The sequence below is a fragment of the Anoplopoma fimbria genome, chromosome 20 (assembly GCF_027596085.1).
Source record: "Anoplopoma fimbria isolate UVic2021 breed Golden Eagle Sablefish chromosome 20, Afim_UVic_2022, whole genome shotgun sequence".
Taxonomy (NCBI): domain Eukaryota; kingdom Metazoa; phylum Chordata; class Actinopteri; order Perciformes; family Anoplopomatidae; genus Anoplopoma; species Anoplopoma fimbria.
Window position 1 is genome coordinate 1,848,389 of NC_072468.1, and position 276,403 is coordinate 2,124,791.

Genomic DNA, 276,403 nt, shown 5'->3' on the forward strand with positions numbered 1-276,403 from the left:
GTTATTCCTTTAATGGTAAAACAAACTATTTATTACACAAATGTTCAGGGGCCTTTAATAAGGTTATTGTAAACTGCATGTGCATTGTTATATTGGAAAGATAACAGAATCCAATAAGGTTAGCTAACGTTCAACTAGCGCTCATTCATTCTATTATTTACACCCAGTCTCTGCTGACTTTGGAGTTTTGGGGTTTGCAATCTACCAGAGGCATTAACTGGTGTGCCTCCCTGATTCAGTGTCATGCATGGTTCGAAGCCAGTGCCCCATTCAATCAGTGTAGGCTGTTTTGGCTTGGCACATAAAGCCCAAATGTAAAAAGATGGGATGGAGATGACCGTTGGTGATCTGTCAGTTAAATTGCATCTGCATTCTGAAATTGAAGTACACATTGTTTGCCAGAAGATGTCACTATATATTTAAAACCCCACACTTGAAACAGTATTCCACTCTGTCAAGGAAGAGCTCTCACGATCATTGCTTAAGGAGGTGACCACAACCTTGAACAGCAGATGTTGCGGCATGTAAAAATGTCTGTGAAAATGGATGTAAAAAAAGACGGTCACTGTGAACACCTAAGATATAATACAATCAGCTGCAAAGCTCAGTTAAGTTTAGTTCCTTTTCTACACCCAAAGTTGCTGAATCTAAGAGGTTGGGATGGTCTCTATACAACCATGTCTCCCAGAAATAACATCTATGATCTATTTGCAAGAGAACAGAAATGTAGAGCCGCCCACAGTGGGGGGTTTTTTGCAATATAATGAGGAAACATTTTTAAATGAATGTGGCCTATATACCAAGTTTATATTGTTGATACTGAAGATATCTGCAAAACATTAACTGAAAACGTGTTTTGTTTGATTCCACTACAGTTTCCTCTCTTACACCACCAGACAGCAATTAGGATTATGTTTCCTTTCAAAACCTGATTGGCAAAACATTTCCTCTTTGACACTGTCTTTGCCACAGCCTTTAAAACATTGGGATTTTAACTTTTTACGTGATTATTGCATCGCATTGTTAAAGCTCTTTGTTATTCTGGTGTGCAGAGCACTACAACATTGGACAAAACAGGACAAAACAGAAACACATTATTTCAAGTGAAACAACCGCATAAATGAAAAGCATTTTAAAAACACACACACACACACACACACACACACACACACACACACACACACACACACACACACACACACACACACACACACACACACACGCACATAATTTTGAGAAAATTACAGTTCAGCGCTGCAGTTCTACAGGGGTAAGGCTGCCGCACACATTTCAGATGTTTGTCTGGGAAAACTTATAAAGCCTTAGAATTAGGCATGACGCCAAAGGCAAACGTACGTGCAGTGTAGAAATGACTAGTAATCCGTTATGTGCAGACGGACGTGAATCACATTTAGCTGTTTTGAAACCACTGGATTTGCCAACTTTCTGGAACAGATCACTACGTTCCTTCTGACAAAGATTTTGAAAGAAGATTCAGATTTCTAGAGAACAAAGTCATGTGGTCACAATTATTCACCTGTTCTGACTCAAGACCGAGAGCCACGGCAGTGAATGTAATGCAACAATGTGTTCTTGATGGGCCTACTTTTAGTTAGTCCTTGGTTAATACTTTTTCCATCTTGTCGTAGTTGTACAATGCAGACTGTAGTTTCTTTAGCTAGGCAATATTTTTTTATTAGTTTATTATGTGTCGCTTAGTTGTGTTGGTCTTTGCGGTAAGAACCATTACATCTCCAGCGGTCCAAGGAAAATAGTGAAACTACACACCTGTGTCTATTTATTATGTGATTGTGAGGCGTGATCCATCTCTAACGTGTTATTTACTGCCCCCTTGTGTGCATGGCATACTAATGCCCTCAAAATATGAATCACCATCAAACACTTCTCTTCTCTCAGACATGAGCAGCTGGAATTGACATTGAGGGCTTGATTTTTACCATTTGAACCATATGAAAAAAAAATTCAAACAACATGAAATTGGCATGCTGTATTTGACTGACTATGTATTGGGACATACTAAGTCTTTATAGTACGGTAATGGGTATGGAACGCACAGATTAGGCTCAAGAGCCAGGTCTGTGGAGGATCAATTATCAATCGCTGCACAGTTTTAAGGTTACCTCAGACACTAGATTTGTGTCTGATTTGATCCCAACTTGCTCTGACATCATGCACACAAGGGCAACGATTACCACATAAGATCACATCAGCTGCAGTTTTAAGAGCCAGGTACTGCAGTTGCTCTCCAACAACTGCAAGCATTGGCTTTACTTTTCAGAGCCGGAGGTTGATGACCGGTGCAAGACCCAGGGCATGATGGGAAACACCTGGCTGTCGCCTGATCAATGAAACGATTGGCTCTTAGTTTTTGACAACAACTACCATGTTTTGTAGAAAGTCAAAATGTATGTATAATTGTAATATTCAACACTAGAATAGTTAATAATTAGTCTCATGTAGTGAAATGAAGGTTTAATCAAAAAACATTGTGTGGTTGATATCAATAAAGGTTATTTATTTAAAACGTATTAAAACAAGCAGCAAAATATTTTATGATGGCAGACATAAAAAGACCAAAGGATAGCAAACAAATATAAAAAAATCCAATCATGGTCTGCAAATTAAAAGTAGTCCACAGATCAGATATAACAGGATGTAACCATTTTTGTGACTTCCTGAATGTTAAAGGCTGCCTGAAACTGTCCAACTTGACTCCAGCTTTTGTGATATTGCACTCTGCTGCTGCCACCTGCTATGGTCCGTTTTCCAGGCGAGGCCAGTTCATCTTGAACAAACCTAATGTCTCTAGGTCGTTTTCGAGTAAATTCCAGCTGTGTCTATATTACCTTCTGGTGGCTGAATTGTTGTACTTTATTCATAATAAAGGCTTTGGCCTTCAATACAGTGACGAGGTGTCCACATAGACCAATGTGCTATGGTTTTCTTTGAAATGGAAAATATATAGAGTTCTGATTTAGTTATGTTTTTAAATCAAAGCCAAAACAGTTTAAGGGGAATTAACACCTAGAGGGTCATGTAAATTAAATTCAATGAGTTTTACAGTTTCCATGCTTCTACTAAAATCTCTCTAACTTTGTTAAATACACTATTCATTTTAAGCATGTCCGTTTTGATCAGGGGCCAGAGCCAGAGACGTAGGGTTTAAGTTTTGTATTTTTGAGAAAATTGTCTCAGCAATGGACAAAAACTATAAATGCTGCGTTTCCTGAAACCTCATTTTTTAAATGCTGTGTATTATGAAGCAGTGTGATGTTTTCTGCTTTGTGAAATTAACTGTTTGGCATTTTGGGAACTAGATTTATACTAACCACTCCCACATCTGTATGGTAAAAGATGGTCAGCTTTGTTTAGCAAAACCCAATTAGGGGAAACAGCTAGCTTGGCTCTATCAAAGTGTAAAGAAATCATGCCAGTCCATTTCTTTACAACGAGCAGTCACCACTAGGCATCACAGCTGGCTGCCTGCGCTGCTACCAGTCAAGAGATATTCTCACAGAACCATCTCTTCAACAGTAAATCACACTCTTGGTTTATGTACAGAATGAACAAACAGCATATATAAAGGGATGGGGATGGGGCATTGTATCCCATGCTGTGCTTATTATAACAGCTACTGTGAGTGTTTTTTTACTTGTTTATCTCTCAGGCTACTTATAGGCTGCCCTACCTTATTTGTGAAGGTTATCAGGGCTGTATGCAGCCTGAAATGAATACTTGCAGATGCTGAGATAATTATCGCCAGCAAAACAAATTGGGGTAAAGCAACAAAATTTTCTATTTACAGTTGATTTTCTCCTTAAAATATGTCAGTACAATCTTTTCATTTCACTCTCGGCAAGTAAGTGATATACATATATCCCAAAATGTCAAACAATTCCTTTTTTTAACATGTTTTGTCCAATATTATTGTGCTTTGCTCCTCAGGCTCACACTAATACATGGACTTTCCAGAACAGCCTCTGACAAAACAGGATGAAGGATTTCCTGTCAAGTGAGTGAGAGACATTTAATATCCTGTTTTCTGCCTTCAGCCTTGTCTCAATGATCATGGTCACTCTAACGAATATAGCAATCTCCCAAGGAATACACAGTTGACTGTACTGAGAGAAAAAAGTTATGGATAAATGTATCTCCAAATGTTTATGTAAATAGGCGGTAATTGCGTAGTACAATTGACAAATGATTGGATGTAAACCACTGTCCTCATGCTTTTTCTGTTTGAAAACCCCAGCCAAAACAGTGAGGGTGACTTGGAATTCTTCCTTGTGGTGCTAAAATAAAATGAAAATATGCTTCTTCAGCAGACCTTGAGGTGAACAGTTCTCCTTTGATTAAACCACATAAGAAAAATCCCAATGACAATGGATTAAGTGTCATTTTTCAATGCTGTGAGCATTGCCATACAAATACGTACTGGAGCAGAAGCATAAATTTAGGTCTATTAAAACAAATTGTGTGTTGCAATATACCACTGAGCTTAGTAAGAAAATATTTTAGGTAACCCTTGATACTGTATATCTGCTTCACGTATGTAATGTCTGCTTCTTTGTCTCTCTTTGACTACTACTATTATTGATTACTCACTTGTGGCCTCAATGATTTCCTCCAAGATATCCATTATCTCAAACGTTTGTCATCGAAGCTGCTGCTGGCCCAGTTTCCAGAGTGGACTATTATAGTCAATATAGTCCACCAGGAAGAGTCGAACCGACCGAGTTTCATAATTAAGGTCAATCTCCGTCTGCTCAAGTGGCAAGAACTCACCGTCAGCTGTTTGGCGGGACTTGATCAACTTTGCAGGGACTGTTGCATATACCATGTGGCTACCAGACGCAACTTCAAACACAACTGGTTATCACGGTTGACAATAACAGTCACCTCGGAAGGAAGCATTGAAGAAGTAGAGCCCAGCAAACATGAACCAGATGGTGATGTAGCACAACATGAATACAACAAGAAACCAGCGGTTACTGGAGTTCCACAAAAGAGATCCAGATGTCAGACAGCTCTCTGGGGTTGGTTACACTCACTTTTCAGAAGTTTACTCTGGGCTTTAGCCAGGCTCTGCACCTCTCTAGTGCTGGATATGTTTTTGTGTACAGGTGAGATCGGAGTGCTGTGGAGGGGACTGTCAATGACACTAAGGGGGTTGGTGCTTACCATGTTAGACAGACTGAAGACATGGCGAGGGTAGCGTGAGCACAGTGTTGTTCTCTCTCAGTGAGCAGATACTCAGTGTCAGTGAGACCGCATGTGGCTAGCTCTGGAAAAGTCCCTGGCATGTTGTTGTTGTTAAAAGGAAGAGGCGAGTCTGTGTCTCTCTGGAAATAGGAAAGGAGTAATGCATTTCACTTTCTCCTCCCTCACACAGTTTTGAACTTGAGTGCATTCAAGTTCAGTATCACCAGATTTATTTTCCTTAGTTGTTTTCATTTTCTTCAATTTCAATGGCATATTCTTGACTTTAAAAAAAAATGGTTGTGAGATTGTTTTATCCAGCATATGTTTTCAAGGTCAAGAATGAACTTTCAATCTCAAATTTCAAAGCCGACAAGAAGTATTTAATGTGTTTAGAAAAATGAAAATTTGAACATCTACAATTCCATCACATGTTGCCTCAGTTGCTCTGCAGGCTGCACAGACATTCTTTGTAGGGACCTACAAAAAAAAAAATCTGGCTTACATTTTTTACTCAGCTATCACACTAAATTTCCTCTCCTGAAGCTGTTGAATGGACAACCATGATAGATTTTGGTTGGGAGAGTATGGACGTTTGCCATCCCATTGTCCTATCCTAGGTGATCACCCCATTGCTCTTATGCCCCTTGTGAATCAAGGAGACTCTCTGGTCTCACAGTCATAGTCTATTTTTCACAGCAGGATACATTCAAAGACTAAAAAAAACTTGCAGCTGGGCATTCTGGATCATCTGAATGTCTGTGCATTGATTTATGATCTGAGGACATAAAGGAAGACTGTCACAGACGATGTATAACACATGCCAGAAAGACTCTGCTCTGAATCCCTTATATGCACCTTTAAACAAACATTCAGACAAACTAAAAAGGAATGTTTGGAGATACTCCACTTAAAGCTTGAGTTCCACCAAATAAATGAGCAGACTACTGATGTGTCTGCTAATGAGTAAACTGACATTTAAAGGTCAGCCTGCAAAAACAGTTTTGCATTGAGCCAAACACGGACGTCAGCATTCAACCTGCTCACAATGACAATGCTAACATGCCGATGTTAAGCAGGTATGATGTTAATGCCATGTTTGCCGTCTTAGTTTAGCATGCGAACATTTGCTAGATAGCAATAAACACAAATTAGAGAGGAGGGTGACAAATTTGACCTGATGAGGGCGCTAAAGGAAAAGTAATTGGATCACCAAGGATATTAAATATTTTAGTTTGGACTAAAGATTTGATAATTGCTGGAATGTGGAACGTGACACCTGGTATAAAGACAAACTGGCAGAAGGGAACACAAATACACCTGAAAGGGAAGAATAATGAGCAACAGGTGGAACACAACAGCAGGAAGTGAAGTTTTCTGAAACTATAGAAGGGTACATCTAAATAAAACAGGAAACATGAATTAATGGCAATTAAAAACTTAAACTAAGGAGTGGAGCGGGACACCGTAATCTCAGGCTCAGATTTTGAACACTTGTTTTGTTTTGTTTTTTTAATTCTAGCCCTTGTGAGTACCCCCACATTATGGACGTGCAATACTAAATAACTGGAGTTACCCTTTAAATGCATGTGCAAAATATTTCCATGTACCTCAGTCAGTAGGGACTCCTCCCTTAAGATTGAAGCAGGTTAAGCTACAAATTAAAATAATTTTGATTAGTTAATTATGATTGATTTTACAATTACTGATGGCTGAAAATATTTTTCAAAATATATTCATATATTTCAATGGAGCCAGTTTTATTCCATTTTAGGAAAAAAAATTACTTTGTTGAGCATACTGTGACAGCATAATAGATGTTATTTACTGAAAACTAATAAGTCAGCACAGTAATTAACCATAGTCACTGTCTTGTGGTCATTGCGACATGAATTCAGCGGTCCACTGTTTCACAACTTCATGCTATCAGAATTCATACTCATCCAGAAATTGCACTTCTGAATTATCTCACAACCCTATAATCCTCATCAGTGTTTGCTTCAGACCATGATTTTTAACGTCTCTGTGATCCAAATGTGAAATATCAAAAATAAGTTTGCTCTGTAAATACCTGACACACAAATGTTATCCTTGTGTCTTCATGATTCATAGTGTTTGTGAAAACAGTATCAACATGATGGCAAACAGGAAACCACAACCTGCTCTTACCTGCCACCTAGATAATGTGAATTTAAAGAACAACACATGCATACCTCAGATCTCAACTCACCCTATAAAAAATAGAAAATAACGATTTGGAACTGTTGGACATCATACAGTAAATTAAATATGGTCCCTAGTCTTCAAAGATCTAAAGCAGGCATTTAAGGATTAAATAACAGATATAAAACAGCATGGATTGGCCACACACAAAAAACACCATACAAAACCAAGACTTAAGCTTATTCAAATTACTATTTACTTATGGACAGTGGAATTTAGGAAGCCTACGCATTCCTTCTGATGACAAGAGTTTATATTCTTAAAGTACATGTTTAACCACTTAAATAATAAATAAATAAATTCCAACTCCCCAAACATCTCCTTTAAATGTTGGAGGCCAAGACCACTGATTTCCTCTGCTCCTCTCACCAAATTCAGAATATTGGATTTTAATTTCACCATTAGGTTGCCAAAACAGACCCTGATACCGTTACAGAGACAATGCAAGCGATGGTCTGCAGATATGAATATGTTGATATAGAATAGGACTGGAATTGCATTGCTAGGAAAAACTTGTAGACATTACTTCATTTATTTCCAGTTCACTTTCGTAAGACATTATGGTTGGTCATGTTTGTTGATGTCATCTGTATGTCGAAAACTCGAAAAATTTTAACCATATTTACTTACTCTGGATGCTGACAGGGTGAGTTGACTCAACAGGAGATGGACCAATGAGTATTTTATTGGGCAAAGCACTTTTATTTCCCCTTTCAGTAGATGCATGCTATTACGCCTTCATCAGATGGATCAGTTTGACTATGAACGGTAAACCAAATTACTGACATTGTAAATCTTATAATACAGAATAATACTTAGAATATCCACAACCAACAACATCTCAATTTTAAACCAAGCAATCGGCCTCATGTCCAGCATTCTTTTTAACATGTCATAGCAGGGGAAATACAGGGGTAATGGATTAAATGAATAATGGTCCCATTCTATTTAGTGTGTCACAGCCAGTGGACCAGCCTGCATAATACCTGGAACAGGGTCATAATTAATGTTATGAACTACACATACCCTATCATGTCAAAAAGGCTGTTGAAGTACAGAGAAGCTCACTGGGTGAGACCAGACAGTATTACTTACGTCATGGCTTTGAAGGTCCCATGTCTAAGCGGAGATGATATAATCAGGGGTTTTCCTCAGACTTGAGAAAAACCTCCCAAGAAATGACAGGCTACAGCTGTTTATGCAGGCAGAGAAGTAGCCTTCTCATCACAATGAATACATTACATTACATTACATTACATTACATTACAGTCATTTAGCAGACGCTTTTATCCAAAGCGACTTACAGGAAGTGTATTCAACATAGGTATTCATGAGAACTACTAGTCACTAGAGGTCATAAGTGCATCTCCTTTCTTAAACAAGCATCTTAAAGCATAAACCAGAGCAAAAGTATAGTGCAGAGGCAAATTACTACGAAAACAATAATTGCAACAGACTAATACGAATATAATAAGTGCTACAAACTACTACGAATAGGATAAGTGCAGTAAACAAATACGAATACAATAAGTGCAACAAACTAATATGAATACAATAAGTGCTAAGTGGAAGGCTCAGGGTAGTACTTCATGAAGAGGAGAGTTTTCAGCCTGCAGCGATGTGCAGCATCAGAAGCTGTGACCAGGTCGATCGGCCGCAGCGTTGGGCGGGGGTGTAGGCCTGGAGATAGGAAGGAGCTGTTTCTTGTTGCACCAGAGTCTTAAACTGGATGCGAGCTCTTACAATGAGCCAGTGTAGAGAACAGAATAAACTGAACTTCATGTGTAAAACAGGTGAAGTAAAAAGAAAAGGAAGCCAAGATAAGAAGTGTGGTGTTAAACCCATACAGAGATGACATTTTAGAGTCATGCCCTTCAGCCCTATAGAGCCCTAATTAGCTGCTGTGAGCTGTTTGTGTAGGAGTAGATGTGGGAGGGGCCGTCGTGCCTTTTAGTTGTAGGTTCTGAAGTGTTTTACTCGCAGTTCAGCAACAATGGGACACTCTGAAAAATGCCCAGATCTGACAACCTTCTGGAATAATAAAACTTCAACATGTATGCCTTGTACCGAAAAGAAAGTTGTCATAAAGCCAGGTCAGTGATCCAGATTATTTTTCTCTTCCATCCTTTATTGTATTGTATTGTATTATATTATATTGTTGCTGTTAGGATATGGATTCAGTCCTAACTGTGGCTATGCGGATGATGGAGGGAGACATGAGCCCACAACCATCAGGTGCAAAGCCAACTCCACCTTTAATGATGGCAGCAGAGGGTTCTGTCAGCCTTGTGCCGCATGTCCGTCCGGGTTCACCGTCTCCAGCCCGTGTAGCACGACTTCTAACACCCAGTGCCAGGATGCAGGGTGAGAAAGCATGCTCATTTATCCTGGATGGAAATGCAAAAAAGGTCAAACAAAGTAAATGTGTAGTTTGCACTTCATAGTGTAGTCTGTGGTGAAGTTATGTTAGAAATAGCACACTGACCTAAACAAGTAAAGACTTTTTATGCAAAGTGTGTTCAGTCGCAATGTTTTCTGAGTTTCTGCAGACGTGGGACGACCGGAGATCCTGTCACAGTGAGTGGGTTGTGAGCATTTTTATTTTATTTTTTACTGTTGTTTTTAACTGGTGTACATGAGCCCAGTTCATCTCTCTTCCGCAGGAACCAACAACGTGGCAGCAGGATCCAGGTTCCTTCGGGGAGGCAACACAGGTAATCCACATCCCCATCACTGGTTATCTTTAACTGCAGACGAAATACAGACGAACTGCTGGTGCACCGATGATGCTGATTGGCTTAGTAGGAAATTAACCCACGTTTAAACTTCCCGTGACGTCATGGTATGAAGTAAAAAAAAAAAAAAAAATTCTAAGCACAATTTTAAAATATTCATTAACCTATCATCTTTTCATTTGCTCACAGTTGTTCCGAAAAAAAACCCATACATTAGCTTGCATTTCATTTTCTTTTTTACATTAATGTCTGCTTGATATGACAGCAACAACATTGCCCATACTGGAGGTTGTATGGGCTCAAAGCATAAAGTTGAACTGAAACAGGAACATGGTTTTGGTTCAACATGACAGATGCTTTTGGTGTTTGATCGGTCATAGATTACTTTTCATCCGACCTTCAAAGCATTTCATTTCATATTCAGACAAACCAAGGATCCAGCTTCAAACCAAATGCAGCAACTATACTAACCCCCCCCTACCCAGATCAGGCTGGTCATGATGTAGCCGTACTATGTGAGTAAAATAACTCTAGATTATGGAGCAAGAACTCATTTCTTGCATATTATTATTATAATTTTACCAGAACTTTTTTTTCTCTCGTCTATCTTTGCAGGGGCAGTTCCACTTGTCATCATAATTTCCATCGTGCTTGTTGGGGTGTGTGCTTTTCTAATCTGCATGAAGCGGAAAAGAGGTTTGCATATTTAAAGCTACGCTTTTACACACAGAAAAATGAGCAAAAAAGGAAAAAAGGCCCTCTGTGGACATGACTCAGACTGGGAAACCTCACAAAAGCTGTCCACTGTATTTATTCATGGAGTAAATGTATTATTATTCTCCTGGACTGTAATTATACTGGGCTGGTTCTGGCATTGATTATATTTGTCTCTCATGCTTCGGTTCAACACAGGTCAGCATCCAGTTTTGAGTTTCCGCAGAAGTTCATCATACATCACTGCAGGGTTCTCTCCCCTGCCTGCTTCATCTGGTAACAATGATCTGGAGCACATTCTGAGTGAGTGAAACTATACTGTAATTGCTAAATGTTCTGCGTAAACCGTAGGTGATCTTGATCTGCTGGAACAGCCTTAACAATGAGATTAAGCCCAGACTGAACAGCAGCCAGTCTACGTTATTATTGGACCATGCATAACACAAATTTAACTGAACTAGTGCAATGCATTGGGTAAAAAGATGCATTTGACACCCTAGAACTTTCCTCTGTAGGTCCCAGCATCCTGTCAGCGCCTTTACAGACAATGCTGGACAACCTGGACGTTTTGGAAGAGCTGGTGATTTTGTTGGATCCAGAAAGCCAAGGAGTAAAGAACACCAAACATCTGGCGTCTCATTGCTCCTTCCCGGCCACCTGGATTACTTACACCTACTCAATGAAGGACAGTAAGAGCCCTCTGAAGGCAGTGTTGGAGGGGGTCACCAGCAGGTACCCCGACTGGACAGTAGGGCACCTGGCTAAGATTCTGAAAAGTATGGAGCGCAACGATGCCATCGCTGTTCTCGCCAAACTTGGACTGAATGTGATGCAAGTGTAACATTTTGACTGCAAAAGCCTTTAACATCAGGTTTAGGACTGCAGATGTTTGCCTTTTTTTGATCTTTTTTTTTTTTTTTTACAAGATTCACACTCTATTGGCTATTTAACCAATACCAGCAATGGACAAAGAAATTACGAAAAAGAAGGCTTCCAGAGCAGATCAGTAGTAACACAAAGGAGATATATAGGGAGAGTGGTTCAATGCAGAGGAGACATGTTTTTTTAAAGGGGTAAATAAAGTGAACCATAGAGTAAACAGGTAGTGATTTCAGACACAGCCATGGACATGTATCAGATAGAACGATCTAATGGAAGATATTATCAAGCTGCATTATGAGACGTGTGGGATCCAATGTTTTTGGGGCTTGACAGTTAATAGAGACTAAAAGTCAGAATATGTCATTCTTTGCTGTTTCAAGTACCTTCATTTGTCTACATATTGAGCTGATGAAATGTCATATGTCTGCATTTAACCACTCGTTTTCTTTCCTTTTTTAACAATATTTTTTACATAAATCTTATTACATTTAAGCACATAATGAAATACAAATATTAGCGTAATGAAGAGTTATTCAACAGTTATTTTTTTTTTGTAAAGCCTTTTGTAATATTCACAGGACATACAAAAAAAAAGGACCACTTTATAAGAGAAGGTGAAACCAGTCATGTAAAGCAGGAGTCTATAACCACATTAGCCTTGAACCAGCAGCTGGAGTTTCTTACATTTGATTGTGATTAAACTTGGCCTTTTAAAAACGACGTGTGAGGCAGCCAGTATGTATCCGTCCTGGTCTGCTGTGAGCTACATTATTGTTCTGTGCTATATCTGTACTGCTTTTCAGCAGAAGTTGAAAACTAAAAAAAGGTTTGAAACCACACTTGGTAAGGCTTAAACCTCACTGAGTGAGGAGGAAGCAGGGGAGATGTCATGCTGCACTCCCAAGTGTTAAAAAATGCTAAAATATGTGCATGTAATCCAATCAATTTAGAAGCATAACATATAACTCAGAGCAACATAATGTATTTGGACTTTATTCTTGCATTATCACAACTGCCTCTTGAATATTATGACTTTTGCTTTTTTTTTTTCTAACAGTGTCCCTAAAACTCTGTTCTACAAAAGCTTTGCCTCATTTGATTAGTTTTTTTACTTTTACCTTTCATAATAAAAAATGGAATTTGTTCAAACATCTTAACATCTTTATTAAGCAAATAACATTATAAATAAAAAAAAGTGCATAGAAAAATTAAACAGGTTTAGAAATATGTATACAAATATTTACAAACCCAGGGTTTATTTGTACATGGTAACAAAGACGTAAATTTAAAGATCACATATTTTCTCATTTGTATGTCTTTTACACTTACTTTAAAATAACCCTACTATATATTTATATATATATATATATAGATTTATATATATATATGTGTGTATATATAACATACAGCTTTCTTAACAGATTCTGGGAGAGATGGTCATGATAACTTCAGGTTTTGACTAGTGCTTTCATCCTTCATTACAAACACACCCACGCACAAAAAAATGACAAAAACAGATGCACTCACACACACACACACACACACACACACACACACACACACACACACACACACACACACACACACACACACACACACACACACACACACACACACACACACACACACACACACACACACACACACACACACACACACACACACACACACCAGCTCTGCAGGACTTTAAAACCAAGCTACTCTTAAATTATCATCCTCTCTTTTTGCATCAGTATTCCCAAACATCTGTGTGAACAGCTGAGGTAGAATCCTTGCAATGGGTTGGGAGTGACTCTGCTCTTGTTGTCAGCTAGATGAGTGACACAAGTTAATCTGGGCTCCATCCCAGTGATTGGACATGCAAGAAAGAAAGGTGATTAAGATCAAGACAAAAACATGATGGAACATTTGCCCCATGAAGGGTGAGGAAGAAAAAGAGAAAAGGGGTGTGGAAAAAAAGATGATCATGGGCTTGGGGGAGGCAAACAGTGCTCACTTTACTCCTGTGGCTGATTCTAAGATCGTCAGTAATCTACTGGAACAAAAAATAAAATGAAAATGATTCTTTAAAAATACCTGCTTTAGACCAATTTCTGTCATAAAGGCTTACATGCATGACACAACTGCCCCAAAAGAAAATTCAAGTAAATTAGTGAAACAAAAGGACATCAGCTGAAAACAGTACAAAAGATACAAACGGGGGAGATCTCCTTATAAACTAGACAGTCACCGTTTATACAAAGCACATCCTTTTTACCATTAAAAATATAAATCGAAAACATGAATAAATAGAACTACCAATTTGAACAGTGTGTGAATTAGAATAGTCTCATCAATGACGGCACTGAACATCGACTAAGAACAACAATTAAACATTATTTCAAAAAGGTGCTGAGTGCATTCTCTCAGTTCCTTTTCAGACTGCATGTTTTCTGCAACGTCTAGGAAGTCTGTGCACCGAGCGCTCAACAAGCTCGGTGCAGGAGGTGAATACACACACACACACTCAGTGGCGATGCTTTATGCCAGTGCTCTCCCTGATTAAGAGATAAACTGTAGCAGGTTTCACAAAGATGAAGATCATTTTTTTTTTTTGATGGTTGTTTATGTGCAACTGTAGGGCAGCAACATCTTATTGCAATAGGTGATGAGCATCTGGCATGACAGTAATAAAATATATACTTAAAAAACTGATATTCACCACAACTCTTCAATTTTGGCTTGGGTAGTGTTTGCTACATACACTGTACATTAAAGAGAAAAACACGCCTTAAAGACAAGTTCCTGTCTTTATAAATATGACACTATGTTGCCTACTGAAACTGTTACATTGTTATCAATTCTGAAATCAATTCTGAAATCAACTGGATGAGAGCAGGTGACAAATAACACACCACAATTAGCAGACACTTTACATTCCAATGACGATAAGTGTACTGCAGAGTGCATAAATTTAAGATGAATGGTCTCAGCAGGGTGAATAAACAGCTAAACGATTCCTGATTTGCGGGACATTTTTGTCCAACTGATGAACTTAAAGACCTTTCAAAGCTTAGCACCATGGTTGTTTTGTTATAACCGAGAAAGAAAACACAAGTCTAAAAGAAAAAGTATTAACAACGCGAGAGGTTAAATGTGAGATAAAACACACAATTTAAGGTTTGGAGTAAATGTATGGCTCAAGAACTGACTTCACCACTGCATGGATGGGGCTATAATGTTCCCATCACTTGAGGATGGAGCAAACATAATTACAAGTGTAATAGAGACAGGCATACCCCCCCCAATAAATGAATAAAACATATAGGGAATCTCAATGATTCAAACAGATAAGGCTTGACGTGTGTATTAAAGAAATTCTATTGGTGTCATCCATACTGATCCAGGAACCCCATACACGTTTAACATCTGGTTTACATGTTCTGTTGTCATGAACACTAAAACCATTTTTTACTTCTGCTGCCATGCTGCTGTGTCAGCTGTACATCTGAACTCTTTCACAGATGAAGGAGAAACTTGCCTGACATGAACTTTCTGTGCAGGTTCTCCTAATTTTCTTCTTTTAATATCCATAAAAATGTCCAAGTATCACTTCTGACCGGCCCAATATTTTCGACTGGTCTCATAGTGGCTAATTCCCCTTCTGTGCAGAATGCCTGCTGCCTGCTGCCAGCCCCCCCCCCCCCTCCCCCAAGCCCAATCCACCTTAATTGAGGGCTTACTAGTACACAGGATCCTCCCATTTTCATAAGAGGGATGTCTCAGTTGAGGAAACGCCGACATCGCCTGGCCCCACAGTTACAGTTGAGTTTGCTGCTGGCGTCTTCAATGGGGAACTTGTAGTCATAGGTGAGCTCCTCCCCCCTGTAGATCTTCCGAAGAGCAAAGATGACGATATGCTTCCGGCCTTCCACGTTGATCACTCGAGAGTAACAGTTAGGTTCACAGGAGTGGTTGATGAATCTTGCCGCGTTGCCATGCATGGTTGCATCCACCACATCAAAGTCGTCAATGCGGAACATATAACAGCCGATACCCTGCCAAAGCAAACATGAAAATCCTATTAAAGCATCCTCTAACCTGTCTCAACTTTAACCCACACTTGTTGTAGACTACATTTGAATGAAACTGATCAAAGAAAGAGAAACCGGACCAACCTTGCCATCGTAGTACTTCTCCCTTTTGTCAGTGAGCACTGAGCGAATGACGATGCCTGCATATTCAATAACCATCTCCCCTGCTTCAATGTTCCTCTTGCAGAAAAGACCACGCCCATGGATAGCAGACCTGCAACAGACACACAGATGTCATAACCGGTTGGGTCGGACAAGTTCATTTGCTGGTACGCCAACAGTGATGATTTGTCAACTGAGTGGTCGAGGTGGAGACTCAAGCCAATTCCTCACAATTATTTGACATTTAATGTATGAAATGGGCTCAAATGGGATATATTGAGTATTAAGTTGAGAGATTTGAGCAAAGGAGGGCTCATTATATAAATACATATAATTCAGTCTATCAATTGTGACAGCACGATAGCCCCAACAATGGATAACAGATAGATACAGTAAAAAGTAGTTTAATTTTAATTGAATTTGCCCGATGGTTTATGACAGAACAGATACATTCCCATCAGTCTGAGCTGGAATTTGTGTTGTGTGCCCATTAGCTAATGTAAATAAACTATGATGACAATTATAACAAATATTGTCTGCTGAACATCAACATTTTTTGATTTGCAACGGGATTATGTTAGCGTCATGACTTTAGCATTTTGGTTTAAGGAACACTGGATCTAAGTAAAGCCAAACACATGGCTGTGTCTTAACTTTTAACAAGTTTTGTTTAAGTATGTTGTTTGATCTCACTTTGTGTCTGTGTCTCACGCACCCTCCCATAAAACTGCAACAGATTGCACATCTAGGCAACAGCTGTTGTACATGCCAGCCATGCTATTTTGCAGTTACTTCAGAGATGCCGGAGGCTTTTTACAGATACAGATATAGCACTTCCCCTATAGATGGCGCCAACGCTCCATAACATCTTGAAATGGACTTAACTCATTGGGCATCAGTTAGTAATCTTCTCACTTGAATTCTTACTTGTACAAATCCTTAATATTCCCAGAAATGAAAATAATGGTCCTTATCAGCATGATTATTGTCATGTGTTATTTGATGCTGATCCAGATTCTGATTAAAATGAAATAACATGTTTATATATGTAGGTTCAGAAACAATTGATGGCTTGTCCGGTTATGGTTTTCAGTGTGTTTTCTTCTATACTCTTGATCCTTGGTTCTAAAAATGTGAAATTCATGTATAATACATGTATGCTGACAGGGGTGCATATTGTATGTTTTACTGAAGTGTTTGTACCAAATGTTTTAGTCATTTGTAACATGTTGACTTCAGTCTGATGCGAAACATTGTAAATGATGATGATTGCAACTTCTTTTTTGAGTGTTCGTTTTAAAAAATCCAAAAGTACTTTACAATTTTATTGTTCCTATCCAAAATGTTAAATAAAAGCATTGCATTAGATTATTTTTCAAATGTAGTTCTGTGCTGACCTGTACACGCCTACAGCCTCCTTGGATGTCCTTTCCAGATGTCTGAAGCGCATGGCCATGGGCAACTCCAAACTGGTAGCCCGTCTGAGGAAGAGCAGACAATCATTTATTATTATAATAATACATTTTTGAATGTCCTTAACATTTAGGAAACATGGGACCGCACTTAAAAGGCTTCCATTTGAGTTTGAACTGTAAATTGCAGAAATTAAGGCAAAAGTAAAATATAAACTGAGCAAAAATTTTTTTTTCCTTTTCTTATGAATCAGCAAGGTTGCTACTACATTTTAAGCAAGGATAAATGAACAAACTAAATGAATGAAGCCTGACCTTGTGGATTTCAAAAGAACTTCATCTTCCTCATCATCATAAGACCCAATGTCAGGAAGCTGTCTATGCTGAGAAGCCAGGAAGTTAAACATGTCAAATGTGGACTTCCTGTTGAGAGATAAGAGAAAACAATAACAGGTTGAGATGAGTATGTCCTGATTCAAAAGTCAAACACAAAAAGTCAAATACTTTAAGACATCACACTTTTTTTTTTTAATCCTTTGTTATGCTATACCACTTAGAGAAATGGGCAAGACAACAAGCTCTAATAAATACACAACAGCAGAATTGATCCGTTACTGATGTAAACTGTGATTGGTATACAAACCTAAGATACAGCTCAGAGCGGGCACAGCCAGTGGGATTGACAGGGAGGTCGTCCTCCTGCGTGAACTGTTTGAAGAAACGGAAGGCGTGGCGTTGACAGCGGTGGGCTCCTTGCAGTTGCTCCAGCAAGAACACCACTGCATCATGGACCAGACCCAGCATATGGGCGCCGGTGATCCTCTGAAAGGTCAGAGGTCTCAACCTTGCAATAGCTCGTGCCTCCTGCACCCCGTCTATCACTGCTTTCCACGCCACTGCAAAGAGAATTTTCTATTAGGTGTCATAAAGTAAATACAATTCACAGAAATTGCTGCAGAATTATCACATCAAGAAATTTGTTTTATTATTTTGAGAACATGCTTGATAATTGAAATGCCCTTACCCTCAATACTGTCTGCTTCTGCACTGAAACCATCATCGCTTGCTATCTCAAATCTTAAGTGTGGCTGGTCTCTGCTCGTTGAAAATTCCTCATCCTCGTCAGACAGTGGTGGCTCATCATCTGAGGTACAAGCAGCGCCTAAAAAAATGACAATTTATACAGTCAGTCTTTCACATTATTCTTAAATGCTGTGGACACAATTTTAAGCAAGTTCCCATTCATTAGTTAGTGTCATACCATAAGTGGCAGACATTGTTTAATGTTTAATACTAAGAAATCATTAAATCATAGTTAAAATGCATGAGTACCGGAGTATTTCCTCCAGTCTGTCAGGGTGCTGTGTCCCACTGGTTCCCATGCATGCTGTTTGCCTTGTTCGCCCTGAGACATTAAATTCCAAGGCTCTGATCTGAAAAGAATACAGTACAAATGTTTACACACTAAACAGTAACCAAATGCATTCAATGGAACAGTCTTCTTGTGTAATTTACTAACGGGAACACGGACACTGTAATGTTTTAGCAAATACAGACATATGCCGTTAATTAAGCAAACGAAAGGAAGTTAGCGTTTGAACCATGGTAATCAACACATGTACATCAGCAACAAGTCCGAAGTGTGTATATCAAGTCCAGCATTCTTTCTCCATTTCTTGTGTTAGCTCCAAACAAGAAGGACTGATTAATATATTAGCTCATCCAAAGTTTTCATGTGCGAAAAAGCCAAACATTTGCTGGTTAGTTGCAGCCCCTTATAAGGCTAGTAAAATCTTACCCTAAGCTGTCAGAATCACTTATATGCTCCTCCTTTAACTGGTCCAGGTTCAGTACTCCTTTCACTGTTGGGGTCTTGATGCGGACTCCCGAGGCTCTGCTGGAGATGTTTGGAAAGGTTGGTCTGCGTTGCTCCTCATCCTCAGTGGGGGGCTCCGGTTTTAGGAAGTCAACTTTTGACTTCTTTGTGACAATACGGTCTGAAAGCGAAGACACTCGCTTCATGCGGACATGGGTGCGAGGTCTGGGTGCAGGAGCTGCTGTTGGTGTTACTGATGGAGAGCGAGGCAACACTGGAGGCTCCGGTTCAACTAGTAGGTCAGGTGGTAAAACCAGTGAGGAAGGGCTTAGTGTTCCAAGCCCACTCCACTTGGGGGTGTAGTTACTCGCCATTGCTTGATTGATAATTGCTTGGGCACTTTCAGCAGGACTCAGGGGAGGATTCTCAGTTGGCGTAGCAGGCTGAAGCCCTGACACCGTGGGTGACTTTGATTTCCTGGATGCACTAGAATCCTTCTTCTTCTTTGCTTTTTTCAACTCTAGACCGGTTTCATCTTTTGGTGTTTTTGCACTCTTTTTTGCCTTCTTAACATTAACTGCTGTCACTGTACCGTTGCTATTGTGAGTTAGCAGCTGTGTGATCGTAGTTGGATTCTGAACTGTGGGCGCAGGAACTGCTGCTGCAACGCTGGTCCCGGGGGATGGAGCAGTCATATTACCAGCTGCTGCTAGTGTGGCTGACAGTGCATTGCTTTGCAAAAGGCTGGCGATCTGAGTGACACAGTTGTAGGAGGAGGAGCTGGGAGTGGGGAGCTGGAAAGTGTTGCTTTCAGGGTTCTTCACGAAGATCTGCCCGAGGCGGTTCACCAGCAGGACATGTGGTGTAGGATCTACATTGGGACCTCCCACCTCCTTCACAGTAAGAATAGCATGACCAGGTAAAGTCTGGGGAACCACTGGCTGCTGAGGTTCTAAAGCTGGCCTGGATGTAGAAAAGTTGATGGAGATTGTGTGACCCAATGTAGCTTCCTTCTGCACAGATGAAGAGCTGTAACCATTTAAGATGACAGGGGTTGAGGTGGTTTGGACCGACGTTGGCGCTGTTGAACATTGCGTTGAAAGTACAGAAAGAGACGGCATTGACGCAGAAGAAGAAACAATGGTGACAGCTGTGGAGCACAATGGCTTTGATTGTGTGGAGTAGATGGGTAGGGAGACAGTTCCACGTGTTCCTGATGGGGGACAGGGGCCTGACATAGCTGATAGCACTGGATCGTTATGAGGGGTAACGTTTAGCAGGGTTTGTGTCACGTCTACAACAGGACTGAGGGTGGTTAGTTTAGCAGACAAGGGGCCCGTGGAAGGGAAGGTTAACTCTTGTGAGGATGTTACTGGCTGAAGTGTGATACTTGTTAGAGGAGGTTGACTGAAACCTGGTAGAGAGGAATACATCTGCAGAGAGTCTACGAGGCCTTGAGAGGGGTTCTGTACAGCTGTAGAAACGACAGGGGAGGGCTGAAGAAGGTCCAGCTTGGTGCCCTGACTGTTATCAGCAGAATCTGGTAATGAAGGTTCCACTGTTTTAGCTGTTATGTTGCTAATCAACACAGTAGAGTGGCTGCTGTCAGGTTCTGAGCTCAGGGGTTTACGAGCTTCAGATTTTTGGGTCTTAAGCGGTGTGCCTTCTAGCAAAGGAACCATCTCAGTTAGATGGGGACTAGCGGCACATCTCTCAAAAACAACAGGTGTTCCAGAGGCCAAGCCTAAACTGGAACCCTGGAATAAATCCTCTGAAGAGGAAGTCTCAGGCACCTTTGTGAGTAAGTTAGGCAGAGCATCGCGGACTGGAGTAGGAAGCACGGTCTCCTGATGCATAAACGGAGTGTCAGAGCTTTGCTCTTTGAGTGGAGAGTTTTTGGAAATTTGTGGAGAAACAAATCCCATGTTGTTCTCATTTGAATGACTGGCAACATGGGATTTAGGTGGATCTTGATGCGGACTATCTGTAGGACATTTGCTGGCAACTGAGACGGTAACTGAAGAAGAATCTGTGTGCTTATCATTGGATGATGCTTTGGGGAACAGACTCTGAACACCCTGTGTGCTGTTTGTAGTGTTCGATTCAGGGGCATTTTTACTATTTAGGGTTTTGGCTTGTATCTGAGCTCGACTACAACCCTCAACTTTCTGAGCGTCATCGTTGGCCGCTATGGTTGCATCACTCTCCGTACCGTCATCTACACCATCTAGCTGAGCCATTGGACGGGAGGAAGGGGAGGAGGGAGACTTGGAATGATCTTTTGACCCGGGACAGCTGACTATTGTCCTTGAAAAGTCAAAATAGTGCTCCATATCATCATCAGAAGAGGTGTTGCTTAAGTCATCCCTGGCTGACGCTCCAGACCGTGGCAGGTTGGCAACGAGAGTCTTCCTTTTGTGTACCTCTTGGGATTTTCCCCAAAATTCCTCCTGATCGTCACCTTCCACCACTATTTGTCCCCCACAGTTCATTGCCACACCTTCATTCAGGAGTGTCTCTTCAATCTCCAGCTCTGTCCTCATCTCTTGGGCCAGACTCATATTGGGATCCTTGTGGAATGAACTGTAGGGAAATTCTCCTTCATCCTTCTGTTGGTCTAAATCCCCCTGTGGTGATGTACCGTTTGCTGGAGAGACATCTTCAGGTTCTGGTGAAGCTAAGAAGTTGTGTGGCACCTCGACTGAGTCTGACTGGTTCAGATCAAACGTCAATCGATTTCTGGGTAGTTGTATGGTCGGAGAGAAAGACAGACTTGGTGATGGAAAGCTTGCTGCACCTTCCTGCCAGGATGACTGAGGAAACAAAGATGAGGAACAATGGGTCATTGTACTCCCAGGGCATCGGACTGAGGACGCACTTCTAACTCCAACTGAGCGGGATGATGGACAATTTATCAGGTTGTCTGGAGCACCAAGTGGGAGCAGCGGGGAAGTGGGAAGGGAAGTCTTTCCAGCACGGAGAGTTATCGGCCCAGTTAGAGGACCCAGAGGAGGGGGGGGTATGTGACTGTGGAGGCCTGCTGGTTGAGAGTTGCTTTGGCGAAGGACCCTTCGCGTTTCATCCAGATCACTTATGGTTAATATGTGGTGGGGTTTCAACTGGATTACTCCTGAGAAAAAAATCAGAATTGAGACGGGTGTTTTTGATTGGATCAGAATATTTGTTGTTAGCGTTTTTTAATGAATTTACACTTTACCTGGGGATGGCAGGGGTCGGGACATTCCTCCAGCTGGTCTCCTGGGATTCTTTGGCCTTGCACCGTGATCGTACTTAAGGGTAGGTCCTGGGATAAAGGTATCCTCAGTTGGGGGTTGGGATTCCATTATATCATTCTCTTGGGCTTCAGAGTCTGAAGAAAAAATGGTTTATGAAACAATAATATCTAATACTATCTTTCTTAAGAACTGCAGTTTTTAAGTTGTAAAATACGCACCAGATAGTGGACAGGGACTGTGAGCAATTGTGTTATTGTCTCCTTGGTTAGGCATCTCCTCAACAGGCTTCTCAGGGACAACTGGCCGAACCTCCCGCACTGTACATGTATATTTGCACCGGCGCAATGGATTAACTGTACTCCAGTACCAACGAGTACACCTTAAGAAGGAGAAATAACATTTTACAAGTGATTTTTATTCTATGTTACATACGATTTCTTTATAGTAAAATTGAAAAAGAATAAAATGCAACTTACTGAAAACCCACAGGAAACAGCTTTCCGTTGCTAGCCGAAAGTTCTGTGAGCACACCCAGTTGTTCAATCTGTAAGGAACCTGAATAGTGACAGTGTGAATACCAAATAGTTAAAGATAATCTCATATAAGCAAATGTCAAGAAGTGAATAGGAAACCAGCTAAAAGATAGGTGCTTACCAATCATCACGTTGATTAATTCTGGTTCCAGTCCAGTCAAGAATTTTCTGCGGAAGCTAATCCCCTCAAAATCCACATACACCCTGCGGTTAACTTCAAATTCCTGACCCGTTACCATCTGCACAACAAAGGAAAACAAGTGATGAGGCAAACCAGAATCAAATCCATAACCTTAAACTGATACAGTCAAAGACCATTGCTTGAAGAACTGGAAGAGCAGAATTTACCTTGCCACTGATGAGATGTCGGTGTTTGTAGCAATAGACCTTCTTATCCTCCTGGAACACACAGTGCCGGGAGCGGGCACACATGAAGTGATAGTTGCTTTGACAAGATGTCAGACAACAGCCCACTGTGGCACCCGTCTGGTTGCAGCGCTCACAACGCTAAGAGGGGGTTGAGATTGATGGAATAAAGGAACAGCAATCAATTACAGGAATGCATATTTGCTTACAATTATACCTATCAGATTTTTTTAATTCTTGAATATCAATATCTCTTTACGAGTTTACAAGTCACCAAACTTAGATTCCCAGTAATATTGTATAGGAATGCACATTATTAAAAATGTAAATTCATTTATGAGGTAAATCAACAACCAACCATCAATCGGCCCCTTGTGACGGCACTGTGTACATGTAGTAGAGCGCCATTATCCTCTTCAAACACCTCAGCTGACCACAGAGAGCAGTTGACATGTGCCCACTCATTCTGGCCCAAGTACAGCAACCGGCCTGCGTCCTGAGGAACAAAAAAATAAAAACCTTGAGTTAGCAAAAAATGCTGCATGTACAGTATTTACAAGTAGCTTACATGTCAAGTTGGTAATTAACAATGCACAATGTACTTTTCATTTTTCAATGTTTAATGCATTACTTACATTAGGTTTGAGGTCTCCATATTTTTGGCACAAAGAGCACTGTCTCTCATCATCTTTAGACCATCCAGTGTCTAAATCGGCTTTTGAAAGGCGGCCTCTTTTCCCTAGATAAATGGACAAAAGTTAAGACATAGGAGGCCAAACACCGCACAAAATTTGAAAAAACGAGTAGCCAATTCTATTTCCAGGCCCCCAAAATTGACAGCATTACCTTTGAATTTGAACCTGACAGCCCTGCTGGTTTTGAAGAAGTTCTGGCTTATTGGCTCCCCAGGCAATGGAGAAACTGCTTCTTCCTCCTTTACAATTAAGCTTTGTCCGTTGTCGTCCTGCAGGAGCCCCAGGGGAGCCCTAGATGAGAGCTCCTCTCTCTCCTGCCACTGGGCGTAAACATGCTCAGTTGTTGGAGGATGAACAGCTTGGGACAGCATACCCCTATTTAAGAAGGAATTCAACAGTTCAACAGCTAATACAATTTTCTTTTCATGCCATAAAAAAAAAAAAAAAAACAGAGCAGTGCTTGTAACTTTTATATATGTGTAGAAGAACATCATATACATAATCATGACGCAGAAATATATCCAAAAGGTACTCTTTTAAAACATCTTAAAATCTATTATTATTATTATTATTATTATTATTATTATTAACATTTTCAAAGTAAAGGAAAACCATTACTTACATGGGTAAGTCTTTGGTACATGAGTTCCACACCTTTGGGTCTTGGCTGTTGAACCAATTAAATACTTCCTCGAGGAGCTAAAGACAAAAAACAACAACAGTTATTCAGTCATTCAGAAATGCTAACGTACCTGCATTTTAAGAGCTATCACATAGCTTCCTTTGCAGTTTCTCGCAATCATATCCCAAAATAACCAATATGTTGAAAAACAATTATCCGTAATCTCTGCACAATTTTTTGGGTCAAACGGCACCTTTAAGTAGTAAGAGCGGGCCAGGGCAGTAGGCCTCTGCTCTTCTGGAAGATTCTCCTCTTGCTCAAGCCTCTTTCGCACAACCTGAACCACATCTTCATGGAACATTTTCTATAAAAAAACAAAAACAAACACAACATATTTTAGTATCCACTTAGCTGCACTGTGAAAAATGTATTTGCAGAGGCACAATTGCTGTGTTTTCCAAGCATATTGACTTTTTTTTTTCTCTTGCTTTAAAAGGATCTCTCAATTCTTACTGACATTTAGAAATTAATATCCATGAAGCCCAATACAATTTAGTCCATTTTTTCCACTTCATTAAGGTGCTCCAGTGTTTAGATAGGGAATAAGAGGTTGTGTACTCACCAACGTAGTATAAAGGCCTTTGTCAAACTTCTTGCCAACAGCTCGGAGGTCACAGGCTGGCTGTCCTTCTATTCCACTGTCAGGATCAACCAACTTCTCACACTGCAGGAGAAACCAAAAGCATGTTTTGACACATTACATTTCACAGGTTTCAGTACTGCATCAGCACCATTACAAAACATGCATAAACACATCATGTGACTGTCTTACTGTCATGTTATGTTTGATTCATAAAAAAAAAAAGACAGCCTAGCATCCTACCTGTGAGCAGGCAACAAGGTGCTGGGTAAGGGTGGAGGAGAGTAAGCAAGCCAGCACCTTTTCCACCCCAGACCTGAGCTCAATATAGAGCAGCTCTCTCCAAGCACTGGGCTGGGTCACGCTGCATGGCCGGCATGAATACACGACACTCTCTGGCAAGCTGGACAGGATCTCATACAGCTCATCTAAATATGATTTTACAGGAAGACAGGAGACAGGAATGTAGGAGTGGAGGTTTAGTGAACTGCATATCCAACCAAAATCTGTTCACATACCTAGAGCATTTGACTAGATCATGTTTATCTACTTCATGAGTGAGAAAGCAGGGCATTGTATGAACGCTCAGCAAACAATAAGTAATGAATACAAGTATTACAATTGTATTATTGATTCCAACTCTTAGGGTTCTTTCATCCCCAAAAAGATAAAAGAATAAAAGTCACCTGTTAGATCCTCACACTTGGCATGTACCCAGTGGTTACAGGTGCCACACTGCATCATCTGACTGTCGTAGTCATTGTCCTCATAGCACTTGAAGCAGATTGGACAGTAGTTACCTAATAAGACAAATAGACATTCAGAAGAGATTAGCCTCAACATAGATCAGTAATGTTGGAAGATGATAAAGGAGGTGACAGATCATTCTTCATCTCTCTCCTCACCCAGTTCATTGAGTTTTGAACAGTCTGGACAGAGTCCTTTGTCGTGGTTCCAGTCAGTGTCCCAACTCTTCCCGGGTGTGACACCACAACTTTTACACCTGATGCATGTCATACACACCTGTAGAGACATCAGCATATCAGGACCAGCAGTGGATTAATTCAAACGTTAGCATTGTCGGATTAAAACATTCATGACTTTGTGTTTACTGAGAAATATGAAACCTACCCAAGCTTTCCTCTTCTTGTTTTGTTTTGGATAGTTGGGTCCCAAACAGGAAGTATGATAGCAGTTCTGGCATCGTTCACACTCCAACAACGGCTGAGGGGGACAGGAAAATGTAATGCTTACTGACTGAACTACATTAATACTGAGAAGTAAAATGAAGCAAAGCCCGTCAAAATAGCAGACAGTACCTTTGAGTGCTTGTTTTTCCTGCCGCACACGTGACAAAACTTGCAGCGACGACAGCACCAGTTTTCCTTGTTCTCTTCAGAGGGGCGGTCCGCTGGATCAAGGCAAAACTGGTGGAAGGGCTCACAGCATACTTGGCAATGCAGCATCTGCAATAAGAAATTCACAAAAACATTTCTGAATTTCAAAATTGCTCAAATTTAAAAAACATTCCTGCAATGATGAGATTGATGTTTTTTGGATCCCCATCATTTGGTGTAATGTTTTACTTCAGCACAACTGTAAGAACCTTGTCAGTCATTATCTTAACACAAATTAAAGAAGGGCAAATAAACATAAACGTAAATAAAAATACAGCAAATGTATTAGGCAGTTACCTCATGTTGCCCTTTACTGGCACAAAGGAAGCAGACATATGGTGGCATGGGCGGCGCAGAGGTCAATATACTTAAACCTCCCATATTCCAGACGTTGTCCAAAGCACAGTCCTCCTGAAAACAAAGACACCGTTTACACCCAATACAATCAACAGCTGGGAAAAGACTGCTCACAGTGGTTACCGGCAGACTTGAATCAAAACTCCTTGAGATGTAAACACTTTCTTTGGAGTCAAAAATTGTTACAAGAAAACAAATATGTTATCATGTTTAACCCCAGCCATCATACATCACATGTTAAAGGTGACCTACCTTGAAGTCAACCCTGATTTTATGAGTAGGTTTAGAAGACTCGGTGTCTCTCTGCTCAAAACCATGGGCAAGTGCGGCCAAGACACTGGGGGGAGTCTGCTCCAAAGCACCCTGGGATGAGAGAGAGTGGGAGAAAACCATAAAATGATTGTGGGCAGTAATGGATCCACTTAAAGCTAAACATATTTTATTAATTATATTCCTTTATTGATCCCCATGGGGGAAATTCCAGTGTTGCAGATACTTGCTTTTAACTAAGCATTCTACTTAGCAGCATGCATACCATGTATAAATGAGTGGGCAGTATTGCTATAATTATATTCCTCACAGTCACTGCTTTTTCCTTCCTTCATTCACTTTGTGATATAGAGCTACAGAGGACTGTGATGTACTTATAGAACAGGATTTACCTCCAGGTAACATCCTCATTGGTTTGTCTCAGTGTAAAGGTGATTACTGCAGTTTATGTTCATTCATAATATGTTTTTATCACAGTGTTTGCAGTGGAGACAGCTTTGCTAGATTAGTGTTACTTAAAGATACTATGGGTAACTTATAACTGGTGATGAAATGCTTTAAAATATTGTCCTATAATTATTAACAATAACTTTAGGTGCGCAATAGCACAGTGTGTTTGTGTTTCTTTATAGAGCCAGTGAGTCAGTTACAGAACAGAGCCAGGATGTGGAAAATGATTTTGATGGTGCATTTTGTGGTCAACGATTAAGCGTTCACACGTTTTTTCATTAGGGATAAAGTTATGATTGGGACACACACCTTGATCTGCAAGGAGGGATGATGTTTTTCGAGTTCTCGAGGACAACCCCCCGGTCAATATTGGAAAATCTAAAGTAATTTCAGGCTGCTGATTTGAATGTCTTTAGGCTTTGCTTCCTTTTGACATTTTCTCAACTGCCTGTGTGTGTGTGTGTGTGTGTGTGTGTGTGTGTGTGTGTGTGTGTGTGTGTGTGTGTGTGTGTGTGTGTGTGTGTGTGTGTGTGTGTGTGTGTGTGTGTGTCGCAACGACAAGCAGTCGGAGGAGGAAAGGAGATGTGTATGCACAGGTGAGATAGTTCGTCATGTTTTTTTCAATATCGTGGGTAAGAAAATGTACATTGTATGATAACCACCGACTTTCCTACCATTGTTTACTGTGAACCGGTACACGGCTGCAACCGGAGAGCATATCAAACACAAAAATGCCACAAACGCAAATAGTGTAGTCCAACCAGGGCATTAGCACTAGTCAACACAGTATTACCCACCTTCTCAGGTTTACGTCGAGCAGGTGGTACACGGTGTGAACTGGACTTTCGCTGACGGACTTCTTCATCTGAAATGTCTCCAAGGAATCCGTCCAGTGACACAAAGTCTTTAGAAGGCAGGATAAATAAAATCTGTTATTAAGGAGGCACACCAGAAGGCTTGATACTCTAAATAGTGAAACAATATTTGAGTTTACCAATTCGTTTAAGAAATGCTTTACACGCATTATATGTAAGAAGATATTTACAACAGTGGTTTTAAGAATAAATATAATCATCTAGATCATGAATGAAGCATCCATGTCGTCTAGTTTCTGAATGTTGATTTACCTTGACTGAAACGGGATCCAGCGCCCCGTCTCCTGGCTGGTGAGGCAGAGCTTGAGATAGCTTTGTCATCTAGATCGGATTCGTAGTCCACCAGGTCAAAGTAGACGCGGGGTTTCACAACACGCTTTGGCTGCTTCCTTACAGATGGACTGTGGCCGTCACCCGGGAGACCAGATGGTGAATCGGCACCACCCTCGTTCCCTTCATCATTACTCGAATGACCCACACTGAGAGAGGATCGCCGTCGCTTAGAGGCACCTTAAAGAAAAATATGAGGCGGCATGAAGCTGACACGCTGAATGCTATGGAAGCAAAACAGCAACATGAAGCTTGCACGCTCCAGTGAAAAATTACCTTTCGGTGCTGTTCTTCCACTTAGTCTGCGTGCTTTTCTCTCTTCAATTTGATCACATCTCTTATACCTTGTGATAAGAAAGAAAGATTTCAATTATTATTAAAACACTTTGATGGGAGTACAACTAAGAATTAAATAAAAGGTCAACTTACACACAACACTGTCGTTTGGTATTGGGGCCACCGAACTTGGGTTTGTCAAGGCAGTTCATGCACTTGCCACAGTCGTCCTCGTGGTTGCAGCCTTTGCAGACGCCACACCTCCGAGAGCGATACCCAAATGGCCCGAGTCCTTTCCGTTTCGCAAAGTTTGACGGCTTCTTGGCCTTGATGAACTTTGGATCTGACAACCCCGGACTGTCTGATTCCGAGTGAGAACCAATATCTGCAACAACAATAGACATATTTATTACATTACATTACATTACAGTCATTTAGCAGACGCTTTTATCCAAAGCGACTTACAGGAAGTGTATTCAACATAGGTATTCAAGAGAACTACTAGTCACCAGAAGTCATAAGTGCATCTCCTTTCTTAAACAAGCATCTTAAAGCATAAACCAGAGCAAAAGTATAGTGCAGAGGCAGATTACTACGAGAACAATAATTGCAACAGACTAATACGAATATAATAAGTGCTACAAACTACTACGAGTAGGATAAGTGCAGTAAACAAATACGAATTCAATAAGTGCAGCGAACTGATACGAATACAGTAAGTGCAGCAACTAATACGAATGCAATAAATGCTACGAGGAAGACTCAGGGTAATTTATCCATTAGTCAGTTAAGTACTTCACCTTCCAGGATGGGGTTGCAGATAATTTGGTGGCACCCATTTTTGGTTTTGACTCACACTCAGTAACTGATATTTTGTCTTTTAAAGACGTTCTTAAATGATTATACACAATCAAGCATAATCACAATAGCCGAAGAGGCATCAAATCCACAGAATTGTAGGATTTATAGGAAGAAGGTCAAAGCAATAAGCCAACTGTAAATAAAACTTTATAAATAATTAATCTGTTAAATACGGCTAAATTTATTGTGTGGTTCCTCTGTTTGTATTCTACAGATATACGGATCAACTTGCACATTCAGAAACATCAAAAAGATGGGCTGTTGGACATAGGTACCTAAAGAGATGCATTGAACATAAAATTTCAATTTTATTGCGTTTGTCTGCTTAAAAAATGTCTTCAAATATTTTTTCTACTATTCCACCCTTTGGAGTAGTAAAAAATATGGAACTAGTACTATCACCGTGTCTACCACTACTGCATCTACTGCTGCCGCCATCAAGTCATCACATTCAAGTCATGAGAAGTGTTACGAGCATGCAAAGTCTGCCAATGAGTTTACACCCACCTTTAGGGATGGCTGAAGGGGAAATGCCAGTTCTTTCATGCAGAGGCAAGGCGCTAAGTCTGGGAATGTCATCTGGTACCAAGGCTCGAGGCTGCCCAAGCACCACGGATGCAGCACGACACACGTGCTTGATACGTGGACCTCCTGCTCTACGGAACTCCTGGCACAGCGGGGAGATGAGCTGCTGCTGGAAAAAAATCAAATGAAAGAATTAGCTAGAGATAGTGGCTCTGATTTTTAAAAGGCTGGAATCGACATCAATTGCTTGTTGATGTGAATAATTAGTCCAAGATTTCAGTAAAGTGTACTGAACAGAGCATGTTTTCTTCTGCAGAGGTTCACAACTATAGTGAAAGGTTAATTAACAACAATAAAACTGTAAAACCAGAGACAGAAACTAGATTTGTAGTTGGATCGATTTCTGTCTCGGTGCTATTGATTTTTACACTTACTTGTCCTTGAGGTGGCTCTGTCTTCACTGGAACATCAGCATCAAGCTGAACCCTCTGCTTCCTCCTTTGTCTCTTTGAGGTGACATCTCGAGATCTGGCACCAGTCGGGCCCGATAACAGCTACAGGGTTAACAGGAAAAAAACAAGGCATCAATACATGCTTCAAAAAACTTAAAAAAAACAGGTGCTATTACAGAGACTTTATGTTATAATGAACAATTTAAGTCTACAATGACATAGATCATGTGCTGAGCGGTGAGGATGACTGTACCCCGGACGACTTTAGCTGTTTCTGCTGGTCAATCTTCATGAGCTGGACCTTGGCTTTCCTGAGGAGATTGAACATCCTTTTATTTGCACCAGTGAGTCGCGCCCTCTGTGATGCTCCCTTCTCCACCGATCCAAGATAATCGCCTTCACCTGCGCCTGAGTTCTGTTTTGATTGCAGCTCTCCTGTAGAAATAAGGTATTAAATGGCAATGTCTGGTCCATTATATGTAATAAAGCACATGTTACATTATAAAATCTGATGTTTTTAAATGACCTTGCTTACCTGAGTGAAGCTTGGCAGTGTCTTTCCCCGCTAAACCCTCTTTTCCACCGTGCAGAAATAAAAGGGACTTGGAGTTCATAGTCCTAACGCACACAGAGACTTTTCTGACCACTCCAGGAGAGTCAAGGTCTTCTATCTTGAGCTTGGATTTGTCCTTTTCTGTGTTTGTATTCCGTTGCCTAAGGCTGATGCTCATGGCCTCATCGTCGAGTCCCTCTGCTAAATCAACCGGAGGCTGCGGATGTTTACTCACAAACTCCGTCTCGGTTGTGTATCTGCTTTTGGGAAGTCCTCTGTGTGCCTTCTTGAGCCTTTGAAAAATCTTGAGCTGAGCCGCTTGTTTGTTAAACTTCAGGGAACTTTTCTTTTTCGGGGCCTCCAGCAGTTCAGTAGATACTTCTGTGCGCTTTTCAAGTGGTGTAGATAAATACAGATCCTCACATTTGTCCTCTGAAGTTTTGTCCAGTGTGTACACTTCATCGCTTGACTCTTCTGGCACATGCCACTTGAAATTAGAGTTCTTTAGAAGAGATTTCTTCCTCTCAATTTTGCCACTTATCCTGTCAGAAAATAGGCTGTCAGCTATATCAATGTCGTCATCCAGTTCCTGAGATGAAAACAGATCCACATCCAACTGAGCTTCACTCAATATGTCCTCTTCGTCAATCGGCAGGATGGGGGATATTGCTCTGCCCATCCCATCATCTCGCCTCTTTCCTGGGCGCATTTGCAGGCCCAGTTGGAAACCTTTCTTTGGTGAGTTTCTTCGAGGCAATATTGACATTCCAGCATCATCCATAAACCTTTGCGGGGTCTTGATCACCCGTGAGGATCTGGCACTTACAACAGGCATAATGAAGTGCTTGATGTTTTTCACAAACTTTGATTTACCAGGTTGGGCATCGACATCTGCTTGTCTCCCATCGACTAACGTGTCTGTTTCTTCCTGCTTCAAACTATCATTGAGCCCCATTTCCATCAGCTGAGAAATTATTTTAGATGTTGGTTTTGGCCTTTTGGACCCCATAAAATGAAGGCCTGATGGTCTTTTTCTGTGTTTTTTGTGTACTCCAACAAGCATGGCGCTTGGGGTTGGTGATGCAGCTTCCACAGGGTGAGAAATGTCACCATCCCCCTCAACCATATCCTGACTGTATTTAAGAGGAGCAAACTTCCCATCTCTGCTCCTGTGCCTGTGTTTCTGACGCTGCCCAATCATATTTTTACGCTTCTTTTTTCCTTTTCTGAGAGATTTCTTTCTGGGGCACCGCCTTTTTGGATCACTTGCTTGACTTTCTGGCGCCAAAGAATGATGACTATCTATTAGCTGAATGTCGGTTTCCTCTTTTACCTGTGGTAATATCTGCTCTTCTTCCACTGACACGGTGTCCTGTTTCGCCTCAGGCTGGGTACAATCTTTTGTTTCTGACTGACTTACTTCGGTTACTACAACAGACTCTGTGATAGTAGCTTCAACAGTAGCCAACTCTGTGCTGACAGCAGTTTCAGGTGTGACAACAGGCGTCTTGCTTAGAACAGACCTCTTTTTTCCTAGTTTATTATTTCTACATTTTCTAGGTTTGGAAGGCACAGGCAATGGTTTGGCCTCTCTGATCTGTGGCTCTACCACATTCTCCACCTTCTCCACCTTCTGTGGGGAAACTTCAACTGGCACCTGTGAGGGATCGTCAGCTGTTTTTGAGGAATCCTCATCAGGAACTTCAGTGGAGTTTACATTGGTCACCTGTGAGGGGTCTGAGGGGTCCTCAGCCAAATCCTGCAAGGGATTTTTAGGAAGATCATGTGAGCTGGACTCTTCAATTGATGCCTGGACAGCATCTTCAACTTGCTCCTGCGGTGGATCTGTATTCTGTGGACTTGGTCTCAGCCTCCGTTTCTGTGTGGTCACTGGTTTATGACTGACAGACTTTGTTTGAGATGAATCAAAGCTTGGTGTCCTCCGCCTTAGTCTCGTAGTTGGTGTGCCTACAGTATCCAGACTTGATGATTCGTCCTCATTAACGTCATTCAGATCTTTCAGAACATCCTCTTTATTTTCAGACACAGGGCTAACTTGCTGAATCAAAAAGGAGGGCTTTGAGCTTTTACGTTTTTTACCAGGAGAGGAGACCTTTTTGATCTGAAGAGGTGGAACTTTCCCGCAATCCGTTTTAGGCATTGCCTGTGGAGGCGTTTCATTTACGTGTTCCACTTCAACTTCCACCTGTAAAGTTGACTTTTCCTCAAATGAAACATCGGCCCTGTTTTGGGGATCCTTCTCATTATTGTCCAAGATTTGACTCTCTTGTGGGGCTGAGTTATCTTGTTTAGATGTTTTATCCACTGCCTTCAAACTCTTGTTGACACTGGTGTCACAAGGTGTGGCCTGATCCACTTCACTCAAAGTCTTCTCTGTTACTTTGACAGTGTTTTCAGCACCCTTTATATGACTTTCGCTCTTTACTAATGTTAAAGTCCAGACAAATTTTTTTCTATGCCTTTTCTTTCGAGTTGAGGTCTTCTCACTGGCCTGTGCATCAAATTTCGGGTTTCTGATCTTCATCAGCTTTAAACTTGGGACCCGCATTTCCTCATTTTTCAAAGGCAAACTGTCACTTTTTTCAGATAAATGATCAGCCTCTGTGGATGATGAACCACGGTTTTCTGGTCCTGTAGCACCCTTATTCAGCCTCTTGCTTTGCCTTCGTCCGTCACTTCTCGCTGATGGTTTTGTCTCCATTGTTTGAGAAACTTCTGGCTTTGACTCCACCGGAATGGCATCCCTGTTACTTAGACTTTCTGGTTCAGCAGCACTGTCTGCGATTTTTTTAGGGAGTGGGTTAGTGACTCTATTGCTCCTACGAATTACTTGTCGATTACCCTCAGAACTTTGTTCGGTCACAATTTCCTTCTGCTTTAATTTCTTTGCATTCGTTTTTGGCTGCACAGTGCCGCTCTCCTTTACAGTGTTGAATTGATCGGGTGATTTTCTTTCTTTTGATTTTTGGTCATCAACCACCACTTTGGCGCTAGTCTGGCAGACAGGCTCTGCTGTCTTTGAAGCAGATCTCCCACGCCTTCTTGCAGGTACAGTCCCCCCTCCCTTATCTTCAGTGTCATGGTTATCCTCTTGTGGTTCAGTTTTTAATTTGACGTGAGCACTTGAAATCTGGTCGCCCTGAATGTCTTCGGTTTTAGGCTGATCCTGGATCCCCTTAAACTTCAACTTCTTCGCAGATTTTTTATGAGGCTCCTTTGCCGTTTTAATTTTCTTTTTGGCCACCAACTTTATAGTAATCCTTGGTGCTGCTGCTGTGGCTCCGCTTTTAGTGGACTGTCGATCCATAGTGTTTTTTCCTTTCGAACCTTTTCGGCAGTCCTTTGCAGGCTCTGCTTCAGGAGATAAGCAGTGTGTTTTCTCCAAAGAATTTACATCCTTCACGGGATCAGGTGGGGTAATATCTGCCTCCACTGCTGGCGTTTTAAGCTGTAGCTTCTCACTTTGACGTTTAGATTTTGTGTTGACAGCATCACCTACACAACGAAAAAAGGTTTGAAATATTACAAAATCCATGGCTTCTCCAGGGAATGCTAAAGGAAGGAACCTTCTTTAGATATTGTGTTGCATACTTAATCTAAACGCGTGTGTTGTTTATAAATTTCAACAAATATCATGTAATGATATCATTTGTTGTCATTTGGTGCAGTATCGTCTTCATATTTGTACCTTTAGAAGGGTTTTGTCGCGACCAAACAGGTCCTTTGGAGCCTTTTCTCTCAGCTTCAAACCCTCTGAAGTCGTCTCCCTTGAAAAGTAAAAAAAGATCATTAACACTTGAAGAAAAGTTACACCACTCTGCTGGAGGCTTCCAAACCATTGGCAAAAGCAATAACTAAAATATTTTAGACAACAGCTTTAATTTAGAAATCTAGAGCATGGCATTACATTATGAAGAATGGATTAATGTACAACTCAATAACTATCGTATAAATACACCAAACATAAAAACGTATGTTTATCTTAGCATATTGGACCAAAGGCTATGTCAAACATTTAAAATATATATATTGTTTGGTTTAAACTTCATAGCAATAATATCAATGACTGTTTTCATTTTTCCACATTCAAATCAAATATTCATTCATCTCATCCCAAATGTAATACATTAAACATAAATATGGCCTGCATTGGTAACAAACCAATAATGTGTTTGATTGTTTGGGGAGTCTCATCCCAAATGTCTCTTGATGCAGTTACATGTAATCTAGATTATGTCTAGAAACATGCAAAAATCAGACCTCTAAACACTGACCCACGCTTTGGCAGTGAGCAGAACACCTACACTACCCAGCAAAAAGCTGCAGGGAAAGGTAGATCTATAATTACGATTCCCTCCAAGTACTGTGACGTTACATCTTCCTCCATGGTTGCAGCTGTGACCTAAAAGCCTACAAACAGCTCCACTCTTACAGCTCCAGATTATCCATTTACAATCAGAAGATACATGTTTAACAATGGGGCGCTGTTAGTTCAAACAATGGGACACTAATGCACCACCATTTAAACCTGTCGTGATTGGTAACATTAGCTGGCATTAGTTAGCCACAGTGAGCATTTAAACTCACTCCTGTATGCAGTAAGCTAGCCACCATTAAGTTATGATTGTTTACATCACATTTAACTTAGCGATTAAAGCAGTGTGTCCCCGAGTTACTGTGTGTCTGCTTATGTAATCTTAGCAAAGCAGACAACTCTGCTTTGAAAACAGAGCAGTTAGCATTAGCCGCTAGCCGCTGTGCAGTATGCAGAGCGTTCTTTGTGTCCGCTACATTAGCTTAATGCTAACGCTGTGGCCCGGGGACGAGCGGGCCACAACAACTGCGATTCCTGTTTACAACCTGGCATGCTCCCCCACTAGCTTTAAATATAAACATATATATATTCTCTCTAGTATAGTGCAATAAAGGAAACAGTGCTGCTTTATCTGGAGTGGCTGCTTTATTTGGGCTGTCCGTTAGATGTCACGGAAAGCTGCACTGTGCTAGCATCGGTTAGCATGTAGCGTTAGCATGTAGCGTTAGCATACCTAGCGAAGGGATGTTGACATTTCTCCACGGTGTGTTGCTAACCAGCCACATTTATAGCAATCACACACAATATGAAAAGATGAATAATAAAGATATACTAACTCCTGGTTCGGTTTGGGACCTCACCTCTTCGCTCCCACTGGAGCTGTATCCAGCCTGGTCGAGGGTCTGGTGGCTCGCTTCTATCCCGAGTAAGCGCAAGTGAGGCTGGTCTTCGTTTAACGACAGCACCAGGTTCGCGGGCCTTGGCCCTCCGTTAGTCACATCATCGGGCTCGGAACCGGACCGTCCGAGCTGCCATCGTTTCTCTGATCGCAAACGACTGCGTGACGACCAAGGCCGACCGGGGAAACGACCTCTGGCCGTAGCGGTTCCACCTTGGCCTCCTACGGCAGCCGCGGTTGCTGATCCGCATCCCGCCGCCGCCATCATTGCTTCAACAACAACACACACACACACACACACACACACACACACACACACACACACACACACACACACACACACACACACACGATAGACGAGAGGAGAGACGAGAGGGAAGGCGCGATGTGGGAGGGGGAGCCGCAAAGCTGCAAGGGAAAGTGAGTTTAGGGTTAGGGTTAGGGTAGACCCTCTGGTGGTGGTGGTACGGGGAATATACATTACATTACATTACATTACATTACAGTCATGTAGCAGACGCTTTTATCCACTTACAATAAGTGTATTCAACATAGGTATTCAAGAGAACTACTAGTCACCAGAAGTCATAAGTGCATCTCCTTTCTTAAACAAGCATCTAAAAGCATAAACTAGAGCAAAAGTATAATGTTGAAGACATCCAAACTATGAAGGAACACATGTGGAATTATGTGGTCAACAAACCAGAATATGTTTTATATTTTACATTCTTCAAAGTAGTTGAATGAGAAGGTGTGTCCAAACTTTTGACTGGTACTGTATGAAAAAAATGTACATTCTAAAAGTAGCCTTCTCATCACAATGAATACATTACATTACATTACATTACATTACAGTCATTCAGCAGACAATAAGTACAATTTTATCCACTTACAATAGGATAAGTGTAAACTTCAAATACATAGGTATTCAAGAGAAACTACTAGTCCCCAGAAGTCATAAGTGCATCTCCTTTCTTAAACAAGCATCTAAAAGCATAAACCAGAGCAAAAGTACAGTTAGTTAAAATGTTAAAATGTTAAGTACAATCATTTACTCCATATAAAAAGTAAAAACTAAGTTGAAATATATTTCAAAAGAAATGCATTAACCTTTAATGGAGTAAGTCAATAGTTGTATTCAAAGGTTTTATTCAAGTAAAAAGGTTTACATTACATTACATTACATTACAGTCATTTAGCAGACGCTTTTATCCACTTACAATAAGTGTATTCAACATAGGTATTCAAGAGAACTACTAGTCACCAGAAGTCATAAGTGCATCTCCTTTCTTAAACAAGCATCTAAAAGCATAAACCAGAGCAAAAGTATAGTGCAGAAACAAACTTATAGGAATACAATAAGTGCAAAGACTAGGCTCAATAAGTGCTACATACTAATACAATAAGTGTAAACATATAATTAACAATAAGTTAATACATTCTATTCAAACAAGCATATTTAAGAGAAACTCTCTCAAGACATGAGTTTTCTCCTTTCTTAAACAAGCAAATAAATAAATATTATAAAATAAGTAATCATTCTAAAAGTCTCAATAATTACAAGGATAATACAACTACAGTCATTAAGAATGCTATATCCAAAGCGACTTACAATAAGTGTATTCAACATAGGTATTCAAGAGAACTACTAGTCACCAGAAGTCATAAGTGCATCTCCTTTCTTAAACAAGCATCTAAAAGCATAAACCAGAGCAAAAGTACAGTTAGTTAAAATGTTAAAATGTTAAGTACAATCATTTACTCCATATAAAAAGTAAAAGAAATGCATTAACCTTTAATGGAGTAAGTCAATAGTTGTATTCAAAGGTTTTATTCAATAAAAAATTGTTTACATTACATTACATTACATTACAGTCATTTAGCAGACGCTTTTATCCACTTACAATAAGTGTATTCAACATAGGTATTCAAGAGAACTACTAGTCACCAGAAGTCATAAGTGCATCTCCTTTCTTAAACAAGCATCTAAAAGCATAAACCAGAGCAAAAGTACAGAAACAAACTAATACGAATACAATAAGTACAATAAACTAATACGAATACAATAAGTACAACAAACTAATACGAATACAATAAGTGTATTCAACATAGGTATTCAAGAGAACTACTAGTCACCAGAAGTCATAAGTGCATCTCCTTTCTTAAACAAGCATCTAAAAGCATAAACCAGAGCAAAAGTTTAGTTAAAATGTTAAATTACTAAGTACAATATTTGCAACAGACTAAAAAGTAAATAATAAGTTGACATAAACTATTTCAAAATAAGCGCATTAAACTTTAATACGAATAAGTCAATAAGTTGTTTCAAACTATATCAATAAAAAGGATATATTACAAACTTACATTACATTACAGTAAGTAAACTTTACAAATACAATAAGTGTATTCAACATAGGTATTCAAGAGAACTACTAGTCACCAGAAGTCATAAGTGCATCTCCTTTCTTAAACAAGCATCTAAAAGCATAAACCAGAGCAAAAGTACAGTTAGTTAAAATGTTAAAATGTTAAGTACAATCATTTACTCCATATAAAAAGTAAAAACTAAGTTGAAATATATTTCAAAAGAAATGCATTAAACAAGCATCTAAAAGCATAAACCAGAGCATTCAAAGTATAGTGCAGAAGCAAATTACTTACTATAGGATAAGTGCAATAAACTAATACAAATACAATAAGTGTATTCAACATAGGTATTCAAGAGAACTACTAGTCACCAGAAGTCATAAGTGCATCTCCTTTCTTAAACAAGCATCTTAAAGCATAAACCCTCTTGAAGAGGTGAGTTTTCAGCCTAGGGTAGCGACTACATAAATACATACAGTACCAGTCAAAAGTTTGGACACGCCTTCTCATTCAATGGTTTTTCTTTATTTGTATTTGTTTCTACATTGTAGAATAATGTTGAAGACATCCAAACTATGAAGGAACACATGTGGAATTATGTGGTAAACAAACAAATGCTCAACAAACCAGAATATGTTTTATATTTTAGATTCTTCAACGTAGTTGAATGAGAAGGTGTGTCCAAACTTTTGACTGGTACTGTATGTACATATTCATTTCAAACTGTGACACTTCAATTAATCCTTAAGTCCTGTCTCTGCCCATTATAATAGCCCGGTGCAGTAGATGGCATTATTCATCTATATTGCTGATCACGGGGGAAAAAAGAGAAAGAATTAGAAATCACCATCGATTCAATATAATTTACTTTTAGAATGTACATTTTTTTCATACAGTACCAGTCAAAAAGTTTGGACACACCTTATCATTCAACTACTTTGAAGAATCTCAAATATAAAACATATTCTGGTTTGTTGAGCATTTGTTTGTTTACCACATAATTCCACATGTGTTCCTTCATAGTTTGGATGTCTTCAATATTAATCTACAATGTAGAAAAAAATAAAAATAAAAATAAAGAAAAACCATTGAATGAGAAAGTGTGTCCAAACTTTTGACTGGTACTGTACATTTTGAATTTATTCCGGTTTATGTAAAATGAAGGTGACTAGACCACTAGAAATCAAGTAAACTATCTTCTTCACTTGATGTTGGCAGGACATGCAATACTGTTAAAGTAAGACATTTGTATAATATTGTTGTACTGGACTTGGTTTAGACCTCTTATTAGCCACCCATATTTCATGTTTGAGGAGAGTTTTGTGTAGACATAGGCTATAAAAACGTACCAGTGTACTGTAAAAAACAACAACTGTGGGGACAGCATGTGTGACAAAATAATCCAATCTCAAAACGTTTTGGGAGCTTTCAACTTAACAAAACAATTTAGAAAAAATATATATTGTAAGTAACTCGTTTTAAGTGAGATTGTTTTGTTGGATTGGAAGTTGATGGGGAGGCTGTGGCGTAGTGGTCGGTGGTTCGATACCCAGCTTTGGCAGTCGATGTGTCTTTGGGCAAGACACTTAACCCCAAGTTGCTCCTGAAGGCTTGCCATCGGTGTGGACTGGATGATGAATGTTAGTTAGAGTCTGATGGTGGCACCTTGCATGGTAGCCTGTCATCAGTGTGTGAATGGGTGAATGATATGTAATATACTACTGACTGTAAAGTCGCTTTGGATAAAAGCGTCTGCTAAATGACTGTAATGTAATGTAATGTAATGTAATGTAATGTGTGAAAAGAGACAGGCCCCGTACTGTCCACTACGGGACAGCAGGGGGCGCTGTGCAGGGAATGTTACCGGATGCGTGCCTGTAAAAAAAATAACAAACAAAGAAGAAAGCCGAAGAAGAAGAAGAAGTATGCGATTGAGACGAAGAAGAGTGAGGAAGTGTGTTTGATTGTTTCTATTTAGTTAATTTGCGACGACTCTCCATATAAAAGGTAGGTTAACTGACTACATACATGTACATATTGTAAAAGTGTGACTTCGCCCATAATCTGAAGGACGGAGGGAGTTACTGCTACAAACACTATCAAACCTAATGCTACATTGCTAAGCTAATTAAATGCTAACGTTAGCCTGAGGTCAATTTCGAGTCACCTGACAAGGCAAACTAGGGCTGCTTGACGTGTATGCAGGTGTCTTTAGATGACTTTGTTTTAGTCATGCTCATCCTACTAGTATGTGTATTTATTGTCTGTGTAGTTGTATAGTATGTGTATTTATTGTCTGTGTAGTTGTATAGTATGTGTATTTATTGTCTGTGTCTGTAGTTGTATAGTATGTGTATTTATTGTCTGTGTAGTTGTATAGTATGTGTATTTATTGTCTGTGTAGTTGTATAGTATGTGTATTTATTGTCTGTGTAGTTGTATAGTATGTGTATTTATTGTCTGTGTAGTTGTATAGTATGTGTATTTATTGTCTGTGTAGTTGTATAGTATGTGTATTTATTGTCTGTGTCTTGTGTATGTTGAGCTGCTGAACATTGTCTGTGTAGTTGAATTTCCCCCATGGGGATCAATAAAGGAATATAATAACTCTAACTTGATTTTGCTTTTTGATACAGGTTCCAGCCAAAAAACAACAACAACAACACCACAATGAACCTGGAACGACTGCCCAATGAGGAGAAACTAAGCCTATGCCGAAAATATTATTTAGGTGAGAGTAACCCTAACCCTTAAAATTCATCCTGAATCAAATTCGGATACAAACAGCTACATTGTATCTCCTCCCCTTTGGTTTCTAAATGTTGGGTAAATTCAATAAGTGTTAACACGTGCCTCCGTAAGTTATATCCAAGTATTTTCATGTAGACTCAATTAGGTAAGAGGGACGATATTCAGTGACAGGGAATCTTTTGTAAAGTAAAGCATGAGCAATCTTGAATAGAGTTGCCCTAATATTATCTCAGTAGTATTGTTATTGATGATGTTTTCCCATCGTTTTTTTTTCTCAGGTGGATTTGCATTTCTGCCATTCCTGTGGCTGGTCAATGTAGTTTGGTTTTTTAAGGAAGCCTTTGTGAAGCCAGATTACACTGAACAAATGCAGATCAAAACATGTAAGTTTCATAACTGCTACTTTAATACCAATAATACCATTTTTGTTATGTCATGATCAAACTACTGTGTTAAGGTTGGTTATTTTTTCAGTTCTCTTAAATTTTGGTATCGATGGAATTACCTTTCTAGGTGAAGAGAGATTCTTAAGCAGCGTTTGACATGATTATATTTAAGCGTTTTATATAAAACTTTTATTAATATAATTATTGTGTCCCCAAACATTAGACCTAAGAACATAGTTTTAGGTTTTAAACTGTAGGATTTATTTTTAGGAAACACCAAAAATCATTTGACTAGGTATGTCATTTTGAGAATTATCACAAAATAATTTGATTTTAATCTCACGCCTAAACCTATAAATTAAGACAAAATATGCATGACATTTTAGGCTAGAATACATTTACATACATTTAAACTTTTTTCAAACAAACAATTAAGACAGTGTATGTCTCTGTGATTAGTATTTACTGTTTGAAGAACAAAATTTCCCCTATATAAATGTGAGCCACCATTGCCACTTTAATTATACAAAATTATCAAACACTATATTTGCAATATTCTCAGCTTTTATTTTTTTAAAGAAAGCTTCAGGCAAAGATAGGGCATCATATGATGTACCAATGTGTTCATTGTTTGAATGCCAAGTAATTGTCTCTTGTGTGTTTTTCATCTAGATGTGAAGCGGTCAGCACTGGGTTTGTTGTTATGGGTAACAGTACTGACCACATGGATCACCATTTTCCAGCGCTTCAGAGCAGAGTGGGGAGAGGTGGGAGATTACCTCTCCTTCACAATCCCACTAGGAATTCCGTAAAACATTTTTTCTGTCCGGTCTTTTTAAAATAACTAATGATCCACTATAAAAGGACCAAAGAGTTTTTGTTCTTTAACTACAGTGAAAGATTCTAGTGAATTGTCTAGTCTCTGGAGATAAATTGAATGACTGATTCACATTAACAGAGTAATTCCCTATGTCTTCAAATTATAAATGCTCTAGGATTGAAAAATCCTGTTTCTTTTTTTTGTGCTTGCCAAGGCATTTCAGAAAGTTATTTTGAGTTATTTTTTTTAGAATAGGCTAATTAATCTTGTTTAGTAGACAATGTTTACAGTCATGACATTATCTTGAGCTGGATGTGCATTCCGGTTTGTTCAGGACATTGAACATTAGATCCAACAACTTTTTTTCTTGACTTTTTGTGGAGATTTTTGGTTTAATTGTGCACCCCAAACTATTTGTACTTGTGAATGAATGATGAATAAAACATCCATAATGCCTCCCAAGTTGCTATGTTTTCATGTATTGCATTTCCCAAGATAAGTTCATACTCATGTTGGAATATCATTGCCCCTCTAGGATCTATGAATCTGTATGGACTTTTGGTTTGGTGACTCCCTGGTGAGCTATTTTCTCCCTATATACCCCTCACGTATTGCATTGTTAAAGAGGCTCCTAAAGTCTGGACAATCCATGGCGCCTGTTGTGAAACCCAATAACTTAATCCCTCCAAATGTTGCCCCTTTCCTATCATCCTATATGAGTCATAACATAATCAGTGCCATTTTTAGTCACTCCAGTCCAGTCAAAGCTTTGGTGACAGGTTCCAAATTACTAACAGGGAGAACTTGAGTGTGCCAATAACAAGTCAGAAGTATCTGCACGTACGGTTCTTTTATGATGCAGGGAGTCCCTTAATAAAACTGATTTACAGGGAGTAAACTAGAAATCCTTTTATGGACTTTGGTTTCAATGTGTTTTTTTTATGTGTGGGTGTACTGAGTGAAGTGATGGGAAGTAACTTTTATTACTTATTTATTACACTTTTTAGGCACATTCATTGCTTCAATTTAACTAAAATCCCAGAGGTAAACACAATAGTAGAGTAATACCTTAAAAACAATGTACAATAATACAACACCCACGGGTCCAAATTTTCTGCATTATGAGAACTTTTGCTTTTGATTAAACATACATTTAGCTGATGAAGCTTCTTAATTATTGAATGCACGACTTTTACTGGGAAATAGAGTATTTTCATCCTGAGGCATTGCTACTCAGTATGAGTATCACATGATGTGAATAGTTGTCCCATCACTCTGGCATGTGTTAGGGACGTCGCTGCTGTCACTGTTCGTCTGACATCAGCTCACAAGGGTCACAACATCTCTTTTGAACTTATTTTTGGACAGACCTTCCATGACAACCGACCTTAAGTATATATATATATATATATTATTTCGCAACAGGTCTTATAAGAAGTCTGTTTGTATCGGTGTGCCATCAACCCGAGGAATAAGCTGCGGGCCACAACATCGGCAATCGCTAATAAACAATTAGTTAAGTTAATTGCCATTGAGCTCGCAACAGCTGTGTCACTCCCAAAACAATACACTCTTTTCCCATAAGGCCCTGCCTGAACACCCAAGGGTACGCATTCAGAACATAACAGGGGCAAGGTGCCCCGCTATGAATTCCTAGCTAATTATGCAACTCCAGTATAAAAACACACCGTGACAGTCAGTCACGTCATGACCCCGGACAGCGAGGAGTCAGAGAGACGGGAGAACCATCCGTACTCACTTGTCAACAGCAGAGAACACGCAGTTAAACAGGGGCAGTCCTTTTGCGCACTTATTTGGTCAGGGAATCTAGGAGAGGCAAGTCGTGGCCAGTGTTGTTTGCCTCGTAGTCTTGCAAGTTGTAGCCTCAACTGCTGTCAAGTCAACTCTCCTTTTTTTAATATCTTTTTTTTTTCTCCCTCTGCTCATTAGAAATGGACTTCTTCCTGCCACCCAGTCTTCCAGCTGAGGGTATTCCATGGCAGAGGGTTTTACCCCCTCTTATTCCTCGGCTGAGTGGGATTTACGGACAATATAACTGGTCCTCCAAATTACTGATTCCAGAGACTGATAATACCAGCACCGCAGAGGTAGGTCATTTAAAGTTTGCATACAATAGCTAGGTATGTTAAAAAAAAAAAAAGATGATTGCATTTATTTTGGCTCAATAGAACTGCATGAAAACACAAAATGTTCAGGGGTACCAAATTACCTTTTACCAGGGTAACTTTAATAGGGAATTTCCCTTATTTTTTAATTTGGGAAAAAAAAGTGATTAAATAATAATAATAATAAAGTGTGTGTGTGTATATAAATATATATATATATACATATATATATACACTGAGAGAGAGACAAAGACTTTCCAGAGCGTTTAAGTTCATCTTACAGTCATCGTCATCAGATGAAAACTGAGATGCATTTGTCAAACCACTGTTTCCAAAGTCAATGATGAACTTTCACAGACATCTATAAAGAGTATGGTGGCAAATAGGAATTGGTTGGCTATTTGCTGTGCTTCAAGGTATTTTGTTTCTATATAATATGCAGTATTTCCTTTTGTGTTGGTAGGTGAACTGTGATGAAAGTGGTTTTACAGTTCAAGTTGATGTAAAGCACTTCAATCCACAAGACCTAATGGTCAAAGTCATAGGAGACTTTGTGGAAGTGCAAGGAAAGCATGAAGAAAAAAAGGTTTGTATTCTGGGAGGAACATTACTGTATTTTTTGGGTTTCAATTACAATAGTTATGATTTGTCTTATCCTCTACATTTGTATTCATTTTTTTGTCGGAAGGATGGTCAAGGGGTCACAACACGGCAGTTTAATCGCCGCTACCGAATCCCAAAGGGAGTGGATACCATGGCTTTGGAATCCGCAGTCTCTCCAGATGGCATCCTAATCATATCTGCACCGATGCTGCAAACAGAGGACTCCAGAATCCAGACCTAATCCAATTAAAACCAACCACTCAAATCTTTGCTGTCTTCACCACATATAAAAACAAGTGCAACAGAAGCCTTTAAGAACACACAGGCACATACAGAAATAACTTCAGGCTCCTTCAGTCACAGCAACACTCAGCATGTGCCAAAACACTCATTTGGTCTGTTCCTGGCACTGTTTTTATTATTCACTGCTCTCTGAGGTTTGTATATACTGCTCTTATATTACTCATCAATCTTACACGGTGTTTCAAGGAACTAGTCTTTGTAAATATTCTGCATTCGAATGTTGAAACTGCTGTTTTGTGTGTGCAACTTTTGTAAAATGCACTGTATTGTAATTAATGATGCACCAAAACATATCTCGAGACTCTTTAATGTGGAAATACTTCTTCAAAATGAAAAAAATACATTTATTTCTTTATAAAATAAAAAAAGTGAATACATCAAGTGCCTCTTGTCAATGGTCAAGTAACTTGTTGCTCGTCCAGGAATTCAGTCAACATTGAGTCCACTTCACTAAAGAAAAACATTTAATTCATAGGATTTTAAGATTAATAGGAAAATCATTTACATAGATAATGAGGAAAAAATTTGAGCTTGATGAACAATTTCATTTCTAGGTTATTATTTTACCTGATCTGCTCCTTAACCCTTTTCCTCTGCTTGCGAAGGACTTGTAATAAAGGGTCATCTTCAAACTCTTTTTCATCTGAATCTGTAAAAGAAAAAACAGTACTGTAAGAAAGTTGATAATGGAATATGATCAGCATGTACACATAGAAGACAATACTATAAATCATTGTCTTTTTATTTAAACTCTTGAAAGGCAGTATGACGAGTGAAATTCCACATGGATCACAAATGTGACAGCATTCAGAAGAAAGAGATACAACCTTAAGGGTGGTGGCATTTTGGGTATGGAAACTATTCATGAGTCATAAATAATCTCCACAATTAACTACAGGTTAAAGGTTTCTTTGCTCACCTTCAGCTTCTTGCAGCAGCTGTGAAATGACCTCCATAGAGTTCTGTGCATTGTATTGAGAAACTGAGGATTGAGGAGGTGCAGAGGCGGTGCAAGGAGGAGAAACCGATGAGACAGGGGACCTTCGTACAGGAGATGGATCCACCGGGGGAAACAATACCTCTGAAACTACCTGTCAGGGCACAAGTGAGAGCAACCTACAGATTAATGCTGCTTTTAATAAACATAATAACATTCACATCACCAAATGATGATGTACGACATCTAAACAACACAACGTGGGCAGAGTGATGACCTTACAATTCAAGATTTGCGGTAAATAAAGTCGTTCTGACATTGTTGGACAAAAAACCTGTGTATCTTAAACTATTTTATATGACAATGACATACATACAGTCTATCTCTTGAAGACAACTACTCAGATATGGGTGTTATGAATCCTCACAAACTACTGTATTTTGAGCAGCAACGCACAAATCTTTCAGTTCATCCCTTATACTGCTGGCAAGTTACCAAGTTATTCTGACAGTAGGAAAAGACATTAAGAAAAAATGCAGACAGCTTACATAAGGCGCTTGTATTAATCCCACTGCTTAGAGGGCATTAAAGAAAATAACTTGAGAACCTGTCCTAAGGCACTGTGGATTGGAGACGGGGGTGGCGCATGATCGACAGTAGAGCTCTCACTGGAAAACCCCTGGCTGCCTTCCTGTTGCTGCTGCTGCTGCTGCTCTGCCCACGCCATGATTTTTTTGGGAACTTTTTGATGTGAAACACTCCTGTTTGTAGGTCCAGGGCCATCAACATGTTCCTTATCCACAGTATATCTGCAAAAATACATATATTAAGCATTCAGATGTGATTTTTTTTTTTTTACCCTGTGTGTATGTTTCAAGACTACCTTGTGGATTTCTTCGGCTTTCTGAAGGACGGTGCTGTCGTCTTCTTATTATTCTCCTCTGACTCTCTTGTCTGGGATTTCTCTTTCTTGTTCTTCTCAGACCTTTTGTGGTAAATAGGCTCTGCTCTGTCTATAGCTCCAGATGAGGCAGGTGGTTGAGATGGCATATTCTCAAGACTACGTTCATCAGTGAAAGGACTTATTGAGTTTGCAGGCACTTGGATCTTTTTACAGACAACTTTGGTGTGAGACTCATCTCTACTTTCTGAAAAGTGTTGATGCATGCTAGCGCGAGATGAATGGATGGGACACGGCAAGACATCACAGAGTAAGTGCATGTGGGCAGGCACATGGGCGATAGCCTGAGGTTGAGAGACTGAAGAGCCAGAGACAACAACGGCAGGGAAGGGAGTTGGATCTGAACCTTGGGGAACTGATCTGTGGGCTTCTTTGGTTTGGGTCCGGGGAGCAGTGATGTGCTGATGTGTAGCTTTTTGTGAGAATTCAGGAGGCCGAGTACTCTGGTGTTGCTAGAGATAATGCAAGAAGGAGGAATATTTAATCATTCTGTAAATCTGGAATAAATATTAAACAAAAACATATGGAGTATATATTAGACATTTTGACTCAAACCTTGTAAGCCTGTCCACTGGCTGAGGGATGGCTTAAACTGGGGGCCTGCAAGTTAAATGCGGGACCATAAAGACTGGAGTGTTGCAGGGACTGCGACCCCTCCCTGGCCTGCTCAATCTTTCTCCTTAAACGCCACTGGAACAAGATGTCCTCTTCCCGGCGTGTGGGGGGCCCCAGAGAAGGAATGACAGAGGATTTTTGGGAGAACAGGGTCTGAACGGAGTCTGAGCTGGCCTTCGCTGTAAATGTTGATAAAACACATTGCAAAATAAAACACAGACACAGCAGTACAGCTTAAAATATCCAGCATGAAAAAATGAAGAATGACATCTGCTATAGGTTGCACGAGTTTAAATCGAAGAAAAGTGTCATCTCAAAAATGTATATTACTTGACACTCTTGTCTTACTGGGAATCAAAGATCTTCGCACTGGCTCATCTACAGTGAATGGAGAAGAGAGATCTGAGCATTCCAGGCCCTCTGAGCTGACGGGGATAGATCCATCACTCAGAGTACATTCACTGTTGGAAAGAAAAAAAGTTACTTACAATTGAAGGAATACATTCATTGGTCATTAATGTTACTCGCTGGTCTTCATACCCTCTCAGCAGAAGTCTGCTAGCCTTTTCTTGAAGGTGTTGTATCTCTGTGTCATTAAATTCACCCTGAGAGGTGTCTGACAACATCTAAGAAACAAAACGAACAGACAGAACACTGAACAAGCCAATATTTTGCTCTTGATATTTCGATATTAAGAACACTCAATACGGTGTAAATGAATAAATCTAGAAAATTACATTTGTGGCATTTGAGTAAAAAACTATCTGATTAGTCACATTGTCTGACTACAAACTGCTCACAAATACTGTATACTGAGGTCCTTTTATACTTTTGTGAGGGTGATACATTTGACACAAGCAAGCACTAAATGTTAAAACACAGTTGCATAAACAATGGCTTCTCAGGCATTTAGTAAACATAGAGATTTCCAAATGAACATGTGGTGTGGTATTAAAACGCAAATATTTATATGCACACTTAGTCGGTATTACGTGTCTCCCCTGCAGACACTCTGCTTCCAAGGCATTCAGACTAACCTGGCATAAACCAGGGCAGGATGCGGACCCAATAATCTGTTATAAAGCATACTCAACGAATAAGAAAAAAGATGAAACAGTATCTGTGTATTGTTTTACTTTTTAAAGAAAAAGTTGTTTCCTACAAACAATGCACAAATGAGTTATATTTAGTAGAGAAAGAATTTAACAGGCTACATTGTGGCTCAACCCCAGTAAACTTCCAAATGCACTCACACTAAGGGATCCTCTGCATGGGGAAAGGGATCTGTCATGTTGATGTTGCCCAGCTGGACTATAAATGGCAAGTCCATGGTCATGTTTCAGAGGATGGATACCATCTGTGCAGAGGAAGAGATTCAACCGAAAGATTTTTACAAGCAAGGTTGCTTTACACATTGAAATGAAGGTGCTGGTGTTGACAGTTAATAACAGCTACACTAAAAAACAGTAAATGAGAATTCACCTTTGTCTGTTGTTTTAGTGGGTGTTGAACTGCAGGGTAAAGATGAGGGTGACATCCACCAAAAAGGCAGCTGATTCTCTCCTTTGGCAGGAGGGCTCTGCTGGCGCTCTTCACGACTCTGCGGTCGACCATGGCGGAAGCGATCTATGTACCTGGGAGAGCAAAGTGATTCAAATAGTAAAGAACCACTGACCAGTTCCTATATCCTCCAGTCTTCACATCACAGTTACCATGCCATTGCCATATCTTTTCAGTGCGATAAAGGGGTGACTTGGTCACTTAGGACATAGGTACGGCTACATTTCAGGGTATGGTCTTGACTCTATGAAACTAAAACATACTTTGCCAGCACTGAATCTTGATGAACTCCCAGCTCTGAGGAATCTGTGGATTTTCCTGGTCTCGCAGACTGGGGTTTGAGTGTCTCCATGTCAGATGAGGTTGTAGTGCTGGAGGGAGAAGATCCACACTCGGTGGAGGGCCAGGACTCTGCAAAAACTGGTTGTCCATCAGTGGCAGTAATACATGGTCCTCGTTGCTCAAACAGCCGTTGGGTCACTGGGCACAGAGTCTGTAATTGTGAACTGGATCGCGGGTTTGAACGTACAGGACTTAAAGTCTGTAAAAGAACAACAGAGTGATATACATGTTTGCATCAACTGGATTGAAAGCAACTTAAGAATTAAACATTTACTTGAAAACATACCGTTTTTCTCTTTTTCTTTGACAGGGGCTGGTTACAGGATGGGTGGTAGTGTCCCTTGCCCCCTCTGGATGCTGGTTGAAAGGGATTCTGCCTTGTGAACACAGGACTACTGTAAAAAAAACACTTATGACCAACTGTAACTATTGTTTAGGGTGCTATAAAATGCAATCTTAATATCTTACCTGGATTTCATTACAGCTTTTGAGCATCACAGGTTATTCCTGAAGTCACTGTGGGTCTGATTTATGCCTGAAAGCAACTCAAGTCTTTTGTTACTCAAGTCATACCATAATATAACTAACAGTTCATTTAGAAAGAGGAGGACCACATCACACACTGGTCTTTATAGTTGACTTGGCATGTCCACAAAAGAAAGTTGCCATGGAGTCAAACGCCAGAAAAGACACAAATTGTCCATAAAATAGGAAATTAAGATGCATCAAAGGGGCACTGAGAAAATCTATTAACCCAACGAGTCAAACGCTGTCACTGAAAACATAATTACCAATGCTCTTTTTGACAAACATCACATTATCGATGAAACCAGAAGACAAAGTCTCTGCGTATGCCGATCGTTATTCACTACAAGACTTGTAGCCAATTGGAAGCGAGTTGAATGTGATGGACGTTAAAGTCAGCCAATCACGAAGAACGTCTCCGCAGCAAACGAGCCAATCAGAAGACGAGAAACCGACAGAGCGCGGAAGAGGAAAGTCTGCAAAGGCTATACGTTAAACAAAAACAAGCTAAGCTAGCAACGGTGATTTAAGATACTAACCCTAACCCTGCGGTCCGATATCAAATAAAACGTTCAGATTGCAGCTTATTTTCATGTATTGTTTTTGTAAAGGGGTTACTTTTAGACAGATAATCGCTATACTAGGTACAAAGGTTGGAATCTAAGTGCTAACGCAGCTAGCCAAGTTAGCTAACGTTAGCAGGTAGCTACGTTAGCGTCGTATAGTAGCATCGGTTACAAGTTGCTATCAACCCAACAACACTGCATGTCGGTCTCCTAAAGTGAACTTGTAGTTATAAAAGGTGTTATAGAAAGGTGGAGGTAATGCACCACGTCAAGATCAAGACTGAAAGGCCAGGTGAGTAGCTATAACGTGACTACACCTTCATCCCAAGTTATTTAGATTTCCTCAGCTCATATTGTATGTGGTTAGCAACTACTGAGATTTAGTAATAACCTATTAAATCAAGAATAATTCCTGTTTCTCATCACTCAGATGTGGAGGGGGCTGGTGCCCGCAGCAGGCTGGATGCTGTGTTAAAGGGACTGGTAGAGAGGAGTGAGAATGAAAGGTCAGTAAAACCTGTTTAGTTTGAAACTCATTACATTACATTACATTACATTACAGTCATTTAGCAGACGCTTTTATCCAAAGCGACTTACAGTCAGTAGTATATTACATATCATTCACCCATTCACACACTGATGACAGGCTACCATCAAGGTGCCACCATCAGACTCTAACTAACATTCATCATCCAGTCCACACCGATGGCAAGCCTTCAGGAGCAACTTGGGGTTAAGTGTCTTGCCCAAGGACACATCGACTGCCGAATCGAACCACCGACCCTCTGATTGGAGAACTACCTTGCTCTCCACTACGCCACAGCCGCCCCATCTAATCTAAACTCAGACTAATGTCTCTTTATCTTTTGAACAGGGAGCAAAATGAGGGTGATACTGGGAAAATATCAGTCGACTCCTTAAACAAGTATGGATCAACGATTTGGATTTCAAATGTATTTGTCAAATGTTGTAGAATGTATGATATACTGTAGCTGGTGCTGCAAAATTAAGGATCTGTTATATTACCTCATCGTTAAATGTTAAGTGTCCAAGCTTGTTTTTAGAATTCATGTTTCATTTGCTTTCTCTAGGGATTTGTCACCATCATCTGCTGGAAAAAGGCAAGGGTTTATTATTTCATCTGAGCTGTGTATGTCTGCACACCATAATAGATTTAAAAAGCTATTATTGTGATTTCTTAAATTTCCATCCTTGTTTTGATGATTTCAGGCCGTCAGCTCGATTTCCACAGCACCGAAGGAAGAAACGTAAAGAGATGGATGAGGGCATACCAGAGAGCAATCAACACAAACAGAGTAAACTGAATGCACATTTTGAAAACAATTCAGGAAGCCATTACATGGCAGTAAATGTCCTTTTTGACCCAGAGTGTGGTCACTTTGCCTTTCACTTTATTGTGCAGTTTCTTACCTTTTCTTTTTCTTTCCATTTTCTGTCTTTCTCCACTCGTTAGATGCTTACATTATTAAGTTGTTTGATCGCAGTGTGGATCTGGCTCAGTTCAACACCAGCACCCCACTGTATCCTATTTGCCGTGCCTGGATGAGGAACAATCCTTCTGTTCGAGTGCCACCTTCTTCCCCAAGCCCCCCACACGTTATGGTGGAGGAAGAGGTGAGGCCATACAGTTATGTCAGATACCTTTTCTATGCAAACATCCCCACAAAGTAAAATATGTTTAATTTATATTTTTTATATAGTTTCTTTTCTTTCTTTCTTTCTTTTTTTTTTTTAGAATGGTGGGTTTTTTAAGCTTCTAGCTTTACAAAGTAGAGAAGTTATTATTGTGGTCAAACGTATTATTATAAACAGTATAATCATGATATTGCATCAAATCAGGAATACTACTTAAATGGGGGAATTATTCAAAATGGAACACATTGTCTCTTTTACACATTTGTATATGCTTTCATACATTGTCTGCTTTCTTGATTAGAAGCTGTATCTATAAAAGGCAAAATGTTTGTATGAAAAAAGCCTAGTATTGATGGTCTGTGTTAGCAGTTTGGGCTCTTACAGCCACTAGTGCTTCTCTGCCTCTTGACTCACCAGCATAAGGGCGCTCTCTTGTGGCTAAGCAATATAAAAAGTATAATGTCTTTGGAATTGTGGAACTTAATATGAGAGAAACTGTTTGCCAGAGTACTTAAAGCACATAAAGTATTAGGAATTTCCTAGCCCTACAGAAGCCGCTATGCTATGGTCTTTGGGCATGGTAAGGCCAGAAATAATTTGGAGTAGGTGGCTGTTCAACTGTATTACTTACTCTACTTTTCTTTCTCTTGCCAGCTTACAGACATGATCAATGGTAAAGGTCAGAATGTGTACAGACTCCCTCCTCCAACGTCCTGTCCAATCAGCACCTCTGGTGAACCCATCAATCTCAGGATCCCACAGACTGAAAAACCCACTATCAACAAGGTTCTGTATATTATATGCATGAGAATTATTGGTGTTTTACTTAAGGATATTAAATGACACATTCAAATCAAATTAGTTAAAAATGTAACTAATGAATTATAATTAACTAAATCTGAATTGTTTCTCGTCCACAGTCGACAGATTCACTTCCTGTATCAGGTTCTCTCATATGTGACCACATGGAACGTTGGAAAAAGATAAGGCAAAAGTATGTTCTTTTATTGCAAAGAATTACTCACATTTTTATGGTCTTTTTTTACTTTAGAAAACCCACCTTGAGGTCAGGGTTTTATCCATTTGTGTTCTTGTGTCACTTGTAACATCCTTAAATTGTTGCCGTTATTAAGTCCGGTCCTGATGGACAATTTATGTGAACATGCTGCAAGTTAGATTTTTGAAAGAATACTGAAACATCCAAAAGTTTTGAATGAGTTTAGCTGACGCATATTGGTCTTTTTTTTTTTTCTAGGTGGAAGGAGTGCTCTAACAAGAACCAGTTAAGATACAGCGAGAGTATCAGGGTTCTTAAGGAGATGAAGGAGCTCTATGATCGCTAACTGGCTTGTCCTGCAGCTCCTGACCACAGAATGGACTCCACGCAGTTGTAAAGGAGCCATGGTTTATAGCAGTCAATGTTTAAACACACCTGCCATGTATGTAATCAGACTCATAGGAAAGCATGAACAGAACCGTGAGCCTTAAATAAACCATATGTCCTATGCATTGCAGAAGAAATATTCTAAAGGAAGTTTTTAGCAATTTCTTATGCAAGAATTTGTTCCAGTGTGATGTCAAGACTGTTTTTATTCCTTAAAATTATTTGTAGATGTCTTAATAAACTAATCAGTTTTCCAGACACACTGCGACTCCCTTCTTCCAATAACCAGACTAATTAAAGTCCATAGTGGTCTTAACTTTCAGATTTGCTCTTTTGGTCTTTGGTTCTTTATCAACTAGACGAAGCCCCGATAATGCCAATTCTAACAGATTATATGTCATGCTCTTAAGTGAAGTGTCAGCCAATTCTAAAAACGTGTTGCAATATTTCTGACTTTATGAGAGTTACAGGAAGTTAAGTATTGAAGCAATGTTCAAAAGTGCTGACAGTTTGATCAAGATGACAAATAATAATAAAGAATAAAGACATTACATATTCCATTCAAGCAAGGAGAGTTCCAACAAAAGGCCTTAATGCAGGCCAGGAGGGATTGAGCAATATTTTTAGTTTATATGTAAACCAAACTAATAAATGAAAAGGCAAGGGAAATAAACAATGTGGGGCTTGATTGCACATAAGGGAGTTTATTGTAGATATGAGTAAAATATATTAGATTGTCCCAAAAGAAGTAAAAAAAAAAAAAAAAAAGAAATTGGCCCCTTAAGTTGATTGGTTAAAAGGCACACTTACATAGAACAAGTCTGGGTAAAACAGTGGTTGGCTCCTCTAGTAGTGTCGTTGATTCAAACTTAAGACACATGAGTTCATTATTATAATAAAGGAATGAAGATATTTTTTATAAATCCTATGTAATGTAAAATAATATACCTTGCCAAACTCAAACAATCCCCTTCCCCAGTCAGACACATGTAGGTGATGTTAATATTGTATTGTATTCCAAGTTTTAGTCTCTCATCAAACATGAAGGATCTAATAAATTACACATTTTTATGTAACAATTATTTAACAAATTATTTATTTAGTACTATGAGCTAAAATAAAAATCGTATGGTTCCACAATTTAAAAATCATGCTTTTAAAGATCCTCAGGTGTGTCTCATTGCAGTTAAAAAGAAACATGTGAGCTTCCCTCCACTTTTTATAGACTCTATCCTTCTGGGTCCTAGTGCTGGATCACCATCAGCTCCACAATTACTTTTCAAAATGAATTGTCAAGACTGCATAATCGAGGAGTCGGCGCTGTTGTTTATGTGAGATAGGGAACTAAAATACGATGAGTCGGTACATCTAACCATCATGGTTTCCCATAGTGGAATTTTATTTTTTCATTTCCTTATTTTGTACTGATGTTTTTGATTTGCGGTGTGCTTTCAAGTAATGGAGTGGTCTGATTTACAGAGTACAATCCATTTTGCAAATGCAAGAAGTCAAGCACCTACCATTGAGGTATCCTGTAAGATAAACACTGTCTGGTGTGTGGGGTGCATCAGTGTCATGCAGTAGAAAGAAAACATCTAATCAAAATGAAGTTTTTATTCACTTTATTGAAATGCATACAGCTCAATCATTAAAGCTCAGTCTTGTGTGACAGTCCCATGAATGCTGCTATGGACCATAAGCCTGTCAATAACTATGGGTTAATAAGCTGGAGCATCAAAAGCATACAAAGATAAAGATACAACTGGTCCCTTTATCATTGGAATTATAGGCATTTCCATATCTGATTTACTGAAGGTTACAACTTCTTGGTACAAAATAATTCATTGTTACACAAAAATCTTGATATTTACATCTCAAAGCCACACCACACCCACACAGGTGTTTCCAACTATTCTGGCTGATTAGACCTGGAAGATATTGGGAGCTGTGTGATGTCATCAAACGGCATGTACTAGTAATACAAACGTGAAAGTTGTAGCAGGTGCAACATAAGTAACAAGGGAGTCAATGGGGATGTCTTATCAACCATAATTGAAAACACCTGACCGCGAGTCGTCGCTTTAGTCTTTAAAACATTTTAAAATCACACATTGCAAAAAATAAATTCTGTGCACAAATGTACTGACCCAATAAATTCAACATGTTGTTTGTTTGATGTGGACACATTAGATTAACATCTCCTGTGATGGCAGTCATTATCAGTGCTCTCCGTCTCTCTCCTCGGTGATTTCTGTTGATAGAAGTGGCTGTGGAGACATTATTCAGTGCTCCCCGTGTCTCTCTCTCTGTCCACAGGAATGTCCACTTTGCTTTTTTCTAAGTTCAGTGAAGTGGTTGTACCCCTTCTCTCTTCGGGTGCAATAGAGTCAGACTTCCTGGTCAACCGAGAAAGGTGTGACGACAAGGAGCGAGAAGACATGAATGAGATGTGGTCTTCTGCCAGGGCGCTCTCTAGGACGAAGCACAAGGACCGCTTGAGCTTCTTCTGGAATTCATCACACATGAATACATAGAGGATGGGATTCAGGCAGCTGTTCATATAAGCCAGGCTCAAAACCAGAGGGCCCGCAATTCTAGCAACATTCTGGAGATCTGTGGTATTCTGCATCTTTAATTCTATTAAACACAAAATGTGGAAGGGCAACCAGCAGATCAAGAACGCAAGAACGACAGAGAGAATGATTCGGCGAGATCTCTGTTTCCTGGTCCTCTGCAATCGCCCTGCACGAACGCCTATGGCCACATAAGAGACCAATATTATCAGGAACGGGATGAAGAAGCCCATGACTAAGCGAAAAATATTGAGAGACCATTTTTGTCCAGGTGTTACTGATGCAGGATAAACACAGTACGTCTTCTCCTGTACGACCACAATATCCCTAAAGGTGGCGTAAGGGGCGCTGCACACAGCAGCTGTCAACCAGATGACAACACATATGAACTGGGCTTTGAAAACGGTGCGCTTGTTTTGTGCCCACACCACAACCCAGATCGACAGGCAACGGTCCAGACTTATGGCTGCCAGAAGAAAGATACTTGCAAACATGTTGATTATATTCACAAAGCTGTTGAGCTTGCAAAGGAATTGTCCAAATTGCCATTGTTGCTCCTGAGAGACAGAAATGATCGTGAAAACCAGGAAGGCTGTAAAGAGGAAGTCAGCCAGAGCTAAGTTGAGAAACCAAACTGAGTTGACTGATCTCTTCATCCTGCAGCCTGTCACATAGATGACCAAGCCGTTGCCTAGAGTACCAAAGATAAGTGTCACGCAGTAGATGACCAGGGAGACCGTACGCACATTTCTGAAAACCCCTTCCCCCACAGCTGGTTGAGGTGCAGTGGAAGTGATGTTATCTATTGAACAAAAAAAACAAATGTGTAACTGCAGACATTAGAATCTTTAACATATTCTGCAATATGCATTGAGGAAACATATCATTGCATTACTTTTATAAACAGAAAGTGCAAATGATCTGTCTTTATTAACTGCTAATTGGTAGTATTTATTATTATTTTTATTTTTATTGTGATTTAGAAGCACTTATTTGCTGTTGTGATCCGAAAATATGAACTATTAACTAAAAATTATGGTTTATGCATCCTTAATTTAGATCAGTTTGGTATGAAATTATCTAAAAACAATGCAATTATATATAAAGAGTCTTACCAGTCCCCATTTTCTTGTTCAGCGAGAGTCTGTCTTTATTCTAAGTTGATTCCACAGACTCTGTCTGATTCTGCCTTCACTCAGTCTGTCTTTGATTACTCCTCCTTCTCAGTTCAGGCAACTGCCAATGAAACAGTACCTCTGCTGTTGACATGGCTTTGCATAAAGGCATTAATTCAACGACAGGGAGTGGACAAAATAACAAGAACACCTTAGAATGTAATGCAATCCAATAGGACTGTATGATCTGAAAATTACTTGAGCTGAATAAGCATCAGTCTTAGTTGCTTCACAAGTGTAGTATTTATTGCAGGACTCTGATGTTTAGAGTCCTGCAATGTGGCCCCGGTGGCTATCGAACTCAGAACTTCTTAAACTGCTTTTCATTTGTTTTCTTATATTTATCTTAAAATGCTTCTTTGTTGTATGCTGCAGAGTCCTGCCTTCCACATTTCCCACCCAATCACACAGACCTAGCACACACACACACACACACACACACACACACACACACACACACACACACACACACACACACACACACACACACACAAACACACAGACTACACACAACACGCCATCCTATCAGGCTGACATGAATGTAAAACATGAAAAACCAAAACTGGTGCTCTTAAAAGTTATATTTTATTTTATGTATCATTTCTCACACATGCACCAATGAAAGCAGTACAGCAAATGGTTGCTGTCATTCAAAGCCAATATAAATAGTAGCATCCTTGTGACAGCTTATATTGATGCTGCGTAGAATAACTCATTGATCACATTGATAGCAGGATGATGCACATCTGTATCGCCGATTTGCTTTGTTTTCATGTTAGTTGTAAGCAACAATCTGGTCGATCCAGCTTCGTAGGTAGGACACACGGGCATAAACTGCAGGAGTTTGCACGTTGCAGTTCGAGGTACCCCATGACACGATACCCACAAGGGACCACACTCCACTGTTCTTACAGACCAGAGGGCCACCAGAGTCACCCTGAAATGAGACAAATGGGTATCCAAATTACTTTTGAGAGCATGCATGGGGCCATTTAATAGAAAAGAATAGAATAGAATTGGGTAATAACGCAAGAGGAGGTTCTGTACAGCTTTATACAGGGTGTGAGATGACCTGCCATTACCCTAAAATCAATTAAGAAACAGGACTTATGCAACAAGAGCATCATAGTTGAGTGACAAGAAAGAACCCTTTTTAGTAACACTTTCATAATCAAGTTCTTTAAATTTAAATTAAATGTTCAGATTTACAAGTAGATACATGAAATTTGACCTCTGCAATCAACTTATGCTAAGCATTGGGATCAGTACAGCAGGGGGCTGTAAAGCGCCTAGGGAGCAACTTTGGGTTCAATATCTAGCTTAAGGACACTTGAGACATGCAGACAGGATTAGCCTGAGATCCAACCAACAACCTTGTGGTTAAAGGACGATCCGCTTTATCCACTGAATCATATCTGTTATCATTTGTTTGTTTGGCAATATATTTATACCAATATCAACTTGGATATTATGTGTATAACATGTTATCAAAAGCCATTATTCATTTACACATTATCAAATTTTTCCATTTTCAGTTGTTATGAACAAATTGTAATTTACAATTATCCGTAAATCATTTGTTAATCCATAACACTTAAGAATTACTTACTTTTGTGGTATATCAGAAAATAATTTGTCATTTGCAATTGTGTAAATGTCATCATTACTTCATAAAAAACAAATGGTTCATAACCGACGTGAAGCTTATTGTTGTTTTAAAGAATAAAAAAAAAGAACTGCATTTCAGGCATTGAAACGGTTGTTACCTGACAGGAGGACACTCCAGAAGCACCAGCACAGATCATGGCATCAGTGATTCTGTTATAACCCCAGTACTGCTTGCACTGAGCAGGGCTGAGCAGAGGCAGGCTAGTCTGCTGGAGGTAGCGGGGGCTCGCTGAAAACGGAGAAGAAATTAAGATTAGGGTAAAGCTGCATGAATAAATATTTTAAATCGTTGTTACGTGAAGTAAGGATCGATATTCAACAGTGCCTTTATAGTTTTCTTTGTGGAAATGGAACATCTGTTTTTGCATTTACCCTGTGTGTAAGACTTAGAGTAGAGAAGTAGTCGCTCACTCACAGGTATAGCCGGTCTTGCCCCACCCAGTGGTGACACATTTAGATCCAGAGGGGATGCTGGTGCTGGAGGAGGCCAAGCACACAGGAGACACACGGGACGTCATCTGCACTGGGGAGGACAGCTTCAGGAGGGTGATGTCATTGTTGAAGTTCTGGCTGTTGTAATAGGGGTGTGTGATGGCCTGGATGGAGATGTGAGCATATATAATGACATTTTGTAATGACACATGTCTATTCAAGTAAAATTTCAAATTTTTTGAAATAAAACAAAGCTTGTTTGTGTTATACTGTAGCTTACTCTGGCTATTGACTTGACTTGAATTTGCTCACTGTTGCTTTGACGATCATATTCTCCTAGGATAACACGGTGGTTTCTAGAACTGGTGGGATCAAAAACAGACAGAGGAGAGATCACAGAGATGGCAATGTTGGGCTTTGGCTCATGTGGGACACCTCAGCATTACTTACGACACACGGCAGTGAGCGGCAGTGACAACCCAGTACTGGTTGATCAGGGATCCTCCACAGAAGTGGAATCCAGTCCCATCCTAGAGGTGAGAACATGCATATTCTTAATGACATTTTCTGAATTACACAAGGGGGTTGAGAATGAAGCCAATGGAAGTTGCATAACGTAGGTGCATAACCTGAAGAGAAACCTGCCAAGGCCAGGACCCAGACACAGCATTCTCCCCATTTACAATCTTGTTGTATCCGCTCACTTGGGGCATAATAGTCGGTACTCCACACCCTGAGGCCAAATCACACAATTCAAAATGTATCTTCTTGTCCCACAACAGGGCTTATATACCAGGAGTACTGTGTATTGTTTTGTTACAACCTAATTGATTTTTCAAGAAAAATGTTCGACAGATAATGCATCCGTTGGTAAACGGCCAGTCACTCACCCAGTGCAGAGACCACAAGAGCAAAACAACTGACAAGCAAGAACATGGCGACGTCTCGATCGGATTCACTCCCCCAATTGTCACTTGTCTGGTACACTGGCTTTTATATGTGTATACCACACACCTGACCCTGAGTTCCATGTGTAGCGCTCGATGCTGCAGGTACCCACCCACCACACACACACACACACACACACACACACACCAATGGCTGTGATAGGTTTGGGAAGAGAACATCTGGTGATAAGCACATAAGATGACTTGTTCATGAAACATTCATCCATTTAGTCTTATGCTTGTGTTTGTCCTGTTGGCTTTTAGCAAACAATTAGTTGCGCAATGACTTCATTGGTAAGAAGCAACAAAACTGCCCCTCGTTATAACTCTGAAAAAGACATTTTAAATGTGAAAACTTTATACAATCCATGTGTTCTTGAATTAATGTTAAGTAATAGCTGTATAAGCCCTTGCTTACATCCATGCTTCACACCTCACACATCAGCATATGTACCTTCCTGTGTGCAAGCTATGATAACAGGAACAAAGATAATGATCAAAACCATTGTGGTCTGTTCACAGGTTCTGCATCAGCCAAATTCAACAGCTTCAAGTTGAGAGTCTCAGTGCAAACCTATTTTATGCACTAATGAATATATTATATATGAGTTATTCAGAAATCTAATAGTATTAAAAGACATAAATTCCCAAGAAACACACAGTGCATTATGCCAACTAGCATCCCATTGGTGCTCTTTATTGATCTAATGTTTAAATACTTCATGCAAATCACCATTGGTGACAGAAACATTGAAGACAACAAACAGACTGTGAATATGTCTTATGTGACTGAGTATTCTAAATGCCTGTCAAATTTAGTTGCTTAGATTTATTAAGTTTATGAACATACATGATAGTGAGAATGTAAATCAAAATAAGCCTGTAATACATTTTTTATTGGATGTGTATTTTGGCAAAGTAAATAGCTTTAAGGCAGTAAGTGAATGTTGAGATCTGAGATAAAGACACGGTCAGCATAGTCTTCAGTCAACTTCTTCGATAGTTGGGCCAGAGGAGGCACCGCCTCCAGCTCCACCAGGGAAACCACCGGGCATCCCTCCTGGCATCCCTCCTGGCATCCCTCCCTGGTATAGCTTGGAGATGATGGGGTTGCACACCTTCTCAAGTTCCTTCTGCTGGTGATCGTACTCATCCTTCTCTGCCGTCTGGGAAACAAAAGGCACAAATAATTCATTGTCACAGAAAGATGGGCAGGTTGTCTATTCAATGAAAATGATGTGAAAGGGAAGTGGTGGATTTGCTTCACACTGTTTACATGATTGCGGACACCTCTCTGCTTTCACAATGTGAGCAAAAGAGGAACGTTGTCTCTCAGCAACACTCATAGTTCAGTCAACAGTGTTTTTACCTGGTTCTTGTCCAGCCAGGAAATGATTTCGTTGCACTTGTCTACGATGGACTTTTTGTCCTCAGGGCTGATCTTGTCTTGGAGCTTCTCGTCCTCCACAGTGCTCTTCATGTTGAAGGCCAGAGACTCGAGGGAGTTCTTGGCTGTGACCTTCTCTCTCTGGACCTCATCCTCAGCCTTGAACTGCTCCGCCTCCTGCACCATCTGCTCAATGTCTTCCTTGCTCAACCGCCCTATGAAAAAAATTAAACACGAAGCTGTGTACCTTCTGTGCAATATTTATTTATTCTCTTTGTTCATGTGTAGCAATCCTCCTGCTGTGGTACATCAGCTTCTGATTTATTACGTACTCAATATGGTTCCCTACCTTTATCATTTGTGATGGTGATCTTGTTCTCCTTTCCAGTGCTTTTGTCCACTGCAGACACATTGAGAATGCCATTGGCATCAATGTCAAAGGTCACTTCAATCTGAGGGACACCTCTGGGAGCAGGGGGAATACCGGTCAGCTCAAACTTGCCCAGGATGTTATTGTCCTTGGTCATGGCTCTCTCCCCTTCATAAACCTGAAAACAGTTACTCAACTCAGATTCTTTTGCATAAAACATACACTTTCAGGAGTAATTGTAATACACTGGGAAAGCAATAGAGAGCAAACTGTTATTTGTCTTGGACTACCTGAATAAGCACACCAGGTTGGTTGTCTGAATATGTGGTAAAGGTCTGGGTCTGCTTGGTGGGAATGGTGGTGTTCCTTTTGATAAGAACAGTCATTACTCCTCCAGCGGTCTCAATTCCCAGGGATAGAGGCGTGACATCCAGCAGGAGTAGGTCCTGTACATTCTCAGACTTATCACCAGCCAAGATGGCTGCCTGCACAGCTGTGAAGAGTTTCAAAATGATGAAACTAATGCCCTGACAACAAGAACGCTTTAATACAAACCACTTAATAATTTTTGAACAACAACTTTTATACTCATATAGTAATATTACCAGAAAGCAAATATAAAGCTAAATGCTGTAGAGAGACACACCTGCACCATAAGCCACCGCCTCATCAGGGTTGATGCTCTTATTGAGGTCACGGCCATTGAATAGGTCCTGCAGCAACTTTTGAATCTTGGGGATACGTGTGGAGCCACCCACCAGCACAATGTCATGGATCTGGGCCTTGTCCATCTTGGCATCCCTCAGGGCTTTCTCCACAGGCTCAAGGGTCCCACGGAACAGGTCTGCATTGAGCTCTTCAAAACGGGCTCTTGTGATGGAAGTGTAGAAATCAACTCCTTCGTAGAGAGAATCGATCTCAATGCTGGCCTGGGTGCTGCTGGAGAGGGTGCGCTTGGCACGCTCGCAGGCTGTGCGTAGACGACGCACAGCTCGCTTGTTGCTGTTGATTTCCTTTTTGAACTTGCGCTTGAACTCAGCTATGAAGTGGTTAACCATGCGGTTGTCAAAGTCCTCACCCCCCAAGTGAGTGTCACCGGCGGTGGCCTTGACCTCAAAGATGCCATCCTCAATAGTCAGGATTGACACATCAAAAGTGCCACCTCCAAGGTCAAAGATGAGGACATTACGTTCACCGCCAACCTAAAGTAAATGGTAAGAATTACTCATAGGAACTTAGAAGAGGTTAAGGTTTGCATTCTGTTAGTAAGTTACCTTTTTGTCCAGGCCATAAGCAATTGCTGCTGCAGTGGGCTCATTGATGATGCGCAACACATTGAGCCCGGCGATGGTTCCAGCATCTTTGGTGGCTTGGCGCTGGGAGTCGTTGAAGTAAGCAGGAACTGTGACAACTGCATTGCTGACAGGCTGGTAAGACAGTAAGACCTTGAGTCAATAAATATAATTTGTGTGTTCAAACTATTCTACTTTTTAAAGTCCGTCACCACATTGCAAACATGAACCAGTACATTTTATCCCACAATGTGTTTTTAGACTGAGGAAAGTGCATGCAATGATTCTGAGGTATTGCATTTGAGATTCTGTTAAGTGTAACAGGTATAAATACTATGTACTTTTTCTTGACAGTTGCAGCTTGTCAATGCCACCCTTTTGAAACCGAACTACCCTTTGTCATTTTGAGTATAGGATTGTACTTATTATCATATACCTTGCCGAGATAAGCCTCAGAGATCTCCTTCATCTTGGTGAGGACCATGGAGGACACCTCCTCGGGGTAGAAGGTCTTTAGCTCACCCTTGTATTCAACCTCCACCTTGGGTTTAGATGAGTCATTCACAACCTTGAAGGGCCAGTACTTCATGTCTGACTGCACCACGGGATCGTCAAACTTACGACCAATCAGACGCTTAGCATCTGATGTAGATTTAAGAGAAAAACGAGACACTGTAAGTCACATGTTATTTGGGATCACTATAGCCTCTGAGCCTGTGGCCTTTTGGGTGTTGCAGTCCTCACCAAATACAGTGTTGGTTGGGTTCATGGCCACCTGGTTCTTGGCAGCATCTCCAATCAGTCTCTCAGTGTCTGTGAAGGCCACATAGCTGGGCGTCGTCCTGTTTCCTTGGTCATTGGCAATGATTTCCACTTTGCCATGCTGGAAGATGCCCACACAGGAATATGTGGTTCCCAGATCAATGCCTACTGCTGGTCCTTTAGACATCTTATATAAAAGAAGCAAGATGAAATACATTTGTTAGTAATCAAGCCCTTTTTGTTATGGACAGTAATCCCAAATTAGTATATGTATTCATCATAACTGAATAAAGTTTATGATATTAATTGTTTTTTACTTGTTTCCTTGCAGTACTATTCAAGCAATGTGTACGCACCTGTGTACTATGTACACCCATGTAAACCCACTGTGGGTTTATCTAAAAAAGATATGCCTGTCCCTGTTACATAAACCTGCAAGGTGCAAGGCCACATGATGCTCAGTTGGTGGAGTGGTGGAGGAGCATCCATGGCGTAGTTGCCAAACCACCTCCTGACACTCGAGACCAAACGTTTGGTTGATGTCACACTGCCATTTAATTCCCTCTCCATGCTCTCTCTCTGCTCCTCTCTCAGCAAAAGTCAGGCTGGTGAAATGTGATGTACTGATCCTGGAATAGTGATCAGTGTGTCTATGTTCCGACAGCTGGCTCCAAATAGCTTACAGTTACTATAATAAGCATCAGTGTATTGCAATGAATGGAAGGGGGCTAAAAATGAACAGATCATTTATCAGTCTAGCGGGCAAGATTGGTTCCTATTAAAACAGATAGAACCATAGCTTAGAGGTGCATTAACTCGTGTTTGATTAGTGAAGAACTCAACAAAAGCTTCCTGTTGAGAAAACCACAAACACCTACTTCACATTAGACCAAATTGCAAGCACAAAACTGCCTTATTTAAGTTTAAAGATCTTTAGATTAACTTTCTTTCCTCTGCATTCTTAACGGTTGACGTTGAACCCTGCTCCCTATAATGCCCCAGAACGGCTTCAACTATTTCAGACTATTGAATTAGCACTTGTTATCCAGTTGTGTAACATAGAGAGGGAAAATGCTGACATGCTAAAAGCTATCAGCGTTGCTTCACTGCCTGTACTGCACCTAATTCAGGAAATGTGTCATGTGCAGTACAAAAACATTTTTTGGAACATGAATATTACAGCTCTGCAAACATGTAGGCAGTTTATATTAGATTCTGTCTTAGCCATTAATATAGTTAATGCTTGTCAGCTTCCTTTGGTTGAGGCAATCCTTAAAATCCAACTGACACCGTTAGAAAATGGAAACAAATAATCAAAAAATCCAATTTCAATCCAAAGTTTCACTTAACTGTGTGGTTCTTCATAGAGATTCTGCTTCAGGTTGTCATACTACTTTTTGACGTAAACCATGCAAGCCTCACTTTCGAATATCTCTCACATTGTCACATTAGGCTTTCAAAGCAGCAAGCAAGACAGACTATGAAGCCAGGCTGAGTGCAATGCTACTTAAGGGGTTACCTTGTGCTGTCAGATGTTCAAGACTTGATAGTTTACTGAGTTTTCCCCTGGCACAAAACTCTCCTGAGTTTAAAGATTCTCCTGAATCTCTGGCACAAGAATTTCCTTCAGATTAATGAGTTCTATCGTATTTGATCTCATCCTTTCCTCTCCAGCACTCCTTACCCTCTTCTGGCAGGTGGACTAAGAGGACGAGTATATCTGCTCCCAAGTGTATATAGAGCACTGTGCGTGCAGGGAGAGCCCTTCAGGGTGTCAGGTGACTCCACCAAGGAAAGTTCTAGGCCCATGTGTCAGCTCATTGACTGGATTTCCTAGAAAGAAAGCTTGCCCTCTGCCAGTTGGGCAAAACAAAATAACAAAAGGTTAAATAAAAAATGTTTGGCCTTTGATTTGATTCAAACATATTCATTATTTTGTATGCATTGCTCTGTTATGAAAAAGAAGGTCCTGAACATGAATATGAACATGAATGTTGTCCACATGCTCAGTTGCCCATACTGCTTGGGCATTGAACAGTACATAGTGTTACCATTTTCAAAATACTTTTTAACCATTATGAAAATCTCTGGATAGCCTTAAACTTCAGGAGTCATGTAGACAATCAAAGTGCCCATTGTCTAAAGCAGATGTTTGATTATGAAGGGCCTCAAAATTCAGCCAATTTTTAAAAGTATTTGCATTTTAGAACCTAAAAAATATCAATCTCAGTATTTGTGAAGTGCCTGTGGCTTAGGAGGTAGAGCTGGTAGTTCATTAACCGCAGGGTTAGAGGTTTGATACCCAGCTCCTCCGGTCCGGTTGCTGTGTGTGAACGGGTGAATGAGAGGCAAAAATTCCAAAACACTTTGTATGATAATGCATGTATTATAATAAATGTAGTCCACTGATATGGACTAAACTACAAAATATACACAGTTATAGATGAATATCTACATATCTCTAAGAAGAACAACACATACAGAACAACACATAAAGATTTCTATATTTTTTATTTAGTAATATATTTTACAATCTTCAGCAGTTTTATTGAGGTATCATTTTTTTGTTATTTATATAGTGTTTATGTTACATTCTCAGTTTAAAAGACAGTAGTGCAGTAATTTTCCTTCCACTTACTACATGGTCCCTCAGCCAGACCTCAAAAACTGGATGTCTATTTTTGTAACATAGGCCCCTCTCTGCACAGAGACAATCTGGCATTAAATATAACTGCAGTTGTTTTCTTCTTGCAGTTGAATATTGCATAACCCAGAAAAACAAGTCCTCTAAAACATGATTCTTATCTCCTACAAAGATATTGAGCTTATGCTTTTTATATTCATGGCAGTTAAAGAGAGCCATCTAAATAACTCACAGTTGGTGTGGGTCAACTGTTATACGATACATACTGTACATCTATAATAAACAGCAGTAACAGATCCAACTTAAGGTAAGCAGTCATCAGTGTGTTTCCCTCAGAAATAAAAACAAATAATGTGCCATCAAAACTCTTAATAGGGATTATATGTCCCTTGTTACAAATTACAGTTCCATAAAAGACTTTGACATCAGGTTTTTAAATAGTACCTTTCACTTTAAAACAAGTAAACTACGGAGTTGATAAAGAAAGTCCTCTCCTTTGCTCTTGTCCACTCTACAGCACCCATTCATATAGTCCCAAGCACAGCGCTTGCAGTAGTTGTACAAATGGTGCTCTGCTTTCTTTAGTGTGCTGTTCAGTTCCAGTGTTCCCTGAAGGCTGCACAAAAAGGCAAAGGTTTAAACAACACATTCCTTAACAAAAACACAATTAGTTTTTTTGTGATGCAGACAAAAGAGACAAACCTGCTAGTAAACTGGATTAGTTGTACTTCATTTTGGCAACGCAGCAGAGACTCTCTGTTCTCTAACAGGATAGCTGCACAGATGAAGAGCTCAAAGGTGAAGTCAGTGTTGATGGCCTGCAGCTCTGACTCTGAATTGTCCTCTGCAGAGACACATCGCTGCATTAAAGTCAGTAATTTAATAGAGGCAAATATCCCTCCATATTAAGCCTTGTTTATTCTACCAACTTCAGTTCTTGGTTTCACCTGTGCTGCATTTTCGTGCAAGTCTTTCCTGATAGCGAGCTCGGTCTACTTGCTGGGAGATAAGCTCCAGGTGGTCACAACTCAGGATCTCGAACAAACGTAATGCGTCACTGTGTTCAAACTCCCTCTGGAAACCCAGCAGCAGCCACCTTAAAGACAAACAACACATGCACACACACACAAAAGAAATGTGCATGTGGAATAATAACACATATAAACCCATAGTCAAACACAGATAATAAAAATAGAGAATGGTAGCAAAGAGCTGTGTAGACATACCTGTGGCAGAAGGTGAAACTCTCCATGCTGTCTGTCACCAAATGCGCATAAAGCTGAGGGTCCAGTTCCTTCAACAGGGCTGCCTCCAACTCTAAAAGAGATAAAAACAAAACTCTTTCATATGCTTCAACTGCAAAATATAAACTCATAGACTTTCTTGCAGTGGAGTCTGTATTAGAACAGTAACATCTGTTCATAACAAAAGCTTTTGTTATGAACGGATGTTATGTTATTTCTAATGCCTTTTTGTCTGATTTTGGCCCATTTCTTTCGGATTTTGTTCATATTTTATATTTATTTTTTGTCTGAATGCTTGATTTAACATCAAACTTCTACGGTTTGGAAAAATATATATTTTTAGAAATGTGTACATTATGTATCAGCCTTATACACCTTACACTTAAATATATATTGTAACAGATGATTGCATGTACTGGAATTATTGTTTTCAATATCCGTGTTTTACCACTAGAGGTCCTAAATCTTTTTAGCAATTACATTTAGGGTGAAATCTCATTTCACAACATACATATCTTGGAAACATAGCATTTATTATTAAGTTGCATTTCTTGTTGGTTATCCGACCTATTTTCCTGTGCAGACCATCAGCCCTGAAGTCCTTGTAGAACCTTTCCATGTAGCAGGAGAAACTCCAATATGTGTCAACCTCAGAGTCTAGAACCTCCAGGAACCGGCTGCACAGGTCATTCATTCCTTGGGCATAACTGACCTCTGGATCAACAATCGAGAGAAGTGATACACAAACAACCAACAGTTAGTGTTTAATGGGACAACACACAACTTCTAATGCTGCCTGATCGTGTCAGCGTTAATAAACCTGAGGTGGTCTCATTCTTGCTGATTACCTGGATGAAATGCAGCATAAGTTATGAGGATGTCTCTCAAAACCAACAGGTTGCCTGAACCTTCACCCCTGCAGAAACAGAAGTGAGCAGAAGAAACTTTGATGTGCACTACAATCTCTACGGAAATAATCCACAGAAACATAGGATATGATGACAGTTGCTCCCTCACATTTATAAGACAAATAAAAATAAACTGAGGAATCCTTTTCCATAAATAAAATACAAGTAATACTAATACTATAAGTGATGCACATTTTCAAGCTTATAAACCACAATTTAAAATGAAGCTCTCCAATATTATTTTTGACTTTATATCTATTATTTCAGCATTGTACCAGAATACTTGTATTTTAGAGCAGTCACGGTGGTTCTGGAGCCCTCAGGGGCAGGACACAAAATATATTGGTAGCTACCAAATTAAATTTGAATATTTGTCTAAATTCAGAAACAACTCACAGCTCACTAGGCTTAATAATCTTTGAATTAGAGACTCAAAGTATTTCTTTTAACAGGTAGAAAATGCTGATAGCCTTAAATGCTATTTGTGCATTTTAAGATTCATAATTTACAGAGTAACCCAGGAGAAAATAAAGCTTGTACATCCTGTGTAACTGGTTAATAACCTGTTTGTTATTGCTGTGCAATACGATACCAGGATTCCTTGTTTTTTTAACATTATTAATAAGTGATGTGGCCTTAAAAGTTAATTGTGTTGGCATTACAGTCTTACAACAATACATACAATCTGACTTCCCACAGTCTATTGCTTTTTGTTTCCTTTACGGGTCATCTGAGGTGAGCAGAAAGTGTTCAATCATTTGTAGCTACTTAAAACTAAATGTCTGGAAGTTTACCACCGCAAACTTCATGTCAAGGGTCAGCAATCACTTCCAACACACTATCTGTTGACATATACTTTAAAAACACAACAATGGCTGACAATCACTCACTGATAATAGCTCAGGTCTCTGTTAGTTCTTGGCACATCCTTGTCGATGATCCTTGTGGCTTCCCGCAGCTCCTCTTGGTCAAACGTGACTCGCTCAAACAATATCTGGTCAGAGGAAGGAAACGTAGAGATAAATATGTTTTTGTTAACTCTACTTGAACTGCTTTAGTGGAGTCCATGCAATTTAACACATTTGGTCTTGTTCTTGCACTAGACATGGGAATAGTACTGTAAACTTGTGTCAGTTCATTCTTTTGCAGTCGCTTGGGAAGTATCACCATCTAAATGCGCAAATGTATCAGATGTTCCTAGGTGCACATACTCCCTAGAAAGAAGTGCCTTATACTTGAGGGAGTACATTATATCCTGTGGTTTAATTTCCCTAAATATACTTCACTCACACATGTAATCTATTCTATCAAACATAGACAAGGAAAACATATTCAATGGAACTGCAGATATCTAAACAACAGAGCCAATGCAGACGTGTGTTGAATAGCAAAAATAAAGTACATATAAAATAAAAAAACATAACATTGACATGTAAAGATTACAGTTATACTGCCACATATTCAACTCATCTAACCTGTGCCTGAAGCTGCAAGAAAGCCAGACGGTCCCTGACCTCCTCAGACTGGTCCTGGGTCTGTTGCTGGGCCACTGCCTGCCTCTGGTCAAAGTACCTGACTGCTGCCACCAATTCAGCTGTAATGAAGACAGGATCATGTGGTCATAGATGTTTTAAGAATATGAAAAGTAGTGCACAAAAAGAGGAAAAACAAGAATGAAAGGTTGACACAGATCAGAGCCGTATGAGTCTTTGTTGAGATGCATGTTTGGGCTTTTACCGTCGGTGCCGTTGAGGTGCATCCGCATGGCCGAAGGAAGGAACTGCTTCCACTTTCTCTTCATGACCTGGTAACGTACCACCATCTGCTCCTGCAGCAGAGAGCGCTCTAAAGCTGTTGAGCTGCACGGGTACATCCCAAACAAGAAGCGCCACACCAGGCCACGCTCAGAGGGACAAACGCCACCTGGACAGGGATTGAAAACCTTTTGATCATTTACAGTGGTCGATATAACTGACTCCCCAGTGTTTTCAAGTCAAAATGTAATGTAAGCGTCAGTCAAACCAATCTCCACCAGACCAAAACAAACCCTGAGTGAATCACATGCGACATTTAGAGCGTTGCATCTGTGAAAAGGTGGAGTCCTTAGAAAACAATCGCTGGACCAAATTTTTATGAACTTTACCCTGCTTTCATCTGGATTTCAGAGAAGGATTTTAGATGTCTTATGTAATGTTTCACTCAGCAGGTTCTTTAATCTTTTGTTTCCCTGTTGTAGGGACGGAATGTGCATAAAGGTCAAAAACGCCACTGAAAAGGGGGGGTAGTTTCCACATTCCTGCTCATAGATAATAGATTCAAAGTGATGTTTTACACTGGCGAGAGCTCTTATGTGTAGCTGTTTATCGTCCTGTGCCTGGTACAAATCAACATGGCAAGATAGTGCCAGGACCAGTTGAGTGGCAATCTAAGGCCTGTGTTTAGGGGCTAGTTTAATATATTTTATGCGCCGGATCCACAAATCCAGATCCTCATTTCTTAGCTTCACACACTTCAATGTCTTTTCTAGTCTGGCTGGTGAATGTCATGTGCTTTTATTCTGCTAATCATACCAACTGTCTAAATGGTATCTGTGGCTTTATCACAGAAGTCACGCTGGAGTTCCTTGCTGGAGGGGGTCAGATGTACAATGCAATGTTAGATTGTAGAGAATGCTTTGACTGTGGCTCAGCTAATGTCTTGAGGCAAAGCATCATTTGACTTCCTCTCCTCTTTGTCTGCAGGAACGGTCACTGACGCATCGACTTTTGTTGATGCCTCTGGACACATCTGATAATAACAATCTCTGTTTAACCATTTATTGCAGCATCAAATGACATGCCTGTGAAGACACTAAAGCTACATGTTGATTATATATATACACATATGCATACATATACACATACATATATTATATATATATATATATATATATATATATATATATACTTTAAGTTCAGAAAGATATTGGGCCATTAGGACAGTTATAATAAAATAATATATTATAAAATTATACAAGAGCATGCCATGCACTTCCAAGTTATACCATAGTATATTAATACAGATATGTGCAAATAAGCTTTCAAACATGAATTTCACTGGATTAGCAAAGATTTTATGGGATTTTTTAAGAATCCTGCTTCAGCTTATGTCATTAGCTTCTCCTGCATAAAGTTCAAACTGAGCCATTGACTAGTTGTGTGCAAACAGTTATTGCATTAAGTTTGTCATAATGATATTATGTAAAGTCAAGCTATATAAATACTACTGCATTTAGGAAAGTCCCTTGAACTCTTTTTGTGATTTGTAATATCTGCATCTGTTCATAGATAGATAGATAGATAGATAGATAGATAGATAGATAGATAGATAGATATACCGTTTTTGAAAATATGCATCCTCAGCCTTGACTCATCCACCCTCCCCTCGGCGTCCATGACCCCAGGAAAGGTGAGCCGTGAGGCGGACAGAGCAGGAGAGCTGACCGGTGCTACTCTGCTCTGGAAGCGGACACCTGGTTTGTGACTGTCCGGTGAGCTCGCCTCCTCTCCGGCCGTGGATCTACCGTGATCCGGGTCTTCCATCTGAGCTTGCAGGAGTCGCGACCACACCACGAACAGGTGGACAACAAACTGTCATCCTCCTGCATAGCTTTTCAGCAGACCATTTCCAGCCCCGTTGGGTCTCACTCGGCCATCTGGGAGTCATATGACTGACTGCTCCTTGAGATCCGAGTTTGGCCCACATTCCTTCTGAACTCCAGTGCCAAAGTTCACTTTAGATTTGCGAGCATGTCTCACTCCACCTAGTGGTTTCATTTAAGTTGTTACCCCATCAGTAGCTCAAACAGAACCATCTTTTCTTTTTTCTTTTTTTTATTATTCTTTAATCGAGCTTGATTCGAGTAATATGTTAATATTAGACCTACTTGCTAATAAAGTTTGTTGGCCTGCTTTTGCTAATGAAACAAAACAATAAACCCAGGACTAGTTGGTTAACAAGTTGTTAAATGGATCTCCTAAATCAACTCTGGGGTACAATATCATAGGCCTATATGGGAAATAAGCAAGAGAAAAGGTAAAATAAATAATTTAGTTGCCAAGCAGGTCATGGCCTTTTTTTCCAAATTGAAGGTCTAATGATATAATAGACTGCCATATGTTGTACAGAGAACAAAAACACCTTTGATCAAAGTCTGAGCTAAAATTGACGTGACTGTGTTCTTGATGTATGACATATGCTGATGCAACTATCAAAATATATTCCTTAATCCATAATCCTCACGGGTATGAGAGCAGTATTATTCTCAGCTGCAAGAAACACATTACAAACACTGTGTGAAGAGCTTTAAAAGATATAGGCTAGCATTTATTCATGTCTATCTTTTAATATTAATGGCATTGTGTACATTGAAAGGGTTATTGATCTCTGTAGTCCTCCTGTCCATACTGGCTGCGGTCCCTTCCTACACTGATCTAATGGAAGTGAAGGGGACAAACTCAGAATACACCGTCAGTGCGTTCTAAAGTTTATATGAGGCTTTCGACAAATCAGTTTGGTATCTCTCTTTTTAGAATGAAACTCCTCCTTTGTGCTTTCATGGCCTTTGTTTCACCAGCAGGGGGTTAGAAACACAAAGAGGGAATTTGGTGCTAAAAGACTGTAACTTTGAAAGATAAATTGATTTCTCTCACTAAGAGACGCATCAGACAGTTTGAGCCTGCTGACTGCTTAGCAACCTTTATGGCCAGCATAAGGAACAATTACAGCAAACAATAACACTATCGGACATGTCATGGTTAGATTACCCTTGAAAAAATGTAAACCTATCCTTTAATTTTGTTACAAACATGATTTTTTTTTCAATTTCAACGCTCATACCTGACATTATTGAAACTAGTCAGTGGAGCAGAGAGGACACTTTACTATTTGTAGGAAAGCATATGGACGACGCCTCTATTTTGTGAAATCTTGCACTTGTTAGCCTATGCTGTTGTAACACTGATGTGGTAACATACAAACAGTTTTCACACCTCTGAGCGATGTTATCAGGGTAAAAATAGAGACGTTTTTTTGTAATTTGATGTTTAGTGGTTCTGTGTACTTGTTTTCCCTGAAACTAGTAGAGCAAGTCTCAACACTTTTCAATGTTGTATCCGCTGCATTAGTGATGTTGAACTTAACCCCTTACACCTTTTTTGTTTTATGACTGTACACGTTATGGTTTATTCTAAAACTCAATAGAGATAAAACAGAAAAACAGAATTGTTGGTCACTCAGAGAAGTGTAAATAGACACTTAAACGTTCAATTCAATTCAATTCAGTTTATTTTGTATAGCCCAGAATCACAAATTACAAATTTGCCTCAGAGGGCTTTACAATCTGTACACATGAGACATCCTCTGTCCTTCCCTCACATTCACAGGAAAAACTCCCCTAAAAAACCCCTTTAACAGGGAGAAAAAAGGAAGAAACCTCTGGGAGAACGACAGAGGAGGGATCCTTCTCCCAGGATGGACAGAATGCAATAGATGTCATGTGTACAGAATGAGCAGCATAACAGAGATACAACACATTCAATGTATATGACATAAATGATTCATATAATAAGACTACTTATAATAACAGCAGCAATTATTACAGTAGAATTATAGCCATGAAAATAGTGATAGTAATGTGACTAATAATAATAATGGAAGTAGCAGTGGGTGTCAGTCGGCTCACAGCAGGAGGCACGACTACGGTCCAGGTACCACAACGATTCATGGAAACCTGCAGAACGAGAAAGCAAAAAGGGCTTCAGGGTGGAAGTAAAGCTAAAAATGCTTAATGGTACAGGTAATAGTAATAGTAATGTGACTAGTAATAATAATGGTGGTAGCAGTCGGTGTCAGCAGGGCCGTAGCAGGATGCACATCCACGGTCCAGGTACAGCCACGATTTATAGAAGCCTGCGAAGCGAGAAAGCACAAAGACTCCAGGGTAGAAGCAAGTCAATAAGCGTAATAGTAGAGGCAATAATAATAGTAATGTGACTAATAATGATAGTGGTAGTAGTAGTGGGTGTCAGCAGGGCCTCAGCAGGTGGCACGATGACAGTCCAAATATAACCCCGATTCCTGGGAACCTGCGAGGCGAGAAAGCACAAGAACTCCGGGGAAGAAGCAAAATCAGTAATGTGCATAAATAGGAGATTAATACATAAAGAGGGAGTGAGGGAAGAGGAGAGAGGAGCTCAGCGTATCCTAGGTAGTCCCCCGGCTGTCTAGGCATATAGCAGCATATCTAGGGGCTGGACCAAGGCGAACCTGAACCAGCCCTAACTATAAGCGCTATCAAAAAGGAAGGTCTTAAGCCTGCTCTTGAAAGTGGTGAGTGTGTCTGCCCCCCGGACTGAAACTGGAACCTGGTTCCACAGAAGAGGAGCCTGATAACTGAAGGCTCTGGCTCCCATCCTACTTTTATATACTCTAGGAACCACAAGTAACCCTGCATTGATTGAGCGCAGCTCAACGTCAAGTGAATATCATAATTTATGTCCCCTCAATGAGAAAGTCATACCAGGGTCACTGTTATTTTTTCTGACCCAACTTCTTCTTTTTCAAGTCATGCTGAACAGGAAACACGCCCAACCATTTCACATCAATGTTTAGATGTAATACACATCGGCAGAGCACAACAGAGCCTTGCAACCTCTTCTGGGCGGTTTAACTCCAGAACTTTGTACTATGTAAGCTACCAGATGTGATAGACACAGCTGAAACAAGATGTTGGTTGACCTCAGAATGTATTCCTTTGATCAGATGAAGCTGATGGACCTGATTGATCTTACTCTCCTATTGATCCTGGCGTCTAATGCAAAAGGTGGGTGACATATTAAGTCTGTGTTGTTTAACATTTTTTCTCATCAAGTATGCACTTTAATAAATATAAATTCTGGTTTGGTTTTGAACCTAGGTGAAAGCTGGAATATTAGTGTTGAAAGACAGATCACTCTGACCTTGGGTTCAAACGTTTCCATACAATGTATGTTTACCGTTCCGGATGAACGCCGCACTAAAAGTGTTGAAGTTTACTGGAAAAAGAATGAGAGAAGCAACTTTAATACCTTTGACAACGACCACAATGCATTTGTATTTCACCCGAATAACACGTATGTGTTGGAGAAGTACAGAGGAAAGACCGAGCTCATTGGAAATAAAAGCGAAGGAAACTGCTCCCTCAAGATCTTTAACGTCATGGATAATGTTCAAAACATCTATGTGAGAGTTATCGCAAAGGGGGACAACTACAGTTTTAAGGCGCATTCTGTCTCCATTGATGTGCTTGGTAAGACTTTCAGTAAAACATTTTTTTATTTGAATTGTTTATATGTCATGAATCCATTTGAATAAAGTAAAATTAAATGTTTCTCCCACAGGTCCTGGTGTTTCACCAGGCACTCGTCAACCAGGTATAACTCGTTGTTTTTTATTCTCTCATTCACATATACTTTGTTTCTGTGCTCCTCAATTTGCTAATAGGCTGTTTAATATTTCTATTTCTATGTCAGAAAAAGTAGGTTAATGATGACAAAGAAAACTGATTTATTTTTTTAGATATCATAACTATAAGGCCCACCTTTAAAACAACAACAAGTAAGTTTTCACAGTTTGATATTTAATATGTCTAAATATGTAATTCAGTTTCGTTTATTAATGAGATTACTGTCTCAACAGTGGATCCAACAATGAATACGACCCAGGGGGCTACACCACTAAGGCAAATGGCCATTGCTGGACCGGTTGTTGCAATTCTGATCATCATTTTTGTTATTGGAATAGTCTTTGCCATCAAACACAAAAGGTAACTTATTTTTAAGTAATTTGTAGTTTTTGTTTCATGACTGATCGTTGTGCTTTACTTACGTAAATCATAAACTCACCTTTCACTCAAAAATGTGTTTTCCTTTTTTTCTGCTTACTTCACTCCGATGTTCGACCCTCACTGTGCAAACAGATGCATGTGCAGAATTTGTCATTAGAAGGCTACTTTCTCACTCAAATGCTGAAGGGAAAAGTTTGTCTACCCATCTTCAATCTGAGTTTAAAGCGAGCACAAATGATCCAAAGCAGAGTATTGTCATGTCCTAAAACATGTCTGGAGGGGGGCTTTTTAATGTGTTGTAAGAATATCCTTATACAAACAGATGAAAGGCTAATATCTTTTTGAATATTTTCACAGGTCAGAATCTTTTACCAGGGAAGGTTCTGGATATTATGCAAATTTTAGCAGAGCTAACAAATTGAAAAGGTTTGTTTCTTGATACATTTGTGAAATCAAAATAGAATGTAGACTCTTTTTTTGTTACTGTGCATGAGCAATACAAGAAGGAAAGTTTAATACTTTTCTCATGACGACTTTTGACTGTGAAAACGGTTGTTCTACCAGATATGTTAATTGCTGACATAATGACACATTTCTGATCACCTGTCACTCAAGTTGGAAACCAACCTGGTCTCTTTTGTCTTTTCAGAGAAGCACCTTGCAAAGAGCCAGAGAACAATAAACTTTCTGAATTGAAGGCCATTGATGAACCTGTCTACATCAACATTGAGGTACAATACCCCCACTCAGTTGGGTTTTAATATACTAAGAAGATGTTAACCAAGACAAAATCCACAGCCCAATATGTAACCCAACCTCTGTCTTTGCAGGCCTCTCCAGGTCAGATGGATCAAAGTACGGATCACACAGACAGTATATATGCAAATGTGGATTATTCAAAATTGTAGAAAAGCTGCTACTCACAAATCCATTTGGAACTTCCCTTTAAACGTTATTTCCGTATCCTGCATACGTGAACATGGTTTTGCTATCACGAGTAGGAAAGGACTCACAGCCTCCTCCAAAGGATTTGATGAGATAAAGACTGCATGTCATTAATACAAACAAAAAAAGCAGAGTTACAGTTGGTCTTCTGTTTTTCCTGGCTCATGGTTGCAGAAAATGAGGCGCAAAACTACAAAGGCAATGCAGCTGTGTCATATGCAGTTGTTTGGTGTCTCTTTCAGTCTGGGTTTACTATATGAAGGAGAGATGGGAGACTTTTCTGTTTCCAGGGGCCAATTGGCCAGTTACAAAAAGCCGCTATTTATTTATATAATTTCATATTGCAAAATTAAATTAGTTTATTTAGCCTTTGTTTATTGCAGTGAATATGTACCCATTGCTAATGAACAGCTTATTATTGCTCAGAACCAGCGCTTCAAATGTGGTTCAACACATTATAACTCATTTTACATATGTGTCCCCCTTGCCCAGTGTGATCTGCAGTTGATGCTCATCTGTTAATGCTGTGTTTCCCTAACCATAACCAAGCGTGACACAGGAGAAAAGGTGACCTTGAGTGCCATGAAAGGCGCCACCAAATGTATTACTATTATTATTAATATTATTATATTAGGAATTTATTTTGCAACAACTTATGACTGGAGTTCTCTTTTCTTTGGAATCTATTCATGTAATCTTCCATGTGCAACCTCACTCATTTGGGGTTAAGTGACATGATTACGGTTTTTTGTCTTTCTCAATATGTTTGCCAATTCACTTCCTGTGTCATCTGGGCAGTAGCTGAAACTTCTGCATTTTTCTTTTCTGATTCAGTCTACCATTTAGAGATTAGTTTATTCCTTGTAATAGCATTTAATTTATAACTATATATATATATATGTATAATAAGAACTGTACCAAACAATAAAAGGTTAAAAGTGGATGTCATTGCTTTTCCACAGTGTTATACATTTATTGAGCAAAAGTTACATTTTAATTAGATTTTTCTGAGTCTTTCTCGACCTTGGTTGTATCGGTGTGCATTCTGGAGCTGGCTTATCATCATATCTGAGAGTATCTTGTCCTCCCTGGGTTTGTCCAAGAAATTGGTCTTTCATTTAATTTATTCTGCATTTTTTCCCTGTGTGAACCACACCACTAAACAAATTTTAAACAATGTATTTTACTACGTTCAGCTGCCACTACAATCCCTTTACAATCTCTGCATCCCTGAATGTTAACTTATGTATGTTTATTCATAGATGTAAATATCTGTATTTTTTTCAGTTTACAAACTTATTAGAGATGTTATTAAACTACCAGTTACATATTCTGAAGGTATTAAAAACACAGAATATTCCATTTCTTCTTTTTGAGGTTTGACCTCATTTGACTCCTCAAAGCAAAGCTGTGAGATTTCCTCAAAAAGAAATGTAGTTATAGTTCACTGGGGGGAAAAAAAGAAAACACTGACTGATAAAGGGCTAGAGTTAAATGTGATAAAGAAAGAACTATATATTTTAACTCATCTAAGATCTACCCACAGGTTTTCCCCATGGCACACATGGTTAGCTGTCAGTTTGGAGGTTTCCATGAATCATTGTGGTACCTCCTGCTGTGACCCGGCTGACACCCACTGCTACTTCAATTATTATTATTAGTCACATTACTATTACATTACATTACAGTCATTTAGCAGAGGCTTTTATCCAAAGCGACTTACAATCAGTAGTATATTACATATCATTCACCCATTCACACACTGATGACAGGCTACCATCAAGGTGCCACCATCAGACTCTAACTAACATTCATGCAACATCCAGTCCACACCGATGGCAAGCCTTCGGGAACCATCATTTTTTCCTTCGTTACTCTGCTTACTACTGTTATTATATGAATAATTTATGTCATATACATTGGATGTGTTGTATCTCTGTTATGCTGTTTATTCTGTATACATGAAATCTATTGCATTCTGTCCATCCTGGGAAAAGGATCCCTCCTCTGTCGCTCTCCCAGAGGTTTCTTCCTTTTTTTAGGGGAGTTTTTCCTGTGCCGATGTGAGGGTGTAAGGACAGAGGATGTCTCATGTGTACAGATTGTAAAGCCCTCTGAGGCAAATTTGTAATTTGTGATTCTGGGCTATACAAAATAAACTGAATTGAATTGAATTGAATCGACTCAAGGGCCATTACTTTGTCATTTTTGATTAAATGCTTGTTAGTCATTATCTATACCACCTCAGTTCCTTTGCTCTCAGCTGGTTTATTCCTCTCTCCTCTTCCCTCACTCCTTCTTTATGTATTAATCTCCTATTTATGCACATTACTGATTTTGCTTCTTCCCCGGAGTTCTTGTGACTTTCTCGCCTCGCAGGTTCCCAGGAATCGGGGTTATATTTGGACTGTCATCGTGCCACCTGCTGAGGCCCTGCTGACACCCACTACTACTACCACTATCATTATTAGTCACATTACTATTATTATTGCCTGTACTATTACGCTTATTGACTTGCTTCTACCCTGGAGTCTTTGTGCTTTCTCGCTTCGCAGGCTTCTATAAATCGTGGCTGTACCTGGACCGTGGATGTGCATCCTGCTACGGCCCTGCTGACACCGACTGCTACCACCATTATTATTATTACTAGTCACATTACTATTACTATTACCTGTACCATTAAGCATTTTAGCTTTACTTCCACCCTGAAGCCCTTTTGCTTTCTCGCTCTGCAGGTTTCCATGAATCGTTGTGGTACCTGGACCGTAGTCGTGCCTCCTGCTGTGAGCCGACTGACACCCACTGCTACTTCGATTATTATTATTATTAATCACATTACTATCACTATTTTCATAATTATAATTCTACTGTAATAATTGCTGCTGTTATTATAAGTAGTCTTATTATATGAATCATTTATGTCATATACATTGAATGTGTTGTATCTAAGAACTGTTATGCTGCTCATTCTGTACACATGACATCTATTGCATTCTGTCCATCCTGGAGAAGGATCCCTCCTCTGTCGTTCTCCCAGAGGTTTCTTCCTGTTTTCTCCCTGTTAAAGGTTTTTTTTTAGGGGAGTTTTTCCTGTGCCGATGTGAGGGTGTAAGGACAGAGGATGTCGCATGTGTACAGATTGTAAAGCCCTCTGAGGCAAATTTGTAATTTGTGATTCTGGGCCATACAAAATAAACTGAATTGAATTGAATTGAATTTGTGTTGTCAGATGGAGTCATTTTTTTCCTTCCTGCCTCTACTGTTGACTGAAAATGGCAGTGATAGTCTTCAAAATTCAACAGTCCTTTTGGTGATTCATTTATTTTTATTTTCATTGTGTTTTTGCCATTGGTAGTGAGACAAAATGTAGCGTCTGTGCATTACTGGAACTGTGTGTTCTGTGGAATTTCTTTTCTGTATTCATATTCAAAAGTAGAAACAGAAGTAACATCTTAAACAGAGGACAAGTAAAAAGTAATCACATAATGCAACATCATCCGTCTCCTGGGCTTCTGCTGTATCTGTTTAAACACCAACTCACATTATGAGCTCAACACTTTGATAAACATTTGGTAACACTTTCAATTTTAAAGGTTGAAGCTGGCCTATAAATATCACATCCAAACGACACTGCACACATCTTCACTGAGAAAAGGTGCATTCAAACAGCCATTAAAAGAATTCAGAGGTAAGGGAATTTTTGGTGCAAAAGAACAATCAGTTTGACGTGTCTTTCATTGCCTTTATGCCTTTTTTTACACTTTAGGTTTCTCTTCCTCATCAGTGATGGAGCTGAAGTTGTGGTTTTCCTTTCTGTTGTTACATGGTGAGTCTTACATTAAAATGATTTTGCTTGAAATACTTTATCTTCATAAGATAAAAAGATGATCAATGTTCTCTCTTTTCAGTGATCCATGCCCAGTCCTCTAAAGGCCAATGGTCAGCAAACGTACCGACAAAGATTCCTGTCCTGCAGGGCTCCTGTGTGGTTATTCCCTGCATTTACAATTACCCCAAGCCCACCTCAAAGCGGCCCCTGTCCAGGTGGAGAGGATTCTGGATGAATAATAAGAAAAAGGTGGTCTCAACCAATCTCCCCAAATGGAAACTGTCTGAGGAATACAAAAAACGCACCCAGTTTTTGGGAGATCTTAAAGCACGCAACTGCACCATGCTGCTGGATGGTGTCAGGAATAGTGATGTTGGCCCTTTCTACTTCAGGATTGAAATGCCGCAATACAGAAGCTTCTCCTACAAAAAATATCCAGTAACCATTGATGTTAAACGTGAGTATTATAGGTAATCTGAATCATGTTTATGGCAACAAAAACATTTTTTGTAAATATTTGGATCACTGTGTTATATCATGTTGCTATTCTATTTAAACTCTGCAGGCGAACCAGAGCCTCCATCTCTGTCTGTGGAGGTGAATGATAAAGTAACCGCCTCCTGCTCTGTGTCTCACTCCTGCCCAACGATTCCCCCCCAAATCTCCTGGAGCCAATCTGGATTCATCACCCGGCGATCAAAGAGGCTGAATTCGTGGAAGTGGGAGACGGTGTCAACCCTGATCTTTCTCCCTCGACCCAGGGACTTTAATAGGCCTTTGAACTGCACAGTGCGGTACAGAGGAGGGAAGCTGGTGACAAGCTCCACGATTCTCAGAGTATGACGTAAGCTCAGTGCATGGCCTAAATATCACCCTTTAATTCTGCATGGTAAATTAATTCATGTGTCAATAAGTTTCACATCTATAGTTTAATGTCTCTCAGCTACTAGATTTGTACAAGTTTACTCTCCATACAGACGTTGAGCTGAACAGAAATACTACCCTGAAGTAGTATGAAGACAGAGAGATACTGTTTCACCAAAAGTGAACTATAAGTCTTCGCTCTGAATTAAGAAACACAATCAGTCAGTTAACACTTCACTGCACACTGTAATGTAATTTGAAAGACCTCTTTAATCAGTGTCCCTTTCATGATCAGTTAATTACCACCTCATATCTGGTGTGTTTACTTCAGTAATGCTTCACTGTTTAAGGCTTCTATTAGTATGATTTATGGTGTCTTATTAAAATCAATTACCATCAAATGATTAAATTGATTGTGTAAAATCAGGAGGTCATGATGGATAAATATGTGTCCTTGAATTTCAGTATGAATATGTATAAACCAACACAGTTTTGTGAAAATGTGTAATAAATGTAGTGATAAAAAAACAAACACCAGATTGTATGATTTGTTGATTCCTTTTTTTTTTATTATTTTAGATTATAAAATATTTCAGGGCACCTACAAGGTTGAACTTTCAAAGGGTTAAAGAAAACAAATCAACAGGCAATATTCAAATTCCTTCACCATTTCTTAATTCTAAAGATAAAATATGAACAGTTTATGATCGTTTGAGGCAAGGCTTGTGCTGAGTATTAGAGCGATGTTTGGTGTTACTGTGTCTGAAATGTGTGATCACTTCAGTACTCGGATCTAGCAGCTGAGATGGGGACCAGCTTCCCTTTTGCCTTCCTGTCAATTTAACATTAACACACTTGCAAGGGCCCCAAGGGGTTTTCCGCATTGACCTCAGCGCATTATACCTCCACTTTGTAACTTGTTTTATTTGATTAATGAGTGAATACAATCTGTGAGGCTGCATGTACTCATACATTTACAGCAAAGGTAGTCAGACACTTAGTATGGCATTGAAATTAATCTTCTTTGAGTGTTTTGACATAATGATACAACTGTTTTTATACACATATGATAAGCGCATCTGTGTTGTGCTTTGATTAGCACAGTGACTATGTACAAAATGTATGTACAAAACTATGCACAAAAAAAGCCAACATGTAATGTTCCCTACAGTGTTATTCAGCAGGAAGCCAGCATTTTGTAACTTCAATAGCTATGTTCTTATCTGTCACTCTGATAAAGAAACCACTCCTGCAAAAGAGGAAATACAAATTGAGTAACTTGTGCAACACGTGTTGTTATTGGCTGTGTAGAAAATAGTTATCAAACATATTAGCAGTTAAAGTTAACAACTTGAAAAATATATATATTTGTTAATTACAGGAGACAGAAAAGCAACACTTGTCATTACAGAAGACAGAATATATATTTTTACAGCTTTTTTGACTCACATCAGTTAGGCAACAGAGGGATTGCAGCTTTCCCTCCTATGAATTCAACAAAGTTACATATTGGCGTAGATTGCTTCATCCCAGTCAGTCTGAAGGAAACAAAATAAACTCACTCCCTTCCCTCATGCATGGAAAATAATGAATGAATGAAAGAAGAAAACTTAACATACCCCTATGTTGCCATATTCAGTATCGTTGGCATAAATGCCGGAGCAAGGTACATCATCATCGCTAATCTGTTTTCTGAGGACAGAATACAGAAAACAAACATGTTTGTAACAAATTTACCAATTAAACAAACAGGATTATTAAAGGTAATTTTACATCATGAAGATGGTTTTATTCAAACTGAGGTGAATGACTGAAAACCTTTTAGTTGCAGCCAACTGAGGGAGTGCCACATCTTTGTCTGCCTTCTCGGTGCTCATGTGAGGTGTTGGTGCATTCTCAGATCTCCCCCTGCTGTGAGAATAATGGTTTTTAATTTAGGAACAGCTATTGACACTTTTTGCAACAACTGAAACCCAACGATGCAAACTGCAAGATTCAACACATCTGTAACAACTTTTTTCTCCCAGGTGTCAAAAAGATGTTATTTGACAGTTATAAGACACATTTCTACCCTTCACTAACCAATACCACTACATGCATGACTTAAATGTGTATAACTCTTTCTGGTGCCTGTTTACAAAAAAATGTACACAATATTTTTGAACTGTCTTACTATTTCATATTTGAATGCTTTAGTTTAAAAACATACTATCAAGAGAAACAAAATATTTGTTGTACATTTTTTAATAGTAACTTACCATTTTTTAAAAACTCTCACTGTTATTAAAATTATCACCAAAATCCCGCCTGTTCCTGAAGCAATGCCAATACAAAGATTCTGCATATTCCCTGTCCAAACAGAAACCATGTGGTGTCATTTTTCTCTTTATCAAAATAAAATGTGTGCCTCTTGTCTCGAGGTGTATGTCATGCACTTCTGGAAATAAAAATAAAAAACGTCCTTACTGTTAACAGGTAAAGAGAGTGTTAGGTTGGCCTTGCCAAGCGTGTTGTTTGCCAGACAGTAGACAACCCGAGAAGATCCAAACTCTGCCTGCAGAGTCCCGATGGTAATGGAGCCATGTTTCTCTACCTTGAAATTTGGCAGGACTCCATCAGAAAGCACAAATTGGACCATACTGGCAGGCTGGGACTCCACAATGCACACACACTTCACCATATGCGCCTCTGAGGAGCAGGAAGAGACCGTCTTAATCTCAGGCACATCTGTAAGCACAAGAATATCATTTTATGAGATATGATTAAAATAAATCTCTCTCCTTTATCATTACATTTCTTTGATTGCTTACTTACATAACACATTGAGCAGCACAGGGTTTGATTTGCCTTGTCCCACTGCGTTGGTGGCAGTACAGAACAGGGCCGCTGTGTGTCTGGAGACATTTAGCAGCTTGTAGACATTTCCTTGATGCAGCTGAGCACCAGTTTCATCTTGCCACTGATAGCTGCTGGCAGGAGGTTGAGCATCACTGAAGCATTTTAGCAGCACATCTTCTCCCTCCTTTACATCTGACTTGTGCTTAACATTCACATTCTCTGGGGCATCTGCATTAAAACATACAATTAACTGTTCATGATACCATGGTGTACTACATTTGGCAGTTGTTTACAAAATAATATCAATGCTGAGCTGATGTCAATGCACATAAACAAACAAGATAATACGAGTCTACAGCCATGCTAGCAGCTCTACGAGGCTGTACATACAGGGACAGCAGTGATGATTAGCACTAAACACAAAGAACATCCAAGGCTGCTCGGAAAGTCATTAGTTTTGCAATTGTTTGGTCATAAACCAAAGTATTGTAAAAATTTCGACCAAATGGTTGCAGTAAACAAAAAGTCACCAAAGTTATAACAGTTGGAGCACATACTGTAAATGCCTGCAATTAATTTAGTTGTCCAAACATTTGACTCAAAACATAAATTGTCAACCTGAATGCACAAAATGTCATGGCAATCAATAGATAATGAGATGTTTCAGTCTTAGACCATAGTGGTGGATAAAATAGGGCCCCTTTCACAGCAGCCATTTGACACGATATAGCCGTGTAACACCTGTGTTCACCCTGCTATGACATATCAAAAGGTCTGTCATAAAAAGGGCCTTTACCTTTTAAAGATGTTAGGTAGGACTCATTTGTGCATAGAAGATACACAGAAGGAGACATTATTTGCTGTCCTTCAGTAAGGGAAAGCGTAATGAATCATTTTTATAGCAGCAGTTTTTATATGGCTTATGGCCACTACCATGAACACTTACATTTTACTCTAAGGACCCTGTTTGCTTTGTATTGCTGCCCTCCCTTGTATGTTGTGTTGCATTGCAAAAGCTTGTTGTGATCAGCACTGGTAGGGTGAAAGTTCAGAGTAGATGTCTCTCTCCATTGGCCATTGTCCAGCTGCTGTGTTTGTAAATGTTGTTCTCCAGGGAGACTCCAGCTGAAGACAGGTGGTGAAGTGATGCAGAAGAAAGACACAGAGCAGGACGCAGACACAGTTTGACCCTCTATCATCTCCTCCTTCACTGAGAAACGGATGGGATTTGGTTCACCTGTAACAACAAGAAAGGTCATGATAGGCAGGCAGTGAAGGGCACTTAATCTACTGCGCTGTTAAAAGCAATTTTATATCTTTTCAAACTTTGTATTCTGGCATCACATGATTTTGGTACTTCCATGAATTTTGGAAGCACTTTTGTTGACAAAGATAAAAAACTTTAAAATCCCAAATCATGTGAAATGACAAAAGGTTACCAAATCACATGAAATAACTACTAAAACATTGGGCTGTATGGTATAGGTATAGCATAAAAAGTAAGACATTTCTTGTTTTATTCACTTGGCATTGATGCCATATGCTCTTGGAATGTTGAAGATTTAGAGAACTAGAAATGTTGACTAAACCATGTGGGCAAAGGATTTAACACATATTGTCATAAATGGGTGTCATTCAATGTGCCATACAGCTGTCTAGAGAAATGAAACCGTATCAACTGGGTTTTGATCAAAGTTATTTAAAGCGAGAGGAGACCAACCAGTTACAATCTCACAAATAAGGAAGTGGGAATCTGATTTGTTAAAAATTGAAACCTAAATGACCACGTTAACCTACACAGATGTATTGTCAGAGGACATTGTTTGAGCTTTAAGTTACAAATTCAATTTAGAACACAACTGACATAAACCTTCAAGGCTAAAAATAGAAATGTGTTGTAATAATTTCTTTGGAGACCTAGATGTTCGCACAAACATCTGAAGTAACTCAATAACACCAGGAATGTCACAAAATGAGTGATTGTCCTGATTCACTGATTGCAACACCTTACTTAAAAAGAGACTTCTGTAAATATGCAGGAATTAACTGTACTGTTACAGAAGTCTGGTGAGAGTTGTTAATATTACTTACTAATCATTGTAATGGTGACTGTGTTCTCTTTGTAGGAAAATTTGTCATAGCCTGCCATTTCAATCCTGAAATGAAAAGGCCCTTGGTCACTTTGTTGAAGGGGATCAATCTTCAGTGAACAGTTCTTCTGTCTGATGTCTCCCAGCAGCTCTGTCCGATTCCGATACTGCTGCATCATTTTCGACTTGTCTGGGTGATAGATGAGCTGATTTGTCGCCTTGGCCCACATCCCAGTGAACTCAGTGATCTTATTGGCATGATCCGGGTAGTTAAACGAGCAGGGGATCACCACACAGGATCCAGGGAGACCTTTAACTGAGGACGGCATCTTAATTGTCCAAGATGAGGCTTCAGTTTGAGGAACTGTTGCAGAGGAAAACGGGATGAAATGAAACAAGAGCAGCAAAGAGAAGGACTTGCATGAAACATACAAATTCATCTGAAAATCTAATTCTTGGCCTGAACAACAACAATATTAAAACATAAAAAAGACAAAAAGCTGACTGTTTAACTGCACTTATTGTGAGCATAAGAATATGATAGCTGGCAGTGAAGATAAGGTGTCATACCTTCAAAGCAAAGGCACACAAAAAACATGGGCCATTTGACAGAATCCATCTCACCGTCTCAGGGTCAGACCTGTGAACAAAGTGACAAATAATTCCAATCTTGTGAGGTTCGACGGTCATTTCCCTCTGGCGATGACTTGTCCAGTTTCCATTCCACTTTTTATACAGCAGACACACACACTGCTCTACACACAAGTGTAGTTATTTGTCTCTACGGACGTATATTGGGGAAGTATTTTGTATTAATCATCATTATTATTATTTTTAAACCATGTCTTGTGCCATAAACTATTCCTACCCAAGCTGTATATTTTTCAGGTTTTACTGTCATAAAACAAAAATAAAAATAAGTTTCTCATTAACTTTTAACATGTTTTTAAATTAAATTTCTGTTCTGCATTTGATATCACAACCCTTGGCTTTATGACAAGGTGTTCAATCCCCCCTTTTCTCACTACCTTTTTTGGATATTTGATTTATTTTAGTATTCATTACTTCTCCAATTTTATATCTGTCAGGCATGTTCCCCACTTTATGAAGCCCAGACGCCTTTGAAATAATCGCTAACAACCCTCGTAACATATTATTTGATACGGAAACTAAAAACCTCACTCGTTCCTTTAATTATTCATTTGATATTGATATAAAGTCGTATAGCCCCATTGACGGGTCGTTTGTTTGTGCGAGCCCACTCTTAATTCAATGAGATAAGTTACCTTTACTAAGGATGCTCTGATTATTAAAACAGTGAGGTTGTAAAATGACTAAATTATGCAAAACACAGTAATTTGCCTAACAGAGGAGGTTTCACTTTTTAAATTACTTACTAACGACAGCATATGTAGGAGTCATTTTCTAATATATTGTAGTTTATTATTTGACAACAATAAAAAGCACAGGTTAAACCTCAGAGAAGACCATGTGGTACAATGGCCCATTTTTGCACAAAAAATAAATCAAGAAGATAAAACAGAATTTGCAGGAAGGTTAAAGGTATTTGTCAAACAAGCTTTCTTACAAGTGAGTTACAAATTGTATTTGCTTCGGAGAAATGTCCCTAAAATACTTTGAGATCCATGTGGTTAAATAAAATACAATGATTTAAAAACCATGTGGTACAATGATGAAACAATAGCGCGGATTGAAAACAATGACATGTTAATTCCTTGGAAAGTCCACAGACGTTGCAAATTATATCACTTTCTTTTAAGATATGAAGCTCATTTCCTCACGGAAATTACATCACTCTACCTTACACCTTTGTTTGTTTCACAGATGCAGAGATATTGAGACAGGTTTCCTTTGCTCAGTTCAGCCTTGCTCAGTCTGATATTTGTTCAAATTGCAATTATCTAAAACTCTAAAAGTTGTTTTTTTTCACATCCAATCGATCTGATAAGTTCTCCCCCCTGCAAATAAATATATATGTTCCCCTTTGCTTCCATTCCACACAAATAAAAGGGGACTTATCTCTTTTTAAATTTGCACTGATGCCTCCCTTCCTGTTCATAGGTTAACGCCCACTGCCTTGTGGTGAAACTTCTCTGTGACACCTCTCATGTTGCAGGAGCCTTACAGTGGCTGTTGGCAGTTACCCCTTCAAATATCCCAACTGACATTAGTGAATTCAGTCATTCATGAGGCTTGATCTCCAACAAAAGCAGGGTTCAGCATTTCTCCCATGTTTGGATAAAAGCTGTCGCTCTCTTGGAGAGCTAGGTCCACGTAACGGATGCTGCGAGCCAGGTGAACCTTTTTCACAGATAAACTCTGCTTTGCTTTCACTCTCCGAAGAGCCTCCTCTCCTTGTGTCAAGACGTCCTCCAGCTTGACCTTGTCCTCTTTCTGGCGCCCCCAGGACAGTTTCTTGGGAGAAGGAGTGATGAAGCCAGTGGACACTGAGTTACCCATGACAGGAAATGTGCTTGAATTGGAAATTCTTTGAATTAAAAAGCAGAAAATGTACCAAATGAAAATGAAATCATTACATGAAATATATAATGCTAAACTCTAGAATCCACAAATAGATTTTTACCTGGTAACTAAAACAGTTCACATCGATGTCCTTCCTTTTCTCTAGATTGTCTGCTGTCCCAACGTTGAATGAGAGGTGGTATGGCTCTTCCATTTTAAAGACAGTCCTGCGGGGCAGTGTGAAGGCCTGATCTCGTCTGTCATCAAAGGAACCATTAACTGTATCTCTCTGGATGAGATTAAACACGGCAGTGACAGTACAAGTTAATCACTGCTGATGAATGGTTCCTGCAATCAGTTTGTATTAATCAGTCGATCAATCAATCGCTGGGAAGAAATTCCTTCAATCACAAACACACAGTCAAAGTATGTATACATTTCATCAAGTTGTATGTATTTATTGTAAGCTTAGGCCTTTATCATCAGTGTTTCAGTTTGATTTAATTTGTTTCATTTAGCATCTTTATACTAATGATGTACTATGTATAATATAAAGTATGCTGTTAATATGAAGTGTTTTGTAATAAGGGACTGTGTGGAAATTCTTGACTTCAGAATTTGAGATGGCGTACTAAAATTCAAACCTTAATGGCATTATCATTTTCTCATAACATCTACATTGAAAAACAGAAGTGAAATTAGCAATCTCCAAATTTATGACAAACGTAACAAGAAGATGCATTGGTTAACTAAATATTTCAATTTTTGAACCATGAGCTGTCATTGTCTCTTTATATGACACATTCAAAACATTTTGGACATATTTAACTATATTACTGTAGTTCTGCTTTTAGTTGAGATGAAGAACAAACTGAAGGTGGGATATGCTCGCTGGAGATATAACATTCAACCACCAATAGACAGAAATATTGATTCTATTAGTTGATTTTGATGAGAAGAATATGTTCCCCATAATTTTGTTCCTTTAATGTGTTTGAATCTGATCAGATCTGTTCTGATGCCTGCTGCTAAGAAAGTATGAATTCAGGCATCATCTCTTGAAAGTCCCAATTTAAAACCCATTTGTTACTTAGAAGTCCTTAAATTCAGCATGTCATTGCTGTATGACAGACAAATTCCTCTGCAGTGTACTTGGCTGTAACAGATTATACCAATAAGTGTTAAGGAAATGTATATTTTAACATTTAAAGACTTACAAACTATGGATTTTTTTTCTTCTACTGCATTATTCAGCGTTAGGTTTGCTGTTGTTGAGGAGAACCACAGACATTCTTTAACTTTCCATCACACTTCTTATCTATTTCCGTATGTTTCCTCTTGTGATTTCACCCCCACCTTATGACTTCAGCTTCTCTTAAACGATCCTAAAGCACCACCATCTGGCCGACACAACTGAATGAGTACTAGAGTGTTTAGTTTGCAAAAATCATCCATCGAAGTTTGTAACAACCTATTGTCCAAAAAAGTTTCTCTGACAAGAAGAAAGGGTAGTTGAATAAAAAAGTACTGTTGAATATTTATTAGACTAAAGTATGACTGAAAAAGGTTAACATACCTTCCTGTGGAGGACAAAGGCATGCCAATCAAACAATGATGAAACAGACTGAGTAAGAATCTAAATGTAATGTACAAAGAAAAATATTTACATTACTGAAAAATCTATACAGAAAACAGCAGGTCATGGGTGATGGTGGATTTAAATTAGATGTGGGGTTTTTTGTATGGAGATGGAAAATTATTTTAACATTTTTCTCTAAAATTAAGATCAAACACAATGTTGCAAAAGTATTAGCAAAAGTCACACATTCACACAAGACAGAAAACTGTGTCATCACTGGCCATAATTATCAACTGAGAAACCCAAACACAGTGCCTCTATTATCACAAACAAGTGAACAGTGAATACAGTTTTCCAGGTAGAATGTGAGTTTAACAACTACAACAACAGTGTACTTCCCCTTAAAAGTAAAACAGTTTAAAGTACAAAATGCTGATTGTTGACTCTTTAAGTTGCATTAATCAATAATATATGAACTTAAAGTCAAAAGATGACATGTGATGTGAACGGGGTCAATTGTAGCAACAAACACAGATTTTACCAATAACTTTGTAGCTACCTTTAGACTAAGGCATTCAAGCATGTAACAGCTAAACAGATGTAAGAGAATACATTTACCCTTGGTGGTTTATACATTAACATGTGATCTACATCTGGATATCTTTTCCCTGGAGGAGGACAGGATGCTGGCAATGCAAGGGTGTAAATGCACTCAGGAAGCATTACAATCAGAAGGCGATTGTGATCAGATCTCAGCTAGGAATTAATTAAATCTTTACAGTGTAAACACATTCTTAAGAAAAAATGTTTACTCAACAAGTTGAAAAGGATATCTACTTCCACCTCTTAGTGCTCAAGTAAACCAGGCAAAAAGCTACAGATAAGCCCTCCCTTTCTAACAGAAAAACATAGAGCTCATTGTGTCCTTTGACCTGTTTGTTGACAAGCTGTTACAGATCCAGTGCGGGTGGAATAGATAGATAGATAATAAGTTAACCATATTAATACCTGATACAGAATACATGTTAATAGCAGGTGTGAATCCAGTCCGCAAGATATGGAACAATAATGTTGCTCTATGTCTGCTGCAACTGTGTGTGAAGAGGTTTGTTTTCAGATGTATTCTGGCCCATTGTGGCCAAAAAAATATATTACTGTAGCTTTAACATATAAGAAAATGTATCTTTGACTTTGTTTTTGTTAAACTGTGAGGAACTTCTCAATTCATGAAGCCAACTCAACTTTCAGTTCCCACCTTCAGATTCTGCTCTTGATAAGACCGTAGGAAAAGAAGAACAGAAAATAAGAAACGTCAATCTACACTATAATAACATGCACTGTGAAACATGTATTTTTATTATTAGTGTATACTGGCCAAAAGCTAACTGTAAAACCTATTTACAGCATGTTGCTGTAGATCCACAAAGCATCATGGTCAAATTTAATACCCGGGTTAATCCTACAGTAAATTCATCCTACTGTGTATCGTTTTACAGTAATTTGAGCAGGAATCTTTTCGCAGCAGTTTAAACAACAAACAAAAATGATATTTTTTTGTTCAGGCAGACAGAAGAAGACACGCCATCTTTAACGCGATTCCCTCCATTTTGTTACACAAATGATGACAGTAGATCATAAATGAATATGCCGATGGACACTCTCAACACAATTTTGTTGCAAATTTGTGATCGGATTCCACACGTCGACTTCAGCAACAGCAAGCTAACAAAACTCATAATTGTTCCTTTGTATTTCCTTGTTGCCAGACATTTTGCACCTTTAGGTTAACTAACCACAGTCTTCTCATGTAAAGTCATTGTTAACGTCACCTGTGCACGTGACTTTAAGAGTGCACGTGAGAGAGAAGTAGGGAGACACCTTCCTGCACTAGTAAGCTCACATTAGTGTTACTAATATTGTCAAAATAGACTGTTTGCACTTAAAATATAAATCATGTGGCGTCATTCAGCGTTAGTTGATAAAACATTTTGTTGTACAGTATTGTACAATTTCAGTTTTTCTCTTTAATTGCTTTTCCTATGAATATAGTACTTTTGCAAATTTCCCCGCTGCGGGACTAATAAAGGATTATCTTATCTTATCTTACTTGGGATTTCTAATAGTGTTGTCTGTTTATTTTGTGTTGCAGGAAACTTCCACCCAGACAGACATTGAGGCCCAGGTTTCCTGGCCTAGCACTCCAAGGCTCATCCTGCGTGGTAAGATCCCAGTACTACACAAGACTCAACATAGACTGATGTTAAGGGTTACTTCACCAAAACCGCCTATTTGGATCAAGTAGTCACTGTGTGTGCTTTGAAACTCTGACAAAGAAACTAACAAGCTTCACGCCGAACTTAGATTCCAGTACTCGTTATGTAACCACTTACTCGACTGGTAAAATACTACTCAAAATTAGCATACTGATTGTGCTTATCTGAGATGGAGCAGCAAAACTATTTAAGTCCATCACTTGAGTCTGGCAGTTCCTCCAGTGGTCCTAAAACCACATCCTCTGTAGCCTTCTTGTCCTCGTTGGTGGGATGCTTTTTACTTTTTTATATTTGGGCTGTTGTTTAATTGTTAAACAGCAAACTTTAGTCTTCCTCTCCATAAAAAAAATATAGAAAAGCAAGCATGGCTTTTAGTAGTACTATGAGTAGAAGTAATTCAAAATTGTCTGCACATATCAGTTATGTATAATGGAATACTCGTCTTTTATCTTAAAGAGTACTCAACAACTAAATTATTTGAAATTCCCATCCCTGTTCTTAACGATAAATGTGTTCACTGAAATCTTTTTGGTCTCAAGATATTCTCTACTATGTTACCAAAATATGTTGCAGAGTAGACACACCATAATAACAGCTGTGGATGTAAACTTAAAGTGATATTTCAGATTGGTACCAATATAGTGATATTTACTGGTCCATGTCAGTGCATTACATCTACAAAGTTGGGCCCGTTTGCCCCCTTTTATGTAGTGTTGTTGGTAGTAAACAAACATATTGTTTTATTTCTAATACGAATCAGTAACAAGTTCCTCTTTACCCTTCCACTGGAGGGGCAATGACACCAGCCCAGGAAGAAGACTCCAGTACAGAGAGTAACTTCATTTCAGCATTTTATTGTGCAGTTTTTGCGGTTCATATTTAATTTCTGTGTTTTTATACTTATCGTCTTATACCAGCATTCATTTTGTTGCTTCCAGTGCTTGAATTTTACTGATATCTGTCAAATTACTTGAAAACATGTTAACATTGTCACCGTAACTTGAAGAAAGAGGAGAAATGTGTATGTTCAGGAATGTCATGGTAGCAGTGTTATTGTTTACAAAACAAAAAATGTTTACAAAATGAAAAATATAAAAGTCAAATTGGTATTTACTATGTAAAATGTTGAAAGTGAAAAAAAAAATTACTATTGGTGAGAAACACTGTGTCTTCATTTTACAGTATGTAATTATTTTACTGTTATTAATTTACAGCATTAAAATGAATGCAGTGATGCATGTCAGTGTTCTAAGATTTGCTGTTTAAAAAAATACAGTACATATATATATATAGATTTAACCAAATATCTAACAAAAAGCAACAACAAAAATAAACATTGTGCTTCTGCAGAGATAACTCAGATGACTGTGAGATCAGTGATGCATTAGTCTCTGAAAGTTCACGACTGTAACAGTACAGGTCATCAAATGATAAAGATAAAATCCTTAAAAAGGCCTCTCGCCTTCGTTCAGAATTTTCAGCTGTTTATTGCTCCATGAAAATGCAATCCATGATAACCCGTACCCCTCTGCTCTCACAGATTGCAGACAATTTAGGGAAAAATTTATATTTGTTTATTATCATGCTCCAACTTAAAAAAAAAAATCTGTTTCTCTTGGCTGTGAGACAGTCTGGAAATACCGTTCCACACACTTAATAAACAAAGCAATAAATGCATGAATCAAATTCTCAAGAGAGTTGAAGAAGGGATGTGATCTAAAATATTTTTCGTCTTACCTACATTTTGGATTTTGGAGTTCTGTGATGCGTTTTCTTAAGCAGACAGAAAAAAGTGATGTTATGAGGAGCACAAAACTTTTAAAATAAGACAGGGGTGAAATGAAAAAACGTTTCCACTTTGATAACGTTAATAACCGATCATTTTGTTCTCTTTAATGTAAGTGTGTAATGAACTCACTTGTATTTATTCTTCATATATAATGCAGATGACTGCAAAGATCACGGCTGTACCCATCGCCTCCACTGTAGGAATGAGGATGTGGTTATAGTTTTCTGTAACTGCAAATAGACAGAGCCATATATAAGGGCCAATTTTCCTTTACGTCACACAAATAAGATCCAGTATCTAAACTTCAAAGAAAGAACATCCTTAAAATTCAACAATAGTTACAGTCTCTTACGTTTTACATAGAGAATCAACATAGTAAAGATAATTTCTAAGGTGCAGCTGACCTGATCCAGGTGTCCCAATAACCGTGTTCGGCCCATGAAGTTTTCCAAGACCAGCTTGCTATCATCATGATAGATTGATTGATCTCGATCAGTTGAATGATGCCAGATCCCTCTGAGTCTGGAGGTGGGCAGGTTTTCTTTATGATGTAAACCAGGGAAAAAGCTACAGATAAGCCCTCCCTTTCTAACAGAAAAACATAGAGCTCATTGTGTCCTTTGACCTGTTTGTTGACAAGCTGTTACAGATCCAGTGTGGGTGGAATAGATTGATAGATAATAAGTTAACCATATTAATACCTGATGCATATCACATGTTAATACTGTCAAGGAATTTTCCTTATTGTATGTTAAACTTCCCTCTTGTAGGTTAAAGGTAACTGTCTGTAGGTCAGGTCAACTGTCTGTCTCTCTTAGCCAGTCTCACTCTATGTGCCTGATGCATTTGTGTGATTAGTCCAGTCCAGTCTCAGGTAATTTGATTTTGTAACAGTTCATTTTTAATTATTCTTTTCATTTAACAACACAGTGTTTTACGACAACAGAAGACAGAAGTATGGTGTTACGCCCACTGACTCATCTCTGGCCTCTTTTTGGAGGTGAGCTGTCTGTCTGTGTTTCAGGTCTGCCACGCCCCCCTTTCAGTGCCTGAAGCACCCACACCTGTCCCCCTCTTTCGCTCTTTGCCTGTGAGCTGGTTGTTTGTTACTGTCATGAGCATTGATACTGTGTAAACCAGTGTTTATGTCATTACCCTCTGTTTTGGGCTGGTTAGATGGTGGGGAGGTTTATTAGTAACCAGTCTGGGTGATTTGGGGAAGCTGTGTAGGGGTTCTCTTCCATTTAAGTTGTTGATTCTGTTTTCTCCTGTTTTCTTATCAGTATTGTAGTATTGTGTTTTGTTTGTTTCTGTAGGAAAGTTGAGTTTCATATTTTCTAGATAGTGTGGGGGTTTTGTTTATTATTTTGGCCTTAGAGACCCTGACGTCAATGCTTCCATTTTAGTTTATATCTGTTAATCAATTTGTTATTAATAAATGTTACTTATTGTGCTTGAGTGTTTAATTTAGTGTCAACTTTTATTGAGGGTTTGTCTGAAATAGTTGTGTTACTGCCTATGTACCCCTAGACCATTAAGTAGGCCGTAACATATGGACAAAGAGAGAAGGATGATAATATTCTGTACGCCTTTGGCAGGTAATATATTTAAGTATATTTACATAGACCCCATTTAAACAAAAATCATTTGTCAAAGAGGAGTATTTTCTTTCTTTATCACATGCATATTTCTCTTACAGCTATTAGCAGCCCAGTGTTTACTGGAGAGTGGAAGGCCAATGTGGTAAAAGAACTTGACGTCCTGGTCACATCCTGTGTTGTGGTACCCTGTTCATTCACCCATCCTAAAGAAAACCCACCCCCAGACTCAGAGGGATCTGGCATCGTTGAACTGATCGAGATCAATGCATCTATCATGATGATAGCAAGCGGGTCTTGGAAAACTTTAGGGTCCGAACACGGTTATTGGGGCACCTGGGTCAGGACAGCTGCACCTTAGAAATGACCTTTACTATGTTGATTCTCTATGTAAAACGTAAGAGACTGTAACTATTGTTGAATTTGAATAATGTTCTCAAATTACTGTAAAACAATACACAGTAGGATGAATTTACTGTAGGATTAACCCGGGAATTAAATTTGACCATGATGCTTTGCGGATCTACAGCAACATGCTGTAAATAGGTTTTACAGTTAGCTTTTGGCCAGTATACAGTAATAATAAAAATACATGTTTCACAGTGCATGTTATTATAGCGTACATTGACGTTTCTTATTTTCTGTTCTTCTTTTCCTACGGTCTTATCAAGAACAGAATCTGAAGGTGGGAACTGAAAGTTGAGTGGGCTTCATGAATTGAGAAGTTCCTCATGTTAGGCTAAGATACTGTGTGAGTTGAAAGGGACATGGGCATGTCGGTGATCTGAAAACAGATAGGAGTTGTAGTTTGGCTGGGGGGGGTTATTGGCAGATATTGAATATGATATTCAGTGTATAATCACCCGAAACTAAGATTAGTTATGTTTTCCTTAGCTTAGAAAAATGAATTTATATCTACTAAGGGAGGGGTCATCTTCCACATAATCCGCCATCTTGCACCGGCATGTTTCTACGGCAAGAGCGGACACTAGCGAGAGCCTTTCGTGTTTTACATTATCTCAAGGAAGGGATGCGTTCTGAAACCCGGTATTAAACGAGCCCCGGTGTTAAATAATTAAAGATTGTAGGATTAATAAGCCTCGACAAAACTGTTTTTAAAATTTGTACTTTTTAATGTTTTGAAGTACTTAAAACGCTGCAGCTTGCATTTGCTCTGCACTCTGTTGGGCTGAGCTCCTCCAACTACACAAACGTGCACGCAACGAAGCGCGAACAGATAAGTCGCTGTGGTGAAGTGTAGTAAACTCAAGTTGATGACAACTACGCTTGTTACTGTTCGGCAATAAAATATAAAAAGCCAATACATCTGTGAACATGTAAAAACAAACTGAAACCTAATTTAGTCGACCACATCTGCTATGTTTACACTAGCACAGCACGCACGTTCGGCTTTTTTTAATAAACTGCTTTGCTGGCTGAGATAAGCAGTCTGGTAAACAGAAGATAGTAGTTAATTAATTAATTAATGATACTGATGGATGTCTCGGTTCCTCATTCTTCATACATGTGACTCAGAAGTGTAATTTATTTTATTAACATTTTACATTTGTTTCCATTGTGATATTAATGACTTTAAATAGTGACTTTGCTGTTGTTTGCTGCTGTTCTAGGAGCAATATTTAGCTATATCCAAATTCCAAGTTACTTCTAATTCTGTTCTAAATGATTTTGTTTTTAAATATATATATTTATATATTTTTACTGCTGCTCTCTAAGAGACCACTCCCTGCTTTCTACATCATTAAATCCACTCCTACGGCCTCTGCTATATCTGCATTCACCTTCCCCAGTGGCCTGCATTTTTTTCAGTTCCTTTTAGAGTCCATATTTTTGTCAACTTAACTGAAGAATAGCACACCGCATGTCATCATTCTCTAGAATCTGACAGCTTGAATCAGCCAGAAAGCCGCTTTATCAGGTAAGAACATTATATTTCACTTTACTATGGTAAAATGAACGCATCTTATGATTTATTTTCCCTACATTTGTTTGGAAAATGTATTTTTCAAAGTTTCTAATACACTACCGGGCTTAACGATAAAGCAGCTTTATCAGGTAAGAACATTATATTTCACTTTACTATGGTAAAATAATGCATGCAATGAATGTTTGTTCACTACATTTGTTTGGAAAATGTAATTTTTACTTTTAATACACTGCCGGACTTAACGATAATGCAGCTGAGCAATTCGGGGTGTTTTGGTTTGATATTGAGTCACACTGGATTGTTTTCGCTGTTATTTATCATCATTGTTAGTTTGTGTACAACTTTATGAGGATGAATTAAAAAAAAAAAAGTGCAGGCAACTCATATAGGCTTTGAAAGGAACCATTAAAATAAAAATGAGGTGAATGTATTCTGTGTTGTTTCAGAAGTGATTCTGTATGGGGACATAAACTATACCAGTATTTCCTGTATAAATAAATGGCTCTTGCATGTGAAGATTTATGCCGTTTGAAGAAGTTCCACACAACTGTGTTGTAATTTGCATATGGCAGTAGTAGATAAACCTTATGTTTCTTTTCATTTTAACATCCATTTTATTACACAGCCAAAACCTCAGAAGTATGGACAAAGAGACAAGGATGATGATATTCTGTCTGCTTTTGGCAGGTAATATATGGAAGTCACTTCTGTGTTTCCAACTTCATGTCTACATACACCCCATTAAATAAAAAAAAAAAGAGTATGACCAAAAGGAGTCCCTTCCTTATCACATGCATATTTCTCTTACAGCTATTAGCAGCCCAGTGTCTACTGGAGAGTGGAAGGCCAATGTGGTAAAAGAACTTGACGTCCTGGTCACATCCTGTGTTGTGGTACCCTGTTCATTCACCCATCCTAAAGAAAACCTGCCCACCTCCAGACTCAGAGGGATGTGGCATCGTTCAACTCATCGAGATCAATTCATCTATCATGATGATAACACGCGGATCTCGGAAAACTTTAGGGGCAGAACACGGTTATTGGGACACCTGGGTCAGGACAACTGCACCTTAGAAATTACTGACATGAAAAATCATGACAACGGCCCTTTCTGTTTCCGGATTGAACTAGCACGAACAGCGACCGATTTGTCCACCGTTGACAAGTTCTCCTTTGTGGAGGACTGTGTCACGTTCAACATGCTCCGTATGTCACCAACTTTCCCAAAGATATGCTTTAAAAATGTTATGATTCTAAAACAGTTTTCTATGTAACAAAATGGTTTTCCTCTTTTTCATTTATAGCTGATCCTCCAAAACCTGAACTGACTCACGCACAGACAGCCATTCAAGGACGTCCCTTCACTGTCACCTGCTCCGTCATCCATACCTGCCCCTCCCATGTGCCTAAACTCACATGGAGTATGGTCACTACAGATGTTGTGGTCACTGAAGTCCACAAAAAAAATCTTTTTGGCTACTGGGAGGCCCAGTCCATCCTGACGATCACTCCTGAGGAGAAGAACGACCACACCGAGGTCACCTGCACAGCAAAATATAATGGAGGGAGCATGTCCTCTACAAAGTTTACTCTCTATGTAAAACGTGAGAGCTTTTCACACTGTTGTTGAATTCTTCATTGGAGGTTTATGAACTGGATCCTCTAATATGTGAAATATAAAGGAAGAATGGCCCTGATATATGGCTCTGTCTATTTGCAGGTACAGAAAACTATAACCATATCATCATTCCAACAGTGGTGGCGATTGGTACAGCTGTGATCTTTGCAGTCTTCTGCATTCTAATGGTGAAGAAATATAAGTGAGTAATGCAGTACACAGGCATCAACCGATCCTTGGAGAACATCAGATAAATAACATTTTTGAGCAAGAAATATTTTTCTTGCACATGTTCCTGTTTAACACATTTGTGTGCAGTATGTGCTTTTCTATTATTTTGTTCTCTGTCTACTCAAGGAGACGCATTGCAGAGCTCCAAAGAGGGGATGGCAGGTAAAAATGTTATTCGAGCTAAACACTATTCAGTAAATGTAAAAATGTTCCTTTATCATCCTAATGTTATTTTCTGTATCATATTTAGCATGTGGAACCGGCTGTCCAGGATGTCTCGCAGGTGAGAAACAAGTGGTTTGTGATTTTTTTTTTTTTCATGAAGTACTGTTATCATAGGAACTTGTAATTGTTGGACGCTTTTTTGGGGGATTCTTGGTAAGATTTATTATATATATCATATATCATAGGAACTTGTAATTGTACTGATGTTAAATTAAATCTGTGAAACTTTCAGGATCCGTTCTGATGTCTCAGGACCATCTCGTTCTGATCAAAGGTCTTCATCTTTCTAAATAATCAACGTTATTTTAGTCACTAGTTCTGTACTCAACTTTGTGTAGACCGCTGCATGGTTGGATTTTTACTGTAATATGCATGTCTGTGCACGGGTTTGGTGCTTTTTGGGGGGATTCTTGGTAAGATATATTAAATGCTGCACAACATTTGAATATTTTCAGTTCTTCTTTTTTTGTGCTGAATGTCTATTTCGTAGTATTGAAGTCACACATTAGTGTTTTAAATGTAAAAAACTTAAGCTAATTGTTGGTTGTTGAACTGTAGTGACGTGAATTTTATTCCACAGGACCAAAGATGTGAATTAAAAATCCAAGAGTCCCCAAGGCTCGTTTCCCGTCCCCCAAAAGGTACTTGGTCCACTTTTCTTAAACCCGAGCAATTGATAAAATAAAGATATCATATGTTGTAATACAGCAATGTCATTCTTTTTCTCTCTCTTCTTGTTAATGCTGTTGTTAATGGGCCTCAGCCAGCCAAAATCCTGCAATTACAGAGAGGTACTATTGGATTGCATTGATTTATTCCCAATAATTGCATACAAACCGTGGACTATCAACATCTGTGACAATAATGACCTTCATCTTTCACAGGACCTTGATGACGGGGACGATTACATTAACACTGAGGACCTCAACATCTATGGAAACATGTGACAAAAAACACACAAAAAATCTAATCATGCTCATAATGTTCATTTGTATCAAGCGCATCTGATGACTGCAGTTGTTATAAACGACTTCTGTGTTATTCTCTGTTATCAAGCAAACTATATTTGATTCTTTGATAATTTGATCAATTATTTTGAGAAATTAACAGCTTTTGCATATTGTTAAAATATCTGTCTCCATTTTACAATTTATTGTCTCCATTACACTCAAAATCATTCTTTAAGCTGAGATCATCATTTTTTTCATGAATGTGGAATGTTTTTCTTGACGACAAAGTGTACCTTCTTCTGATTTTTTAAACCATATTTCCACAAATTAACATTGACTGACCTAACTTTAGAACATTTAAACTGTTTAACTGCTTTAGAAACAAGAAATTATCTCAGCATGTTGAAAAATGCTTTCTGGGTCTAGAAATGTGTCTTCATTTAAAATAGTTTTCAGGTTTTGTTTTCATTTCTTTCTATGGTAAACCATGTATCTGATTTGGTAATCTGTATGTATTTTTTGCAACCTTTTTGTTATTGCTACCTATTTGCCTGTTGTGTTTTTATAAAAAAAGATTTCCCTGCTGTATTTGAAAATAAATACGCCAAAGATTGAATATGCCTTTTTTTTTCTAGTTCATGCACATGTCGTAGCAGAAACACACTTTTATTGAGTTAGTATATACATAGATATTGATGGGTATGTATAAAATCACATGATATTTTGGGCTATTTATATAAAGAATGTCAAATGCATGTGTGCTCTCTCTTTTTTTCACATTGTTTTGCTGGGTTTGGTTTTCTTTTTTCTGTTCTGGTTCAATAGTCTAGGCCTTTAAAGTGATACTCCACCCAGATACATCCACAAACATTCACCCTCTCTCGACTTGAAAGCTGGCTTTCTTCAACTTGATACAAGACAGGAAACATTGGTTCTGCTGCATCAATTCCAACTAATCTTTTCAGAGTTTGTGAATGTCCTCAGTCCCACAACTTTATGAAAATTCAATACCAAATTGCTTGAGTACCCCTTTAACATTTAGGCTGTAGGACAAGTATGATTTGTTTTATTGTAAAGCAGCTAAGTAATATGAAAAACGAATCATAGACTGATTCTATCTTGTATCAAGCCTTATACTAAGATTTTCATTTCATATATTTTAGGTGTGAGGTACCATTTACAAGATGCCTGGGTTAAGAAATATTCTCCTGACGTTCTGTATTTTAGGTAATGCAATTTTGTTTTATTCAGTTTGTGTTAAATATATTAACATTGACCTAATCTTTACATTCTTTTATTTTATTTTTGCATATTGGTGCTGTTGCAGGATACATTTTCTGCAGTTCGATGGCCTGGCTTGTAAAGCTGCCAAGCAATATGAAAGGATTGGTGGGTTCCTGCCTTGCACTTTTGACTATTATCGAGATCCACCTCTCAGACCAGATCGTGTGGTTTGGAACCAGTATGACTGTTGTGGCAATTTATCAGTATGTTCTTTTTTAGAAGTAACTTGTATCGCTTAACTCTGAACATTTTGTGCATGCAGACGTTGCAAAAGTTGAACTTGCCACCAAACAAATGTGTCCTATGTCTGACTTGCTGTAATATCAACCTGTTTTTTGTGAGAGCTTCTAACCCACACCCTTCTCACAAAAGTAAAGACAGTAAAGACAGATGTCAAGGCCTGGGCCCCGGCCTTGACATCTAAGCTCCATCCAAAAAGGGACTACGTTTGCGAGGGCGTGACGACGACAAGATAATGTGCACCTGGAACAAGCAGTTCAGTTTGTTAAAGGCATATATACTCTGCTAAAATCTTGAACCATTGTTAGACCTCCGGACCATCTGTGGGGAAAGAGCTCTGACCACTCAGCGGATTATTCTAAGTGTCTGTTCAATAAAATACTTAAAGACATTAGAGAGTTTCTCATCACATTTATTTCTCACGGGGAAATTAATATGTTTAATTTCCACCAAAATAACAACCATAGATATTCTATTGTTTGTGACAATTGGCAAACAAATTATGTAATTGGTATATTTTATAGAAAACACACGGGTATTCACTTCTTCATCTTCATACCAGAAGAAATGCAGTCTTGAAATCAACCCAGTGACATGGCATAGACAGAGGCTTTACCCTTGGGTAGATCCAGAAAATATTGGGAAAAAACACCTACCGATTCTTTGACACAACTGTAACAATTGAAGTAGTGAGTAAGTAATCATGGTGAGGTTAGAAAAAAATGCGCTTTAGATGGATTTATATTCATTTTCATCAATAATTCTTCACATTTTCTTTGTAAAGACAGGGCAGAGCCACCAAACATTATGATCTCTGGAAGTATGAAGGTTGGACAGGCCGTGACAGTGCAAGGCACGGTTTACCACACCTGTTCCACTTATCCACCAAGTCTCAACATCCCACCCGACAGTTTGGTGGTCTCTCTCTATGTTCAATGTGGCTGTCAAGGTAGTTTGGATGTGTCATCAGGCCTGGAGCTATGAGTTAGGCTGTTGCTTTGCAGTGCGATGGTGAGACTCAGTCCGTGTATAATAGGAACAAGTGCGGTAAACAGTGAGTCACGGGCTGTCCAACCTTCATGCAAATGTAGTAGTAGTATTTTGTTGTTGCGCTATATGTATTGAATAACAGTAAATTCCCGCAGCTACTAAAGTAGACACTGTTATTTTGAAGGGTGGAAGTGGAGTGGGAGTTTTATTTTGACTTCCATGGGTGGGCTTCTTCTTGGGAAGGTACGCACTTTTATCGCTCTTCTGACTTTTATTAGTTTTAAGTTGTAAATAACATCAGAAGTTAGTGTACATGTTATATAATGTTGTTTTATCCAGACATTGTTTTGTTTCCACAATTGCAGGTATGTGAGTTTATGTATGTCTTGTTGTATTATTTTCTTAATGTCCAACACGTACGTTAGATTGTTTAATCTATGTAAAGTGTATTGTATTTACTTTATTTAATCTTATTTATGTTAATTACTTTATTTAGTTTTAGTGATAATTAATGTATATATGTTCATTGAGGGAAGGCGATGAGCAAGCAGCCACTTCATCCAGACATTGTGTTGTTTCCACAGTAGCAGGTATCATATATATGCTGGAGGTCAGTGTGGAGGACAAACTCTGAAAAGCCTGTTATCGGTTTAGCTGTTGCTGGACAGACAATAAAAACAATTGTAAAGATGTATTCGAAGTGTGTCTTGAAAATACATTCACAACGCAGAAGTAAAGACACTACACAAATACAGGATGAGAATGGGGTTCAAAAGACAGTTTGTGTACAAGCTTGTTTTGGGATTTCTTCTGCCCACTTGTGGTCATAAATGTGTAAATACAGATTTAAATGTTAATTTAGAAAAAAATGCCACAACATAATGTGCAGTTTCACATATTTCAGTTGCAGATCCTTGCTGGTTTAAGAGAACTGCCGCCCTTTAAGAGACCACTCCCTGCTTTCTACACCATTAACTCCACTCCTACTGCCTTTACTATATCTGCATTCAACTTCCCCACGAACAGAATCAAACATCTATTGTTTTCTAAAGTGGCCTGCATTTCTTTTCTGTTCCTTTAAGAATCCATATTTTTGTCAACTTAACTGCAGAATATCATCATTCTCTAGAATCTGACGGTTTCAATCAGTCAGAAAGCAGCTTTATCAGGTAAGAACATTATATTTCACTTTACTATGGTAAAATAATGCATGCAATGAATGTTTGTTCACTACATTTGTTTGGAAAATGTAATTTTTACTTTTAATACACTGCCGGACTTAACGATAATGCAGCTGAGCAATTCGGGGTGTTTTGGTTTGATATTGAGTCACACTGGATTTCTTTTCGCTGTTATTTATCATCATTGTTAGTTTGTGTACAACTTTATGAGGATGAATTTAAAAAAAAAAAGAGTGCAGGCAACTCATATAGGCTTTGAAAAGAACCATTAAAATAAAAAAGAGGTGAATGTATTCTGTGTTGTTTCAGAAGTGATTCTGTATGGGGACATAAACTATACCAGTATTTCCTGTATAAATAAATGGCTCTTGCATTTGAAGATTTGTGCCGTTTGAAGAAGTTCCACACAACTGTGTTATAATTTGCATATGGCAGTAGTAGATAAACCTTATGCTTTTCATTTTTGTGTTTCTTTTCATTTTAACATCCATTTTATTACACAGCCAAAACCTCAGAAGTATGGACAAAGAGACAAGGATGATGATATTCTGTCTGCTTTTGGCAGGTAATATATGGAAGTCACTTCTGTGTTTCCAACTTCATGTCTACATACACCCCATTAAATAAAAAAAAAAAGAGTATGACCAAAAGGAGTCCCTTCCTTATCACATGCATATTTCTCTTACAGCTATTAGCAGCCCAGTGTTTACTGGAGAGTGGAAGGCCAATGTGGTAAAAGAACTTGACGTCCTGGTCACATCCTGTGTTGTGGTACCCTGTTCATTCACCCATCCTAAAGAAAACCTGCCCACCTCCAGACTCAGAGGGATGTGGCATCGTTCAACTCATCGAGATCAATTCATCTATCATGAGGATAACACGCGGATCTCGGAAAACTTTAGGGGCAGAACACAGTTATTGGGACACCTGGGTCAGGACAACTGCACCTTAGAAATTACTGACATGAAAGATCATGACAACGGCCCTTTCTGTTTCCGGATTGAACTAGCACGAACAGAGACCGATTTGTCCACCGTTGACAAGTTCTCCTTTGTGGAGGACTGTGTCACGTTCAACATGCTCCGTATGTCACCAACTTTCCCAAAGATATGCTTTAAAAATGTTATGATTCTAAAACAGTTTTCTATGTAACAAAATGGTTTTCCTCTTTTTCATTTATAGCTGATCCTCCAAAACCTGAACTGACTCACGCACAGACAGCCATTCAAGGACGTCCCTTCACTGTCACCTGCTCCGTCATCCATACCTGCCCCTCCCATGTGCCTAAACTCACATGGAGTATGGTCACTACAGATGTTGTGGTCACTGAAGTCCACAAAAAAAATCTTTTTGGCTACTGGGAGGCCCAGTCCATCCTGACGATCACTCCTGAGGAGAAGAACGACCACACCGAGGTCACCTGCACAGCAAAATATAATGGAGGGAGCATGTCCTCTACAAAGTTTACTCTCTATGTAAAACGTGAGAGCTTTTCACACTGTTGTTGAATTCTTCATTGGAGGTTTATGAACTGATCCTCTAATATGTGAAATATAAAGGAAGAATGGCCCTGATATATGGCTCTGTCTATTTGCAGGTACAGAAAACTATAACCATATCATCATTCCAACAGTGGTGGCGATTGGTACAGCTGTGATCTTTGCAGTCTTCTGCATTCTAATGGTGAAGAAATATAAGTGAGTAATGCAGTACACAGGCATCAACCGATCCTTGGAGAACATCAGATAAATAACATTTTTGAGCAAGAAATATTTTTCTTGCACATGTTCCTGTTTAACACATTTGTGTGCAGTATGTGCTTTTCTATTATTTTGTTCTCTGTCTACTCAAGGAGACGCATTGCAGAGCTCCAAAGAGGGGATGGCAGGTAAAAATGTTATTCGAGCTAAACACTATTCAGTAAATTTAATTATTTTCCTTTATCATCATCATCATGTTATTTTCTGTATCATATTTAGCATTTGGAACCGGATGTCCAGGCTGTCTCGCAGGTGAGAAACAAGTGGTTTGTGATTATTTTATTTTTTTCATGAAATACTGTTATCATAGGAACTTAATTGTACTGATGTTAAATTAAATCTGTGAAACTTTCAGGATCCGTTCTGATGTCTCAGGACCATCTCGTTCTGATCAAAGGTCTTTATCTTTCTAAATAATCAACGTTATTTTAGTCACTAGTTCTGTACTCAACTTTGTGTAGACCGCTGCATGGTTGGATTTGTACTGTAGTTTGCATGTCTGTGCACGGTTTGATTTATTTATATGCCTCACAACATTTGCATATTTTCTGTTCTTCTTTTTCCTGTGCAGAACATCTAGTTGATGATAGACTGATTTAATAAGTTCATTTCATCAATTGATTTTTTTAGAGTTCAAACACACTTTGGTATTCACACTTAAATCAAACTTAACTTTTGATCATGTATTTTTAATCTAATGAAATTAGTGAATTTGTTTTATTTTCAGAATTTAAATGTTTTTAAGACATACAAATATAAAATAAGAACTAAAGAGGACACAGTGGATTCAAGTCACACATAAGTGTGTTTAAAGTAAGAAAATTAAGCTAATGGTTGCTGAACTGCAGTGACGTGAATTTTAATCCACAGGACCAAAAATGTGAATTCAAAATCCTGTGCCGACCAGAAAGCTTTCAAGGCTCGTTTCCCGTCCCCTAAAAGGTACTTGTTCCACTTTTCTTAAACCCGAGCAATTGATCAAATAAAGATATCATATGTTGTAATACAGCAATGTCATTCTTTTTCTCTCTCTTCTTGTTAATGCTGTTGTTAATGGGCCTCAGCCAGCCAAAATCCTGCAATTACAGAGAGGTACTATTGGATTGCATTGATTTATTCCCAATAATTACATACAAACCGTGGACTATCAACATCTGTGACAATAATGACCTTCATCTTTCACAGGACCTTGATGACGGGGACGATTACATTAACACTGAGGACCTCAACATCTATGGAAACATGTGACAAAAAACACACAAAAAATCTAATCATGCTCATAATGTTTATTTGTATCAAGCGCATCTGATGACTGCAGTTGTTATAAACGACTTCTGTGTTATTCTCTGTTATCAAGCAAACTATATTTGATTCTGTCTTTGATAATTTGATCAATTATTTTGAGAAATTACAATTCATTAGTTAGTGAAACTTTGTTAAGCCGGAGTACTTGCTTGTCTGTCACCATTGTTGGGCCTACAGCATAACCAAAATGGCATAATGTGGTTGAATAAATAAATACCAAAGGCAATACATTTGTGAAAAACGCATATTTACTTTCTTGCTGAGAGTTAGATGAGAAGATTGATACAACACATATATGTCCGATTGTATATGAAGCTGCAGCTTAGCTTAGCTAAGCTTATAGACTGGAAACAGTTGTATTGGCTTCGTCCAAATGAGACAAAAACCTCCAACCAGCAGCCCATTAAACAACAACATTAAATAATTGTCAATTTGCAAGCTTAAGGAGGGCAGATTTTTTTCAATGATGTTTCCAGTCTTTAAGCTTAGCAAACCATTAGGTCTCTGGTTCCATATTGTTCTTGGCAAAAAGATTAATTGTATTATTATTGCAAGTGTTTTTCCCCAAATGTCCAACATTCATTTAAATAATTTAAATAGCCTACATATGCACATACTGCCATAGAGGGCTGGTGTATTGCTTATCTCAGTTAATACCAAAAAGAATTACATTACATTACAGTCATTTAGCAGACGCTTTTATCCAAAGCGACTTACAGTCAGTAGTACATTACATATCATTCACCCATTACACACTGATGACAGGCTACCATGCAAGGTGCCACCATCAGACTCTACCTAACATTCATGCAACATCCAGTCCACACCGATGGCAAGCCTTCAGGAGCAACTTGGGGTTAAGTGTCTTGCCCAAGGACACATCGACTGCCGAAGCCGGGTATCGAACCACCGACCCTCTGATTGGAGAACTACCTTGCTCTCCACTACGCCACAGCCGCCAGAATAAGAGAGAAAATATAACTTTATAATGGGAAAAGCCCCCAAAATGTAAATAAGACCTATATACCATGGAAAATAAATGTTCCATGGGCTATTCATTTTAATGTATATTTTAAGTGTTTTTAGAATAATTTGGTTATTCTAAAAACACAAGGTTTTGGTTTTCACACAAGAGTCGGTCAATATCTTTCACAGCAGGCAGCGTCTTTGCCCTCCTTGTGGTTGGCAAATTTTACCTTCCACCCACATTTTAGAGGGAGGTTTCTTAAAATGACGAGTGGTTAGGGACTTTTTAAAAGGTGTTGAAATGCTTCATAAACCTTCTACTCTTGATGTAAGTAATTCTGACCTCTTGGTAAGAGCAAATGAAATAAGCTTTTCTTAACCTAAATTTATCCCTGAATTTTTTAGGATTTCCCAGAACCATCTCATTCTGATCAAAGGTCTTCATCTTTCTAAATACTCAATGTGTTAAGTGACTCTTCTGTACTCTCCCTGCAGCTTTGTGTAGAGGGCGGAATAGGTTGACTTCTATGTAAATTGCATGTCTGTGCATGAGTTTGGAACTTTCTTGGTATTCTTGATAAGATTTATTTATATGCCTAGCAACATTTGCATATTTTCTGTTCTTCTTTTTTTGCAGAAGGTCTATTTCGATGATCAACTGATTTAATCGCAGCAGGCAGCATCTTTGCCCTCCTTGTGGTAGGCAAAGGTTACTTAAGATGATGAGTGGTAAGGGACTATAAGAGGTGGTGAAACGCTTCATAAACATTCAACTCTTAAGGTAAGTCATTCTAATCTTTAGGAAATAGTAAAAAAACTGCTTCAGAAACAAGGAATTATCTCAGCATGTTGAAAAATGCTTTCTGGGCCTAGAAACATGTCTTCATTAAGAATAGTTTTCAGGTTTTGTTTTTCTTTCTTTCTATGGTAAACCATGTATCTGATTTAGTAATCTGTATGTATTATTTGCAGCCCTTTTTTGTTATTCTTACCTATTTGCCTGTATTGTTATTATAAAAAAGGTTTCCCTGCTTTATTGGAAAATAAATACGTCAAAGATTGAATATGCATTTTTTTCTAGTTCATGCACTTGACGTAGCAGAGACACACTCTTATTGAATTAGTATATATACATATAAATGTATGGATATATATAAAATCATGAATTTTGGGCTATTTATTTACAGGATATAAAATGCATGTGTGCTCTCTCTTTTTCGCATGGTTTGGTTTGGGTTGTTTTTATCTTTTCTGTTCTGGTTCAATAGTCTAGGCCTTTAAAGTGATACTCCACCCATACACCTGCAGACTTGAGATTGCCACAGACAGGAAGTCTTGGTTCTGCTTCTTCAATTCCAACTTTTCTTTGAGAGGTGGTGAATGTCCTCAGTCCCCCAACTTTATGGAAATTCAATAATATATAGCTACCCATTTAACATTTAGGCCATAGGACAAGTATGATTTGTTTTATGGTAAAGCAGCTAAGTAATATGAAAAACGAATCATAGACTGATTCTGTCTTGTGTCAATGCCGTATACTAAGATGTTCATTTCATATATTTTAGGTGTGAGGTACCATTTACAAGATGCCTGGGTTAAGCCAAATTCTCCTGAGCTTCTGTATTTTAGGTAATGCAATTTAGTTTTTTTCAGTTTGCGAGTAAATATATTTACATTGACCTAATCTTAAAAACAAATTATTTTCTTTTTGCATATTGATTCTCTTGCAGGAAACATTGTCTGCGGTTCCAGGGCCTGGCTTGTAAAGATGCCAAGCAATATCAAAGGATTGCTGGGTTCCTGCCTTGTCATCCCTTGCACTTTTGACTATTATCAGAATCCACCTCTCAGACCAGATCGGGTGGTTTGGTACCAGTATCACAACCATAGATATCCTGTAGTTTATGACAAGTGGAACCCAAATCATGTCATTGACATGTTTCGTAGTAAAACACGGGTATTGAAGGAATGCAGTCTTGAAATCAACCCAGTGACACGGCAGCACCACAGACAGAGGCTTTACCCTTGGGTAGATCCAGAAAATATTGGGAAATACACCTACCGATTCTTTGACACAACCGTAACAATTGAAGTAGTGAGTAAGTAATCACGGTGAGCTGAGAAAAAGATACATTTTTAGATGGATTTTCATGGATATTTTCATCAATAATTCTTCACATTTCCTTTGTAAAGACAGGGCAGAGCCACCAAACATTATGATCTATGGAAGCATGAAGGTTGGACAGGCCGTGACAGTGCAATGCACGGTTTACCACACCTGTTCCACTTATCCACCGACTCTGAGTCTCAACATCCCACTGCAAAGCCACAACCTAATTCATAGCTCCATGGCCGATGGCACATCCAAAACCACTTTGATGACCACATTGAACATAGAGAGAGACCAGCAAACTGTGGAGTGCTCTGTCCGACACACTGGCGGTCTCACTGCAAAAGCCTCCAACACCCTAAATGCAGCATGTATGTGATGGTTATGCAAGAATAACACCAACAACAATTTTATTTTATGCAGACCTAAAAATAATAACATTGACCATTTTTATCTCAGGCTCTTTTTCACCCTTGACCATCAGCCACACATCAGATGAATTTCTTGAGGGACAGGCAAGCAAAGTAACCTGCACTGTCTCATATACATGCCCAAAACCTATTCCAACTCTCACATGGAACTATGGTAGCATGCCGGCCTCCACTGCGACCATAAAGACTAAAAATACTGAGTGGAGGACTGTCTCCACACTGACATTTACAGCATCAGCTAAAGACCATGGACAATCTCTGACATGCATTGCACGATTCATTGGGGGACAAAAGCAGGAAAAGAGCATCACCCTACGGGTAAAGAGTGAGTATATATATTAATAATAATAATAATAATAATAATAATAATAATAATAATAATAATAATAATTATAATTAAACAAGTCCATAGCCTTTAAAGCAGTCATATTTCATAACTGCCCTGCATCACCACAATGCCTGTAATATAACTAAAATGTATTTGATAAAAATTGATTCGTCTCATTTTGCCAGCTCTCTCTTAATGCTGCAGTGTATATTTTTGTCTCTCTTTCTCAAAAAAATTAAAACTTACAAAATCAAATGTCAAATTAATCATACAACCATACAATGATTTCCCAGTTCAAGCTTGTTTAGAAATATAGTTCAGAATGGGATGTCAAAAAATGGTTGAAGGTAAGAAATGACAGTTTGGTTCCACTTAATTTGTTTATTATTTTTCTCAATTCTTTATCTTCTTCCTGCCTCCAAAAATCATTGAGGCTTATAAAAACCTTTAAATGCTTCCTCTTTCTGCAGGAAACATGCTCTCTCGAGGCTGGTCCTTCACCACCCCCGGCAGCATCACTGGCATGAGAGGCTCATGTATCATCATTCCTTGCACATTCTCCTACAGTATCTCCCAACCTACTGACCTACGAGTTATATGGTACTTGTTCCAGAGCAATAGGTACCCAGCTGTATTTGACGAAAAACAAAGCATTATTAGTAAGTTTAACGGGATAACTAGCTTGATTGGATCTGTTGGGGAGAGGAATTGTAGTCTTAAGATTGAGAGGCTGGAGATGTTGCACAACCAGGACCGACTTTACCCATGGGTAGACAAGAACCCTATCACCTCCTACCACAGCCTGGGTCATACATTTTATGAAAAAACCACTCAACTTATTGTATCAGGCAAGTATCTGGGGGCATTCATTCCCCTTTTTAGTCATTTCAATCCAAATTCCGTTATCTAAATGACTATTGTGACTTTGATTTTATAGACCATGCACAGCAACCGCAGCTGAGCATCATTGGTATCCCCAGGGTGGAAGAGGAGAGCACAGTGTCCTGCAATGTGCGCCATTCATGTGGCTCTGCTCCCCCCACCCTGACCCTGAATGGTATACTTGGAAAAGAAGTGATTACTGACACTCTGGTATCTGATGGGATTTGGGAAAGTACAGTAGAGCGAACTTGGCTGGTACAAGAGGAGGATCAGAGTGTGAAGTGTACTGTTAGTTACCGTGGTGGTCAGAAAGCCACTAGTGAGCTCAAGCTGAATGTTGAATGTAAGTACAGTGTAAGACAATATTGATTTAATTAAAATGAAAATGCTAAGATTCAAACTTCACTATCACATTTCTGCTCAGGCCCATATGATGAAATCAAAATGACTGAGCGGCCAGGTGTGTTAACGGAAGGTGTGGCAAAGTGGGTCATTTGTTCTGTTTCCTACAAGTGTAAGAAAAATAAACCAACCATCGTGTGGAACTACGAAGACATCAAGAGTTCGTTAAAAACCAAAGAGATCTCCGGCAATACCTATAACTCCGTGTCAAATCTAACTTTTATTGGCTCTCTTGGGGATGACGGTAAACCCTTGACCTGCACTGCTCAGTTTGCTACTGGGAAGACTTCAGACTCTGAAATACTTCACATAAAAAGTGAGTTCACATCAGACACAAGGGTCACTTATATGAATTGTTTGAGATGTTGGGAGCTTTTGTTATTGGCTTTCTGGCAAAGAGTTAGATGAGAAGATTAATACCGCTCATACATGCGTCTGTTATGCCTAGTTTATTTTATCTGTAAAAAAAAAATTGAAAAGCAACAGTGACTTAGTATTTTAAAGGGGGTAATGTGCCTAACCACTTATTGTCCGCAGTCTCCACGGGTTGTGTTATGGTATTATGGGGAATTGGTATTTTTGCCCTTTTGGTTTTGAATGGATCCAACTTACAAAACATAATGTGTTATCTAGTGAGCTCTTTCCCTGTTTCCAGTCTTAATGCTAAAATAATCTAAGCTGCAGACTCTAGGCTAACATTTAACGGACAGCTGTGGGAGTATTATCAATCTTCTTTTACAACGCTCTGCCAGAAAAGCAAATGTAAAAAGTCCTAAAATGTTGATAATATTGATAATTGCTTGCTGTCCTTTTTTTGTTCCAGAATATGACAGACCAGTTGATCCATATGAAAATGACAGTGGGTGTACTTCTCCCTTCTCTCAAAACTCAGCCTGCAGCCATGTTATGTCACAAGTGGACTGATTTCTACAGGCATCCCATCATGGCTGGTTTCTCTCTCCCTCTACAGCGCTCCACGTTCTGGCTGCTGACGTCCCTTTCAGATTCAGCGCCCTGACCCGCTCCTGTGTGGTGATTCCCTGCAGCTTCCCGTACCAGGAGGATGAACCTGTCACGCGTGGCATCTGGTCCAAAAAAACTGGGAGTGTCATATACCATAATGCCCAGAGCTATGTGGTTGACCATTTCAAGGGCCGCACCAGAATATTAGGAGATTTGAATGAGGGAAACTGCTCATTAGAGATTAATGACATCAAGCCCTTTGACAACGGGCCCTTCTGTTTCCATGCAGAGAAAGGAAATAATGAAAGACTAAGATTCAACAATAGCTGCGTATTTATTGTTATGAAAGGTCTGAAATTAATTCTAAGCCTTAATCTTCTTCAAATATGCCAAGCTATTTATTTGTTTATCTGCTTATTAATCGACATAAGTATTCTGCTTTGTATTTCCCATGCTCAGCATCCCCAGGAAAACCAGTGATGACCTCAGTTCCAGCAGAAATCGACGCCGGTTCAACGATTACTGTCTCGTGTTCTGTGACGCACACATGTCCATCACATCCTCCAGTGTTCTCATGGAGTGTCCCTAACCTCACCAACGAGGTCACACACACCTCGATGCCGCAGGGCATATGGCAGACGACCTCCACGATCACTTTTGTGGCTGCTGGAGGGGACGGGGCCAAAAGCCTAACCTGTACTGCCCTCTGGTGGGGCGACAAGCAGCAAGCCCACACAGTCCAGCTGACTGTCAAGGGTGAGTCCCACAAAATACATCTGTAAGTGCAATTCTTTCATGTATTGAGTTGTGTATTATTCTTTCTCAAATGTTCCAACATCACCAGGATTAAGCTCTTGGCCAGTAGCCATTGCAGTGTCAGCTCTAGTGCTGATTGTAATCATCCTAGCTGCAGTGTTTGGAGTGGTCTTCTGTAGGAGAAGGTAAATACATATACATTCAAAAGGTGCCAATACTGTAGATGGGTAATATCTGTGCTACATTGACACTGTTAGTTGTTTATTGTAGAATGTCAAAGTCAACATTTATTAGAGAAATGTTTTAAACCAACAGGAAGTGCTCTGATGACTCACTGAGACCACCACCTCGACCAGAGAAAAGGTATGTAGGTAAACCTTGATGAGTAATGAGGACATCATTGATGTCTAGATTTCAGTCGGGAACACTCACTAGGATAATAGTAAGAAAAGTTAGATTATCAGTGTGTTCCAGTACCCAAACTACCACACTATTTAGCACATCAGAAAAAAAATAGTTTGTCCCTAAACATAGTCTTTTAAATGAAGTTTGCCAAAAATAACAGGAATTCCTCTGCATCTGGCAGCCTTTTGCAGCATGCAAGCCAGCACAGATACATCACATTCACTGAGAGGCCGAGAAAGCAAAGCCTGATGACAGCTAATTGAGAGAAGCCACCAGATATATGAGAAAGAGGGTCAAAGTTAAAGGCTCAATAGGCCCGATGTATTTTTTGTATCAAAGCCATTTCAGTGAGCCAACATGCACAATACCAGGGCCCTGGCCCACCTGTTTTGTGAGGATACATTGATTAATTTACATCGTATTCATGCAGTTAGTATGCAAAAACAACGGTGTCTAACTCTTACCTTACTGACCGCTCGTTTTCCAGTCTAAGAGGTCGTCATGTTCCCCATTCTATGATACAATTATTTGTTGGTGTTCATCCAAAGTTACAAAAAATAAACTGCTGAATTAAATGATTGTAAACTGAACACGCTGTGTATAAATGCGTTTGCACATTGAGTATATGTTTGTTGAGTTGGATTAGTATTTCTCACAGTACTAAAATGAAAGTACACAGCTACTGTAAGTGCCAATGATTGAAGCCTGAGTGAAACAGCTGTGGCCAATCAGCGAATGCAAGCAGGGCTTCAGAGCTCTGCCGAATTTTTTGTCATATATTAATCCTCTATTTCCATCTAAAAAGCTATTCAAATCTCTGTCTCTGCAATTCAAACTTTCATAGGAGATCACTCTGGGATAGAGTATCCAGGTAAGCTCTCAGGAACAGTCTCTTTTGTTGGTCTCATATCATGCAAGATAAAATCATGAATGTGCTATAATCAGTTTTCCTAAAATAATTTCTACTTATCGAAATGTCCAGAAGAAACATTGACGACATTGGACAAATACAGTAGACCTAATACTGACACTGTTATTTCTATACAGGGGGTCCATTTGGAGACGATTTTCCCGGTAAGAATACCCAAGACTAATCACTCACTTTCTATCCCCAGATGAAGTGCCTTATGTTAACATCTCTTCCCTTTTCAGTAGAACGGTAGATGGCCATGTTGACTGGGAAAATCAGAGGGAACCTAGGTGGGTGTCTTTTATTTTACCATTCTTACCATTTCAAACTGTTTGATATTTAATTGATGCTATTCTTACAGGAAATCCTATTGGAGCAAATTTTCAAGACACCATTTTCAACATTCTTGTTTAATAATCAATTGTAGCAACGGAAGACATACCGTTTGAAAATATGAATTAATCTAAGTATATTTATCACCCTCGCAGAAACCAAGGCAACACTGTGAACTACAGTGTTGGCTACTTGTAAGTGTTAATCGATGTTCCTCTACCACATCACACAGCCTTAATAGTAACACAGACAAAAACTGATATTGTGTGATTCCCTCCTGCTCCTGTAGAAACGGCACCACAACTGTGAACTGTGACACTCAACTGTCCAAACAACGCTTTCCATCACCGAAGGAGTGAGTTTTACTTACACAGCTGTTTCTCAATCTTTTTAAAATGACATACCACTGTGTCATAGATCCTTTAATTATCCTCTTCCTTTTTATATTTCTGTTTGCTCCAGTAACCGGAGACCTCCTCACTCTGTCAGGCCGGTGGTTAGTAATGCTGTGGTGAGCAGAAATGCCATTCCTTCTTATTTCTAAAAATGAGTAGCTTATTTCATGTTTCCTTACTAACCATCAGGAAAAAGGCATCTAACCAATAATCTCATCACATGTTTTTGAACAAATGTCACCTTTCTGTAACTGTTATGATAAATAATGATGTTAAGAGCCATAGCTGGTGTTGGGAATCCTGTCCAAGTGGGTATTTCTGTGTAGATTCTCAGTTACCCAGGTCATGTTATATGTATTGATGTATCAATGTTATATATATCTAGACGTGCTTAGTCTAAAGCAACAAGATATGCTTTAGATTCTTGAAGATGATTTGCTAGATAAAGGATGCCCTGCTTACAGTAGACTGCTTTTGAGCCGTGGACCAGAGGATGTGAGAAAGCATGATTTAATGGAAAACACCCAGGATTCACCATATCAACATCCCAAGTACTTGTCTCACCAGAAATGGAACTATATGATTTTGTAACTCATTCCAAATTACCTCAAATTTGTTACAGGATTTCCATGTCTATGGCAACTATTGAGTTCTTCAAGACATCTTGGAATCATCACATGCTTCCAGGACGTGTTGCTGTTTATTATTTTACAATCGTACACATACTTCACATTACATGTTGTGGGAAGTGATGTTCGGCTTGCATTTAAACTTGCTTTATTTTAATGTGCAATTTGGAAGATACGGCCAAAATATAAAAAAACTATTAAAAGCCCTTCCTGTCTTGTTAGGCCACTTGTTCCTCAATAGGTGATAGTGAGTTGCTGTGACGTCTGCCTTTAGTCTGGAGGATAAATTATGAGTGCTTCCCTGTGGGTTGTTAATAACACATCCACGGTCTGTGCACGTGTATTCTTGCCCTGCTGTTAGTTAGTAGTACTGGCTTCTGTTTTTTTAACTGATGACTGTAAATTCAAATATGGAGTCAGCGGTAGAGGGGTAATGCTGCCCCCTATTTCTTTGGCGCATGTGGCAATGGCTTACACAGTGCACCTTTTTAAAGAATGCATATCAGCTGTAAAATAAACAAAATAATACATTTTGTTACAATTGTTTGTGTTTTGCATACAATTCCAATGTGATTTGTCAAGCTGTAAAGGACTGAGCGGAATCTACCTCTACCCTGGCTCCACCCACTCTCACATGACTGTTGGGAGCAGGTATGGGAAGCCACACACCTGTAGCTGATCTCCTCATGAAGGGAGAACAAAGGACAATCGCGGGGTTCATTTTGGATGGCACATGCCAGTTATATACAACTATCAAAAACACATCTAAAGAAGGTTACAGACTCAACCCTGGGCACAGAGTTGCAAAAGGCCCCACCACCTCTCCTACATCTGAGTAAAACACACTTCATAGTATTTGTGTCTCTTTTTGGTTGTTTGTTCCCTTTTCATAGTCGTGAGACGTGTTGTGGTCTCTTTGCAGTTGTTTTGCATCTCTTTGTCTTTTTGGTTCACATGCAACCTCATTCACATGCAACCAATTATTCATACCCATTCATATAGCTATGGCACAACCTTCGGGCCGCGGATCGAACCGCCGATCCTCTAATTCACATGTGTCAAACTCAAGGCCCGCGGGCCACATCCGGCCCGTGAATGAATTATCTTTGGCCCGCATGATAACATCTATTTACTATTAGAGCTGGCCCGCCTCACAGTCTGTATTACATTATTACAGACCACTTGTGTCAACTTTCAACTATCCCTCTCCCCAAAAAATGGCTAAACGAAAGGTGGAATTTGAAAACAGGAGTTTTACAACATGACAACAAGAATACAACATAAGATAAGATAAGATAAGATAATCCTTTATTAGTCCCGCAGCGGGGAAATTTGCAGGCTTACAGCAGCATAGAGGATAGTGCACACAAGAGACATAGTAGAAGAAAGACAAGATAAAAAAAATAGATAAAAAAAAAACAACTGAAATATAATATTTACAGACAGAAAAAAACTATTTTAACTATTATTGCACAGTGTTTTTATTGTCATGTGTCATGTGGTCTGCTGGGAGCAGAGCTGGAAGACACATAAGAAGATACTATGAAACTAAGCACCAAGACAGATACAAGCATCTGGACACGACACAAAGGCTCCAGAAGGTAGAGGAGCTAAAGAGAAGTCTGGTGTCACAGCAGGCTATGTTCACTAAAGCCACATCACAAAGCGAGGCTGCTGTTAAGGCCAGCTTTATTGTGGCAGCAGAGGTTGCAAAATCAACCCGGCCCTTACTCCCTTGCTGCGGATGAGAGCACCGACACTTCTGATACTGCCCAGCTGTCAATGTTCATCCGTGGAGTGGACTCAAGCCTGTGCGTAACAGAAGAGTTGTTGGGATTACACCCAATGCATGGCAGAACTATGGGGAAAGATCTCTTTGAAGAGGGGTCCAGATGTGTAGATAACATGGGGCTGCCGTGGGATGAACCTGTGGGACTGACAACAGATGGAGCGCCTGCGATGTGCGGTCTGAAGAGTGGATTGGTGGGGAGGATCCGAGAAAAGATGAAGGAGGAAAACGTCACAAGTGAGTTGACAGCTTATCACTGCATCATACAGCAGGAGTCGTTGTGTGGAACATGTGATGAGCATCATAACATTAGCGGTTAACTTTATCAGAGCCAAAGGTTTAAATCACCGCCAGTTCAAGTCTTTTCTGGAGGAGTTAAGTACAGAATGTGGTGACTTGCCCTGTCACACAGAGGTGCGATGGCTAAGCCAGGGAAAGGTGCTGGGAAGATGTTTTCCAGTTGCGTGAGGAGATCTGTGAGTTCATGGAAAGCAAAGGGAAAGGCACAACAGAGCTCCGAAATAAAATGTTTCTGTGTGACATCACAAGCCACCTGAATGCGCTCAACCTGCAGCTTCAGGGGCGGGGCCGTGTCGTCACTGACATGGACGCTACAGTATATAACCAGTATAGTACAGTATATAACCAGTATAGTACAGTATATAACCAGTATAGTACAGTATATAACCAGTATAGTACAGTATATAGCGCCTGTGGGAGACGCAGATGCTGCAGGAAAACTTGAGCCATGTTCCGCACTGCCAAACAATGAAAGAGCAGGTCGCTGCCTTCACAACTACACAGTTTGCTGAAAAACTCGGCATACTTGGTGCTGACTTCACACGGCGATTTGCCGATTTTGAAGCCCAAAAAAGCAGGTTTGAACTGCTCAGTAATCCATTTGCAGCTGACGTGGAAAACGCACCATCAAACCTCCAAATGGAGCTGATTGAGCTCCAATGTAGTGACACACTGAAGGCAAAATATGAGTCTGTGGGCTGCAGAGTTTCCACGTTTCATCCCGACACAATGCCCCAGCTCCCAGGCTGCTCAGACGCTCTCTGTGTTTGGCAGCACATACTGTGAACAACTGTTCTCTTTGATGAAGATAAACACAACTCCACACAGGACTCGTGTTACTGAGGAGCACCTTCACTCAGTGGTGTATAAAGTACCCAAAAGCCATACTTGAGTAAAAGTAAAGATACCTTACTGGAAAATGACTCCAGTAAAAGTGAAAGTCACCAATTAGAATACTACTTGAGTAAAAGTCTTAAAGTATCTAATATTTACTGTACTTAAGTATCAAAAGTAATTTTCTGATATTAAATGTACTTAAGTATTGAAAGTAAAAGTACAAGTAAATGCTGTTAATAAAAAAGCAAAGGGTCAGAATTTTGAGAATTATGAAGTTTATTATTTTAAGTGCTGTGGCCACCATGACCAAGGACAAGGAGGTACAAACAGAGACAGCAGCCTAACATACACCATGTGTAGTTAAACTAGAAGATCAGACACCTGTCTCCCCCCCACAGATATACTCCAATCCTGTGGGAAACACTGCTAGATATCTGAACAGGTTTATGCTAATTATGATAACTAAACATTAACGTTGCGGCTCATGGGATTAATCTTAATTTACCTCAATGTGTTTCCTGAGGTTGGATGGGGAGTGTTTGAATGCCAATATTTCAGTAGCTTTGGGCATAAGAGGCTCTTCATCCGGTACGAAGAGTCTTTCACTCCAACATAAGAAAACATTTCTCGCAGATATGGCCACAGGTGTTGGTCTTCGTCTCCACCGTGGTTTGTTAGGAGTAGCAGGTGCTTCCGTTTCTGCTTCCATCATGAAACCAGTCATCGTAGAGTGGAACTCTGCTCATGTGGTCGCTCGCTAGCTGGCATCACTGGGCATCACTGGGCATCAACAAACCGGCTTTGAGAGCACTTGTTTGCAATTGCGCATTAACGTGATTAACCAGTGATTTAACTTGCAAGCTAGGACCACTGATTCACTAACCTGCTTGCTTGCAGTCTGTGTTCCACCACAGTCCCCGACGTTGGTCTCATGATTCATTTTCTTTCTAAAGATAGATTTGATTTTGTAACGAGTAACGAAGGTCTCAGGGGAAATGTATCGGAGTCAAAGTATCAGTTCTCTTTGCAAAATGTAGTGAAGTAAAAGTGAAAGTCAACAGAAATATAAATAGTAAAGTAAAGTACAGATATCCAAAAAAACGACTTAAGTACAGTAACGAAGTATTTCTACTTCGTTACTATACACCACTGCCTTCACTCAGTCCTGAGGATTTCCTCACTCAGAGCCTGACCCCAGACATTGATGAACTTGTATCCAAGATGAGACACCAAGTGTCTGTCTCAGACCAGTGAGCATCACAGAGCAGCAAACGGTGCTTTGACGCATTTTCAGTTTCATTTTTGCATTTTTTTTCTCTTGCTACTACAGGACATTTGATTTTTCTTTGAAGTAAATTATTTTTGGCTGTTGTTTGCCTGTAGAAAATGTTTTCACTTGAAATTACTCTGGAAAAACTGCAGATAGAGCCATAAGCAATTAATGAAACTGATTTTATTACTTTTATTTATTTATGTATTATTTATAATTTTTATTTCATTTATTTCATAATTAATGTTGTTTTATAGGCAATACTCTATAGGCCTTGTTAGTTCCAGGTTCAATATGTGCACTAAGGTTCTTTCAATAAGTTTTCAATAAACGTTGAACCCATCTGGCCCTTGACTTGTATCAATTTCTTTATTTCGGCCCACTGTGTATTTGTGTTTGACACCCCTGCTCTAACTGGAGGTCGACCCTGCTCTACCACTGAGCCACAGTCGCTCCCGTCATCTCTTTGTAGTCGATTTATGTTTCTTAGTGGTCATTTCTAATCTCTTTCTGGTCAGTATGTTGAGTTACATTTTGTAGGGGAATCCATAACACATTAATAAAACTCTAAACTTTGAATCAGAGTCTGGAATAAGCACTATACTGAGTATTTTGAATAGCTGATACACATCTTTTAAATGAGACTTAGTCAGGATTTAGAGGACTCAAGAAAAAATAAATCAGAATACACTGCAGAAATTTGAGAAATGTATTTATTCAGCTTTTAAATAAATTACATCAAAATATTCTTGGTCATTTTAATTAAAAATAGGTTTCAGGTTAACAATATAGCACTCATAACAAAAGTTGTGCATCATGTTTTACATTGTCTTCCCAGAAAGAGACTTTTGATCATCATTCTATGCAAAAGTCGCTATTGTAAAGGCAACATGCAAAAAAGAAAATAAGCTGGGTAGATACTAGCTGATGCAAGAGACAAGTTGAAATCACAACTTTACTAAATTATATTTCAATATTTAGCCTGCTAAACTTTCTTACTCATCGGTGTATGAGCACTATGAAGCCTTGCAAAGATGAAAAGAAAAGCTGGGGGTTATGTTGCCACCGCCACCATTTAAGAGAGCACGACCAAGGAGAACAGCGGGGCCACCAGGAGCAGAATGCCAGCACTTTTGATGCTGGCACTGTTGCAGTAATCCCCCTGACAACAGCTCATATCTGTACCCATTGTTCTGGTCAAGTCTTGGTTTCCAGGTGAGCACAGCAGCTTGGAGACACAACCCTTCAAGGTAACTGTTCCACTTCCTGTATTCACTGAGAGAATGCAAATAATGTTAGTGCGTTCATCTCCTAGAATCCCTCTCTGAGCAGAGGAAATGTGTGGAACAGAGTAAGATGTTTAATGCTTGCAAGCTTGTTACCTTTGCCTGAGAGACAGTGGTCCTGAGTTCCCTCACAGTTAAGAGTTGCAGTGCAGTCTTGTCCATTGCATTGGAAGCACTTTTTACCATTTGGACCGGTTTTGCTGGGCACTGTAATATAAAACATACAATATTCATACTGTTTGCTTAGGTAGAGGGAGAGACACACAGCTGCACTGTGACAGTTGGGGGTATGTTGCCCTTGGGCTCCTCTATAAAGGATGGTGATATTGAGGAAAAGTAATTTCCTCATACTGGCTTGTCTTGAAATTTGAGTCTTGTTTCTCTAACAATATTTGCTCCAAACATATTGTCTGAGGTTCTGATACATTCACTGTCATCATCAATCCACATACCTACATTTACAATGTCTATATGGCACAAGACATGAATATACATGCACATGAATATACATATACTTATGTTGTATATATGTATGTTTAAAAATAATTAATAATTTAGTCATTAAAATCTTTTTTTTATAATAAATTAAATATTTTGACATCTAAAATATAGTAAGGAGAGTCGTCACAATTTTAACAGCATTTGCTTCTGCAAATAAAACAGCTATCCATGTATAAAATACCAACAGACAATTTAAGTTAATTACCAGGGGAAAGTTTGTCATTGCAGAAGTCAGAGTTGCAGCACTCGTTCTTAATTACGGTTTGAGAGATTCCGAAGTTGACAGAGGCCTCAACGCACTCTTCAGCCATAACACAGCTTTTTGTGGTGACATCCATAATTTTTGAACCACCTGCAACAAAAGAGAAACCTTTGTAGACTAGGCCAGGACAAAGCAGTTTTATAATTAAACATTGCAACAAAAAGTACCATACCTGCATATGAAGTTAAACGTAATGCACTACACCGTTGACCTGCCAAAGGGCATTCTTTTACTGCGCAGCTTCCTGGGTTTCCAATGTCACACTGATTACATTTTAGGGTGTGGGCTGAGGAAACATAATATTCAGATAAGTTAACAAAAACAAATTAATTTTCAACAAGGAATGAGCAAAATAAATTGAACACCCTAACCCTGAAGTAAATTCATCAACATTATGAGCTAAGTTACAAAAATGGGTGATGCATTGTGAAAGTGAATGCAAATTGCAAATCCTCCTCCTCCTCCTAAAAATGAACCTGTTAAAAACAAAAATTACAGAAAGTTTACTTGCCTTTAGTGAGAAGCACAATCCCAAAGATCAGTGTAAGGAGATGCATTTTGTGATGATGCAATACAACTGCGTTTCAGTCTGATCTGTTACTACTATAAGTAGTTTCTCTGAGAAGGAGTGGTCTTCCCCCTCAGATCACTCCTTTCTTCCTGCTTTGAAAGTGACTAAACATGATTCTTATAAAGAAAAAGATTAAAGCTTTGAAAAAACTGATTCAAATTCCACCATCAATACATGTTAGTGCATGTTTCCATGGTTGTGTTATGCAAGGAACTGCCAATATGCAATTGAGAAAGGTGGGAAGAATTTTCTCTGTTCATTACAGCGTATTACAATTTTAGGACCGTTTCCAATTATTTTATCAATGGCAGATACTGAGTGTGTTCACATGCTTGCCCTTTATTTCAAAGTAAAACAGGTACTTTAAATGTAATGTTTGTATTAAAGAGATGACTGCATAATTAGCATTTTGCACCAACAAAGAAAAAGCTAACTTTGGCTGTATTGGTTCACTGCTGCTGTCTGAATACTTTTATTGTAAATGTGACTATTATAAGTTGTATTTATTTACTTTTATTGTGTCCAATTAGATCACCTTGACATTTAAATATCACAACGTTCCTGAATGATGATACAGTAAATATATCTGAGCATCGTCTCTCTCTGCAGTAGACATTGTCATGCCAATTTTGCAATCCCACTCTGACAAAGGACACAAAAATCTCTTACTGTATTGTCACACTTTTAATGCTTAGAGCATGGTACACATGTGTTAGGTTCAAATTCAAAAATAGGGGAAGTTAACATGATACATTGTGCATGATCCTAGGAGTTCCCCTTACAAAAGAAAGATCATTGTTGTCCAACACCATAAATCTACTTTTACTTCTCTGCATTGATGAATGTAGAGATGTAAAATAGATAAGGTTGTGTTGTATTTATCATTCTGAAATATCTTTTTGAGTCAAGCTGAAGTTCTTATGTGACACTGAACCGTTAAAAAACAGTTCACTTCCTGTAAGTCGCTTTGGAAGTCTTTCAGGTGAAACGAAAGCCACATTCTGCTGTAGTCTTTGTCTTGGAAAGGTTTCAAAGCACTGTCATTGGAGATTGACAACATTCTTACCCTGTAAGAAAAGTGCAATAAAAATGGCAAACAGGCAAAAAATACAGTTTACTTTTATTTCTGAGTAATTCACAATTACACCTTTAATAAAGGTATTTTTGCTGTGTCATTTCAACATGGCAGATACACAACCTGTTGACACTGAGCGCCAAAAGTTTTCAGGTTTTCACTCCCACCAAAGGTTTCCTGCTTTAATATCTGACTCTTCACCAGTGACCGGGCTTCAAGTTTCACCTGTCCCTCCTGTCGGGTGCAAAACAACGGTCTTCACCTTCAGATCCACATGTGACCTGATCATCAGACATAACAGCTTGCAACTGCCTTTGTACATGTTGGCAGTTCAACCAAGGTGTTAGCAGAGCAGGCGGCTGTACTCTGAGAGGGCCGAGGACTTTTTCACCCCATCCCAGATACGAGCTGCATAGTGAAACCTGTAACAACACAACACATTTATACAAATCAGAACTTGTATTCACCTGATGAAACAATATGGTCTGATGTCTTTTGTGACATATCTTTTTTGCTTTTAGCTGATGTGTATAGTATAGGGGGCGGATGTGTGAGGGTTCCAAAGAACTAGGGAAGTTGCGGTTTACGCAGTCTGCATCTTTGTTAAAAGCACACCCACACATCTACCTTGAAAACTCTTTCACTTCACACAATGAAGGCTACAACTACAAAAAAAACAAAACTGAATGCTATTTTCTTGCATGTAAAGTATGTCCATTTATATTAACCTAGATTACAAATTGCTATTAAACTGGTTCTAATAAGACACAAAAACAGATATGCTTTGTAAATCTCTATTTTTACTGCACAAACTATTTTCAAATTCATGGTCTGTTTCATTGTCAGAAACCAGAAACCTACTTTATCATAAATTACGTTATATTTGAAACTAAAAAGAGCACTGTCAAATTCAGTGTAGTTTTCTCTTTCCCCACACGTCGTCCATGTCTGTCTATGTGGTCAACTGTCAAAAAAATCTGGTAATGCAGAAAAACCTTAAATGTCCCAACACCCCCAGTAGAAATGATGCCATGGTGTAATAACATTTTTATTGTCATGTTTGGTTGCTTAAACTGTGTTTTTGCCCTGTAAAGTGCCCTGTGTTTGGTTAATGGAATACAAATAAAGACAAGGTCATTACAAATGCAATGTGAGCAAAGAAGAATGTGATGTTTACCAGTTCTTCTCAGTGAGAATGGTGTGTGACAGCTGACAGCGGGGCATAGCCAATATTTGGCTGCGGAGTTTTGAAACCATGGTTGAGAAGGCAGGATGTCCTCTGTACCCCGGGAGAAGAGAGAACAGCGGGTATGTTCCCGTCCCTAAACACGGTTGAAAAAAGATTAAATCACATTTTATACAATTTACAGGAGAACAATAGATTTCTGCCTTATGTGAAGATACATTCTCTTTAACCTGCTTTAGTCAGATTATCCTCCCCATCATTCTCCTGCATAGGAAGGAGGAACATGTTGACTTCAGTTGCCAGATAGTCCTGCTCCAAACCAGGGAACATATTGCAGTCTAGCATGGACAATGTACCTAAAAACAAACCATGTATCATGGAATGAGTGCCGGTGTGGCATCATGAAGCAACTATTTTGTTTATCAAACCTCTTAAACAAATACTAATCATAACCATGTAATTGATGTTTCCATCAACAGCCATAGGATGAACAGAATATGTTAATGTATGAAGAGGATATTCTTGCAGATTTTAACCTTTGTATTTGAGATGAGAGTGGGCCATTAATTTGTCCACAACCATATGCATGTTCTTGAGATTCCTTGGGCAGAAATCATCCTGTCTGGCTTTATTCTGGAGGAACACTGGAGGAGGGAAAATTTTAGAAAAGCGGATTTTGATATCATTAAACCTTGTTAATGTGCGTAAGATTGTGTGGTTCTGCATTAAAAAGTCACCTATATGAGGATAGTACTCTGCTCCATCGTCATTGCCTGAAGAGCCAGTGCTGTCATGGCTTGCAGAGGGAGTGGAGGGTTTCAACATCTCAGCGGTCTGAAGAAACCTGCCCATAAAATATACATTTCAACTACCCGTTTACCAACTGCTGCATTTATGAGACAACGGCTGAAAATGTTGTGAAAGTCAAATTAGGAAAAAGTATAAACAGATAAAGTCTCTTACAGTGAGGCTAGAATTATTCAAATGAATGATTAGAAATTTCGTTTCTATGGGCCTCTTGAAAAGATAATATTGTATTGGACAAAATGAATACGTGTCAGCACAACGTAGACTGGTACATTTTCAACAGGTCTGGCTTTGCCTGCATTTGTTGTCTACAAGACCAACTGTAAGAAATATTATTGACTTCATGAAAAAACAGAAGACAAATATCCTCTCAAGATACATGATGAAATGCTCAACATTCCTGAGGTAGGAGGGGGCTTTGAGAGCTACCCCTTTTATTTCTCCCATGAATCTCGGCAATACCTATAACACAGAACCATTGCAGATTAGCAAGTACCGACCTGTAGAGGTTTAAGTCAGTGAACCAGTCTTGGACCACAATCACCACATGGCACACTGTAAACAGGAAGGCTGCGGTCTGAAGAGACTGTGGACAGATTATACACAGAGTGCTAATGTGGTCACATGTGAAATGGCCCCTTAACTTTCACTAAACGTTAGTCATAGAACTAAATGTGTATATTGGTCCCTAGAGGTTATGCACCAGTGCATAAACAACTGGTGTTTCACCCGCTGCCATCTGCAGGCCGGCCACTGACCTGCATCTCAACATATGTGTGAGGGAGGTTGTACTCTGGGGGCAACTTGCGATCGTTGTTGATGAGGTGGTCGAGGATAGACGGGCTGAGCATTGGCTGAAGAAACAAATAAGGCATTCACACACAGCTCATCAGTCCTCAACTGAACACAGTGTTTTAAATTAACCGTAACTGCTTTCTAATCCAAGGTGATTTTGGGTTGAGTTGTTTAAACTCAACACACTGACAGCAAATTGATAATACTACAGAAAAAGTAAGATAAACTGCAACTAAAATACTTCATTCATACCTGTGTATCCAGGAAGATGACTCTCTCCTGTGTGATGAAGAAATCGATGCCTGTACTCTGGTTTCCTCCTCTTTCCTTGATTTCTTGAGTCTGGGCTCTGAATACATAGCCCCTGAGCAAACAAACATGCATCCCATGATTTAAAATGATGCAAAGAAAAGTATAACAACTGAATGAACAAATGAACAACAAATAGTATTTGATTATAAGATTGTCTGGTGTGTCACAATGAACTGATTTTAAACAATATGATACGGGATAAGCTGAATTACTCCACTAGACTCTGCAGAGAGAAAACAGTAGATTTGTTTACTCTATCGCCCCTGTGTGTTCAGAAGGAGTACCTTCGCTTTTTAAGTGCAGCTTTAAAAGGCACACAATGGTAAAAACTTACATAGCAATATACTATAACATTTTCAATGGGAGGCCATGTGCTGCTTTTTTCAACACTGACCTCCTCGTACACTAAACTGGCCTGAGGAACCCACTACTGTATTGTTTAAAATTCCTCTTACATACTAGATGATATTTTCTGTCGTTATGGTAAAGTCTCAGCTCTGTCAGCATCTTTTAACTGTGGACTTCTTCATAGTTTAACTTGAATATTCTGTTTCCTATTGATAAATGAAAGAAATGCACATAACCAAGCAGTTTACAAGCTTGAACTTATTGTGGGTGTTACAACCGACCTCACCTTTGATCTTCCTCTGGAGTGTTTGCAGATAACAGTGACATGATTGTAGATTTCCCACTTCCCTGCAAGCCAATGACTCCGACCACCAACATATCTGTCTGGTCCCTCAGATACTGCAACACATGACAACAGAATTTCCTTTGCTTACATACAGTACATACAATTTAGTTATTAACATATCCTTTAATACATTACATTACAGTCATTTAGCAGATGCTTTTATCCAAAGCGACTTACAATAAGTGTATTCAACATAGGTATTCAAGAGAACTACTAGTCACCAGAAGTCATAAGTGCATCTCCTTTCTTAAACAAGCATCTAAAAGCATAAACCAGAGCAAAAGTATAGTGCAGAAGCAAATTACTACGAAGACAATAATTGCAACAAACTAATATGAATACAATAAGTGCAATAAACTAATACGAATACAATAAGTGCAATAAACTAATACGAATACAATAAGTGCAACGAACTGATATGAATGCAATAAGTGCTACGAGGAAGGCTCAGGGTAGTACTTCTTGAAGAGGTGAGTTTTCAGCCTGCGCCTAAAGATGGGCAGCGACTCTGCTGTCCTGACGTCAGTGGGGAGTTCATTCCACCACTGAGGGGCCAGGACAGAAAAAAGCTGTGACCGGGTCGATCGGCCGCAGGGACCTCTGAGCGACGGGGCAACCAGTCGCCCGAGGCAGCAGCAGAGCGGAGTGGTCGGGGCGGGGGTGTAGGGCTTGACCATGGCCTGGAGATAGGAAGGAGCTGTTCCTCTCACTGCCCTGTAGGCTAGCACCAGAGTCTTAAACTGGATGCGAGCTCTTACAGGGAGCCAGTGTAGAGAACGGAGAAGGGAAGTTGTGTGGGAGAACTTGTGTGGGGCGATTGAACACCAGACGAGCTGCAGCTTTCTGGACAAGCTCCAGAGGTCTGATGGCCGACGCCGGGGCTCCGGCAAGTCCAGGCGGGAGATGACCAGAGCCTGGATGAGCACCTGCGCCGTCTCATCAGTGAGGAAGGGGCGAATCCTCCTGATGTTGTAGAGGAGGAATCTGCAGGAGCGTGTGACCGATGCAATGTTTGCTGAGAACGACAGTTGGTCGTCCAGGGTCACACCCAGATTCCTCACAGTCCGAGTTGGCGTCACCACGGCATCATCAATGGTGATGGACAGGTCTCGGTGCGGGCAACCCTTCCCCGGGAGGAACAGTAGCTCGGTTTTGTCCAGGTTGAGCTTCAGGTGGTGTGTCGCCATCCACTTCGAGATGTCAGCCAAGCATGCAGCAATGCGTGCCTCCACTTGGGTGTCACCGGGGGGGAAATGACAAGACCAGCTGGGTGTCATCGGCATAACAATGGTAAGAGAAGTCATACGAGCGAATAACAGAACCCAGAGATGTTGTGTAGAGCGAGAAGAGAAGGGGGCCCAGAACTGAACCTTGTGGAACCCCCGTAGTCAGCATGCGTGGTTCCGACACGGCCCCCTCCATGTCACCTGGTAGGATTGACCTGTCAGGTAGGATGCAAACAGGGAGAGTGCAGAGCCTGAGACGCCCATCCCCTCGAGGGTGGAGAGGAGGATCTGGTGGTTCACCGTGTCAAACGGCGCTGACAGGTCCAATACAATTGTTCCACAATCAACTAAATTAATTTAACATTAACTCACCTCCATAGCACTGTCACACCAATTCATCTGGTCATCCACAAGCTTAATGCTGTGCTTCATCTTCTCAGGAGGGAGGAGTTTAGACTGGCCAACCATGGCTGGAAGTCATATGAAAAGATTCAAGATTTACTTTTATTTTCTAACGACGTGTAATTTGCCTTATTGAGTGCATCGGAGAAGTCAAAACATCACAGTTACTGACATTTACAGTAGAAAACAAATTTTGGGGGAAATCTACAAAAGCTCACGGTCCACAGCGCTGCTCGATGCAGAAGCACCCATTCCTCTGTTTTGGATCTGGTATACAGGCTGCGTGGGTCGCTGCCCCTCCCTCTCCATCTTGGAGGGCCCAGGACCAGAGGGTTGAGCTGCTGCATCTGGAGGGGTACCCAGCTTCCCTCCATCTTCCCTGGCTTTCATTAGCATGATGGGCTTCTCCAGGACTGGAGCTCCACTGACAGGTGTAGTCTGTGAGGGCTTGGCCTTGAAAAGGATTCAAACAACAGCACAGGTCAAAAGATTACATGACCTGAGAGGTAGAAGAACTTAATACAAACAAGCTATACTTTCTGTAATGATCACATATTAACCGTGACTCATTATGTTGGCATCGTGAATGTAGTCCTAAACTCTGGGGAAAAGTGTGTAAAAGCACAAATACCTTACATTGCCTTGGGCAAAAGTGTCTGCCAAATGAATTGATGTAAACGTTTTTATTACCATACTTTCTTCTCAAATTTGATAACATCGGTTTCATGCTAATGCATATTTTTTACTTTGTGGTCAACATAGCAATCCTGCAAACAGTACTACTACCTAGACAAATTAAAATGTTCTGATGTCATTATTATTGTATGTGTTCTACAATCTCAGTATCTCAGTATCTCAGATCATTTAACGTACCCTTTCCCCAGGGGGTTTTGCAAGAATGATGGGGGTCTTCTGAATGAGTGGACCTGGTGGATCCTCGCTCCCATCCTGGACGGACAAATTGAAGTGTTCATTAGTATGCAGAAGTGTGTGCAGACGTTAAACCAGCATACAAAACAACAAAGACCTCATTATGCGAGGACGTATTTGTTACCCTGCGTTCCCTCGGTTGATATTCTCGATCCCGACTGGGACCGGACAGGTTTTGTCCCGGAGGTCCTGCATCTCTGTCCCCGCGGCGTCGCCTCCTCCTGCGTCCTTGTCCGTATATCCCGGGCTGACTGTGACCGGACTCTGACATGTCGCCGCTCACCTGCGTCACTACAACAACACAACTGATGGCAACACTAAGCTAGCTGACGACAAGCAGAGGCGAGCTAAATATACTGAAATACCTTATTTAATGGCGACATCGCTAGAGTTTATGTATGTAATGTAATGTAATGTTTATAGTGTAATACAGTTAGTTTAAGCTTCGGCGCTAGTTTCGAAAGACGACTGAAATAAACTCCATCCGCCTGCCATGTATTTAAACCAATCAAACGAACCTCGTCCGTCTGGTAAATGAAGCCGTAAAGAAACACCGCAATGATATAGATAGTTCCGCCACATTTGGGTTCCGCTTTATTGTATATTTTCACTTGCGTTATATTATGACATCATTTTTCTCTCTCTCTATTTAGAGAGTATTATTATATTCCTTTATTTATCCCCATGGGGGAAATTCAAGTGTTGCAGCAGCTCAACTACACAGACACAGACAATAAATACACATACTATACAACTACACAGACAATAAATACACATACTATACAACTACACAGACAATAAATACACATACTATACAACTACACAGACAATAAATACACATACTATACAACTACACACACAATAAATACACATACTATACTATACAACTACACAGACAATAAATACACATACTATACAACTACACAGACAATAAATACACATACTATACAACTACACAGACAATAAATACACATACTATACAACAAAATAAAGATAGAACGTACATTATCAATAATAATCAAATTATCTGATGTTGGGTTTCTTATATGTATACTTCAAATATTAATATTAAGCATATACACTGACACAGACAATAAATACACATACTATACAACTACAAAGATTAGAGCGATAGTCAATTGGAGAAATGTTCAACGTCCTGGTGCATTCTGGGAGATGTAGGCGTCCCACTTCCGGCTTCCACCGGATATGGAGGAGTTCGGTGAGTGGACGCCATCAACAACATGACGGTGTCTCTTCAAATGTGAAATTTGAAGGGATTTCTCTTGAATTTTTTTTTAAATGCTTAATCATTACACACACGTTGACGTTGACGTTTATGGGTTAGATGTTTAAGGGACGCTTAGCAACCGTTGCCTGGCTGCGACCAACCGTTTGGAGTCATCACGTTTCTCCACCGTTACTCTGGGCTGCAGGCGGCGGCTTGTGGAGAGAGGTAGGTGTCGTTTCACCGGCCAGGTAACTGTGATTATAAAGGTTAAAACACCGTCAGGTTAGCCACAGGTGTAGGTACGTCAGTGGGTCGAGCCTCGGAATCAGGGCGGCGTTTTTCCTGTGAAGTCACGTGAAAAACCAACAAATTCAAGAGACTAAACTCATGATTATCGTCACCATTTAGCTATTATTATTATTATTATTGGGTGATTTATTGACGGTGAAGTCTCTAAGCAGCAAGTGCATTCAGAGCCAAAGATGACCTGTTTTGTTTAAAATGTATTTTTATTGACACTGTGCAAAAAAAACACTGTGCAATAATAGTTTTTTTCTGTCTGTAAATATTATATTTCAGTTATTGTGTTTTTCTACTGTTTTTATTGCTTATTTATAATACTTGTTTTTTATTTTTATTTTTTATTTTTCATTTTTTATTTTGTATCTTGTCTTTCTTTACTATGTCTCTTGTGTGCACTTTAACTCTACGCTGCTGTAAGCCTGCAAAATTTATCTTATCTTATCTTATCTTATCTTATCTTATCTTATCTTATCTTATCTTAAATGGTACAAGACAAACAAACAATGACACAGTTCAAGTCTGCAGCCCTGCTAGCATCTGTCCTTGGACACAGAGATGCTTTCAGCTAGATGCTAACATGCTCACAGTCACAATGCTTCAGCAGGTACACACAACCTTAGTGTGGTAGTGTAGTATATAACATTTGCTAATTCGCTGTATACACACAGTACAGCTGAGGCTGGTGGTAATGTCATTCATTTTACAGGCATAGAGTCATAAACCAAGCTTTTGTAGCAAGTGAAATGTTGTCCCAAGGATGCTGTCATCCTGCAGGCCTAATAAAGGATTATCTTATTTTATGATAGAGGAAGATTTAGAGGATAACTAAGTTAGTGGGCTTTATCCTCTGGGGACAATGACATTATGTTTGATAATGACTCATACTAACTAGCCATTATAACATGATATGAACTTATTATAATTTTGTTTGTTTGTCAACTAAGTTGTTTATAGTATCATTGTTTTAGCTCTAAATTAAACAAAAAAAATGATGAGTTTGGCTAAGTCATTATTCTAATAAGATGATTAATTAGAATACTCATGATAATGACTAAATACATATCTGTCTGCTGTAATGCTTGTTCTGGGATTGAAGTATGAAACTTGTAATATGGATTTATTCAAACATTTAAAGTGATTCTGTCCATTCTACTTTAAATTACAGACCACCCAGAGGTTTGCCCTGACCAACTCCTTATGTCTGAAGACTCCAGCAGTGATGAAGTATGGTGTGTATCCACAAAAAGGCCGGTGGATGACGCACGCCCAGAAGTGAAATGTTGGGAATGTGGCAAAAAATTCAGCAAAATCAAAAGCTTGATGTTGCACTACAAAAGCCACAATATCAAAGCCACTTGCCACATCTGCAAGGTTACTTTCAGACGCCTGACGTCCCTCTCCATGCACCTGGATAATGCACACTTGCCACCCCTCTGCAAAAAGTGCAATCAGTATTTCAGTAACTCGTGGGAGTTGAACAAGCATGCAGAGACACATTGCGTTGGCTCGACATTTCAGAAAGCGCCCTATCTGATTTCTGAGCCCATATATCAGAGTTGGAACAGTGACGGGACTGCACAGCAAAACACAAAGACGGTGCATCGTGACTCGGTGTCAGAGTTGAGCACTCAACAAATAATTGAGATGAAGCCTGAGACTGCTGAGACATCTGAAAACAATGTTGAGTATATATTGATTGAGGATGATAAAGATATCGACATGGAAAGTGAATGTGAGAAAATCGATGATTCATCAAGCACTGAATCTGATGACGAGGATAAGACGCGCTCTAAAATTATAGACTTGTGTTCAGATGATCCAGAATCAGATGGTGGCTCAAGTTCATCCGATTCTTCCAGCGACTCCTCTCATAGTACGCACTCTAAAAACCCACCTGCTGCCCTTCCTAGTGATAATAGTTCAATATGTGCTGCGTGTGGTAGAGGGCCATTTCGGTCAATGAAGCTCCATTTGCTCCACTGTAGTGGTGTAAAGGTAAAATATCAGTGTTCAGTGTGCAAGAAACTCTTTCTAACTGACATGTCTCTTAAGGAGCACTACATGCCTTTGTACTCCTGTGAAATCTGTAGCCAAGTTTTCCCTCATGAGAACTCGTACGGTCACCACCAGTGTCCCAAAGGAACCAAATCACCTCTGGTCCTCTTTTGTTCAGAGTCAATGCCGCAAGCGTGTAACATATGCAAATCCTTTTTCACCTCTGAGAAGACTTTGTTGAACCACGTCACCAGAGTTCACACGTCGGTGGTCAGCACCAAAGTGTGCATTATTACCAATCCATCAGCATTGACAGATGCAAAGGTTTCACCAGGCGTCCTTGGCACAGCAGCCCAGTCGGCCAACAGTAATCCAAACGGGGTCAACCAGGTCATGAATGGAAAGCTCCGTGTTGGCAAAAGCTATGCGGGGTCTCTGTCCACTGTTGTGAAATCCAGCCCTTCCCCTGTTTCGACCTCCTCCTCCCACGCAGACAGACCGTATCCCACTTTATGCATGGCGTCCTCTGGTGCAGCTGTCAGATTGGGGAAAGACAGTGCCCAATGTCCAACGAACCAGTCTTTTAGCCGTCTGTCTTCACCTTTATTTGTCCTTCCTGGTGCCACTGACACAACTCCAGCCACTGCAGCCTCTGACCCTGTCACCCCACCATTGCCCACTATTATGGCCTTGTTCGAGAACGACAACCGGGGCACGGCTTTGATAAAACGTATGAAAACAGGCTGGCGTTTCAAGACCCCTCGCCCCTGCAGGCAGTGTGGTGCTATCCTGCGGCATCCCTCCTTCGTCATCAGCCACCGCTACCTCCACAGAGGCCAACGCTCACACAAGTGCCAGTGCGGTCGAGCTTTTAGGCACCAGCTGCACCTGCTGCGACATTGCGTTCAGCACGCAGAGACCGTAAGCTACATCTGTGTCAGCTGCGGGGAGACTTTCACGGGAGCAAAACTCTTTGCTGAGCACATAGAGGGCAAGTCCCGGAAGAAATCCTGTTCTGGACGTACATGGAAACGTAAAGTTAAGAGAAAGTGCAGAATGCCCTTTACATGTGACTGTGGACAACTTTTCTTTAGGCCTTCGGCTTACATATGGCACCAACTTAAAAACAGGACCAAAACTAAACAATTGAAGAAGCCCTTGGAATGACAAAGCAGACACCTCCCTGGTCTCTACTTGGCTTGTAGGTACTTTTCTCCTGCTATGTGCACCACACTTTAAAACAAAGTGTTAAATCAAGAGGGATCTTTCATGATTGTCGCTACATTATTTTGTTTAATTTTGAACGACAAAATCAAAGCAAAATCACATTCATATACATTCCTCATTAATGGAATTTAATTAAAAGCATGTCTTGGATGGTTGTTAACATGTTTTCAACACGTGCAAATGATACATGATACAGATGAAACAATGTTTGAACAAGTTCCTTATAAATTCTTTTGACAACACACAAGTGTCCAAATTAACCCACATGGAACTTTTTCCAGTATTGGATTAAATTAAAACAACCAAACTCCAGTTTATCCTCAAGAGAAAGCGTAAATCCAGTTTTGCCATTTTTGTCTCACAAAGTACATTTTTAACAGTGAGGTTTGTATTGGAGTTTCTGAGTCCTATTGTTTTCAGATTTGTTTTTACTACAGCTGATTCAAATGTTATGCTCCCGTGAGACATTATAGAGGTCTTAGTATTCAGGTTGAAAATAGCATGTCTTTTTTTTTTTTTTTTTTTTTTTTTTTTTGCAGTTATATAATCTCCATGATTTTAATGTCAACTTTCCTCAATATTTTGTATTTTTTTAAATCATGTCCACTAGATGGAGCTGTTGGGTTGCTGAAAGACAACTCGCACCCAAGTTTCAATGTTCTCAGAGCAGGTGTAAACTGTCAATGCTATTTCTGCATCAGATGATGCAAACGTAAACATCATTTTATGAGTTTTAGTTGTTATCTATTTTATCCCAAGGATTAACAGTTTGGAATAAAGGTTTCTTCCCACAAAACTTGAATTGAAGTTTAGTTTCTTCTCAAGTTTGAGCATCAAAACACATCATTGCATTCATGTTTCAATTGATGGGTTATAGTAAAGCAAAACAATGAGAAATTGTCTGAGAGTGTATTATATTCAATAAGCGTCTTTGCAAACATTTATCAGCTTAGTAACCATTTAACTGTATGCTAATGAAAAAGAGGATGAGCGTTTTATTTGGATAAAACTGAGAAGGCTAACACTGTAAATAGCTGCAAGAAATATCAAATAAAATTAACATATAAGAAAATGTATCTTATTCCACAGGAATAAGGCAGTGATGTAGTCCATCAATGAAACCTTACAAATAGGGTTAGGCTTCAAGCTCTACTCTGGAGCCTTTGAGAAATGTGGATCACAAGGCTATCCACAGTCCTTGGTTGAGATTAATTCAGTTCTTTGTACACGGTCACAAATATAACTGCTGGAAACACAACAGATTTCTCAAAACGTGCTGTGTGATTCTCACACAGGGAATGGGAGTCATATTTTATCCGTATAATGTTTTAGCCAAGAGTCATTTTGCAGAGCTGGGCCAGAAGATGAGATCTGTAGTAGGTCTGCCAGTCCTTTGAGTGGTTCCGCATGTTAAGAGTCGAGAGCAGCTCCGGATCGAGACGATTTACTGACCCACTCTCATGGATACTGTAGATCAAAAAACTGAAGACAATTATCTGTCTCAGTAACCATGTCACCTGCAAAAAAATCAACCAAAAAAAACGTGTTATGTACGATTCATCTTGGGTACAACATCCTGCACTGTGTTGATAGCAGATCTGTGCAACGTCATTGCCAGCCTTAAGAGTTGCTTACCTGATCTCTGAGTTGCGGTGACGTAGGACCTGGGAGAGTAGCTCAGAGGTTTGTTGGAAGCAGCGACTCAGCTCGTCCAACCTTTGCTCCATGGAGAGGATTCGCTGCTCCAGCTCCCGATACGAGTTATTCCAATTGGCACTGAGGTCGCACATTATCATCTGCATCTGTTGACATCATCCACACAATGCAAATGCAAACGTTTTTGTAAACACTGGGCTCAAATTTCAGCCAGTCTATTTTTAAGCAAGTCTAATATTACTAAATCCGGTGCAGACATATTTTATATCTATCTTGCAGATTTATGATGAAACTTTTGAGAGTCTGTGTCTAACTGCCTGACTCGAAACCAACCCAGTGTTGCCAACTTAGAAACTGTGTCACTACATTTAGCAGCCCCTTTTGCAACCTAGTTTGAACAAAGCAGCCAACAGCAACAAATCTGGTTTCTTTTTTAGTCCTCTGCACTGTCTGCGGCCAAAACTCAGCTGCAACCAGTCAGTAAGAGTGTGCAACGTGTTGGGTTTACTGCCCGGCAGTCAGACTGTAACTAACTGATTGCAGTGGTTTGACATTTTACCAAGGGACAACACTTGCAGTCTGGAAAAACTAGGTTTGTTTAAACTATAAATCAATTAGGAAAATGCATTTTAAAGTGCGCAAATTACACATTAGTGCCTCTCACTGGGTAACGTCTTTATATCTTGGGTCTATTCCACATGGAAAACTTTTCTGGGACTGTGAATTCCTGACACAAATGACTCCTGAGACATTTATGGAGATTTTTTATCAAGCATTTAATGTGTCTGAACACCTAGCAGTAATCACCAGATTGTAAAATACTGCCTAATAGTCTATGTAAGTTGGGAGTGTTTTTGTTATCTTAATTTACATTAGCCTTTCCAATGAAACATTCCGGTGACAGTTGTCATTTACCTTAGGGAGGTCCACCATCTCACTGACGTAGTCTCTCAGCTTTTTCTGTTTGAGGCGTAAATGCCGAAATCTGTATTAAAAAAAATATAAAAAATAAAAAAAAGCTTTGATAGATCTCAGTCATGTATTTCAACCATTTTCATTTTTCAAAATGTTACACTAAGTCACAGAAAAGGGTTCAGTTCAAGAAAAAGAAAATAACCCAGTATGACACTACTGTGTAGAATTCAGAGTTTCAAGTGGCATTCTCTTTGATTTTCATTTGAATAATAATTTGTTATTACAGGAGGAGGTAACGCAATGGTAATGGAGCCTCTGGCCAACTGATGAAAGTTTTGTAATATCTACAGCATGTATTTGCAGTATTACAAAATGGGTGTCTGTGGCAACGACCCCGGAAAGAATTGCGGTATTACAGTTTTTCTCCATTGTATACACACCAAAATTGATGAACACAATTCTCAATTCTGAAAAATTGCATGTCAGTATTGAGTTTCAGGTGAAGCACAAGACTCCTAAACTCAAAACACAATTATTTTGTTTTCGCTCAAATGGAAATTCTAAAACAACCAGGACTGAAATCTTAAGCATCGCCACTTCAAATGCTCCAATGAGTTCTGAAGTGCACATCTGCAAATGGAGCATCCTATTTTTTGACAAATTAAACATTTCATCTATCTGGCACATTACAGAAACTCTGATTTGTGGAGGAATATGCTGAGTATTCCACTACTCAGCATGCAGAAGTCACGCTGTGTTCGTTAAATAGCTATAAAACCTGGCAAGAAGGATTTGACATACAAAGGTGGAAAAGGGATAAATGTAGTATCTGGTGTGTCTGGGATGGATTAAACCACCCAAAAGGAAATATGGAAGCCAATATTGCAGCCAGTCTCTGGAGACATTAGAGCAATGGTCTCATGATGTTCTTAATCCTGTCGTGTTGAGGTGCCTCCTGCTCGAACTTTCCACAGTGTATTTATTTTTAGTGGCTCTGCCCGGTGTAAAGCAGGAAGTACAACCCCTCCACCCAGTCCAACACACACTCACACACATAATCCTTTTGTCAAGATAATGAAGCATACAATCACACTTCTGGACTTCCTGTCTTGTGCATCCACTTGTTCTTAGAAGCTTGAGCTCAATAACAAAGAGACACAACTCAAATGGAAAAATATGTGCAAACAGAAGATGGCTCAATTGTGATTTCATTTCTTGTTTACCAGCATGTCTTAAATCTTTGCCTTGAATTAGGTGTAGCACAAGGGAGGACCCTTGTTCACACATGCCTCACCCACAGAAAAGAGGCCAACAAATCGAACTAGTAATCTAGGTTAGCCATAAAAAAAAGGTGACTGTGGTTAAGCACAGTTTACTATTTTATAGGTAATTTAGTAAGTAAATGACCTATAAAATGAATATGTAACACAAACAACCCATCACCAATGTACATCCCTCGCCAGGACACAAACACACACACTGACATCCTGCCTGACGCTATCATTTTCTGATACAGTAACTCACACTCTGATGGCTTCCAGAAGGCATCTCTGGTGTCTTCGGTGCTCACCGCGGTTGCCCTTTGTCAGGTTAGTACGGTGCAGAAGCCAGCATTCTCTTAGCACATTAGCAGCAGCGTGCCGGATCTGGTGAAGAGACGGACACATTCAATTAAACCCATCAAACCATGGAGGTTGCAGGAGCCCTAACAACAACAATAAGACCATCAATAAAAAAAAAATCTATCAAACTTGCAAGCTTGTACATGGAGCACAGCGCTTATCATGTTTCTTTGACAGAATCTGGTTCCTGTCAATCATTTTAACACAGGAAGTAAAAGTTGGAGTCATCTAAGGCAGCTGATTCAATCCAGATAGTCTATTCTGTTGAACTATTTATCTCTATGATGCTGTTTTCAGATAAAAGTAGAACTATCAGGTCTTACATAGACGCTCATATACAAGAATTTGAACAGGCCCCAAAGACTATAAGTGAGGGATAGAAGTTCTCCGGTATCACCTTTGCACCTTTCTCTTTGATTCTATTCATGTCTGTTTGGCTTCCTGCACAAATCACTGTAAGTGCCCTGTGATGATGTCACTCTGGCCCTGTTGTGAGGGTTAATAATAGAGGTTGTCAATGTCCGCATCCAGATGTCTTCCCTTGTTCCCATCAGTGTAAATCTGGACTGCACCAGATAACTCAGAAGGACGCACCAAAACGCACGCACACACACACGGACTTTAACACAAGCAAGGCATAAAGATGCAGCAAGTGACAGGATGCAGCCACCGGGAGAGAGGAAATGGTTGTATCCTCCAAAGCAGTGCACCTACAGCAGTCAGACACTGCTTTACCCTGCTGCAGAGAGGCTGCAGCACAAACTGACCCTAATAAACAAGGAACTCTATCCATCATTACATTCATATTTAGTCTTGAGACACTTTTCTGGCTTCAACATTGTTTGCCTACAAGCGTTTATTTATCAGACACCTCCTTATTCCCATCAATAAGCAAACACTTGAATCCTGTCCAAGCCTACAAACAAAGTACTCTGGAAACCACTTCCACACACGCTCCTGCACACATACGTAGGCACAACCAGTTTCCTGCCTATCGCTGAACCGTCCTGAACTGACACAAGTTTCTTTCCTGACAGAGATCAGATGATTTCCTCTGTTTGACGCCTTGAAAAAGAGAGGTTGGCTTCTCTCTACTCTTTTCCCACACTATCCGTACCTCTGGTGTCTCTCTGGTGTATCTTATTTAAGGAAAACAATAATTCTAATAAGACTTGAAAACCAAAACATGCATGCAACTAAAAAGTAGTGACGCTTCCATCCTGACTGCTCCATCCGCTTTTGTTACAGTGCAGTAACCTCAGCGGGAAAGGAGGACAACTAACTGTTTACTAAATGGTTATATAGGGAAGTTTATTCATTTTTTAGAGAAATATTATCACAAAATAAGTAACACTGTTTTCAGGTTCTACAGCTCCTGAAGGGAAACTTCAAGAATACAAATGACACTTCTTTTGCACCTGTAACATTGGACATTTGGATTTAGATCTAGTTGTCTTTGTCAAAGTTGGTACATTGAGATGTCATTAGGATTTATTTTGTCATATGACGCTACACCTACATTGATTTTTTAGGTTAAGAGTCATCTGCCCTATATTGAGTTGTTATAGTAATGTGTTAATATTTGAATGTAAAGACTCTATATATTGTTGAATTCTGCTTTATGGTATGGTGGATTTACATTTGGTTATTACAGTACCGATAACATATTTTATATAACTGCCGAGCATTTTCCAAAGCATAACAAAGTGTTTTCCTTTTTTTTTTTTATTGAGTTATGTAATTGTCGTCTCGCACTGCAGAACAGACTTTTCTAATCATTCTGCACTACCACAGCTGCATTACCACACAATGTTCCAGTGACTTTGACAACAATATACACAGACGTGCTGTTCATTGAGATAGATTACCCAACAATTTCCAAGTTTCTGCAAGATGGTTTTCATACAAAAATTAAAGGGAAGGTTGATTCCAATATCTCAAACATTTCAGCTGGTTTTGAAACAGAGTTTGCAGTAACGTAAAGTATGCATGATTTGTCGTAAATGGGCCGAAGCATGCAAAAAAATACTGGTATCGTTTTATAAGTAATACTTTACGATGAGCCTGTCAGAGGATAAGAAACAGCGAAATCCCAAGTGAAAATGGCCATGCGTGTGAATCCAAAAGTTACACACAAACTGCTGCAAAGAATGAATCACAAATCGGTAAGTTGCAATATTCTTCTTATAAATGTATTGCATTGTTTTCATAATTTAAACTTTAACAATACTTTTGCTCAGTAACGTGACTTATTTTGCTCTTACCCTTTTAGAGATCTGGATGTCCAGCATGAAGAAGTGCACATGTTTCTCCCCTTTGTTCAACGCCAGCATCTTGGTAACGACTGCCACCAGCATGGCAGTGCAGGCTACACCCTAGAACCCAACACACACACACACACACACACACACACACACACACACACACACACACACACACACACACACACACACACACACACACACACACACACACTGAGGTCGGCATGGTTTCTCAATAATCATGTAAGTGTTTGAGATTGATCCTGAATACTGTACTGACATCAACAAGATAGAACTCAAGAGAAAGTTTTGCAGTCTTGTGTTTTTGCTCCACCATTCCCCTCCTGGGAAAAAGCACTTCTTCAGAAATCTGAATGTTGATCTTCATACCTCATATGGTTTTGTCCAATAAATCAAAGTTATATTTACACAGAGAGTTCAATGGTTAAACACAGGCCTGTGTGGCACTGCTATAGTGCTGGTTTCCTCTGAGAATAGCAGTGTGCTATTGCTGGACAAGGAACTACAGAATGATGGTTAGGATTCAAAAAAGGCCGCAGAGCAAATCACATCTACATATAGTCACACGAACAGACACTTCATAGAAAACGCAGACAAATCACCAAGTTGATTTCATGTCCACCACTGATATTCATAAAAAGTCTTTACCTGTTTTCCTCTTTTCAGCTTGCATTAGAAAGAAAAGAGAAAGAGCAAGATCAAGCATGAGCAAGAGATATATCTATTTATCTTTCACTCCAAAAGCCACAGAATGTCTATATTTATACCGTCTGTGAAACCTGGTAAATACAAACCACACAAAGTGATGGGATGCAAACAGCGTTGTCAACCCCTGAACACAGCTGCAGATTGAGTTATTGCTGGAGTCGAGCAGAAGCGCTGAGCATAGAGGTGTTCAGCCATATTACAGGTGTGAGATCCCAGCGACTGGCTCAAAACACTGCTCTGATGGGAGTAGGAAATTTATTTTTTTCCAAATCACAGGCACAGGTTGGCACACCCTCCTGTTGTAGTGGTGCCAAAGTCAATAAACCACCTAAAAATGGATATGGTGGAAAGTTTCCCCTTTTAAGGACGGAAGCTTATAAAAACAAGGGAGATGGAGAATGAGAGGGAGGTAAAAGTTTGTTTTCCACTCTGTCACAGAAGTGTCTGAAGCGGACTCGTGCCCACATCCAGAACCGCGACAGGGACTCTTATCTGCTTGTACCAGAATTTAACGCAGCAGAGGTGAGGAAGAGAACCATAATCTATTCCCTATTCAAACACACAGCCACTCCTCTCAGTGACTTATTGTTTAACTTAATTTACTGTAACTCTTTGTGTTTTATCTCAAGTATCATTCCCCCTTTCCTCCAACCCTCCATATATATCTCGGACAATCCCTTCCACCTTTTTTTCTTTCCTCTTCTTGCCACTCCTTTGCATGACCATAAAAGCACATTATCTTGCTGTAATTTAAAACAAAATGCACTTTGATAGATTTGCTTTGCTCTAATTTGCTCTTACTATTTGGACCAAATGTGATGCTTTCTATTCTTTCTCTCTGGGATACTTTCCTTTGTTTCTTTTAATTTCAAGGTATGACAAAAGAGAAGAGTCAATGAGTGCAGCAAAACAATGACATCATGCTCCATGCAGATGTTTTATGTGGACTGCATGCTGACAGCTTTCCCCCTCAGTCTTTTTGTGTGAGTGTCTGGTACCAACAAGGTCCTGCAGAAGCATCAGCCATTAATGCATAGCTGTGATCTAAGTCACACACACAAGGGAATATAGGCATGCAGGTCTGTCAGCACCGCTAGGGTGTGCAGCTGGGCAATAAGGCCCATGCGTATTCAAAATAACTATATAGGCTTAGACATAACACAAACGGCAAAGGAGAGAAGTGAGCTAAGCTAAGCTGATTTAATATGAAATGGGAATAACTGAATAGGAAAATGGGGGAGGAGCTGCTGCAACAGAGCTGGAAACGGAAGCGAATGAAACAAACAGGAGAGGATGATATGGAACAGAATATAGCAGAACAATATGGAACGGAACAGAAGGCAATAAAATAGAACAAATCTGAACATATTATATTGGGGAGTAATGGAACAGAACAGAATGGAATGGAACAAAATGAAATTAAATAGAGAAAATCAGAACAAACATAACTTAATAGAGAGCCTCAAATGGAACAGAATAGAACGGAATGGAACAGAGCAGAAACTGGATTACAGTGAATGTAAGGGAGAAATGGACCTCTGCAGAAACAACACAACAGAAAAAAATGAAGTGAAAATGAGATGGACCGCACAAGAACATCTTGTCTTGTGCCTCACCAAGCTGATTATCCATGCAGAGAAATAAGAGTGGTTTGGTTAGGAACCCGTACAGAAGTTAAACAAAGATAAGACATTGTGTTTATTGAACTGAGCATTAAATGTCTTTTGTGTAGAAACCATTACTGCTGTTCTGATAAGAGCCCAACAAAGCCAAAGCAAGCACTTGAAATGAAATGACTCAACAGGTGTGGATATAACTCAATATGCACACAGTTTGTTGTAGCACTTGCAATATTTTCTTGAAACCTCGATATTTCATAATGAATCTCAAATGAGCATGAGATCTTCATTTTCTTAAACAATACATGATAAAACAAAAATAGCTCTCAACCAGCAACCCCAACCTAGTTACCATGACTCCAGTGAAGAGACACACCGCTTTGCCACAGCTGGTGTTGGGCGCCACGTCACCATAGCCCACAGTGAGGAAGGTGATGGCTATGAGCCACATTGCCGTGTCTATGTTGCCTGTCGTTTCTCGGGTCTGCCTGCATGAGGGACAAAACAGGAGTGAGACTGTGGAGTAACAAAACCTCTAAACATTCATAACCATTTTCAACTTCTGCATACATAACCATGTTTTAGTTAAACATAACCATTATTAATCAGATGTCGGTAACATTTTTCGTAACTCTATAATTCCGTATTTTTTTGTAGAGAAAATAGACACACAGTTGTGAGACCTTAATTTAAGTTTAGTTAGTAGTGTTGACTTTATAAACAATTGTTGATTTCCAGATTTGAAAGGACTGTTTTCTGGAAACTTTTAATATACAGTTTATGGCCAAAATGTCCCAAAAAGTCAAAGGACGTCATTATTGATGCCTATCATCCTGTAAAAATCCAGTTTTGCCATGAAACAGTCCTGCTCGTTGGAGAAAAACATTTCCCACAATGGCCTGATATTACCAAAAATATCAAAGTGATAACTACAACAGTATGACAAAAACCCTGAAGGCAGAAAAGTGTATATAATTCCATTGTCTATAGTGTGATATCCCACCACCCTGTCAATATGTTGAATGCTTGCCTACTTACAAATTTCATGTTCAACTGTGCGCTTGCTTAAAGATTCATTAGGTAACACTAGTAATGAATTGGAACATACTAATTCCTGTTCCCAACGATCTATTTCTTCATAATTTGTAACAAAAACATTGTCCTGTCCTGCAACCTTATGATTGCAGTTGCATATAACTTCATGTCTTAGATACAGCAATAAATGAAACATTTCCTGAACACGATGTGTCTTCTGAGTTTGATAAAGGTGCGGTCTGTTAATCAAACTGTGTTATCAGTGTAGATGCTCTACTATACTTAAGGAAGTCAGGAAGTGACTACCAGTGTAAACTTGTAAAACATTACAAAGCCCAAGTCCAATGTACACTTTGCAGAAACCCCCCCAAAGAACTCATACAGTGTGTGAATGTTCATCTGTTCATCAACATGGCCGGTGAAACAGTTCAGTGTTAAAAGGTTGGTGTTCTTATCAGCTATCAATCATGAGCTCTTTCATGACTTTGACAAATCAAAACATACAAGACATGTGAACTGAGGGCAGACCTCCCATTAGGGTTAAAATGAACAAATGACCACACTCTTCAAACAGTCGAACATACCGCAGAGGATAAAGTTGACGTTTAGTTGGCTGACGCTAAGAAGCAATTTCTTACAAGTAACAACATAGAATTTGATGATTATCAAATCAGTTATTGGAGTCAAATTGACCATCAAGCTTTGAGCAGGAATGTTAAACTACCAAGCATTTAGGTATTTTAATGTAAATGTGTGTCAAAAGGAGTAGTGTGTGTGCAGGCAGCTCTATTTAGCACAAAAGCCTCAGATAACTCTGAGTCTTCCCTTGAAATAGAAATAAAAACTTGTTTTGTTCACCTAACTTGATTCTAAAAAATAAAAGGTAATAAAATAAATAGGTACACAAGAGAGTCACAAATCTGACTCTCTTGTGTATTGTTTTTCCTTTACATACGTATGTGCTGCAAATCATAGCTTTTTGTGAATTAAAGTATATTTCAGGATAGATTTTCATTGAAGGCTTTCCCATTGAAAAAATAAATACAATTTTGGATGAGCGGCAAGATAAAACTTTTAGGGTTGGTGCAATTGCTTTTGTGTCTCCTTTTTGCAGAGATAATAAAGCGTACTATAATGTTTAGTGGGCTGCACGGTGTAGTGGTTAGCACTGTCGCCTCACAGCAAGAGTGTTCAAATCCTGGGCTAGACGGCCTTCTGTGTAGAGTTTGCATGTTCTCCCCGTGTCAGCGTGGATTCTCTCCGGGTTCTCCGGCTTCCTCCCACAGTCCAAAGTGAGGCACCTTAGGTTAATTGATGACTCTATATTGCCCGTAGTTGTGGATGTGAGCGTGAATGGTTGTTTGTCAGCCCTGCGATAGACTGGCGACCTGTCCAGGGTGTACCCTGCCTGACAGCTGAGATCGGCTCCAGCACCCCCGCGACCCTTAACTGGATAAGCGGTTACGGAAGATGAATGAATGAAGATGAATAATGTTTAGTATGCACAGAGAACATATGTCATGCCAGTAGTCTGACTTGTGACTTGACCCATACACATCTCTCTTCCCTACCTCTCACACAGAGTAAGCATCCAGGACGCAGTAAGCCAGAAGAAGAGGATGAAGACCAGCAGCGTGCGTGCCGGGTATTTGTTCATCAGTATCTTGAGTACAAAGCGAAAGCTGAAGTTGATGTTGTTGAGCGAGCCGATGCTCCTGTAGGAGGCGCTCAGCAGCACTTTGCTGTGCAGCAGGATGGCTCTGTGCACCAGGTACAAGCGGAGGAACATCAGCACAGATAACAGTAGCTCCAGGTCCATCAGGGCCTTGCCGGAGTGGTTGGAAATACAGAGCGGATCTGAGGAAGAGGAGTTGGCATGGATGCCAACATCCCAGTATGCGCCAACTGGATGGATGACACAGACCAGCAGCTCCAGAGTGATCACAATAACCCTGTGGCTGCTCATGGCAATACGCCAGTCCACCTGTTTGTGGTCAATGACAAACAGCTGAAAGATAAAAGAGGACAGTATAGAGACAGAGAGTGAGAGAAGAAAATGAATGAGTGCTGATGGAAACCATTGCAAATACAATAACATCTTTAGGTAAATGTGTGTAAATCTTCCAATTCTCTTATACAAAACACTCGATATTCTGTCACTGTGCTCCAGTATCACCTCTTATTATTCTTCGACACTAGTTGATGACATTATCAAAGCTTGGTGCTACATGTTGTTACAGAAGATCTAATGCAATGTTTTCACTGAGTCATAAAAAAATATCATTAAGTAGCATGCTGGGATAGTCATATTTTAGTTTTTATGTGCTTTGCATCTCAAGCTTTAAACAAAGATAAGATAAACAAAATGCAAATATGCAGTTCTCTAAAGTACATCATGTTTGTAAAGGTCTGTGATAAGGGATATGTCTTTAAGCCTTGTTTGCTGATTTGTATGAGTTGTTCACACGTAATGAAGTGGAAATGTGTTCATCCCCCAAAGATATATATCTATATATATATATAAGAAAGTAGGAGTGAAGGTCCACATTCTCCTCTCCTTGCTCCACTAGTTTGAAGCATCTTGATGTTCTTGGCTTTACTTAGTTCTTCACCTATGACACCCAAGATTTGAAGCTACATCAGGAATCGCTGAACCCTGCGTGTTAGTCCCCACCCTTAGCCTGTGCTTCCTTATCTCCTCTTCACACTTGCACGGAGCCTGCTTGTATCAGATGCACATGGAGTACAACCACACTGAAAACAAGAGTATAAACCCGGCAGCCTGACCAAAACCTTTCTGCACTCATTCGTGCTGCACTTTATTGAATATGCATGCTGTGAATGTGCACAAGGGAAAATAAAAGATTGTTTACTGTTTGATTTAAACCAAATCCCTTCATGTATACTGAATTCAAACACAACGGCAGCGGGCCATGTGGATTGGAAAAAATGTGGGTTTTTTCACGCACATAACACAGACAATCAGTGTTGAGGATACCATCAGTGGACCGAGAAATCCTTCTTAAGCTCACAGGTATCTTGAACAAAGTATTGTTCTAGCCAGGCTATTTAGGAACAAACTTTTACTGGTATAAAAATGGGGCACAAAATATGGCAAGCCCTTAAGAAACAACTATGCACTTTCGTATTCAAACGGTCAGGGTCTCACACATGTACATATCACAATGAGGGTGTCCAAACTGTTGGAAACAAAGGGGAAAAGGGAAACTCACCCTGATGTCCTTATAATGGAAAGCTATGATGAAGATCAGGAGACACCCAGTTGACAGGCTGATGGAACAGTTGATGATTAAGGCAATGTTTGAGCCCTGCAAAGGAAAGGTAGATAAGGCATAAAGATTTGATTTCTTTATGTTCTCCATTATCAAGGTTTTAAAAAAATCTTGGTTTCTAGTGCTCACTGTGGTGATGACAGGGGTGGAAAGAGAAACAGAATATCCAAATCAAGTAGAGGCACTTATTATATCTTACAAGGAGAGGTTTGGTTTAAAATTCAAAGAATATTACTGAAATATATGTTTAAAACAGACAGTGACTTTGTGATATATGGCCTCTGCAGGTCAATGTGCTTATTGACCTTTAACAGTACAAAAACTTGTTCCTAGAGGAGTATCCTTTAAAGGTACATTATATACTTACGTATTACATAGTGAATTAGTTAGCCAGAGATTTCGTCCATTAAAGTTTTTAAAAAAGCAAACATATAAGACATATACAAAATTAACACGATAGATTATGATGAAAAATAATGTTTTTGTCTCTTTTTTTTCTCACGATATGAACGGCTATATTCTCAAGAGTGGGCAGACCAACTAATGGGTGTTGCTGACTTGAACTTGTACATGAACCCTCACCAGCTTCTCACCCAAGAACAATTGAGCTGCCAACTGCACCAAGCTTTAAACACGTCACGTCAGTATAGTGGAAAAGTGCTTTTTCAACTCATTTTAATGTGTGTTTATTTCAGACTGTATTGGTAAAAATATCTGCGGCATATCAAACTACATTGTAGTGCATTGATTAGTTTAATAATCAATTAGTCGAGCAAACTACTGCTTTCACTGTGAAAAGTGTTGGCCATGCTTTTTGTGCTATTTCAATGTCAGATATTTCCTTTCCATAAAACAACATTCAAAACAAATTGAAATGGAATATACTGCTGATTGTGTTATAACAACACAACTTATCACTACTTTGTGATATTTGCCTTTCCAAATGGAGTTTCATTAGAAAATTGACAAATGTTTGCCTAATGAAAGTGAAATTACTGATCCTGTAATGTACTGCGAAAGAGGTACATAAAAAGCCACTCAATTACAGAAACGAGAGCGCTTTTAATTAAATAGTTATCATTCCGGGGAACTGACAGCCAAAGACACAGATCAATTAAGAACGACAAGCTAATAGCTTCTGCTACACCACCTTTGTCTCAGTAGGTAAAAGAGCACCTTTACCCTTCATTCATGCATCTCTGTGCAACTGATACGTTAATGGAATTTTTGAACGGAGAGTGCATGTTTAATGTGGTTTACGAATAAAAAGATAATTACAAACTTTCAAACTTGAGGAAACTTGAGCGTGTAGTTGGTATGGTGTGACGTCCGTTGGCAAGGTAAGCCGTTTTCCATAGTTTCTCCCGAAGCATCCACATTACGTCTGTATTTTGTCCAAGGCTAATTAGAAGACCCCACAAAAGCTCAACATTTCACCACATTCCATAACAGAGAGTTCAACAACAAGTTTCTTGCCGAGTTTCTAAAATTGTTTACGTAAAGTTTTCATGCTGGAAACAGTCATTTCAAACTCGACGAACCTAATCTGGGTTAACCTTAACACAGATTGTTTCTTATAGTCTTTGACGGTAACCGAGTCACCACAATAAAACACTGAATCCAGCGCAAAAGAAGGTGGTCTGGTTTGTATAAACTGTAATAAATAAATACAGGCCAAAGAAATACTACATACATCTGACTTAAATTTTCTAATTTGGTTTGTTTCTCTGCGTGGTTTTGGTAGGAATCATGTAGATTCTTGTGCTGAAGGTCACTTATGGAACTACACGCATCCAGAATTAAACTGAAGGATACAAATAATATCCTACAAGAATATTATACTCGCATAGCGGGACAGTCATGGGAAAGGAGAAATCCCAGCAGCTAAATCATTTGAAGGTTTAGTTGACACCAACCAGAAACTGCACAAGGTGACTTCGATGTTAAAGTTTCCTGGTGACTGTGTCACCACATAATCACTGCTGGGTGACACCAGATGGACATTTTGTTATTATTACAGTAAGAATGACCCAGTCAAACACTGCTTTAGACCGTGTAAATTAAATGGCAGTGACATCACGGAAGTTAGGTTAAATAAACTACAGGTCCAAAACCCTGCAGTTCGCTGGCCCTCTGAGGCCACGTCCACACTAACCCGTTTTCAAATGAATCCGCATATCTTTTTCTGCGTTTGCACCGAGCGTCCACACTACAGAGCGTTTTAGGGCACCGAAAACGAATAAGTTTGAAAACACTCCAGAGGACGGAGAAGTTTGAAAACGATGACGTAGGCACCGGCGTTCGCTATTTGATTGGTTCTTAGCAGTTATGACGTGTCATTCCCTGATTCGTCACCCCCTTACCACGTGACCCTTTTCCGGAAGAGAACAACAACAACAGCCTTAATACCGATCGACTACCAGGTTAATTCAACATGGATAATGTGGTATTTGTTACAAATGTTTGTACATAGATGTTCAAATGTGTAGGGACTTAGGACACAGGGGAGCACAGGTGATGCATGGCAACCCGGAGGGGATCCGCTTCTTTGGCTTCAGCTGGAATCAGCTGTTTTTGGAGCGATTAGCGAGCGGCATGTCCCGCGGCCTTATCAGCCCTAAAGAACGGACTTCTGACAGACTTGTGTTGACCAAATGTATGGACCCGTAATCTAGTAAACTTCGTTTAATAACTGTAAATGTGCTGTCTGTGTGGGAGAGATAGAGTTAGACCTGCAGTGTTGTAACTAAGCTTGAAAAATGAAACTTCTAAAAACTTCCACGAAATGTGTCTGTTTAGAGTTTATGGAGGAAGATTTTAGAGGAAGTTCTTAAGTATCAAGCACGACGAGTATCAAGAGTAGTGTAATCGTATTATCTGTAACCAAGCAACCAATGTACTTCCTGTTTACACCGGCATGCGCATGCCCAGTGTACGTGAATAGTCACGTGATATTCGTAATTTCGAAAACGATGCTGAAACGCATGTGTGGACGGAGATCTTAAAACCCCGTTTTCATTTGAAAACGAGTGAAAACGGGTTAATGTGGACATGGCCTAAGACCACAGGGCAGTGGGATACCACTTCTCTGCACCCTGTATAACAGGTTTTTCATCCTTTTCATTGAGACTCTAAGCACTGCTGGTTTTCTTTCTAACTGGCCAGCTGCAGCTGTCTCACTGGCCCTACAGTAATATATTTGTGATCTAATGGAGCAGGACAGTGGTTCATGAACCCAGTTTTTTATTACCAAAAATCACCATAACAGCTCATTTTGATAATATGCCTTTTAAACGGAAGACGTTTTAGCTTGTCACAATAAGGAAAGCACAGGTGTACATAATGAAATAAATGATGGCTTAATTCCATTAAGATGGTTTGATTTCAGGATCCTGGTATCCTGCATGCTGGCTCACTGTCACTCTCACTGGAGTTCTTCAATAGCACAGAGTCATCCTTAATGTTATTAGTAACACCGGTGCTTTTCCTACTGTGACAAGTCTGCTGTGATAAAGGCCTATTCGTCCTCGTGGATGATCTGCGTAACAGCACAGATAACAATGACACGGGTAACAGCTTTTGTGTGAGTTTTGGCTTTTTTGATATATCAAAATATATCTAATATATCTAGTGAGAAGGTTTTCGGTGCGTTTCATGTTGTTGCTAATCGGCCAATGCCGGTTTTCACAGTGTGTAGCGAGAGTGCCCTGTGGTTATAGCTATTACTTTATTGTAATCCAGAGTTTAATTTGCACACTTTAAATTTTCCCTTGGCCCTAGCCAACAGCAAAACAATCAACATGTTAAATCATAACAGGAAAAGTAAAGTAGCTGAAGGAAGGATTAAAAAGCTGAAAGAGGAAAGTGATGTGCAGAGTCAGATAATGATGCAAGCAAGTGATACCAATCAACCCACATGTTTGTATATTAAACAAACATTGTGACATTTAAGAAGAATTTAAGATAACAACGATAAGAAGTATATAAAAATGATGGTAGCCTGTATGTTTGTGTAAGCTGTAATATTGTATCAGTGCTAAGAGAGGTTGTAAAATAATGTGTTATATGTGAGAAAAACATTGCATGGAAATAAATCTTAGCAACTTGAGATGTCAGATATTTCTGATTAAATCTGAAATGATTGAGGTCGAACTTGGTTTTGCCAAAAATGCGTAACTTTTGGACTGCATATCTGCCGTTTATAATCTAACATGCCTGAGAACCAGAGTGAATAGAGCCCACAAATGTGATCCTAAATACTGGACATCATGCTCAGTTTTTAGCTTCAATATGTGGTTATTGCATGGGCTGTAGAGACAATCCAGGAACGTCATCAATGAGTTACAAAAAAGAGTATACAGGGTTGCAACTAAGTCAAATTGCACACTCCTGGTTCTTGCACAGCCAAACTCAAGACATGAGACTTTTAGACTGGCCATGCAAACACTCTAATTACACACTAAATGATGTGGAAAGATAGCCTGAAGTACTGTGAGCAATCTTGCTTTAGGGGACAAGGTGAAATGTGGAAAACGTTACATAAATAGCCCTGTTTTTCGTGCATAATGGTGAAAAGGTAGTTTAAAATATAACTTTGTAGAGTGACATTAGCTTAGATAGGCCTAAGTAGGCACTTCCAAAATACCCTGCAGTATACTTAGAAATTGCTTTGTTTGTGTAAACGGCCACTCTGTATTTTGTAGATTAGACACCCAGAAGTCATGTCAGTCTACAGGGGAGGAAGATGTCACAGCTCACACTCACGACTTTGACATCACATGAAGTTTAGAGACAAATGCTGAAACAGTTATATAAGCTATGGTTAAATCAGCAATGCAGCCTCTCCAAAATAATATGCTTTAACTGCGGTGAAGAACACTTTTCCAGTGCATCAGCATTTCCATGATACAAAAACTGTTGTTAGGACAGACAACACCTGTTCTTGGTCTGTATTAACTGTAATGTCATATTTGGGCCAACACCGTTAATTTCACAACCATGCTTCTACGGGCCAAACACTCGATATTTCCATAGGTTTCTCATGAGATTGTAGCTGATGTGAGTTAGAAATGTTGGGGCTCCCCGACACTGTAATCAATCATTGACTTCACAGCATGGAGGTGGTTGGAAGTTTTTTGCGGCGTGCATGATAACTTTTTTCCACATGTGGAACTGGTGTGTGCTGTAGGAAGTCAGAGGGAGTTAATAATTTGTTGATTGTGTGGTCTGGCACTGTTATCCACTGAAATCTGCATGTTAATGTCATGAGGCTGTACTATGAAATAGAGTTTCTGGAAATGGACTAACTGATCAGTATAGGTTCAAAGCCCAGGTGCAGGTTGTGCTGCATGAAGCGGCTGTGTGCTAATCATGACAAGAAATAGAGGCAGTTGTGTAATGGTGTTTTTTCTGCACAAGTTATGATCAATTTAATTACTTAAATATGTAATGAATAAAAGATTACAGGGTTTGTATCAATTTGTTTGAAACAGTTCTATAATAGTCTAAGGGGAAAACTATTTTAAGGAGTTGTAACTGCGACCCAAGGAGTTGAAGAAGAGGTGAGATGCAACCATTCATCAGCAGAAGTCTTGTAAACAACTTTAGTGCCACTGCATGTGCTGAAAAAAGTAAGACATTGATCATTTTGTCCATTATGTTGTTATCTGATGGTTCGTTCAATAGCCAACACTGAGTTGTCTCTACCATCTGCCAACACAAAGTAAATGTAGGTGATGTTATTTAAATGTTCTAAGTTTGTAGATGCAGATGGAAGCTTTAAGTTAAACTCTTCTCTGCAGAGTGTAAAAGTTTTGATTTGATTTGTGAGACTGTTGCAATGGAAACCGAGATGCTGTAAGGATATAGCTTTAACATCAAGTGCCAACCAAACCAAAGTGTCACATTTCAAACATTATTTGATTTGATAAAGCAGTCAAGTCTTACATGTTGAAGTCACAGACATTAGTGGAGGCTAGTCAGGCCTTATTCCTTCAACCTACCGGTTTATAAACGAAGGGACAGATCTCAGAGTGGATGATCATGAGCAGGATCCCGAGCAGAGCAGTCGCCAAAGAAAACGAGCAAAGACGCTTTCTATCCTCCAGTAAAAACTTTCTGTCTCTCAGTCTGTGGAGCTCGTCTCCGGCCGTGTAAGCTGCCCTCTTCCCGGGAAGGGACAGAGGAACGGATACTTCTGCAGTATCTCCTCCATTTCGGTTCATCAAACCATCGCATTTGACACAATTGGAGTCTCCATGCAGGCTGCGGTTCGTCATCTCCATCTCCAGAGCACACACAAGCCGGCTGCCTGTCCCTCTGTCCCGGTCGTGGAGGTCCTGTACCTGTCCGGTCTCAGCTTTGCTTTCCTCCCGAGTTGGGGTAGGCATAGTCCGATGGGCTCACTGTGTTTCAGGCCCTTCTCTCGTTTGTCGCTCATCGAAGTAGCGTGTTTTACCCAAACACTTGGTTCCTAACACTCCCTCGGTCGTTACGCACACTGCAGTGAGTGTGGGATGCTTTTCACTGCATGCTTTGTCATTTTAGGAGTGTGCGTCAGTCTGGCTCAAATGAAATATGTCTGTGTGTGTGTGTGTGTGTGTGTGTGTGTGTGTGTGTGTGTGTGTGTGTAGTGTGATGCTCTCTCAGAAAAGTAACCAATAAGCTTTGGTCTCTAAACTAGATGATCATTCATTCCATTTGGATAAATCAGATCAGATTGATTGCAAACTCCTTAGAGAAGAAAGCACAAGAAAAAAATAACTCATTTTATCTTTTCTTTTTTTTTTTTTTTAAGCAAATATAAGAAAGCCTACAAAAAAAATGCAGGAAGCTTTATTTTAGATGGTTTGAGTTCATCAACAGCTGTAGAGTGACATCTGGTGGTCGAGGACCTTTAAACAGGCAGTGACTCATGGCTGTCCTGGCCTTCACTCTCCCATATTTAAAAATATATATATATATATATATTTTTTTTTCTTAGTCTCTATAAAAAAGTTTTGTAAATAGTTTACCCCTCACCCCCTCACCCTCTCCACCAGGCCTGGCCTTGGGCTGAATGACGTCCTTCCTTGCAGCATCCTGCTGGTCGTGCTGACAGTAATGATTATCCTTACAACTCTGAGTGAGATTAAGTGGAGTGTATTCAGACTGACAGCCGTTTTTCTAGGCCAAGTCAAGATATTATATATGTGTATTTATTGTCTGTGTAGTTGTATAGTATGTGTATTTATTGTCTGTGTAGTTGTATAGTATGTGTATTTATTGTCTGTGTAGTTGTATAGTATGTGTATTTTTATTGTCTGTGTAGTTGTATAGTATGTGTATTTATTGTCTGTGTAGTTGTATAGTATGTGTATTTATTGTCTGTGTAGTTGTATAGTATGTGTATTTATTGTCTGTGTAGTTGTATAGTATGTGTATTTATTGTCTGTGTAGTTGTATAGTATGTGTATTTATTGTCTGTGTAGTTGTATAGTATGTGTATTTATTGTCTGTGTCTGTGTAGTTGAGCTGCTGCAACACTTGAATTTCCCCCATGGGGATCAATAAAGGAATATAATAATTATGATAGAAAACACCATAAACAGGGCCAAAACAGTCACCCAAAAGCATTAATATAGAAATCAGCAAAATAACACAATTTATGATTTCGGGTATGAGTGAATTTAATCTGCTGCATTAAGAAGGTAAGCGGCTAATGCAAAAAGGTTAAAGCAAAAATGATGCTTACACACAAAGATAGGTTTCAAGGTTGCATGGAATAAATATGCATCAATACAATTAAATAATCACAGTACATAAGAGTCAGTGGGTGAAAACTATTCAGGGTTTATATAGCTGTAGCAATCTCCATGGCAAAGAAAGTTATCCATAGTAAAAAAATAAAATAAAAAATAAAAACACACACAGATTTAAGCAGGCCTTTAAACAGATATACTTGAAGATAAATACATTGTACTAACAACAGAGAGAGTTTAAGCTATTTAAAACCATGTTTGTGTTCTGTGAGGTTAGATTTGTAAAATACAGTTGCCACTGTTCATACAAAAATATACTATTTCATGTGTGAGCTATAGGTTGAGTGCCATCCACTGGTGGCCAAATAAATTACAACAAAAGGACAGTGAGATTAGAAAATGTGCATCAGTCTATGGTATCCAAGTTCTGTATTATTTACAAGCAGTTTAGTAAAAATATTAATCTTAATATACAGATATTGTCACCTTTGCTACAATAGATTAAACCCCTGAATCACATTTTACATTGATTAACTATAAAGAACACACTATGAACCATATTTGGTCAGAGAAATGACAAAGAGATTGATATAATAAAAGAAATAAAACCTGATAAGACAATGATTTGGTGTGAAGTATATTGCTTAGATGTCCTGAGTTAGTCCAAGCACCCAGTGATTTAAGTCATTCTTATAGTTTACAGTACATAAGAAAAGAAATCAGCATCGCAGAGCTGACCGATTTTTAAAAGAAATCAATTTGCACACAAGTTCAGTGGCGTCTTTGAACAGAATATAAGCCAGGAACTACGAGTCACCAGAAGTGAAAAAGAAAGAGGAATTATTACAGGTTGTACAAGGAATTACCTCGAGCTTTACAGTTTTTAAAAAGTTTTTCTTGGCCCAAAGTTAGCAGAACTCAGATAACTGACATGAAATGGCTCAGTTGAAGCAGATCGGAATGCTCTATCCACCTGACACCACACTTCCTGGAGACGATCTAACCCTTCACAGCTCCCCACGGCTGCAGAGTGGCCTGAGGCAGAATGAACTGAGGAGATGGCTGCGGCAAGATGTAGTAGCCAAATACCTGCTGGGGCGCAGGTGGAGGCGGCGCGCACACTGCGTTGAGAAACACTTGAGTGCCCTTCTTGTACTGAGGCCAAACTGGTGCAGGGTGGTAGAAGTACTGGAGGCTGGTGGGGAGCTAAGGATTGGAAGGAGTACAAGAGATTAGAAAGGATGAGGGAGAGTTTGAAAGAGCTCATATCCGTAGTAATTAGCCTACGCCTAACACACAAAATAGACATTAATTCAGAACTTTTTAAGGGTGTAAGGATATGTTGTATGCTTCAGTACTAGATTGCCAATGCACTGTAGTTGTGTATAAACAATTCATCGTACAATTTGTCTAAAATGGTTGAATAGTTTTTGGACAACAATGAAGCTCTATAGCACAGACAAACTGTATCCGGCTTTGTATTTTTTTAGGAGGGGGGGGGTCTTTCTGTGGGATTTCCCTTGACAGTGAGACAAATATAGAACATCATCATTGAAAATTTTACCATATTTCTGAAGTATTTCATCATATTTGGTCCTTCCCCGTGACGCTTCCGAATCCTGGGAACCATTGCTATCGTGTGGGTGTTGCCTTCTGCTGCATCCTTCTTGACGACCTCCTTCCCATCTTTTTTTTGCTCTCCCTCCGTCTCGCCATCTTTTGCCTCCTCCTCTGTGTCACTCGACGCAGTGGAACTACAATCCGAAGAGGTGGCAGAGTGGTAATCTGACGTGTCCAGATTTACCGAGTCCACCGAGGAGTCCGCCTGTTTTCCCTTCACACCTTCCTCTTCGAAACAGGCTACTTTGAATGGCCGGCCGTTCTCTGCAGACCTGTGAAGAGGGAGTGGATTATTTAAAAACACACATTTTACTTCCCACATTTTATTCATCATGACAATGAATCATCAGGAGAAATGCCTCACAGTTTTGTTTTTTTTAAAGTGTGTCTGTGTGTCATTCTGTCTCTCTGCCTCAGCAGGCCAGCCAGTGACTCACCTTGCACACACCTCCAGTGGGTCGATCCACAGTGTGATCTCACGCGGAAAGCCTAGTTCACTGGGTGAGAGCTTACTGTCCTCACATGCCTTCAGGATCACTTCATCACAAGGTACTCCGTTATTTATCCGGATACATCTGTGAAGGATTCAATGTTAAAGATTCAATGTTTTCTTGGGGATATCCTCCCCTGTGTTACAATGTTCTCAGATTATACTTTAATAATATACTTGTTTTAATGTGCTTTTATTTGTTTGTTTGTTTAACATATTTTATTGTACATTTTCATATTTTCTATTTTTTAATTATGTCTCATACTGTTGCACTGTGTCTACTTGTATGCACATATCACCTAGCCAAATTCCTTGTATCTATAAAATACTTGGCAATTTTACTTGGCGTTTCTAATACTGATTCAAATAAGAATTTTCTTTGCAGTGTCAAAAAAAATACATTCAGTGACAATTGTGTAATTACCTGTATGCCTGGCCTTTGCTGGGACAGTCAGGGTACCAGTGGTCATCATATTTGTTGCATAAAAGTTTCTTTAGCTTCTCTGCAAACAATTCTGCTTTGGCTTCAGTGAGCTTGCCACGTGCTACAGCCAGGCTTTTGAGGAAGTTCACTCCAGCCTCCACCTCTCTTTTCATGGTCACTGTAGGAACAGAAGACAAAAAAAGAAATTCATGAGGATGTCAACAAATGTTTCTGTGTACATGAGTATGAGTATGTGGCTTTGTAATCACACTTTCTTTTTGCAAACCAAAGTGAAGATAATAAGTGATGTGAGTTTTTGGTAACAGGCTGCGACTTCCTTTCAATGATGGGAGCAGGAACTTCAGTTGCAGTGATAAGAGCGCTGTACTGCGTGGTTGCCCCTGAACCTATTTTTATTACCTTCAGGGAACCTCTGTGTAAAATGTGAACAAGACTGCCTGGCATTTCACAGCTATGGACATGGCTCTGTGTTGACGAAAGGCTAGACTTTGTATACATGCAAACAAGATGGAAACTGGCATGTCAACATTAAGTATTTTTTTTTAATGCAAATCCAATGAGCTCACTGTGCTGTTTATCTGCTGATAGCGTGTCTGTTTGGGTGAGTGCCAATGTCAGCCTGACCAGAGAGAAGAGTGTGTTCTATGAAGGCCAAGGCAATTCCAAATGTGCAGCCGAAACCAGATCAGCGTGGTAACATCCTGCCGATGTCCCTGACAAGAAAGTCGTGCCTTGAACTTTGAGGTGCAGACAGTAATTTGTTATTGTGGCTTGAAACACACCACTGTTGCTTCAGCCTATATTACATTACATTACATTACATTACAGTCATTTAGCAGACGCTTTTATCCAAAGCGACTTACAATAAGTGTATTCAACATAGGTATTCAAGAGAACTACTAGTCACCAGAAGTCATAAGTGCATCTCCTTTCTATATAATATGTTGTGTGAGAAAATTATTATTTGCCCTGGTAAAAGTAGCCACAGCCTCCACTTAGGAGTAGTGATGAGCCTGTGACACAACGAGACAAAGTAGTAGTATCTTTAAGACCCTCACAAATATGTTTTGCTCAAATGTTATAGATGTTCTAGTCCATTATTAGTCTGCCGGGTAAACAGGGTCATATAGCAATTATTCTTCAGGCGTTTCTTGGTGCAGCTTCCTCATTTATATAACTCTGTGTTACTGTCAGTCACTCAGTAACTAAATATGTTCATTCCAACAGTCTCTGCAAGCAAATTATTAAATTATTAAACTGTTAATCTTGCAACATGCTGACCTGCAGTCACTTTGTCTGACAATAGTCACACAAACACAGGTTTTTCTGGTAGGTTTTCAAGTTTCAGATTTCTGCTGCGACTGTCAAGAATGTTAGCCTTGTTTGCCCAAAGCAGCCTTGTACATACTAGTTTGTTCTTATGTCGCAAGCAGAAATATAAGAGGCCACAGACATTTAAAACAGATTATATGTTCAAGCTGACAGGGTGCTTAGTAGTTGTCTCAAAGTGTTTGAGGGTTTAGAAGACTTTCAAGCACAAAATGTTTGCACTGAATATGGCTCTTCTTTCTTGCCTAAAATATATTAGAAAATAGTGAAAATGACACAATTTATTAAACCAAAGTTGAAATATTCAAGCAGCTTGTTTTGTCATAAAAAAAATAAAAAAAAAAAAAAGATACTTCACTGGCACGGTTAAGTAAAATTTGAGAAGCAGGAAACAGAGAATATATTTTTCTTTGTTATAAACACTTAAGAATAAATAGAATGCAATCACACTTGGAGCTGATTAACTTCTTGTGGATAAGCAGGTTACGGAAAATGAATGAATGAATGAACCAGACTGTTAAAAAATCACAAACCTGAAACCAGACAGTTTTTTCTAACATACCATTGTTAAAATAACTTCTTCTGAATATCTTGACAGGTTATTTTTGCCCCTGGAACCAGGTTTTCACTAACAACATGCAACATCCCACATGTCACTGCTCATTCAGTATATTGATTCTATTAAAGACAACCAAGATGACTAATGTTTTCAACTCACTTGCATCACACCAAATGAATGATGACTGTTTCTAAATACCAGAGGAACTTAATAACATTCGCTGATGGCGTTTGTCTTTTCCCCTGATTACTTCACATATGCGTGTCAATTGTTTGATCTAATCAGAGGTTCAGTGATGCCCTCAAAAAAGCTCTGAACCACGACGAGCAGGGTAATCTGCACATCCTTGTTTACAGTGTGTCTGTTTATTGAACAGTGACCTGCTGCCAATATCACAGACTATGCTGAAAGGGTTTGGATTTTACGTGTGAATACAACAACTTGACACATTTGCAGAGTCGACTCAATTTTATTTATAAAGCCCAATATCACAAAATCTGCCTAAAGGGGCTTTATAATATGTACAGCCCACTACACCCTCTGACCTTTGACCCTCGCTTTGGTTAAGGAGAAAAATCCTTTAACAGGAGAAAATGGAACAACCCTCACCCTGCTGATAATATACAAACTGTGTGTTTAGATGTTTGATTGAGGGCAGGCTCCTTTCTTTTGTCACTCAACAACTTGTTGCTGTGCTCAGTGTGTGTGTTTAGCTTATACCATAACTTTATATATGCTATGTTTCTTAAACTAGGCCAAACTGCATGTCACGTAACAATTTAACAGGTCTGAAGGGGAGTTTGAAAATGTGATTGACTCTCACAGGTGAAGATGTTTCACCGTTTAGCCTGGTTTAGCCTGGTTTAGCCTGGTTTCGTCTCTATTCACTTTTTGGAGTGACAACGAAACTTGTTTTCTCGTCTGAGGTGAAACAAAGGAGACAAAACAAAGCAGTGAAGGCAAATCTGTGTGGTCCAAGGAGGGAACACGTGTGTGTGTGTGTGTGTGTGTGTGTGTGTGTGTGTGTGTGTGTGTGTGTGTGTGTGTGTGTTCATTGATGGTCAATACAACCAGAAAAAAGGAAAAAAAGACAAATCAAACGACAGCTAATGTATGCTTTCGTCTGTTTCTTTATGCTTTGATGGAGGAAACTTCCTGCTACTTGCTGGAAATAACGCATTTGGGGTTTCTGACAGTGGAAACCCCCCAATGGAAATCAGTAGAAACAAAAGTCATTTCGGTAGAATAAGTTCTCTCCATCATCCAGTTACTCTAAATGTTTATGGTAATATAGCATTGAGGCATATTGGGTTTTTTAAAAATCCTACTTTCAAATAGTAAGAATATGATAGGCTTAGATAGAAAAAAAAGTTTTCACCTGGGTAATAAAAAAAAAAGTTAAACCAAGAAATGAATCATAATGAACTGACAATTGAAGTTGTAACAATGTAACAAACACACAGCGACAAAGTATGTGTTTTAAAAAAAAAAAAAATAGGCTACAATCACAACATATTACGTTTTCCAATAAACACAAAAGTTATGAACATTGTAACACTCACGATAATAAGCGTCCTGTCTCCTCCGGTCTCTCTGTGCTGCTGTGTTGGTTATTATGGTCAGCACATGTTGCTTCCTTGTTCTCGGTGCTGCTGCAACACAGACGCAACATTACCGTCAGTGTGACTCACTTCCTTTACTCAGGCAGTGAGCAAGCGGTGACTACACCCAGACAGGCCCAAATATGGGCAGTCAAGGGTTCACTCTGTTACAACTACAATGGATTTGTATTTTCACTCTCCTATGATGGCATCAAGTGTAAGCTAATACTCGTTTTATCATTTATTGACTGTGTGTGGCAATAGGGAGATCTGAGATGATGATGTTCTATATGTCCCTTTTTTAACTTGCTACTTATTATTATTATTATTATTTACAACTTTTATTATTATTATTATTATAAATTACTTATACACATATACACATACTATATTCAACTTTATTGATCCCTATACAACTACACAGACAATAAATACACATACTATACAACTACACAGACAATAAATACAACTATACACAGACAACAATAAATACACATACTATACAACTACACAGACAATAAATACACATACTATACTATACAACTACACAGACAATACAACTACACAACTAGACAATAAATACACATACTATACAACTACACAGACAATAAATACACATACTATACAACTACACACACATACTATACAACTACACAGACAATAAATACACATACTATACAACTACACAGACAATAAATACACATACTATACAACTACACAGACAATAAATACACATACTATACAACTACACAGACATAAAACTACACAGACAATAAATACACATACTATACAACTATAAATACACTACTATACAACTACACAGACAATAAATACACATACTATACAACTACACAGACAATAAATACAATACTACAACTACAGACAATAAATACACATACTATACAACTACACAGACAATAAATACACATACTATACAACTACACAGACAATAAATACACACAATACACAGACAATAAATACACATACTATACAACAAAATAAAGATAGAACCAAGACCAAGACACCCTTTATTAAATATTTCTATGTCTTAACTAATTCCTTTATTAATGGTTGGTAGATTATTTACCAATGTCTTATAGATCAGTTGTAAGAAAACATTTTTATTTGCCAGGTTATGGAAAACCGGGGTAAAATCAAAACTCAGATAAAAGTAGTGAAGGTCTACTATTAATAACCCTTCTGTAAGTAAAAGTATCCATGTATTATCAGCAAATAGGGCTTGAAATATCCAAATAAATATGGTGCAAACGTTCTGTGATGTTATGCTGTATATATTATGTAAGTATTTCTACTGATGCATTAATATAGGCACTATTTTAATTTATTGTAATCATAATAAAGAAATGGTCATAGATATTTTTCATAACAGAATCGGCACACCCAGTAACAAAGCTTTGCAGGACTGGAGTAAAAGTAGGCTATAATATTTCCCTCTGAAATGTAGTGGAGTAGAAGTATGAAAAAATAAAAGGAAAATACTGAAGGAATGTACCTCAAAACTGTACTAAAGTACTCACGTAAAAAGATTATTGAGGGATTTCCGTGAAGAGCTGGCAATGAAAACCAAAAGTTTTTGTTATTAATGGCTTACCACTGATAAAGCAAAAGTAAATTCTACTTTAACCACATTAATAAAGCCTTTGCTTAATATTTTTTAAAGGATGCCTGATTAGAATGTGGTCCCCTGATAAGGCCTATATCTGTTACTATCTAAAGTAAATGCTTCAATAACAGAATGTAAAAGTATTCCATTACAAGTACATGTCCCGCATTTTACTTAGGCATAAGTAAAGTCTTATCGGGAAAATGTACTTAGAGTTAAAGTCCTCATTATGCGTAGTGTATTCATTATATGTATTCTCTTGTTAAATTATAAGGATTTTAATCCAGCCAGTTTAATTGGAGCTGTTTTTATCTACTGTATTTACCATTTGGATATTTATTTTTGTACTTATTGGGTTATTTGAAGCAAGTCGGTCAAAGCCATAGATAATGCACGACATAAAAAAAACACTGTAATTTATCATTATTTTACAATTAAAGTTCAGTGTATGGATACAATCATTTTAAAATGGTATTTTAACTGCGCTCCCTGAAGTGGCCGCTAGGTGGAGATACCAACCAGCCATGGATGCAAAATGTCAATTACCCCTAGTGTGGGAAAACCTCAAAGTCTGACCCAATTAAAGCAGATTGTCTTCTACAGAACACATTTAATGTATTTATTTTTGCTTCTGTGTGTCTCATTGAAAGGGGTAGGTGGTATGGTGCTCAATAGCCTTTCTGAGACATGGATGCAGCAGGACAACCTGGTTGAAAAGTGAGTACAACAGGTAAGTGCACAGTTTGATAATCACGTGTTAAACTGAGAGGGAAATGTGAATTATATATAATACAAACGTTAAATGAGAAGTAGCCTACAGCATAAACCACACCGTAATTATATTGGATTGTAAAACTGTAACGGATTTCTGGTTTAACAGTTCTCCTAATGTAAACGTGTATCAATGCATTTTTTTCTGTTTTGCAATGGATTGACATCATTGATCCTGTTGGGATTTACCTTGACTTATTTTCAAATGATTGTATCATCACAACTGTTGTGTCTTACACACCTAGGTATCTTTTGGCCACAGAGCTTCAGCCATAACGAGCTGTGAGTGTGCATGCTTTTAAGATCAATAAAGCATCCAATAAATACCTGCATTTCATAGCAACACAGTCTGAAAGTCTGCAGCTCTAAATCACACAGTACATGCTCGTATCAATGGAACAAGAGAGTTCTGTACAGTGTAGTTGTTGTTTTTCTCTTCCTATTAAAAAAAAAAAAAAAAAAAAAAAAAAAAGTCCTGCTGTAATGTTGCAATTTACTTTTAGACACTGGTGGATTAAGTATTAAGATATTTTACTTAAATTGTTGTGGAATTACTGCAGATTGATAAATTAGCCTACTGAATGACTGAATGGTTTAAAATTATTCCCCAATCTAAATTTTATTTAACTTCCACTATGGAAGTATAACTTATAAACTTTACTTAAAACAGCATCAACAGTAAAAGTACTCATAATGCAGAATGGCCCCTTTCCGAGTGTTTATATTTCTATATATTATTTCCTAATTACTAATCTGCCCATGTGAAAGCCTCATTTAAATGTTTCAGCTGATAGGGTTTATAATTTCATATTCATAACTAATTGTTGGGTAATTTGCAACTAAACCTGTGAAATACAGTGAATGTAAAAATAACAATATTTCCCTCTTAAATGAAGAGAAAAATTAAATGTCATAAAAAAGTAAAATACAAGAACCTCAAAGTACAGTGCCTCAGTAAATGTTACTTTCCACCATCAATCAGTTTGTTGCATTTCACTCCTGAGCAGCCAGCATGTGTTTCTCTCTGCGACCACTAGAGGGCAGGCTGGACTCTTTTCTCTAATGTATTCCAGTTTCTAACCTTTTTAGAGACAGAAAACTTTAGACTCTAAAGCACATTGCACTTCTTCTCTTTCTCAATGTCTTCACTGCTACATTCAAACATCAACTCTCTTTCAACATAAACCCTACTCTCTATTTACAGTATACAAACACCTTCACATGTACACACTGTACTTAATCAAACAGTCCATGTGCATCCATCCTGTATTTTTTTTTCTTCACTGTTTGTGTTGTTTGCAGCTTGCATACATTAAGAGAGATTCAATAAAAAGTCATATTCCATGTCACATTTACTTGGCCAATGAAGATGATTCTGATTTGCTCCCTTAATTCCTGCATGTTTCCCATCTCTACCTAGTCGTCTCTAACTATCACCCCTCCATTTTTATGTCTTTAGGTCAAATCTCAGGCCCACATTTAAAATATTGTGTTTTTGCAGGACCTTTTTGTCAACATTTTTGGTTGCCTCACGTTTCTCCCTTCAATTTTTGTTTGGTTTTGCTACAAACATCCTGCATGCCATGCCCACATTTCTTTTCTTAATTGCTCTCATTTACTCATCATCAGTCGGCTTCTTTGTCTGTTTAGATTTTAGTTTTTCTTTCTTCATCCCAGCAGTAAGTGTTGTGTGTAAGTGCAGGTACACTGAGAACACTGTCAGCTTTATGTAGATTCTTCTTCACTTCTGGATCATGTTCCTTGTCCTGGATTGCTATGAGGGTCTACTAGAGAGGTAGATATAGATGGATGGAGAGAAAGAAACTGTTAACGAGTGGGTGTCTCTATTGGTTAGCATTGTTTTGACGACTTATGGAAATTATATCGCCTTCTGTCTTTGTTTCTCTTCTGTCTCTCTCTCTCTCTCTCACACACTCTTTGGCTCTTGTTGGCCTCCTTCCCACTCTATCTCCTTGAGCCAAACCTCCGCAGGCAATTCATGTTGCTAACTACAAGACTGATTGCATTCAGTGTCTTTTAAACAAGCAATTAATTTTCTCAGAGAGTCACAGGTCAGCTTCTTTCTTTCTTTCTTTTTTCTTTCTTTCTTTCTTTCTTTCTAATCCTGATGAAGCTTCTGCACAACTTTCTCCAACTGAAAACTATTGATGTTCCCTCTCATTGTGTCATTTCTGCTCCTCAAACACTGGCCGGCATTTTAGTATTGACAACCCAAACTGGGACACTTTGTACAAACAGACATTTTTTTTTTCATGTACAAGACTCTCACAAGTGTCAGGATTTTGTAGGTAAGTATTGGAAATGAAACCACTTGACCTCGAAATGTGATAGTTCTTTTTCAGGAACAGCTTCTCTCTGAACTCTTCTGGCGGTATCAATGAAGCCCACACGCATACACCACATACAGTCTGCTTCGCCTTTGAAAACATATTGATTTCTCTCCTTTGCAGGGAGCTTAATGCGATCGATCGGCCAGGCCCTTTCAAGATCAGCGCCAGTATAAGCATCTCTTCCCCTAACACACATGCTGCCTCTTTCCCCTCAGGTAATGACTGTCCTTGGGCTGGGGGAATAGTTTGTCTGCATAAAGAGAGAGAAGTATTTCTCGTGGCATCCAGTCCGTCTCCGTCCTCTCTGATCCCCAGTAGTGTGGTTAAGTATGTAACGTATATTTGCCTCTTTGACAAAAGGTATAAGTGAATGCAGCACACACCTCCTTTGACCTTTATCATCACTCCCTCCTCCTCCTCTCCACTGCTCAGTGGGTCGATACCTATTTGTATTTGCAATGCATTAGACACAGCCGTGTCTTTTTAGATTAAAAAAATTGGCTTTTCTCAGTTTGCCGCTTTGCAGGCAAACCATAGCAACAAGACATTATGATCATTTTCTACCATTTTTTTGTCTTTTTAAGGCATATTAAGATCAGTGATATCACACTTATCTGCCTGGTTAGCTCTAAAATAAAATAACTGAAGACTTATTCAAACGCTAAATTAAAGATGCTGGATCAAGCTTAGAAATTAAGAGAGGTCCGCAGTACCAGCTAATATAAATATCATTTTTTTTATGTGGCGAAACAGCATGATCTCCATAAAGCAGTCATTTTCAATCTAGAATCTGAATCCTATAATAGGTCAGGAGATAAAAAAAATTGAGAGGTCAAGAAATGTTTAATAAAATGAAAAGGAAAGAGAGGGAAAAACATTTTCTACTACAAAAAGATATGTTTGGATGGAACCCTCTTGATTAGCAATTGTTTTTGGAACAAGCTGTAAACACAACCCTGACATAAACTATTAAGTTGGCACGCCAAACGGGTTAGCAAACAGTTTTTCAATTATGCACCGAGCACTTAAAGAGCAACATTGTCAATCATTTGGAGTCTGATGAAGGCAAGTCCCGTATTCAAACTCTGTTTCAATTCCCAAGAGAGACAAGCGGGTCTTTAGCTGCAAATACTCCGCTATGTTCACCAGCTAGCTAACGTTTTCTGTCTGCTCTTTGGTACATCTTCAGTTCCTGGACTGTTTGGGCCAAATCCTTGTTGTGATATTGTTTTGTTTTTAATCTCCTTTAGCGGCTCCATACTAACTTACAAATGAAGTCAACTCTGAGAAGGGAACTTCCATCCTCGTATGCAACCTGTGACAAGGCATCCTGAGAAGGTTTTGTTTGGCATTAAGCGTAACAAGCCAAAAGGACCAGTGAGTTATGGTCTAAGAGACAAACTTTATACAGATATGGGAACTTATACAATTGATATTTTTGTATTGCTAAATTTCAACTAAACACCGTTTTAACCCGCTAAATTATACCATTAATTTCTAGATAAGAATAGTTTCAACATTTCAGAGAGAAAAGGTCTGACAGCCTCACTTCAGTTTTGCAGACGGCCCTTCAGTGTTTGGGTTCAGGTGCTGTATGTGCTTGCCATGTTGAGATTTTTCCCTCCTCTTGTTTTTTCTGTAGATAAGACAGTCTTATATCCACCCTAATATCTTATTGATCCAAGCTTCAGACAGGATAAGATCAACAAGAAAGTAATTTCTCTGCTCGATTTTTATTTGGTTGGTGACTTTTCAATAACCGATATTTCAGTCGCTCCCCTTTTGTTCACATGGTCGCAATCTAAACACAGCCTACATTACTAAGTGCATTAGAAATAAACAATACAATACAGAAAAAAAGATAAAGAATATAAGTAATGAATAAATCAATACTTAAATATTATATACATATATTAATACAACAAACTTTACTTGCATTACATTTCAAGTGATTTCCTGCTTGTATGTGTTCTGGTTTTGAAGAATAACTTCAAAGATCCTTCGAATTTCCTTTACTTCCTCCCAGCATACTGCTGATGTTTAGAAACTCAAATGTGAAACTGCAACTCGTGTTTGATTTTCAAACTATTAGAAAGTATCTATCTTGTTTTAATTATTACTTCTTTGTATGTAGAACTATTTATTTATTTATTTTGGAACTGTGCTGTGTGAGTCGTCAGGTGATTGAATTGACCGTGTCTGCCAGAGCTCCTGACTCCCCTCCGTCTCCCGCTCTGCTGTCTCAACTATTAAATCAGTCAAGGTGAGTGGACTGCCCACTCTCTCTTTTCTACGAAAAATAGATAAAAGCATAAGCTGGTATATAGTCCACTTTATGACCCACAACACAAACAAGTTGTCTTATCACAAAATATTTCACCTGTATGTCAGCAGTTGCCATGGAGATTTTGTGCAGATATGTGGAGCTCTGCTTAATGGTCTGACCTTAACCTTGCACTTGATTGAACGCTTTCGTGATGTTGCAAACACACGGACATACTTTATACAGCAAATCAATATTTCAGCGGCAGTCTATATTCTCTTACCTCTGCTACGAACACATTAGACAGACCTTTAATATTGAAACATCCCTTAAACGTAAGAAGGAAACTTGTGCTTTGATTCAAATGATTTCTTCATGTTTATAGCTTATTTTAATCTTGTGTATTTATTGAACTGATCCATTCCAAGTGTTCCATAGCCTTGAACCACCGTTTACAAACCTTGCCCCTCCCCCATCTGCATTTCTCCCCCCCTTGCCCCTCTCGGTCTCTCTTGCTTTCTCCCTCCCTCTTCCTGCAAGCTGTGTCTCTTTCCTGTATGCTGGGGGGCCAGTGAAGGGGAAGTACACCGAGAAAGAAAAGCAGTCTGAGTTCAAGTGCACGAGCTTAAAGACACAGCTGGCTTCAACAAAGGGGGAATATGAAAAGGGGAAAACAGTTATAATATGGCCGAATAATGACATATTGACAAGGCGGTTGTGTACACAGAGACAGTATGGGGATCATATCACAAAAAAGGGGTATTAGAAAGAAATGTGAATAGGAAAATTGAGAAAAATGTCTCCTCCCCTTTTTGTCTCTCCACGTATACTCCTCCTATTCCCTCCCACCTTCCTTGAATCGCTGTCCCTCCTTCTCTCCTTCATTCCTACCCTGCATGCATGCACACTCTCTAACACACACGCACACACACACACACAGATACACACACGATGACTGATACCTTCTCTTGCATTCTCCGTTTTCTCACCTCTCTCTGCAACACTGAGACTTTTGTGTTTGTCCTCCCTGTATAGCGCAAGGGTTCTGCACAGTTCCAGCACAACATCGTGAGGAAAAGTACTGATACTGTACTTTTCTTCACACCGGTGATCTCCTTTGTCCACAAGGCATGTTTTCCTTCAAAGTCCTGAGCGTGGAGGGGTGAGGAAAAGAGAAATGGTGTCTGAGGAAGAGGAGATGAGGCAACAACGGATAAAATTTGACAAGACTGGAGTGAAATGGAGATGCAAGGCTGCAAGTCAGGAGAGAAAGCACCAACTCCAGACTGAGGAAGAGGGGACGGAGAGGAGGAATTAAGTTGGAAACGCGGGAAAAGGTAAAAAAAAAAAGGGCTGACCTATACAACATTTTCTCATACATTGTGTTATTTCCATCCTCGAGCTGTTCGAAAAGTAATCATCCCCACACATTATTTTTGTGTTGTTTTCGCTGTCTATCTCCTTTTGATTTTCTATGTTCGGCTCTGCTATGATTTCTGTCGGTTTGTGTACCTAAAGTCATTTTCCTTCCTCCCAATCCCGCTTGAACATTGTCCCCATCTCCACGCTTCTCCCGTAACTCAGCCATGCCTTTTTATCTACTGTAGTTGCTTGACAGAATATGTGTATTTGCTAAAAAGATCCCTGAAGGTTTCGGCTGCTTTTGGGGCCCAGTTGTGCTATTTTTCTGTGTCGATCACGGCCTTTGTAAATCTTTCCATATATTCTGTTAGGGAGTGACTGGTTTTTGGCCTAGCCTTGGAGTTTCAGCTGATACGAAACAGTTGAAAAGATGACAGAGTATTTGAATTATTTGGCCATCATCCTCCCTACTCTGGAATTGACACGTCCCACCCTCTACTTCCCCTTACTGTTTGTTTGTGGTCTCCAAATGTGTCCCTCAACTTCATGTCTCACGGCGTCCACTAACACCTAACTTACCTCTCTGAATATGCTTTGTGCCCATGCAGCTCTCACTTCATCCTATCGTCCTGTTGTTCTCAGCTTTGCCTCCATTTTTTAATATTGACAAGTTACTGTTGTCCCCTGCATGTGCAATCGAGGACCTGTGATATATTTTCAGCCTATTCATGCTCTTAACAAACCGTTTCCATCTCCATGGAGACCTTATACGAGCTCCCAGTGTCTGCACCCCTGACTGCATGCAAACAAACTCACAAAGACAACCCGGTTATCTCTCTAACAGGGTGCGCCATTTGGCAAAGGGCAGAAATATTGGATCAGAGGGTGACTGCAGGATGATGGTGGTCTTGATAGTTATGCAGGTGTAACTGGTGGATTACTACTAGAACCAAAGTCTCAGTAAGAAGATCTTGATTATTGGTATTGCGTCCATAGACGAGGTTTAGCAAAGGCCGGCTTGCACAGAAGATCAGTTCAACAAACATCATTTTTTTTTGGTGGACGTAGTTGAAGATGATTAAACTGAACAATTAATAAAAAACAAACAGGTTTGTCAAACACGGACAGATTTTTTTTTCCCCGATGTTCTTATCCATTGTCAAATACAGAGATGCTCAGTTGCACATGGAGCGTCATTCATGTGCACACATTTTATCTGGACTTGAGTTAACATGGAGTCTTTAAGTTGAAAGATGAACTTTGGATAATGAAATTACCTAAACCAGTTAAATTCAAGTAACTCCTTATTGATTTCTGATATTGTTCAGGAGGAGCTATTCCACCTCAATCTCAATGGGGAATCATATTTACAATAGCAAACAAAGTGCAAGTAAAGTAATTCATATGCAAAAAAGTACCTGTTTTATTTTCAAGTCCGTTTTGGCCAAAAAACAAACAAAGCAGATGACATTGCAACGCTAGGTGATATGCTGATGGTGTATGGACTGTTTTCATTATCAATTAGTCTCCCAAATATTGTATTGATTGAAATTGCTTATTTTGCTCAAACAGTACAGACCTAAAGATAGTACATTTACTAACACAGTAAACGGTAAACCAGCAAATATTCATTTGAGGAGTCAGGACCTCTGAATTGTTTGCACTTTTACTTAAGAACCGCTATCTGTCAATCGATTACCAGTATAGTTGCCGATTTATTTCTGTCAATTGACCAATTGTTTTAGCTCCGATATACTAACATACATGCAGGATGACTGTACCGCACTGACCTTGATGCCTGACTTAGTGAGTGGTGTGATGGTGTCCAGCAGCGGGAGCTCGATGTGGCGCTTTAGCCTGCACAATTAAGAGTGTAGTCAGTGCCGTTATGTACGCTCCTCCAGTTTAGATGTTGTCTGTTTGTCTCCTGTGGCCAAAAAACACCCCTGACAGCTGACACTTTCTTTTAGTAGCAAATCACTTTTTTAGAAATCCTCTTCACATTTTCCCCACTGATAGTTTGCACATAGCTCTGACCACTGATCATTTGGATATTGTCTTACACTAATGAAAAATTCCTTAATAACATGAAATTACAATTAAACATCAATGTCATGTGCCATCTTTTTAAATTGCTGTATTTTGCACGTTTCTTAAATTAAATATTGGGCTTCTTTATTATTATTTTTTAATTAAATTTTCATAAACAAGTTGAAAACAGAATGTGAGCCCTTTTTAATGGCTGGTTGTCTGGTTTAAGACCGTCTATCATATTAACACTTAAAGCATATAAGTATTTAAAGCAATCAGTACATTTTAATGAACAGCTTCTCTTTAACAATACTGTATGCTTTGGCAGAAATAATGGATTTCCCTGGCTTATTGTACTGACAATAAATGTATCTGTTATTTAAAGCCTCTTCAACTTGAGGCCGCCACTCTCTGATCCCAGCACATCTAAACTTTAGAGTGCGGAGGAACCATTAATGTGTTTCACTTTATAAAACATAACTCTGCCTTCGCTATCAATTATGTAGCTCGGGTGTAAAATAGATGGGAAAAGGGACACACACACACACACACACACACACACACCATGGAGCAGGGTCCCGCGTGGAGGAAAAGCGTTGCACCATGTGACCGCTGTGGATGTACTAACGCTCCCTCACAGTCTCAGCGAGAGCTATTCCCCCTGGACTCGGTGTTCTAGTTGCATCAGTGTTTGCCGGCCTTCTCTAGGACATGGGGGCTGAAATGGGGCTGGAGCTGATAGAGCTCCATCTGGATACCCATAGGGCTTTTCTGCTACAAGCAAGGTACAGATTATCTTTCTCTCCGTCGCACAGCGCCAAAAGTTTTACCAGTGTAAATCTGTGACTCGTGTGAAGTTCTTGTACATTGTTCGGGTTCAGGACGTGCATGTCTTGATATTATTGTCATTTGCTATGCGATGTTGTTGATATATAGAGAGAGAGAGTTGATATATTTTGTCTCAATTGAGGTATATAATTGTATAAAACTTGACATGTACTTTTTTGTGCTCTGCGTTCATCTGACAGCTGAAGTTACTACTTATGTACATATGATAATCTTGTAAAATATGATATTGTTATAGAACTACCCAAAAGGTACATAAAACACTTAAAATTACCTCTACCTTGACCAACTGCATTAACATGCTCTATCATGTTAATGTTAACTGCATTAACATTAACATGACAATTATTGTTTATGTGAATCCATAAACAATAATTGTCCAATAATCTAAAATAAGATAATAAAAATGTTATTCTGTAGTATAAATAATTTTACTTTGGAATCGTCTGGGCTATATTGTTATTAATACTTAATTACTGGTAAAATCTTGAATGCAGGACATCTAACTGTAATTGAGTATTTCTAAAGTAAAGTATTGCAATTTTAAGTTGCGGAAGATCTAAATACTACTTTCACTGCTTATGAATAATATCATGATGCTTTTATTTTTACACACCTGTACTTGATATAATGCACTTCATGTACTACACACAGCACTACGACAACAGTTTGCAGAAGAGATTATGTTGAAGTAGAGCCACCTGGCTGACGTATTGGTCATTATCTGTTCATTGTATGTGTTTAATGTGAAAAAAATTAGCTGTAATATCTTTTAAACGTAACTTTCAGTATCAACTTCAATATGTCTAGGTGCTCAGACTCGTACTGCAGACAATACAATGTCCCTGGTTCAAGTTCCTGTCCCCCTTGTAACAAAATACTAGAACTGTAATTAAAAAAAAAAATGAATTTATGAATTAAAAAAAAAATAGAATAAGCTCCAGTACTTGGATATTTTGCTATTAATCCTCCTGTTCAGCATATAGAAATGGTCGGACTGCTTAGTTGTCAATCATGAATGAAGTATGCCTTCATCATGTTACATGATTTGCTGGTATTTGTGTAGATGTACTGCGTTGAATATAATGTTTTATTCTGATTATCCTCCCTTCCACTGCAGTGATAGATTTTCTCCCAGTAACCGAGTTGATATCAATGAATAGTTTCCTCATGGAGGGCCCAGGTGGCTGCCTCGTGCATTTAGATGGAGGCAGAGGTGGTGAGGTGGGGGTTAATATTTGCAGGGTGTAGGAATGTGTTCGGAGTCAGCAGTGAGAATTCCTCAGTTCTGCATTAGTAGGTCTCAGTGTTGCCTCTTACCTCGCCAAACTATCTCGCTCCCCTCTTCTCCTCATGTCTGTCTCCCCCGTCTCCCTCTACATTTGATCTCAGTCTCTATCGCCACGTTCCTTCTTTCCTTCTCGTCTTTTTCTTCTGTGTTCTGTCTAGAGTTTTGATCCTCTCCATCTCCCCTCTCCTCTCAGGCTCTTTAGATGTCTCGGAGACATCTTAAGAGCTTCAGGAGTTGGGGGGGTTGGGTAAAAAGCGATAGATAGTGAAACTGTGTGTGTGAGTGTGATAATTCTAGCACAGCTCTCTCTGTCTCTCCTGCTGGCATTGTGTCCTCCTCAGTATGACAGTCATGTAAGATTTATGGAGCAGGTCCTGAGGAATGAGCTTTGTTGATGTCATCAGGCATTGTCTGTTCATAACTTCTCATGAGGACTAAGACTGTGAACTAGAAAATAGTCACCACCAACACAATCGCACTGTCTTCAGTGTCGTATCAGATACTGGGATTGCCACTTAGCTGTCTTGCCCTGGTGAAATCAGATCAAGAGACACAGATAGAAAACTGATTTATTTTTGAAATGGTGTCTCTATGCAAAGTTTAAAAACAATCAACATCTCAATTGAAGAGGAAACCGCTAGTCTTAAAGCAGTATAGATCAACGTTTAGTTAATCAGTGAACTGTAGTGAACATTTTTTGAACGGTTTCCACAAACTTAAGGTTTTGTGCTGTTTATCGGACAAAAAGTTATTTGACAATGTTCTGAACAAATGATGGGCATTTGTTAAAATGTTTTAAATATTTTTAAGCTTGAACATTTTAGTCATTTGAATAAATATCGGATTCAGTGAATAATAAATAAAAAATGATCTTCGTTAAAGCCCTAAAAAGTGTATGGGTTTCACAATTAAGGAGTTTGAAGTGTCACTACGTCTCGTCTGGCAACATACGGATGGCATTCACAAGGATTTCCAGTATGCTTTGCAGCGATACACATCCGCTGCAGTTGCATTGTAGGTGTCAGCTGCCCGCATCACACCACGACACCCTCAATGTGCCAGACAGAGAGTGGAAGAGGTGGGTAAAGTGTGAAGAAAGAGGGGAAAAGAACGATGAAGGCGTAAAGAAACAGACCGTCTGCAAGGAAGAGACAAGTGGGTGAAAAAGCGAGAGAGAAAGCGTCTTGAAGGAGGAGGGAAGGGTTTGATAATGTGGAGGACCAGAATAAAGGAAGGTGAAAGGGAGGAGGACGAATCATTTGTGTTTATTGTCTGTCTGCTCAGTGAATCATTGGAAAATGAACCTTGTGGTTCAGGGCACCAACAGTCAAATCAACTCCTAAGCAATGAAAATTCTGTCAGTCTGATGGCTATTATTACTGGTTGAAGTGAAGTGATACAAACATTACACACCGGTATATAAGATATCACAGCAAGCTGACTTTTACAAGTCAAAATCCATAAGGCAATGGTGGAAGTAAAACCTGCCGTCACTGGCTGTTCTTTGGTCAGTGTGGGTCGTCAGGGTCACATCTGTAAGATGAAAGGAGAGGCTGCGGTTGGTTGCTTCCACACAGGGATGGAAAGGTCAGGAAGTGGCCCCAGCTCAAACACCAGACTCATTGTTCAAGTTCAAGGTAACACTGAATGGGGTTTTCATTCAGTTAGCTTGACCTTCTGTCCTCTGACAAGTTGCTGTTTTTAAACGGGCGTAATTAAACACTGCCTGTGGCAACGTCTGACGTTGGTGTCGTGCTTTTATAATTGAAAACTAATTATATCAGTTTAATTAATTTAATTAGGGTTTTTTGGTGTGGATTGGGCAGGGCATTGCTGGCTGTTTGATTTAGCTAGCTTAAGTAGCTTTTAAGATATTGGGGGTGTGCGTGCGTGTGTGTGTGTGTGTGTGTGTGTGTGTGTGTGTGTGTGTGTGTGTGCTCACACGTGGCCGGTCCTCAGGTGTATCCAGTCTCTTCTCTCTCAGACAATGAACAAGGTCACAGCCAGAGGGTCAGATGTCAGGCCGGCGGTTCCCCTCCTCCTCCTCCTCCTCCTCCTCCTCCTCCTCCTCCAGCAGCCTCCCCCTCCCTCTCTGTTGTGTCTGTTCGGCCGTCAGCTCCTCATTAACTCCTCACAGGGGATTTCCTGTTTGCCTCCTTTGCTTCTCTGTTCCTGTTGAAACTGGAACAGCATATTGTAGTCTTTTTACAAAACATGAATAATTCAATCTTTCACGGTTCTGTTCCTGTTGAAACTGGAACAGCATATTGTAGTCTTTTTACAAAACATGAATAATTCAATCTTTCACGGTTCTTTCGCTGAATATGCAAACTAACTGCCTTTAAAGTTGTGTCTACACACTGAGAATGGAAAAAAAGGTAGTCGGAGTACGACTAAACCGGCTACAGTGCCAAACCTTTGGGAAGTTTAGGACCGTAATTGATGACTTTGTGCTCTCATTGAGTACCGTGCAACACACTCGTACACATATACACATGCACACAAACACATAATTCACAGTCTGACTCACCCCCTTTAACAGAAAGTCAATAACAATACAGGGATGATTAATCAGTCCCTCTTGTGGCCCCTCCCTCTCTACTCACCACCTTCCACTCTCTCTTCTCAACCCCGCTCACCCTCTCTCAGCTTAGTATTGATCTGAATGCATTTGCTTCCCATTTATCCGTTAGCCCCCCTCCCCCATCACGTAAACACTGCCACTGCATCGAGCGGTCACAAAGAACCTTTTACACAGGAGTGTCTCCCGCGCACGTGAACCACGCGCACTTGCAAGCGCGTGCACATGCAGCAACAGCAAACGCACATCAGCATGCACGCCATCTGATACTCTGACTTAACTGCATTGCGTGGAGGGATTTGGCTTGATTATTCTTGAGTGCAAATTAGGAGGGTCCTTTTGATAGTGCAGGTGCATTATGTGTGCTTGCATGTGTTTGTATGTTATACACACTTTAGTCTAAACACAAGGCAGCATTCTCAAAGGTTTAACTGACAGCTCATTGGACCCCTCCCCCACGCTTTCCCCCTTACCATTCTGGTTGGTGGCACACAGGTTGCCATGACACCAGACTGTTTTGTCTGCCCTTTGACCTCTTTAAGGGGTACTGTGGTCAATCAGGCATTACATGTGAGGGGCAAATAGAAGGGAAGCGAGGGAGGGGGGGAAGCATTTCCTCTGTAAAAATTGGGTCCAAAAGGTTCCTCTATACATCCGCTTTGTACAGAGCAGAAGGTGGGGAGCCTCCGAGAGGCTCGCAGTGAAACAAAGACACATGTGCACATACAGACATGGCAGCGCTTTGCAAGGGTAAATGAACTAGGCTGGAGCTCCCATGGGGTGGGGAGTTATTATGCTCATTGTGCAGTCGGCCAGCTAAAGCTGTTTGGGCTCTTCTTTTGAAGTTATATTTATCAAACCGGAGCAGGAGGCTTAGCTCTCCAAGCTGGTGCATCGCTTTGTCCACACTGCAGAACACATGTGTGCATTGAGATTGCTTTCAGATAGATCAGAAGATTTAAACCCTCAAATGTTTATCCAAACAATTTCAGACGGACAAATTAAGCATGAAACAGAATTTACGTTACTGTGTGCCACCGGCAATGTCCATTCATGATACTTGCAAGCGGTAAAACAACGAAATATCATCCAATAGAGAAAGAAATAGCTAACAGCAAGTGTTTAAAATATGCTCAATCGTGTTGTAATAATTCTGTAAATATCCAAACATTTATTAATGGCTGCATTTAAGAAACATGGCAAAACACTTGAGCGGTAAGTGCAGCTTTTTTAATGAGGCTAATTATAATGTAATTTACTCTGCAGTGTAAATAGCTTTAAGCATTAGTACCTCTGTTCTGCAAGTCAGAATTATTACCAAAGTTAGACATTTATTCATCTCTCATATTATATTTTATGTGACCTTAATTCAATGACTTGGACTGCAGCTGTTTGATTCTTTCAGTTTATTATGCTTATGGTGGATACCTATATTCTTTACATTCCTTATAACTCAACACTGACCTCAAAACCCTCAATAGAGTGTCCACATTACTAGGAGACCAGAACTCTGTTTGCACGCCTTTTTTTCCTGTGTGAATAGTCCGCTTTATAGATTAGGTTCTGTCCGCAATGCATGAGATTTAAAGATTAGAATACAACAGGATTATAATGCTATAATGCTTTTTCTGGTTTAAAATGACTCCAAAAGTGACAAGTGGGTGCATTATTTTGGAGCTGTTCTCTTGAGCAGCTCACAAGTAAGTCAGTAGCTTCTCATGGTCTTGTCTGGTGACACTTCAGCTGTTGCAGAGATTGAACCGGTGACCTCTTGGGTAAACAGTCTTTCTCTTCACGAGGCCAGCTTGTCTCCTTCTAACCTATTTGTGTGTGTTTCCTGTGTGTGTTTCAGTCGGCCTCCGCTTCATGTCTGAGGAACACCTGCCATACTTTGCATGGCTGCGATTCAAGGTAACAATATTTCCATGTTATACATTTCACTTATACATCTATGTACCAATTTACACATCCTTTTATCTGTTCACTTAAGCCTCCATCAATCTATCATCTGTTCTTCCTGAATCCATGGTTGAGCATTTTCCATGGCTATTCCTACATTTAAACAAGGGAAATAATGGCTTGGACAATATTTCAATGGGGTTTTTGATATACTTGTCACATACATGTGTGCCCACACACACACACACACACTTGTTAATGTCGCATTTCAATGCATAAACCCAAGCACAGTCTGTTTTATATATTACTTTGTTTGAATTGAATTGTTTTAACATCATTTTAAAGGGAAAATGCGATACCTTATATGTGGATGTCCAATCAGTGCTGATGCTAATAGTAGTTCACTGAAGAAATAAATCCCACAGTGTGTGCTATATTGACAGACAGAGCTGATCTTTCCTGCTGTGGAGCCGTGCCAACTGTGCCTACCTGTACCAGGATGCATTGGGCGTTATCAGAGAATTTGCTACATCTGATAAATAAACAAAACGTCAATAAAGGAAATATTCTGACAACGTAACAGAAAAATACAACCGCATACCTTCTGAATTCAAGTTTCTCTTTTACACTGAAATTAACATGTCTTAATTGCCTTTTTAAGCCATCTTGAAAACATTTTATTCAAACTGGACAGAAACTTAATAAAACTCACCAAACCTATCTTGGTTAGTCTTACCACTGTTCCAACAACCAACAACTCTGGTTTGGTTGAAAAATCCTTAATTCACAGGAAGATGTGAAAATAGAACAACTCTACACCCCCTTTTCCTCTCCCCGGTTTCAAATTTTGACTTTTAATGTTGGAGGCAAATTATTTAAAAGCTTTAAGTATGCTACAATAAGAGACAAAGGTGGCTCAGTGTTCTTACCCACTCATTATCTCTGTATCTCAAATGATTTTTTGAAAGGCTGTGAGCCAAGGACTAGGCTTGCAAACGCACATACGCATTTGTTGACTAATTTAAGCCCTTGAGCAAAATTGGATTGGAATAACTCAAAGGATCTTTAGGCCTTTTATCTAAAATGGGTAATTTGTCCTTCAATGATTTTGGCAAGAAATTATTTTAGAACATATTTAAAAGTTATGTCATCATGGTCAATAATGCTTTCACACACTCAGATAAATATAAAGTAATTATCAATCCACTGTGATGCTCTGGCTGAACAAACGTTAAGATTCTAAACTAAATTAGGACTGGTTTAAAATGAGATTTTATATGACAATACAAAATAGAAGACGCAATAACATTTCAAAGTAGGAGGCCATTTCTTCTGTAGTGCTTTATTTGGAATAATACTAGGCCAACAGTTTTTGTTCTTTCCAGATACCACCATCACACACACACACACACACACACACACACACACACACACACACACACACACACACACACACACACACACACACACACACACACACACACACACACACACACACACACACCTCTCAAAACCTTAGAAAAAATTCCCTCATCATGCACTTGATTGGAAACTTTGAAAGGACGTAGCTACCAAAGGCCAGACGCGCACCAATCCTAGCATACGTAGATTGACAGCTGTGCCATAGCAACAGTTTGGCTAGTTGCCAGGCTGTTGGAGTTGCCAGGCAAAAGGGTTTCTATGGCAACATTCAATTTGCCATCTTGTTATGTGAAGCTGGTGTCAACCAAAGCAGATTAGTGTTGGATAGAGCAGTGGTTCCCAAATGGGGGTACGTGTACCCCTGGGGGTACGTGAAGGCACTCCAGGGGGTACGTGAGATTTTTAAAAAATATATTTAAAATTAGCATCCATTCAAAAATCCTTTAAAAATTGTTATTTAATAAATATTCAATAAAATATAAGTGTAAGTTCATAAACTGAATTTAATGCAACAATGCAATCGTCAGTGTCGCCAGTTTAATAAATCAGACACTGATGGCACAGCGCTGTGTATTCCATCTTTTTTTCAACCAAAAATGCTTTGCGCTGGTTAGGGGGTACTTGGCTAAAAAAGTATTTCACAGGAGGTACATCACTGAAAAAAGGTTGAGAACCACTGGGATAGAGCATTGCTCTCACCTGGGAAATAATTAATATTTCAGCAGATCAAAGTGTTGTAATCTAAAATTACAAACATGCATCATTAAAGGATGTGACCCTCATTCAAAGATGTTGTATACCAATGAAAGTTAAATATCTGATGTAGAAACTTGGCAGCTTTGAAAATCAGCTGGTAGTTTACATTCAGCCTTGAAGTGTTTTCTATTCCCTGAGTTGCATCATGTTCATTTTACGGCATATAGTATAAAAGCATTTAAGGTGAGAATGTCTTGTTGTGCTAACTGGTAAATCTGTGAATTGTTTACATTAAGGAACTGCGACCATTAAGTGGGATCCCAATGTGTGTATCGATGTATGTGGATGATGAAGTATGAGAGGTATTTTGAGCTTGAAGCTACCGCCCAATTTATGAACCACCCCAGACATTTGTCTTTGTGGAGTAGTCCTTCACTGTTTAGACACTCAGACAGGCATGCTTAAGGGTGCAGTGAGCGGGAGGGAAAGAAGGATAGCTGACATTGGCACAATTGCACTGCATTTCTGCGTGATTTGAATGTGAAAATATTGCAAACGCCAGATATAAAGTAGAGGAGTCTTTTGGTACGTGTGGGTAAAGGAGGCAGGAGGGGGTATGAAGACAGGGTGGTTAAAAGGGTAAGAGGCGGGAAATCGGGACCCATGAGGGCTGAAGCAGAGAAAAGGTTGAGTGAAGAGAGGAGAGGGGGGGAGGCACTTTGGGACAGGAGAGTAAAAGCGACTGGGAGCAGCAGATGGAGAAGGATTAGGACACATACCAAAAAAAGAAAGGTGGAGGAGGAGAAAATAAAAATAAATAAATTCACTTGGCAACATATTTACAGTTACACCAGCACGTTGCCCGATTGGCTAAAGGGTTTTAAGATGAGCTCTCTATGTTCTTCCTCTCTGTGTCTTTTCATGGATATCCATAGCGATGCATAGTTCCGCACAAGATCTGCAGGTAGATAGGTGCGGTCTATGATCTTAACTCTTGTATTGTAAAGCTCCTTTATTAGAAGATTGATTTCTTGAATCCCACAAGCAGAGCAGCATTTTAATGCAGATACTGCAGAGCTCCCTGAAACGGCTCTCTTTAGTCAGTGTAGTAGACTCAGGAGATGTTTTAGCTTTATATTTCTTGTAACATACTTGCAATCCTGAAATCATGTTTATGTTGATAGCATTTGTTGATATATTTCTGTTTTTGTTGAGGATCTGCTGAAATCTCTAAATGGCATTTTCATAGCTTATCACCTTGCCCCAGTTACGTCTGAATCTGTGCTCAGGGTAATGTAACACTCCTGGCTTATTGCTGTTGGAATGTAGCATTGTGCCGGCAAACGTGGTGCTCTAGCACACAACAATTACGACTCCTACAAGCGAGGATCTGCTGATCGAAACATATTTTGGTTTCAGGGTTGATGTTGTTGGGTTTTTTTCACTTGGCTTGATGTGAAAGAAATTCCATTTTGGCTGTGGAGCAGAAGTCACCCAGATTTAGATATCACAGCTGACAGCAGACTTGATGCTGATGACAGTGTTATGGCAGATGGCATTTAACTCTCATGAAAACCTGTCGGCTATTAAGTAGAATCAGACAGCTGATGTGGATGAAATGCTGCATTGTGTGAATGTATGAACAATATGGCTTAATAAAGGGTCGGACACAATAATAGTCGCTAATTTTTAAGTGTCTCCAGGATGTTAGAGGATGAGGGATTATGTACTTGTAACATCCTGTATATAACAATGCCAGGATAGAACAGAGCACAGACAGGAAGTAGGATAGTGAAGTGAGAGGGAGTTTGCACAGTCACCAGTAGAGGGCAACAACTCCTAAGAAATAGATGGAAATACTATGAATGAACATATGAAATCAAGCCTTTGTAGTACTCCACATTTGAACAATTGTCAAATTTCAGACCGGCAGTATTGACAACTTGTGTCCCATATTTTGTTCCATCCAATGTTACCCTTTCCTACAGTATATGTTAAGTGTTTCAGCTGCCGCCGGCATCTACCCGCATGTATGAATTTGGGGCTCTTTGTGAATGTGTATTTACCGGTTCTACATAATTTTACCTCCAGGCCGTTGTGCAGCCTGTTAACCTGAGCTCCTCCCCTGCAGCCTTCCCTGTTGCATCATGGCCCTCAGATTAGGTCATCCCAGCCCAGACATGAGTGCAGACTTGCTGACCGTAGAACTGTAACATGCATCTCTTAAGGCAACGTCAGTCAAACGTCACTTTTTCACCTTAGTGAAGAAAACAAATGTCCAATATATCTACCATAACCACACACACAAATGGACACTCACCACTAACATACATGAATTAGGGAGGGCATTAGGGATTAGGGTATATTGTTTACGCAGAAAATAAATGAGGCATGAGGTTATCGGCTGATTGGTAGACAGGAGCCAGACAGTTGTATGCTTAGAGTATGTACACACACACCTTCGTCCTGCTGGTGATCTTGTCTGGAGAGCAGCTCTACAGTCTGTGCTCTGCAGTGTGAGGTAGTTGGTTGTATGGTTTCGCATAATAAACAGCACGGAGATAACTGTACAACCTTCTAGCTTTCCCTGCGGAGTCACTCCTTGCCACGTCTAATGTACCACCAGCAGAGAGGTAAGTATGTTGTTACTGCTTGAGAGGATCTCCTAGTGGTTAATGACATGACTCGTTCTTTTCAACTGCGACGTTGTCTATCCTTTAAAAGTCTTAATAGGACGCTCTCCCCTTGGGCAAAGTCCTGATGAGGTCTTTATAACTTCCCCATGAGCCCGTTGTCATTTTTGTGTGATATATTCGTTGCATCTGGACATGTTTGTCAGGAGGACGACCGGCTTTTTGACAGCCATTCAGTAGTTCCTACTGCAGCAGAAATACCTTTTTAAGAGAGAATGCTGAACCTGATTTTTATCCAAGATCCTATTACAATCCCTTATCTGACTTCGAGGTCGGATAAGGGATTACTACTACTACTACTACTACTGTACTTCCATGTTACCACTTTGTGCAGTCCTCAACATTCATGTCAGCACGCTATTTATTTTTTTCACAGTTTCATTACCCTTCTCCTCTGTATATCAGACGGGTGGTTGAGACAGCAGCCATCTGCAGTGCGTTATAGCCGGCTCTCCTCCCCTCCTAGAAAAGGGGGAGGAAGGGGGCATATATCAGAATTGTGCTGATTCGGCACTGTCAGTCGACGCGTTCTTTATCATCCACCGCACGACGCTGCTCTCCTGCCAGAAGAGATGGCTGAACGTCTGCCAGTTGTAAGGTGTGTGGGGCAAGGATAATGTGCATGGTAGGAAGAGCGGTCTGCCCTGCCTCATCCTCCCTGTCTCTCGCTCGCTCGCTCGCTCGCTCATACACCAACGTGGTAAAGATTGGTTATATATACCAGTGACCGATAATACTTGGCTCATTTTCCAGCATGGCAGATGCTGCACACTGTGCATATGTGGGAGCAGATTGTTAAATGAACATATTCCCGAACATCCACATATGCTGCTCTAAATGCCTTTCAAGGCTAGAATCACGAGTGAAACGCCACAACCGCTCCCGATATAAAGCACCATGGCCTCCTTGAAGCACCCTTAAAATGTATCCTACTTCACTCTCTTTAATGCCTTTCTTTGTGCAAATAAACAACTTTATAAAAACAGGTGGGAATAGGAGTGTGGAGAGAAAATTGTTACCGTCTCCAATCTCTTGGGACAATAACTGAGAACTGGAGCACCCTAAACAGACGAGGCAGACACCATCTCAGACTGATGATGTCATCCCTGTGAAGCACTCCCAGTGCTTTGTCTCACAGTGGCACTGCAGAGTGCAGCCGCAGGCACACACGCATACATCCGTACCCAGGCACACACGCACACCTGTGTGTGACATTCTGCATTTGTCACTCAGGTTGAGACACTGCTAAAAGGGCAGATTTTTCTTGGTTTTTAACTCAAATAAGCATCCAGATAGCCACCATTACAAAAAGCTGTGCTGCAATTTAGCATTATCGCAAGAGACAGACGGAGTAAAGAGGCTCCTGCACACCATAGTCTATTCACCGTCAGAGTCTAAGTTTTGTTAATGTACAGGAATTTGTCTTGGTGACATTAATGCAGGATCAGATAGGATGTATGTGCTGCGCAAGCCCATAATGCACAGGAGCTCACATTGAGTGCAAAGGGACGGTGCAGAACAAGCAGCACACATCATAGCAGATACCGTTAACACCATCAGCATGTTGTTTCTATGCTAATTTAGGTGGCATGGCATTAAAGTGTGATTGCGGCTACGGAGGAGGATGTGAAGAGTCCTGTAGTGCATCCGAGCTGTGAATAAGACAGTTATATAGAATAGGATCAAAGCGGGAAATAAATTCAGCTGTACTGTGTGGCTAGAATACCTGCTGCTATTTTGACACAGAGTAGTCTATAGGCAATGTGAGTACATCATGAATATTCATGAGGTATTATGAATGTATAGTGTAGTGTTTTTATTCTAACCTACATTTCTGAAAGGTTGGATGCTCGTCGTGCATATTTATGAAACAGAAGCCTAAAAAAAAAACCTTTTGAAAGACGGTGAAGACGAGTTTGTCTAAATCGATTCCCATCATGTGTAATTTGTCAGTTCTTGCTTTTCACTTAGACAGGTTTTAAAATTCTCACTCATTTCTACAAGAGATAAATGTGCTTACTTGTCCTTTTCTCAATTTAATACCTTCATTTTTGTTAGTGAGGGTGTTAACCAACAATCCATCAGAGTGGTGTTATCACAAGCCTCAGTCACTGCTTGCTCCTTTCGGGCCCAAAACTAAGTATTTTCTTTGTCAGTTTACCCTTATTTGCTCTAAATGTGTGACACATTGGTGATATTCTCTGTTGTACAAAACGGTCAGAACACTTAGGGGCCATTAATGATGCTTACACATCAAGTGTAGTGTTTATGCTCCATCTCGCTGAACAGACAGCAAATCAGTGGGTCTAAATTGGATTTACTTTCATTTCTGAATTCCCCTCAGGGCCATATGATTCTGTTATCCAACAGACACAACTTCAACTCTCTGTCCTCTCGGAGAGTAGCATAAATATTAGAATCAAACTGCCTTTAGACCTGAACTGACTGAGCAGCTGAAAAGAAATATTAAATGTAAGAAATATGAGAGAATTTCAACATTAAATATGCAATTTCTTTGTTTATGCATGCAACACAGTGTGGGTGTCTTTCTCAGGGTTTTATTGTGTTTAAACAGCCTCCATTTGGATCAGTTTGATTGTACCGAGCAGCAAACTGCATTCTGTCCACCTCAGATGTTAAGCTGTATAATCAAGACACATTCTTGTAATTGGCGAAGCTTTCCACGATGGGTTTATATAATGCGTTTGATGTCACTCCCGCTGCAATTTACAGTTGTGTTGGAGCAACACCATAAATCGTGTAATCAATGTTGATGATGGTATGATTGCTGTACACATTGGTGGAGGCAGTAATGTCAGGCTCGCAGGTTCACAAGACTCCTAGGCTTCATATTTTCTCTCTATTTTCTCTCTCATTCTATTAGAGATTCTGACCCTCCCCCTCCTTCCCCACTTTCTGCTAGCCTCTCCGCCACCCTACCTCCCTCCCCCCATTGTCTCCCTCACACACACACACACACACACACACACACACACACACACACACACACACACACACACACACACACACACACACACACACACACACACACACACACACACACACACTGTTCCTCTCTTACACAGACACACATACAAACACACACATGCATGCACTCACTGCATTCTCATTCACTCTCTCTTTCCATCGCTCACACACACACACACACACACAGCTCACAGACTGGAGTGTGTGTGTGTGTGTGTAGTGGGGTGGGGGGGGGGGACTGGGCTAGTAGGGAACGTGATGCTTGAAAAACGTGAGAGGAAAAGGGGGAGATGGAAGGATGATGACTAGAGAGTGTAAAAGAGGGAGAGAGGCAGGAAGAGGGGAGACTTTGAGGTACAATGAAAGCAAAGAGAGACGATTTGAGACCATGAATGCAGCACGGAGGGTAAATGAGAGAGAGAGAGAGAGTGTGTGTGTGTGTGTGTGTGTGTGTGTGTGTGTCGTCTGTCGTCTGTAAGTGTTGGATAGCATGTGCACCGGGAGGTTTGGTGTATAAGCAGACATGTGAAGCACGATTTTTACTCTGCCTTTTATTTCCCACTTGTTTGCAGCCCTGAGCGTCTGTGATGGCAGCCCTGCAGAGACAAAAGGTGAGCAGCTGTATAGATGTTGGTGTTAGTCAGGCAGGTAGGTAGAGAGCAGGAAAAAGGAATCAATACTATTGTCTGTAACCTACCTGCCGCTGGGCTCTCTGTCTGGCCCCGGCATAGACTATCTGTTAGAGAGAGAGGAAACACAGACTCACTCTGACTGGGAAAAGAAAAGAAGAGGCCGACTGTAAGGTGATTTTTCTTTTTCTTATTTTTTCACATTTTCACTCACAAGGTAAATGCAGAACAAGGATTTTGAGGAGGTTTATTTTTTATGCAGAGCCTCTTCCTATCCTTTCATTTGACAGTAATAGAACCAGTCATGTTTTGCTGTATGTGCATGCATGTGTGCACTCTTCTAACTGTATATATTTGTAGTATGAATGTGAATGTGTTTGCACACACTGAAAAGCCTTTCAACTAGTGTCCAGACTGCATGTTGTCGACAGGTCATTTTTTACGTTTCATGTTTGATTCACGTCTTGTTTTAATTCTCAATTTATTTAACACCTTATTTGTAGATTTCAGATGAAAATAAGTTTGTCTGGAATGCACCCCATTATAATCACCTTTAATACATCTGGCAGGTAAATGAGTAAAATTAGCAGCTGTCAAGAAATTGAAATTGTCATGACTGGCAGTGTTGAGCCATATGCATTTACACCTGCTGCAATTATCATGAATGTGTTTAACATAGAAATTACCATTTTTTTCATGGTGCCAATTAACAATACAATTGGATGATGACAAAACATATAAACATTCAGACACTAAGACAAGTACAGTACACTACACCAGTTTATATCCAACTGGGAGGTTGAGTTGGCCAGTGCTTGACCTGACATGTTTGATTAGGTGAGCTATGTTTGTGACGAGGATGCCAATGTACCGACAACGAAAAGAGGGAAAGAGATAAGGGAGGGAGAAATGTTCCTTTCTGTTGTGCTATGTGATTTGGCATAAATAATTAATCATTTTGTTTTATTGATTCTAACATGAATGACTATTTTTTTAACAAACCTGATAGCAACCTCTTACGCTGACAAATCCATAATTAATTTCTAGGTGAATTTATGACGTGTGTGTGCTATTCCCTGTGGTCTGAACCGGCTGTCATGTCTGTCACATGCAACATTAACTGAGACGATCTGAAAAATCGGATTTCCAAAATCTTTAAGGCCTGTAGCTCACAAAGTAGTAACTTAGTTGTTACTTAGTAATACTTAATGTGCATTAATGCAGTTCAAATTGATGCAGAATATGACGTGGGCACCTTGCATATTTATTCACATTGTTGGTTTACCAGGTGAAAACAAGTAGTTTACCAGTCATAAAATGTGCAAATTTCCCTTTTCCACAACATATGAACATAGTCAGTCTTCCCCAGTCGGCATGTGTCATTCTGTCTGTCTACCAGTGGGTGGCATTGGCTTGTGATATTTCAAGCAGTTAATTTTCTTTCTTTCATCACCAAAACATACAGACATTTTTAATTGATATGTTGGGGTTTAAAAAAAAAAAGCTCCACTTTGATATTGTTGTCTAAAGTATCATAATTTTTTACTTAATTTACAAGTGGATTCATGTCTAATGTGCCCTCCTTGTCCTGCTCTTGTTTCATCTTAACTGGTAAGTCAGATGAAAGAACTTGGCTTGCTCTCGATATTGGACTAAAAATATATAGTATGATATTTAATAATAAGTGACATTTGGACTGTATCTTTGTGTAAATTCCTCTAGAACTTAGAGAACTTAACCTAATGAAAACTGTCCTTACAGGGAGTTGTAAAGGATTAAACCTCAGCAATTCTCAAGATCTAAAGATAAATATCTATTTTTATGACACAAGTTATATTTTAGGCAAAGATTCTGCTATTTATATATCCTAAATAGAGGAAAGGGTTTGGGCAATTACTAAGAACTTAAGATACATGTCCCTGTCTTTGACATTTAAGTTAGTTTCTAGACTATAATTTTGCTACTAATGTTTCTTGCATACGTATTGAGTTTATTTTTAAAGCCCTCTCAGTTCACTGAGCATAGAAAAGACCCTGTAATTTGTCAGTGCTAGCTCAATAAATCATGTTCAAGAACGCCAATGACGTATAAATAGTTTAAAATGAATTGTTTCTCCTAAGTTAATTGTCTCCTCCACAGTGTGCTCAACTGCTGCATTGCTGATATTGTTTGAGCCTTGCTGTGTGCAAAATGTTACTTTGCTTCTCATTGCTGTACGGCGAGGCAAAAGATTGGTGTGGATGAAATAAAGACAACTATGTGATGATTATGTTTTGATTGATTTGATTAGTTTTGCTTGTGATCTGCAGAAAGTCAGGAAGCCGGTCGGTGCCGCAGAATCCAAATGTCAGATGAGGTCATGTCTTTGTCTCGGTGCAGTGACTCTGCGGTTCTTTCTTTAAATACGTTTCATCTCTGTGTTGCTTTTTTAGTATTTTGAATACATATTTAAAGCCTCCCTGTATCTTTTTAATTTCTCAGTATGCCCCTCTGTCCCTGAGACCCTTAACCTGTGAGGTCAAAGCAGGTCACAGGTGAGGTCCTCGGGAACAGGGCTGCATTCAGTTTCAACGTTGTACAAAAAAGGGGCATTTTGTATGTTAGATATTACACAATGGACATTTTTCTCCCCAGAAAGTAATCCGTTTTGTTTCCTTTGTTGTCTTTGTTGCAATACAAGAACACTCTCAGAGGATGCAATGTCTTGTTTTCTTCTGACTGTAATGTATCTAAGTATCCAGCTGAATGACCCTTCAGTATGTTGCCTGTTTTCAGTATAAGTTTACCTGTCATGATGAAGAACACCCCTCCTCCTGCAGCACAGACACTCTCAGGGGGCCAACCCTATTGGCTGGCTTTGTGTTATAGCCCTCAATGGGGGCCAATTGGAAGACAGCCGAGGGTTGTGACCCCGTCAGTTATGCCACTTTCAGAAATCCGTTATTTGTACATCATGTGCATGTTTTGTGCTTTGCACTGAAGAAGTGCATTGTTTTCTACCTCAGTATGTCAATAAAATATTCCAAAAAAAGGTTGTTGTAATGTATGGGGTTTTTTTTACATGTTACATTTGCAATCTCACAATTTCCTTTCTAAAATGTATGAACTATATCTTTGCTACACTGAGCCTAAAGGCTGGATTTTTACATGAAGCACCGGTTCTTGGAATACGTGTAATTGAAAACATCTTGTGAAGATTATTCCGCTTACTTTGAAAATAAGTGTCATCTTCCATTGCAATGGAATAAATTGTATTTATAAGTGGTCATGAGAAGATTTTATCAAAGTGCCTTGTAGCAACACATGCTCTATGCAAATTGTAAAATGTACTCCAACACGATTTTCACCGTGCGACCGGCTGACTTTGGCAGTCCTGGAGCAGACTCTTGCCTAATATTGATTGGCTTGTCTGTGTGGAGACGGATGAATGCATTAGTACCCAACTCACCCTGCCACTGGAAATATATTAAGTTCATGTATTAGGCACCCTGTCTGGTTGCCATGGAGATGCACGGGGAGCGAAGGACCAGGGAGGAGAGGGGATGGGGGAGGGATGAGGAAGATGGGAGACCGAGTGGGGGATACAGGATGTGATGAGGCAGTTGACTTGATTTGTAGTCCCGTTTCCTCTTCCTCCTCCTCCTTCCTCTGTCTGTCACTTATATGTCCTCTCTTACACCCGCCTTCTCTTTGTTCCTCCTCGCTTCATTTCCCTTTTTTCTCTAACATAATTTCACTAATACTTATCATTTTTCTATTGATGATCCTTTTGTTCCTTTTTTTTTTTTCTATTTGGCTCTCGCTCTCTCTTCTCGCCATCCCCACACGACCACACGTTAGATTTTTACTCTTTGCATATTTGTCTTGAGTTTTCTTGCCAACACGCTTTCCACTTTGTCCCTCTACTACATAAGCATTTAACTCCCTCTTCATCTGCCCCTCTCCCCTTCACCACCGCCTCCCACCTTGGCTCGCTCCATCTCTGTGCTCTGCAGTAAAACTGGTGCATTGAGGCAGCAGGAAATCGGGGGAGACAATAGAATGGAGGGAAGTATAGAGGGGAGTCTGTGATACTCCCCTTTCAAACCCAAGCATGTTGAGGATACATGAACAGGACATTTTTTAAGATCTTATGTTTAATTTCATGTGGGATATGTACCTAAAAATACATATTCAAAGCTTAGATTTTTCAAGCTGAATAATATAAACCTTGGAATTTCCACAAGTATGGTTACTATGAGCCCAGGATTTGAATAAAAACAGTTGATTCAAAAACCTTTGTCTGAGTTTGTTGCACATGCTGCAAAATGCGCACATCTGCTTTGTGTATCGTGTGTGTTAGCATGCTGTTCAGGTCCTCTCTCAGCTGCTTTCAGTGCTTTGTTGATGTTCCAGACAGTCTTCGCCTGTGTTGGGGTCACTTTTTGACTGAACACAACATTAGAAATGTTGACGCCTGCTTCAGGAAGCTGGACCGCATATTCAACAATCATGAGAGAGTAATTGACGCTGGAAGAGTGGGTGCGGAAAATTATCTTTTTGATATATTTTCTTATAATGGTTTTGGGATCTTTCTTCAAGGCAAACACAAAAACATTATTTATTGTGTAATAGTTGTGTCCCTCTTCCAGGTAGAGGTTATGACAAACGACTGAAAGAGATTCTGGATGCAGAGATCCTGCCCATGGTGGAAGAGTTCCACAAAAAGCTGAATAAAGGTAGCTGAACACCTGCTCTGATAGACACATAATTGCAAATTTAATGAGTCTTTAGAGCATCAGAATTGGTCAGAAACGGAGGAGAGTTAGAAATGAGGGATTTCAAAATGATGCCCTAAAGCACCCAATTCACCAGTATGTGTTGAGCCAAATATTTCAGTCTTCCTCCTCCTCTTTCTCCATCCATCAGACACAGTGTATGAGGAGAGGTTGCAGACAGCAGCAGACAATTTCATCGCAGCTGCCTCCAAACTGCCTAGAGGTGAGACATGGTCTCTTTCCTTTTTCCTTCATCTTTTCATCTATGGTAAGGCCCATATTAGGTCATTACAGCGCCCTCAGATCTCTGTTCTCTCTGTATTAAGCTACTTACGTTATTACAGCCTTTCAAATACTGTGGGGAATAAAGGAAGCAGTCAGGTTGAACTGACTCATACCTCTGGATGTTGGCACCGAATCAATTCATCTGAACGAAATAGAATTTAGCAATCTAAGTTAACTATCTCATTTTGTTTTCACAGTCTCTGGATGCTTCCCTCCTTGTGGTTAGTGTCTCTTTCTTATCTCTTCAGTATCATAATTTCCGTCATTATATACACAATACCTTGTATCAGTGTTAGTTTCACGCACCCAACAGGTTTTCAGAGTGCAGGTGCAGTATACAACTGTATTACCTGCCAGTATGACTCCTGTGAATTCCCTCTCGACTGTCCAGGTGAGTATTAATAATCCAACATATTGGGTTAGTGACACTATTACATCATCATTTTTAAATAGCAAAAGGCGTTCTAATCCGGCCTTGACACATCCTTACATAACTATATGCTCACCCTCATAAGCATCCACTCTTGATCCTTGAAATGCTCTTAGCAGAAGGTTTAAATTTGAGAAAGAGACCTAGGCAAGGTTTTATTTCCACACGTTATATCTTTTGCACAGATGCCCCAAGGTACTCTTTAAGCCTTTCGCTTCTTTATGCAAGGTGACAGTTGACTCCCACACACGATGGTATTCGTATCAACCCTGTACAGAACAGCTACTGTTTAGCATATCATCACTTTTACTCCATTCCTCAGAGACTGGGCTTAAGTATTATCATTAAGGAAGGCTCAGACTGAAAGAGCTGCCCCCTGTGAATGTTATCTGTGCGTATGTCTGTCTCACTGTGTGCACGTGGGCGGCTATACGTTTGTGTCAGTTAAAGAAATGAAAGCAACGGAGAACAGCAGGATCCAAATGCGGTGCGAAGTGCCATTTCACTTACCAGACGATATCGAGGTGATCTGGAGGGTTGCAGAAGAGGTAAGCTTTGCACATGGAGAACCATTCAGGGTCACTGCATTACCTTTAAGGGAATAGTTCAACATTGTAAGTAAAATGCATTTGGCCTTTCTTCCCAAGAGTTAAATGAGAAGATTGATAACACACTCATGTTTGACTGTTAAATATGAGGCTGGGGCCAAGAGACAGTTGGCTTAGCTTAGCATGAAGCCTGGAAGCAAGAGGAAACGGCTAGCCTGGCCTTGACCTTAGTAGCGATGCAAGGGTCAACCTACAAAGCAGCATTCAGAGTGAATTATAAATGATTTTCAGAAACATTGTTGCGCATTATAGTCCAAATTCTTGTCCCCTTTCTCTCTCTCTCTCAAACACACAAAAGTTCTCGATCCTGACAATTGTGCTACTATATTGCATTAAGTTTTACTGATTGGTTTTGGGCGGTTGATTGACACATATTTTTCCAGGTTGGGCAGTGAGAATTGGCTCTCATAACAGTTTGGGTAGCTGCATATTTTAAATGCTAAATTTGTCATATATTGTAAAATAGCGCACTCATTTAAAAATGTTGCTAGCCAATGTGCTATAATAACTTGATCTTGAGTGCTGTGTCATAAAAAACGATCTTAACGAGCCAACTGTATGGCCAACCAGTACATACATTTTTTTTCCGAAACACACAATAAATGGTAGCAGAGAAAAAGACTATGGTTATACTGGTTAATGCAACTTTTTGGATCAGACGCACCATATTGGCCGTGTCGGTATGTGTGTGTCCACATTTGACCCTTCAATGAGACCTATCTGGTCGGATAGTGATCGGATATATTTCGTAGTGAAAGGAGTGGCTATAAAAGGGTGGATTAACATTTAAACTCCCATAAAAAATAAGAGTCCCCCATTATTCTGGCTGCAATGAGTCCTGGCTTGATTGGATGACAAATGTTGCATTGAAAAGACCAGTGTAACCACTTCCATAGACACAGGGCAGGCCTCTCATTCATCAGTCCAAACCCCCCCACCAAACACAGCACAATACAGGGTCAAGGGGCTGCTTAGTGACCAGCAGAGACTCCAGGAACTGCCCATAAAACCATAAATTGTAAATTTACACTTGGGGTTTTGTGCAGTTTAAACAAACAAGATATAACATGTTAATAAGTGAGCTTTAGAGGAGACGGTAGCTGTTTCCCACTATTTTCCTGTCTTTATGCTAAGCTAACTGGCTGCTGGTTGTAGATCCATATTTAACATACATATACAAGAGTAATTATTAAGAAGATTGGCCGGGCGTCCGTGCTCGCCGAGTTATTAGTATCCCAATTTGTTTAGGTCCTATGCCTTTACCAATGAGCTACCTGATGTTAACTTCTCAAAGTCAATGCCTGACTTTAACCAATTGTCTCTGCCACAACTAGCTAAGCTGTGCGGGTTTTGGGAAGAAATGCAAAGGGATTCATAATGACGCTCACAAGAGTGGTATCAATCTTCTCATCTAACTTTTGGCAAGAAAGTGAATACCGGCCTATTTCCCAAGCACTATTACTTTAACGCATAAAATATCTTGCTTTGCATCTGTGCAGATTATCATAAATGATTCCTGCTTACAGTATTTGTAAAAAAGTATGCCTGGACAGGTGAAAACCCAGCAGGTGGATCAGTTTAAAGAAGTGACTGTGGGGGTGGATAGGCTCTATTCCATCCCTTCAACCAGCTTGCAGCATCAGGGCACCTACCAGTGTGAGATCTACTCAGACCAACGCTCCATTGTCAGGCTTTACTACTATCTCACAGGTAAGATACAACACTTTTAGGAGAAAGAATTGGAAGGAGAATATATCCTCACTTAAGGAGAGAATATGCTTAGAAGATACAGATGCAGCATACATAGGGTTAGAATATTGAGAATTGCTTTTGGGGAAATAGGAAAACAAATTGAAAAAAAAATTACAAGCATGTTTCTCATTCCTCAATTCCAAAGAAATATTTAAAGTTTATTAAACAAAATGGAGGCCATCAATGAAATGCATTTGTACAGCTGTATGTAAATAAGTTGATGCGTAATTATATATATACATGTACGGATCTGCATAATCATACAGCTTTGCATATGTGCATAAGTATGTGTACTGTATAAATATAAATGTATATTTCCAGTATTCAGTTCAATTCCTACTAGGCTTCACTGCATAAAGGACACACTTGTCTTTTCTTGTTCTCAATAACACAATTCATGTTTCAAATTAATGACAAAGTATTAAAACAAATAGCTCACATATATTGGTGCTAAAATTTCACAGGACAATATTACAAAAACTGTGTTTTGTTAAATCACTCTCCCTATTCCTTTCCCATTACTTGTGGTTTTTTGTCCTTAATGTGAGTTGAAATTCTCCCCTGTGTTCTTTCTCTCTCTGTTTAAGTGACCCCCCAGGTTGTGGCAGGCCACACAGAGCTGCAGGAGGTATTCGACCTGTCTCTGCTCTCAGGATGGCTGTTACTCCCTTCGCCTGGTGGTTCGCCCTGCTCCCCCCTCCTCCTCCCCTCACCACTGCTTCTCACCGCCTGTTTAACTGCTTTGCTTCTGCTGCTGTTCCTCTCCCTGGGGTAAAACAAATATTTTATTTCTACAATATTACACCTAAACAGCAAAGAAACTAGTCAAGATGCTCCAGGCTAAGGCATGTATTAGTAGGAATCATATACTGATTTCCACTTTTTCCTTGTCTAACGCAGAGCTCTGTATTGGTCATCAGAACCAGAGCAAACCCACCATGCTGAACATGCAGGTGGAGATGAGGATTTGGGATTCTGAGAGCTGGGAAGATGCATTTGGGGCAATAAAGGCATTTCAGTAATCCTCTGGTCTTCTATAGAGCCTTACGTCATAGTTTACCGAAAGCTGTGTGTTACTCTTTCTACCACTAGAGGGCAGGATGCTAATCTTTATCATTGGTGCCCAGTCTACACTGAACTGTATGAAACAACCACAATTAATATCATTAGTGTGCTATGGGGATGGAGAGTAACAAACTAGGTCTACTCACTTACTCTGAGTACAATTTTGAGATGCTTGAAGTACAGCAATATCATACTTTTTACTCCTACATTCATCTTACAGCTATAGTTACTAGCTACCTTTCATATTTTTGGGGGCATACAAAACATATGATGAGCTTGTAAAATGTTTTGATTAGATTGCCAACAGTGTGTAGTTAACATAAACTCCTCTTAAACCATCTACAACAACACATATAATGCTTTCAAATCATAGGAATTCATAATAATGTAATCATCTTAATAGATTCAACACTCATAATTTGCTTTTCATATGTTTTGCCTGACTCTTCTGCACATTTACTCAAGTACTATTTTGAATGCTGTGTTCTCTAATTACCATCAAATGTTATATCCCAAAAACAAATTACATTTTTAGTTTTAAAAGCATGGCACAGATTGACACGTTGCATGTTCCCACCTTACTTTAGTTTATCACCAGTGACACGTAGGGCGTTACAGTTCTTGTTTATGACTGTCCTGGCATGCAGAAAGGTTTTGGCTCAGATTAAATGATTATTCTGGCAACTCTGGCGGACAGATGAGCTAAAGTTATAAGGCTTAAGTGAACAGATTTTTTGGGGTGATAAGATAAAATAAGATAAGATAATCCTTTATTAGTTCCGCAGCGGGGAAATTTACAGGATTACAGCAGCATAGAGATAGTGCAAACAAGAGACATAGTAAAAAAAAAAAATAATTATAAATAAGGAATAAAAGTAATAAAAACCGGAAAGAATATTAAATAAGTAAAAGTAAAAAAATCCACAATAACTAAAAATAGTGTATATACAGACAGAATAATTATAGTATTGCACAGTGTATTTATATTGCACAGATTTTTTAGAGTTTTGTGATCTACTGGGATGGCAGACAGAGCTGGTTGTACAGCCTGACAGCGGCAGGAAGGAATAGCACTAATGATGATGAGGTTATATAAAATGCTGTCATGAAATGAGAGGATGGATGAGGTAAAATCATGCAGCAGCCTTAGACTTTTTTAGTTAATTGTAACATTTTTTATCAACTTTTTCAGTGTTTGGTTGTATTCCACCCTCTCGTCTCATTTCTGGTAGCAATAACCAAGTTAGTGACGACCAAAAACCAAGATGGCGACAGCCAAACATAGTCCACAAACCAACGTCCCCTTCTTCTATATAGTTTATGGATAAAACTGACTAGCACCAGTGTAAGCAATGTCACCTTTTAATGGCTGGGATAGACCTGGATGAGTAGTGCTGGACGATGGACTCAGGGACATCCAGACAGTTGTTCTGATAAGGTTGTAAAATGTACAGATTATACTAGCAGAGAACGATGGTATCAAAGTCAAAGCTTCCTTTTAGTTCCACTGGCCTGTGTGTAAGGATGTAGCCAGCTGAGACCGTCAAGCCTTCAGGTGACCACAAAAGGGCAGCAACACACACTCTACATCCCATGCCAGAAAGCACAAGCACAAGTATAAAACATCCCAGATCTCTTAGAGGATATATTTAGCTTGAACTCTGTTGTCACTTATACATTGTGTCACATTGGGGCTGTGGTTCAGAGAATATTGTGTTGCTAAAACTAAAGAAAACATCCCCAAACACATATCTGAATCATAGGGGAGGATGGGGAAGTACTTATGTTGCAAAACACATCTTTACTGGAGTCATACTTTATATTTGCCAACGTATATTTGTTAGAGTGGACCCTCAAAGCTGAAAACTCTCTGATGTCATGGCTATCCTTTGTGGACCAGTCAAGAGTGAATGGCAGTCGGAGTAAGAGTAATTAAACGTCATAACATATTCTCGTTATCCTTTTGTACTTTGTACAGTGTGACATGCAAACACTTCTCAAGATGAAAAACTGAAGAAATCCCTTGTGTATACTTTGGACCTTTGAAGAAGAGTTTTTTTCCTAAAGTGACCCAAATAAGCATCAATAACTACATTTTGTGATTTTGTACACTGCACTCCTTCACAAAAAGGAGCAGCATTCTATACCTGGTTGCTTCGGGTCAGTGTGACTTACACTCCAATCTCCCTTTTTTTTCCAAAGACAACTATTTTTTATGTTGATAACATGCAGAGGACCTGCATTAATACATTTTTTTTACATGATACAAGGGGTCAATATTAGATCAGGAACGATTAATATGTCTTCACCAACTGCCTTAAAAAGAGATACATTTTAATATTTTGATGGCTTTTGCTCCTGTTGTTCTTCACCACTGTTGTGGTGAATATGGCAAAGTTTTCTGACACATGTTTTCTGACATATTTTTCTGGCAACAGGGAGATCTATGTTTTATGAGTAAACACTATGCACTTTTTGTCACTGCACACAAACATTAGACTTCTTATGTGCTCCAAAGACAACACATTGCCTAGGTTCAAACCCTTACCTTACCTGACTCTTTCCCCTGTATGTGTAAGCAGCTTCACAGAGCCACTAGCATTAATGTACTTCATAAATGTAAAGAGATGAGAGAAAATGACAGAAAGACCTGGGGCCAAACACACAGGCCCACATATGCCCAATGCTGCCTTCGACTGAAACTTCTGAGCTTGTAGTTACGACATAGGATATCGTGAAACAAGTGGTTAAGCTTTGAGAACATTACTGCTAGGAAACCGCAATATTAACATTACTGTCGCCGTTTAGAAGCCACTGAGACCAACAATTTAGCAAGTAGGTAACGTAATGCAGGAAATAAACATCTTCCTCATACATGTGATAAAATTACAAAGAAAAACAAAAAATGTACCTCATGGCCTTCTTTCTGACAACTTGTGAAGTCGGAGATCTCATGAAGTTTCCACTTACAAAGTTGTGAATTTTGAAAATGGAAAACATGACCAGATTTTAAGACAGCAATAGAAATGAGTTTGCTTCTTTTTTTCAGTTTTTTTGTCTCAAAGTCAATGGTCTTTTTATAAAATACGTCACTTAATATCCCACTGGTAAATTTTGAAGCTTTTATGTGTGTTAAAAAGGCGATTCCTAACAAGTTGCTAAATGAGACAACTAAACGTCATCATGCTGACTAGTCTGCCTGTAGCTTAACGGTGGTGATGTGAAGCCACGGGACAGTGGTGTAGTTCATTTGTAGCCTAATGTTAACGTTCCACTTCTAGCAATTCCATTCCATAAAAATGGTTCTCATTTGTGAACAAAACTTGTAAGTATTATAAACTTATGTTTGTCACAGAGCTTATGGCTGCAATATTACAAAATTCAAGCTATTTGTCGGGGAAACCAGAGGATACCATCTTCCGGGTTGGTCTACAAAAATACATAATTCCTACAGCCCTCTATACACATGTGCCTGGCTAACTTGCAGCTAATGTTTGTAAAGCATTATTTTTTTCATCTCCTTTTGCATGTTAACCTTATCTTGACTGTAATTTACAAGCTGTAGGTTGGTTAATGATGAAAAACAGTTGACCTCTGCAACCCTGAGAGGTCACAGGAATAATTATCAATCAAATTACTTATTGATTAGATTGTGTTATAGGTTCCACCATATAGATGGTCATATTCAGGCTGGTTTCATCCAGCATCCCTAGCAAAACCTACTAAAATGAATGCCTCATTCATAGATATCCCACCAAATTATTTTGTATGTTATCAACGTAAACATTTATAAGACAAAGTATAAATACCGCAAAAAAGAACGCACTGGGCAGGCGGGAGGGGCGGTAGATGGGATCAACAAACGGTGATCTTCCAGCCATGAGACTGATGTTCATTCCCCATGTGAAACAAGAAGTCAATATGGATGTTTTTGTCATGTAACTTATGTACTTTTTAACCCAAACTATGATCTTTTCCTAAACCTAAATAAGAAGTTCTATTGCTTAAACCCTAATGAAGTATTTCACAACAGAGTTTATTTTGAAAAGACTGTATGCATGTAACGAGCAGAAAAAACACATGTTGCTGGATTTCCTAAGAAAATTCCCGAAAAAATTAGGAGTAACTTTTGTTAAGATATTATAGGAACCATTGTATTAGGATACGTTGTCATATTACAGTATAATTTCTACAAAATATGACTGGTAACACCTTAAGACTTAATGCTTGTTCTTAGTTTCCTCTAATTAATTCAATTTAGGGGTTAGTATTGATATGCATTAATAGTTTAAAATATTGTCATTGACAATCTCTTTTTTCTGACAAACATGTTTGAAACTAACATCTGAATTTAAAATGTTTTTATTTTCTAAATGTTTGAATTTTTTTTTACAGATGATTTGAACATTAAAAAACATAAATTTTGTCCTTACTTCTGACTTTCTAGTCTGCTCTGATGTACTCTTTAACTCAATAAATTGGTTTGATTTTATTTTGGAATTCAAACAAGATGAAGAAAATGTATATTTTTCACTGTAAGAATCTGTTTGCATGTATAAATACTAAATAAAAAAGCTTGAGAAACCCACAGCAATTCTCCTTAAATGAATGCTGTCTTATCTGTGGACAAAACACAATGTGAGGACTGACTGGGACCTCAGAGTCTTATAAAGCACTTGTGGAGCATCTAAATATAGTCAGACATGACTCAATGCTCAGCTTGTCATTTAATGGGCAGATTGCATGTATTTTTTCCACTGGATTGCTCTGTTGCCAAGGAAACCAATGATGTATTGTTACTAACTTTACAGAAGGGAATGTTAACTTTAAGGATGTGAATTGCTCTCTGAATCAACTGATGGGAGTGCCCGTGAGGTTAAAAACATCACTAAGATTATGCGTCATAAAAGTTTCTTCAGCAGATCTCACATTTGACAGAGCCATAAATCTCTCCTTTATGTGAAAATGATATGTACGTTAAAGGTGTAACTCTTTTTCTTAGTCTGTAACTTTGAACTATTTGAGGCATTCATTCTTGTTTATGATATTGTACACACATCACAATAAAGAAACAATCAGCATACTTAACTGCGTGTTTAGTTCCAATTTATCATCATTTGAAAACACTTTTGGACACTGTAAATAGTATGTTATAGAGAAAAGAAGACATTATGATGTCAAAGTTTATGTCCTCTAGGGTTGACCTTTGGCAAATATGTGTTATAATCATTACCCTGATGTGTTTTTCTGCCTCAGGTATATTTGTCACAAATACTATCACAGGCAGAAATTATCTGGTTTTGATTAGAACTCCATTCTGCCAATTTATTTTTTAATTACACTGACTAGCATGAGGACATTTTAGCATGTTGTTATTTCATAGACAGCGCCAGAGCTTCAGGTAATAATTAATCTCATCACTGCAGTGAATTAACACATTTTTAAATTGACACAATCACCCCAAAAGGCGGCAAACTAAATCATCTTTCCCTAATCTATATTTAAGTGACACCATTTTTGGGAAATGATGCTCAATAACTCTGACAATCCCAAGGTGGAACTAAGGTTTCAGCTCAAAGACAAAGTGACGTTTTTCAGGGACTTCATAAAGTTTGGGGGAAAGTTGTGGACACTGATTGGTGTCCAATGGCATGCAGCTTCAAACTATGTTTTTTTTTCTCAATTTCCAGTAAATGATGGCAACTCCCCCAGTATGAGAGTGCATGCTGTAGCTGACGCTGAGTTCGTCACATGAAAGCCGTCTCTGAAGACTGGGGGAACACCCTCAACCTAATTTGTGCAAATACTGTGAGCCAAAAATTACTATACGATCCAACAGAGTTCTTCCTTTTCATTCCGTAAATAAAAAAAACATTCCGCTTCATTACCTCATGTCTACCTCATTTGGATTTATTTTTTGCCATACAGAAAGGAGTAAATGGAAAATAATAAAAAGTAGTCCATACATCTTTGAAAAGATTGCATTGGTAATGGCAACCACAAGCCACAACAATAAAATAATGACAACAAGCTTGTAGGATGTTGTTTTATTGTGTTGCTGTGTAGAGCAAAAGAAATGCAATTATCTATAATGATATATTTTAGTAACCCATATTGTACTGAATTATCTACCACAGTGTGTATCATCATATTAATTATTACGTATTACATTTTCATGTGTTCTGAAGCAACTGCAATTCTGTGGAAAAGTATCTGTAAATTGCAGCGTCTTCCAAGAAAACACTGCTGAGAAGAAATGAGACCAGAAAGAGTTTGATGCTGACAACACTTGGTAGTCCATACTTCTCCTCCCCATTTGTAACAGATCAAACATGAGCCGCAACATGTGCGCCAGCTGAAACAATTTCTCTTTCCCAAAGTCAGAGATGGCGACCCAGACAGGGTGGGGGAGGACAGGCTAATTGAAAACAGACATGAGGGGAAGTGGTGTTTGGCTTCGTCAGACTCTTGGTTAGGACCCAACATATTTTTTTTATCTCCTGGCCCTGACTCATTTTTGTTTTAGTAAATCACATCAGACATCTGAGAGCCACATTTTCTGGTTTACCATGGTAAAATGTTGCTTTGAGACCAAACATGGGTAGTACTGTAAAATCTGATGAGTAACGTTGATGCTGCTCTTGAAGAAATCCAGACATTTTTACTCATGTGAGAAAATATTTTTGTCTGCCAAACAGCTGTTTTAACCACCGTCAGAGGTCTTGCCTCACTGGCAGATAGTGTAATAGTGGAAGTGTTTCCTGATGAGGCTAGTGGTCAAGTAATTTAGTCAAAGTCTACCGTTGCACAACAGCAGCCAAGTGGCAGTGGAAAGGAGAGATTTTAGTTATCATAAGAAGCATAGATTACGATGCCTTAGATGACCATAATAGTATTATGGTTAGAGAAGTTTTAGTCTGGCTTCCAGCAGTTGCACTGATGGAGACACAACTCTTCTCAGAGCCTCCTTTGACACCTGGATGATCTGTGATGTAGGAGAATATTTATGTAATTAAGTTGAAGTGCAGGTCAATCAGGAAAATGTACTTTAAGTACTATAAAAAGTACTACTTATGCTACTATCACTGCTATTTGTATCATTCTCCTTCTACAATATCTGCTGGTGATGTTATTTGTAATAGTAATATTTTTTCTATTATCATTTCTTCTACTACTTCTACTTCTGTTATTACTGCTCTCATTTGATATAAATTCTGTCATTTGGATTGTTTATGTTGTCATTATTATTATTATTATGTGTTTTTATTCCGTACCCATGATGTACACTCACCGGCTACTTTATTAGGTACACCTTGCTAGTACCGGGTTGGACCCCCTTTTGCCTTCAGAACTGCCTTAATTCTTTGTAGCATAGATTCAACAAGGTGTTGGAAACATTCCTTAGAGATTTTGGTCCATATTGACATGATAGCATCAAGCAGTTGCTGCAGATTTGTCGGCTGCACATCCGTGATGCAAATCTCAGATCTCAAATCCCAGTAGATCAGCAGTTTTTGAAATACTCAGACCAGCCCGTCTGGCACCAACAACCATGCCACGTTCAAAGCCACTTAAATCCCCTTCCTTCCCCATTCTGATGCTCGGTTTGAACTTCAGCAAGTCGTCTTCACCACGTCTAGATGCCTAAATGCATTGAGTTGCTGCCATGTGGTTGGCTAATTAGCTATTTGTGTTAACAAGCAATTGAACAGGTGTGCCTAATAAAGTGGCCGGTGAGTGTATATTGCACTTCTGTCCATTTTAGGAGAGAAATCCCTCCTCAGTTGCTCTCCCTGCTGTTTCTTCAGTTTTTTCCTAGTTAAAGGGCTCTTTCTGGGGAGTTTTTCCTTATCCGATGCAAGGGTCCGAACACAAAGATCATTGACTAAAGTGCACTTGACATTTGAAAAAAAATGCTCTTTGGGTGTTGCTCTTTATGTTAAAGAAACCTTGATGTTTGTGCAGCTGGAAACACCTTGTTTGAGACGTCATTTTTGTACAGAACATAAATATTCATTTAGTCCTGCATCAGATTAGCAACAATCTGTATCAGATTGTCAATGGGATTGTGACAGCTCTGCGCCTCCTCTAACATGTAAATGCCTACTCCACAATTGTTTGTTAGTATTACGAAACAAGGAGTTATTCTCGTTACACCTTTGGTGCTTTCTAAAATGCTATAAGCAAGAGCTCTACTCTACATGTAATGCCTTAATATTTCCATTTAAAACAGAGATCATAGTTTCTCATAAAGCCATATCTTTCACTTGAAGGTGATTAATAAACTGCTGTCCCCCCTCGGCTCATATAACTTACAAGTTACTTGTCTTGCTTATAGATCCTCCTATACATTTACATATTAATAACACTTCTTAAATAATACGCGACACAAGACTCTTAACTTCACATGGAATATTTTCTATTGAGCTCCGTTTAGGTTTTATTGTAACATAGGAACTTGACATGGAAGGTGTACATGAGTAAAGTATTGAACTTTTCCCAAAATGTGAATGTACTCACATCACAAGATTACAAATGTCACAACACACAGCACCATAAATTCTATAAACCAAATTTACCTCATAAATAAATACTCAAGCTAAATTATTTCAAATACAGAAAAGCCACAAGACTGCAAGAAAAAGTGAGAATAGGGATGGGAAAGGTGTGAACACACCTTATATAGAATAATAAATGAATATTATAAATAATAATAAATCATCTCTAAACGTCCATCCCATTTACATTACATTACATTACAGTCATTTAGCAGACGCTTTTATCCAAAGCGACTTACAATAAGTGTATTCAACATAGGTATTCAAGAGAACTACTAGTCACCAGAAGTCATAAGTGCATCTCCTTTCTTAAACAAGCATCTAAAAGCATAAACCAGAGCAAAAGTATAGTGCAGAAGCAAATTACTACGAAAACAATAATTGCAACAGACTAATACGAATACAATAAGTGCTACAAACTACTACGAATAGGATAAGTGCAGTAAACGAATACGAATACAATAAGTGCAACGAACTGATACGAATACAATAAGTGCTACGAGGAAGGCTCAGGGTAGTACTTCTTGAAGAGGTGAGTTTTCAGCCTGCGCCTAAAGATGGGCAGCGACTCTGCTGTCCTGACGTCAGTGGGGAGTTCATTCCACCACTGAGGGGCCAGGACAGGAAAAAGCTGTGACCGGGTCGATCCACTGCAGGGACCTCTGAGCGACGGGGCAACCAGTCGCCCCGAGGCAGCAGAGCGAAGTGGTCGGGCGGGGGTGTAGGGCTTGACCATGGCCTGGAGATAGGAAGGAGCTGTTCCTTTCACTGCCCTGTAGGCTAGCACCAGAGTCTTAAACTGGATGCGAGCTCTTACAGGGAGCCAGTGTAGAGAACGGAGAAGGGAAGTTGTGTGGGAGAACTTGGGGCGATTGAACACCAGACGAGCTGCAGCTTTCTGGACAAGCTCCAGAGGTCTGATGGCCGACGCCGGGGCTCCGGCAAGTAGTGAGTTGCAGTAGTCGGACTACTGCAACTCAAAAAACTATCCACTGGGTCTTTCAAATGGTTTATTTAAGAAGCAGTAGAATGTTCTCAATATTACAATGCAAAATAAAGAAACACTGTGCAATTTGCCTTAAAATGAGAGTGGATTTTCCACACTCACTATCCTCAACCAGGTGTAATAGCCTCTGACAACTCAGGCAGAGCTTTTGCTCTCACTCTTACCTTTTATAGTTTCACTTATACTATACAATTTGAGATGGCTGTGTCTGTTTTTACATCAATACTCCTGGCAACCCAGTTTCCGCCTCAGGGATAGTAATAGTGGTTTTCTTGAAGTTGCAGACGGTCAGAATTCTGCTAACCTGTGAAAACAAAGATATAAAATCTTTCTAAATGTACGAGGGAAACTCCTCTTTTCTTGTTTTCTGATCAGAATGTACTTTGCACACAAATCTGCGACTTTATCATGTACTTAAGTAGGAACTAAGCTTGAACCCTGCAATCCTGCAGTTTCACATCTGTCTTATCAGTGCGGTCAAGATTGTAAATTTTATGTACAACTATGACTTTAAGGACCACTCCCACTGATGTTAGCCAATATACTAATGCTTACCCTTAAGAAGGGTTTTTGTTGAGGAGGTTATATTTAGCCTTGCTATCAGTCAGCAGTGCCATCGCCCGCATACTGTATTATGTCATTTTGCACTGATTTACCAAGTCAAGTTTTTCGTTGTTCCCTGTAAATAATGGGATCTTAATCCAAAGAAAACAGGACGGTACACATTAGAAAAATAATTTATTTGTTCAATTCACAAGTTCCCAAAACCATCACATTTTTTTCCAACAATTTCCACCCATTACAACAAGTGTATTGCTTATATATATATATATATCCCTATATCTTAAACACACCCTTCTATCAAGAGAGTAGGTATACACAATAACTACATTAAGGTTTCAGTAAGTGACTCCATATTTTGATCCTTGACCCAGCATTATCATTGTCCAGTTTATTTTTCAATGATGGTGCATTTTTCCTACTACGCAAAACTGCCATTTTCAAGTAAATGTGCAATGCTGCAGAAAGTGCCATCCAGGATCCAGTGCAATTACAACAACAGTGGTACATTTATGGTCATAAATGGACACAGTAAAGTTCATTGTGTTGTTTAAACAATGTATATACACATACATTGACATATTGTCTTAATATTGAAAAAAAGATTTATAAACCAAGATCCACACCTTTAAATACTTTTTTTTATCTAAGCTGCAGTTTTCCCATCTTTAGATATCATGAACAAATATCTGATGGAAGGCCATCTCGCCCATCATAATCTGACAAAAAGAAACCTGAAAAGTGCATGGGCCCAAAAGCCCTCAGTAGTTTCCTTTAAATGTGCAACACCCACATATGAATCAAACATTCATCCTAAAATATCTTAGTGATATATTTGTCATCTATATAAACAATATTCATTCCTTTTTTATTTATTTCAACTTTAGGTTTGTTGGTTTAGCAGCTGCTTACCTGTCCATGAGTTACTGAAATGTTGGACAAAATAAATGAGTGAAACCCACTAAATAAAATAAGGTCACTGGTTGAAATTGAATAAATAGTTTTCCATCTCTCAGTTCTTCACAGGACACTTTGGATCTACACACTCAATGCGTAACTTTGGTCGCGTTTCCTACATGACTTGCGGAACCACACCCAGTAGAGGATCATCATAAGCAGCCAGTAGCACGTGTAAGCCACACAGCCAAAGATGATAAACTTGGTCTCTAGTATCTTGGCTTGAGTGAGCCAGTCCACTTGACTCTCCCTGTAAATTGTGTAACCAAGCCCACCTAGTAAAATGGCTAACCACACTGTCAGAGGGAGTAGGGGCATGTAGTTCCCAACAATCTTACGTCTGCCTGATGTCCCCCAGCTGCTTTTGTTCATGGTGATAATGGCAAAGTACTTAGCAGGCAGCAGGCTGGTCATGTACAGAGCTGAGTAGAGGGACATAAACACCATCACCATGTCTCTGCGCAAGATGCAGGCGTAAGCCGCTTTCACCAGCCCAATCAGCTGGATGCAGCACAGGATCCAGACGATGTCCCACAGCGAGCCTGTCCAAAAGAGCTGGATGATGGTGGCGGTGACGAAGAAGGGGAAAATGCCTGATACGATGGACTCGTAGGTCATCCAGAGGTGGTGCTTGTGCCACCACATTGCATTGTAGAGCCACTCACGGAAATAAGATTTCGTCCAGCGTGTTTGCTGGTTGAGCCAGCGCAGAAACTGAGCAGGTGTCTCCGTGTAGCATTTGGAGCGGGCTGTGTATCTAAAGGAAATGGCAAAAATAAGATCTATGAAACCTTTATCATTAAGGCAATGATTGCACCATCAAGGTAGTTGCGTCTGATGAAAGCATCTTACTTTGTAGCAAAGCCCATGCTCAGCATTCGGTTGGTAAGATGTCTGTCATCACCAAATGTGCAATGACTTCCCAAAAACTTCTGATTGTACCAGGACTCCAGAAACTGCTGGAGGAGATCGTTCCTGTACAGACCTTCATGGAACAATTCAGGAATTAGTTACAATGAGTAACAACAGTGCATTAAAGCCACGACTACCACTGCTTGACATGGGGAATGGTTACTTTGACAAACATCACAGGGGAATAAATGTATTTTCCTTACCCAAAGGACCACTTATGCAGGACACACAGTTGAAGAAGGACTGGCAGGACCTTTCGATGTTGAAAGCCATCCAGTACCTCAGACTGCTCATGAAGCTGATGTAAGAGTCTTTCAGGTTGAGGATCATCACATCTCCTCCCACAGCACCATACTTGTGGTTACTCTCCAACACTTTACACAGCTCCACGGTGGCGAGAGAATCCAGCTTGGTGTCTGAGTCACACACCTGGTGAGGGAGAAAGAAAGTATTTTTTAAAAAAAAATGTTATTAAAGTTTCTTAACATGAGGAATATGAATTTTAATAGAAAAATAGATACCTGTATATAGTCTACTGATAAGCCGAGTGCTTTAAACGCGGTGTACATCACTTCCCGCTTGCCGCCCCACTTCTGCATGATGCACACGCAACTCTTGTTCTGGATCAGCTGCTCTACCTCTTTTCGTTGTGGATCCTCAACTATGGTTTGATCAGCATCCCCTCCCTGGCTTATTTCCACATCCTGCTGGTCCTGGGTGGGGTCCCATGTATGGTAATTGTTCTTCCACACATAACAGCCAGGGTCCTGGTCCACAAACACCTCCCTGAACATGTCCATCATATACCTGTCATCATCTGTGTTCCCGTCGATGACCATGATGATGCGGAGCAGCTCAGGAGGATACTTGAGGGCCCTGATGGAGTTCAGGCACTCTCTGAGATAGACGGGGTCCTCCTGGTAAGCGGATATAGTGAAGCCAATGGTTTTGGTGAAGGTGCACGGGTCTGTTCGAGCTCTCATTCGACGGTGCTCAATGAAGGCGAAGAGGCTCTGGACCAACACATGGAGTGAGAGGAGTAGTCCATAAAAGCCAAAGGAGATGATTCCATACATGGAGGTCACTAACTGGAAACCTTGAACATATGCCCACACCATCACGCCCAGGACGAGCAGAGCAAAGGTGAAAGTGAAGATGGCGCGGAGCGTTGAGCCAAGCTTCTTCAGTAAAGGTTTCAGCTCCATTGTGTTTCTTTACCTAACAGAGCACAAAAACACCACAAATATGGTATAGTCATAGGGTATAGCTTGTATGTGCTAAAAGTATTCCTACTGGTCTTTGTCGTGCTAAAAATGAATGCAGACACTCACTGTGGTTTGGGGGAAAAGGGTGTTTTAAATGGTGTTAGTTGTTTTATGTGGACTGTTGTAAAACATGTTAACAAACTATACAAGTTGGAAAATAATACAGCTGGCATACATAAAGCTTAAAGCTCAAGGCTAATGTTTTTAAATCCTTGGTGCAATGGCTGTTAAACGTGAATAGCACTGACAACTGTGCCCTATTGTATAGAAACACATGTAACAGTTCAGGTAATATAATAACAGTAATAACATAGAGGCTCAGTGGGTCCAAGAGACTAATAGGTTGTTAACATACTAAAAAAATGTTTTACGTATTTTATCTAATACAGGGGTTATTCTAATGTAGCTCATTCTATGATATCGTATTTACATTATTGTCCAAAACACAAGAATATGACATAATCTATGCTTGTATGTAAATATTAATTATTTCAAGTTCCCTTCAAGCTACTAAATCAACCCACACTCACAAAGACATTTTATTCTGACCGAAAACTGAAGCTGACCCAAAAAGTGGCTTCATAAGGCAAAACGGAATTGATCAGCTGACTGAATTAATACCAAACTAAATAATAAATCAACAAACAAAAGCGTCAAATGTAAAAGCATCAGGCAACTTACTTAAAAATCTGATATCTGTTTTTATTTAAAAATAAATAATTATCATTAATGACTTGATGTTACAGACATTAGTTTTTAATTAAATTATAACCAAACTCTAGTAATTAAAATGTAAAAACTGTATTTCTAAATATATACTTATGGCTAATAATTAAAAAACACAACCCTACCTGATGTCAAGTGTCCCTGGTGTTACATTTGAAGGACATCCACTCGGTGTTGTCTCTTGTGTGGCAGCTCTCCGTGAAGTTTGTTGGCTTTGATGGAGCCATGTGCAAGCTTTTTATGGTTGTCCCCTGACTCAGCCGTGCGTCAGGAGCAAGGCGGTGGTCCAGTTTGCAAGCTTGCTTTGTTTTTTTCCTTTACCATAGAGATGTTAAGTCTGTGACCTCTGACAAGACTTTTTCCTACAAAAAAGACTCTCCCAAACTGAGCAGTATCGCAGGAGCGTCAGACACACTCAGTGTAGACCTCCCACTCCACATCTCTGTGTGGAACCTCTAGGGGACCTTTTGGGTTCCCTATCTTTACCACAATTTACCTTTTTACAGCCAACCTAAACCTGATTGAGATCTAACGTTAACCTAGAAATATTTGAATAAAACCAATATGTTTTGTTTTATTCTATTGCATAACCAGCTATATTTTAAAGATGTATCTGTACACAAACACTGTAAACGTTGCACTCAGTTGTTCCAACAGGGGATTTTGAACAGTGGCTGAATGTAACTAAGTACTCAAGAACTGTACTTACTTGTACTTTACTTTTATGCTACTTTTTACTTCTACTCCACAACATTTTTGAGGGAGTTCTTGAACTTTTTACTAACTAGTTACTCTACAGATTTAGATTATTAATGAAAAATATAAATCATTCAATTAATTATGAAATGTTATTATAGTTTATGCTACCCAACAGTATTTAAGTAATTAAAAATAGCCCCACCTTTACCAGTTGAACAGAATGTCAGGTATTCAATCACATTAACCTTGAGATGAAAAAGATGAGAAACCTCAGAAGTAGCTCTCAAGTTTATACACAAGTTGGATGTTGCCCTCTGCTGGCTCCTATCTGGCACTGCAAAAGTCAAGAAACCAAAGTGGTAGTAAAGTAGTAGCACTTTTGGTTGTGGAGTGTATTATGAGAGGAGCCAAAGCTGGTATCACTGAGTAAAATGAAGTTTTCTCTGTTCTGTCCTACTAATCTGTGACTTCGGTGGACTACAGCTGCCCCTTCTGGTTCACTGAGTTGCTACCACTGACCCGGAATAACCATGATTACATCCCTTGAGAGTTACTTTACAGGCAAATCTGTTGACCGCTCATGAGGGTCCACACCCTTAGCCACAGGAGCTGGCCCGGGCCGTCAAAACGCTCCGTGTCAGACCCAAATAGAAGCCACCAGGCTGCTGATGTCATGTGTGGAGGCTGAGCCAGTCAATGTGTTTAGGGACAGCAAACAAACGGTCTTAACTTTCTGCACGTTATGTAGCTTTTCTGTGAGATCTGTATGTTTTTATGTATGCACTTTACCACACTTTATGCTTCTGTGACATTGTTTAATCACTTTTAATTCAGCATCTCTAATATATTGTCTATTTTATATAAAATATATATTTTTTATAAATATGTCTGTGTAAGTTGCACAGACATAAAAAGCTTCCTTTTTATAGGTCCATTTTTATTGAAAGGTTATGACCCTGGCTAATCATTGCAGTTGCTGACGGACAAAACGCATCAAGATAATATTCTCTAAAGGACACAGCAGAGGGAGGAGGACTATTCTACCAAGCTGCCATAACTTGTAAGTAGCTTGTAAACATGGTTTATGGAATTCTGTAGAATTCAAAACATGGAGATCTGTGTTGCCAGAATAAACATCCTCTACATAGCCATGTTGTGAAATATAAAATAGTGCAGCATCCAGCATGCTTCATAGCAATAAGAGCTATTTTTTGTACGTAAATGAGTTCTTGTTTGGCCTCTTTATTCGGTGGCCAAGAAAATGCCCTGTGACTCAACCCGCTGCTCTGTGCCACACCCAAGCAACCAAAATCCACTTAAATCACTCTGCCATTTTGTGATTGAGTGTTCACATATGTGCACCTGTTGTTGACTATGCACCCTTACACAGAGAGGTTGCAGAGCTTGGGCGCTTGCATGGAGTTAGTGTTTTGCAGTACATAGGCGTCTTCCTTTAGGGGCTCAAAAATTGAAAGTTTTGATCGAGAATGTCTTCCCATACTTTCATTTTACTCCAAACACAACCTGCGCCAACATTCAGGTCAAAATTCAGCTAAATAAAAGTTACTGCATAGCGAACTGTCCAAGTACCACATTTGTAGCAGACAGTGGTCCAACCAGTGATTATGGAGTGTGGCCTGAGTGTGCAACATGCTTTACAGTTTCAACCCACAGAGAGCAGTGTAGCAGCATTTTTTTTTCCCTTTGTGATTTACTGCTGGTTGACTGCAAATAGTAGGTTGGTTACTCAACTGCTCTGTGTTCTACTGAGGCATCCATGAGCAAGAAACATGTCTGCCCATTCATTTTGAAGTAATTTTGAGTCAGCTCATGGAGTCAAATACTGTGACAGCATGGGAGACAGCAATTTACACTCTTAGATACTTAGATAGATGCCATTTTACATTCCTGCTTACCGAAGCTATGAATTATGGTGCTGAGCAGAAGTGGCTTTTCAGGCACACTTGTTTTAGACACCTGCAGAGCAATTAAGTAAATTTACTGTAATGTAAAGTCTGGGTGTATAAGGCAAAAGACAGGCCGTTATATTCTTAGATACTCACTGTCATTGTCATTCTAATCACTCACAAATAGACCTGTAAAAAACACACTGTACACACAGCACATCACATAGTTGACTTTACTGTCAGTTCACATGTGAATTATTTGATATCTTTGCTGTTCAGCCAGACGCCATGGTACTCTTGATCCAGGAGACGTAATTGCAAACTTTTGTGTACACTCCGGGCTTTTTTCTCAGAGCGCAGCCATGCCCCCAAGACACAACTCCCTGGAGTTCCCCATCACACATCATGGGACCCCCGGAGTCACCCTGGAGAGAAAAAAAAAAGAAGATGATTATCTTAAGAGGCAGATACACTTGTTTTTTGTTACAGCAGCCATGCTCTCTATAATACCTGGCAGGAGTCTTTTCCTCCCTCCAGATAACCAGCACAGATCATGTTTTCAGTGATTTGGAAAGGATATAAATTAAAGCATGTGTCATCGCTCAGGAGAGGGGCGTCCAGGCACTGCAATTTATGAGGGTACCTTGCTGGAAAAAGACAGTGGAAGGGTGTTTTTATGAACAATAATGGCATGAAATAGCATTTTTGAGTCATTCTTAGGCAGTCAGATAGTTTCTCTGTAACTCACAGCCCTCATTGCTGGGACGAAGACTCCCCATCCAGAGATCTGGCACATTGTCCCTTCACTGGCACACTTTGAAGGGAGCGTAGCAGGGCGTATATAGCCGTTAAGAGTGGCAGGTTGACTCAGTTTGATTAGCATGATATCACTGTCCTGTGTGCGGGAGTTGTAGTCAGGGTGGCGAATAAACTTGGCAGACATAATGTGCTGTTCAGTCCCTTCAGGTTCCCAGATGTCGTGCTCACCCAGACGAACTTCTACATCTGACCTGAAAGAAATAAATCCATCTTTAAGGTGAGTTTGCACTCATGATATTTAGGGGAAACCACATGGGAAAAAAATTTAAACACTATAAATCCTTCTTCTTAACCAGCTGCTAAAGTTTTGAGTTACATGCTGTGAGCAGAGGTAAGCAATCATCTCTCTTACTTTGATTTGCAGTGTGCAGCAGAGAGCACCCACTCATCAGACAGAAGAGTCCCTCCACAGAAGTTGTACCCACTGAAGAGAGACACTTGGTAAGGCACAGAGTTTTTTGGACACTCGTACCCTCCTACGATCCTGTTATCTTCCTTCAGGGCAGCTGCAGCTGTTAAAAAGTGTGAAAAAAGAGGTGACAAAAACCGAAGAAAAAGATTGTATTGACATCTATCATATCAACATGTGATTTGGCACCATTCGATGCCCCATGATCAGACTTTTTACAGTATCTATCAATTCTGTACAATACCTGCCCCTCCAAGGAGAGTCACAAGAAGAAAAAGCTTCATGTCTACTGTCTGCCTGGCTGCCAGATTAATGTGCCCTCACCCTCTTAGTTTCAGGTATTTTAGTCCTCTTATCTCTCTCTTATCGTCAGAGGTACACCTCAAATACTAAACATGTGTTACATTTCCCCAGAACACTGGGTTAAATGTACAGTATTCAGTAGGAAGACAGTCTGGATGAGTAAACAATTTGAATTGCAAACACTGACATTTGGAATTATGCTTTTAGTTAGAGGGAAGTTTTTGAGCTCAGGGTTCTTAGTAAGTTTGAGCTCACTTTGGAATCAGTACAGTTGCTATTAAACTATGTCACTATGGCAATAACAGGTTTAATACACATTAACTCACATCCCTTCGTGGTAACCACATACTTGTGGATGTTGAGTAAGACTTGATATGTGGGTTTAATTCATATGGTTAAAGATGCTCTGGGCCACAGTTAATCTTGCCATCACAAATTAGTCATTTTCAACATCCAGAGAACCCAGAAAAGAACTTAACTTGTAGTATTTTACTTTTTTTACAAGACAGGTCGACTTCTTATCAGTGAGCTGCTGTCTGGAAAAAAGCTGTATGTTGCTGTGTCGCAATACATGATATGAAATCCTTTTGCATTGCTCAACCTTAACAAAAAAATAATCCAAACACAGAGAAATTTAAATATGTTTAGAAAATGTGAGAGACTGTCAGATTTTTAGGTTTCATGTATGTTATCAGTAAAGTGTTATTTGTTGACACTAAAAGCATTTCAATCAGGTGAGACTTCAATAAAATTTAACAATAATTTATTACACATGCATAAGAATGAATAGTACAAAGTCTTTGGCTATTGGACTCCATGGCCAAGCCATATATCAGAGGAGCCCAACACTGAGATCAGTGAAGCACAATCCCCCTGGAGTCCAGACACTGGTGGTGGTGATGATGATTCAATTCAATTCAATTCAGATTATTTTGTATAGCCCAAAATCACAAATTACAAATTTGCCTCAGAGGGCTTTACAATCTGTACACATGCGACATCCTCTGTCCCGGAACCCTCACATCGGCACAGGAGCATATTTTTAACGTTTGACAGCAACGATGTGATTGGCTAAAGGAAACCGTGGCCGAAACTGGTTGGTTTAATTTTTACGTGAACGCCCCCCAATCACCTGATAGAGTATTCACAGGTCCACAGTGAATGAGTATATGAATGAACAGGATAGTAAAGCTAGTCTTCCTGACTGAACTTTCACTAAGCTTCATTCATTTTAGTAATTTTTTGTTAATTGTAACTAACGCAACAATTTTGTTGACATTGTTATTATCTTTGATACAAAATGTGCAGGTTTGGAGCGTGTACACAATTTCACTTAGTTGAAATTAAAATAGATTCCCTAAAGCAGAACTTTGTACCACACTTTCATTTTACAATCCTGTGGTCAACTGCTTGTGAAACCAGTGTAACCTTTTCCTTTAGCTCTCTGGTTGGGTGTGAAGTGTTTAGAGGAAATCAGCACTCTCAAAGTTTTGACATTGCAAAACTGCATATCACTGCTGAGTCAATGCCACGGAATGGAGAGGTACTGAGAGGTACGAGGCTCCGTTGCTCATGTATGAACACAGGTGTTTATCAGCACCAGACAGGAAAACATTTAAATGTGAGAGCACGTTTAACCAAACCCTATGATTATACACTTAAGGCTAAAATAAAACGCATTCTCATCCAGCACAGGCAAGTTCTCCCCCCCATCATTACTGGGTGGCACAGTCACCGTCTGCCTCATTCCTTTTACAACCTGCGTATCATTGCTTGTGTTCCTTGATTGCAATCAAGTGCAACAAGTTTTCACATTCTTCTGAGAGACCTACGCTCTTGCAAAGATAAAAAAATGCCTCAGGTTGCATATGTGTTCACTGTTGTGTTTGTTTGCTGTTGTGATTTCAGAAGACCTACACTAGGGATACAATTTTCATTAAAGTGGCAATAGACGTGCAAGCCGTGTCTGTCCACGGCTGAGCTTGCATACTGCTGGACACATCAGACTAATATGTTTTGTGCTCATTTTTGGCTGTGTTCTCAATGACCTCTCTTGGCTGCAGTGATGCACACTTATTGAAAACATATTTGATTGACTATTTTTTACGTCATCGATACGGCAGGTGCAGACAGCTGCGTCAGTTAAAATGAGAGTGTAACTGTTGCTTGAGATGTAAAAAAACCGCGTCTGACACGTTTACTTTCTAGACTTGGAAACGCTCGTGAGAGAAAAGTTGAAAAGTTGGCTATTGCTACTTTAAGTTTTCAATAATATACATGAGGCTACAGAATATTTCAATGGCATTAGAGAAAACTAAATCGGCAAAATCGTTCAAATGTCCAAGCAAAAAGTCCCTGAGCTAGTTGCTCTGAAACGTCTTTGATAGTCTCACATATGACATCCAGATGCCTGTTTTAGTTGCACATATGCAAGTCGGCATTCGGAATTTGATCAGCTGGATGAATTAAAATAAATTCTTTGCTGCAATCTAAAATGGCCATTGTTCTTAAATAATGACCACAGCTATTTTTTCCCCAACAAATGCCACCCTACCCCTTAGTTACAATCATGGAAAGGATCCAAACTTCCATAGATTTCACCATCTGTGCTCCCTATTTAACTAGTTCCGGTTCTCCTAATCCCATTCAACTGTACCTCAAAATACCCTCAGAGACAGAGAGAGCTCTGTGTCAGAGCACAAGATGAATTATGCTTTGCCAGGCTTGTTTGCTGTCAGATGGAGCCCAGGCTGATTATTCATATCCCTTAGGTCTGCTGAAGCGGACCAGGCGTTGTGGTTGAAAGCAGGGACGAGTTTAAGGAAGTGGTTTAGGTTGAGGCTCAGCTTTTTTTCCCTGTGTGTGGTGTATTTCATGGAAAAAAAATGTCAGTCAGCCATGAGGGGCGAAAGCTGCTGCCACCCGTTTTCGACTTGAAAAACAAAATTCCTGACCTCTCTGCACCCATGAGACGAGGATCTGATTTCCAGTCAGCACCGCAGCAAGATCAACAAACCTTTGAGGTTTCGGGACACTGCAGATTCACACTATTTGTGCCTTTATGATAGTGTTACTGGAGTCTAGAAGTTTCAAAACAACAGTGAGTTTACCAGCATTTCACAAAACGAGTTGTGGATTTACAAATGCTCTGAGCTCACGTTGTTTTTCACTCCACAGCGCCGAAAAATACTGGGTGTATTACAGTGAAGCTAGGAGCAGGAGTATGTCATTAAAACCGCACTGTCCCACACACAGGCACAAACATACAGGCATGCATTTTAGTTGTGCCTTTCAGGTTTCTCCTCCACCCTCCCAGCTGCTGTAGTGAATAATAAACCCCCAAACTCCAACTGCAATATATACTCCAATATATCACCCTCTATACTAAAACTAAATTCCCTTTAAACCTCCGCTAGTTGTTTTACACACCCAAATTGGTATTTGTGCGGCACACACATAATTGTATGTTTGGTTGGTGAATCAAGAACTCTGGCAAGCCCTTGGCTCTGAAGGCTCCCCTCAAACTATAGCCTTGGGATAGCTATTAATATCCCCCACAGACACCAGCAAAATGCTCTGCCTTTAAGTTCTGTTCAAAGACTATACAGCAGAATATTCAAAAAACACATTTAAACACAGAAATGAGAAGTGGAGGATGTATTGCACAAGAGGGTCTAAACCAAATAAAACAAAGTAGTCATACTGTCTAGACTTTAGCTAAAACAGTAATGCAATTTAGTGTTACAAATGGAGCTGACCAATTCAGATTTAAAGCGAGTGATAAATGAAGGTAACTGGGTCAGCTTATTTTAAACTGTTTCCTGTAGTTAGAATATGTTGGTTTTGGACCTGGTGTAAAATATCTCCCAGTGGGAATGAATATTCAGATGCTGAATGTTAATATGTATAAAAAAAAGGCAATGATAACATGAGTCCTCCTACACACTCAAAAAAGGGTGTTGCTCTGGACTCACGCAGGGACCTTAGAGCGTGCACACAGACATATGTAGTGTCTCTCACTCTTTCACTCTCTCTCTCCTTCCTTCCTTCCTCCCCCTCACATCTGGACTATTGGCAGTACATAGTTCCTGTGTGGTGTGTGCGTACATTAGCGGGGGAACCATTTTTTAGGGTTGGGCAGGTTCTAGCTGTGTGAATCTGATTAGTTCAAGATATTGAACCTCATTGTGTTTCACCGTGTGAACAACTGCTGTAGTTTAGATGAGATGCTCCTCAGTCTGATTGTTTGAATTATAGATATTTATTTTATTAAACCTCATTTTCAGTTGCACAAATATTAAAAGGGTCTCTTTTTTAATTTTCCTAAATCCATTTTTTTTATTTTGCACCCAAGGGAATATCAATCAAACAGATGTTGCTTTATTGATTTTAAGAATGGCTTTCATCTGTTTTGCAAATTAATTGTTAATTTTTGGGAAAAATACAGATTTGTCTACTTCATGTCAAAGTTATGGGCTGCACGGTGGTGTAGTGGATAGCACTGTCGCCTCACAGCAAGAGGTGCCTGGGTTCAGTTCCCGGGCTGGACAACCTTCTGTGTGGAGTTTGCATGTTCTCCCCGTGTCAGCGTGGGTTCTCTCCGGGTTCTCCGGCTTCCTCCCACAGTCCAAAGACATGCAGCTTAGGTGCATTGAAGACTCTAAATTGCCCGTAGGTGTGAGTGTGAATGGTTGTCTGTCTCTATATGTCAGCCCTGCGACAGACTGGCGACCTGTCCAGGGTGAACCCTGCCTTCGCCCATTGACAGCTGGGATCGGCTCCAGCACCCCTGCGACCCTTAACTGGATAAGCAGGTTACGGTGAATGAATGAATGTCGAAGTTGGAGTTTTAAGCCGGTTTTGATTTGGCGCATATCAACTTCCAGTAAATTATGTGCCAACAAGTTTGCTTCTATGAGCAAGAATGAGTCACTCATAACTCTAAAATGAATGAATGAACTGGTAAACTAGTCTGAACGTCAGTGTATTTGCATGGGAAAAGTGAATCAAACACAGATTACTGCAACCAGGAAACAGTCTATTCATCATGTTTTGCAATTTTGGAAAATAATGAAATCACAACCATGTTATACACATGCACGCATGTGTGGGTAGGGGATAGACAAATTAGTAAAAAGGAACCATGTGGGAGGAAGTATGAGCATGAAATCTATCTCAGATTAAACATTTCTTCCTTGCTGAAAGGTAGGGCTGTACTCTGGGGACATGAAACTGATTTTCAGTCTCCTACAGCCAACACTCCCCCATGTCTACTCCTCCCACCATTTAAACAACAAAAAACTGTTCATTGCACTGTACAAACTTTCAGTAAGTCTGGTTTGCCCTGTTATTTGTTGTTTTTAACTCTTCTAATTATTCGGCTAATCTGTAGGTCCATGTTATTGCAAAGTCTTGTTATAGATTCAAATTCTCCGGACTCTGAGAACCTGACTGCGATATATCTGGAGTACAAAGGCAACAGGAATGTTCCAGGCAGACTTTAAAAGATAAAATTGCTGAGATTTACAGCTCAAATTTGCTTCAGGGTGGGTACATGAATTCCCTTTTGTTTTAAAGTGGCAATCAGGTCTGCGGTTGTTTGCCAGTTCCATTCTCTAGCAATGCCTACACTTATGCACCTTTACTGTAAATATCAGATGTTTCAGGAATGCATAGTTCAGTGTGATGAGTGACCAATAATATTCCATCTAATCCCAAATTCATGCAGCATGAATTCATGCAACATTTTACAATTACAGAAAATGACTAAGCTGCAAAAGTATGATAGGCCTGTTGTATATGTATTGTTTGAGTACTGTCAGTAGTGTTTCTACTTACTTCATTTACAAGTAAGATAGTACTTTCACAATAGATTGGATTAATAGTGCAAAATAGGATGTCTACAAATGTCTCTTTGTTTGCAGGTTTGAATCTACAGAGGCACTGCAGTTATGTGTCCAGCTTCAAGTGGACAGTGGTACGGAGGGTGTGGCCTTCTATTTTTTTAAACTGCACGGCAACCCTAAATTATGGACAGAAGCTGCTGTGACTTTCTTACACGTGCTGTAGGGGGAAAAGAGGGGATATGTTACCTACACGTTCAGATGTCGATTCACACAGTCAACACAGAGCAATTCCACTTAACCTCAAGCCAACGTGAGGTCAACCCACATAGAGAAAAACACATTACGCATCAGGATCACTGATGCACATGAGAAGTCACAGCTCCACCCATTCTCAGGTAGTCATCTCAACAACCCACAATTTATGAATTTAGTTGTTTGGTTTCTTGCTGTTTTCACTTTTGGAGTTTCCCAAAGTACAAAGGGCTCTATCGTTTGGCATTTGAAGAAGGCATGTCTTGGCAGGATTTTACGTCAGACTTAAAGATTAGCAGCAGAGCAGCACACTTACAGATACAGCAGCATGTAGGCCTATATCATATCTGTTTATTACTGTCATGAAGTTCACAAATATACTGTATCCCCTTTCTGTATGCATAACCCATCTATCAATAAAGCCCAAATAGTTTTTGGTTTTGGAAAATGTTAACATGAATTGCAATGCATAAAAAGCCAAAGAATAACGTCCAAAAGGTTTGATGGCTTTCAAAGGAGGGGGTGCGTCATGAGGTCCCGCCTCAATAAGAGCCATGACGTCACATATTTAAGGAGTCTTGGATCAGAACTCCGGAGTCTTCTCCAGCGGACGCATCCTCGTCGGATAGATTCTCTCAGGCAGGTACTGTACCTTTGTTATCTCCAGAAACATTTGCTCTGAAAGAAGAAGACAATAAAAGCATCTGATGATGGATCATATAGCATGCACTGGCAAACTTTTTAGTCTGGAATTTGAATGGCTTCGTTTCAGAGAGTTGCTGCTCTTTGAGGTCGACAGAAGTTTTTTTTATAAGAAATTGACAGTGAAAATATCCTACTGCCAATTAGCTGTTAATTAGGCCTATAAACTGTAGCATATAGGTGCCTGGACGCTTGCTTTTATTCAACAGAGTGGTTTTATTTGATTTCCAGATTTCTGATCCCGTTTCATATGTGCACTGATGTGATTTCATTCAGTGCGCCGTTTGCATGTAAGTGTTGCATGTTGTGCAATACTTTTCAAGTCTGTTTATTTTGTCATACCTTGTTATGAAGCCTCTAACTATAGATAGTGAGGGAGCTTTCTTCAAAGTGTCTCATTGTGGCTCACAAGATGGTTGCATGAAGTACAAATAGTAGTCGGGACAGATGCCCCATAATTAAAGTCATGTCTACGTGAACAGCATCATCTGTGGGCTTTTTTGCGGAGCTGACACATGAAGGTACAATTTGTCATTTTCAAGAGTGGACTGAAGATAACGTTTAATTAAATTATTTAGCAAAACATTAATGTCCTGCACTGTTAGGGACAGTGTTATGACCTCTGGGTAACATATATATTTTATTTTTATGATTTCTTTACAGCAGGTCTCAAGAATACAATGATGGAGCTAATGACTGCTATCCCTTTCAATACATCAGACGCCACTGGAAGAAATGTCTCTTTGTATGACGACGAAGATGAGTATGACTATAAGGACGAGCACGCTGAGCTGAGACAGTCTCTCAACATAATGTCTCTCATTGTTTACTGCCTGGCCTTTGTTCTTGGTGTGCTCGGGAATGGAGTGGTTATCTGGGTGACCGGCTTCAAGATGAAGAAAACAGTTAACACAATTTGGTTCCTCAACCTCGCTGTGGCCGACTTCCTCTTCACAGCATTCCTGCCCCTGAGTGTGACCTACACAGCGTTGGATTTCCACTGGCCATTTGGCAAGTTCATGTGCAAACTAAACAGCACAATAAGCTTTCTGAACATGTTTGCCAGTGTCTACATTCTGGTGGTGATCAGTGTGGACAGATGTGTGTCTGTGGTGTGGCCCGTCTGGGCCCAGAACCACCGAAGTGTACGCAAGGCATCCTGTGTGAGTCTGGGTGTTTGGGTACTGGCTCTGATTCTCAGCACTCCATACTTCATCTTCAGGGACACTGGGCCATCATATAACAATGGCGACATCATCAATTGCTTCAACAACTTCGCTTTTTCTGATGACTATGAAACCCCATCTGTGAATCAGCTGCGACAGTTTCGTCATCAGGCCATGACCATCACCCGTTTCCTCCTGGGATTTGTTGTCCCCTTCACTGTCATTGTCTCCTGTTATGCTGTGATAATCCATCGTCTCAGAAGAAACCGCACCCTGGCCAGCCACTCAAGTCGGCCCTTTAAGATCATAGCTGCAGTTATCACCACTTTCTTCCTGTGCTGGGCTCCTTATCACATAATGGCTTTAATTGAGTTGGTGAATCATATGGCTCATCATGCAAGTGAAACATTAGACCATGTCACGACTATTGGAGTCCCTATAGCAACCAGCCTGGCCTTTCTCAACAGTTGCCTGAACCCATTGCTGTATGTGTTCATGGGACAAGATTTCAAGGATAAAGTCCGCAAATCCATCCTGAATGTTTTGGAGACTGCCTTCCAGGAAGAGGTTTCTCGCTCTTATACCTACACAAACTCAATGGTCACCAGTCGGAGCAAAGAAAAGTCTGTTTCTGATGCTGAGGTATAAGGTACTCTTATTTCCAAAAACAAATACTGTCACTGTAAATAGCAAATGTAACTGTATATAACAAATAACTTCGCTTCTGTTGTTGTTTTTTATCCAAGGACTCAAAGGTGATCTATATTCATTATCTGAAATTGAAACATTCCACCTATTACCGTTTGATTAATGGGAGATGTATGATTGGCAACTTCACCGACAGTATTTACAATCTGGTAGACAAACGGTAATGTTATACAGTAACTTCTAGATCCATGTTTGATGCATTTGTGGGATTAAGCCTTTTTTAATTCATGGAAAAGTGACATTTTTTTTAAGGCTTGTTGATGTAGAGCTTTAAAAGGGTGCCAAAGAAAAAACTTTATGTTTTTCATCTATCGCATTAACTCCAGATGTTGATTGCTCCATTATGCCCTGCCTGTATGGGACGGCAAAGAAAACCAGCAATAAAACAAGTCCTAGTTGTTAATAGGCCAATATTGTAGACTATATTAATAATCTAAAAGTCTGGCAAGTCACCTCAATAATAATAAGGCTAGTTTGACAAAGAACACAATGCATTTCTTGCCATAGAATATAGAAGGTTGTAAACTAATGCATTGAACAGTAATAATAAAGATTCTACAGTGTGAATTAGCGATGAGGAACCACTGCATAAACAGGCTTATTGCAAATCACTTTACCAACTTGCCCCTCACCACTGATCCCATTATGTGTGTACATGACCACAAATACCATCTTTGGTACATATTACACTACCAAGTTACACTAGCTTTTGATTAACTAATTTACTCTTGTAATTTTGCCTGTAATGTCTATTTTACCTGCCATATGGCAACATGAACTGATTCAACTGACTTTTGACTGCTAAATGTCTACTGCATGCTTTGATAAACATGTTTTTTTTTACCAATGTTATTCAGCACTAGGACAGGCTAATGTAAGCCTAATGAATACCTTTTATTGTGACCATGATAGTATCATGTTTTAAGCTGTATTGTATACTTGGGCTTTGTTTAATCTTTTGACCATTGTTAGTTACTTTTTGGGTAAGATATGTGTGATATGTGAGTACATGCACATTGTGCCATAATCCAAGAATTTCAATGTAACATTTTCACCAGTTATTTCGCAGCTATTTTCATTTTTGTTTTTTCTGCAAGTTTTGTACTTATTTTCTCTACCACATGTCAAAGGTGACATCCATAAGTGTCTTGTTTTGTCCAACCAACAGCAAATAAAAACAATGTTTATAAATTAAAATATTCAGTTTACTATCAAAAAAGATGAAAGAAAAAGCACAAGCACTTTTCAGGAACTAGAATTGGCCATAAATGGAGATAATAATTATAATGTAATTGTGGTTCTTGTGTTTACTATTACTTCCATTATTAAAATGTGCTTTGGACCATGTTTCCTCTTATGATGTACATCTAATAATCTCCACATAACTTCACAAAAAACTGTGCCTGGTCTCTCTTTCTCTTATACAGAAAGAGGAGCATGTGTATATCAAGTACACAACTTATTTGATGTAAGACATAACTAACAAGCAGCGGATAACAGTATGTATTTTTTACTGTTTGTTCACTTCTTCATTATTATTATAGTCATGGCCAGTAGAGAGAGCTGCTTTACGCATCAGGTGCTTCTCAGATCAAGAACACCTAACTTCAAAAGGAAAAGATAACCCAGGAGCCTACTGATTGATTTGTACCTGTTTATATGCCTTACATAGTGCAAACAGATTTGTAGCATGGTTTCCAAAATAAAAGGCATTTCAGTTAAGTAGTCAGGAAGCTGGTAAATCATCACTCTTCTGTGATTGTATAAATATTATGGGTAGACTTTAAGTGCAAAAGTCAGTAATTATCAGTAGCTTTGACATTATGTCTTTTTATTCTGATAAACTCAATTGGCTTACGTCAATGAGAGACTAACTTAATTCACCATTGTCAATGAAAAAAACTATTGAACTCTTGAATTGGACTCCTACATTGTCTCATTTAACCTGTCCTCACTTCCAGTACCTGGTCATCTGCGTACAGCTCATACTTTCCTGACTGGGGAACGTTCTTCAGGTAAACTGGTTTGTTAAAATCTAATGTGTGTGCTCTTCATCCATGTGGCTACAAAACAAAAATAAACATTAACATTCGGAATACAGGGACATTATAATTTATAGTATGTTTCATGTCATCGTGTCAGTGTAATTATCATTAGCCAAAATATAGATGATGCCATAACTGTTTGGGGAAACACTTTGAGGTTCCTTAAATTTGTATGAACAAGCACTTATTGTAAAGGGCAAACTGCCATGACATTGATGGGTGTTTTTCAAATGTTGAAAGGATACAGATTAGGTGTAGAAACAGGATGTACCAAGACTTGTGAAACTGCCCTGATAGAATTAAAAAATCTCTCCGGAAAAGATGTAATCTCACCTGTGACTTGCAAGATGGATCTACAGAAACAGTCCTCACTCAATGCAAACCAGCAATGAAAAAGACAGGTGCTAGACAGTGTAATGTAGTAATATACTGGAGTTGCCCAGATCAATAACATTTTTGCACCACAATTATATACATGTAAGTCTTGGGGGGGGCGTGCTGCCTGTAGTTCCTTCTCGATGTGGGCGTTGGCGGGCATACATAAGGATTGTAATCTGTCACTGTCATTACTTCTGCCGCGGATTCACCTTTGAGCAACTGGACATCCTAAAGAAAGGTAACTTTTCTTCTTAGATTTTTTGTTTTTCCTCGAGATTAACCCAACGAGGTTGTTAAAAGAAAATATGACACTAAAATAGTCTGATTCGTGGTATTGAGACCTCTTTCCCTTGATGTAAATAATAAGGCATTAGAATGAATTGATAGGCTTAACCGCTTCTATCAGAGAGCTCGGTGCTCTTGTGGGTCAATGATGATTTTTTTTAAAAAGAAAACACAGTTGGTCAAACTTAAAGCTTTGGTTGATTTTTCTGCAGAAACATAATAATTTATAATATATAAACAAAGTATCACTGACTGTAGACAACAAGTTCAGGGTCAGAAGCAGTCAGGCAGAAATATTCCGGTTATTGGGTTAAAAGTATTACAGTTGCAGAGGGGAACTGTTGTGGTTTTTAAATGGCATCGCAGATCATTCAATGAGAAACCAACACTTACAGCAAAGGCAGTTTTTTCTCTCCAATCTGGTTCTGGTTCGGGGCTCCTGGAGAATCAACTAATAACTGCGCTAATGTTTTAACAAGGGCTGTGTGTTGTTATACTTTGGCTTCCAGGGTTTTTTACTTTTTTAAGACAGGGTAGATCAACCATGTTGTCATACAGACTGCTAATTATTACCACTGGTGAACCTGAATGCTGAGTGGTAAATTGACGGTATCTGACATCCCCTAGAGCTCAGAGGGACGCAGCCAAGCTTCAGCTGCAGTTGACAAGGGTCTACATAATATTTAAATAGAAATTTCTCATCAAGCCAGATGTCAACATATTTATATTTTGTGACCGTCCCACTTTCGTATTATTGTAGTCTTTGTCTTAAATCTGTCATGAATTTTGTCTTGGAAATTACTTTCATCACTTATTGATTTAAATCTTTTTTGTTCAGTTAATTTTCAAAGATCTGTTGAATGCTTATTTATTCATAAACATACTTAAAATTAGGTATTATTTTAAGATTGATACTTGCTACTTCCTGTTTATTAAATGAAAAAGCAGGAGCTGCAACACAGTATGAAACCGTGTTATCTGCGTAAAGATGAACAGAACCGGGCCCAATAATGGGTCCCTGTGGCACACCTTTGGTAAAAAACAACTATTCTGTTTTTGCTGTGCCTACCTTCACAGGGTTATAATAATCTGTATAAGAATAATAATGAAATAAAATAAAAATGTGTGATTAGTCAAAGAGTAGTCTATTGCATCATTATGTTGTGTTATTGATATCTATGTAAGGTAAAAGAAAGGAAAATTATTTATTTTGTTTCTTCATATTGCCATTGCAGGTCCCAAGACACTTATGAAGATGAATGCTACCTCTTTCTATGACAACAATACAACAGATGTATCTGGAAATAATGGCACTACGTTCGATTACTTTGAGCTGATAAAGTCTCTCCACATAATGTCTCTCGTTATTTACTGCCTGGCCTTTGTTCTTGGTGTGCTCGGGAATGGAGTGGTTATCTGGGTGACCGGCTTCAAGATGAAGAAAACAGTTAACACAGTTTGGTTCCTCAACCTCGCTGTGGCCGACTTCCTCTTCACAGCATTTCTGCCCCTGAGTGTGACCTACGCAGCGTTGGATTTCCACTGGCCATTTGGCAAGTTCATGTGCAAACTAAGCAGCACAATAAGCTTTCTGAACATCTTTGCCAGTGTCTACATTCTGGTGGTGATCAGTGTGGACAGATGTGTGTCTGTGGTGTGGCCCATCTGGGCCCAGAACCACCGAAGTGTACGCAAGGCATCCTGTGTGAGTCTGGGTGTTTGGGTACTGGCTCTGATTCTCAGCACCCCATATTTCGTATTCAGGGACACTGGGCCATCATATTACGATGACGACATCATCAATTGCTTCAACAACTTCGCTCTTTCTGATGACTATGAAACCCCATCTGTGAATCAGCTGCGACAGTTTCGTCATCAGGCCATGACCATCACCCGCGTCCTCCTGGGATTTGTTGTCCCCTTCACTGTCATTGTCTCCTGTTATGCTGTGATAATCCATCGCATCAGAAGAAACCGCACCCTGGCCAGCCACTCAAGTCGGCCCTTTAAGATCATAGCTGCAGTTATCACCGCTTTCTTCCTGTGCTGGGCTCCTTATCACATAATGTCTATAATTGAGTTTGTGAATTCTTTTTATCAAGCTGAAACATTATTCTATGTCACCGCTATTGGAGTCCCTATAGCCTCCGGCTTGGCCTTTCTCAACAGTTGCCTGAACCCACTGCTGTATGTGTTCATGGGACAAGATTTCAAGGATAGAGTCTGCAAATCCATTCTGATGGTATTGGAGACTGCCTTCCAGGAAGAGGTTTCTGGCTCTCAAACTGGCACACAGTCTTTGAGCACCAGTCAGAGCAAAGAGATCCTTAATACTGCAGTATAAGGTTGCCCATGCCATGAAGAAATAAATTCTGAAACTGTACATAGCAAATAATCTTGACACAAATATAAATGTATCTATCAAATTAATTGTTTTGCTTTTGTTTTCAAGAACCCTAAAGACAAGTTGTAAAGATTGAAGCATTTCAACCTCATGGATTTATGTAAATTTTACTCTATGGTCAGTTAACTTATCAGGCATCAAAGAGTACTGCGTTTTAATTACACCTACAGTATTTACAAGGTGATGGAACGAATTTTTGGTAATATTCTGCAACAAGTTGTGATGCCTTTTGAGGAACTAAACCTTTGTTGAATTAGCTGGGTGTGAAATATTTTAATCATACAAAGAAGTGGTTTATGCAGTTCTGTTTTTGCTGCTTGTTGCATCACAACAGTGCCTTCAGTCTGTACCGTAATGGAGAGAGTACCCAGCAGTTGTTGCAAAAGAACCCAGCAGTTGTTACGAAATAGGTATTACATGGGTTTTTGGCGGCTGTGGCGTAGTGGAGAGCAAGGTAGTTCTCCAATCAGAGGGTCGGTGGTTTGATACCCGGCTTCGGCAGTCGATGTGTCCTTGGGCAAGACACTTAACCCCAAGTTTCTCCCCTGTCATCAGTGTGTGAATGGGTGAATGATATGTAATATACTACTGTAAGTCGCTTTGGATAAAAGCGTCTGCTAAATGACTGTAATGTAATGTAATGTTAATCTGTGTAACATAAGCAACAAAAAAATTAAATAAAGTTTGAAAATGGGAGCGTTGTGTTTTTCCATCTGTAACTTTCGCAATAGATTCTGATTACCATTTCCTTGTCTGTATGTGCCATAAAATAAAACATGCAAACAATTCAAGTCCAAGATGTTTTTATGTCCACCATTTTAGAATATAGATATTCTGTTTCAATTTTGCTTATTTGGCCTGTATGGTCATTGTTGCCGCACAAATTACACTGAAATGAATATTTATGATAGTGTATTGAGCACCTGGATGCCATTGATGTACCTGTTGCCTTCCCTGTAATGACACCAAAGAAAGTGATTTACCTGAATTCAGACTGCTGGCTTTATATTTATATAATTACTGTAAGGACAGGCTAATAAATAAATATGACTATGAACCAAAGAAAAATGGATTGGCCACTGATTCAGTATGCAAGACTGTAGGTATACATATTGTGACAAGTAGCAACTTGTCTAGCTTTAAACTAATGTATTTGATATGATGATGATGGAGATGATTTTTTTGTAATCTTTATTACTATTATGATTTTCTATTGTTAAAATATGATTTGGACTTCACTGTTTTCCACCTGTGATGTCTAATCACAACATCACCTTACAAAAGATTCTGCTTTGAATTTACGATACAGTGATGCATAGATACGGGATACACTTTTTGCTGTTGATAGTCTTTCTAAATATCATTATAGACCTGATTCATTGTATTAATTGACCAGCAGAGGGAACAGTTTTACATATTTAAGTGTAGGCCAGGTCAAAAGGAGTTCTCCACACAATGTCCAGTAATGCGCTGCAGAATCAGATGCTTTTCAGACCAAGGACAGCACACTTTAGAGGGAAATAAATACTGTGGCACATTAATGATTTTTTTTGCCTTCAATTTTGCAAAATGATTTGTTGTACAGTTTTACCATTTGCTTTTACATCCCGGATAGATATTGTTCTAGTGATCTCAATTAGGTAACTGTTATAATACATTTGTTTATTTTATTAGTGAAATTTAGCACATTGGGGAAAAACTCTTTAGATCCTCTTAAATGTCACAAGGTAATTTTCTGTGTCCTGTCACTGTTAAATTAAAAGAGGAGACATTTAGAGCTGTGAGTGATCATTTCAGCCAACGCCATACTGTTGTGTATTCATGGGATGGTTGACTGATAATAAAGTCTTGCCAGAAGTGTTAACGGGAAAGCTCTGTGATTGTTTAAACTGACAAGTAGTTTCTAAACTAAAGATATCAGTTGCACGTCATATGTGTCTCTAAATTTCAGTGGAAATCTGATTAGGAAAGATTAAAAGAGGATGCTGACAGGGAGGAACACACTGTAGATAATCCAGACTTGTAATACTAGTATTGATAAAATATCAGTAAATGATATCTTCTCTTTTGCTTGCAGAGATGGATTTACATAGGCAGCATATTATATACTATATGTCCATGTTCAGACATGGGTTCAAACAGTAACATAGAGCTATTCCTTTCTACTTCAAACAATTTTGACCTCAATCCACATCCATACATAGTCGGCTAACAAACCCCAATTTAGGCATTTGGTTGTTTGGTTACTTTTTGATTTCTCTTTTGGAGTGACCCGAATGACAGAGGCTCTATTTTGTAGCATTGAACAAGGCAAACAAGTCATAGCAAGAAATGCAGTCCACTGCAACCCCATCCTCACTGGTGGACATGCAGGAGAGATGAGCATAAAGAGTGCAGAAATTCATTGCCCACAGTTGCCCCATCATTTTCACACCTAAAAACGGAATAAAGATTCCTCTGGCTATGTGTCTGATTAACAAAACATAAATATTAAAGAATAAAATTAGCAACAGCAGGCAAATAAATCTAGGTTTAACAAAAAAAAATCATATTAATGACCAGCAAGAAAAAAAGTGGACTTACTACCTACTACATGTTGTCCTTCCTCTATGATGGTGACATATATCGCTTTTAAAAATGTTATATTTGGTTTGGGACTGGCATGAAAAGTTCAGAAACACTTTCATTTTGGATAAAAAGAAGATAGTGATAATGAAGAGATGGAAACGAAGAAATAGGTTATTATTTATATTTCATGTTGTCATATCACACCTCAAGACATTAATCAAAAAATTACTCCTGCTGCCCCTTTCAATCACATCGATACAACAGATTTATCCAATGACAACGACTACTATGAAGAGCACACTCAGCTGAGACAGTTTCCAAACTGCCTGGCCTTTGTTCTTGGTGAATGGAATGGTTATCTGGGTGGTATTGCTGGTACTCTTCATTGTTATTTTCGTCTTGGCCAGTAGAGAGAGCTGTTTTACACATCAGGTGCTTCTCAGATCAAGAACAGAAAACTTCGGTAGGGAAAAAACATCCCTGGAGCACACTGCTGGATTTGCGCCCTTAAATATGTCTTCAATAGTGCAAACACATTTTCACTATTAAATGCATCCCCCTCAAGTAGTCAGGAGGAAGCTAGTTAATATTCAGTAATTTGTGATTGTATAAATATTATGGGTAGACTTTTAGTGCCAAAGTCAATAATTATCAGTAACTTTGACATTTTGTCCTTTTATTCTGATTATTCTCTTTATCACATCATGGCTTTAATTGAGTTGATAGATCACTTGGCTAATTGTGCAAGTGAGACATTAGACCATGTCACCACTGTTGGAGTCTCTATAGCAACCAGCCTGGCCTTTCTCAACAGTTGCCACTAACTCACTTCTGTATGTGTTTAATGGCCAAGATTTTAAGGATAACGTGCGCAAATCCATCCTGAATGTTTTGAAGACTGCTTTCTAGGAAGCTGTTTTTGTCTCTCACACTGGCACAGTCAGTGGAAACCAGTCAGAGCAGAGAGATGTCAGTCCTACATACTGAAATATAAGGCTGCCCATGACATAAAGAAATAAATACTGAAAATTTAAAATGTAGATATATATTTAATTATTTTTGTTTTGGTTGATCTGAACCATTTTTGGATGCAGGTGTTGCCTGTCATTTCCTCGTTTTATTATTATATTTGATTATTGTGATTGTTTTTACCCTGTACAGCACCTTGAGATTTCATTGTATTTTAAAGTGTGCTTCCATTATTATTATTATTATTATTATTATTATTATTATTATTATTATTATTATTATTATTATTATTATTATTATTATTATTATATTCTGATCATTCAGGCAGCACTTATGATAAATGGTGTGTGCAAGGTTTTTGCAATCCTGTCCTTTTCTATCAATGAAATTATGTTTGATATGACAAAGCTAAATTTGTGGAAAGATTGACTCCAGTCAACTAGAATTGTGAGTGAACCGTGGGAACGTTTAATCCAGGCCATACAACATAATAAAGCAATATATGCTGTAGATTAGGGAACGTTTAATCCAGGCCATACAACATAATAAAGCAATATATGCTGTAGATTAGGGAACGTTTAATCCAGGCCATACAATAAAGCATAATAAAGCAATATATGCTGTAGATTAGGGAACGTTTAATCCAGGCCATACAACATAATAAAGCAATATATGCTGTAGATTAGGGAACGTTTAATCCAGGCCATACAACATAATAAAGCAATATATGCTGTAGATTAGGGAACGTTTAATCCAGGCCATACAACATAATAAAGCAATATATGCTGTAGATTAGTGAGCATGTGTTTGATAATGCTCTGCATTAAATTAGTTAAAATCTCCATCATCCATGGGTCTTTAGATTAGATTTTCAAGGTTAATTTTGTGGTTCATGGGCAAATACACAAAAACAATAACCCCTCCATGTTAGAATAATTGCATTTCTGGATCTGAAATCATAATTTCATATAAAAATATATAAAAAAAAAAAGTAAAAAAAAAAAAAAAAAAAAAAAAAAAAAAAAAAAAAGGGTCCTCTGATTTGGTGAGAAAAACAAAAATCTCCATTGCTGTTCAACTGTGAGATGCATTGCTAGTTCAGTGTTCAGGAAAAACGTCACAAACGTATGCTGCGTGCGTCATGACGTCACAGGCGTTACCATTTAAGATGTTCGGCGAGAAACAGCTCCGGCCTGCAGCGACACACAGGTATCGTAGACAGCAGTACTAATGGGTTACTGCACACGAAATGCGCTGTATTGTGAGATCAACCAGACGATGTGGTGAGTAATGTCTAGGTGGAGCTCAGTGACTGATTCCTGAATGTATGGTTGTATCTGATGTGCTTATCGTCGTGTTTTCTCCCCTCGAAACCAGCGTGAGCTAGCAGCAGCTAACATTAGCTATCTTCTGATCACAATATCAATATATATATATATATATATATATATATATATATATATATATATATATATATATATATATATATATATATATATATATATATATATATATATGTATATATATATATATGTGTATATATATATATATATATATATATATATATATGTGTATATATATATGTATATATGTATATATATATATATATATATATGTATATATATATATATATATATATATATATATATGTATATATATGTATATATATATATATATATATATATATATATATGTATATATATATATATATATATATATGTATATATATATATATATATATATGTGTATATATATATATGTGTATATATATATATATATATATATATATATATATATATGTATATATATATATATATATATATATATGTGTATATATGTATATATATATATATATATATATATATATATAGACTGTAGACTGATGAGACAAGCTGTGTGCCAGTGCTTTAAATATGTTGATATTGGTAATAACAGATCTTTGATCCTAATTACATCGTTTATACATATAAATCTATTCTGTACATGTTTATATTTTTCCATGCAATATGAGATACATCTTTATTGATCCCCAGTTCAGTTGTTTTCAGTGTATATAAGTCTACATTAGAATGAATGAAGCAATGTGGATGGATCTGAAAGTGTAACCTGCATCCAAGCTATTTGTTTGGGAAACTGTAGATATTTAGTGTCTGCCTTTTGTTTGCTATGTGGAGAGCAGCATCAGGCTGGATCTGTTGCTGTAGCAAAACAGATCTAGCTAATCTCTCATTTGATCCAATTTCTAATGTTTTTATAGTTTGATTAGTCAAATTGTCAAAAGTCTGGCATAATAATAATGATAATCTGTATTTACATAGCACATTTCATACAGACTAGGTAGCTCAAAGTACTGCACATTTAAAAAAATAAATGAAAACAGAAAAGCTTAGCTTAATAGCATGGACTTAATTTGTATATATTGTACCCTTTAAACCCTTGGGAGCTCAAAATAAGACCACTTAATGATGTGCTGATAAATATATAATCTCAACAATGCATAATTGTTCTATTTCAACCTGTAATCTTTTAGCTCTTAAGAGCTATTTTCATTCTGTCTTCACTCCAATCCTTCAGCCCGTAAATGGCATTTGAAAGGGGCTTATTTATGCTCTGTCACAGAAAAAGCCAAACTGATACAATTATATCTAAAAATGGACATTACGCGGAATGCACTTTTTAACGATACCTGGGCTTTGGGAATCCGCAGACACTGATACCAGTGTCTTATTAATAAGCTGTGTGCCTCGATGTTTGTAAGTGAGGGGGATCATTCGATTTATGTGTGAGGCAATGTCAGTCTTGTCTTAAACATTAGTTTACTGACTTTTTATAACAAAATGTCACAAATAAATACATAAACGTGAATTTACTGAATTGTATATATTATTAAGGGTACAATATACGTGATTCAGAGTATTAATAAAGCAGCAAACAACTATTTGTTTTTTAAAGATATAGTGGAGTAAAGTCTACTTGAGCAGAGGATGTAGTTCTCCCTCTGCGTGTTGCAATCCAAGCTTTTTCTTACATTGTTGACATAACCATGCCAGCTGCACATGGTTATTGTGCATGTTTGTGCATGTGAGCGTGACCTACCAGCAACTTTTTTTTTAATCAACAGGAGTTATAGTTGCAGTATATAATGTCGGGTCCTAGAGCTGCAACTGCGATTTTTACAACAGCAAAGTCACTATATAAACTCATAGTATCTCACTGGAAACAAATCTAAAATGTCAATATGACAGACCATTTTCCTGAGTTTGGAGTTTGGAAAGAATTAATAACGGAGACATCAGTCAGTATCGGTGATTCCTCTGGTCTTCTGTCCTCCTGCTGATGTGGTTCACTAGCTGCAGGTGTGGCTGGTAGAGGGAGGAGAGGCTGCTTTGTCTCAGCCAGCAGATATGTTTACCAGGCTATTAAGGTACATGGTCAACTGAGCTCAACAGTTTGACAACATACAGACAGCTGTTGTTTTAGCTTGTTTGTAACAGTTTGCTGTTTTATCAGTTATTGCAGGTTGGTTACAGAGTTTATTGTACATGCTTTAAACATCTGTACAGTTTCACAGTATGTGTTTGAGGTCAGTTGCTGGCAGTGTTGTTCCATGCATTTTGCTGTGCCAGAAATCATTACTCCTTCCCCAACACAGCTGGCCAGATGATGTGCAAAACACATGATGAATCCACCTTGCCCATCATGGTAAATGTTTCATGAACAGGTGTTATTACAAAGGTAACTCTTAAAAACACACTTGATAACAGAGGAATCATGCAACGCTGCCTGACCGAATCACTGGTACAACAGCAAAAATCGGAGCAAGTGAATAAGACTGCATTGTGTAGAAGACACAAACGAATTGATTGCATATGTATTTACCATAAGGCTATATTTAGTAGAGGCACCTTTACAACCAAGAGAAGTGTGTTTCAGTTTTGTTTATTTTCTTTCTCGCATCATTAAGCTATGAATAGTGAACTTGGGTTACAGCTATGGTATGTGCAGTTTTTCCAGCTGAGCTGTGCATGGTTACCAGAGGCCTTGGGTTGGCCTCCCCTACTGGTCCTTTTTTCACTTGGACACTGTACTTAGAGGACTGCTCGTCGGTGCCTTGGAAGTTTTCTTGCATTCCTTGCTAAACAACAGAATAACATAATATTATGAAGCATTATATTACTTAAAACGAGTACCAAACAAGTCTCTCAGTTGCACATTCTTTCTTCTGCACACACTCCCTTACTGTGACATTTTGTGGACCGGTATTGCTAAAGTAGTCCGTAATATACATGTTTGAAATGTCAACATCGTCAACATCTAATAGAATACCGTCGCTGTCTATATTTGCTGTCTACGGTGAAACACCATGCCCCATAGGATGACTGCAAAAGGCAGGTGACTTACAAACTTAGCTGAACTGAAACGAGTGCACTAATAATATGAATAATCAGTTTGATATTGCGTTTTGCTGTCGTTTTCTCAAAAGCTGGTGGTTGGGGAGGGATTTACCGATCAAAATTCTTCTCTCCCGATTATGATGCCTTGACTCAGGGAATCTGCGCATACTGAGTACCGTGCTCTCTCTCTCTCTTTCCTAGATTAAAATTTGCTAACACCGCTGCATAGAATTCAATAATTCTTGGTAACCTAGGGCCACCAAATGCTAATAATTAAGTTGTCAGCTTGCCTTATCTGAATGATAGCAGAAACACACTTTTATTATGACATTGACAAGGAAACTGCATTTAATGTAGATAGATCTCTCCATGACCAATACCCAATTTGCTAAATAAGTTGGCAATGCCAATTTGGTATATCAGATAAGGGGGAAAAGGTATACATGCTCATAGTAGAAGGCAATGCTTGTCCTTAAGTCTTTCAAATGGGGTTTTCCCAAAATATCTACCACATCCGGAAAGCATAGATCAAAGCTTTTGACAAATAATTGTCAAATTTTTACAACATTTTTGAAAAAGTTCTCTGTGTGAGAAAATGACTCTACTTCTCACTTGATTTATTACCTTGGTAAAAAATCAATTGAGAAGTAGAGTAATTTTCAAGTCTTCTTTAATACATCATGATGTTCAGGGTATGCTTTAGGGCGAGCTACCTTGTGATTGACAAGTTGCTACCGCTACCAGATCCGTAAACAGCATCTCTACCTCACTCCTCCGCAGTCCAAATATGGTCACGTATGTTTACTGTAGTAAAGATGCCCCCAACAGTAATCCAAGATGGCGATGGCTAAAACGCCCAACACAAGGCTTCAAAACGGCAGTCCACAAACCAATCGGTGACATCGCGTCAACTATGTCCACTTCTTATGAACAGTCTATTGGTTAAACCTGTACTGTACTACAATCTGATTTAGTTAATGTGTCATCCAACTTGGATTATTTTAAATGAATGCAAAGCAATACTGCAAAGTCATCTGGCATACTGTATATTTTGAAATATTGTTAAACAAATTTGGGCTTTAGTGGTTTGTTAATTCCTGTTTTTATCCTCCCAGGTGCTGATATATAATGAAAACCTTAGCAGAGGGATGATCGTTCAGCTCGCAAGGACATCTTTCGAGGACCAGTCTGTTGGAAGAGTGGACATACTGATTCTCACATGGGAACCCATTCTGTGGTTGTCTGGATATAGTTTTACTAATACTGCAGATTTTAAAAGGGATGCCATCAGCACATCGCCAAAATAATTTCATCATGGAAAATCAGAAATCAATGAACACTATTGCTTCAACGCAGTTGAGTGGAGAATCAAGTACCTTCATCTGCACTGAATGTGGTGATGGGTTCAGCCAGTACTCTAATGTGTTGGCCCACATGGCTGTTCATGGACCTTTGGAGTCATTTTCTTTGGATGGCTCATCCAATGGATTTGAAGTCCCTCGAGAATACGTGCTACAAGAAAATGGTACACTGACAGTTGTGAATGGTTTCGAGACACAGTCTTCTGTAAAACCAGTATCTCCTGGAGTCCTGCCATCGCATTTACCATCCCCTATCAAACCAGTTTCTCCAACCATCAGGCCTCAGCCTTTTCCTTATAGAGATGTGTTCAGGCCAAGGCCATCAGACTCGAACTTGGACAAGTCTCGTCAGGGCCATTACCGTTGTGAAATATGTAGCAGATCATTCAACAGCCTACAGAGTTTACATCGTCATCAGCAGTATCGAAACACAGAGCGAGGTTACAAGTGCACTTTGTGCTGTAAGATCTTTGAAGGTAGACAGGACCTTAAGAAACACCTCCAAGACCATGCCAATGAGAGGTTTCACTGCTGTAGTCATTGTGGTAAGCGATTCCTTAAAGTGGATGCACTTAATGCTCATCAAAAAGAAAATCACCTCGTCCCCAAGGCTACAGCTTTGGGCAAATCTTTAAATAAGCAGGAAAAGAAAATTGAGAAAACGTATGCTTGTAGAAAGTGCAAGTGCAATTTTTTCTGGGTGTCGGATTTTCAGACGCATTCACTTCACCATTGCAAAGGAAAAGGGCCTGATGCTACTTTTGCATCTGAAATCGAAATTGAGGTGAACTCTAAGAACAGTGAAGACCTACCACTTCAAAACTGCTTTAGTAATGGCACACATGTTGATGTTAAGAATGGTGATAGTAAAATCTTAAGGGTTTGTAGTGATGAGATTAATACTGAATTGTCTTCCACACCATACAGATGTGGTTTATGTGGGGATCGTTTCCAAAAATTAACAGCTCTGAAGGAGCACCATCTCACGCATCAAACTCAGGAGGAAATAGATCAGCTGAATCAAGAATCACAAAGAACATTCAAGCGAAGAATGCCACCTAAAGGCAGACGTAGAAGAGCGAGTAATCCAAATGGCAAACTGCATCCTTGCAAGCACTGTCATCGCGTCTTTAATCACTCCAGTAGTTTATCTCGGCACATGAGATACCACAAGGGTACTATGCACACATGTGTATTTTGTGGTAGACATTTTCCACAGCGCTGTGATTTGAGAAGGCACATAGCAATGTACCACAAAACTGAACTGGAAAAGAAACCAGGTGCGAAACAATTATACACAAATCCACAAAATGGTCCCGCCCCCAATTTTCTCAATGGCGACAAAATGTTAAGCTCTCCTGATGAGAAAACCAAGAGCTCCTCTGACAATGAACAAGCAGCGTCACCAGAGCAACAGCCAAAGGGGAAGCAATCGGGAAAAGCGGGCCGGGTTAACTACAAGTGTCAGGAATGTGGAAAAAGATTTGGGCTGCTTTGTGTGTACCAACGCCACTTGCGCTATCATAAAAAGGAACCTAGTAAGTGTCCGAGGTGTCCCGCTCAATTCAAAACCTCTTCATCCCTGGATCTTCACCTTCAACATCATCCTAGCACTGGAGAAGCTAATGATATTGGACAAGCCTCTCGCGGCCCTGGTTCCAGTGGGGAAAAGGGTAATGCAGAGGACATAGAAGATGACTTTATGGACCATACCGAAAATGATAAAGGAAATTCTTCCGAGGTTCTTTATGAATGCACTGAGTGCACTGAGACATTCTCATGCTTGGACACGTTTCTTCAGCACCAGACTTCTCATGGCTCAGAAAACAACGGGTAACTATCATGTCAGACCCACTTCTTATTGATATTGGCAACAATCAAGCTCTTAGTAGTTGGGTGTTTTTTGACTCTAATTCTAATATTTGTATATTACTGTATATTGATGTAAAGTTTGTAATGTTTCTTTTTGATGAACACCTTTTATACACACTTTCTTTTTGGCATGAGAGAAAAATAATTTTTTATTGGTGAAATTCAGAAACCCAATGGAAATCAGGAGACAAGGCTTGGACGGGTAGCATACCAAATTCATTTTGTACTAAAATAATAAAAACCAAACATGTCAGACATCGGTTAATTGCAAGTTTAAATTAGTATTCTCCCACAGGCTACAGGTATGGTTAACAGTCCCACCAATTGTTGACTAGCAAGGACAAACAAGAGGCTTTCATTGTATTTTCAGAGGCTACCCATGCTATTATTCTCAATCATGTGACTACATTTTCCATTATATTTTACTCGCAATTATGTGATTTGATATTGCCTTTAATAAGTGGTATATGTATGTCTTCCTTTTGAAAGGGTAGCATTGTCACGGAGTGGATTTTTAATTGTGCCATTAAAGTTGTACAGAGAAATTACTTTATGTGCCATCAATTTTGCTTTGACTCCCTTTTCATAAATATCTGGCTATAAGAAACCCCCGCTGGTTAAATAATTTTGTTCCTTCTACATATTATTCAGGTGACTTATTTCAAATGTTTCTTGTGTTGTACAGCAAACTAATGGCAACTGAAAAGAGAGAAATCCTTGTGTGGGTTGTGGATTAGAAATGTTGGCACATGTATCAGCCGCTCAATTTCAAAATAATTAATTTGCGGGCCCTTCCTGCTTAATACCTAGAATCAACCTTATGCTGTATCGTCATAGCTTTTCAATGCGCATCCTGTATTCCTGAACAATTGGTTTGAGTTTAATGTCATTTCTATAAGAGCTGATAGTGGCTTGTCAGAGTCGGCCTTACCTCCTATTAAGCTTTGCTCATACTTGAGCTTGACAACGTAGCGCAAGCCTCCACAGATGGTGCGCGAGCTCGGCGCATTCAGTGTTTTTGCTTAACTTCATTGCATTATTCTCTGAAACGCCAGAGGGTATACACAAACAATCAAATGTGAAGTACCATAAGGACAAGTGTTAACAGCAAAACGCCATGAACAAACCTCTACAATGCCGAGATGGGATTGTAATTGAAACTGTAAAATCATATCGCATCTTAAAGGACTACTTGATTGCTTTTATAAAAGCCATGTAAAGAAATAAGTCAAGTATTACGTGCATTATATAGAAACAAAGGTTGAATATCCTCTAAACAATTTTATTTGGCTGCAATAAAATAAAACAATTGTAGATTTTTTTGACCATTTTCTAAAGCATTTAAAAATGAATTGGCTTTCTTTGTATGATCCCTAGACCTGTTAATAGTGCTTTTATCAGAGAACTATTTGTGACAGTCACTTCTGAAAAGCTCTGATTGCGCAGGCTTTGATTTAAATCATTTTCTGGCGCTCGCGTGTCTCGCACCGGCTTCACTACGTCGACCATAAACTACGCTTTAGTCCTTGTGGTTTACAAGGTAATGCAATGATCTTCTGTGTCCAAAAAAACAAACATTGTTCTAATAGGCTAGCAATTGTTGAAACAACTCCTAAGGAACAAAAAATAACAATGTTTTTATCTGATTCTCTCCATTACAGAGTGGTCGCAGAACAGTTTAGACAAGAAAATGTTTGCTTCAGCATTTCTTGAACCTCAAATTAGACATACTGGTTCCGTAACTTTTTGTGGAACATACTCGATACAGTGGACTGAGTGGGTGTGTGCTCTAGTTCTCTGACAATAGTGTGTAGAAGTTTTACTGCAGTTTCTTATTCCAAGTGTTTTTTGTGTGTGTAGACCATACCAATCATCTAGGGTTTTTCCTTTACAGTATAGAGTTGTGTATTCAAGACACGGAAGGAGTATTAAAATCGTACCCGTGCAGAACGGGGCTGTGAACTTTTACTTCAGAGTAAAGTAAAAAAAGTTAGAATTGAAAGCTTCACCTCAACAGATGTTAAGTAAATTCAAGAACATTGGGCTAGTGCCTCTCTTTCATACTGCATATAATAATTAATGCAGGCCTTTTACTACGTGGTGTTAATAGTTTTACTTTTTTAAATGCTGCATGGTGACCCCCAAGAGGTTAGGGCTCACATGGGTGCAAATGCCCTGATCAGCGAGTCCCTGGTTTGATTTCTGACCTCTCCACTGTCAATTTAAGGTATAAAATGCCAAAAAAAACATATAGTTTCATTTAAAACTTACCACCACCACTCTGAATATACAACATAAGTAGAAAGGGTTACACATAAAACCCTCAAATTGCTATATCCGCCTCTAAAAAAACACACCCAAGTTATGGCTGCTCAAGTTCAGAAACAAGTGAAATACACATAGTGGGGCGATTAATTACCAAATAGGCGTATTAGTTTCTTGCTTTGACATAACCACAGCGTTATAAAGTAGAGCATGGATTTAAATAGCAGAGGAATTATTATGGCAAACCTAAAACTATTTGAGTTGCCGTTGCAGGGTCAGCTGCCTGTCAGCAAGGAAGTCATAATTAATGTCTGGTGACCATTGCCTTTTATTCCTGGAGAAAAAGCTATTGCCCAATTTCAGAACCCATCAGCTATCGGTCTGACTACTAGCTTCCCAGGGTAAGGGACTGTTTGTCTGGGGTTCCGATTGTGATTGTGATGGAAATCTTAGAGCTGGTTCACTCGAGACAGAAGAAGTTTCAGGAGACCTGGATGTCTTAAACAGAAATATTAAGTGAAGCTCGATCGAGGAGATTAGGGGAAAACCACGTTTGAATTAGAGCATTACATTACAGTCATTTAGCAGACGCTTTTATCCAAAGCGACTTACAATCAGTAGTATATTACATATCATTCACCCATTCACACACTGATGACAGGGCTACCATCAAGGTGCCACCATCAGACTCTAACTAACATTCATGCAACATCCAGTCCACACCGATGGCAAGCCTTCGGGAGCAACTTGGGGTTAAGTGTCTTGCCCAAGGACACATCGACTGCTGAAGCCGGGTATCGAACCACCGACCTTCTGATTGGAGAACTACCTTGCTCTCCACCTTTCTCTCCACTACGCCACAGACGCCCCTGTAGCGTACTGCTACCCAATTCCGAAGATGGAAGCACAGTATTTAACCCTCCCCAGCCTTTCTAAGTTTTGCTATATCCAAATAGGGTTATTTCTAACTCAACCTGGCAAGTGTGAGGATTCTATTGGATATAAGATCTAAACAAGGAAATACATCAACCTTTGTTGTCCTAGCAACAGCATAGCCTCTGTACAGTCTCTCTTATCCAGCCCTCCAACTAGGCGCCAGCCGAGTTCAAACCGAATACGGAAGATCTCTAGCTGACATTGGCCTACCAGTTGCCAGAGCCAACTTGGCCTTATCAGAAACACAGAGTGAGGCAGACGAATAGAGAGATAGTTGACCTGACCTGTGAATCCCTGTATTAAGTTAACTTTAACCTACAGAGAGGGAAGTTTAACATACAAGAAGGAAAATTCCTTCACACTGATGTAGCCAGCAGCTATTCGGACCAAGACTTCCTTTTCTGTGCGAGACGACCTGTACGACCAGATTGTTTCACAAGTGGGCAGTTTACAATCCAATTTCAAATATATAAAAAGCTAAATCATGGTCAGATGATAGCCACTGGGTTCCGAGATTGCATTTCAGCCAATGCTTTTCGTCTCTTTTGCTCTCCACATGGACAGTTTACCTGCATTCAACCAAAGCCTGCTCAAATGTGATTTGCCAATACTACTGGTGATTGCACAAACTACAAACAGAAACCAGAACCCTTCAGATACCAAAATCTTGTCCAGTTGCCACAGCAATTTGCTAATAGAGATATAGGGAATACAGCTTTAAATCTACCAGAGTATATTAACCAATTAAAGTGTCCTCCTCTAGATCCGTTATTTTCGTTGAATCCCAGCTACAGTGTGTTTATACATTACATTACATTACATTACAGTCATTTAGCAGACGCTTTTATCCAAAGCGACTTACAATCAGTAGTATATTACATATAATTCACCCATTCACACACTGATGACAGGCTACCATGCAAGGTGCCACCATCAGACTCTAACTAACATTCATGCAATATACCATGTGCTCCTCCAATGCACTTGTTAGTACTGGATGCTAAACCAAAGACGGTGTTTAAAATTGGATGTAGTCGACGTGACGTCACCCACTAGTTTGTGTACTGCAGTTTTGAAGACTCTAGTTCGGCGTTTTGGCCGTCTGGACATTTTGAACCAGTGAACTACAGTGATCATATTTGAACTGCGGAGAAAAGACGTTGAAACACTGTATATGGCTCTGATAGTGGTAGCGACCTGTCAATCACAAGGTAGCCCGCCCTAAAGCATACACTGCATATCGTCTATTTGACTCTAAATGCGACCATAATTTCCAAATGAACACCATGCTGTATTGAAGAAGACTTGAAACTAGCGATTGAAACCATAAACTCATGTTTACAATGTTTACTGAGGTAATGAATCAAGTGAGAGGTAAGGTCATTTTCTCATAGACTTCCATACAGTCTGACTTCTTTTTGCAACCAGAGGAGTCGCCCCCTGCTTGCCATTTGAAGGATTGCACGTTTGAGACACTTCTGCATTGGCTTCACATTTCATTACCAGGGGTTTCTGCCTGTGCTACACTCTCTCCAGTGCCCCTTTTTACCCCTCTCAAATGTTAACTGATAGGTCAACCTGAACAATTCATAAAGTTTTTTGTGCGGCCACCACTTCATGATACTTGACCAGCTCCCAACTATAGAACATGTGTGAGTCACTAATGCGTCAAAACAAAAGTGTGAACTGCGACATGAGATTCACAAATCATGTAGCCTGACGGGTTAGCTGAGCATCAGTCACGAGTGTGAGAAATAATTTAGTGTTAGGGGGATGCATGAAGACTTTTCTGGAGCAAACAGTGGGGACCCTCTTGGTCACCAAACTGGCGGTTCATCTGCTGGGAAGTCAACTTGAAGTTCCGCTGCAGTGTGTACAGAACCCAAATGTTCATGGGTGACTAAAAGATCACCCGAGGGCCACTCATGGGATTTCAGACTTTGCCGAATACATGGTTCTGCTATTGGCAGATCGACTCTTTGGGTTCAAAATCCACTGTAAATAACCTAACCTGGCTGAATAATCATGGAAAAATCGGTCAAAAGCACTTTGTTTGGGTTCTGATTACATAATGCACTTACAGCACCATGATCAACTAAAAAGGTGACTTTCCACTGTTACCAATGAGGTATCCAAAAAAACTCTGTATAAAACCCCCCAAGATGGGGCCCCATTCATTCTTCTGACAGTTGCACACTGGGCACATACAACAAACAAGTCTCCAGGGCCTTAGAGCATGTACACTAGTTTCTTTTTTTTGGCATAACCATCCATATTGTATTCTGACTGATTTATTTAAAGTGCAATTCCAATTGGATTTGTGCAGATGCTTCTGAGTCGGCACACACTGCCGGCTTAAATTGTATTTCAAAGTGTGAAAGTGCTGAAGAATCCATGCTGCTACTAACATAGAGGAGAACAACCGTCCGTGGACTTAGGCTGAAATAAATTGGCACTTTCCGTTTCAATCTGCTGCTTCCCCCTAATCACAATGTATTTGACTGCACCGTGACCTGACACGAGGGTGAATGGTTCAACATTGAAAAGCCGCATAACCAACACGTAGTTGCTGATGACTACATCGTTAGCACAGTAACCCGTATGATGATGTCTGGACAAACAAATCTGATCTGATCACTTGCACGGACAGTCTTACATTACATGACAGTCATTTAGCAGACGCTTTTATCCAAAGCGACTTACAATCAGTAGTATATTACATATCATTCACCCATTCACACACTGATGACAGGCTACCATGCAAGGTGCCACCATCAGACTCTAACTAACATTCATGCAACATCCAGTCCGATGGCAAGCTTTCGGGAGCAACTTGCCCAAGGACACATCGACTGCCGAAGCCGGGTATCGAACCACCGACCCTCTGATTGGAGAACTACCTTGCTCTCCACTACGCCACAGCCACCCTAAAGTCCCAGTCTTAAAGATTTGATTTGAGATACGAAACAATTTGTCTACAGTCAGAATGTAGACTTATACTTGCATGTATTTTGGAAGGGAGTACAAGGGAAACCAATTTGTTTAAGTTCTGGGCTTAAGGAGTCAGTACACTTGTCAGATCTTCAGATGTGGGAACAACCCACCCTCATCCCGCTAAACTCACAAAACTTTTCAATGTTGGAATTGTGGGGGCTCTGTCAACCCACTTTTGTAACTTTAACAACTGTGCCCACTTTAAGGGCCTTTCACACACAAGTTTAGGTTTGGGCACTGGGTCCAGAGCATATCGCGGCGCACTTTGCCAAAATGCGAGGAGACGCGCAATCCATTATAAATAATGGGTTTCTGAGTGCAGAGGTGCTGTTACCGAATTCATGTGAAAACCCCTTTATGCATCATTTGGTCTGGAGTGCAGGGGTCACAGAGGCGTAATTCGAACTTCAAACTAGTTTTTCGCATACCTCTTCCTTAAACATATGACCTTGTAGGGACCACTTCTTACATATGGAGACATATGGTGACATATGGAAATTTCCCAGTGCAGCCACAGTCAGGGGTTATTCAGTTGTTTCATATTGTTAATATTTTTAGGTAGCCCAGGGGCAGAATCGCTGGTAGGGAGGGGCCTCATCAGGACTTTTGAAATGTGGGGGTTCGCTTCTGTATTCCAACTCAAATTTAAACTAGTAACCACTGAGCCACAAGTACAGCCTATTGACACCAGGATTTAGTTGCGGTAAGAGTAAAGTGTAGTGTTTCTACCATGTATTGGGGTTACAGTCAAGTGTACAGCTTGTAGAATATGGATCTTAACATCAGTGCTTGATCATGGCAATAGTGAGTGAATAACTATAGGAGAAACAAATTTAAACCCACCAATTGAGTCATGCAGTCACACAGAAATACTAGACTAGACCATGATATTGAGACCCGTTTTTATTGCAAGTTGTAATTGACTGCCAAAATGCAGCCAGTTATCTAACTGTACACACTTAAATAAACTCAGTGACGTAGGATCAATGACTCACTGATCTGCATATTCTAAGGTAAAATCCAAGTAAACCTGATTCATAAATGCAGTAGAGGAAATGGTCTGGTTACAGAATATCATATGGACCCTCTGAACATATTCAGAGGGTCCTGTTCACCCCTTACATAAAAATATAGTTTTTTTTCCTTCTTCTCAAAAACAATGTGTTCTTCTCCAGGGTGAGTGGTTCTTATGTGCAACCAGCCAAGGGGGTCATGTGATAGACCAGGACAAGGAAAGGTGGCGCCATTTTATTGCAAGCCTTGGACACAAAATGGTGGTATGCAACTTAACCCTTTAAAGGACCAACTACATCTAGTCCAGCAGACAAGTAGGCATTGCCAGATTGATGGATTCACCCCCAGTAACGTTGATCATGTAACACAAACAGAGTGGAGTGCCAAAGCCCGACTTAGGACTCCTCTGACCAGTGCAGTCACTGCCAGAGCAGGTAGTCCTGCCTGCAGGAGCAGCTGCAGCTGAAGGGAACCGTGGTGCGGTCGTAATTGACTGCCAAAATGCAGCCAGTTATCTAACTGTACACACTTAAATAAACTCAGTGACGTAGGATCAATGACTCACTGATCTGCATATTCTAAGGTAAAATCCAAGTAAACCTGATTCATAAATGCAGTAGAGGAAATGCTCTGGTTACAGAATATCATATGAACATATTCAGAGGGTCCTGTTCACCCCTTACATAAAAATATAGTTTTTTTTCTTCTTCTCAAAAACAATGTGTTCTTCTCCAGGGTGAGTGGTTCTTATGTGCAACCAGCCAAGGGGGTCATGTGATAGACCAGGACAAGGAAAGGTGGCGCCATTTTATTGCAAGCCTTGGACACAAAATGGTGGTATGCAACTTAACCCTTTAAAGGACCAACTACATCTAGTCCAGCAGACAAGTAGGCATTGCCAGATTGATGGATTCACCCCCAGTAACGTTGATCATGTAACACAAACAGAGTGGAGTGCCAAAGCCCGACTTAGGACTCCTCTGACCTGTGCAGTCACTGCCAGAACAAGTAGTCCTGCCTGCAGGAGCAGCTGAAGGGAACCGTGGTGCGGTCGCCCGGAAGGAGTCGTGCTGCTGCCCCGACAGGCTCCCGGCTGTGTCAGCCATAGAAAGTGGAGGGGCGGGCTCTCCCGGAGCTCCTGCAACCTTGTTATTGGTCGTAACCAGACCGTTGTATAACTTACGCACGATTTCGGACACATTGTCTGAATTTGCGCAAATACAGGAGAATGGTGTCGGATTTGGATTTGACGCTACCAGGGGCACGACACGTTTAGACCACGTCGTCCTGGGACAAGGATTCTCCATCGTGTCCCTCCTCCAGAAAGAGGAAAAAAGAAGAAGGAGGACAGACGCTTTTCTTCGGACACTGACAAAGAAAGCACCGTCTTTTGGGAGTGGAGGAGCGGCTGTGATGTGGTAAGAGGTCCTGCTGCAGAGGAGCCATTGGTTATCAGTGCTAGCTAGCACGATGCTACAGGCTGAGGTAGCTAGCTAGCTTCACCCAGAACATCATCAGTGTGTGTTTAAAACACGTGGTTAGAGTCGCTAACCCCACTGCTGCTGAGATTGTTTGTGTTTTGATTGCATCTTACCGTGTGTGTGTGTGTGTGTGTGTGTGTGTGTGTGTGTGTGTGTGTGTGTGTGTGTGTGTGTGTGTGTGTGTGTGTGTGTGTGTGTGTGTGTGTGTGTCCTGGCTGGCTAAAAGTTGAGCATCTTATTATTATTATTATTATTATATTCCTTTATTGATCCCCATGGGGAAATTCAAGTGTTGCAGCAGCTCAACTACACAGACACAGACAATAAATACACATACTATACAACTACACAGACAATAAATACACATACTATACAACTACACAGACAATAAATACACATACTATACAACTACACAGACAATAAATACACATACTATACAACTACACAGACAATAAATACACATACTATACAACTACACAGACAATAAATACACATACTATACAACTACACAGACAATAAATACACATACTATACAACTACACAGACAATAAATACACATACTATACAACTACACAGACAATAAAACACATACTATACAACTACACAGACAATAAATACACATACTATACAACTACACAGACAATAAATACACATACTATACAACTACACAGACACAGACAATAAATACACATACTATACAACTACACAGACAATAAATACACATACTATACAACTACACAGACAATAAATACACATACTATACAACTACACAGACAATAAATACACATACTATACAACTACACAGACAATAAATACACATACTATACAACTACACAGACAATAAATACACATACTATACAACTACACAGACAATAAATACACATACTATACAACTACACAGACACAGACAATAAATACACATACTATACAACAAAATAAAGATAGAACTTAGATAGATCTTACAATGTGACAATCAGGACAACATGGGGTGATTTAAATGCTCATCTCTATCCAAATGATCACCGAGAATAAAACTGTTAAATGAAAATGTTTACATTAATAAAGTTTTGGTGATATTCGTACACCTGCTGCTTATCATTTATAAGTCCATGAGCTCTGTTGACCTGTGGCTTAATTGCTTTAAAAATAGTTTATTAAAAATGCTCAGTAAACTCTACAGTAACAAAATTGTCACTCTAAAGTAAATTATGCATAATCTGTCCTATCATTTTGCACAAATATATTCTACATAACTAGTTTCATTATCTTGGATAATGTGTTTTTCATATCAATTCACTAGTCTGGCAAAGTTTAAGTGGCGGGTGATGATGGGTTAAATGGGGAAACCATTTAACCCAGTGTATATACCTGTGGCAGAGGTCTGCTTTCCAGGTAGGTAAAGAGGGACACCACATCAGAAGAGTGCAAAAACCACCACAGACCCTTTTTTTTTCAGATAGTCTCTGATCCACCAGCCTCTGCCATTCTGTCATATAGTGTTACCTTAATATGCCTGTAAAACAAAACCAGGTAAAGGGCTGATCTGCTCATAAACACTTTTATTTTGAGTGTAAGTCATTTCCACAAGTGTTGTGAAAATCTGATATCAAGAGAGCCCTGCTCTCCATTTAGTAGGCAATCTATGTGTGGTCTGATTTGCCTGGCTTTGGCTGATGTTGGGCTAGGGCACATTAGTGTTGTTGTTTGTTTTAAAAAGACACTTGCGCCACTGTCATATGGGTACACGGCAGTTTGAAGGATTTGTAATTCACTACAGTTTATTTAACGTAACACAAAGTGGTGTGCCTGTCAATGTAGCTGTGTAACCTTCCCATCAAGGCAATCATATCAGTTATTACTGCTGGTGAAGTGGCTGGTAAATCCTTACGGTCAATGTGATCGTTTATCATCTGGGTGTTTGTAGTGGTCTTTTTGTCTTTTCTATTGAATAATTGTGTATAAAGCTATATGAGGTTTGCTGTATTCATCGCTGTGCAGCAGTTTGATTTAGCCATCCCCTTTTGAACACTACTCTGCAATCTCATCACAAGCAGATCTTGCGTACCTGCTAGCTTTATTACAAGGAAGTGGAGTTAGTTGGCAGTTGATATAAAAAAATAAGCCATGACGTGGTGTGCACTAACTGACCTGCTTCAATCCTACCACTCAAGACCAGAGCTGGCATAGAGGCGAAATAGCATGTCACAGTTCAACAGCAACAAGCAAGGGCATAGAGAAGGACACAGTTGTCGTCCGTGTCTACCAAGAAGATCGCCTTGGTTACGGATCAGATTTTATGCAATATAGTATTAGCTTTTAATGCTGTTCAGTCCTTGTGCGTTGTACACCATGGAAACATAGTTGCTCCTATAAGAAATGCTGTAAATCATCAAATCAAAATGAAGAGAGATTAAAATATAAGAGGCATCCTATTGTATAGATTACAAGATTTTTCGGTAATCTGCTGTTTGCTGTTGAGTATGTTACACACCATTGCCAGATGTCAAAGGCACTGTTCTAGCTGCCTCTGCGTTTCTGGTCAAGTCCAAGCAGTTCAACAACTATTGCAGGTGCAGATAGCACTCAATACGTGGGAGGGAGATGCGGCTAGCTCTGCCACCATGACAACCAGGAATCACCTTGCCCAGCCAGCTGTTGGCATGTGCTGATGCCTGATCAACTCCTTGTACTCAACTGTCCCTTCATCTACACAACACAGCCAAGATAATTTGAAATGGCACTTTTTACCATGTTGTGCTTATACCGATTTGTTCATAAAGTCAAGTGAAAAAACAAACATTTCAGGTATTTGAGCCTATATGAAAAACTGTGTGCAGGTATTTTGACTGGGGTTGTATGCCACCTTGTGTTTTTATAGAACAGAATTCCTTCCTCATGTTTCTATCCCTCCACTGCAGCTGAGCAAGAAAAAGGTGTAAACAAAACAGAGTTGGACTTTTTGGAAGATATTTAAAGATACCCACTTGATTTCTCTGATTCAGACCTCGGGTTGTCACACATCTTCTGTTCTCTGAGCTCAGTTTGAATATAGCTCACCACTTTGACAACATTAAGGAGTTTTGTGTTGCACTGGCACCTTGTCCTTTGCTACCAAGGACTCATCCATCCAAAGATGCACTTCATGGTTTCCTCTATAGATCAGCGTTTGCGAAATATCTTGTGAACAAGTTTAGGAAGAGTGTTTGATTTCAATTAAAACCCTTTTTAGTTTAAAGGGTATGAATTGATTTTAAAATGTTGCTTTTCTTTCCTTTTTCCTAGAACAGTTCTCACAGTCTCATATTGTTGTCCAGTCATCCTGGTTGTGTCATCAGTTGTTGTTCCATTGCATTTATTCCTCATCAATCCTACTGAATCAAAGAATGAATTCATAGTACTGAAACATTTGGCAGGGCTGAAGACTAACTTTTGACATTGGTTGCACTTTTTCATTTAGGTGCAGAAGCTTATAATTCAGGTTTACCCAAAATTTATCGCCACGCATTTTGGTGCCGCAGTCAGGGCAGGAAATTCAGCCGTAGTCATGGCCCTTGTTGCCCCTCTGTATGGCCTTGATGCCCCTTTGGAAATTGTATGACCATCGGCCCCAGTGGCCTTAATGCCTCGCCTGCGCTGTTCTCCTCTGCCTCCCGTCAATACAGTTTTTAGACACCAGTATCTTTTGTTGAGATACTAGATTCTTATTGGGAAACAGTGGTAGGTTTGATTTAACGCCTGGTGTAGAGCTGGAAAGCTGGGCTAATTATGACGATGGTTTCACACAAGGTGTTCTGGCTGCAATGCGGCCACCGAAGCTGACTCGACTACCCTATATATCCTACCAGATGCGCTGCAGCATGTTTCAGAAGCAATCTCTGCTTTGTCTGCTGAAAAGATGCATCTGTTTTTAATGGAGCCAGTGTGTTCTGAGCAGATACACGAGGGAAGGTCCGTGTGCTGTGGCATGGAGGGACACCGAGTGCCATTCATCTGCCTTTTGCTGCTGTGTCCTGAAATGGTGCACGAATGCAGAGCACATGTAGCTCTGACATAGCTCTCCATGTCAGAGCTACGTGTGCTCTGACATGGAGGGAGAAATGGGAGCAGTTCATCTGCACCAGCCGGAGCCCACACTCGATGTCAGAGAGCTGGTGTGTTATGTCAATTTATGCTGCTTTGTATAAAAATTCCAAGGTATATCACTTTTGATTACAAATGGGAGTAAGTGTACTGAAGGAAGAGGGGGAGCATATTGTTGATGCTGTATTACAGAATCTTTATTTAAGATTTCAGTGGAAGTGTATTTTGCTTTGTTTTGTGCTGCATTTTACAATTACATAGCCTACAGTTTGTCAAAATAAAATTAACTTAAATTAAATATTCACTTTAATTTTCTTGAAGGAAAATGTATCGTTTAGATGAATCAACTAATCTGTAAAATAGTCAATGGATTAATTGATAGAAAATGAGTCGTTTGTACCAGTGTCAGAAATGCCTCCCATACAGCCTGAAATGCTGGATCGGGTGTGTAAGTCTATGCACCCATCCAATATCAAGGATTCAAGGATCAATTATTGTCATTATGCAACACAGGGTACAACAAAATGCAGGTTTAGCCCAATCGCTACACAAGTAAAAACATAACAAAACAAAAACAGTAGTGCAATCACCTTCCTCTTGTGACGGGAAGTTAGCCAGGAGCAGATTGGGTGGTGGAATAGCCTTAGGGCCTAGCTGGGTTAGCTTAGCTTCCATCTAGTCTCTGATTAAATCTATCTTGTTTTCAATACATTTTGTCGTTTGGACTAAGGGCTGTGATAATTACAGAAACAAGAACACAGTGCTGCATCGCTCATAAAAGCAGGAAAGATGTCCGCTCTTGTGAGCAAAGATAATGCAAATGCGCCTATTTGGCGATTCTTTGGTTTTAAACTAAATGAAAAAGGAGAGCCAAAGAACATGAACAAAGTTATGTACAAGGAGCAATGTTTCTCATTGCTATTTAAGCTTTGATAACCATTTGTTGAACGGTAGGCTACTTACTTGGAGCATTTTGCTTGATGGTTTTGTGTCATGCACTTGGCTATGTCATGGAGCTGGCTAGTCTGCCCTATTTGACTTCTGCTAAAGTAATACTTTATAGAACACTGTGCTTGAAATACACCAACAATGTGCGCAGTCATGGCCTAGGGGTTTAAAGTGCTAACCATTAAATGGAACGCCCCCAGTTCCAATATGGCTGGGACCATTCCTTGTCTCTCTCCCTTAATTTTCTGTTTTCTCTCAATTTTTACCCATGCAGTGTCTATCTTTTATTATTACTTAAACCGTGTATTTCCATTAAAAATCTGTTGTCTGAAAATATGGTACAACATACTGTTTTCTATTACTGATGCTGTGCTGTCAAATGTGTAGCTAGAGATCAAGACTGTGATCTGTTGGAGTTGTGTAGCTAGCATATCTGCACGTAACCGGTGCACTGGTGTGGAGATGGTCATGGTCGTCCAGTACAATGGTCAGAACAGAGTTGGCTAGCTGACCAATCAGGGCAGACTGGGTTATTCTGGAGGGAGGAGCAAGTGTTTCAGGCAGAGTAAGAAGAGGTACACGCAGTGGAGGCACGCATTGCTGCGTGCTTGGCTGACATCTCGAAGTGGATGGCGAAAGCTCAACCTGGACAAAACCGAGCTACTGTTCCTCCCGGGGAAGGGTTGCCCGCACCGAGACCTGTCCATCACCATTGATGATGCCGTGGTGACGCCAACTCGGACTGTGAGGAATCTGGGTGTGACCCTGGACGACCAACTGTCGTTCTCAGCAAACATTGCATCGGTCACACGCTCCTGCAGATTCCTCCTCTACAACATCAGGAGGATTCGCCCCTTCCTCACTGAGGAGACGGCGCAGGTGCTCATCCAGGCTCTGGTCATCTCCCGCCTGGACTACTGCAACTCACTACTTGCCGGAGCCCCGGTGTCGGCCATCAGACCTCTGGAGCTTGTCCAGAAAGCTGCAGCTCGTCTGGTGTTCAATTGCCCCAAGTTCTCCCACACAACTTCCCTTCTCCGTTTTAAATTTACTTTAAAATATGGTTAACAAATAAGAGTATTAGTCTGAGTCCGTTGGGGTCCCGGGCTTTACTGATGAACCCAAATGCCGACGGGAAGAAACAGTTTTTGTGGCATGAGGTCTTGGTCCTGATGGACCGCAGCCTCCTGCCAGAGGGAAGGAATTCTAAGAGTATGTGTCCAGGGTGAGAGGTGTCTGCTACAATCTTCCTTGCCCGCCTCAGGGTCCTGGAAGCGAACAAGTCATGGAGGGACTGCAGAAAGCAGCCAATCACTCTTTCAACAGAGCGGATGATACACTGCAGTCTGCCCTTGTCCTTGGCAGTGGCTGCAGCATACCAGACGATGATTGAGGAGGAGAGGATGGACTCAATGATGGCAATGTAGAAGTGCACCATCATTATCTTTGGCAGGCTGAACTTCTTCAGCTGCCTCAGGAAGTACATCCTCTGCTGAGCCTTCTTGGTGATGGAGTTCAGCTCCCACTTGAGGTCCTGGGTTATGGTGGAGCCCGGGAAGCAGAAGGACTTCACGGCGTGGATGCGGGAGTCACACAGGGTGATGGGGGCAGGCGGGGATGGGTTATTCTGGAAATCCACAACCATCTCCACTGTCTTTATAGCGCAGAGCTCTGTTGTTTAATCCGCACCAGGGCACCAGATGGTCAATCTCCCACCTGTAGGCAGACTCATAACCACCAGAGATGAGTCCAATGAGGGTGGTGTCATCCTCAATCTTCAGGAGCAGGACGGACTGGTGCAGCTGTTCGTGTACAGGGAGAACAGAAGAGGGGATAGACAAAGCCTTGAGGGGAACCGGTACTGATGGTCCGAGAAACTGAGACATGTTTTCTCAGCTTCACATGCTGCTTCCTGTCAGACAGGAAGACTGTGATCCCTTTGCAGGTGGAGTCGGACACGTGCATCTGCGATAGCTTGTCCTGCAGCAGTGAAGGGATGATGGTGTTGAATGCAGAACTGAAGTCTACAAACAGGATCCAGGCGTAGGTTCTGAGGAGTCCAGATGCTGGAGGATGAAATGAGGGCTATGGGATAGATGGTTGTGAGACGCAGGCCCCTGTTTAGTTTGGGGAGAGGGACCTGGTGGTCCAGAGCTGGGCTACGGTGTCATGGGGTATGGGGTCAGGACTGTTCTATGTTTTTCAAACCGACAGTAAAACTAGTTCAGCTCGTTTGCCAGGCGGAGGTTACTCATGGAGTGTGGGGCTTTAGGCTTATAGTTGGTGATCTGTTTGAGACTTCCCCAGACAGAAGCAGAGTCAGTTGCTGAGAGCTGCTGATGCAGTTTCGAAGAGTCATTTAGCATCCATCACCGTCATGCAAAACGTATAAATGTTTATGTCCTTGTCCCCACTCCTAAATGCCTGTTCCTCTAGCCACCTGTCTGAGTTTAGCTGTGATCCAGGGTATGTCGTACAACCTGGTGATTGTTGGAACACAGCTGTCTTCACAGAAGCTGATGTATGCGACATAGACTCTGTGTACTCACTGTTGGTAGCAGTCCTAAATACATCCTAGTCTGTACAGTCCAAGCACGCCCGAAGAACCTCCCTAGCCTCACCCCTCAACTGCTTTGATATCCTGACAAAAGGCTTACAGAGCTTTATTTTCTGCCTGTATGCAGGAATCTCTCTGGTTGTGCATTTAGGAAATTGTCTGTATTTAGGGAGTTCATGGCAGAGATTTTCTTAAAGTTGCCAAGAACCATTACTAAAGAGTCCGGGTTGGTCCGCTTCACACACAGAATTTGGTGGGCGCTGGGCCTCCTGCACGTTGGCCTGCGGTGGAACGTTATCACCGACCAGTATGAATGAAGCGAACTCACGGGGGGAGTAGAAGGGTTTACAGTTTATAATAGAAGATTCCGAATCAGGAGAACAGTGCTGCAGAATCCCTGTCAAGTCGTTACACCAGCCACTGTTGGAGTAAAAACAGATTCCTCCACCCTTCGATATGCCTGAGAGCTCCGTGTCACAATCTGCTCTGAACAGCTGGAAGCCTGCCAGCTGGAGCACAGAGTCCGGTATCATTCCACATAGGGTCTCAGTGAAGCACAAAACCGATGATGAAGAAAAGTCTCTGTTTTTCCCCGACAGTAGCTGAAGTTCGTCTGGTTCAAGGAACCACAGTGCCGTATTAGCCCACTGTGTCCCTTGTGAGCAGGACCATTTTTAGTTGTCAGACAACATTTTTTTAAGAGCATTGATCTTGGATTGAGCTTTTCTTACCATCCATATTCAATCAACCATATTAAATCTCAGGTAAGGTTATGGTTAGATTGTCAAGAGCGTAAGGGTAGACGTGTTGTACAGGTCTAACTAGGGATGCACTTCTACCACTGTTTTTCAGTACAAGTACTTACTTTTAAGTACTTGCCAATACCGAGGTACCACTATGAGTACTTAAATTGAAAAAAAAAAAAATAGGATGCGGTTGCTGGCATTTCCTGAAACATACAGAGCAGCAGGGAAGTTCATAATTAACTGTTGGACCAGGCTATCTGATTAACGGTTTAAAGAAGGAAGCTGAAAAGCAAAGCAAACTCAGAGGAGCGGCCTGTTACTTAAAGGAGTATAGCTGGTTTTCCTTAAAGGTCAGCCCACCTGAGCTGATGCTATCTTCTGGGCTAACCCCCTCCACTTAAATCAGCAGGTGGCAATCAAGACACAGGACCTGAGCCTGGGTCTCCCAAGGAGCTGTAGCATTCATTCACAGACCAATAAACTGTACACACACTGCGCTGCTGCGTTCACAGCTATAACGTTACTGCTGACTTCATACTCCTAGTCACACACGCTCTGTCTCTTGGCCGGACACTCGCTGACGCAGCGCTTTGCTTGCAATACCCTGGCGAAACCCTGACGAGATTATGCCAAGCAGACAAACTGCTGACTACCTTACAGCTAAACTAATTGATTTGGTGGAGATCTACTGGGTGTGCAAGTAACTTGTGGCTGCTAACTCTCCCAAACGGGTGAACTGGGGTCTGTTTTGCGCATAAACTGCACTTGGCGATACATTATGAATTTAACCACTATGGTTCGTTCATCGGGTTGTCGTTGCAGCCGGGCAGATTATCAGGCTCAACTGACGAGTGGGTAAATGTCATGTTGCCATAGTGGTATCGGGTGCGGTTGTATTGTAACCGATACCCTATACTGCATACCTAGGTGTAACAGCTTTACCCATTGCAATAGGCATAAGCCTTGATTTCCGTCTTGTGTGGATCGATAGCCAACACTGCCATTTAAAATCTTGTAAAAACAAATTGCAAAACATGTTATAACAGTAATAATAATAATTGCATTTCTTTCCCTTTTACAGACGGCCAGGATTGACATCTTTGAAGATTTAAATGCCAGCAGACTTTAACACAAGGTACAAACGTTTTTTTAATATTAGTTAAGTTTGTGTGTGCTTGTTATTGTCTTTGAGAAATTCTTGTTTTAAAGAAAATTATAAATGTGATTTATCTTAAGGCTTCCATTGCATTAAATTAACATAAGCTAATAAAAAAGCATTGCATATATTTTTAAGACTCCTATTGATAAGTTCAGATATGACAAAGGCTACACCTTGCCAAATATGGGTTACTTTACAGCAAAACTTTACAAAAAAATGTTCTACTCATTTTTGGAGGAGGCAGCGCTCTGCTCCTCTTTCTACCACCCTTAATTAATTTTCAATTGGCTCCCCAAACCCCTCCCATACCCAAATTTCTGCTTCTACAACAATGGAAGCTACAGCCCTTCCGGCCTCTTGATCTATCTATTTGTAGATTCAGTAGTTCCAAAGGTTAGCAATGCCTGAAAGGCCATCTCATTTAGCCTGATGGCTTCCTTCACTGCTGATGACCACCAAATAGTTCTTGGATGACAGATGCACAGGCATTTGTAGGCTTTGAACATGGTCCGCTCGGATTAAAAGTCACCAGCCTCCCCTGGGATAGGGAAAATGCCAGGTGATCCTATTTCACCCTCACAACACATGTGGCTTTGCTTAGTCTGTTCAATCTTAAGCTTAAAGTGTTTGGGTACCAAGTACCATCATTAATTACTTCATGCTTACATTGTGTTTTGGACAATACATGACTAGAGGTCGATTTAACAAAGCACCACTCTGGTTCAGTGAAGTCTTCCAGCTATTTTGCTATTGACTCCCCAAGCAGAGCCCTCCCCAGGATCCAACCCTGAGACTTGAAGAGCCTCCCAATTACATGTAATCGCAAAAATTCAATCCCAGTTCTTGTCCAACTCACCCCGGGCAACCTTGAAAAAGGAGACTAATAAAAATGTCATTATCAATTAATTTAACTTATACTCTATTTGATGTCAACAAAAAATAGCCATGAAATATGGTAAAGGTGACATCCTCAGATTGCTTGTTTTGTTCAGTCAAAAGTTCAAAAATGAAAAGAAACGGGAGGAAAAAGGAACACATCTTCACTTTTGACAAGCTGGAACAAGGAAATGTTTGGTATATTGGATGATGAATTACTTAAACAGATGCATATTCTGTATATTTGTAACATGGCTGCAAGACTCAGGTACTAATAAACTCCTCCACAACTATAAGGGAAAGCATTTTAACTGGGGGATTTACAGTGGGGAATTGTGTAGTGCACCCCTTGTTTCATGTCATTGTACCTGATCAGAAATTAATTTTTAGATTTGATTTTGTCAGCATTTGTAGATGAGATTTTTTTCATTGGCCTTGTGAAATGTTCACAATAATAATAATCAAGATATATTTTTCCAGGTTTCTTTGCAGATGTAAAACATCGTCCTGGATAGTCCTAGTCCTTAAGGTCAGAATTTTCTTGTCTAGTATTGTGTCATTTTTGAACGTGCTAATGGTTGAAGTTTCTCTTTTGTAATACAATGCTTATTTGTGTTTTCAGGATTGGGCAAAATAAGCTAAAGCTTCCAATCCTGGCAGAGAATGGCTCATGGGTGGGATTCATACTTCCATAACCTTCCACCTCTATCATCAGAACCAAGCACTTTGACAAGGACATCAGAGTCCGAGGGAAGTCTTTCCCAACATATAGAGAACTTCATTGGACATCATGACTTCCCCGGCACAGAGGCTTCACATGCAGCCTCTGCAACAAACTCAAACTTCAACCCAAACTATTACTCAAATTCCAGTATGGAAAACCCCAGTTCAGACTGCCTTTATCAAAATTACGGCAATGAAACCCCATGGCAAGCTGATGGCGAACAAATGGGAAAAGATTACTTGCCAAGATGTGGAAATAATGAAATCTCAGATTTTGCCACAGATGGATTATCGACATCTGGATCTTTTCCTTCATCTTTTGCGACAGATTTACAAGAACTTAAGCAAGACTGTGGAATGCTAGCTACATCACTTCTTGAGAGCTACTCAGATGTCAGTAGCTGCTCGGATGCAGATGTAGTTGAAACAAGGCCTTCCTGTAAATTTATGGCAGGCAATTCAGTTCCAAAACTTAAAACTGATGTTACTAAAAAACCCAGCTCATCAGTATGGCTTTTCACTGATACTGTAAATATGACCGTTCCGACTGAGAGTCTGTGCCCTAATAGGTCAGAGACTAATGTAGCTTTGCCAAGTACATCAAATGTGATGATGGCAGGAGAAAACATAGTTGAAGACAAAATAAAATGTCCCCAAAAAACTGTCAAAGCTTACAAAGGAAACAACCAGTCCTTTACTACTACTAACATGGTGACAACTACAAGGAGAAAGACTGTCACGGACAGAAATGATTATGATGGTTGCCCAGATCAGAAACAAAAGATGGATGTGGAAAGAGATCTCACACAAGGAATAAATTCAAACATCACGATAAGTGGCAATGAAAAGTTGACTGATGATGGAATACAATACCTGGACGGCAATGTGGAAGAGCAGATTGCTGCAGCTGTGCCAAATATCCTGATAACCTCCAACAATGTGCAAGATCTTTCAGGCGAAAAAGTTCTTAGAAAGGAAATTGAGGAGTCATTCAACCAAGAAAATTGTGATCCTACTTCCACAGATGATCAAGATAGAAATGTGCGAGAGGACAAGCAGGACAAAAGTGAAGTCCCTGGAAGAGAATCAAGTTCATTAGAAAAACAGACTTTTGATGAGCAGACATCCCTAAATCCCAACTCTACTGATGGTCAAGTTGAAACTATGGAGACCAACTGTGAGAGAGAAATTCAGTCATATACCTCAAAGTCTACAGATCATCAGTGCATCAAGTTGTCCGATTCTACAGATGCCACTCATGAACTGGGGGAATTCACAAGTACCTTTAAAAGTAAAAATAATGATGTTAAATCCTGTTTGCAGTTATCCGGGCACCAGTCTTCCAAAAGTGTGGCACAGGACAATATTTGTTTGAGCCCTGCTGTGACGAGAGATGGTTATCTCAACAATACCAGTGACAAGAATAAGCAACGTGTTGCAAGTCATTCCGATCCCTGCTTACAGACAACTAGCTCCAGCACAGATGTAAATCCCTGTCTAGAAAAAGAATGGACCAGTGCAGCAGAAAATACAAATGCCAAATCTCCAGATCCAGAGTGTAGTGACACGGATGTCACTAGTCTTCGTATTGATAGTGGTGACAACAACAAGCAAGGTGTCGCTATTAATGTCGAATCATGCTTACAGCCAAACGGCTCAAGCACAGACGTAAATCCCTGTCTGGAAACGGAATGGACAAGTTTACCAGAAAAGAGAACCCCGACCTCCTCAGCACCAAATTGTAGTGACACTGCTCTGACTGGTGACAGTAAAGAGCAAAGTGTTTCTAATGGTTTAGAATCTTGTTCACAGTCAAACACCTTAAGCACAGAAATAACTACCTGTGTAGAAAAGGAATCGACAAGTCCAGAAGAGAATCAAAATGTAACCTCTTCTCCAGATCAGCAACAGTCACAACATCAAAGTTGGGGGGCTCCAGAACAAGGAATCCTTAATGGAGATGTTGCTGAAAATGCAGCAGAGTTGTTTAAAGAGTTGGACACATCTGTAGATGAGCCGTCCTTGTCTGGCGTCCTCTATGGTGAACCACTGTCAAGAGAAGATTCTTCATGTGATGCTGATGAAACAGAACTTGACACAAGTCCCTATGAAGACACTTCTATGGCCAGACCTGACAGTAACAGCATGAACTATTCAGAAGGACAAGCACCTCAACTTAAATCCTCTAACAAAATGAGAAAACGCCTGCAACCTGTTGTTATATTGAAGACATCAGAGTCACTAAATGGAGCGAGTAACTCTTATCATTGCGCCGATTGCCAACACACAACCCACAATGTTGATCATCTAATCGAACACTACCATTGTTGCCATTCAGTGCAAAACTTCCAGTTTTGCATGGCTTGTAATCTCTACCTGATGAGGAATGAACCAGCAGAGAAACATGTATGTTGTGTGACCAAAGACGGCGCTCGGCTCTCTTCTGACTTCAGCCTACCGAACAAAAGAAAACGCCTTGAAGGCCGAAGGTGCATTAGATGCGGACTCAAATTTTCAAGACATACTCAATATGTCTCGCATATACGATCTCACACTGGCAAAACACCCTATAAGTGCAATGGATGTGGATCCTACTTTGCACAGTCTAGTAGCTTGCGAAGGCACAAGCACATACCTGGCAGATGCAAGAAATCAAAACTTCAAGGTACAAATTCTGATGCTGATTCTCATATCAAGGAAACTACACCACCGCTGCAAAAGGACCGTGTACAGAAACAAATCTATCCAAATCTACCTAAATGTTATGTTAAGCTTGTTGACATCTCTAAAACTCATCTGGGTAGTTTATGTGGGAAAGACTTCTCCACTGCAGAGAAATCCAACAAACACTTCTGCAACGCACACCAGGGAAAAAGTCTGGCAGTTTCATTAAGTCGGTGTACCACAAAACACAGTGGTGAGAAAACCCCAAAAGTGGAGAATGAGACAAGAGCAAAATATAAATGTCCTCTCTGTCCACGGCTTTTCAAGTACTCCTTCAACAGAGCTCGGCATTTGCGTGACTGTGTAAGAAACTTCATATGTGGTGGGAAGGAAAAGATTTCCGGTAAATATCGGTGTCCCTTGTGCCATGTTACCTTCACTTCATCAAGCAACCGATACAGACATATTAAAACATCTTGCCTCAAAGAGTGTGTAAATCGTCTTGCTAAAGAGAGGGCAAAATCAAAGAAACAAGTTAAACAGACAGAAACAAAGGAAATTGACCTGAAAACCCAGTCCAAGCAAGATGAAGAGAAAAAACTGCCTGAGGAAGTAGAAAAGGCAAAAAAAACACACCCAGCTTTAACAGCCCTCAAGCCTGTGCCACGTTACAAATGCAACCTTTGTCCTGCAGTATTTTGTCATGCTTCTGGAAAGTACAGACATATGAAGAAACATGAGCTGTTTAAACTCACTGGTAAAATGGTTAGGTACAGGAATTCAGTTTTCTCCATCAAGTCTAAACCAGCAACTTTAAGTAGTTCAAACACTGAAGAGAATAAGGATTGCCCAAAATCAATTGTGACAACTGGCAGTCTTGCCCCTGGCTGTAAGTTTTGTGGAGAATGTTTCGACACACCCCAGTCACTGGAGAAACATGTGCGCAGTCACAGAGGCGAAAAACCATACCGCTGTCTGGAATGTGGAAAAGGATTCAAAAAACGTGCATATCTGATTGGACATAAAATCGTTCACCAGCGGAGGATACAGTGCACTGTCTGCAGAAAGATTCTTCCAACTATTGGCGAACTGATCCAGCACAGAAGCTCCCATCTGAAAAGGGGAATGCTTCAATGCCCAGACTGTCATCGGCAGTTCCAGTATCCTGCACATCTCCTTCGGCACTTAGACGGCCACAGAAGGAGAGAGAACAGGAAACGTCAACTTGGAGAGAGACCATCATTAAAACCCCAGGAGTCCTTGGATTCTGTAAAAGAGCAGAGTGGGCCAAAGCAGCTTCAGTGTTCTTTGTGCAAAGAGGTATTTAATGATGCCCAAGTACTAAGAAAACATTGTCTTACACATATATCTGAGTCCTCGTCAAACCAGTGTCCATTTTGCAAAGATGATTTCAGTAATCGCCGCTATTTGCTGCGCCACATGGTCAAACATACCGGAGACAAGCCCTTTTCCTGCACTAAATGTGGAAGACAGTTTTTCCGTGACTTGTACCTAAAACTTCACAGTGAGAAGTGTTTGTCTGCTCAAACCAGACATGTGGTCACAATGGAGTCTAACACTAAGATATGGCCACATCGGTGTTCCTACTGTCCAAGGACATTTGATAAGAAAAACCGCCTCAAAAATCATAACCGTAGCCACAAGGCCAACACTCTGCTTCTATGCTCAAAATGTGGGCTGTACTTTGGATTTAATAAATTACTGCAACATCAGAGGAGGTGCACAGGAACTTCAGATCTCAGCACTGGCTTATCATCTGTTAATGGCAATGTCTGTAAAAGCATTTCACAGACGAGCCCAAATGCTGACATAATGCCTCCAAAGTCGAATGCAGCCAAGATGCTTCACTTTAAATGCCCTCACTGTACAAAGGGGTTCAGGTACAGATCGTTACTTTTGAGACATCTTGTGTCACACACTCGTGTGAAACCCTATGCATGTACGCACTGTGGACATGGTTTTGGAAATCAGACAAAGTGTTTGCAGCATGAAGCTTTCTGTGATGGTGTTCACAAAGAGGGGCAGATGAAAGTCAAAGGTGATGCTGCAGCTCAATTGTCAAAGACGCCTAGTCTCAGTGAGGCAACACAAAAGCCAAAAACAGGGGGTGGAGCAGAGTTAAAGTGCAAATTCTGCACAAAGACTTTCATGAAATCACGAAGCCTAAGGCGCCACATTTTGACACACAATGAAGTGAAACCATATCGCTGTAAAGCCTGTGACAGCTGCTTTTCAAGGTATGATCACCTGAAAGTACATCAGACTCGCTGTAAGGGGAAAAAAATACGATTGGAAGTCTGCATTCCCAAAATCAGTTTAGATGATGTTGGCAAGGGTTGGCAAAATAAGTATTGTATGCCTACAGCTGCTGAAAAGCAGGAGACATTTGAGTGCAAAGTCTGTTCAAGGATCTTCTCCAATCAGTCTAAACTTTCCAGACATGTCACCATGTTCCATGTTGCGAAATTATTCAAGTGCACAGGCTGTGGCTCGTCATTCGCTCATGAAAAGTCTCTGAGAAAGCACAGGAAGATGAAGAAGTGCAGGACTCTCTCCAAAGAAACAAATGCTTCTCTGCCACTGGAAACTAATCCACCAACAGAAAATGTGACAACGGCGCTTAAAGGGGTGAGAAATAGAATTGTACACCGTATCCAACCTTATTTGAACAAAAAGTACAAACACACATGTAGTTTTTGCCCCCGCGCTTTTCAAAACACCTGGCAATTGAGTGTGCACAACCGCCTGCACACAGGAGAGCGGCCATATGCCTGCGACGACTGTGGTCAGAGATTTATAAGGAAGGATTACGTGAAACGTCATTCCCCAAAGTGCACCAAAAGCCAGAGCCAACAGTCAACCACTAAAATCCCACCAAAAGGCTTTTCTTGTGCATACTGCAGTTCCCGCTTCTTGCTATTTTCACAGCTTCAAGAGCATTTTTTAAATGCACACAAACTGGAAACAAAGGTTCCACCAATATCCACTGCTCCCCTACAACACCATCTGTCAAATATACCAAACATCAAAACCGAGCCTTTGGATGAGAGTTGTGATAAACAGCTAAGTGATGGTGCTAAATTAATCTGTAAACTAGATACAGATCTTAATAGTAAGGTCCCCAATTCATTGTCCTGCCCAAAGTGCAATATGTCCTTTATAAATAAAGCTGGACTATCTGGTCATCTGCATGTTCACTCAATGGAGCTTCCTTATCATTGTAAAACATGCAAGAAAGGCTTTTGGAATAGAGGTGTTCTCCGTAATCACAACAGGAAATGTAGATATGGGTGCATTTCAAAGAGCGGTACAACCCAACAGTTGGAAGTCCCTTTGAAAGCAGAGATTGATTTTGTGCTAAATGACTCTGTTCTAGTGTTCAAAGAGGCCTCCGAATCAAGTGGCACTGGCGTTTTGCAGACCAACTTCTCTTGCAAAGATGACTTGATGGATGAATCCCCAGAAAATTCAGAAAGAAAACCGATGCAAAGCAGCTCAAGTAAAGAAAAGAAAGCTGTGCAGTACCAATGTTCAGAATGTGATAAGAGCTTCACAGATGGCTTATTGCTCATTAGTCACCTTGAAGACCATGGAAGACAAGAACAAGCAAAAAGGCGCAATGCATGTATTAAGTGTGGGCAGGAGTTTGCTAGTCAAGCAAATCTTGCAAGACACATGAAGATGCATGGAACTGATGGGAAATACTCTTGCCCTGACTGCTCCAAGGTTGTTAACACCTCATCTGATCTTGAAATCCACCGAACATGTCATGACCCAAATAAGCGTTTTGCTTGCAAACTGTGTAGTCACAGGTTTGGGACAAGACCATCTTTATGTAATCATTACAGAGAAGAGCATCCAGAAGATGTGTTTACTTGTCGTTTCTGTAACAAGGCCTATTCAGTCAAAAAATCACTGGCAAGACATTATAGAAGATGGCATCAACAAGAGCAGAGGAATCTTGGGAGAACTGTACAGGAAAAGAGCAGCTCTGAACAACAATCCAGCAATCATGTCAGCACAACTGGTGAAAGCGATGAGGATGAAAATACCGGCAGTGAGGACAGCGACTCGGACTCTGCGCCATACTTCCCGTGCCACGTGTGTGGCAAGACATTCCCAACATCAGAAAGTCTTGAGGACCATCAGCGGTGTCACCTTGGCGAAAAACCACATGAATGTGCAGAATGCGGTAGATGTTTTTTCCAGGCGTCCCAGTTGCAGCAGCATCAGCGAATGCACAAGTCTGAATTTCAGTGTCAGGCATGTGGTAGGGGTTTTGTCTCACTCTTTGCGCTACGTAAACACAAGCATACTCATGGAAAGAGCCGTCCCTACCGTTGTTCCAAGTGTGACTTCAGTTTCACAGGACCGTTGCAGTTGGCAGAACACATGTCCACCCACCGTGAAGAGAACTTCCCATGTGATATATGCAATCTTGTGTTTATCTCCAAGAGTAGTAGAGTTGAGCATCGGAAAAGCCACTCTAAGTCAAGTGAACGCTCACCACCCCCAATTTCAAGGGCAGAACATGAGAAATCTGCTATCCTCTCTGAAAGCTCATCAGTGTCCCCCAAAGAACTTAAATATCGCTGTGGTGTTTGTGGTGAGCGTTTCAGAGACCCAGAGGAGCTCTCAGAGCATGGTTGCATGGAAGCCAAAGAGCGGCCATACTCCTGCTCAGACTGCGCTAAACATTTTCTGCATGCATCTCACCTGAAAAAGCACAGGACCAACGATCACATATCATTGTCTAATAGTGAATATCCGTGCAATCAATGCAACAATAGTTTTTCCACCCCTCAGCAATTCCTCTCCCATCTGAAGAGCCATGGTGATACCGCAGCAGAAATGAAACCCATCTCTGAAGGTACAGGTGTGGCTCAATCACACAGTTTCATATGTCCAGTTTGCCATCAGTCTTATGCCAGTGCCACTGAGTTGTGTTGTCATTTTCCCACGCATCCTGATGGTACCTTTGAATGCAAAACTTGTAAAATGACATTTCCCTCTAAAAGTAAGCTTGAAGAACACGAGATCCGTCATGTGACATCAGCTACAGAATTTGAATGCACGGAGTGTGGCCAGAGGTTTTGGGGAAAAGACGCTTTCAAACAGCACCACTGTTCCCATCGTAAGCATTCATCAAATCCATCGGCTAAGACATCCACTCCTACTGATTATCAAGCAGCAGGAGAGGAAGAGGAGATCGACGTTACTGGAGAGGACTTGTATAATTGCCCTGTTTGCTCAATGCAGTTCTCCTCAAAAAGCGGTCTTTTGGAGCATCAAAATAAACAGCATCGAAATGAGAAGCCATTCGTATGCGAGCTTTGTGGAAATACGTTTGCCAAGAGGCGATACCTCAAAGAGCACGAGCGAAGGCATCGTCAAAAAAACGCGGCTCCATCCGTTGAAAACAAGTTCAAATGTACCCAGTGCCACACCAGTTTCAATACAGCACAAGATCTGTCAGTGCATATGAGATTGCACGCTCAAAAAGAAGTTGGACAGCACCGCTGTGACATGTGCTACAAGTCATTCAGCCATTGGTCTCATCTGAAGCAGCACCAAGAGAGTCATGTTGGCCAAGTTGTTTATGAATGTACAGAATGTGACAAAGCCTTCGCTTTTCCTCACCTGCTGGAGGAACATCAACAGACTCATGCTGGGTCCTTTCAGTAATGGTTGTTGCAAATCATCTACCTTATCCGTCTTTTGAATAGCTAGCTATAGTAACTTGAAATCCCTTTCATGCCTTACATCTGACTGTGTACCTCCACTTGATATCACAATTTAGATCCAATTTGTATTTTTGACCCTTTTAACATACTGACAAAGATCTTGGCTCATGTCTTTATGACAGACAGTCTCCTCCTGCGTTTCTATTTGCAGTGTATATATTTTTAGTTCGAGTATGGGATTAAATGAGCCAGATAGTTTCTTGACAGTGTTTGTAAATCTATGACGAGCCTATGTAAAGCAGTTTAACGTTCTGTGTGATGAATACAGACAATGCATGATGGGATAAGATGTTTATCGAAAGTCTTGGATAAACGCTGTCATTTTTTATCAAACATGATCATTTATGATGTTTGACATTTATTTTGAAATAGCCTTTAGTTTTGTTGATAATATGTAAGATAGCCTTCAAACTGCTCATTTTATCTGTTGGCAATTTCTATATCGTGTACTATAGATAATTTTATATTTTTCAGTTAAACATTTCCCTGTATTTATAATGGGTTGAATTTTTTTTTTTTTCAAGTTGCAAGTTTATTGTACATGCATTCAAAATACGTTGTAATTAAATATTTCTTAAGAAATCTGAGTTGATGCATTCAATTAAGGAGTAAAGTTAACTGGAAAATCTATCTATGCGTCTCTGTTTCTTGGTATTTCTGTGTAATTTCTTTGATATTCTGTGTACATTGTGGGAAACTAATTGAAAGATAGCTTGCCATGAAAAGCTGCACTTGATACCACCAGCCCAAATAAGAGCCAAGTTGACCCCCACAAAACACTGCATTAATGTCTTCAATTTGAGGAGTGAATGTTACTTTCACAAACAAAAAAAGAGGAAATAAGGAAAACCTGACTATCCTTGATTTGAGAACAGTTATGTGGTTATTAAAAATGCTAAAAATCTGCTCGCAGATATAACTGTAAGCAACATTTAGGAAAGCGCTTTGAACATTTAGTTTGCCAATACAGAGTTGTTTGCTTTTAGTAGAAAAGGCAAAAAAATATACCATTTTACAAAATAGTCGGACAACTTGGCAGATCACTGCTTATCACTGTTGGAAGCTGAGATGGTCCTGGTTTGTATCAAGCAGAAGCCTGGGGCCTTTCTCTGTGGAACGTATATTTTCTTCTTGCATCCATGTGGGTTTACCTCTAACAGGTTTTCTGCCTCCCTCCTCTCCAAAATACTGTATTAAATGTGGTGGTCTATTTTCTATCTATTTGAACTCTTAGCCTGTTGAAAATAGATTTAATGGTTTAATTGCCCAGACTCATGGTCTAAGATTATCTTTATTTTGGGGTTTCATTCTAACAGAATTATATTCAAATACATATCTAAAATGTGAGCACCTAACAAATATTATCACTGATTCACACTTGAGCTTAAAGTAAGTGGGTAAACCTAACCTTATCAAGTTGTAATCATTTTATTTAAAAAAAAAAGTAAATGTTATACATATATTTAACTTATGGTCATAGCATAATGAGATGAAAGACTGATGGTGCCGAAAACTGCTTCAGTCTGGATGGATGCTCCAGACTGAAGCAGTTTTCACCTTCTCAGCTCCATAGAGCCTGCCACTGCAGGTTAGTTTCAGGCCATTAGTTGTCATAGTAACAGATAAAGTAATCTTGGTTTCTGTTAAAGGGCCTTTTTTGTGCGTGCCGTTCTTGAACCAGAAAGTCCGAAGGCCCCTGAATTTGCATTTAGGATGCCTCTCATAGGTGCTGCTTAGCTATGGTATTAGGAAACAGTTTGCTTTGGTCCTAATATCATGTGCTTTTGACTTGTAATCTTAGCCTAAAAAGATACTGTGAATCAGTCCCAACGATGCAGGCACTCCTTCTAAATTTTATGAAGGTGTACTATACTTTGCTAGGTCCATTTGTTTTAAGGAGTAAGTTAAAAGGAAATTTTGCCAGCTTTTATGTTGATGTCCAATCAGTGCTGATGGTAAATGTAGACCACTGAAGACGTAAAAGTGCGTTTGTTATTGATCGACAGAGCGAATCTCCTATTGGGAAGCAATGCCGGCTGTGCCTTCATGTACCAGGAATCATTGCGCACAAGCTACGTCTGATAAACACGATGTACTCACAAAATATTAAAGGAGGAAAATATTCCTACACCTTTATAGAAAACGGTACACCTTGTGAATTTAAGTTTCTCTTCTACACTGAACTAAGACAGGCTTAATTGCCTTTTTATCTCATTGTAAAACACACTTCATAAATTCAGACATATCTTGGATGGTTTTTCCACTGTTAAGCAACTGTGGTTTTGTTGAAATAAATCTTAATTCATATAGTAAGGTGTGGTAACATCACAGCGTTTTCCCACTCTGTATCTCTCTGCCAATGGCTGTTCTAACTACTGCTGGTCTTGGTTGTGTCTTCCTGTTTATCTTTGGGACCCTGAACAAGGGCCGTTTCTCAATACCAAGTATGGTCAAGTATGGACTTGCAAACTTGCAAGTTCATACTTGGATAGTTCGACTCGGGAGTACAAACTCCCGAGGACGGGAGGACGCAGTACGGTCATTTTGCAATTGGAACAGCAGCGAACTTGATGACGTCACCAACGTCACGACGTCACCAACTCAGCTCGTCGGTCCCGCTTACTCCGGTTATCTTCAGTCATATATATTGACAATAAAACGAAATATGATATAAAACACAACCCTGCCTTTTTTCGTTTTCATTTAGAAAATATTAAAATATTAATATGTATATGTTTTGTGTTACATCTGCAACCACAACCACAGAGACACCGGAGCCAGCGGCACATCTGGAGAGGCCTAGCCGAGATCAGGCTGCTGTCAGCGGGCTGCATGAGCACCACCGCCCGGTCTCCTCTCTGGTCCTCTCATATCTCTCTCTCTCTCTCTCTCTATATCTCTCTATATATATATATATATATATATATATATATATATATATATATATCTCCGACCGCCCGGTCTCCTCTCTGGTCCTCTCATATCTCCGACAAACGTCGGCGCTTTTTTCAAACAGGCTCTATCTTGATAAATTGACCGCATATTTTAAGTCTTAACAACTACATTCTCGCTTAAAAAAATGTTAAAACTAAATTCCGTTACACAACAGCAGCAGTATTTAGACAGTTATAACTGACAGTTGTGAGCCGTCTCGCTACTGTCGGCTCTTGTTTGCTGGTGAAATGCATTCTGGGATACTTGGCTGTCCAAAGTCCACACAAGTCTCCTCCGATGCATCCCCGATATAATGGGCGGAGCGAGGACACATCCGGGTATCTGGACCGTACTTGGCTGAATGCGAACTTGTGTATTGGAACAGTACTTGGGCCGCGCTAGATGACGTTTCACAAGTTCACGAGGACACAAGTACAGAGAAGTTCACATATTGAGAAACGGCCAAGGTCTCCAGCACACCTCTGTCAAAGTGAGGAAGAAAACTTCCATGTATAGGAACGCACACACGGCTCGCTCCTCTGAATAGCCAAAAATAGCCAACGCTGACATTCATTACAGCAGAACGAGTCCATTAGAGGGCAAGTTATTGTTTACTCTGAGCAGCTCATGTTCTTGAGGGTCCCCGCTGTCCGTATCTGCCACACTGCCACTGCAGCCTTGAGCGGCCTCTCTCAGGCTGAATGCAGTTGAATATCCGAGTCAGCCAAAACACCTGCAAAATGTACAGTGATAAAAAAGCATACATAACACCCTCTGCAGTCATATTTTGGGATGCCATTGGAATGCCAAGCGATGAGAAGAAAGATAAGACCGTAGCTCCCAAAGCTGAATTAGCTGAATTATGTTGTTCTTCCTTATACCAAGTACGTTACTGGGATACCGAACCACAACAGATTTTTCTGCTGTGCCCCAGAGACACCGAAATTATCAGTAACAACTGCAGGCTTTTTTCATAAAACTAGTTTGGATAGGTGGAGATAAAGTAGAGAATTGGCGATTTTTTTCTTTTACTTTTAGGTAAATTACAAGATCAAAGGCCAGCAAGTTGTCTTCAGTGCCAGTGACTCTGTCAACAGATTTATTAGTGGCTGCAACTGATGCACTTGACTTGAGGACCTGAATGCATGCCCTGTCATCTTCCCAAGCAGGAGGAAAGACATTTCCATATTGTAGGGAAACAAAGAAACTGCCCGTCCACTCATTGAACATTTACTGAATGAATATGAACTTTCTTAAAATGTTCCTTCATGAGGATAATTTGTATTGGTTAGGGATTGTCCTACGCGGCATCCCACCACCAAGAGTGGGTTAGTGTCTCTGAAAAGACTTGACAGGAATATAGTCCTTAACTTTAAACCTCTCACTGTCAGATCAGAGGAGCCCTTGAGGAGCTGCATGACATGTTGGAATAGTCTGGGAAAGTCCAAAAAATGAAATATCTATATACTGAAATACCAACGTGAGAGCAAACATTCTTGGAAAGTGGCTCAGATTCATGTTATCTAGCCAAACAAGTTATGTGACATACTAGATCCACATTTCAGAGAGAGCAGCCAGTAACTGCAGTCGTCTTTCATCCCAGTAGCAATTGCTTTATTCAAGAGGTTGAGGAAGACAGTGTGGCAATGTGAACCAGTATGTGCTTAGTTTGCAGAATAGGAAGCATAGGAAGTTTGACTTATATCAAATTTGTACTGTTAGAAACCCACCGTCCACATGCTATAGAACTACAGTAGCTGGAGACAATGGGGTTTATCGGATGTTTGTGGACCTACCTCAGGTTGGTGAAGCAGACCAATAATCTTGTTTTCCACAAGATACCATGAGGAAGGCCCGGCCATACAGTGGACAAAGCTTTCTGGCCATTATTGGTGCTGGTGAAGGGATTGAATTAAATTGCTTGGGATTGACTAAGGTTGTCAGGGCTGAATCAGTTGGGTCCCCAAGTTGGTAAACCATGCCCTCTTATCTAAGTGTTAACCAAAAAATGCAGCTTCTGCTAGCCTAATGGACAGGTCAAAATGAACAGTAGTCTGGAGCTATTAGTGTTAGATTTGTACTAATCTCTATAGGAAGTTTATTTCTAGCATATTTTGTACACAGGGGCAATTAAGTGTGCTTTGCATTAATAAAAACAAAAAGCTTTGTTATCTCTTAATCACATCCAAATGTGATTAAGAGATAACAAAGGTAATTAAATAGAGTAATTTAAATAAATAAATATAAAGTACATCATATTTTGTCTTGTATATTGTAGTATTTAAGCATAGTAGTTTGTTTTTAACCTGGATTCAAAAATTGCTACATTTGGTGCACATCTATAAACAGATTCTGCATTCAAATATAAATCTGTAGGCAATGGTA

At 39.6% G+C, this 276,403-nt stretch overlaps 28 protein-coding genes across 47 annotated transcripts; 15 read left to right on the plus strand and 13 right to left on the minus strand.

The window, feature by feature from the left end:
• The first annotated feature begins 9,436 nt into the window (after positions 1 to 9,436).
• igflr1 (IGF-like family receptor 1) lies at positions 9,437 to 12,863 on the plus strand. The gene is made up of 8 exons (XM_054622333.1): positions 9,437 to 9,536; positions 9,612 to 9,807; positions 9,993 to 10,020; positions 10,107 to 10,157; positions 10,603 to 10,693; positions 10,794 to 10,874; positions 11,091 to 11,195; positions 11,408 to 12,863. Exons 1-8 carry the CDS (start codon positions 9,437 to 9,439, stop codon positions 11,731 to 11,733), a joined length of 978 nt encoding a protein of 325 aa, XP_054478308.1. The 3' UTR covers positions 11,734 to 12,863.
• Positions 12,864 to 15,481: 2,618 nt separating this feature from the next.
• On the minus strand, positions 15,482 to 37,117 carry kmt2bb (lysine (K)-specific methyltransferase 2Bb). Of its 2 annotated transcripts, XM_054622247.1 has the most exons (36): positions 36,788 to 37,117; positions 35,325 to 35,403; positions 31,598 to 35,131; positions 31,316 to 31,497; positions 31,045 to 31,164; positions 30,593 to 30,779; positions 29,378 to 29,609; positions 29,225 to 29,292; positions 28,871 to 29,128; positions 28,541 to 28,647; positions 27,276 to 27,386; positions 26,964 to 27,077; positions 26,589 to 26,735; positions 26,401 to 26,493; positions 26,175 to 26,292; positions 25,956 to 26,069; positions 25,513 to 25,697; positions 25,252 to 25,353; positions 24,883 to 24,993; positions 24,630 to 24,706; positions 24,159 to 24,382; positions 23,948 to 24,051; positions 23,671 to 23,808; positions 23,295 to 23,453; positions 23,068 to 23,185; positions 22,890 to 22,968; positions 22,632 to 22,792; positions 22,395 to 22,547; positions 19,160 to 22,307; positions 18,694 to 18,794; positions 18,386 to 18,523; positions 18,005 to 18,257; positions 17,677 to 17,784; positions 17,347 to 17,430; positions 15,932 to 16,061; positions 15,482 to 15,811 (listed from the first exon to the last, which is right to left on the minus strand). In XM_054622247.1, exons 1-36 carry the CDS (start codon positions 37,115 to 37,117, stop codon positions 15,536 to 15,538), a joined length of 11,643 nt encoding a protein of 3,880 aa, XP_054478222.1. In that variant the 3' UTR covers positions 15,482 to 15,535. The 2 variants fall into 2 exon arrangements, with proteins under 2 accessions (XP_054478222.1, XP_054478223.1); XM_054622248.1 differs by lacking the exons at positions 35,325 to 35,403; positions 36,788 to 37,117 and having other exon boundaries at positions 30,593 to 30,776; positions 31,598 to 34,347.
• A 3,971-nt stretch (positions 37,118 to 41,088) lies between these two features.
• On the plus strand, positions 41,089 to 43,629 carry psenen (presenilin enhancer, gamma-secretase subunit). The gene is made up of 4 exons (XM_054622359.1): positions 41,089 to 41,223; positions 41,853 to 41,947; positions 42,246 to 42,350; positions 43,026 to 43,629. The coding sequence occupies exons 2-4, from the start codon at positions 41,887 to 41,889 to the stop codon at positions 43,163 to 43,165; spliced, it is 306 nt and encodes a 101-aa protein (XP_054478334.1). The 5' UTR covers positions 41,089 to 41,223; positions 41,853 to 41,886; the 3' UTR covers positions 43,166 to 43,629.
• A 1,262-nt stretch (positions 43,630 to 44,891) lies between these two features.
• Positions 44,892 to 46,151, plus strand: hspb6 (heat shock protein, alpha-crystallin-related, b6). Of its 2 annotated transcripts, XM_054622355.1 has the most exons (4): positions 44,892 to 45,009; positions 45,124 to 45,281; positions 45,763 to 45,885; positions 45,988 to 46,151. In XM_054622355.1, the coding sequence occupies exons 2-4, from the start codon at positions 45,126 to 45,128 to the stop codon at positions 46,141 to 46,143; spliced, it is 435 nt and encodes a 144-aa protein (XP_054478330.1). In that variant the 5' UTR covers positions 44,892 to 45,009; positions 45,124 to 45,125; the 3' UTR covers positions 46,144 to 46,151. The 2 variants fall into 2 exon arrangements, with proteins under 2 accessions (XP_054478330.1, XP_054478329.1); XM_054622354.1 differs by lacking the exon at positions 44,892 to 45,009 and having other exon boundaries at positions 45,017 to 45,281.
• Positions 46,152 to 46,566: 415 nt separating this feature from the next.
• proser3 (proline and serine rich 3) lies at positions 46,567 to 51,500 on the minus strand. Of its 5 annotated transcripts, none has more exons than XM_054622284.1 (14): positions 51,412 to 51,500; positions 51,089 to 51,155; positions 50,907 to 50,997; positions 50,542 to 50,819; positions 50,201 to 50,352; positions 49,972 to 50,075; positions 49,259 to 49,344; positions 49,067 to 49,179; positions 48,659 to 48,897; positions 48,026 to 48,555; positions 47,750 to 47,951; positions 47,125 to 47,296; positions 46,773 to 46,854; positions 46,567 to 46,655 (listed from the first exon to the last, which is right to left on the minus strand). In XM_054622284.1, the coding sequence occupies exons 2-14, from the start codon at positions 51,097 to 51,099 to the stop codon at positions 46,604 to 46,606; spliced, it is 2,112 nt and encodes a 703-aa protein (XP_054478259.1). In that variant the 5' UTR covers positions 51,100 to 51,155; positions 51,412 to 51,500; the 3' UTR covers positions 46,567 to 46,603. The 5 variants fall into 5 exon arrangements, with proteins under 5 accessions (XP_054478259.1, XP_054478257.1, XP_054478255.1 ...); XM_054622282.1 differs by having other exon boundaries at positions 50,907 to 51,012; XM_054622280.1 differs by having other exon boundaries at positions 50,907 to 51,015.
• An 84-nt stretch (positions 51,501 to 51,584) lies between these two features.
• Positions 51,585 to 55,013, plus strand: lin37 (lin-37 DREAM MuvB core complex component). The gene is made up of 9 exons (XM_054622342.1): positions 51,585 to 52,003; positions 52,142 to 52,217; positions 52,586 to 52,636; positions 52,803 to 52,832; positions 52,942 to 53,027; positions 53,186 to 53,346; positions 54,022 to 54,153; positions 54,288 to 54,361; positions 54,623 to 55,013. The coding sequence occupies exons 1-9, from the start codon at positions 51,970 to 51,972 to the stop codon at positions 54,708 to 54,710; spliced, it is 732 nt and encodes a 243-aa protein (XP_054478317.1). The 5' UTR covers positions 51,585 to 51,969; the 3' UTR covers positions 54,711 to 55,013.
• Positions 55,014 to 56,362: 1,349 nt separating this feature from the next.
• Positions 56,363 to 58,519, minus strand: LOC129110144 (chemerin-like receptor 1). Its single transcript, XM_054622327.1, has 2 exons — positions 58,440 to 58,519; positions 56,363 to 58,126 (listed from the first exon to the last, which is right to left on the minus strand). The coding sequence occupies exons 1-2, from the start codon at positions 58,447 to 58,449 to the stop codon at positions 57,030 to 57,032; spliced, it is 1,107 nt and encodes a 368-aa protein (XP_054478302.1). The 5' UTR covers positions 58,450 to 58,519; the 3' UTR covers positions 56,363 to 57,029.
• Positions 58,520 to 59,065: 546 nt separating this feature from the next.
• On the minus strand, positions 59,066 to 61,559 carry LOC129110156 (chymotrypsin-like protease CTRL-1). Its single transcript, XM_054622338.1, has 7 exons — positions 61,490 to 61,559; positions 61,229 to 61,332; positions 61,050 to 61,129; positions 60,880 to 60,961; positions 60,583 to 60,763; positions 60,266 to 60,396; positions 59,066 to 59,436 (listed from the first exon to the last, which is right to left on the minus strand). The coding sequence occupies exons 1-7, from the start codon at positions 61,533 to 61,535 to the stop codon at positions 59,275 to 59,277; spliced, it is 786 nt and encodes a 261-aa protein (XP_054478313.1). The 5' UTR covers positions 61,536 to 61,559; the 3' UTR covers positions 59,066 to 59,274.
• A 665-nt stretch (positions 61,560 to 62,224) lies between these two features.
• hsc70 (heat shock cognate 70) lies at positions 62,225 to 67,046 on the minus strand. The gene is made up of 9 exons (XM_054622289.1): positions 66,877 to 67,046; positions 65,340 to 65,544; positions 65,032 to 65,237; positions 64,578 to 64,730; positions 63,950 to 64,505; positions 63,594 to 63,796; positions 63,283 to 63,481; positions 62,916 to 63,148; positions 62,225 to 62,712 (listed from the first exon to the last, which is right to left on the minus strand). Exons 2-9 carry the CDS (start codon positions 65,542 to 65,544, stop codon positions 62,530 to 62,532), a joined length of 1,938 nt encoding a protein of 645 aa, XP_054478264.1. The 5' UTR covers positions 66,877 to 67,046; the 3' UTR covers positions 62,225 to 62,529.
• Positions 67,047 to 67,883: 837 nt separating this feature from the next.
• Positions 67,884 to 73,879, minus strand: si:dkey-238d18.4 (TBC1 domain family member 15). The gene is made up of 10 exons (XM_054622312.1): positions 73,530 to 73,879; positions 71,891 to 72,076; positions 71,629 to 71,747; positions 71,044 to 71,147; positions 70,094 to 70,161; positions 69,813 to 69,959; positions 69,228 to 69,318; positions 68,949 to 69,097; positions 68,704 to 68,845; positions 67,884 to 68,617 (listed from the first exon to the last, which is right to left on the minus strand). Exons 1-10 carry the CDS (start codon positions 73,732 to 73,734, stop codon positions 68,449 to 68,451), a joined length of 1,380 nt encoding a protein of 459 aa, XP_054478287.1. The 5' UTR covers positions 73,735 to 73,879; the 3' UTR covers positions 67,884 to 68,448.
• A 1,680-nt stretch (positions 73,880 to 75,559) lies between these two features.
• LOC129110154 (uncharacterized) lies at positions 75,560 to 79,230 on the plus strand. The gene is made up of 8 exons (XM_054622336.1): positions 75,560 to 77,015; positions 77,109 to 77,480; positions 77,572 to 77,604; positions 77,750 to 77,788; positions 77,870 to 77,996; positions 78,375 to 78,443; positions 78,667 to 78,748; positions 78,848 to 79,230. Exons 1-8 carry the CDS (start codon positions 76,919 to 76,921, stop codon positions 78,923 to 78,925), a joined length of 897 nt encoding a protein of 298 aa, XP_054478311.1. The 5' UTR covers positions 75,560 to 76,918; the 3' UTR covers positions 78,926 to 79,230.
• Positions 79,231 to 82,568: 3,338 nt separating this feature from the next.
• Positions 82,569 to 84,187, plus strand: LOC129110161 (sialic acid-binding Ig-like lectin 14). The gene is made up of 4 exons (XM_054622343.1): positions 82,569 to 82,650; positions 82,729 to 82,788; positions 82,871 to 83,248; positions 83,357 to 84,187. Exons 2-4 carry the CDS (start codon positions 82,749 to 82,751, stop codon positions 83,632 to 83,634), a joined length of 696 nt encoding a protein of 231 aa, XP_054478318.1. The 5' UTR covers positions 82,569 to 82,650; positions 82,729 to 82,748; the 3' UTR covers positions 83,635 to 84,187.
• A 24-nt stretch (positions 84,188 to 84,211) lies between these two features.
• On the minus strand, positions 84,212 to 97,200 carry LOC129110128 (myelin-associated glycoprotein-like). Of its 8 annotated transcripts, XR_008532131.1 has the most exons (15): positions 97,113 to 97,200; positions 96,838 to 96,938; positions 96,661 to 96,692; positions 91,189 to 91,356; positions 90,405 to 91,092; positions 89,154 to 89,223; positions 88,585 to 88,947; positions 87,440 to 87,730; positions 86,470 to 86,721; positions 86,122 to 86,382; positions 85,914 to 86,004; positions 85,474 to 85,566; positions 85,275 to 85,347; positions 85,105 to 85,193; positions 84,212 to 84,904 (listed from the first exon to the last, which is right to left on the minus strand). XR_008532131.1 is itself a non-coding variant. In XM_054622306.1 (14 exons), the coding sequence occupies exons 6-14, from the start codon at positions 89,200 to 89,202 to the stop codon at positions 85,158 to 85,160; spliced, it is 1,509 nt and encodes a 502-aa protein (XP_054478281.1). In that variant the 5' UTR covers positions 89,203 to 89,223; positions 90,405 to 91,019; positions 91,189 to 91,356; positions 96,661 to 96,692; positions 96,838 to 96,938; positions 97,113 to 97,200; the 3' UTR covers positions 84,212 to 85,157. The 8 variants fall into 8 exon arrangements, 7 of the variants coding, with proteins under 7 accessions (XP_054478281.1, XP_054478283.1, XP_054478282.1 ...); XM_054622306.1 differs by having other exon boundaries at positions 84,212 to 85,193; positions 90,405 to 91,019; XM_054622308.1 differs by having other exon boundaries at positions 84,212 to 85,193; positions 90,405 to 91,051.
• Positions 97,201 to 100,119: 2,919 nt separating this feature from the next.
• LOC129110151 (myeloid cell surface antigen CD33-like) lies at positions 100,120 to 103,953 on the plus strand. 3 transcript variants are annotated; one of them, XR_008532136.1, is made up of 11 exons: positions 100,120 to 100,245; positions 100,880 to 100,941; positions 101,065 to 101,460; positions 101,559 to 101,858; positions 101,975 to 102,074; positions 102,230 to 102,265; positions 102,354 to 102,386; positions 102,561 to 102,602; positions 102,909 to 102,969; positions 103,092 to 103,119; positions 103,213 to 103,274. XR_008532136.1 is itself a non-coding variant. In XM_054622334.1 (11 exons), exons 2-11 carry the CDS (start codon positions 100,896 to 100,898, stop codon positions 103,273 to 103,275), a joined length of 1,077 nt encoding a protein of 358 aa, XP_054478309.1. In that variant the 5' UTR covers positions 100,120 to 100,245; positions 100,880 to 100,895; the 3' UTR covers positions 103,276 to 103,953. The 3 variants fall into 3 exon arrangements, 1 of the variants encoding a protein (XP_054478309.1); XM_054622334.1 differs by having other exon boundaries at positions 102,937 to 102,969; positions 103,213 to 103,953; XR_008532137.1 differs by lacking the exon at positions 102,561 to 102,602.
• A 2,793-nt stretch (positions 103,954 to 106,746) lies between these two features.
• Positions 106,747 to 110,264, plus strand: LOC129110143 (sialic acid-binding Ig-like lectin 14). The gene is made up of 11 exons (XM_054622326.1): positions 106,747 to 106,961; positions 107,477 to 107,538; positions 107,662 to 108,057; positions 108,156 to 108,455; positions 108,571 to 108,670; positions 108,826 to 108,861; positions 108,953 to 108,985; positions 109,089 to 109,130; positions 109,604 to 109,675; positions 109,798 to 109,825; positions 109,919 to 110,264. Exons 2-11 carry the CDS (start codon positions 107,493 to 107,495, stop codon positions 109,979 to 109,981), a joined length of 1,116 nt encoding a protein of 371 aa, XP_054478301.1. The 5' UTR covers positions 106,747 to 106,961; positions 107,477 to 107,492; the 3' UTR covers positions 109,982 to 110,264.
• Positions 110,265 to 111,680: 1,416 nt separating this feature from the next.
• Positions 111,681 to 120,617, plus strand: LOC129110103 (Schwann cell myelin protein-like). Of its 3 annotated transcripts, none has more exons than XM_054622263.1 (20): positions 111,681 to 111,785; positions 112,570 to 112,633; positions 112,735 to 113,103; positions 113,198 to 113,485; positions 113,574 to 113,870; positions 114,344 to 114,721; positions 114,811 to 115,098; positions 115,180 to 115,473; positions 115,981 to 116,016; positions 116,128 to 116,469; positions 116,580 to 116,876; positions 116,965 to 117,061; positions 117,192 to 117,239; positions 118,126 to 118,152; positions 118,329 to 118,355; positions 118,437 to 118,481; positions 118,680 to 118,718; positions 118,814 to 118,879; positions 118,987 to 119,035; positions 119,542 to 120,617. In XM_054622263.1, the coding sequence occupies exons 2-20, from the start codon at positions 112,591 to 112,593 to the stop codon at positions 119,566 to 119,568; spliced, it is 3,057 nt and encodes a 1,018-aa protein (XP_054478238.1). In that variant the 5' UTR covers positions 111,681 to 111,785; positions 112,570 to 112,590; the 3' UTR covers positions 119,569 to 120,617. The 3 variants fall into 3 exon arrangements, with proteins under 3 accessions (XP_054478238.1, XP_054478237.1, XP_054478239.1); XM_054622262.1 differs by having other exon boundaries at positions 118,434 to 118,481; positions 119,542 to 120,616; XM_054622264.1 differs by lacking the exons at positions 111,681 to 111,785; positions 112,570 to 112,633; positions 112,735 to 113,103; positions 113,198 to 113,485 and having other exon boundaries at positions 113,708 to 113,863; positions 118,434 to 118,481; positions 119,542 to 120,606.
• Positions 120,618 to 124,439: 3,822 nt separating this feature from the next.
• Positions 124,440 to 126,406, minus strand: LOC129110163 (uncharacterized). Its single transcript, XM_054622346.1, has 5 exons — positions 126,305 to 126,406; positions 125,966 to 126,079; positions 125,737 to 125,883; positions 125,127 to 125,237; positions 124,440 to 125,019 (listed from the first exon to the last, which is right to left on the minus strand). Exons 1-5 carry the CDS (start codon positions 126,348 to 126,350, stop codon positions 124,820 to 124,822), a joined length of 618 nt encoding a protein of 205 aa, XP_054478321.1. The 5' UTR covers positions 126,351 to 126,406; the 3' UTR covers positions 124,440 to 124,819.
• A 637-nt stretch (positions 126,407 to 127,043) lies between these two features.
• Positions 127,044 to 134,298, minus strand: smg9 (SMG9 nonsense mediated mRNA decay factor). The gene is made up of 13 exons (XM_054622298.1): positions 133,916 to 134,298; positions 133,735 to 133,809; positions 133,080 to 133,314; positions 132,832 to 132,929; positions 131,174 to 131,286; positions 130,480 to 130,591; positions 130,191 to 130,286; positions 129,933 to 130,018; positions 129,363 to 129,469; positions 129,162 to 129,269; positions 128,856 to 128,981; positions 128,617 to 128,761; positions 127,044 to 127,861 (listed from the first exon to the last, which is right to left on the minus strand). Exons 1-13 carry the CDS (start codon positions 134,060 to 134,062, stop codon positions 127,783 to 127,785), a joined length of 1,527 nt encoding a protein of 508 aa, XP_054478273.1. The 5' UTR covers positions 134,063 to 134,298; the 3' UTR covers positions 127,044 to 127,782.
• Positions 134,299 to 134,933: 635 nt separating this feature from the next.
• si:dkey-79d12.4 (zinc finger protein 320) lies at positions 134,934 to 140,057 on the plus strand. Of its 2 annotated transcripts, XM_054622288.1 has the most exons (3): positions 134,997 to 135,013; positions 135,140 to 135,247; positions 136,491 to 140,057. In XM_054622288.1, exon 3 carries the CDS (start codon positions 136,523 to 136,525, stop codon positions 138,485 to 138,487), a length of 1,965 nt encoding a protein of 654 aa, XP_054478263.1. In that variant the 5' UTR covers positions 134,997 to 135,013; positions 135,140 to 135,247; positions 136,491 to 136,522; the 3' UTR covers positions 138,488 to 140,057. The 2 variants fall into 2 exon arrangements, with proteins under 2 accessions (XP_054478262.1, XP_054478263.1); XM_054622287.1 differs by lacking the exon at positions 135,140 to 135,247 and having other exon boundaries at positions 134,934 to 135,013; positions 136,491 to 138,487.
• kcnn4 (potassium intermediate/small conductance calcium-activated channel, subfamily N, member 4) lies at positions 139,978 to 158,247 on the minus strand. 2 transcript variants are annotated; one of them, XM_054622296.1, is made up of 9 exons: positions 157,680 to 158,247; positions 151,618 to 151,713; positions 149,956 to 150,392; positions 147,702 to 147,837; positions 145,005 to 145,115; positions 142,643 to 142,764; positions 141,119 to 141,188; positions 140,183 to 140,349; positions 139,978 to 140,064 (listed from the first exon to the last, which is right to left on the minus strand). In XM_054622296.1, exons 1-9 carry the CDS (start codon positions 158,064 to 158,066, stop codon positions 140,061 to 140,063), a joined length of 1,530 nt encoding a protein of 509 aa, XP_054478271.1. In that variant the 5' UTR covers positions 158,067 to 158,247; the 3' UTR covers positions 139,978 to 140,060. The 2 variants fall into 2 exon arrangements, with proteins under 2 accessions (XP_054478271.1, XP_054478272.1); XM_054622297.1 differs by lacking the exons at positions 139,978 to 140,064; positions 140,183 to 140,349; positions 141,119 to 141,188; positions 142,643 to 142,764 and adding an exon at positions 144,734 to 144,881.
• A 1,079-nt stretch (positions 158,248 to 159,326) lies between these two features.
• Positions 159,327 to 165,527, minus strand: si:dkey-79d12.5 (maternal B9.15 protein). The gene is made up of 5 exons (XM_054622337.1): positions 165,422 to 165,527; positions 161,951 to 162,128; positions 161,474 to 161,611; positions 160,981 to 161,308; positions 159,327 to 160,622 (listed from the first exon to the last, which is right to left on the minus strand). Exons 2-5 carry the CDS (start codon positions 162,121 to 162,123, stop codon positions 160,416 to 160,418), a joined length of 846 nt encoding a protein of 281 aa, XP_054478312.1. The 5' UTR covers positions 162,124 to 162,128; positions 165,422 to 165,527; the 3' UTR covers positions 159,327 to 160,415.
• Positions 165,528 to 195,214: 29,687 nt separating this feature from the next.
• On the plus strand, positions 195,215 to 199,718 carry spaca6 (sperm acrosome associated 6). The gene is made up of 9 exons (XM_054622335.1): positions 195,215 to 195,428; positions 195,539 to 195,625; positions 195,816 to 195,897; positions 196,147 to 196,170; positions 196,240 to 196,340; positions 196,824 to 196,927; positions 198,541 to 198,697; positions 199,327 to 199,510; positions 199,640 to 199,718. The coding sequence occupies exons 1-9, from the start codon at positions 195,215 to 195,217 to the stop codon at positions 199,716 to 199,718; spliced, it is 1,032 nt and encodes a 343-aa protein (XP_054478310.1).
• Positions 199,719 to 210,967: 11,249 nt separating this feature from the next.
• On the minus strand, positions 210,968 to 213,991 carry has1 (hyaluronan synthase 1). The gene is made up of 5 exons (XM_054622292.1): positions 213,915 to 213,991; positions 212,320 to 213,016; positions 212,002 to 212,227; positions 211,739 to 211,871; positions 210,968 to 211,643 (listed from the first exon to the last, which is right to left on the minus strand). The coding sequence occupies exons 2-5, from the start codon at positions 213,001 to 213,003 to the stop codon at positions 210,968 to 210,970; spliced, it is 1,719 nt and encodes a 572-aa protein (XP_054478267.1). The 5' UTR covers positions 213,004 to 213,016; positions 213,915 to 213,991.
• Positions 213,992 to 216,638: 2,647 nt separating this feature from the next.
• On the minus strand, positions 216,639 to 217,923 carry LOC129110157 (trypsin-3-like). The gene is given in 6 exon segments (XM_054622339.1): positions 216,639 to 216,820; positions 216,906 to 217,042; positions 217,144 to 217,162; positions 217,165 to 217,405; positions 217,567 to 217,726; positions 217,868 to 217,923. Coding segments are annotated over 6 exon segments (747 nt in total). The 5' UTR covers positions 217,908 to 217,923; the 3' UTR covers positions 216,639 to 216,670.
• A 7,483-nt stretch (positions 217,924 to 225,406) lies between these two features.
• fpr1 (formyl peptide receptor 1) lies at positions 225,407 to 227,825 on the plus strand. The gene has a single exon (XM_054622325.1). The coding sequence runs from the start codon at positions 225,407 to 225,409 to the stop codon at positions 226,538 to 226,540; it is 1,134 nt and encodes a 377-aa protein (XP_054478300.1). The 3' UTR covers positions 226,541 to 227,825.
• Positions 227,826 to 229,027: 1,202 nt separating this feature from the next.
• LOC129110145 (chemerin-like receptor 1) lies at positions 229,028 to 232,441 on the plus strand. Its single transcript, XM_054622328.1, has 2 exons — positions 229,028 to 229,261; positions 230,544 to 232,441. The coding sequence occupies exon 2, from the start codon at positions 230,558 to 230,560 to the stop codon at positions 231,650 to 231,652; it is 1,095 nt and encodes a 364-aa protein (XP_054478303.1). The 5' UTR covers positions 229,028 to 229,261; positions 230,544 to 230,557; the 3' UTR covers positions 231,653 to 232,441.
• A 3,995-nt stretch (positions 232,442 to 236,436) lies between these two features.
• si:dkeyp-84f3.5 (uncharacterized protein LOC334144 homolog) lies at positions 236,437 to 243,483 on the plus strand. The gene is made up of 2 exons (XM_054622290.1): positions 236,437 to 236,532; positions 240,759 to 243,483. Exon 2 carries the CDS (start codon positions 240,925 to 240,927, stop codon positions 242,839 to 242,841), a length of 1,917 nt encoding a protein of 638 aa, XP_054478265.1. The 5' UTR covers positions 236,437 to 236,532; positions 240,759 to 240,924; the 3' UTR covers positions 242,842 to 243,483.
• A 7,732-nt stretch (positions 243,484 to 251,215) lies between these two features.
• On the plus strand, positions 251,216 to 271,632 carry znf1035 (zinc finger protein 1035). Its single transcript, XM_054622249.1, has 4 exons — positions 251,216 to 251,503; positions 260,979 to 261,032; positions 262,413 to 262,461; positions 262,555 to 271,632. The coding sequence occupies exon 4, from the start codon at positions 262,596 to 262,598 to the stop codon at positions 271,023 to 271,025; it is 8,430 nt and encodes a 2,809-aa protein (XP_054478224.1). The 5' UTR covers positions 251,216 to 251,503; positions 260,979 to 261,032; positions 262,413 to 262,461; positions 262,555 to 262,595; the 3' UTR covers positions 271,026 to 271,632.
• The last annotated feature ends 4,771 nt before the right edge of the window (positions 271,633 to 276,403 follow it).

Coding starts and splice junctions, on each gene's coding strand:
- igflr1 (XM_054622333.1), top strand. CDS start 9,437: ATGGGACACTCTGAAAAATGCCCAGATCTGACAACCTTCTGGAATAAT. Junction 10,875..11,090: donor CTGCATGAAGCGGAAAAGAG/GTTTGCATATTT, acceptor GGTTCAACACAG/GTCAGCATCCAGTTTTGAGT. Junction 11,196..11,407: donor TGATCTGGAGCACATTCTGA/GTGAGTGAAACT, acceptor TTTCCTCTGTAG/GTCCCAGCATCCTGTCAGCG.
- kmt2bb (XM_054622247.1), bottom strand. CDS start 37,117: ATGATGGCGGCGGCGGGATGCGGATCAGCAACCGCGGCTGCCGTAGGA. Junction 24,052..24,158: donor TGTCAGGTTCAAATTCAAAG/GTAATGCTGTCA, acceptor CCATTTATCTAG/GGAAAAGAGGCCGCCTTTCA. Junction 22,793..22,889: donor CTGTTTCCTGTGGGTTTTCA/GTAAGTTGCATT, acceptor CTCCTTCTTAAG/GTGTACTCGTTGGTACTGGA.
- psenen (XM_054622359.1), top strand. CDS start 41,887: ATGAACCTGGAACGACTGCCCAATGAGGAGAAACTAAGCCTATGCCGA. Junction 41,948..42,245: donor ATGCCGAAAATATTATTTAG/GTGAGAGTAACC, acceptor TTTTTTTCTCAG/GTGGATTTGCATTTCTGCCA. Junction 42,351..43,025: donor ACAAATGCAGATCAAAACAT/GTAAGTTTCATA, acceptor TTTTTCATCTAG/ATGTGAAGCGGTCAGCACTG.
- hspb6 (XM_054622355.1), top strand. CDS start 45,126: ATGGACTTCTTCCTGCCACCCAGTCTTCCAGCTGAGGGTATTCCATGG. Junction 45,282..45,762: donor ATAATACCAGCACCGCAGAG/GTAGGTCATTTA, acceptor TTGTGTTGGTAG/GTGAACTGTGATGAAAGTGG. Junction 45,886..45,987: donor GAAAGCATGAAGAAAAAAAG/GTTTGTATTCTG, acceptor TTTTGTCGGAAG/GATGGTCAAGGGGTCACAAC.
- proser3 (XM_054622280.1), bottom strand. Junction 47,952..48,025: donor AAGCCGAAGAAATCCACAAG/GTAGTCTTGAAA, acceptor GTATTTTTGCAG/ATATACTGTGGATAAGGAAC. Junction 46,855..47,124: donor GCTGCTGCAAGAAGCTGAAG/GTGAGCAAAGAA, acceptor TTTCTTTTACAG/ATTCAGATGAAAAAGAGTTT.
- lin37 (XM_054622342.1), top strand. CDS start 51,970: ATGCACCACGTCAAGATCAAGACTGAAAGGCCAG. Junction 52,004..52,141: donor GATCAAGACTGAAAGGCCAG/GTGAGTAGCTAT, acceptor CTCATCACTCAG/ATGTGGAGGGGGCTGGTGCC. Junction 54,154..54,287: donor AAAAACCCACTATCAACAAG/GTTCTGTATATT, acceptor TCTCGTCCACAG/TCGACAGATTCACTTCCTGT.
- LOC129110156 (XM_054622338.1), bottom strand. CDS start 61,535: ATGTTCTTGCTTGTCAGTTGTTTTGCTCTTGTGGTCTCTGCACTGG. Junction 61,333..61,489: donor TCTTGTGGTCTCTGCACTGG/GTGAGTGACTGG, acceptor ATTTGGCCTCAG/GGTGTGGAGTACCGACTATT. Junction 60,764..60,879: donor AAGTCAAGTCAATAGCCAGA/GTAAGCTACAGT, acceptor ATCTCCATCCAG/GCCATCACACACCCCTATTA.
- hsc70 (XM_054622289.1), bottom strand. CDS start 65,544: ATGTCTAAAGGACCAGCAGTAGGCATTGATCTGGGAACCACATATTCC. Junction 63,797..63,949: donor GGCGGTGGCTTATGGTGCAG/GTGTGTCTCTCT, acceptor AACTCTTCACAG/CTGTGCAGGCAGCCATCTTG. Junction 63,149..63,282: donor CACCATCACAAATGATAAAG/GTAGGGAACCAT, acceptor TTTTTTTCATAG/GGCGGTTGAGCAAGGAAGAC.
- si:dkey-238d18.4 (XM_054622312.1), bottom strand. CDS start 73,734: ATGGAAGACCCGGATCACGGTAGATCCACGGCCGGAGAGGAGGCGAGC. Junction 69,098..69,227: donor AGTTTCACCTTCTGCCACAG/GTATGTCTACAC, acceptor TTTGTCTTTAAG/GTGGCTGCTGCTGGGTTTCC. Junction 68,846..68,948: donor TGCACGAAAATGCAGCACAG/GTGAAACCAAGA, acceptor GTGTCTCTGCAG/AGGACAATTCAGAGTCAGAG.
- LOC129110154 (XM_054622336.1), top strand. CDS start 76,919: ATGTTGGTTGACCTCAGAATGTATTCCTTTGATCAGATGAAGCTGATG. Junction 78,444..78,666: donor AGAGCTAACAAATTGAAAAG/GTTTGTTTCTTG, acceptor TTGTCTTTTCAG/AGAAGCACCTTGCAAAGAGC. Junction 78,749..78,847: donor CTGTCTACATCAACATTGAG/GTACAATACCCC, acceptor CTGTCTTTGCAG/GCCTCTCCAGGTCAGATGGA.
- LOC129110161 (XM_054622343.1), top strand. CDS start 82,749: ATGGAGCTGAAGTTGTGGTTTTCCTTTCTGTTGTTACATG. Junction 82,789..82,870: donor TTCCTTTCTGTTGTTACATG/GTGAGTCTTACA, acceptor CTCTCTTTTCAG/TGATCCATGCCCAGTCCTCT. Junction 83,249..83,356: donor AGTAACCATTGATGTTAAAC/GTGAGTATTATA, acceptor TAAACTCTGCAG/GCGAACCAGAGCCTCCATCT.
- LOC129110128 (XM_054622306.1), bottom strand. CDS start 89,202: ATGGATTCTGTCAAATGGCCCATGTTTTTTGTGTGCCTTTGCTTTGAA. Junction 88,948..89,153: donor TGTGTGCCTTTGCTTTGAAG/GTATGACACCTT, acceptor CCTCTGCAACAG/TTCCTCAAACTGAAGCCTCA. Junction 85,194..85,274: donor CTGAATATGGCAACATAGGG/GTATGTTAAGTT, acceptor TGTTTCCTTCAG/ACTGACTGGGATGAAGCAAT.
- LOC129110151 (XM_054622334.1), top strand. CDS start 100,896: ATGGACAAAGAGACAAGGATGATGATATTCTGTCTGCTTTTGGCAG. Junction 101,461..101,558: donor TGTCACGTTCAACATGCTCC/GTATGTCACCAA, acceptor TTTCATTTATAG/CTGATCCTCCAAAACCTGAA. Junction 102,603..102,936: donor CCATCTCGTTCTGATCAAAG/GTCTTCATCTTT, acceptor TAAAAATCCAAG/AGTCCCCAAGGCTCGTTTCC.
- LOC129110143 (XM_054622326.1), top strand. CDS start 107,493: ATGGACAAAGAGACAAGGATGATGATATTCTGTCTGCTTTTGGCAG. Junction 108,058..108,155: donor TGTCACGTTCAACATGCTCC/GTATGTCACCAA, acceptor TTTCATTTATAG/CTGATCCTCCAAAACCTGAA. Junction 109,676..109,797: donor CGTTTCCCGTCCCCTAAAAG/GTACTTGTTCCA, acceptor AATGGGCCTCAG/CCAGCCAAAATCCTGCAATT.
- LOC129110103 (XM_054622262.1), top strand. CDS start 112,591: ATGCCTGGGTTAAGCCAAATTCTCCTGAGCTTCTGTATTTTAG. Junction 117,240..118,125: donor CCACCTCGACCAGAGAAAAG/GTATGTAGGTAA, acceptor AAACTTTCATAG/GAGATCACTCTGGGATAGAG. Junction 118,482..118,679: donor GAAAATCAGAGGGAACCTAG/GTGGGTGTCTTT, acceptor TCACCCTCGCAG/AAACCAAGGCAACACTGTGA.
- LOC129110163 (XM_054622346.1), bottom strand. CDS start 126,350: ATGCATCTCCTTACACTGATCTTTGGGATTGTGCTTCTCACTAAAG. Junction 125,884..125,965: donor ACGTTTAACTTCATATGCAG/GTATGGTACTTT, acceptor CTTTTGTTGCAG/GTGGTTCAAAAATTATGGAT. Junction 125,238..125,736: donor CAATGACAAACTTTCCCCTG/GTAATTAACTTA, acceptor TTTATATTACAG/TGCCCAGCAAAACCGGTCCA.
- smg9 (XM_054622298.1), bottom strand. CDS start 134,062: ATGTCAGAGTCCGGTCACAGTCAGCCCGGGATATACGGACAAGGACGC. Junction 132,930..133,079: donor ATCGAGCAGCGCTGTGGACC/GTGAGCTTTTGT, acceptor TATGACTTCCAG/CCATGGTTGGCCAGTCTAAA. Junction 129,270..129,362: donor AGAGTACTATCCTCATATAG/GTGACTTTTTAA, acceptor TCCCTCCTCCAG/TGTTCCTCCAGAATAAAGCC.
- kcnn4 (XM_054622296.1), bottom strand. CDS start 158,066: ATGCCTACCCCAACTCGGGAGGAAAGCAAAGCTGAGACCGGACAGGTA. Junction 151,714..157,679: donor GTCCCTTCGTTTATAAACCG/GTAGGTTGAAGG, acceptor TTTCCTTTGCAG/GGCTCAAACATTGCCTTAAT. Junction 145,116..147,701: donor GTCTCTTCACTGGAGTCATG/GTAACTAGGTTG, acceptor GTTGGGTTCTAG/GGTGTAGCCTGCACTGCCAT.
- si:dkey-79d12.5 (XM_054622337.1), bottom strand. CDS start 162,123: ATGAAAAGAGAGGTGGAGGCTGGAGTGAACTTCCTCAAAAGCCTGGCT. Junction 161,612..161,950: donor AGCAAAGGCCAGGCATACAG/GTAATTACACAA, acceptor AATCCTTCACAG/ATGTATCCGGATAAATAACG. Junction 160,623..160,980: donor TGAAATACTTCAGAAATATG/GTAAAATTTTCA, acceptor TCCAATCCTTAG/CTCCCCACCAGCCTCCAGTA.
- spaca6 (XM_054622335.1), top strand. CDS start 195,215: ATGCGCACATCTGCTTTGTGTATCGTGTGTGTTAGCATGCTGTTCAGG. Junction 196,171..196,239: donor TGGATGCTTCCCTCCTTGTG/GTTAGTGTCTCT, acceptor ACCTTGTATCAG/TGTTAGTTTCACGCACCCAA. Junction 198,698..199,326: donor GCTTTACTACTATCTCACAG/GTAAGATACAAC, acceptor TCTCTGTTTAAG/TGACCCCCCAGGTTGTGGCA.
- has1 (XM_054622292.1), bottom strand. CDS start 213,003: ATGGAGCTGAAACCTTTACTGAAGAAGCTTGGCTCAACGCTCCGCGCC. Junction 212,228..212,319: donor TATCAGTAGACTATATACAG/GTATCTATTTTT, acceptor CTCCCTCACCAG/GTGTGTGACTCAGACACCAA. Junction 211,644..211,738: donor AGCATGGGCTTTGCTACAAA/GTAAGATGCTTT, acceptor CATTTCCTTTAG/ATACACAGCCCGCTCCAAAT.
- fpr1 (XM_054622325.1), top strand. CDS start 225,407: ATGATGGAGCTAATGACTGCTATCCCTTTCAATACATCAGACGCCACT.
- LOC129110145 (XM_054622328.1), top strand. CDS start 230,558: ATGAAGATGAATGCTACCTCTTTCTATGACAACAATACAACAGATGTA.
- si:dkeyp-84f3.5 (XM_054622290.1), top strand. CDS start 240,925: ATGCCATCAGCACATCGCCAAAATAATTTCATCATGGAAAATCAGAAA.
- znf1035 (XM_054622249.1), top strand. CDS start 262,596: ATGGCTCATGGGTGGGATTCATACTTCCATAACCTTCCACCTCTATCA.